At 33.9% G+C, this 288,358-nt stretch overlaps 11 protein-coding genes across 25 annotated transcripts; 4 read left to right on the forward strand and 7 right to left on the reverse strand.

Annotated features, from left to right (window-relative positions):
* Positions 1-8,301: 8,301 nt before the first annotated feature.
* LOC109806323 (strigolactones hydrolase CXE15) lies at positions 8,302-9,520 on the reverse strand. The gene has a single exon (XM_083060604.1). The coding sequence runs from the start codon at positions 9,476-9,478 to the stop codon at positions 8,429-8,431; it is 1,050 nt and encodes a 349-aa protein (XP_082916730.1). The 5' UTR covers positions 9,479-9,520; the 3' UTR covers positions 8,302-8,428.
* Positions 9,521-17,130: 7,610 nt separating this feature from the next.
* LOC109805881 (protein kinase family protein / protein phosphatase 2C (PP2C) family protein) lies at positions 17,131-28,923 on the forward strand. Of its 3 annotated transcripts, none has more exons than XM_020368149.3 (12): positions 17,134-17,451; positions 17,583-17,700; positions 18,370-18,536; positions 19,250-19,317; positions 19,433-19,656; positions 20,587-20,638; positions 23,730-24,276; positions 26,362-26,431; positions 26,514-26,736; positions 27,061-27,165; positions 28,109-28,204; positions 28,650-28,923. In XM_020368149.3, exons 1-12 carry the CDS (start codon positions 17,337-17,339, stop codon positions 28,842-28,844), a joined length of 1,980 nt encoding a protein of 659 aa, XP_020223738.1. In that variant the 5' UTR covers positions 17,134-17,336; the 3' UTR covers positions 28,845-28,923. The 3 variants fall into 3 exon arrangements, with proteins under 3 accessions (XP_029128736.1, XP_020223738.1, XP_020223739.1); XM_020368150.3 differs by having other exon boundaries at positions 17,135-17,451; positions 26,517-26,736; XM_029272903.2 differs by lacking the exon at positions 28,650-28,923 and having other exon boundaries at positions 17,131-17,451; positions 27,386-28,204.
* A 32,092-nt stretch (positions 28,924-61,015) lies between these two features.
* On the reverse strand, positions 61,016-61,756 carry LOC109806326 (zinc finger protein GIS). Its single transcript, XM_020368695.1, has one exon. It carries the CDS (start codon positions 61,754-61,756, stop codon positions 61,016-61,018), a length of 741 nt encoding a protein of 246 aa, XP_020224284.1.
* A 23,929-nt stretch (positions 61,757-85,685) lies between these two features.
* RHC1A (RING-H2 finger C1A) lies at positions 85,686-88,163 on the reverse strand. Of its 4 annotated transcripts, none has more exons than XM_020368151.3 (2): positions 87,936-88,163; positions 85,686-86,908 (listed from the first exon to the last, which is right to left on the reverse strand). In XM_020368151.3, the coding sequence occupies exon 2, from the start codon at positions 86,805-86,807 to the stop codon at positions 85,884-85,886; it is 924 nt and encodes a 307-aa protein (XP_020223740.1). In that variant the 5' UTR covers positions 86,808-86,908; positions 87,936-88,163; the 3' UTR covers positions 85,686-85,883. The 4 variants fall into 4 exon arrangements, with proteins under 4 accessions (XP_020223740.1, XP_029128820.1, XP_082916684.1 ...); XM_029272987.2 differs by lacking the exon at positions 87,936-88,163 and adding an exon at positions 87,817-87,892; XM_083060558.1 differs by lacking the exon at positions 87,936-88,163 and adding an exon at positions 87,566-87,776.
* A 21,322-nt stretch (positions 88,164-109,485) lies between these two features.
* On the forward strand, positions 109,486-119,751 carry LOC109805751 (uncharacterized). Its single transcript, XM_020367939.3, has 5 exons — positions 109,486-109,976; positions 112,967-113,079; positions 113,166-113,537; positions 114,301-115,054; positions 119,289-119,751. Exons 1-5 carry the CDS (start codon positions 109,760-109,762, stop codon positions 119,357-119,359), a joined length of 1,527 nt encoding a protein of 508 aa, XP_020223528.1. The 5' UTR covers positions 109,486-109,759; the 3' UTR covers positions 119,360-119,751.
* A 2,443-nt stretch (positions 119,752-122,194) lies between these two features.
* On the reverse strand, positions 122,195-137,349 carry LOC109806046 (WW domain-containing protein). 2 transcript variants are annotated; one of them, XM_020368390.3, is made up of 13 exons: positions 136,977-137,347; positions 136,858-136,892; positions 136,405-136,483; positions 136,228-136,303; positions 130,143-130,223; positions 129,894-130,036; positions 129,588-129,638; positions 128,905-129,064; positions 124,669-124,870; positions 124,206-124,313; positions 123,393-123,518; positions 123,229-123,280; positions 122,195-122,948 (listed from the first exon to the last, which is right to left on the reverse strand). In XM_020368390.3, exons 1-13 carry the CDS (start codon positions 137,217-137,219, stop codon positions 122,796-122,798), a joined length of 1,509 nt encoding a protein of 502 aa, XP_020223979.1. In that variant the 5' UTR covers positions 137,220-137,347; the 3' UTR covers positions 122,195-122,795. The 2 variants fall into 2 exon arrangements, with proteins under 2 accessions (XP_020223979.1, XP_020223980.1); XM_020368391.2 differs by lacking the exon at positions 123,229-123,280 and having other exon boundaries at positions 136,977-137,349.
* A 13,443-nt stretch (positions 137,350-150,792) lies between these two features.
* On the forward strand, positions 150,793-202,661 carry LOC109806327 (uncharacterized). Of its 8 annotated transcripts, none has more exons than XM_083060502.1 (30): positions 150,796-150,973; positions 153,568-153,675; positions 153,864-154,187; positions 154,583-154,743; positions 163,087-163,152; positions 165,100-165,217; positions 165,329-165,438; positions 165,515-165,607; positions 172,147-172,270; positions 173,459-173,526; positions 181,968-182,054; positions 182,437-182,589; positions 182,686-182,781; positions 182,873-182,932; positions 183,022-183,143; positions 183,225-183,312; positions 184,178-184,282; positions 184,376-184,480; positions 184,555-184,607; positions 184,714-184,777; positions 186,572-186,706; positions 187,676-187,788; positions 187,894-187,987; positions 189,230-189,449; positions 190,056-190,186; positions 190,695-190,841; positions 191,015-191,143; positions 191,280-191,378; positions 192,835-192,873; positions 202,166-202,661. In XM_083060502.1, the coding sequence occupies exons 3-30, from the start codon at positions 153,947-153,949 to the stop codon at positions 202,301-202,303; spliced, it is 3,159 nt and encodes a 1,052-aa protein (XP_082916628.1). In that variant the 5' UTR covers positions 150,796-150,973; positions 153,568-153,675; positions 153,864-153,946; the 3' UTR covers positions 202,304-202,661. The 8 variants fall into 8 exon arrangements, with proteins under 8 accessions (XP_082916632.1, XP_082916627.1, XP_082916631.1 ...); XM_083060503.1 differs by having other exon boundaries at positions 153,941-154,187; XM_083060506.1 differs by having other exon boundaries at positions 150,793-150,973; positions 153,568-154,187; positions 183,025-183,143.
* A 7,023-nt stretch (positions 202,662-209,684) lies between these two features.
* On the reverse strand, positions 209,685-213,636 carry LOC109806695 (gibberellin-regulated protein 9). The gene is made up of 4 exons (XM_020369169.2): positions 213,544-213,636; positions 213,373-213,414; positions 212,969-213,038; positions 209,685-210,068 (listed from the first exon to the last, which is right to left on the reverse strand). The coding sequence occupies exons 1-4, from the start codon at positions 213,586-213,588 to the stop codon at positions 209,887-209,889; spliced, it is 339 nt and encodes a 112-aa protein (XP_020224758.1). The 5' UTR covers positions 213,589-213,636; the 3' UTR covers positions 209,685-209,886.
* Positions 213,637-221,234: 7,598 nt separating this feature from the next.
* LOC109805858 (ubiquitin-conjugating enzyme E2-17 kDa) lies at positions 221,235-225,531 on the reverse strand. The gene is made up of 5 exons (XM_020368111.3): positions 225,375-225,531; positions 224,470-224,552; positions 222,298-222,425; positions 221,731-221,835; positions 221,235-221,561 (listed from the first exon to the last, which is right to left on the reverse strand). The coding sequence occupies exons 2-5, from the start codon at positions 224,537-224,539 to the stop codon at positions 221,418-221,420; spliced, it is 447 nt and encodes a 148-aa protein (XP_020223700.1). The 5' UTR covers positions 224,540-224,552; positions 225,375-225,531; the 3' UTR covers positions 221,235-221,417.
* A 33,935-nt stretch (positions 225,532-259,466) lies between these two features.
* LOC109806624 (uncharacterized) lies at positions 259,467-262,108 on the forward strand. Its single transcript, XM_020369088.3, has 2 exons — positions 259,467-259,515; positions 260,812-262,108. Exons 1-2 carry the CDS (start codon positions 259,482-259,484, stop codon positions 261,921-261,923), a joined length of 1,146 nt encoding a protein of 381 aa, XP_020224677.2. The 5' UTR covers positions 259,467-259,481; the 3' UTR covers positions 261,924-262,108.
* A 9,345-nt stretch (positions 262,109-271,453) lies between these two features.
* LOC109806588 (uncharacterized) lies at positions 271,454-278,605 on the reverse strand. 2 transcript variants are annotated; one of them, XM_020369040.3, is made up of 6 exons: positions 278,150-278,602; positions 276,817-276,909; positions 276,489-276,722; positions 275,765-275,867; positions 272,822-273,051; positions 271,454-271,891 (listed from the first exon to the last, which is right to left on the reverse strand). In XM_020369040.3, the coding sequence occupies exons 1-6, from the start codon at positions 278,440-278,442 to the stop codon at positions 271,672-271,674; spliced, it is 1,173 nt and encodes a 390-aa protein (XP_020224629.2). In that variant the 5' UTR covers positions 278,443-278,602; the 3' UTR covers positions 271,454-271,671. The 2 variants fall into 2 exon arrangements, with proteins under 2 accessions (XP_020224629.2, XP_029128768.1); XM_029272935.2 differs by lacking the exon at positions 271,454-271,891 and having other exon boundaries at positions 272,993-273,051; positions 275,722-275,867; positions 278,150-278,605.
* Positions 278,606-288,358: the final 9,753 nt, after the last annotated feature.

Here is a 288,358-nt window from a genome sequence, read left to right on the forward strand (position 1 = left end):
TGCTCCTAAGTTTACATATGCATGTGGTACCAATCTTCATCATCCCCAATACAAGGTAGCTTATGAGCCATGGATTAGATCATTGCACATTGGGTGACCCTCTCAATCCATTCTCAATCAGATGATATCTATCAAGATCTAGTTAAAACATTATAGTTGGTTGTTGTTACTTCCCATTCCCATTAGAGGTTCCCTACCATAACACCCCCAAGATTTAGGTAGGTTACCATAGAGACTCATGTATAGATTCACATCACTTCACCAAAGAAAGTATGTATGCAATGAATGGACTCTACAAAATTTAACTCAGTACGACAATGACAAGAAACACAATTTCAACAACACAACTTTCCAGGTCTCTTTATAGACACCAGATTTCGTCTAGGTTACCCCTACTAAAGATGAGAGGCCACTAGGACTTGAGGAGCAACCCTCGAGGGCCCAATAAAGCACGAAGACAAACCAAGACAACACTAGAAGGCCTAGAAGACTCAGAGCAACTGTGCAAGACCTAGAACGGTCGTACCCAATCTTGGAATGACCATTCCTAATTCAAATTTTACATGTAAAACCCTAGTTGGGAATAGCCCTAGCCAAACCCGGAATGACCATTCCCAACTTAAAATTTACAAACAAACCCTAATTCGGAACGACTTGTTCCCAAAACCCAATTTAGTGTAATTTTAAGGGCCAGAACGACTGTTCCAAGCTTGGAAACGACCATTCCACGCCTCTGGATGCCTATATAAGCGTGCCTAAGGCTCAATCTTCCACACTTCACACACAATCCAGAAATTCATGTACTTTTCATTGTATTTCCCTTTACATTATATTTTAGAGTGTCTGTGAGACTTTTGTAGAGCGAAATGTTTGCAAAACGCACCTTTGTACCATGATATTTGAAGATCCCTTTATAAAGCTTGCTTCGAAGGTTTTTATCTATTCTTTCTTTATCTTTCCTCTCTTTTGCTATCCAATTATTTCATTCATAACTTTATCGACATGCGATAAATTGGTAACAATGTAGATAATAAGCACTCAATAGACTAATAGAAAAAGGGTAAATATTTAATCATTATTCATTATTGTGTTAAATTCATCATAAGGGTACCAAGTTAGGGCGTAGTGGGATGCCTAATATCTTCCCCACACATAACCAACCCCTGAACCTAATTTTGGCTATGAAGGCCTTAATCTACTTTTGAAAAATATTTCATTTTCCTGATGCTTTGAGTAAAATGTTGGTGGAGACTCCTTCGAACACTTTTCAAAAACCATTGGTGAGGGATTAGTATGATCTTCGAGCATTCCTAAATCAATGAGATTTTCAAAACAAAGTCCAAACCGTCTGTGGGAAATTTTGGAATTTTTTGGGTTCAAACACTCTCTATCTGGACTTCTCCACAATGTACCAAGCCTTGTCTAATTTTCATCATTTCCAAGCATTTACCTGGACTTACTTATCTCATCATATCGTCACCAAACATCATCATATCATTCGTCATTATCAACATACAATCATTGTTACCTATACTCTTATAATTTATTTTCATTATACTCACCTCCTTTCTATATTTAATAAAATATAGTTACATAGTTATTCTCTTATCCACACTCTTGGTACCTTCTGTTCCTATATTGTCCGCTTTGGTGCTCGTTGGGCCGTCACGATTTTGTCCTTGAAAAGGCGCCTCGATGGGTTAAGGAGGAAGGATGTTTATAAACTACCCTTAGCATCGACTCCTAAGCGATGTGGGACTTTTAGGCATACAGGAGATCGTTCGTAGGGATGATCTGCTGGGTAAGATCTGGGAGCCTCCTTCACTGGGTACGCTTGTTGTTCCAAGGTGGGGGTGGTACCTGCAAAAGAGACTCCGATGCTGAAGTTAGTGTTTGTGAAAGTACGGGTCTCGTATATGTAATGCACGTACCTTAGTGTGAATTAGGATTTGTCTGGGCCTTGGGCTCGATATCAGTTGTGACTTAATTGGATAGTGGGCCGATGTCGCCTAGCGCGTGTCCGAAGTCACTCCACGCTGTGATGTCGAGCTCGAGCTCGGCATAGCGGTACGGATAGTACACCTTCTTTTGTTTACATGACTAACTATGATTACTTACTATCTTATTTCTTCTTTTAATCATAATAACATTACTCCTCATAGACTCCTATACTATTTTTATTTTTTAAACTTAATTTAGTTCAACAGCGATGCGACACCCAACGAAGATATCCTTACGCCTATCATGGAAAGGTTAGGGTTCTCTCTATCACGTTCACACCCAACATAGTTATGCCCTCACCCAACATGGAAATGCAAGAGACATTTCTATCTCAATTAAGCTTGACGTGGTCACTTCCACAACCAACACCGAGAAGTTAGAGACTCTTCTAGGAACTCTAAGTTGGGCATGATCACGGTCACGCTTGACATCATCTCTATCTAAAAATCGACATCATGCGACGTTAGGTGAGACACCCTTTGCCTTGATGTCACATTCTTCAAAGTAATCCTGTCACCAATTCAATTTCCTCCAAAGTTAAAGTCATCTACATAACAAACCAAAAATAAGACATAAAGGGAAAAGAGGAGTAAGAACATATCTCATTTCGACTATCGATGTAGGAAATGACTGAGTAACTACACATATATACAAAATACATAGCATGATATACATATAGTTAACAATAATAATATATCCATAACAAGGTAGCAATAAAACAATGAATATTCATTCATATCCTATCACACCACATATCATCATATATCAATAATGTAACTCAATATACAAAGGTATGTTATGCTTATGCAAGGATAAGACTCTCCTAACTACATGCATGTAGTGCCAATAAAACATTTTATCACTACTCAAAGGTTGAGTAATCTAAAAGTACATTCTAAGTCAAGTCATCACAACACTCTACACTAAAAGAAAATACACCAATGGTGTGTCAAGATAACTATGTTGGTCAAGTTTCACCCATGCACTCAAAGTGGGGAGATTGAGGCTCCCAAACCTAGTTATTCCCAAGGTCATGGAATTCTCAAGTTTTTACATAAGGAAGACCTTCCCTGGCAGAGTATTTCACATGGTACCCATCACACAAAAATACATTTATGCAAATAATGAATGACATACAAACTCTCATGCATGGTCACAAAAATCATAATCACATAACCTCTCAATTCACAATTCACTTCACCACTAAGTTATACTTAGACTTGTTCACTTGATCACTTACATATATCACATATAATAGGACTCATATGTTTTGCAATATCATAGGCTTTTAATACTTCTCATACCTTCTTAATTCTCATATCTAGGCACATCACATACTATTCATTTACTTCACATTACACAAATAACTAAGTATCTCATTCAACTAATTCATGTAATTCTTTAATATATGCTAATTTAATATAAAAAAAAGCTCAACTCTACATATACTAGTCACATATATAGGACAATGCTCGACATGGGGTGCTCTAAGTCTAACATGATCAAGGTCGTGAGCCACTAGAAGGATCACGTTTGGCGTGACTCTTCCCATGCCTAGTGAAATCACGATAGGGAGCCCCCTAAAGCTCCCAAACCTAGTGTGATCGAGCTCACACCCAACGTCAATAATGTCGTGACAATTTTGGGCTTCCACACCTAGCAAGCTCAAGGTGGTGTTTGGTGTGATATCAATAATTTCAATTATACAAAATTTGCAATTTACTCATTCGATGGGTTCTATAATCTACATGAATTCATATTAAAAGAGTGCATCTATAGTCTAATTAATTTAGTTTCATTAGTGGTTCTAGTTTGAAATTGCTTATCTAATAATTATTGATCAATTCAAAATCTCTAGGGTTCTCACAAAACTCACAAGCACTCATAGATTAATAAACAGAGATGGATTCACATATCTATAGCACATCCATAGCATAACAAAATGTTAAGAAAATCAAAGAGGTGTCATATACATATCATAATCAAGAACAAAATTTTCAGTTTCGCCTATCACATATATCTACACACTACAAGAAAAATGCAAATTTTTGACGGACTCAAATCCGTCGGAAAATAATTTTCAATGAAAAAATCTGTCAAAAATTTTAGACAAAAAAATTCGTCAGAAAATATTCGTCGGAAATTTTCGATAAATTTTTATCTGTCAGAAATTTTTGACGGAAAAAAAAATCCATAAAAAATTTTTGACAAAAAATCCGTCGAAAAAAATCCATCGAAAATTATCGACGAATATAAATCCGTCGTTTGTCAGAAAATTTATGTTTTCGATGAAAAAATAATTCGTAGAAAAAGTTATATTATTGATGAAATATTTTTGACAAATTTATATTTTTCGAAAATGTAAGAATTTATTTACAAAAATTGACACTCATATATTAAAAAAGAATCAATAAAATTTTAAATATATATATATATATATATATATATATATGTATATATGAGGAGGGTTATAATAACACCAGTATAATTTGTGCTAAGTATTACATCGGTCAATAACTTTGTATTAAATGAGAATTTTGTAAATCCAACCATTAAATTAAAAAAAAAATTACTCTTAAATTATATATACAAAATTTTATATTAATCAAAGATGATTTCTTATAAAACAAAATTAATGTAATATATACATTTCAAAATATATAAAATATGAACATTTTGATTACCTTGACGTTGTTGTTCAATTTTAATAAAATTTGATATAAACATATAAAGTGATATGAACTTTTAATCAAACGGTTGGATTTACAAAATTCACATTTAATATAAAGTTATTAAATGACGTGTAATACTTAATAAAGGTTACACTAGTATTAGTATATACACACATATATATATATATGTATATATATATATATAGAGAGAGAGAGAGAGAGAATATATATATAGAGAGAGAGACAGAGGAGGAATCAAATAATTTACAAAATAACTTTTGGTAAAGTTATTCCGCTTAATAACTCATGGTGTGTGTTAAATTTCATCGATCCAATTGTTAAATTAAAAGTTATTAATTACTAATAATTATTATAAAAACAATTAATTAGCTTTGGAATATGTTATTTTCTAATTAACAATATATACATTAATTATTTTAAATTATTTAACTAAAATCTTATTGACAGTTTACTATATGATCTTGATATTTTTGTATAACTAATAATTGGTTTTAAACTTGATATGAAAATATTATGATATAAACAAATAAGATTTTAAGTTAGTATTTTATTAATGGTTGATAATTAGAAAATAAAATAAGGATAAATACATTTTTTGAATTTTATATGTTTGATTTAAGATAAATAAATATATTAAATTAATTAATAATTTATATTTAAAATGTTAAAATTTAATTTATAAGTATGTAATAAATAAATATTTATAATTTTATAAATTATATTATCATTATAAATTATAAAATTAAATAATTTAAATTATAATTTTAAATAAAAATAAGTAGATTGTTAATTATAAAAGTAAGTACATATAAATAAACAATAATTAAATATATTATTATTATTATTATTATTCTTAATATAAAATTATTATATTATTATTATAGTACAAGTATGAGATTGTATAGTTGAGGATGACTTAAATGAATTAATTTGTACAAATTATACTGACAACATAGATATACATTTCGGTAGCCTTTTTTCGACGGATTGAAATCCGTCAAAAATACTTTATTCCGTCGGAAATTTAGTTGTTTATGTCAGAAATTAGCATTTTTCTTGTAGTGACATACATACACAACCTATGGGATTTGGGGTCCATCTCGCTACCCAACAAATAACCCACACCCGAAGCAAGGTTCTCACTCCCTTTACCTCAATGGATGCTAAAATCTCAAGGTTATCATTTTACTTTATTAATTTTCTCATTTTTTTACTCAACACACATGTTTTTGGTACATAAACACACATTAAGACTAGGTCGATACAATTCCACAAACAAATTTCTTAAAACTATGTATTTTACAAGAATTTATAATATCTTTCTTATTTGAAAATATTAAAGTATTTTTCAGTCCCCACTAAAATGAATTCCTAGATTTGCTACTGGTGGGAAGTGCCATGCTAGACGCAAAAGCTACAAAGAGACCCATGTCCTCTCGACATTAGATGCAAGTGATGTCTCATCTAACGCTATTTGACGCTATTATACATAAGTTTTTGGTTAGGCATGACCTTAACCTCACTAGGAATAAACACTCTAGATATGGTTCTGACCTCTTGACCTTGAGCATGAGAAGTGCCATGCTATGCGCAAATGCTCCAAAGAGGTTCCTAACTTCTTAGAGTTGGTCAAAAGGAATATCTCGTTGGGTGTAGTGATAAAAGTTGGTAAGTTATCTTAAGTGCTTAACCTTGAGGATAGTTTGAGATACATGTGAGATACATGTGATAACAATTAAGGTATAAAAAGTGTGAGCATGAGTTGTGATAATTGTGTAATTGGAGAAAGGTAATGAGAAAGATATTTGATAATAGACAAGAAATCCTTGTGTTTGAAATTGTGTAACTATGTGTGATATAAGACTATTTATATGTGATGTGAGATAATTCTACGCAATGGGTTAATTAACAAGTGAAATCCTTATTATCTTCGTCATTTGTGAAGTTTAGACATAGAGGTCTAGTAGGGTGGTAGTCTAGGCTTGACTTAGCAACGTAATATATGTGAAAGGTTCGTTATGCATTTCATGTATTGTGTGATGTGTTTAGAGTCCATGCATTTATAGATATTTTGTTTGGAAGTAGACGTGAGTTTGGGTGAAGGTCTCCATAGACTTCAACCTTGGCCCAAAGAGTGTTATAGTGGAAATCTCTAACATGGAATGAGAGGTGACCATGTGCAACTATAATACCTCAACTGACTCCTAATAGATCTTGTTCCAATGAGATTGGATTGTGTGTTGATTACCTATCGTACAAAAGTTAGTTTTCTTATTTATGCACTCTTAAACTACTTCTACTCGTGCACCTTGTGTGAAATGTGATTTTTACCACATGCATATATAATTAAAACATGAGTCCTCACAAGTTCAAGTCCCACAATTTTTGAGATGTGAGTGTATATGCGCTTGAGTTATTGTTGTATGTATTTAGATATTATATATTCTTTGTATCTACTTATACATATGTGAGATATATTCTTAATCTTCTATGTTGTGGTGAGTTTTCTTGCTAGAGCCAAATGCCACTTTCAGGTGTAAATCAGGTAAAAGAGTTTGAGCCAATAAGAAATGAAGCTTAGCCTTCAATTTTATTTTAAAAGGACTACACTCTGATTATTATGACATTAAGATGATTGATTTATTCATCCTTTTGTTTATGTTTGATTTTGACAACCTTACTTTAGAGTTAACTCTTTCATCATGTTTAGTTTTAAAATTTCTTTTAAGAACCTATATAGGTAGCTTTACTCTTTTACCAAAATTATTTTATTATTAAAATACTAGAATTTTATATTACAAGACTACGCGATGTAAATTGTATCTTTGTATGCAAATTTTTATATATAACACGCTTTAACTTATTTTTATATTTTATTGAAACATTTTAGAATAAAAATATTTTAATTTACATATACTTTATTATAATTTTTAATTATATATATAAAAAAATGCACGAAATAAAATACTAATAATATTTTACATGAACTAAAAATAACTAATGATCTTAAACATGCAATGCAGACTTATTTTAAAAAAAATATTAAACATACTCATGCGCTTTGTACGAAAATGTAATTGGTATCACATGCATATATAATTAAGAATATGAGTCTTTACAAGTCTAAATCCCACATTTTTTGAGATATGAATGTATATGTGCTTGAGTTATTGTTGTATGTAGTTAGATACTATACATATTCATATGTATCTACTTATTATACATATGTGATATTCTCAATCTTCTATATGTTGTGGTATGTTTTCTTTCTTGAGTTGAATACCACTTTCAAATATAGATGATGTAAAAGAGTTTGAGCAAATTTAGGAGATGAAACTTACCCTTCAATTTTATTTTAAAAGGACTGCACAGGATTAAGATGGTTGATTTATCTATCCTTTTGTTTATGTTTGATTTTGGGAACCTTACTTTAGAGTTAATTCTTTTACCTTGTTTAGTTTTTAAATTTCTTTTAAAAACTTGTAAAGACAACTTTATTCATTTACCAAAAAAATATTTTATTATATAAATATTAGAGCTTTATATTGCAAGAATACGCAATGTAAATTATAACTTTGTATGCGAATTTTTATATATAACACACGTCTTAATTTATTTATATATTTTATTAAAACATTTTAGCTCATGATCTTAAACATGCGATACAGATTTTAAAAAAATAAAATTAAACATATGCAATACATATACCAATCATACAATCAAAATTCCAACAGTTAATGCTTGCTAACAAAATCAACAATGGCTTGAATGAGCTTATCAACTTCCAATGCTGTTTTCGGATCCGACTCAATAGCAATCTTATTAAGATAAAAGCAATGCCCCACTCCATGGCTCACCACAACCTCCACCTCCTTCCCCGCACCTTTCATGGCCTCACAATACTCCATCTCGGTGTCAAACAACAAATCCTCCTCCGCCACCGCCACCATCACCGGCGGCAAACTCAGCGCCGCAAGCGGCGGCGCTCGCGGCCCCATCGGGCTTATAACAGGGTGGTCCTTACTCCTCTCACTAGCCACGGGCACAGCCAAATCCATGAACTTATTTATCATGTCACGCGTCAAGAAGGGCGTTTCCGTCTTTTCATAAAACGACCCTCTCAGCTCGGCTCGAAGAAAGCCAGGGTGTAAGGCTATCGCACCCGATAGCCTCACCGGCTCGGCTCGAGCCGAGAATAACCTCTCGGCTCGAGCCGCCACCTCATGCACGACATTCCCACCAGTACTGTCTCCAATTAAAAACACGTGATTAAAATCTGCGAGGTTCACGAGCCATGACTCGTGAGCCTCGCTTCGAGCTATAGCTCCAAGCCAGGTGAACGCAGCTGAAGCTGCGTCGCATGCGGCTGGGAGCTTATGCTCAGGAGCAAGAGGCAAGTAAACAGAGACTAAAACACAAGGAGTCTTGCGAGCGAGGTTGGAATAAAAGTGGTAATATAAGAACCAATCGGGTTGGCTGAAACAGAAGCCACCACCGTGGAAGTGAAGGAAAAGGGGTAGTTTGGGAGTGGTGTTATTCTTATGTGGGACAGTGGAGTGTTCCGTTTGGGGGATGTATATGCGTACGGTGAGGTTGGTGTTTGGGTCGATGACGACGTCGTTTGTGGCGATTCCGTCGATGAACTCACGGTGCGGTGGAACCGGGCGTACGAAAAACTCGAGCTCCGGTGGTCCGGTCCAGCTCCGGTTGACGGAGCCGTCGTCATAGACCCGCAACCAGCCGGAAACTTCTTCGACGATTTTTTTTCCGGTGACGGAAGCCATTAGTGAGGAAAGAAAGTGAAGTTTGGAGTTAAAGAAGGACTTTGCTATGGGAAAGTCATGGGAAGAATTAATATTATATATAGCGCTATTGCTCGTCAGTGGTGGACCCTCTTATTGTCTTTACAGTCTTTACAGAGTTTTTTTGTTGTCTTGACTTTGAAAATTATGTTTATCACTACAATTATTGAAGACTATCAATAGTTTATGTTGGGTATACTTTGTTTTCTTTGATGTTTTGTCCCATACGTTGAATTATGGGTTTTGGTTTGTTTTTTATACTGCTGCTTCACATGCATGTCCTCTACACGGTACAGAGGATTGAAGGGAAACATACTGTTCTTAACATGTCCTCTGCGCGGTAGGAGTTGGTTCACATTTAAGTAAAGTCAGAAGCTCGAATCGCGTTAAATTTTGGGGCCAGCTATCTCACCTTTTGAGGTGTCTCCAATATAACGAGAAGATAAGTCGCTAGTATCAGTAGTAGATATTACAGGAACGAACAAAAAAAAACATGTTTATGTGAAAAAATAGGATGAGTTTTGTATTTAAACTATATAGCGATAAAATTTATATATATATGTTGATGGGCTCTTGAATCATAAAATTTTTCAATATATATCTACACCGAGACTAAAATCTATTATCAACAATTTTGATATGTGAAACTGGAAAAATTATTAATGTTCGAAATCTAAGAAAAAAGTTGGAAGAGTAAAATGCTAGGAAATTTTTAAATGAAAGGAATCTTACATTTATTAATAGCCACATACCCATATTTATAACACATGTCGGATAAAACCAACTTCCCTCCAAATAAAAACAAAATCACTACCATTTAATGGATGGTTTTATTTTGGATGTGTCCTTACTTTTTGGTGGTTCCCCTTTAGATGTGCAAGTGGTTTGAGGTGATAGTGAAGTGAAGTAGTCCACGATTGAAAGAGAGAAAGATTTGGAAGATTAAATATTTTTTTTGAAAAAAAATTGTTTGTTACTTTTGGTTTCAATACTTGTTTCTTTAGTTGTAACTCAAATCAAGGGGAACCACCAAAAAGTAAGGACACATCCAAAATAAAAATCACCCATTAAATGGTAGTGGTTTTGTTTTTATCGAGGGAAGTTGGTTTTATCCAACATGTGTTATAAGTATGGGTATGTGCGACCTAGTAAATGTGAGATTCCTTTCATTTAAAATTTTTCTAGCATTTTACTCTTTCAACTTTTTTCTTAGTTCTCAAACATCAATAATTTTTCAAGTTTCATAGATCAAGATTATTGATAATAGAGTTTAATCACAGTGTAGATACAAATAGAATCTTCACACTATTGAAAATATTTATGATTGTACATATTTTAAAGTTTTATTAGTGCATATTATAATTTAAATATAAAATTGATCCTATTTTTTCACATATACATGTTATGAACAGTGTTTTCCTTCCATTGATATGGATATTTTTGTTTATTTAAATTATATTAATTTTATTTATGTGATAAAGCTTCAATTTTTATTTGTTAGCTGTTGCATTAGCTCACAAAGTATGATTTTGTTTTGGTCAGCTTAGTTTTATGTTATAACCATCAACAGATAAAGATAGATGATTTCTTTTAACTGCAAATAAAATAAAAAAGGATAAGAAGTATGAAAAACGTGGAATGGTAGACATTGCTGAATTTTTATTTATTTATTATTTTTTTGTGAGTGGTCTGTGTGATACGGGTGATTTTCTAAAAAGTAAATGTGACAAAGAAAGTGGTTTTCTGAAAAGGTGTTACGGAAAATTGATTTTCGAAATACGTGTATATTATTTCACATTCATCATGATTCGAAACTGCCATTAACTTCACACATGGAAAAATTGGTTTCGAACTGCATGCGCATGATGTTGATAAAAGATTAAGAATCAGCATCTGGAAAGACAATTACACCAATAAAATAAAATGGCTTTTTATCATGAGACTGTTTTAAAAATATTTTACGCAAATGGAGCTGTTTTATAACTAATTATATTTTTGGGATTATTTACAATAGTGTCGCTATGACCCATAAAATAAAATGGCTTTTTGATCATAATGAGACTGTTTTAAAAATATTTTACGTAAATAGAGCTGTTTTGTAACTAATTACACCTTTAACATGTGACATTTTTTTTTCTTTAGGTTGAGCTGGAATGAGCCACATCAGTATCGTTATAGGCTAGGTCAGCACACCTGATGGACTAACAAAGACAATGTAGCCCATAACGACACTGTGTAAGAAAAAAATAAAAAAAACAAAAATAATAGAAATGTAAAATAAAATAATAAACTGAGTTATTTATTATATATTTTTAAAAATAAAATTAAGTTTTTTAAAAATGTAATTTTAAATTAAATTATATGAATTTTTTAAAAGAGGCGCTATGGGCCATAGCGACTTGGTGTTGCTATGGGCCATAGCGCCACGCATTTTGTATAATTTTTTTTTGCAAATAATCACGTTTTATTTTTAAATTTTCATTTTTATATTTTTAATTAAAAGTACACAAACTAAATAATTTAAATTAAATATTTATATTTATATGTTAATTTTAAAAAAACTGGGCAAAAAATAAGTAATTAAAAAAATAAATAAAAAAACAAAAATAGGTGTCGTTATGGGCAGCGACACCTTTTGTATATTTTTTTTTGTAAATATTTACGTTTTATTTTAAAATTTTCGTTTTATATTTTTAATTAAAACTACACAAATTAAAAAATTAAATTAAATTTATATATTTATATGTTAATTTTAAAAAAACTGGGAAAAAATAAGTAATTAAAATAAAAAGAAAAAAATGCCAAGCCTGTTTTTAATAAACTAGTATAAAAAAACACAAAAAAATAAAATTGAGGAAAGAAATATAAATAAAAACGCACACACACAAAAGTGAAGGGAAAAAATGTAGGAAAATACAAAAAAAATGAATTATAAAATAAATTTTAAAAAAACTGGTAAAATAAATCTGGAGAAAAAAATGACCCAATGACAAAAAAAAAACAAAAATTTTGAAAAAAAATTGAGGTAGAAAAAAATAAAAAACATAAAAAAAAAGCTGGTGTCGTTATGAGCCATAGCGACATTCAATGTCGCTATAGCCCATAACAACTTTAGTAAAAAAAAACGAAAAAACTAAAAAAAAAAAAAAAAAAAAAAAAAGACTGGTGTTACAAACCCATGTTCTCATTGTATCAAGGAACAATTCTAGCACCAGGACACTGATGCTTTAGTTTATCTCTTTCGAAACAATTATATATGAATGAATCTGTGAATTAGATTATAGCATAAAGTGTTATGTATGATGTATTTGTTATTATGTACGTCTATGTGCGTCGATGCATAAAATAATAGTAATTATTATATTATGATATAATAATATTTATTGTATTTGTATATTTGCATATTTGATGTGTATGATTGTCTATTATCATGTATTAATTATTGTATATGATACAACCTCTTATAATTAATTGATTAAGAATGAGGAGCGATTTGATACAGGAAACTTATGATTAGTAATTAATTATAACATGATCCAAAAAAAATTTATTAATTTTCTTATGTGGTATGAAAATTATTTATTTTTAATATATATTATGTATGAGAAATAACTTGACAACTAAGTAGCTTGTATATTGTTTTTTGAGATTTTCCCATAACATAAAATGTTTTGACATTTTTTTCTTTTATTTACTTTTCTATACATCATTGTGTCTTCTTTGTCACTATGTGGTATCCTTGAAACCGGTAAACTGAATGGAACTAATTGGTTTCGAAACTTGAGAATCATTCTCATGCACGAGAAGCTTATCGACATCATTAAGAAGCCTGTTGTGACTTAGAGCTGTTAAAGTGGGCTCCAGCCCGTGGGTTAACCCGGCCCACCTTGAAAACGGGCGGGGCCGGGCCAAAAAAATGAAAAAATTTATGATGGGTCAAAAAATGTGACCCGGCCCACTTTCGACCCGGCCCACCCGGGTTGAACCCGTGGTGGGTCGGGCGGCCCACCTGACCTACTTACCAACCCATCCCCTAAACCCACTAACAATCCACTAACAACTCACTTAACTATTTATTATTATATATACATTATTTTAATAAGATATAATTTTTTTTATAAATAAAGATAAAATCAATGTTAAACAATATGAAATTACTATAAATTTATCTATCAAAACCTCTAATAAAATTTAATATTGATGAATAATCACTCTCATGAAAGATTTTTTATTTTTAGTTTTAATTTTTTAAAGTTGCACACTTATTAATTTAATTTTAATATTGTATCCATGATACTTAGTTTAATAATTTTTACTTTAGATTAAATATTATTTTATATTGAAATTTATTTTAAATTAAATTTTTTTAAAAAAATCAGGTGGGTTGGTGGGCGGCCCGTTTAGCCCACCAACCCGTGGTGGGCTAGGCCAGGCTAGAAAAATTTGCATAATATATTTGGTGGGCCGGGCCGGGTTGGCCCACTTAAAAAGTGGGTTGAGGTGGGCCGGGCCAAACGGGCCAGGCTGGGCCATTTTGACAGCTCTATTGTGACTGCACCAGCTAGCTTTGATGATGTTGAAGCAACCAAGACTTATGAGAAGTACTTGGAACAATGTAATATCACAAAGTGCATCATCCTGACATCCATGAGTTCTAAACTTCAAAGGCAACATCAGGATATGAAACCACCTGCAATCATTGAACATCTTAAGAAGATGTATGGTGGATAGAGTAAGACAGCTAGTTATTAGTTATCTAAGTCTTTATTCAAGTCCTCAATGATTGCCAATGATCAAGTTGGACCCCATGTTCCAAGGATGATTAACAATTGAACAACTTGAGAAGTTGGGGTGCACAATTGGGAAAGAGATTTCTCAAGACTTGATTTTACAATCACTTCCTGACATTTTTTCTCAATTCATAGTGAGTTTCAATATGAACAAGATGAACTGTGATTTGCATGAGATGTTTAACTTGTTGATTAATTATGAGAATCAATCTGAGAAAAAGAAAGGAATTGTCATGGTTGTTGGAAAGGGCTCAAAGAATAAGGGCAAGAGAAATTTCAACAAGAAAACAAACCTTTTTGCAACTAAAGGTGGTGTGACCAAACCTAAGAATAAAAAGGTTAATACTGCCCAAGTCAACGCAGAGTGCTTCTTTTTTAAGGACAAGGGACATTGGAAGAGAAATTGCAAAAAATATCTTGACTCTCTAAACAGAAGGAACAAGATGAGATATTGGCAAAAATTGTTTTCATGATTTCTTTAACTATTACTGATTTTGCTATGTGGGTATTAGATACTAGAAGTAGTTTTAATATCTGCAATTCATTGCAAGGATTGTAGATAACTAGACATTTGAAGAAGGGTAAAGTCAACATTTAAGAGTAGGGAATGAAGCAAATGTTGCCGCCTTAGCTTTAGGATCAGTTTCTTTAATAATGCCTATTGGCAAATTACTAGTGTTAGAGGATTGTTATTGTGTTCTGAAATTTGTTTCAAATGTAATTTCAATTTCTATGTTGGAAAAATGTGGTTTTCACATTATTTTCAATAATGACATTTGCTCAATTTATCATAATGATGATTTATATGTGAATGGTTATCTCCAACATGGCATATATGTCTTACCTGATGTTAATGACAATTTGATTTGCATGTTTCTTCTGGTCTTAAGAGACAAAAAGACAATCAAATAAATAAATCATACCTTTGGCATTGAAGGCTTGGTCATATAGGTGAGAAAAGAATCAACAAGTTACACAAGGAAGGTTATCTTGATAATTATGATTATGAATCATATGAAACTTGTGAATCATGTCTCAAAGGAAAAATGACTAAAGCTCCATTTATTAGAAGTGGAGGGCGAGCTTCTGAATTATTAGGACTAATTCGTACAAATGTTTGTGGCCCTATGAAAATTCAAGCTAAAAATGGATATTCTTATTTTATAACATTCATTGACAATATGTCCATATATAGGTTTTTGTATATTATGAAACATAAATCCAAATCATTTGATGTTTCATTCTTATTAGACGTGTCATCTTGCACCAATAAAGGAGTTTGACAAGCACAAGTGGGAAGCGGGAATGAGGTACATGACTGATTGGCTCTACTGCAAGTGAAAGATTGTTGAAGAATAATTAGTTATGCCCAAGATCCAATCTATCATGTAACCAATTTATCTTATTTGATAAAGTTCTTGCTTAAAATTATAGACATGTTATCATGATAGAGATTATGACAATGAGAAAACAAAGTCTTTTATTATTTTAATCAAGGACTTTATCAAATAAGATAAATTGATTACATGATAGATTAGATCTTGGACATACCTAATTAATCTCGAACAAGGATATATTATATTAAATTATTGAAATTTGAAGTATTTTAAAAAATTGTAATTACTTTTAATTCACTAAAGCATTAAAATTTCCATTAATAATAAACTGTAAATTAAATAAATCAAATATACTATTTAAAATTCTTTTTGACAATTAAAGGAGCACGACTCTACAATATCAAACATATATTGCATTCAATTATTGAAATGTGTAATTGCTTTTAAAGTGTAAATTGTAATATATATATATATATATATATATATATATATATATATATATATATATATATATATATATATATATATATATATATATATATGAGGAGGGTTCAAACGACACCGGTGCAACTTTTATTAAGTGTTACATCGCTCAATAACTTTATATTAAATATGAATTTTCAAAATCCAACCGTTAGATTGAAAATTCACATCTCTTAGATCGTATATATCAAATTTTGTTAAAATTGAATAACAACTTGAAGATAATCAAAGTGTTCATATTTTAGTATATTTTGAAATGTATATATTACGTCAATTTTGTTTTATGAGAATCAAGTATTAAATCATCTTAAATTAATATAAAATTTGATATATATGATCTAAGAGATATAAACTTTCAATCTAACGGTTAAATTTTGAAAATTCACATTTAATATAAAGTTATTGAGCGGTGTAATACTTAATAAAAGTTATACCGATATCGTTTGAACCCTCCTATATATATATATATAATTCATAAATTAAAAATCATTATACTATAACTCTTGTTTTTATATATATAAAAAGAAAAAGAAAAATATCATATACGACTACATATAAATTCTTATATAGGATTTAATAGTGATGCCTTAAAAATGTAAAAATTCAACCAATCAAAAGTTAATATTTAAAAGATTTTTAAAATATTTATCATAAAAATATTTATTAAATTTGTAATTGGTTGGTTGATTACGTAAGTTAACTCTTCTTATATGATTAAGATATAATTTCTACAACTATAAGATATCTATAGAAAAAATATGATATATATAAAAAAAATTGTACAACAATTCATAGAACTTCATGTTTTTTTTTCTCTATCATTAATAATATATCTTTTTTATAATAATAAAATAATAAAAAAGTACACTAGTGATGATTATACATGTAACATTTTTCATAAAAAAAAATATTTCTAGAAAAATAATTGTTAAAACACAATCCACCTCAAAAAAAAAAAAAAATTGTTAAAACACAATCTATGTATGCTCCATATCATATGGGACCAATTGAGGCGCGGTTGTTGATGGGTTTGGGTGGGTCCATTTTTGTGCTCCGTAGATGCCAAGAACGTGCGCATGAAACGGCCAAAACGAAACTCGAGTAGCGCCCAACAACACGAAATTTCCATCGCTAAAACATGATATACACGTAGTCCGCACCACACCATACTCTTGTGCACTGAAATCCCCTCTCATTTTCATCTTCGTCTTCTGCATCAACACAAGAGCAATGGGAATAGAGATTCCGGAGCCTAACACGTGCGTTAGGGGTTGCTGCACCAGCCCCTCTATTCCCCTTCATCTCCCTCCCTCTTCTTATGCTATCTCCTCGCCCATTGCCCGAGGTAAACCAACCCAAACCCTTCTCCGAATTATTTCAGCTTTTTGATTTTTGATGGGTGGTATTTGTTTGGGATTATGCTTTGATGGAAGAGGTTGTTGATTTTGTGACTTTTGTTGTTGGTGGCAATGGTAGGGGCTGAGAGTGTTGTTTATGAAGGGACTTTGGATGGTGTGAGGGTTGCTGTGAAGAAACCCATTTTGTCTACTTCTGAAGACATCAATAAATTCCATAAAGAATTGCAATTGCTATGGTCTCTCTCTCTCTCTTTCTCTCTTTCACCCCCAACTACCCTTTTTTTTTAAATGTAGTTCTGTACAAGTTTATTTGCACATCTTTTAATGAATTTTAAGGTATGTTTGAATAATCTTCTTCGAAAACAGTTATAGGAGAAGAAAAATAGATTTTGGAGAAGCTAATGGGAGATAACTTTTAAAAATTGGCTTAGGGTCTGTTTGGACAGACTGAACACTTCTAATAAGAAAACATACGAAGGAAAATTATAATAAGATTCTCCATAAGCTGCTAAAACTAGCTTATGTATACTTAAAAATAAGATTTTAGAGAAACTATTAGGAAAGAGTTTTTTCAAATTAGCTTATGCATAAGTTAGTTTATGTTTATGAAAATGCTTATTTTATTTTTTCTTCAGATTTTACTCTCGTAAAAGTGCTTTTGAAAAAAAGTTTACTTGAGCAGGCCGTTATGCATAAACTATGTTTTATGGAAAAACTTATTTCATTTTTCCTTCCTATTTTTCTAGAGAATTTTTCTCTCTAGAGGTGATTTTGAAGTTTACCCAAACATGTCCTTACTTTTTTCTTTAGTGTTGTCATATGCGGAAGGGTAAATTATGTGGAGTCTTGTGGCTGGTGAATTGTGAGTATAAAGTTCACTTTTATTTTTGTTGGTAATTGTGTAGCAAGTTAGATCATCCGGGAATAGCGACACTAATTGCAGCCCATGCAAAACCACCCAATTACATGTTTTTCTTCAAGTTATATGAATCTCTGAATCTTGCACAGAAGTTACACGTGGAAGAGTGGATCCCAACTCTCAATGATGCACTTATGATAGCAATCCAGTTAGGTAGAATTGTGATTTCATCAGTTGCTATGAAATATTAAGTCATAATTACTTGGTCTAGGTATACTTTTTCTTACATATTCTGCAAAGAAACTGTAACTGTTGTTTCGCATGTTTGATCAAGTCAAGGTTTATATGATTTGGAATGTCTTGCAGAATTGTAGACTATAAACCAAAGTTCATTTACACACACACACACACATATATATATATATATGTATGTATATATGTATGCATTAGCGTATCTTTTGATGTTTCAACAATCTTAAACTGCTAAGCATGATAGTGATACCAGGAAAGATTAATTGATTGTTTGGGGTTTCAACAAGTTTTAGGTTAGTCATCCCCTTTACCCGGGCTTGGGGCTGGCTTTGAGACCATAGGCTGTTAGATTATGATTATATTTGTAAAATAATTGACAATGTTATTTGTAGCAATTTTGAATGGTTATTTTGGTATTAAAGCATTATTTCCAAGTTGAAATTATTAAGATGCCAAAAGGAACTCAAAATAAAGTTGCAAAATTTAGAAGTATTCCACAAATCAACTAGGAATTCTGTTCCTTCAACTTTTTATCCGATTCATTTTACCAACTTCAATTATGTAGGGAAATTTTGGAATTTAAGTATATAAAGTAATTGGCAGTTTTATCCAACAGAAAAAAATAAATAATGTTTGACAAATTTCCCCCGTTTCCTTCAACTTCCTTTCTCCAGCAAAGGCTTTGCAATATCTGCATAACCTCGGGATTGTGCATAGAGATGTGAAACCGGCAAATATTCTTGTAAATGTCTCTCATATCTTTCGATTTTTCTGGTTGTTTAGAACCGTCTTTAGTATTTGATATATTGTACTTCATGTATGTATCACCTTATTAATCTTGTGAATCTGTGATGCAGCTTGACAAAAATCTTTGTCCACACCTCACAGATTTTGGTTTGGCAGAATACAAGAATGATCTTAAGGGAGTTTCTACCGCGAATTGGAAGTCTTCTGGAAAGCCTACTGGTGGTTTCCACAAAAAGAATATGGTTGGAACACTCATTTACATGGCACCTGAAATATTAAGAAAGGAGTTGCATACAGAAAAGTCAGATGTATACAGTTTTGGGATAACTGTCAAGTAAGAATATGAGATTTGTTTTCTTCCATTCATGTTTTTTTTTGGTTCTGTATGAAAAGCTGACTGGAATGAATGTTTTGTCATCATATATCTGATGCTGTTAATATATACCATACGAGGAACCAGTTGCAACAGTTTTTACCTTGATGTAGTGTGTTATTTTTATTTTTGGTTTCTGAGTTGATTAGATTTGTTTCAAGTTTGACAATTTTTATATTTTCAACTTGCAATCTACCAACATATCTCTTTGTCTTTCTTTTGTAAAGCAGTGGACGGATGGACTATCATCCATTTTTTCTTATTCTTACTTTCTCAAATATAGATATTCATGTGAAGTGAACAGTAACATATGTAAAACATCTTTTTCTTCTAGAAATTGTTATTGCTTCTCAACCTTAGTTATGCTAGAACTAGAAGGTAGGCAGCTTGATTTACGAAGTATTTGATTGGACTAACATTTATCATACAAACTGGTCATTATGTTATCACATAAGCTGGTTGTTCGATGCTCTGTTATAATATGTTTGGACTCTCATGGGATCTGGAAAAATGAAAAGAAAATGTTTACAATTGGAGGAAGAGAAAAGAAGACAAGGAAAGTGAGGCAAAACTATTGGAATAATTATAGAATTAGCTAGGATACTAATGTTGTTAAGTTGGTTAGGTGTTTGAAGTTGACAGGAACAGGACATAGGTAAATAGTAGATGGGTAGAAGAGGTTTTCATTCGAAGTTTCTGATTTCAGAACCGACCAGTGGCTTTTTATTGAAGGGAAGCCATTGTCTGGAAAGTTCTCTCCTTTGGTCATTGCCATTCATTCAATCAATACAAAACTTTTCTCATGGGTTTAAACAAAGCATGTATAGATAAAATTCTTTTCAATTTAAGTTTTTCTTTGTGAATTTAAAACTTTTATTTGATCTGCTGCAGTGAACTTCTTACTGGTGTTGTGCCATATACTGATCTTCGTACAGAAGCACAGGTCAGTCTATCTATCATATGTGTATTTTGAATTTATTGCTTGTCTAGAGTATAACTGGTTCTACAAATGATAGTACAACTTGTTCTAAAAATGAGATGAAGTATGGACATTATATTTTCTGCTAAATGTTGGAAAGTTGCCTTAGTTGCAGTCACCCCTTGCCCGCCCTACTTTCAGCCTCTTTGAAAGTTTCCTTAATTGCAACTTCAAGGGTGGTGATTTAGTCTCACATCGACTAGGAATATGACTTAAAATTAACTTATAAAGTTTGGGAAGTCCTCACCTTACAGGCCAATTTCATGAGAGTGAGATATGGTCAATCCTTAGTGTGAGGGGTGTATATTTGGAGATCCCACATTGACAATCAATAGCTAGGACAAAACCAACATTCTCAAATGGTATAAGAGCCTATATTAGATCCATTAACTGACTGCCTTAATATTGTACACTTACTAAACCCAATAGTGCTAGGCATGAAACGTGTATTGGAAAAAAACAAAAGACCTACATCAACTAATGAAATGGGTATGTGGCCAAATTGGTGTGTATATACGTGGGGGGAACCCTTACTTTACAAGCCAATTTCATGAGAGTGAGATATGTCCAATCCTTAGTGTGAGGGATGTATATTTGGAGATCCCACATTGACTATCAATAGTTAGGACCAAACCCACATTCTCAAATGGTATAAGAGCCTATATTAGATCCATTAACAGACCGTCTTAATATTGTACACTTACCAAACCCAATAGTGTTGGGCATGAAACGTGTATTGGAAAAAAACAAAAGACCTACATCAACTAGTGAAATGGGAATGTGGCCAAATTGGTGTATATAAGTGGAGGGAACCCTTACTTTATAAGTCAATTTTGTAGGGTTGCTTTAGGCTTAAACTTAGATTCTAAGAAGGTATCAAAGCAAAAACCCACATACCACATTGTAAGTCCCACATTGACTTGTAATATGACTTAAGTTAGGTCTAAACTCACATTCTAAGATACTATTAGAGTCTATCCTAGATCCATTAACGTGTCATCTATAATATTATCCACGAACCAAACCCAATAGTACTAAGCATATACAAGTGGGGGCCAACCCTCGCTTTTCAATCCAACTTTGTGCAGTTAAGTTTTAAGACCAAATTTTAAGATAGTATCAAAGTCTATTCTAGATTTATTGTTGGGCCACATGCATTTGGCATGCTCCAAGCTGGTAGCCCTAGGTGTGATGGGGAGTTTAGGAAAGTTGCCTTAGTTGCAGTCACCCTAGCCTGCCTAGTTGTGACCTCTTTGGGAATTGTCTTAATTGCAACTTCAAGAGTTGTGGTTTAGTCCCACATCAACTAGAGATATGACTTGAATAATGCTTATAAAGCTCGGGCAGTTCTTATTTTACAAGCCGATTTTGTGAGTTCGAGTTTGTCTAAACTCAATTTTTGAGACTAGACATGCTTTTGGTTTTCTTCCTTTTTTTTTTGTGAAGACTGAAAATACTTCCTCTCCTGTTTTGAAATGGAACTCTGGCTTGTCAACAAGGAGTAAATAATATAATTAGAAAGGACCAAATAGGATTTTTGTTTTAAATTTTTGTCTAGGAAGTCAACAATTCCAAATTTAGTCTGTGCACATACTAGTTTCTATACATTATTGTTATCCCAATTTACACTATTCAGAATAATACTAAACCAAGGACATTTAAGAGTAATGTTCCGTTCTGAACCAATAAGATCTTGCGATCAACTGACACTTGATAGTTTATTACATTGAACACACTATTCTAAGGATATCATTATGTTCATTTAACTACAATAAAGAAATGAAATGCCTCATAAATTAAATTAAATGACATAATATAATATAAACCATTATGGTCAATATACGATTGACCTCAAGAACATACACTAACAAACAATTTGGTCCCCAGAAATGCTACCATGACATTTCTTTTGAAAGATAGGAGGAAAAACAAACTACAATTTGTTAGGTTTTCTTTAACCAGCTCTAGTTACCAAGAGAAGATTAAAAGGAATGCTAGGAAATGGGAATGAGTAATGACTATCTCAATGTTGTTAGACTATCTCAATGTTGTTAAACTATCTCAATGTTGTTAGTCATCCAGTGTCTATTTTTATATACTAAAAAATAAAGATCAGTACAAGAAAGATAGACCTATCCCAATAATACAAAATAACCTAATAAGTACAATAAAATATATAACATAATAACTATAACTATTATCTACAATTAAGAAAGTAAAATTAGGGGTTGTCATATAAGTGATAATTCTAATTATTCTAAAGACTTGAGGTTTGAAAGTTTGAATAAAAATCTGGTGTGCCTAGTTCACACTTCCAGATCTGAATATTATATATATACGAGATAGAAAATACAAAAGAGAGGTGAGACGTTTGACTACATCTCCCTTGGTACAATAACCTTGTATAGAGGCAAAAAATATATAAAATACAAAATATATGTAGATCTAACAACATTTAATCTGACATAAAGCAACTTTTAAACTTTTAGATATCCAACTAATTGAGATTCATCATTTATGACCTAAAATAAGACTAGAAAATAACCTAATAATCACATACATAACTATTTTCTAACAGGAGGAAAAGTTGAATTAGGGCTTGTCATATAAATGATGATTCTAATTATTCTTGTAACTTTTAAAACATTAGCACAATTGCCTTTAGTTTGAGATATCCAAACCTTGAGATTTTGTCTCATGAAATACAACTGCAAATAACCTACTAATAAGCTCATCGATAACTTGATAACTATTTTCTAATAGGAGGGAAAGCAAAATTTAGGCTTGTCATATATATGTAATTCCAATTATTAAGTAACTTTTAAACCATCAGCAAGTTTAGTTTGGGATATGCAACTAATTGGCATTTATCCCATGTAAAATATGACTAATATCATATAGTTGTCAACTACCATTTTTGCCTGATAGTCCTAGTAATTATTTTGTTGGTGGGGTTTTTGCTTATTGGAACCTTTGGGAAAACATTACTTAGCAATATTAACCTTTTCTTTTTAAATGTGTGATGATGATATTAATCAATGTTTACCGATGACAGGCCCACACAGTGCTTGAGATGAACTATACTGAGCAGCAATTAACAGCAGCTGTTGTTTCTGATGGATTACGGCCAGTCATTGCTACTGAGGACTCGGGTATACCTACAAGATTATTATCAATGATACAAAAATGTTGGGATTCAAATCCTAATAACAGACCTGCTTTTGATGACATTGTCAAGGAACTTGGTTTAATTAAGGAGAGTGGTAAGTTAGAGAAGGCAGAAGATATTCATATCAGACCTTGTAACTTGCATGTTGATCAACCCGTGGACAAGACTGATCACCTTTTGGCTTATCAAGAGAGTTTTAGCTGGTCTACTCTTGGTGAACTTTTGGTCAGGAGTGGCTCTACTGCAAAAGATTCTGGTTTGATAACTAAGCGTGAGTCTTATGATGAACCTTCAGTATACCATCCAATACTGTCTTGGGGATCTTATGCTACCTGTGGGAGAAGGGAGACTATGGAGGATACACATTTCATTCTGCCCCATATTTGCGGCGAAAAGGATGTCTATGCTTTTGGTATCTTTGATGGCCATAGGGGTATGTATAATGTATTAGTGATTTATCTAATATCTACATTTTGTTTGGTTTTTAATTTTAGAAAAAATAGTTTTTAATTAATGCTAGAGCTTGAAAATAATGTCTCGTTTATGATTGAAGAGATAGAGGCTTATGAGTCAACTATAATTGGATGCACTACAATGTGTAGCGCAGCGACCCTCATATTTAAATTACTAGATTAAGTATATACAAGCATATAGGAAAAACCTGTGTACATACTAAAACTCTTTATTCTTAACAATAACTCTTGACACCCCCGCTAAAGTTGGAGCATAGATGTTAGTTATGCCAACTTATTACAAATAAAATCACCATCCACCCATCCAAAGCTTTTTTAATACATCTGTTCGTTGGTTACTGTCTTAAACTTAAGTAGATATAAGATTGTGTTGGACTTCTCGGAAGAAGTGACAATCTACCTCAATATGCTTTGTTTTGTTTCATGAAAAACTGGGTTTGATGTGATATGTATGGCAGCTTGGTTGTCACACGACAATTTCATATGACAAGTATTATAGTATTAGCAAATCTCATCTCCAAAATCTGTCTAACCCATACTAATTCACAAGCTGTTTGAGCCATAGCCCTATATTCTACCTTTGTGTTGGACTCGCCCCGACATTTTGCTTCTCATTTCCAATAATTCAAATTACCTCCTAAAATTATTCAGCAGCCTGTGGTAGATTTACGGTCCATAGGAGACCCTGCCTAATCTGCATGACCCTGCCTAATCTGCATCAAAGAAAGCCTCCACCTGCATATTTCCATGATCTTGATACACAATCCTTTTTCTTGGAGCTTTCTTAAATGCTTAATGCAAATTAGTGCTTCCAAATGAGTGTTGGTCAGAGAAGACATGGATTTACTAGCAACATTTACTGGCAAGGCAATATCAAGTCTAGTGATTATTGGAGTAAAGATATATACTCCAATATTCAATAGTGATAGTGAGATAGATCAAAACTCCATCTGTTGTCAGCTTGATTCCTGGTTCCATAGCTCTTGTAGAAGCAAAATGCAGTGCCTAACATGGTGAAATGTTGTACAAAATCTAGAGGAATTTAAACAATAGTCTAATAATAAGTTCATGAATCTCTTTTCGATTTTAGTTGCATGTACCTGGGTCAAATTTCTGAACATGAGTAAGTTGGTTTATGTAATAAAATAAGCAACTTAAGGATGGCAATTCGGTTCCTGCTTTTTTTGCCTCTATTTGTTTCCAAAACCAGTATAGTCTTCCTTTTTCAAACAATTTTTGAATGTGTCATGTGAGCGTATCCTAATTGGAGGTGGAAAAGGCTTCAGTGTTGTTATTATAGTTGTAGGTTTTATCAGTGTAGTATACTAATATTATCTAAGGACTTTTTTCTAAACAAGATACATTTAAGAACATGGTTTGCCCTATTATGGGGTAATATCAGGAGCAGTTTTTAAGGTGTGTTTAAATATGGTGAGAAAGGATATAGTATTATGATTGTGTCTTAAAATCTTACACCGTAAGAAACTATTCTTAGAATTTGGATTTGGGCTTAATGGAACCACCGAACTGAATTCTGAATCTGTTACAGAAACTATACATGTTTGATAAAACATTTTTTAGGAGAAAATAATTGCCTTTTATTTATAAATAAAAAATTCTCATGAAGGTAGCAAAAATAAAATGTTATAGAATATGGCAAAACTGAATTCCGAATGTTACAGAAGCTGAACATGTGTTTGGCAAAACATATTTTGGGAAAAATAATTGCTTTTTATACAAGGAAAATTCTCACGAAGGAAGCAAAAATAATTGATATTTTCTAAAAAAGGTTTAACCAAGTACGTACTGACTGTACAATAGGTACCACAACTATATTACAATATCATAATTCTGCTTTAGTTATAACTAACTGAACATTAATTATCAAAATGAATGACTCTAACATTAATTCTGCTTTGGTGTAATGGATCATGATGGATATTTTTGGTAATGAACTTTGATAAATATGATTGCTCATGAAGATGATCTCAATGACCATTCATGGTAGTATTATAGCTTAATAAGCATGATTGTTACTTATGCAGGTGCAGCAGCTGCTGAGTTTTCTTTTAGAGCTGTGCCAGCAGTTTTGCAGACTTTAAGTTTTATGGGCAGGTATATTTCACACTAGATGACCCCTTTCCCTTCGCCATTGGTCCTATCATTTTGAAAGTTTAATTCTTTTAATATATTAAAGCAGTCCTGCTAAAGCACTAGCGGAAGCATTCATTAGTACAGATGCTGCCTTCAGAAAAGAGCTTGATTCCTATCGCAAATCCAGAAGATGTATCCAGAAGGATTGGCATCCTGGGTGTACAGCAATTACTTCTCTTATAGTTAGGAACAAACTATTTGTTGCTAACATTGGTGATTGTAGGGCAATCTTATGTCGTGCTGGTAGTCCAATTGTTCTAAGTAAGGTGAGCCGAAAATGACTACTGTTAGCTAGTGCTTAGAGGGTGTTTGGAAGAGCTTACAGAGAGCTTATTTGAACTTATAAAAAATAATTTATGACTACTCTAAAAATATCTTTTTAACTCATTTCAATAAGTTTCCTGGTAAAGCCTATCAAAACAAGCTCTTTTATGCCTATTCCAATAAGTTTCATGGTCAAATTTATAGCTTAAGCTCTCATGTGATTGATAAAAGCTTATTGAATAAACCCACCCTTATTACTAATATGTTTCTTTATTTTATTCATTTATATAATTCCATTTAGTCTAATCAAAGGTTGACATTATTAGGATCACGTTGCAAGCTGTCTTCAAGAGAGAGAGCGTGTTATTTGTCAGGGGGGGCATGTACATTGGCAAGTTGATACTTGGAGAGTCGGTCTTCCTGCACTTCAGGTTTTTCCAAATTGATTGCTATGTTGCTCATCATATATTCAGAAATGCCTGGTTATTTTTTATTTTTATTTTTTCCATGTGCCATTTATGAAATTGGAATCTGAGCTCGTTTTTTCTTCTGAATATCCCAATTTAATCATTTTACCACATAAAGTTATTGTCAAAAACTCAAAATTAATAGGGAGGTTACTGATAGCCTTCTTTATAAAATGGTCTGCAGAATTTGTTTTTGTGCCGAAGAATCTCTTGCAACCAATGTTATATTTTCATGATGAAAGTTTTGTACGGGTGAAGGAAGCAATGTTCTTTGTTCAGTTCACTTGCAAATTCTTACACTTTCTGTTCTTTCTGGGGTTGGGTGTATTTCATTAACATTGCATACTGGTCTGGCATATTGCTCACTTGAATTCCAACGCATGTTAATCTAAAATCTTGTACATTGTTGAAAAACTAGTGGTGCAATGACGTACGGAAGGCAAATGCAATACTAGTGGCCCCTATATTTGTTAATATAATTCCGATTTTCCATTTCAGAAAGTAACTGGCAAATATCCTGGGGGAAAAGGTAATTTGATGTGGTGCTTATTTGACTAGTTTCCTGATGGTAGTGGGAACATAGTGTCAGGACTCAGGATTGCCTTCTGAAAATAGGTTATATAACTAATTACTTTTAGGTTTGTATCTAGTGCATGAGTCATACATTCTGGTATTACTTAGAGAGGGAAGCTATGTCTAGCCATCACTGGTCTGATTTGTAACGCAGCGCAATTGGTTCGGTAATGTCTGTCCTTTTTGCTTTCTTGTTCACTTTGTTGTAACTTCTGGCACAAATGATCTCGTGTGAACAAAATAATATAAGCAGGCACCAGCAACTATATTAATGGCAATTTGAGGCTTTACTATATGTTGATTCTAGTAAAATATTGACTGGTATTTTACGCAGGTTACTCGTTCAATTGGTGATGATGATCTCAAGCCTGCTGTAACTGCAGAACCTGAGATAACTCAGAATACCTTATGTGCAGAGGATGAATTTCTGGTAAGGAGCTTCATGATACATTCTGTTATTTGCCTGAAGTTCATTATGTACATTGGATCTTTAGATAAGTTGAGTTTGAAGTATCTTGAAAAATATGTTCACAGATAGAGATAATTAACAGTTGATAATTGCATTTGTAATCTTACTGATTATGTTTATTGAAAGGCTTCTAAGGGTTTGAAGTATCTTAAAAAAAAGTTGCACATAGCGGGCAAAGGTCCAAGGGCATTGTTAAGTAACTATTCTTTTAGATTAACTTAGCAAGTTAGCTGTACCAAAATGATTTTTAATTTATTGAACTGCGCTTAATGATAGACCAAGGCTTGAAAGCTTTTTATACATCATGTTATGTGCATCACCCGCATATTACCCTGGTGCTTCTGATATAGTTTTGAAACAATTTCTTCCCTTCATGTTTAAACTATTAATAAATTTTTTGATTTAGGTCATGGCTAGCGATGGCCTCTGGGATGTCATAAGCAGTATGGAGGTCATAAATATAATTAAAGACACCGTTAAAGAGCCGGGAATGTGCTCTAAGAGGTTGGCTACTGAAGCTGTGGAACGTGGCAGCAAAGATAACATCACAGTTATCGTTGTTTTCTTACGTCCTGTGTCTACAGCGGAGAGAATTTATTAGCATAACTTCCTTTCGAATGCTCTTTGAGACTTGTCGCAATTTATTGAATAAATAAAATGAGTATTTTGTTCTTCCGTCACCCCTTCCCTTTTGCATGATGATTCATTCTATTAATTATAGAACTTTCTTGCTTTGACCATACATCGAAGTGTGTGGTTTTAATTTGCACATGACTATAATCATGTCTAATCACCTTGTCATTGTGTCTTTTATTATTATTATTATTATTATTATTATTATTATTATTTATTTTTAAGTAAACACCTAAATTAGTCCTTAAATTTGAAAAATACTGTCATATTAGTCTTTGAAATTAATAAATTGTTTAATATGCCATTGAAAGTACAAATTCATAATCATATTAGTCCAAAATTCAAAAAAAATGTCACCAAAATGGTAATTTTAATATATATTCGATGACCAAAATGATAATAAGTTGTTAAATTTAAAAGACTTATTTGATATTCTAACAACTTATTTGATAATTTCTTAGTTTCAAAAATCAATATGACATTGTCTTTCAAATTTATGAACTAAAATGAGTGTTTATTATTGTTCTTTAATATGGTTTCTATGCGCTTGAACTATGAAGTTACTAACAGATGCAACTAAAATAGAATAGAAAAGAAACTTTATTCATCATTCAAGAGATTACATTTGGTTGTTTAATTGAAGCTTTCTAACGGGAATAATAAAACGGTCAGGTAATCCTTTCCATTCATGTGGAAGGTTAAAGAAACGAAACACCTAGGAGAGGTTTGGTAAGATAGAAGTTTTATCATAGTGGGGAATCATGGTTTGTAGGAATTACAGATCTTGGAATAGAATGATCAGAATAATTAAAATATGTTTAGTTACTCATAAAGGTTTCTTAGAATATTCATATAGGATTTTCGAAAATTTAAGATTTTCATGTTTAGTTATATTACTATATTTCTAGGAATATAAATATTTTTTTCACAAAAATATCCTCTATTAAAATAAATTTATTAGATATACTTATTTACTCAACTCATTATAAATATGACATTAAATTCTTTCTAAAAAAATTGAAACTTATAGTTTAAATTATTTAAATATAGAATTCAACAAAAAAATAAACAAAGAAGAATACTACATAATAATAAAAAAAAAGGATAAAAGTATATATTTCATTTCATTCAAATAAATAAATAAATTAATTAAAAAGTGTTAATAAATATCATTACGAGAGATAGGGAGAGAGAAATAAAGATATAAGAGGGAGAGAAAGAGATAAATGGGGAGTGAGAGAGAGATAAATGGGGAGTGAGAGAGGTAGGGAGAGAGAGGGAGAAGGAGAAATAAAGGTAGAAAGAAAGAGAGAAAGGGAGGGGGTAGAGGGAGAGAGAAAGAGATGGAGAGTGAGAGAGGAAGGGAGGGGGAGTGAGAGAAAGGGAGAAAGAGAAACAGAAGGGGGAGAGAGAGAGGGGGGGAGGGAGAAGGAGAGAGAGAGAGAGAGGCAGAAAGGGGGAGTGAGAATGAAAGAGAAATAGAGAGAGGGAAAAAGAGAAATAGAGAGAGGGAAAAAGAGAAATAGAAGAAGAGAGAAAGAGAGATGTTTTATATTTTATCTCTGAAGCACGGATACGTGAAAATAGATCCCGTATCCGTATCGGATACGTGAAGGATACGTATCTTATCCGTATCCACACTGATTTTATTAAAAAAAAAAAAAATTTCAGATTTGTTCCCAAAACGAAAATATTCGGAAATCAACTATAAAATAGGAGGAAAATACAAATTTGAGAGGGAGATACTTTGCATTCCATAGGATTTGCTGCGTTTAGACACCGAGTCCGACTCAGAAGACAACCGCACACCAGACCCAGTTCCGGTCATGCATAGCGAGATGGAAACCTAAGGCTCTGGTCTCGACTTTTTTTTTTTTTTTTTTTTTCTGGTCTCAACTTTGTTCCTCTGTTGGGGGGGGGGGGGGGCTCTGGTCTCGACTTTGTTCCTGTGTGGGGGGAGGGGGGGACTCTCTGGTCTCGACTTTGTTCCTGTGTGGGGGGGAGGGGGGGGAGGCTTTACGCTTTTGGGGGAGAAAATTTATCTGATGCGTATATTTTACGGTCATGCTTCATGCTTTTTGATAAAATAATATTAAAATAAGTTAAATATTTAAATATTAATTAAAAGGTATATATAATATTAAAAAAATTAAAATCAAAGCAAATATTTTTGAGTCTATTGCCATTTCATTTTTTCTTTTTTTTATATTTTACTGTGTTATTTGTACCTTTATTTAATTTTATAATTTATTTAAAAATATAAAAAATAGTAGCATATTAATTTTATAATTTATTTGTACTTTTATTTAATTTTTGAATAATATTTATTTACAATTATTATTTTATATATATTAATTTATTTATTTTTTAATACGTATCCTAAACGTATCGTATCCTATATTTTTAAAATTTGACGTATCGCCGTATCGGATACGTATCGTATCCGATACGCGTATCGTATCCGTGCATCATAGTATTTTATAAAAGGACATTGTGATTTTTTTTATATACATTAAACTTTTCTCCTAACTCGGAAAAGTTGGATTCCTACTCTGGGGATTGCTCCGGTGCCCTCTTATTTGAAGGGGTTTTGGTGCCCCTCAGTACAAAAGTTGGGTTTTTAGGGGCAATAAGGTAAATTGATAGCCTTCGGACAATTTATCAATTTACCTTATTGCCCCTAAAAACCCAACTTTTGTACTGAGGGGCACCAAAACCCCTTCAAATAAGAGGGCACCGGAGCAATAGCCTCCTACTCTTTCTATGAGAATGTTTTTGAAAGAAAGTGAGATAAAAATAGTTTTCAAGAAACTACATTCACTGTAATCTCTTTGTTTTTAAATAGCTACCAAACATAGGAAACTAAAATTCTTACTTTAAGATTCCTTGAAATGTAAAAATATTTCGCATATCAAACCTTGTGTCCACCACTAAGCGAGCTTTGTTTGGCCTACTGGCTTGATGGGTCTTTGGCCTGTTGTTATCATTATCCTAGGGAAGAAAGGGTGCCTAAGCTAGCCTGGATTGTGCTTTTTGCAGATGGTGTATATGTATAAGTGGGTTGATGTGGTAGATCAAATGGTTGGGAGTGATTGGGAAAAAGAAGTAGTATCTGACACTTGTGGAGGGGCTGTGTCATGTCTTTGGAAGTATGAAACAGTGGGGTAATTAATCAAAGGTTTGAATGTTGACTATCATTGGGAGGTAGAGGGTTGGCTTGATATGTTGACTTAATTAAGTGACTCTTTGGGTTTATCTAGGACATTTGAAGTGAGGGGTAAGGGTTGAAAGTGGAGAGAAGGGTTCTCACCATAATATTTATGGAGGAGAAAAACGTGGAAGATTGGGTGGATGCAGAAGGAGAGGAAGTAGAAGCTTGTATGCCACCGTGTCGATGCGATAGTGGATCTAAAATGGCCCATAGTATTTCTTAGCTAACTTATGGGAGTGGCACTGTGCAAGAGACTCCTGATTGTAGGGTTGAAGGTGGAGCCACACCCAATCAGTGATAGTCAAGGTAAGATTCCAACAATGTTTATTTGCTTGCGTATACATATGTTGTTGCATGCGTTTTAAGGTATGTTTGAGAGTGGCTAAAACTTATTTTCTTTGGCACAGGGATAGCATGGCTTCACTATCGAAGTTGTTAGGGGGTTGGTAACTTGGAAACATCGGAGGAGGTCGACCATAAAGGGATTGAAATGGTGACATGGAAATGGTTGAGTGGTGAAAAGTGTTGTACCAGAACTCAGCCAAATGAAGGAAGTTGAACCATGTTCAAGGTTGTTCACTTGTTGAGCAACAAAGATAAGCTTTAAGACTCATGCTGATGACTTTGGACTAACCATTCATTTGAGAATGGTAGGTTGTGCTATATTGTAAGGTAGTCCCTTGAACCCTGAATAATTCTTTTCAAAAGTCACTTAAAAAATGGGGTCTCTATTCAAAATGATAGAATTAGGTATATCGTGTACACAACAAATGTTGATAGCAAACCAACAACCAAGCTGAATGGCATAGAAATGGGGTGGCAAGGATACAAAATATATATACTGTTGGGATTCATCCCAAGTCCCACATCGGTAAAATGAAGGAACATTGGCTAGTTTATAAGTGTCCACCATTCCACATAGTATGAGGCCTTTTGGGAAGGAGCCCAAAAACAAAAACCGTGCGGGCTTGGGCCCAAAGCGGACAATATCATACTATGGTGGAGGAACGAGTGGACTAGCGGGCCCTACAAGTGGTATCAGAGCCAACGGTTCGTCTGGGTTTGATGCGGGAAGACCCTCAGTGTTGTGCCTCGCGATGGAGATTCGAACTTGGTGCCTTGTGTCGAAAGTCTTCCTGATATTGTGGTGTTCAGGCGGCGTGTCCCGTAGAGTTAACGGCGGTACAAGATGGTGACGGATTATCGCTTGAGGGGAGGAGATCACGAGACATGTGGTCCTTGGTCTGAGGGGAGGTTTGTTGGGATTCATCCCAAGTCCCACATCGGTAAAATGAAGGAACATTGGCTAGTTTATAAGTGTCCACCATTCCACATAGTATGAGGCCTTTTGGGAAGGAGCCCAAAAACAAAACCGTGCGGGCTTGGGCCCAAAGCGGACAATATCATACTATGGTGGAGGAACGGGTGGACTAGCGGGCCCTACATATACTTAGTGCGCTGATCACAAATTACCCAAGTGGCCGAACGATCGGGGAAGATGAGTTATGAAGTTCATATTTAATTCATCTCGAACCTTTGATGGAATGGGAAGAGGTTGTAGTAGTCTTGACTTCTTAGTAGATGAATATTTGTTTTGTTGACATGTGGAACAATGGAAAATAAAGGACTTAACATCAGTGTGGAGGCCAAGCCAAGAAAATGAGGTGGCTAGATGAGTGATGGTGGGTTTGGTGCCTAAGTGTCCTACTGTCTGAGTGACATGGTATTCATGCAATAGTTGGTTGCCAAAATTGGGATGATCTTGAACGAAGAGGTGATTACAAAAATAAAGCAAACTATTCATAAATTGGTAAGATCGTTGAACTTGAGAATATGTTTGAATTTTGTGCACCAACTATTGTCCATTGGGATGTCTTGGTAGTACTGTTGTACCCGTTGAATGAATGTAGGGACGGGGAATGAATCAATCATCAACAAGAGGGTAGGTTCTTCGGGTCTGGAAAGTGTACCTGCAACAATGTTAGTACGTCCAAGTTTGTGAAAAGTCTCAAAACTGTAACCCATTAGTTTTGTGGCCCATTTTTGCTGATTAGGAGTGGGCAGATGATAAACACACCTCCACTCTCGTATAGATACACCCCCTTTTTAAAAAAATATATATAAAATGTCAAAATTACCCTTAAAGAAACTCCTAAATTTACACTCCCTTTCCCGCACCCTCCTTTCCCGCACCCCCACACCCCACACCCCCCTTCTTCTTTCTTGAACTACTTTGTGTTTTAGCTGATGCATTATATTTAAATGGACAAAAGACGATTGAGGAAGCACGCACCGAAGTGGGCTTAAATTCTTTTCTCTCGAACATGCAGGTTCCTAGCAGCAGTAATGGAGGCCGTATTGGAAGTGATCTTTCATTATCAATGTCGGATGAACAACAATGACAAGTCGGGCCTCCACATTTGTTAGCAACTGCTGCAGCATCATCAGGATTCCCACCGCAAATTAGACCCTCCCAAGGTTGGCTGCAGAAAAATGGGTTCCACTCTCTCATGAGACCCTCATGATCCTTAATTGCCATTTACATTAAAAAATAATCTCCCCCTAGTTTCTCTTGTGAGCATCAATGTGTGCAGGCTCCCCCTCCTTTAGGAAGCCCATTCATAATGTACAGGTGACAATGACTCTGGACACGACATACATCCGAGGATCGATGGCGGCGATCCTTTCGGTCCTCCAACACTCGTCATGCCCGCAAAACATATTCTTCCACTTCGTGTGAGCGGAAAGAAGCATTAGGAAGAAGGAAGAAGGAAGAAGGAAGAAGGGGGTGTGGGGTGTGGGGTGCGGGGGTGCGGGAGAGGAGGTGTAAATTTAGGAGTTTTATTTTTTTTAAGGGTAATTTAGACATTTTATATATATTTTTTTAAAAAGGGGGTGTATCTATACGAGAGTGGAGGTGTGTTTATCATCTGCCTTAGGAGTGTTGTAAGATTGAGTTAAAATGGTTTTGAGGCTTTGTTGACTAGTAAAAATGTGTAAATGTTGTCCAATTAAGTGCTTATGCCACTTTGTAATAGCTTCAGTAACTATATATAATTCTCTCACATAGGTGGAGGCGGTTTGCATGTAGGAGCATAATTTCTTACTGAAAAAAGCAATAGGTCGTTGATTTGGGGAGAGTACAACCCTACAATAGTGGAAAATGAATTTATTTCAACCTTGAAGACATGTGAAAAATTAGGAAAAGCCAACATTGGGGCAATAGTTAGGATTTTTTTGTTGTAATTTTTTTTTTAGCTTCAGCCGACCATGTAAAATATGTAACTTAAGAATATTCATGAAAGGCGAGGAATGAGAGGCGTAATTCTTAACAAATATGCAATAAAAATCCATACACTACTAGAAAAGTGTTATTTTTTTGCAAATTTTCTTGTAAAAAAATATTCGCAGAAAGTTTTTGCAAATTTTCCTGCAAAAAAATATTTGCAGAAATTTTTTTGCGAATTTTCCTACAAAAAAATATTCGCAGAAATTTTTTGCGAATTTTCCTACAAAAAATAATTTACAGATATTTCTTACAAATTTTGCTACAATTTTAATAATCATGGGAAAAAAAAAATTTCATGGTAAAAATTTGCAGAAAATATTGTAAGAATTTTATTTTGTTTCTTGCAGATTTTCTTACAAAAATAAATTTGCAAATAATGTTTACTAAATGGTAGAAAAATTTTGCAGGTAACTTTTCCTGCGGATTTTCTTGCAAATTTTAATTCGCAGGAAAAATAAAAAATATATTTAAATTAATAAGATTAATATTTTAAAAAATCTTCAAGTCCCACATCGATTGAAAATAAAACAATTAAAGAGTATATAAGTTGGAATAACACTTACCTTACAAGTTGAATTGTATGGTTGAGTGTTAAACTTGTAATCTACAATCTTAGAATTTAAAAGATTATGTATGAGGCATGAAAATAAAAGATTATGAATTCTTAAAATATAGAATTTATAATAATTTTTTTTAATTTTTTCGTAAAAAATATTCCTGCAGAATTTCTTGCGAAAAAATTTCCTGCGAATTTTTTTTTGCAGGAAACTTTCTTGCGAATTTTTTTGGCAGGAAATTTTGCAGGAAAATTTCCTGCGAATTTTAAAATTCGCAAAAATATATTATCCACAAAGGTATTACCTGCCAATAAAATTTCGCAGAAAAATTTGCAGTTACAACGTTTCCTGCAAATTTTTATAAAAAATTCGCAGGAAAAGTCGCATGTAATAAGGAAAATTCTAGTAGTGATAAGACCTAAGAAATTGTAGAGTTGAGAGAGAGCTTGGTGTTGACCATTCCAAAACGGCTTTGATTTTTTCTTGGTCAAGAGTGACCCCTTCACTTGAAATTGTATGACCCGAAGAAGCAATGGTAGGTACCTCGAAAATGCACTTAAAACACTTAGCAAAAAACACATTAGTAACTAGTAATTGATGAATAGTCTTTAAATGAATTAAATGATCATTAAAGGAATTTCTATAGATAAGAATGTCATAAAAAAACTAAAACAAATTTACGAAGATAAGGACATAATAAGTCATTTATGGTATTAGTTTCATTTTTTCCCTTAAACTTCACAAAATACACCATTCAAAATCTACATCATAATATAGTGATACTCATACTCTGATAGGGTATCAAGTATGTAAACACTTGATACTCTGATAGGGTATCATGTATGTAAACACTTGATCGAAACTTGAAAGTTCCTTTAGAAAATTAGAGTTGCTAGAGACAAGCTCGTTGTAGACAATCCCCACTACCAGAAAAGAGAATAACAATACTCAACCAAGAAGTTGTAGAAAATAAAAATGATAAAGGCTATAGAGCTACAAAAGTGCAAAACTCCAACTCCTTCACCCTTTCTGTACTAATTCCTCTCAATTTCCCCTTCATCATACTTATTGATGGAAACCACTCTCCATTGATTGATGGATGTATCAATGGGACTATCATCTTGCTCAAAGGATCATCGAACACCAAGGATCTTCTAGACTTAAAGAATGAATGAGACGTCCAAATGGAGAAGGAAGAAGCGTGAAAGGTGGAAGCTCTTATGGAAAGGTTGGCTCACTCCAAGTTGAAGGTGGAGGCCACTCTAGGGTTTATCACTCACCATGGGTGGAGATAAGAGATGCTAGGCCGAAAATAACCTAGTGACTAAGGATAAGATTTTGAGGCATGAAATGCTGACTCAATATCATAACAATCCAAAGTATTTACAAGGTGGGTGGCCTAGGGTATTTATAGAAGGAAGGAAAGAGATTTAGGGTTGCAAGGAGTGCTTGGCCGAGAAATGCAAGCCACACACACTCCAAATGCATCCTAAATTAACCCTAAATGTGGTGTGGATGTCCTTCCCTCTTAAAAGACCAAAATACCATTTGACCTAAAAATAGAAAAAAAGTGGACTTTGACCTCACAAATCGAGGTTTAAGCCCTAAAATAAATCCTAGTCTAATTTGCCCCATAATACAAAGGCTAAATAAGAAATACAAAATAAATCCTATAATATAAGGTACCCCAAAATACAAGGGTAAAATAGGAACAACAATAAATCCTATACTACTCAAGATAGGCTTAGGAGAGGATCAATACCCTACACACATGATGAACATAGCTCTAGCCATGGTGTCTCCTCTATCCTTTTCTAATCTCCTAGTCATAGACCTAGTAATGGATCTCACATGAAACTCCAAGGGTGGTCTTCCATCACTTATTGTTGTTATTATAGAGAAAATCATGCAATATAAGTTTCAAACATTAATTTACATTATGGCTAGAAAACGAATACAAGTGCCATTGTTTTAATTTCAGGTGATTTGAAACCACATGCATGGCCAAACAAATATACTACTTTTGTTCCTTTTAATATTCATTGAGAAATACTATATGTATATGTTCTTACCGGAGATCTGCTGTTGAGATGATCCGCCGAGTAAGATTGGTGAGCCTCCTTCGCTGGTACGTTGGTGTGCCAAGGTAGGGGTGGTACCTGTAAAAGAGACTCCGATGCTAAAATTAGGGTTTGTATGAGTGTATGTCTCGTATAAGTAATGCACGTACCTTAGTGTGAATTAGGGTTGCGTTAGGCCTTGGGCCCGAGATCAGTTATGATCTAATTAGGTGACTGATCTCGTCTGGACCGAGATCTCCTGAGATCAGTTATGATCTGGTTGGATTGCGAATCTCATCTAGGCCGAGGTCTCCAAATGCGTATCCCGAAGTCAATCCACGCTGTGATGCCGAGCTCGAGCTCGGCGTGGCGGTATAGATAGTACATTAGCCCCCCAAGCTCTGAAGACCGTGGGTCGAGGAGTTTAAAACTGAGCTCGTCAGGGAGCAGTGACCTTTCGCGTACGCCTTCTTGTTGAGATGCCATGTGTCATAACTTGTCATTTCCCGAAAACGTGCAAGTGGCGCGTTAATGGGAGTGATGGTTATGTAATGATGGTTTGCATTTGTCATAATGGTTTCCCATTAATGTGGCGTCAGACTTGCCCCTTGGTCGACACGTGGCGTGACCGTTTTGAATTTGGGAAAAACCTTTTTCTCTCCCTCGCGCCTCTTCTCTTTTCACTTTACTCATTTTTCGCTCTTTCAACTTCTTGCGCACGCCGTTTCTCTCGTTTTCGTTTGTCCTTCGTCTCCATTTTCTTCGTTTCTGTCGTCGTTTCCGGTAACCCAGTCGTTGTTAGGGTTATTTTCTGAAGAAGAGTACCAGGTACTTCCTTTCTACAGTTTTCTTTTTCCTTCTTCCCCAATCTTCTTCGAGTCTTTCTTGTTTTCTTTATGGCTGGAGAGAGTAGTGCTGGGTCCTTCGCACTTGCCAAGGGCAAAGGCAAGGCGCGGGGTAAGGCGGTGGCTACCGGAACGGCTGCCGCTGAGAAGAAGAAGGTGGTGAATCCGCCCAAAGACCTCGTTCCAGGCATTCCTGGGTACGACTAGGTTCGGCGCGAGATGGAGGAGTCCAAAGCGTGTTTCGATCTTTCCTTGAGGTCAATGCGGTTTGGAAATCGCTCAGAATCTGCGACCCTTCTATTTCCCGAATGATCCGTCTTGAACCTTGTCGGGCCGGAGAGGGCGTGTACATGGGGAAGTCCACTGACTCTCCCTATTTCTATATGTACCAATGTTTTTTTAGGGATTTAGGTGTCTGCCTTCCCTTCACTTAGTTCGAGTGTGATTTTTTGAACTTTATCAACTCGGCCCCTTGCCAGTTGCACCCCAATAGTTGGGGTTTTTTTAGGGCTTTTCAAGTCCTGTGTTCAGTTCTAGGGATAGAGGTGTCCCTTCCCGTCTTTCTTCATTTTTACCAGTTGAAGATAGGCGTTCCGCCATACGGCATACTGTCTCTGAGTGGGAGTAGGGATGGGGGTTTGTTTACTCTCTACTCCCAGTCATACAAAAATTTCAAACAAGAGTTTTTCTGGGTTGCTCTTGTGGACGTCGACCCATTGGAGGATGGGGCGTTTTACTTCGGCGGGCTGCCGAAATTCCCTTTCTATTGGTGCCCCAAACCGTCTAGGGTTCATGGGGTGGGCCAATTGAAACTGACGGCTTCGGAGGCGGCCGCCGTCGATAACCTCGCAGCGCTTCCTCGTCAGCTGGATTGCAAGCTCGTTTTGTCGCTTGCGAACTCAGCATACAAGGAGAGGGGCCAGGAGAGTGAGTATTTCGTCCTCTTTAGATTGTTAGGGTTTGCAAAACCTTCTTTTGCTGATGTGTTTTGCTTTTTGTGTTTACAGGCATAATGGGCAAGAATAAGTGGCGTGAGTTGAAGCACCGCTACAATGTTGTCGAGCTTGAGGTTCCCGAGCCTCAAGAGGAGGAGATGTCCCCCCTGAAGGTCAATCGAAAAAGAAAGAGGGGCGAGAAAGAGGTCGGGGAGACCTCTGCCCCTCGCAAAATGGAGGAGGTGACCTTCAAGGCTACAGATGCTGATGCAGTCGATCTCACTATGAGCTCTTTGCCTGGGAAGGCTCCCCAAATGGTCGCTGCAGCGACTACTGAGCCAGTTGCTCCTTCTACCGAGGTAAGTGTCTTGTCTCCTTGGACTTTTCTTCTATGTTGGTTTTGCTTTTGTTTATTGAGGCGCTATCGCTCTTTGCAGGCAGGGATAGCTGTCGAGATGGAGGCCCCGGTTGCTAAGCAGGTCGCTCAGGCCGCCGTGGTGAGTGCCTCGCTCTTCTTTTTTTCCTCTATCTTGTATGTTGTTCTTTTTCTTTTTTGACATGGCATTGGTCTTTGCAGGCAGGGGACGCTGCCGAGGTCCAGGTGCCTCTGAGGTCGGAGGTGCCAGACGAGGACCCCCCTGTTGCTGAGCAGGAGACACCCGTTTCTACTTCTGTTGAGGCTCGCGGTAAGGGGCCGAGTCTCGAGGTCCCTACAGCCACGCCTGCAACCTCGGAGGCGCCGTCAGGTTCATCGCATGTGGCTTCCCAGAGCCAGTACATAGCTCACCGCTTCGGGAAGGGCCTCACCCAGGCGCGACTGGACCATTTGAGTGCTTCGGCCGACATGAACTCGCTATGGAGCGCTGGGGTGACTGCTGAGAAGTTCTTCCCTCAAGGTTCGCTGACCCCGGATGACCAGGTACTGATCGACGGGACTAGGCCCGTGAAAAGCTTCGACGCTGCCCAAGTCTTTTTGTAGAGAATTGTGGCGATTGTGGACCACTTGAATCATAAGTGGTCCCAACAGTAGGAGGATCTGGTTAGGCTAAGGAACCGAGTTCAACCTCTAAAGGACGAGAACAAGGTCCTGAAGGAGGAGAACAAGGTGCTGAGTGCCGCCCTCGGCTAGGCTAAAATGCAGGGGGCCGAGCTTCAAGCGACGAAGGGAGATCTCGCCAGGGTTCAAAAATCGTTGGAGATCGCCCTTCGCTCCAACGAGAATTATGCCGCCCAGGTGAGCGAGCTGCAGGGGTTCGTCGCCTCGTCCCGAGGTCGGGTACGGAGCCTGGAAGATGAGGTGACGTCTTCCCGGGGCTAGGTTCGCTCTTTGGAGGACGAAGTGACCTATCTGAAGGGCGAGCTAGTGGCGGCGACTGAGGAGCGTCTTCGCGACGAGGTCATTCTTGGTGGCAGAGAATAGGAGATTGCTGCCCAGAGGGTGGACCTCTCGAAGCTGGAGGTGGAGAAGGCGGCGCTGGAAAAGAAGCTTGAGGAGACCGAATGCTCCATTGTGGTTGAGCATAAGAGAGGTTTCCTCAAGGCTACTCGCCAGGCCAGGCTCCTCGCGCCAGGGTTCGATTTCTCCGCCATGCATGTGGAGAAAGTCGTCCGCTTCGGGAAGCTCGTAAAGGAAGATGACGTGGAGGACAGCTCTAGCGAGAATGCCTCTACGTAGGCCAATTTTGTAATAGCCTAGTTTGAGCTTCCCTGCTTTATTTTTGTTTTGAATTCAAGTGTGGAACTCTGGAAACATTGCTTGTATATGTATATTTTTCTTTGTCTATTTGCGTTTGCGCTTTTCTCTACCTTTGTGTTTAGGCTTGATTTTTGCTGTTTGCGCGTTTTGAGACACATGTTCGATGTCTGTTGTATGCTTTTATACTTGGTGATACTTCACCTTGAGTTGATCATGCCGAGGTTCGAACGTGACCTCAGTTTTTCGTTAAGTAATTTTTGCGGAGGTTCGAATTCGACCTCGAATTGATCATGCCGAGGTTTGAACTCGACCTCAGATTTTCGTTAAGTAATTTTTTGTGAAGGTTCGAACTCGACCTTAATCATACCGAGGTTCGAACTCGACCTCAGATTTTCGTTAAGTAATTTTGTGTGAAGGTTCGAACTCGACCTTAATCATACCAAGGTTCGAACTTGACCTCAGATTTTCGTTAAGTAATTTTGTGTGAAGGTTCACACTCGACCTCAATCATACCGAGGTTCGAACTCGACTTTAGATTTTCGTTAAGTAATTTTGTGTGAAGGTTCGCACTCGACCTCAATCATACCGAGGTTCGAACTCGACCTCAGATTTTCGTTAAGTAATTTTTTGTGAAGGTTCGAACTCGACCTTAAGTGAGGGCAAAATAAGTTGGTTCGAACTCGACCTCTATTTAGCGTAAAACATAAAATAATGCAAAGAGAATGTGAGTTGAGCAGAATGAGCATTTTATTGATTATGTAATTGTGCCTCGTTAAAAACCCTCTCAGCCAAAATCCAGTTTTCTATTTTTTGGGACAAAAGACTGAGGCGGGAAAATAGTGCACAACTCATTCGTACAAAATTTAGCTGAAGTAATACTTGAGATGCGTAGCATTCCAAGTTCGCGGTATGGGTTTTCCGCTGAGCTCTTCTAATTGGTACGCTCCATTTTCCAAGTCTTACTCAGAATGGGCCACCCCAAGTGGGCGCAAGCTTCCCATCTGACGTGTCTTTCCGTGCTTCGCCTAGCAGTCGCCACACCAAGTCACCAACTCGGAAAGAGCGAGGTTTCACTCGGGTGTTGTATCTTCGGGAAGCTCGGAGCTTGCAGGCTTCTTCGTGGATTTGAGCTTCGTCTCTCAGCTCGTCAACCAAGTCGAGGTCAGCTGCCAACTCTCGAGCGTTCTGCTTGCTGTTGAAAACTTGGCGTCGGTGGGACGTCTCTCTGACTTCTACTGGGATCATTGCGTCAGCTCCGTAGGTGAGCATGTAAGGCGTCTCTTGCGTGGTTGACTGGGGGTGCAATGATACGCCCAGAGGATGCTGGGGAGTTCATCGGGCCACTATCCTTTGGCGTTCCCTAGTCGCTTCTTAAGTTCCCGGAGGATGACCTTGTTGGTTGCTTCAGCTTGACCATTGGTTTGGGGGTGTTCCACCGAGGTCGGAAGATGTTTGATACCGAGCTCGCGGAGGAAGTCCTGAATCCCTGTGCGATGAACTGTCGACCGTTATCAATAAAGAGGGTGTGAGGGATTTCGAATCTGCAAATGATATTTCTCCAGGTGAATTTTTGCACGTTCTCAGTGGTGATTTTGGCGAGTGGGCATGCCTCAATCCACTTGGTGAAGTAATTGATCGCCACTAGGAGGAACTTCAGTTGACCTTTCGCAGGGGGGAATGACCCGAGGATGTCCATTCCCCACTGGGAGAAAGGCCACGCCGACATCATATGGTGGAGAGCTTCGGGCAGTTGCCGGTGTGTGTTGCCGAACTGCTGACACTCTTTGCATTTTTGGATGTAGTCTTGGCAATCCGACTTCAGAGTTGGCCAGTAGTACCCAGCTCGGAGTACTCTGGTCGCCATTGAGCGTGCTCCGGAATGCATGCCACATATGCCCCGGTGAATTTTCTCGATGACGTAGGCTGCCTGAGGCGTAGTCAAGCACTTGAGCAGTGGAGTGGAAACGCCACGTTTGAATAGCTCATCCCCGACAATGACGAATTTAGCCGATCTCATCCTCATTCTCCAAGCTTCGTCCTTGTCTTCGGGCAAGGTCCCTTCTTTCAAGTAACTCCAAATGCCTGTCATCCACCCCAGGTCTTCGCTGTCACTGACGTTGACGACTTTGTCGTCCAAGCTGGGTGAGTGCAAGGTCTCCTGGATGATAGTTCGGTGCTGTCCAGGACTTTTGGTGCTGGCGAGCTTTGATAGGAGGTTAACTCGGGTGTTTTGTTCTCGAGGCACATGCTGTATGGTGAACTCGTCAAAGGACAAGATCTGGTGGGATGCGACGTGGAAGTACCGCTGTAGAAGAGTGTCCTTTGCCTGGTACGTCCCACTGAGTTGCTCCACCATGAGCTTCGAGTCGTTGTTGCAACTCACTCTTCGAGCTCCGAGTTCGCGGGCTAGCCTTAGTCCTGCGAGGAGTGCCTCATACTCCGCCTGGTTGTTGGTCACCTTGAAGCTAAACTTGAGGGATTGCTCCAAGGTGACTTGGTTCGACCCTTCCAATATGATACCTGCACCACCACCCTTAGAGTTGGAGGACCCGTCAACGTGTAAAGTCCATACCTGGGGTTCCTCGACAGTAGTAGGCGTGAGCTCGGCTACGAAGTCGGCCAGGCATTGGGCTTTCAGGGGTCCGCAACTTTCGTACTGGATGTCAAACTCAGACAATTCTACTGACCACGCAATCATCCGTCCGGCGAGCTCGGGCTTTCGCAAAATTTTCTTGATGGGGTAGTCGGTTTTGACTACCACCTGGTGACTCTGGAAGTAGGGTCGAAGACACCGAGCTGCGGTGACAAGTGCCAGTGCCAGGTTCTCGATCATTTGGTACCGCTTCTCTGCATCTTGGAGGACTCGGCTGATGAAATAGATTGGTGTCTGCACTTTTTGGTGCTCCTGTACTCACTGTGCTGATAGCACTTTCTGCCACGACCAAGTAGAGGAGGAGGTCGGTTTTGTGATCCGGCCTCTGTAGGATTGGCGGAGTCGTGAGGAAGGTTTTGAAGCTTCGGAAAGCTTCTTCGCACTGATCCGTCCACTGAAAGTCTTTTGGCTTCCGTAGCAGAGTGAAGATCAGCCCTGCCTTCTTCGCAAGTCTGGGGATGAAACGGGACAGTGAGACTAACCGTCCGGCTAGGCGTTGAACCTCTTTCACCGTTTGCGGACTCTACATCTGGATGATTGCTTTACACTTCTCGGGATTGGCCTCAATTCCTCTGTTGGTGATCATGAAATCAAGGAACTTGCCTCCCTGGACGCCGAAGACGTAATTCTCCGGGTTGAGGCGCATGTTGTGCCTCCTGATCTGGGCGAACACCTCGGCGAGGTCGGTAGCATGATCTATTGCCGAGGTGATCTTGACTACCATGTCGTCCACGTAGACCTCCATGTTCCGCCCGATCCGCTGGTGGAAAACCTTATCCATCAGCCGCTCGTAGGTTGCCCCTGCGTTTTTGAGACCGAAGGGCATCACCCAATAGCAATAGTTGTCGTGGTCGGTGATGAAGGACGTATGTACCTCGTCGGGTGGGTACATTATTATCTGGTTGTACCCGGAGTAGGCATCGAGGAAACTGAGTAGGGCGTGCCCGGACGCTCCGTCGACTAGCTTGTCAATGCTCGGCAAGGGGTATGAGTCCTTGGGGCATGCTTTGTTCAAGTCGGTGTAGTCGACGCACATGCGCCAATTCCCCGAGCTCTTCTTCACCAGGACCACATTTGTCAGCCATGTGGTGTATCTGACCTCACGGATGAAGCCAGCGTTCAGTAATTTCTGTGTCTTGGTGATGATGGCCTCCCGCCTTTCACCGCCGACCTTCCTCTTCCTCTAGGCCACTGGCCTTGCCTCCTTGTGTATCGCTAACCTGTGACAAATGAAGTCAGCGTCTATACCTGGCATGTCGGCGCTGGACCAGGCGAAGAGGTCAGCGTTCTGGAGAATCTTAGCTTCGAGCTGTTGCCGCAATTTCGGGCTCAGCTGCCTACTGATTTTTGTGCACTGCCCGGGAAGTTTCCCGATCTGGAGGTCGTCCAGCTCGTCAATGGGGCTCGGCTGCTCATCATGGGAGTCGGATCTCGGATCGAGATCGATGATTTCCACGTGGGTGATGTGAGCCATGGTGGGAGGATCTTTCTTGCTTGGCTCGCCGGACGAGGAGATCTTCAGACTCTCGGCGTAGCACTGCCGAGCTGTCTTCTGATTTGCTTTGACGGAGATGATTTTACCGTCACTTCCCGGGAACTTCATAGTGAGGTGTGGAGTGGACACCACTGCTCCAAGCTGATTCAACGTGGGTCTCCCAATGGTGATGTTATAGGAGGTGTTGGCCTCCACAAGGAGGTATCGGACCATGATTCTCCTTGTGTCCGGAGAGGTTCCGAAGGTGGTCAGCAGGTCCACATATCCCCGAGTGTGTACTCGCTCTCCTGCAAAACCGACTAGGGGCTCTATGTGAGGTTGGATGAGAGAGTGGAGGATGTCTAACCTGAGGAAGGTCGGCCAATACAGAACATCTACCGAGCTCTCCTAGTCTATCAGTATCTTGTGCACCTCCCAATTGGCTACCTCCACGACTATGACCATGAGATCATCCTGGTTGGGACTCACCCGACATAGTCGTTGTCGGTGAAGGTGATCGGTGGTGAACTTTGGTGCGAAGCCGAGGTAGCAGAATGGACAGTGTTGATATTGCGCAGGTGTCTCTTCCGGGCCGAGCTGGTGGCACCTCCCCCTGCAAAACCACCTCCAATTGTATTGATAACTCCCCGTAGGGGAGCTGATCCTGTTTCTTGGCTTACCTCGGCTTGCACTGCTCTGCCAGCATTCTGCTGAGAGCCAGAGGATTGGTCCGTGCGAGCTCCTGAACCACGGCCTCTGCCTCCTCCTCGTCCACCATAGCCTCCTCGGTGACCCTGTTGTCGCTGGACATATTGGCCGAGGTGGCCTGCCTGGATGAGTTCTTCAATACGGTCCCGGAGTGAGCGGCACTCCTCAGTGGTGTGACCGTGATTCCTATGGTACCGACAGTGCTTGGATTTGTCGGCGCTGTTGGGGGTGTGACCTGGCGGTGGCAGGGTGAGCAGATTGCTGTTACTGGCCTCCTCCAGGATATGCACCCTGGGCGTGTTCAGGGGAGTATAGAAGTCATATCTCCCCCCTCTGTTTGCTCTAGCCGATTTCTTGAACTCGTTGTCATTGTTGACTTTGACCTTGTCCTTATGACCCTGTTCTGGCTTCATAGGTCCCTTTCCACGAACCTGGCCACGGAATGCGGAGTGTTCCTTCATCTAGATGTAGCCCACAGCGCGGGCGCGAAGCTCGTCCATGTCGCGAGGAGTCTCACGGCACAAGCTGTCGACAAACGGTCCAAGCCTGAGGGCCATGAGCATGGCATGCAGGGCGACCTCGGGGTTTAAGTTTCTGATCTTGACCGAGGTGGCTAAAAATCGCTCCATGAACGCCTGGAGTGGCTCGTCATCGTTTTGTCTGAGACTGGCCAGGGCGGCTGAAGTGATGTGGTGAAGCCGGTTCGTTGCATATTGCGCCGTGAATCGCCTGACCAGTGTGCTGAAACTGTCGATTGACTCAGCGAGAAGCTGGGTGTACCAGTTGAGCGTGACCCCCTTCAGTGAGGTTGGAAAAACCTTGCACAGTATAGCATCCTCATTAGTATAGAGGTTTACCTGTGTGGTGTACAGGTTGATGTGCTCATCCGGGTCGGTCGTGCCGTCGTAACGGTCGATGTGGAGAGGCTTCCACCCGAACGGGAGAGGCGTCTCCATGATGCCATCCACGAATGGATGACGGCGGAAGGTCGCCTGATGTCCCGTGCCGTGGGCTGGGATGTTGCGGACATCCTGCGCTGACCTGTGCATAGGTACATGAGATCAATGTGAAGCAGGTCTGGGGGTTGGAACCCTAGTCGCGACTAGTGGCTGAGAAACCGAGTTGCCTTCCTCCTTATGCAGATGACTCGGCTGAGGGGGTTGATCAGAGGGACGCCGAGGGAGTTGAGCGCAAATACGCTCGTTCTCGGCGCGCAACGCCGCTAGGTCAGCTTCATTAGCGGTCCGCATCGCCGCTAGGTCGGTTTCGTGCTTGGCACGCATGTTGCGCAGGTCGGCGTCGTGTTGTTGCCGCATCTGTTCGACCTGGTCGATCAGTCTCCTCAATGTGGCTTCGTTATCCATGGCAGTTGAGTGATCTGCGTCGTTTGTTGCGCGTCTACTATGGCTTCTGGTGAATACCATAACCGTGGCCAATAAGAGCTGTCTCGATCGGCCCCACGGTGGGTGCCAAATGTTCTTACCGGAGATCTGCTGTTGAGATGATCCGCCGAGTAAGATTCGTGAGCCTCCTTCGCTGGTACGTTGGTGTGCCAAGGTGGGGGTGGTACCTGCAAAAGAGACTCCGATGCTAAAATTAGGGTTTGTATGAGTTTATGTCTCGTATAAGTAATGCACGTACCTTAATGTGAATTAGGATTGCGTTGGGCCTTGGGCCCGAGATCAGTTATGATCTAATTAGGTGACAGATCTCGTCTGGACCGAGATCTCCTGAGATCAGTTATGATCTGGTTGGATTGCGGATCTCGTCTAGGCCGAGGTCTCCAAATGCGTGTCCCGAAGTCAATCCACGCTGTGATGTCGAGCTCGAACTCGGCGTGGCGTGTATATATATATATATCATTGTTTTGATTTCAGGTGATTTGCAACCACATGCATGGCCAAACAAATATACTACTTTTGTTCCTTTTAATATTCGTTGAGAAATACTATATATATATATATATATATATATATATATATATATATATATATATATATATATATATATATATATATATATTCTCTTTCTGCTTTTTGATAAAATAGATATGAAGTTTCCTATTATTCATTTTCTCATTTTTACTCTTAATAGATTTGAAGTATCCTATTATGCATCTTAGTTATAAATGTATAAATTAATAAAAAGTTGGGATTAAGAATAATAAATGTTGTTTGAAACTTTAAAAACAACAAATAAATACACGTCTTTTAGAAAACCAATAATTAGAAAGAAGCAAAAGGGAGTATATGATTAGTTGATTTATGCTTATGTTTATACTAACAAATTCATTGAAGTAATAAAGAAGTATAATACAAACAGTCAACAATTCAAACTTAACTTTTTCTCCTTTATATTTTTCATGACAATCACTTAATGTATTAAAATTTCTTTCTAATTTGGTGTTTTGGAGAAATTAATTATACTATTTTTTAATTTAGTTTTGAAAAATTTATTAAAGTTATTGATCTTTTAACTGCACTAATTTGGCTAAGTACTGGCCTTCTGGTTCAGGGGATGTGTTTCATATCTTAACTACAAAAAATGTCTCCAAAATGAAACTTTTAGTGGCCCATGAGAGAATTAATTCATTTTTTATGAGTCATATTTCAAAAATGAAGTTTATCTTTGATATTTTTTATGAATACAATGTGTCAATTAATGCAAAAGATTACCAAATATGGCGTTATCATTTGAAAACAAGGTGATTCAATAGAATGCCGAAGTAAACAATCGTTTCTGTACTTGAAATTGATAGGTGTTGTCACATTATTAGTTCTCAAATAAAAGGATGTTCTAAAATAAATTCCGAAATTGTAATTTGATACTCGCATTAGTGCAACACGTGACTTAACCGATAATTTCAACATATGGTTGGAGATCAAATGGATAGTAATAGTTAATAATCTTTATATTTAATCTCAATAAACTTGTTAAAAATAATCATAAATTTATTAGTCGTAATGATTAGGAATTAATTTAAGTTAACTTAGATTATTTCTAAATTAGGATTAGTTTAATTTACTCCATAAGCTTCTAGATACTTAACTAGGGTTGATTAGTTTAAGTATAATATAATTAATCATGGTTACACTTAATCATAATTAATCTAACTTATATCATAAGCCAACTAAATCTTATATATATATTTTTTCTTGTAATGGTCAAATAGTTTTGAACATTTGAATGAATTGGATGAACTTTTCTCTAATTCTCTTTTTTAAAGCTTATTTTTCTCTTTGAAATTTCTTCCTTTTCTCTTATACTCTCTTGAATGTGGTGAGAATTTGAAGAGACTAATCACTCTTCCAAGAGTGTGGCATCACCTAATAAGAGAGATCATACCTTTCCTTGTATGTTAGAAATGACTTCTAACATCATTGGAAGCCATTGAAAGAGCCCCAAGAAGTAAAAGATTTGTTCAAGAAGCTTGAAGGAGAAACTACGTACATCAATCAAGTCTCTCCTAAAGTTTCTATCAAAAAGTCTATAGTCCTTGATATGTTGTTGGTTCCACTTCTCGTCCTTGGTTCATATTCTCTGAGATGATTGTCATCCTTAATAGCATTTATCGAGGAGTATTACGGTTTCTTGATCTTCCTACCATTGTTTTCTAAAAAGAAAATGGTCGATTAGATTGTTTCATAAAATAAACCATATATTGGAAGAGTAAGTACAATTTATTAATTAACATATGAAGTAGATTTTCAGAAAAGAAAGGTGAGTCACATTAGACACTCTTAAATACTAAGTCTTTCCTAATGAAAATGTTCCTAAACATCCTTCATCATCTTAATGCTCAATGTCCAATAATACAAATGTTCTAAGTCTTCTTGTTGGATCCATTTATTGTTTTTGACAATTCCTTTGAGTCAAACGAGTTGCATCGAACTTTGATTTCCTTCCTAAAAAGATGTAGTTATTTCTATTATCTTATGCATTTATGTTTTTCAATAAAATTTAGTATAATCTTACAAGAAGAGCGATAATTAAGATCATACCACTTGTCTTAACTAGGATTAATTGCTCTTATACCATTTAATGTGACGCTCAATCACATTAATTTATTTCTATGACTTAATTGGTTGATTTATTTATATTCATTTTTTTTTTATAGATTGCTATTTAAAACTATTACTAAATGTCTATTCCTTTAAAATAGTAGGGTCACACACACACTCATAAAATAGTAGGGTCAAAGTCAACAAATAATCCACGTACACAAGACTCCATTAATACATTCATAAAATAGTAGGGTCAGAGTCAAAAAACACACACACACATACATATATATATAGAGAGGCATATATGCTATTCATACATAAGATTCATGATTTCATCTAGTCTAGTCATAAAATCCAACTACAACCATCGAAATACCTACTAACAGTCAAGCAAAATACAAAAGAGATTAACATCCCCCATTGAGACATTCATAAAATAGTTAAGTAAAAAAATAGTCCTCCTCTAATCAGTCTCGGCCTCCTCATAAACGTTCTCAATAGCAAAAGCAACAACTTACAAGATGACAAATCTGACCATTTTGCATGTCGGTCAAATGTCCTAAACTAGAAGAAGTAGACGGGGACGAAGTCATGCATCTGTTGGAAATACCAATATGATACTCTAGAACAAACTCAGAACACTGCAAAGGAATTCCACCCATATAGTATGGAGAATCGATACATAATTAGGGATTGTACTAGTGGGTCAGATTGATTCTGTATAGGGGAAATGGAGGCATCTTTGTTACCTATTGGAATTAATAAATGTAGGAATGATGGAGATGAAGGAAGAGACCAAATAAGGTGTGGAGGGAGAGGGGATGAAACAAAAATAGGCCTAATATAACTTCACATCTGATATATATATGCACTTCAAGATCAGGGAAAACATAGATAATAATAATAATGTGTAAGTAAGCAACTCAGATACCACGTCATAACTACAAGAACCATGACTATATATTGGATGTAAATGCTCAATAGTACTGAAATTTCCACCATCTCTTGTCCCAAGTCACGAACGCATGTGTGCACATACATAAATAAACAATAGAGGAGTGAGATGATTTATTATCAAATCACTTTCACAAAAATCAATGGAAAAATACCTGGAAGCATAAGTAAGCTAAAACATAATTGACACACTAAAAAAGTAATCCAAATTAGACTCAGTTTAAGTCATCCTAATAATGATTGAGAGTCTGTATATATACCTCTCCCCTTCATGGTAAAAATCATCATAATAATGAGCCAACTTTTAGCTTCGAACTACCATAGCCCAATATACAGAGATATAGAGACTACACCAATCTTTGTGATGTTGAGCAAGTGTCGAGTTGCTCAAGTTGTGCCAATAAGTGTCTTGATTAGGATACACATTATTTGGTGCCATACCCTATAGACCTACCAAATCATTCCACAGTGTCCAAGATTGTGACTTTCCCTTACCCCAAAACTCATGTTCCACATGTTCCCCATAAAGAAAATTAATACTGTTATGTCTCTGCAGCACCTTTGATAGAGACATTCTTATTACACTAACAAAGATCACGGCTTTTCTCATGATAATATCATGTAGTTATCTTAATATTTTTTTTTATCGAATTCCGTACTAAAATACTTCGATATAAAATATCATAACAATTTTTATTTGGTCAATTACGTTAAAATAGCAAAGTTTTACATACGCAAAATGCTATAGTATAATATATATATATATATATATATATATATATATATATATAATTCTCTAAATTGTTCTATTGATGTCTAAGAGACACTATATGAATAGTTTAAGAATTTTAAAGTTCCTTCTTTTCTTTTTGGATATCTGAATAGGTTCAATTTATTACTATCAAAACCCGTTATTTATATTAAAGGCAATTACTAGGACTGTAATTGGGTATCCACAACCTCATTCTAGCCAAACAAATTCAATTATAGATAGATAGATAGATAGATAGATAGATAGATAGATAGATAGATAGATAGATAGATAGATAGATAGATAGATAGATAGATAGATAGATAGATAGATAGATAGATAGATAGATAGATAGATAGATAGATAGATAGATAGATAGATAGATAGATAGATAGATAGATAGATAGATAGATAGATAGATAGATAGATAGATAGATAGATAGATAGATAGATAGATAGATAGATAGATAGATAGATAGATAGATAGATAGATAGATAGATAGATAGATAGATAGATAGATAGATAGATAGATAGATAGATAGATAGATAGATAGATAGATAGATAGATAGATAGATAGATAGATAGATAGATAGATAGATAGATAGATAGATAGATAGATAGATAGATAGATAGATAGATAGATAGATAGATAGATAGATAGATAGATAGATAGATAGATAGATAGATAGATAGATAGATAGATAGATAGATAGATAGATAGATAGATAGATAGATAGATAGATAGATAGATAGATAGATAGATAGATAGATAGATAGATAGATAGATAGATAGATAGATAGATAGATAGATAGATAGATAGATAGATAGATAGATAGATAGATAGATAGATAGATAGATAGATAGATAGATAGATAGATAGATAGATAGATAGATAGATAGATAGATAGATAGATAGATAGATAGATAGATAGATAGATAGATAGATAGATAGATAGATAGATAGATAGATAGATAGATAGATAGATAGATAGATAGATAGATAGATAGATAGATAGATAGATAGATAGATAGATAGATAGATAGATAGATAGATAGATAGATAGATAGATAGATAGATAGATAGATAGATAGATAGATAGATAGATAGATAGATAGATAGATAGATAGATAGATAGATAGATAGATAGATAGATAGATAGATAGATAGATAGATAGATAGATAGATAGATAGATAGATAGATAGATAGATAGATAGATAGATAGATAGATAGATAGATAGATAGATAGATAGATAGATAGATAGATAGATAGATAGATAGATAGATAGATAGATAGATAGATAGATAGATAGATAGATAGATAGATAGATAGATAGATAGATAGATAGATAGATAGATAGATAGATAGATAGATAGATAGATAGATAGATAGATAGATAGATAGATAGATAGATAGATAGATAGATAGATAGATAGATAGATAGATAGATAGATAGATAGATAGATAGATAGATAGATAGATAGATAGATAGATAGATAGATAGATAGATAGATAGATAGATAGATAGATAGATAGATAGATAGATAGATAGATAGATAGATAGATAGATAGATAGATAGATAGATAGATAGATAGATAGATAGATAGATAGATAGATAGATAGATAGATAGATAGATAGATAGATAGATAGATAGATAGATAGATAGATAGATAGATAGATAGATAGATAGATAGATAGATAGATAGATAGATAGATAGATAGATAGATAGATAGATAGATAGATAGATAGATAGATAGATAGATAGATAGATAGATAGATAGATAGATAGATAGATAGATAGATAGATAGATAGATAGATAGATAGATAGATAGATAGATAGATAGATAGATAGATAGATAGATAGATAGATAGATAGATAGATAGATAGATAGATAGATAGATAGATAGATAGATAGATAGATAGATAGATAGATAGATAGATAGATAGATAGATAGATAGATAGATAGATAGATAGATAGATAGATAGATAGATAGATAGATAGATAGATAGATAGATAGATAGATAGATAGATAGATAGATAGATAGATAGATAGATAGATAGATAGATAGATAGATAGATAGATAGATAGATAGATAGATAGATAGATAGATAGATAGATAGATAGATAGATAGATAGATAGATAGATAGATAGATAGATAGATAGATAAAGAGAGAGAGAGAGAGAGAGAGGATTTGAATAAGTCTTTGATAAACTTACTTTATTCAATAAATTATATTCTATATCAAATTTAAGATTTAGTATTTAGGGTTTCTTTAACTTAAAAGTTCTTAATATATAGATCAAGTATGTAAAATTTAAAAATCATATGATATTTTGTTAAATAAATTCAAATCAACATATAAAATATTTATGTATAATTATCCATCTATTTGCATTAATGAAACAAAGTATCAAATAATTTTTATTTTTTTAAAAATTTGTAAATTTGATTTATGGATTCAAAACATTTCATTCAACATTTGGATAATTAAAATTTGATATACAACATGAGTTATTGAGTAGAGCAAATCTACCAAAATTTACTCTTGGAGTGAGTGGATCTCTCCTATTATATATATATATATATATATATATATATATATATATATATATATATATATATTTATATATAAAAACTTTCTAGGTAATAGATTTAAACTGGTCTCTTATTATCTTGATTATTGTTATTATTCTTATTTTTGTTGTTTTTTATATTTTGCATCATTTTTATATTATTAAGTAAAATTTTGTTAATTATATTTTATTAAAATGAACAAACCTTTGCCCTTGTATTCTTAACCAGAAGGTTTTGACTATTGGGATGCAAGCCAAGTCCCGCATCATTCAAGCAAGAGGATAAATATGAGTTTATATACATACAATTATTTTCATTGGTAGCAAGAGGCTTTTTGAGTGGTATCCAAAAGTAAAACCGTGAGAACTAGGTCCAAAGCGGACAATATCTTACCAATGTGGAGAGATGTGTATGTGTGTGATAACCCCCGGTGCTCAACATTGACTTTACTAAAACCTTTGTGTCTGTAGCTATGCTTGAAGTCATTCAAATTTTACTTTCATTTTCCAATCATACTAATCCTGTTCCAATGGTCTTTGTCTTCTTTTGTTGCATAGTCCTCAATTTTATCTATTAAAGGGAGAAATAGGAGGATACTCGCAAAAAAAGGTACTCCAACACTCAAGTCATTTCTTACCCCAAACAATCAATGCAATTAATATTGTAATAAATGTGAATAACCTACCTTCTCTCTCGTAATTTAGTGTTATTTATACTAACCTAACTAAGCATAGGCCCATGTGGAAGGCCCAATAGCTATCATCATGTTTCTAATGAAGTCTTTTCGCTATTTACATATTTAGTTGATCCTTGGTACAAACTGAAGAGTCTTTGGTTCCATCCTTCCAGTATAATAATCATATGAGATTTTATCACATGGTTATAATTAAAAAAAATATGTTTTTGAATGGTATAATAACAACACATGTTTATGTCAAATAAACCTCTAGTTTTGAAGTTATGAACCATTCCAAAAATGTTTTCAAATTAAAAAAAGTTTTATAAGGTTTAAAGTAAGCTCCTAAAGCTTGATATAAAATATTAAGTTCCTTTTATAATGGAACATAGTTTTTCTAGAGGAAAGTGAACATTATTATTTTCAGTAAAAAAACATAGACTCATAATTTACCATTGTTCAAATATATGTTGATGATATCATATTTGTTGCTACTAATTAGTCTTTGTGCACGGTATTCATTGAGTTAATGTGAAAAGAATTATACTTAATCATGATGGGAGAGTTTAAGTTACTTCTAGGACTTCAAGTTAAACAAATTGGTGATGGGGTCTACATTCATCAAACAATGTTTACTTATGTGCACATTTTCAATCAGATCCTACGAAAATTCAGTTAACTATCGATATATGAATCGTTAGGTATCTTAAATATGGGTTTCTTTATTTGTCATATACTTTATGTGTGTTTGACCATCTAATGCAAGTATATTATTGTTACATGCTTAACTATCTAACATGCATATCTTGTCAACGAATTTTTTTTTTTTTTTAATTTTAAGTTTTCCACATCGAGTCATTAATGTTTTATGTGTAAAATCTATTTTTTATCAGGTACTTTAAAATGGAATTCGTTGGTGAATTTGATGGTTGACTTTAATGTAAAACTAACAAAAAGGGAGGTTTCCAACCCCTCATATTCTACAAAACTTCTTACTCACCCCTAAAAGTATTTCTTTCCCAAAAAATCAAAGCCAACAAAAGCAAACATTTGTTGTTACCATGTTTAAGCACTTTTTTTTTCAAATATATGATGAAAACGCTAAAAGAAAAACTTTTTTTGAAGCCCATGGGCCCCAACTCTATCATAGTGTATATATAAAATAAGTTTGACCATGATCATATTGTTGAAGTTTTCGTTGATCTTCATAGTGACTTTGAAGCTTGTGGCATCAATAATTATTTTGTTGTTACTAAAGAACTAGTTTATCTTGATCTGGTTGGAGATTTATGGAACACACTAGAGTTTAGTCATAATGAAATCACTAGAACGATGTGAGGAAAAACTATGAGGGTGAACATGGTAGAAATCGCTACTATAACTTGGTCTTTAGATGAAGGTATTAAGATATATAAGGAATGTGAAGATGATGCTTGTGGAATGGATGTTGTAAATGAAGTGTTGCAAGATGTTACATCTAGGAATAAGGTTGTTGAGATGTATGATTAGATTCGCTTCAACAATATGTTGAATAAGGGAACCCTCCACAATGATGGTTCTAAGGATTCTATCACTTAGGCTTGCAAGTTTGCAATGTATATGTTTGAAATTGCTTAAGCCAATAATCTTTGAACATTTTCTATGTATGAACTTGTTGAGAAACATGAAAAAGGAAAAGCAATCCCAAAGAGGCTATTACCTACTTTCTTCTTCTTGTAATTAAAGCATTGATGTCATCTTTAATGAGCTATCTAATGAAACACACTAGAAATGTTCTCTCTTACTGAAACAAGTTTAATTAGAGCATCATAATTTGATCTATATTAGCTTGTCTTTATTCATCTTACTCTACCATTTGTCTAGATTGAGTATCCTCGTAATGAAGAGTATCTCAAAATGCCTCACATCAAGTTCCTTACATCTAGAAAGATTAAAAAGCACGGACCTATGTTCGTGACTCTTGCTTAGGTGCCCCTAATTAGACTTGATTTATCTAGGTTGATTCCATCTTGGATGCTAACAACAATTATGCTTGGAGTCATTCAGAACATGAGACTAGCACTACTAGTTCTTCTAGTTGCTATTGATGAAGAGAAAGAGGTGCTAGCATGGTTTCCATTATTTATTTATGGTGCAAGTTTGCAGTTTAGGCCTCTAGACCCCCTAAAAGATGGGTTCTTCCCTAATTGCAATAATTTAGGGAGTCTTTATTGAAGAATCACTTGCACATCCCTTTTTCTATACATGTACATTAAACAATCTATTTCTCTTAGGATCATGCTTGATAGATGTTTCCTCAGGATGCCCTTGATTGATTTGAATAAGATGATAGATAAGATTGTTCCTAAGCATGTTCCCAATGTGGCATCTGTGGAGTTGTCCACTCACCCTAATTAGTACAATCCATTTTGGCATAAATACTATGTACAAAAAGGAGCACCATTCAACAATGTAGATGCTCAACATACATGGAAACAACATATGTGGAGTTGTACCTAAGAACACTCAAGTATTTGTTTAAGCCATGAAGGGAAGAAGACAAGAAGAGTCCATATTATATAGTTTGCATTGAGTCTTGCTAGGTTTATTCAACTATCATCCAAGGTGCTTATAAAGACAAGTGGAAGTGGTTTCCCTTTTAGTTTTGAAGTTTACTGGTAACGTTATTCTTAATAAGAAAACCCAATTTTCTATACCATGGAACATAATTCCACTTGTAGATGTTCTTTTAATGTTTCCTATAGCACAACCACCTCTTGACGCTCCTTTGGTGTCTACTTTGACTGCCCTTCTTTTCACTATTGTTACCACCCTTAATAGAGGGTCCACAATGTTCATATGTTAATCCAGTTACCAGAAGGCTAGCCCCTCTACTTTTAAATTTTACATCGAGGATAATGTAATATTTAAAGTTTGGGATATGATAGTCATGCATTTGCATTCCATTTTTTTTTTGCATATTTCATATTTATGCTAGTTACATAAGTAATAATGTTTTGAGTTGCATTAAAAGCATTAAATAATCCCAATTAATTTGTGTGCATATATAAATTCATTACTCATTTTATTATGCTTGCAACATGATATATGTGTGTGTATGGAAGTCTTTAGGCAAATTAAAAAAATTAACATACTCCCTCAAACTTTAATATTTTTGCATTTGATGAAAGCTAAACAAAATGATAGAATTGAGCCTATAAGGGTTGTTTTTAATTGTATTTGTGTCCTACTTCTTTGCTTGAGGACATCTTCCTGGAAATTCTATCTTTTAGAGCTTGTCTTGAATATTGTTGAGGCTATATTTTCTTAATAAATAAATACATTCCTTAAAAATAGATTTGAATACTAACCAATAGTTATTTTCATTATGCCTTACATTTTAAGAATTATCTTGGTCTTATTATTTTTGTTGATATTTCTTGGTGCCCTATGGACAACACATTGACAACTTTGAAATGAAAATGGGGTAATGCGTGTTTTAGAAAAACAAAAAAAAAAAAAAGTGAAAAAGTTGGTGGAATAAGAAGAAGAAATTATAAAATGGCCAAAAAAGGAAAATGAAGAAAGTAAAATATGAAATGTACCCTTTTTACTACAAATCGATTTGATTTGCTAAGGTTTATTATGTTTGAGTTCAAAGAATGTTTAAAATTGTTGAAGCTATTTTTATTTCCTTCAATTCTATACCATAATGTTTCTCCTAGGCTACATTACAACCAAATGAAAGTACATATTAGTGGAGATGATGTTTCTAACCCAACCTGTGGTAGGGCACTTTGATTAAGGAAGTTGAGTGCAATGTCTAGTCCCTAAAATCTTTGAGTAAAGAAAAATGAAAGAACTAGTTTGTGTGAGGATTGATTTTGGAGACTTGAGAATCTTATTGTACTTGATTGAGATCATTGATATTAGGAACTATTAATATGCTACATGTACTTGTATTCTCTAGATTTTCCAAATAATTAATGAATTTCATCTTAATCACCACAGTTGTTGCTTGAAGACAAGTAAGTTTTATGTTTGAGTAGGGGTGAGTGCATATTTGTAGAACTTAGAGAGAATGGGAGAAAATTAAGTCACCTATTGTTTAAGTGAAATGATAAGGATGGGAGTTATGAGTGAGATGAAAATGCGAGTGCAAATTTGAGTAGTTTATAGTTTTTTTTTAAAAACATTTCAGGATACATTTCCTTTTGGACATAATTGATCATTAGAATTAAGGGATAATCAAGATCAAATTTACAAATCAACAAAATTTCTTTATTTCAGGCCATTTTTTTTGGGTATTCAAGGATTAAAATGGAATAAAATAAAATGGTCAACATCAATTGAATACTTTAACAATTAAATTTTTTTTATACTATTTCAAAGTAGATGGAATTTTCAAGATATTACATAATTAATATTTAATAACTAATGTGATTTATTAAATAATATTTAATATATTTATAATTAATATAACTAGTATTTAAATGTTTATTTTATAACTATAATTTTTCTAAATAAATATTTTTTAATATATAAATTATTTTATAAATAAAAATCATAATAAATAAATATTTCTAAATATATAAATTATATTTTAGATTGATGGTAAACAATTTATATTGTAATATAAAATTATTTTTAATTATTGGTAATTTTAAAAAAAAAAATTATTGACATTCAATGTAAAACTAAAAATATAAAAAAAAATCAAAAAGGATGAGAGACCAAAAAAATCCTAAAAACACTATTGTTTAAGATAACTATTCTACTTTAAATATAGAGTGAGATTAGAATAATTAGTTATATAATAATGAAATAATCTAAAAAGAATATTAATAAAACATTTTTCCCTTCCAATAGAATGATTTGTTTATCGACAATTTTTCATTAGAATTTGATAGTATTATGTTATACATAGTTATAGGTAAGTAATTATATACTTTATTCATCTATAACTCGAAAACTTATATACAAACTATTTGTCACTAATCAATGACGATTTTATCCTTTAACTTTCAGAAAAAGTTGTCTCTATGTCTCGTTCTAATTAATATGATTTTGTTAGTGATTTGTTAAAGAAGTTGTGTTACTAGCAACTGTGTGGCTATTAACGAGTTTTAGTCATAGAAAATAATTATTTTACTTGTAGTAGTATAAACTTATTAATTTATTTTATACTTGTTTTAATAAGTTTTGAAGTCAAACTTTTAAATAATCTTTGGTTTTACAAATTATTATTTCATAAGTGTATCAATAATTTTTTTCCCCTCAAACTACTCTCGATATATTTACTATTTTATACTACTATATGGTCAAATTTTGAATCCAATCTCCATTGCCAATGTTACATCACTTTTGAAACATTGTGTTTAAATAAAACTCACAACAAAATTTTACACAAATCAAAATGAGATGAAAAACAAATTATATATAAAATGCAAAGGATATGATTTTACTTTACATTTCATCACAAAATTATATATCATAATGCAATAGGTAAGGTAAACATTAAATAATAAAAACGCATTATTAATCAAGAAAGATAGTAAAGAAAATACACCAACAACAAATGACAAACGAAAACAACAAAAACTATAGGCAAAGCAAATGTATTCAACATGATCTTAAATCATTGTTGTAACATTTGTTATTGCCTTGTTATTGTTGAAACTACATGTGGTTACACTTATTGTTACGACATACATTTAAAGACTGAATATTGAAGGATAAATTTGGCCTTAAGGATGAAATTTATATGTTCCTAGTGTACTGATTTCCTAGAAGGCCATTAAGTGCAGAACGAGCCATGGTGGCTCTACCAGCTACATCAAGTGAAGGAACTTGATTATGATCATCACCAAATCCAACATCCCTACGATAAATGTTCTGTGGATTTTCAGCAGTTACACCCCATGTGTTGGTCATCCCAAATCGCTGCTCGATGATGGATGTGTTGTTCAACCCTTGGTTTCCATAACTAGGTACAAAATGAGGCCATGGCATGGTTGACATGTGAGCCATGGGATGCAAGTTAGCCCCATAATAAAAGGGAATTGGGCCACGAAAGGGATGGGGATGTGGCATGGATGAGTATGGAAACATTTGAGCACCAGGTCCAAAAGTTCCCATCTCAATTTCTTTATCCATCCTAGAGAGCACTCTTTCACGCCTATGAGCATTTTGGTGTCCCCCTAGAGCTTGAGAGGTTGGAAATTTCTTATCGCAAAACTTGCAGGAAAACTGGCGTTGCTTAGGAAAGACCACTTGATGATTGGTGTTTTCCATAACTTTTTGAGAAAAACTTGGTGAATCCTTACAATTTTTCAATGGTTTACTAAAGATCTTGGAGGAAGATTCATTAACTTTTTTGTTATTGCCAAGACTTAGAGACAATACCAATTCTGAATCTACAACATCATTTGAAGAAGTTTCCTCAATCTTACGCTTAAGCTTTCTACTCTCAACACCTCCAACCAAGAGTTCTTCCGACATTATGTGATAAACTACCCTCCAAAGATGTATAATTGCTATGAATTTTTTTTTGGTGTTATGTGATTATGAAGAAGGGGTATTTATTAAGATAAAATAAAAGTAACATCTTTTATAAAAGGAAATATGTATGGGGTAGAAGACTTATGAAACGTTATTAGGAAAAATAATTAATTATAAGATAAAAAACATAATAAAGGACCTTGAAATGTCAAACTTAAGGATACACTACAAGAAATGTTACATATAGTGACATATAAAAAGTGTTACTATAGATGTAATTTATGTTGGTTTAAATATATTTGACATATAAGTACACACAAGTTTAGGGTTGATTTTAAATGAGATTCAACAATATATATTGTGTATCAGTATAGCTTATACCTACATTTTTAATAATATGCCAACATATATTGTATGTATAATGTAGGTAAAAGTAGTTTTTAGTCACAAATATAGTGTCACTACATGAATATTCTTTTTGTAGTGCACGTGATTGAAAATTCGTGCAACAAGTTATTAATTAGACTAATATTTTTTGGTCCATATGAAATTCAATTTTGTTTTTCTATTTGGTCCACTAATTTTCTTTTGTATATTTATGTCTTCGTTAATTTCTTTCACTTTTAGTCCCTAATAATAGGGCTCTTTATTATTTATGACATGACTATCAAACGTTAGAAAACAAAACAGATGTTGCATAAATAATAGGAACTAAAATATAAATCTTCAAATGGAAGATGTACTTATATTAAGAGTTTATAGTTTTATAGGGACAAAAGAATGAGATAAATAGAATTGGTACAATGTTAAAGGCTAAAGTAAGAAAATAACATGAACTCAAATAAGCAAGAAAATTTAGGGGAACAAAATGAAAAAAAAAATATTTTATAATATGTTTAATTATAAATTACTTTTTATTTTTTTTGCTACAAGATATAACAACCTAAACATTTTAAGAATTTTTAATTGTTTATGTTTATGTCTTTATAATTTGTTCTATGTATGCATTGTCTTTCAAGTACGTAGCTACGAAAGTTTTTTTTTTTTTTTTCTTGAACCATTTGTATCTCTAACATCGAACCATGCCTAGTTTAAGTCAAAACTAATGGACATATTTAAGAAGGTAAAACTCTTTTAATGTTTACTTTTAATTCACGAGATTTGAAGTTGAGGCTTTGCTCAAAAGAAATTGACTCTCTTATTGTTTGAACCATAAGATTCTTAGTGTACAAATCATTAAATAATTTAATACAGCAATGATAAAATAATGTAACTAATGTTGCATTTAGAATTTATTATACATCCTTAGTTTACTATGAATTATGATTTTTTTAAGAATATTTCATTCCTATGCATTGAATTTGTAGCAATCTCTTTCAAAGAAGCATTAAATTAAATTATAGCTAGAAAAAATACAATTGTTATATAGTCTTGATTACAAAGTAGTCTACAAACTCATGACCAAACAAATATATAATATTGATTGATTACCACTATTAGTTTAGACTAACAAACACATTGATGTAAATGAGTATATGACATATAACATAGTAAAAGAATAGTCAATTCAAACTTGACTTTTTATCCCTTATCTTTATCATAACATTTAATTAATGTATTAAAATTTCTTTTAATTTAGTCTATTGGTAGAAATAAATTATATTATTTTTAGTTCTGGTTTTTAAAAATGCATTTATTCAATTTATCTATTAACTATGTTAATTTGACTAAAGATTGACCTTATTGTTCAAATAAATGCGTTTCATATTTTAACTACCGAAAAGTCTCAAATTGAAAATTTGAACCAATATTAAGAGAATTCATTCATTCCTCTATATGAGTTATATCTCCAAAAGGAATCTATCTTTAACATTTTTTTTTATGAATAGTCTCAATTCATGTATTTTTTTTAACAAATAGACACCTTAAACATTTGAAAACAGTTAAGGTGATTTAGACCTATGTAATGTTTGTTAAGAGATAAGTACATGATTTAAGCTTGATATCATCATGTACAAATTGACAAATTAACAAGAAAGGATTTGAACTTAGATATAAGACTCAACGTAAACTTTTTATTTTTATTTTTGGAGAAACAACTAAACATAGTTTTAAGTTGGACATAAATTTGGTCATCTTATAACACAAATACTTATCTAAATTCAAGTTTATGTATGGTTCATATTTTTTAAAACCAAATTAAATTTATTTTATGGGTAGGTACTTAAATAAATCATTTTATAATTTGACAAAGTATTCTTTTTAATAATCGTTTTGATGTTTTAGTTAAAACTATTAATTTATAAACTTGTTATTGTATTTTGAAAATTAAATAAATATACAAAATAAGGATATATTTGGTAAAATTTTAATTTTATATCCAATTATCTTCATTGAATTTTATACCCAATTATCATAATTTTATAAAAGTATATGAATGTAAAATAATTTAAATTTATTAATTTATTAATCAATTTATAAATATAATGATAATTATTTTAAAATTATTAGTATTAATTTATCAATATTATTATTAATACTAATATATATATATATATATATATAATTTACTTAGTAGTAGAAAATATATGTTCAATTTTCATCCCTATTTAAGTTACAATTGTTTTTAAGTAGAAGTAAATTTATGTTATTTTATACATGAATGAAAATATTATATTTATAGTTTAAATATGTCAACAATTATAAAAGTTTAAGATTTAATGTATTAGTTGCGTGACTACTAAACTTTTTGAAATTTAATTATGTTCCTTAAACTAAGAAAATTGTAGTTAGGTTTTTCATTTTTTACATTTTTGTAATTGGATTCTTAGAGTTAGTAAAACTATCATAAATTTTTATTTTGTGGGGACTTCAAGTCAACATAAATTAATTTCAAGTACCCAATTACAAAAATTATAGAAGATCAAGAATTGACTAGGGAGTCACTAATGCATTAGACTTATACTTTTAGAATATTAAGAAAATAGCAATACAATAATAAAACAATACTATTATTAGATTAATTATAATTATTTAAACAGGTCAATGTGTTATACTCATAAGTTTCGTCTAATAATTCATGTCATAATCTTTTTAGTTAGATAACATTTGTGTTGAAACTTATGTGTTCATATCCTGAGATAGTGTTTTGACAAAAATTCAATATATTAAAATATTGATACAAAAGCTTTATGGAATATCTTTAGCAAAATCATGTTTGGTTAAATGAAGTAATCAAATATTATCTTTTAAATGATCTATTACAAAGGCAATGTGAAGGACGATGTAAGAGAAATGAGCTTGTTGTGAAGTTAGAAGGTCTAAGTTCCTTTTTAGCTATAAGTTAATTACTTAGTCTATTTTCTCTTTGTGTATATTTTTTCTTGTAAATAATTTCCGTATTTTTGACCTTGTATTTATGGCCAAGCAATGTAGAAATGTGGCCTTCTTCTACCCTAAATGATTTAATAAATAAATATAACAAAATTTTTGGAAAATAAAAACAACAACTTATAATAACTCTCCTCATGGAATATTGTAAAAGGGTTAACATCTTTATTCATCATTTAAAATAAAACATATAAAGCATTATTTCAAAAGAAATAAGAACAATCTTTTAAATCAATAAATTTCTTGTAATAAAATACACTTAAATAAAGTTCAACTACTAATCTTAAAACTTAGCCCCAACGTCACACTATTAGAGCAAGATCCTTCTTTAAAATTATCTTTCCTCAAACCCATCATCCTATACGTGCTCTATTCCTGTAAATGGTGTTCAGTCCAAACGCAAATAACGGGACTAAGAGTACATATCATTCACAAGAGTATATACAAAGCATAAGGATAGAAACATACACACAAATCAAACAACAATTACAACTCATACACCTTCATCAATTCTCTCATTATATTAATAACAATTTAATATATCACATCCCATCTATCACCATCATTCCATCATTCACACACAACATATTCATCAATTGAGACTCATGAGATGTATGCTCATAACTCTACATGCATGTTGTACCAATCATCGCATCATCGTCAAGTGTACAAAATAGCCTAAGGGTAATGGAAAGGGACCACCCCATCGAATAGTATAGGGACCACTCTACAACAATGATCTCCTACGAACCATCACACTAAGGGATGTTTATTAGAGTCCTATTAAAGTGTTACATTTGGCTATAGTAGCCTCCCATTCCCTATAGAGGTTTTCCTACCATAACATCCCCTGGGGCATAGTTAGATGACCTATGATATCCCACTTGTATAAACTCACACTATCCCACAAAACAAAGTTTGTATGCATAGACTCCATACATTTAACACAACAACATAATATGCATACTCAACTCCTCGAGTGCTAGTCTTTAGCATTGTACTTATCCATCATATTTCATCACATTACTCATATAGACATCAGGTTTTTTTTCAGGATATTCCTACAAGTGTCGACAGACTTCTGAAGCAAGAAGAGCAGCCTTGGATGATCGAGGGAGGCACGGAAGTAGGCTAAGATGGAGTTGGAAAATCCGGAAGATAATTTTACACGAGAAAGAGCCAAAACCCTAATTTAGGCTTGGAACAACCATTCCTACCATTGGAATGGTCGTTCCCAACAGAATTTTCAATGTAAAATTTACAAGCTAGAATGACCATTCCCAAAACCCTAATCATGTGTAAAAGTGAGGCGTGAAATGATCGTTCGAGTGTTGGGAATGACTGTTCCCCTTCCCTAGGTGCCTATAAAAGTGTGTCCAGGGCTGGTTCTCCAAAACATAGTGGACGAACAAAATTCTTTTCCTTTCTCTAAAATTTCTAAGTGATAGTGAGGTCTTTATAGAGCGAAAGACTGCCAAAAAGTTTCCATGTACGAATTTGTGAAGAGATTTATAAAAGCTTGCTTTGGAGGTTCTAAACTCTTTCTCTTCCTTTTTCCCTTTCTTTATTTTCTTTATTTATAGCTCTACCTGCATGCTATAGATTGGGCACCATGTAGATAATATAATAATACAGGGGTTGTAAATTAGGGATAATGAAAATTTTTGTATGTATAATAAAATAAAGGGGTAGAAACTTAATTACATCATTATTATGCCAAATTTGTCATAGGGTACCGAGCTAGGACGTTGTGGGGTGCCTAATACCTTCCTCACACGTAATCGACCCCCGAACCTGACTCTGGCTTTGAAGGCCAAAATCAATGTTTTCGAAAATCCTTTTCTTTTTCTGATATTTTGTGTAAAATATCGGTGATGACTCCTTTGAACTCTTTTTCAAAACCATTAGACGGAGGATTAGTCCGATCTTTGGGCATTCCGAAGTCGATGAAATTTTCAAACTAGATGTCCAAACCATATATGGGTGAGGTCAGAATTTTTTTTGAGTTTCGACAACTGATAGCACTTCAACACATCATACATCTATATATCTTCTTATACAACAACATCTTCACACACTACAAGAAAAACAAATTTTTTACGGACATAATTTTTCCAAAAAAAAAATTCGTCGAAAAAAATTTAATCCGTCGAAAATACCGACAGATACATCCATCAGAAATTGTTTGAAATTTTTATATTAATCATCTTGTATTAATATACAATTTTGTATATATGATCTAAGAGTAGAGAACTTTCAATCTAACAATTAAATTTATAAAATTCACATTTAATATAAAGTTATTAAGTAGTGTAATACTTAAGTTATATTGGTGTAATTATAACACCCCTATATATATATATATTTAAAACTTTATTGATGATCTTTTTTAAGATATGATTGTCAATTTTCGTAAAAAATTCTTACATTTTCGACAAATATAAATATGTCAAAAATATTATATTAGTAATATAACTTTTCTTATGAATTTTTTTTCCATCAGAAATATAAATTTTAAGATAAATTTATATCTGTCAAAAATTACCGACGGAAAATCCATCGAAAATATAAATATAAATTTTCTGACGGATAAATATAAATTTTTCGATGGGTTTGTTTCCGTCGAAAAATTTAATTTATATTTTTGACAGATTTGTATCAGTTGAAAATTATCGACGGATAGATTCGTCAAAAATATAAATTTTCTGACGAATTTGGATCCGTCAGAAATTATTCGTCAAAAATATAAATTTTCTGACGGATTTTTTTTCTGTTGGTAAAATTCGTCAGAAATTAAATTTTTCGATGAATTTGTATCCATCGAAAATTATTCGTCGATAATTTGCATTTTTCTTGTAGTGACAAAACATAACATTATATATTATTATTACTCATACTATTCATCCATCACTTATTATAGCATTCATCATTATAACATCTCAATCATAGCATCATCATCATTAAACCTCAAACATCATAATATTATACACTATCATTACTCATATCACGTATAGATACTTAAAGAATAAAATAAGTCACCAATATAACTCATAAGTTATTTCTTCTTATCTTATGTTTCTATGGGATTGTGTAGTGTAAGCACATTATCTAGGGATGTCCCTATGTTATGAAGTTGATCTTAATTTTATTAGACATCTAAGATAATTATTTAAAACTTTTATATTGGTCTCAAGAGTTGATTTTATCATCTACTATTTTCAAAAATTACAAATCCACAGTATTTAAGTCTAACTCTTACAACTTGACCTTTGCTAACTAATTTGATCATAACTTGAATTCTAGAACTTTTTATTGAGTGATTTAAGTGCCATTAGAAATATAACATCTAACCCTACAACTTTTATGAATACCATAAAACCTAATTTGGACATCTAAGCATCCTCATAATGCTTATAAATTTCAGACATTACGTTTCGCGCATAGAATTTGATACTCATCTTATGACTCACGTTACTCGGTTGTTTCTTAACATTTTTATATGATTCGTGAGTCTAAACTATAACCCTAAATGTCTACTTTCCAACATAATAAATGGAACTCTATTTGGCTAATCACTAAAGTAATAACCTAATACTAAGGTATGTTCATATTGGAATCGTAAAATTAAACAAATTACACCAAAAATCTCAAATCATATACATAAACCCTAACCCCCAATATATTCATACATATCCTTTTACTTTAAATAATCATGTAATTGGTCAATTATTTTATCCACACTCAAAGAATAATAATATACCCTCAAATCATGCAATTTATTCAATCTATCAAACTTCTAGAGTTCATACATAATATACCTTATTCTACTAATACACCAATTTATACAAACAACTCAATCCAATGTAATTAGAACTCAAATTCATATAAGAGAATAAATCATATATTCATTCATAAGCAACTACATAGATTAAATTCAATAACCTACAGGGCTTAGGGATCACAATTTTACCCTTATCTCACTCCTCTCTACCTAGAGTGACGAACCTCCAGAACAATGCGCTTCCTATAACTCTAGTCTTTAATTAGTGCTTTCCCCAATGGTCTTCTCTAGGTTTCTTCCTGTGAGTGCTTAGGTTTTAGAAGACCCACACATTAACCTAATCCCTTCCATTTTTCTTCTTCTTAATTAGCCTCTAGGTTGGGCTTAGAATCTAGCCTAAAATCTTCTAATTTATCTCTCTCCTTTTATTTTCTTAACAAAATATTTTCCTTATAATATTCTAATTATTCTAATGTATTTATTATTTATTTTTTAAAATTGGGATGTTACAATGTCCTTGTATTTTATTTTAGGGGGTGTAAATAGTAGTTTATAAGGGGTGTAATTAGAAAAGGCTAGTTGGACTTATTAGGGTTGAAATGTCGGAGAGCATCCTATCTTGATCCATGTGGCACGTCCACTTGCTTACACAAGTGTTTTGTACATCCAACATGGATGGGACAAGGATGTCTTCTAGGCCATTCAAGAAGCAAACATGTCACATGGCCTCATGAAATCACATTTTACACACTATGTCAAGTGGTAACCTCTCACTGACTCTTTTAGATCTAGGATGGAGACATGAGTCACACTTTCCTTGCCTTGCCATATGGTAAGCTCTCATTGGCCCTACTAGATCTAAGAAAATGACATGTGGGAGGGAAATGACTGAATTTTAATTTTGTAATTAAGGTTAGTATTCTTGAGTTCAAGTTAACTTAGCCTAGGTTATACTTAACCTAGGTTAGCTTAACTTGCACCACAAGCTACCAAGCCTTATATATACTTGTAATCTGCATAGGATGTGTACTTTTGAGACATTTGAGAATTCATATTTTATCTCTCCAAAAGTCCTAATTTTCTCTCTTAGAGAAATTCTCTCTTTATGAACTTCTATTAAGGAATTCCCCCTTCTGACAAGTTCTTCCTCTCTTGCTCATCTTCTCATTGAAGTGTCATGCTTCATCTCTTTCCTTTCTCCATCATTTTTTATTTTCTTTAAGCATTCAAGTCCATGAAAAAAGATAGGGAACATCAAAGAAGCTAGTTGAAGTGATTCTCCAATCATCTCCAACCTAGTTCTAACATATTTTGTATCATAAGCTTTGGTTCTTCCATGGAGGTTTTCTCTAAACATTTTCATGTTTTCTAGTGATTCTTATATGTCTTGTAGTATGTATTTTGCTTAGATATAAATTTTTTCATGTTATATGATAGATCTAAAATGTCTTGAAAAATTTTGGTTCAAAAATTTTTAGTATTGTTTTTATGAACCAAATCTTTTGCATTGCCTTAGGATTCTTGTTCTATAAGATTTCCTTCATTTTTTGATTTATAATATGTTGTTTGATGTATGAAAATATTTTTTTTAGGTTTATATGTTATTTTCTCTTGAAATCTATGCAAATGATATTGTCTTCGATGTCATGGGTAGTCCTTATTATGTCCTCACTTCTAATAGTCCTTTTGTTTTTTAATCTTGAAAATACATGCTATATGATGTGCTGGCCAAACAATATAAGTTGTTTTTTTTCTTATGATCTTTGAGTTCATGCATCTTGTGACACCCTCTACCCCAAAATACATATACAATAATTATAAACAAATAAAAATTTTCATCAATAAAAATCAAATTTCCAACCACGTAAGGGTAAAGAGTTTACATTCATAAACTTAATCCAAATAACATGCCAGTAAAATTACAAAGAAATAAAACTGAATTTTCCAAAATAATTTAATAAGAACATTTTAAACTAATCCTATCTATGTCCCGATGTCACATGTCCTATCAGAGCAAAACCCAACATAGAAGCCTAAGCTTCATCACCAACATCCTCAGCCTCACGCTGATGATCACATGTATATCAAACAAGAGAAACAACACAAAAGAAGGGAGTGAGAAACATCTCACTCTGGCTCACGGTGTAGGAACGCACACCGGATAGCCAAACACAAACAATACAGTTACCTCTTAGATCAATCAACAACAATAGTTTATTCAATCATCCAAATCATACAAATAGTAATTTATCATCATTTAATAATAAGGATGGACATGCATGGACACGAACTTCACATTATCATGCATGTGGCGCCAGTAAAACATCACATGGCATATTGCCGCTAGCAATACACGAAGAGTAGTCTAGGAGTACATGCCGGGTCACACCCTTTGCGCACTCTCACTAGAAGGATATACTACCAGAGTCTCGTCGGGATAGCTAAGCCGCGCAAGATACATCCCATGCACACAATGGGCGAGACTGGGACTTCCAAACCGAGCTATCCCCAAGGACTAATCCCCAAAGCTTTTACACTAAGGGGCCTTCTCTGGCGGTGTATTCCATATCGTACCCTTAAAACATTTATGCAAATGATGCATGTCAAACAAGACTCTATGCATTAACACATATCACATTTTCATGTCTCATTCCCATATCACATTATCATGTCTCAACATATCTCATCATCACATCTCCTCATTATATTTCATCATCACATCTCATCATTACATTTCATCATCACATTAGCATTATCACATCATATTCACAATTTTCACAGAGCACTTTTATTCATATCAGAACTCATATATTTGCAAAAGTAAACATATATTCATACATCTCATACAACAATGAATACAACAGAACAACCAGAAGCTAAAACAGAAACTATTAGAAATATGTCTGTTTCTCATAGGGTTCCCACAGGAACCCACGGAGCACTCTAATTCATATCAAAACTTGTTTATTTAATAAATTAAACACATATTTATACATTATATTCAACAAGAAATACAATAGAGCAATCAGATAGCAAAACAGAAAACATTCCTATTTTGCCTACTGCTCATAGGGTTCTCTCAAGAACCCATAGAGCGTTCCAATTTATGCAATAAACATTTAAAATAAGACAATTCACGTATATAATTATTATCACAATTAATTTACTCATACAAGCATCAATGCACTCCCTTAGGGTTTCCCGTAGGAACCCATAGAAGTACCAAATTCCACAATCATAGTCTAAACAAAGTTTTTATTCATACACGCATATTAATTAAGTAATTGAAACATACAAGACAAATATGACATACAACAAACACAGGATTGGGGGCCAATCCCACTACCCAGCATACAATCCCACACCAGAGTGAGGTTTCTCACTCCCCCCCTTACCTCGATAAGCAGGAGCCGAATCTTGTTGGTCGCCCCCTCTAGGTTCCCCTTCGTCTTCAGAGAGAAAGGAGGAAGAAGATTAGAAAATGAAAAAATGAGTTTTAGAGAGTGCAAAATGCTTTATTTATAGGCATCAGGTCGCGGCTAGAACGGCCCGTTCCCAATCCGGAACGGCCCGTTCTGGGCACACGGAATAGGTACAAAAGCCTCTCCCAGGACGGCCCGTTCCAAAACCAGAACGGCCCGTTCTGGGGTTTCTGGAACGACCCGTTTCAATGTGGAACGGCCCGTTCTGAGTCAAACTTTGTTCTTTTAAAATCACATCCAGAACGGCCCGTTCCTAAAGTGGAACAGCCCGTTCTGGGTTAAAATTTTACCCACGAATGCTTGATTTGGAACGGCCCGTTCCCAAAGTGGAACGGCCCGTTCCAGAGCTATGAAAATCCAAATTACTGATTAATAAATAAATAAATAAATAACGTATATATATATCAAAATAAAATATCAATACAATTTAAAACATGATTTTCTTCAAATAATAATTATAACAAAAATATCATAATTAATAATATTATACAAAATAATTTTCATAAATGATTATTATTAAAAACCTTTAAAAATTCAATCAAACTCATTTAATTAATCAAAATAATTATAAGGAAATAATCTTCATAAATGCAAAAATAAATAATAATAATTTGTAGTATTAGTAGAAAAATTTGGGATGTTACACATCTTATTAGATCATTGACATGCTCTAGTAGAGTTGAGTTTCCTTAAGTCTAGTAGTTTTCACTATTTATTGTTTCCTTAAAATTTTTGCTATTCAAATTAATTTCAAACTTTGGTAAATCATTTAAAACTCTTGAGGATACAGTAGTATGATGTTTGAACTCTCTCTTTGAAGTTCAAAAATTTTGAATTCCAAAGGTCTAATAAAAAACAAGAGTAGTTACATTATTTTCACCAATTTTTTAAGTCCTTTTGAATTTTTCTCTAATTCTAAATTGCTTGCAATTTTGTGTTATTCTTTTTGGTACATGTTTGTTACAAAGAAACAGTACCTAAAACAAAAATAAAGAAGTCATAAAATATCTCCAAAAGAAAGAAAAACAAAAGTGTAAAAAAAACAAGAATATACAAAAGAAATTACAAGGAACACAAGAAAAAATACTAATGATAAATAAATATTTGGAAGTGGATTTTAGTCTTTCTTACTTTTGTAATCCAAATTTAGAACCAATTCTAAGACTACTCTTTTGATGTTCTAGCTTCCAAATTGTGCTTTAATTTTTGCTTGTCTATATTCTTGTTACTGTTTAAGTTTTTCATGCCTATTTCATTTAGAGTTTAACTTATTTTTTAATTTTATTTTTGTTGTTTATCTTCTAAATTTTTTTCTAGTGTTGTTTTTGTGTGCTAGTTTATTTGTGAAGGTGAACAAGGTTCTTATCACAACGTAGTATCTTGTGAATCTTGCTAGTTTATTGTGTTGGAGAAGATTTGAAGACCTGAAGACTTATTTTCTTATTTTTCATTCACGACCTTAGTTTTAATTTTATTTTTTTTTTGTCTTATGAAGGTTTTTTTTTTCTTCTCTTGTAAGTGGTTTTGAGAGGTTCTAAGTGCCTACTTAAAAATTCTAATTTGTTTGTAAAGTTCTTATTAGTTTTTTTTAGTACTTGTTAAAGTGTGTTGGGAGACTCACACATGTCCACCCAAACTTTCTCATAAAAACATATCTAGCTTGAATCCTTACTTTCTTTATTGGTTTCTTTATTTTCCATGTCAAGCTTTAGAGTGTTTACGAGGTTTTAAAGACTTATAGCAATACATTAGGTTGCGTTTCATTTAGAATAGGAAAAACCTTTTTCTAACAAACTTGCAGCATGCCTAATAACACTTCATACACTTCCCAAAGTGGTAGTGATTGTAGTTTTCCTCTAAATCATGAAAAACTCATGATGAGCTAAAGACACTTAAGCTTTGGAGAAAAAAAGAAATGTTAGAAAATAGAGAAAAAGAATTAAGATGGAAAACATAGAAGCTAGGCTAGAACAAGAGGTGAAACAATTTAGAGAACAAGAAAAGCTCTTGGAAAAGAAAAAGAAGAAAAATAGTGGTAGTAGTTCACATGGTAGTAGTTCTACCAAGATTCATGATTTGTGTCATTAAAATGATAGTCTATACATGTGTGAGTACTACCAACAAGAGCCTAGAAATCCCAAGCCTAAGAGGGAGCATAAGGTAAAGAAATCCAAGGTAGATCTTCTTCACTTTCACGAGAAAGATGATGTGGAAGCATACTTAGACTGGGAGATGAAAGTGAAACAACTCTTTGCTTGCCACCAGGTAAGTGAAGAAATGTTCCATTGGTAACCCTTAGCTTCCTAAGGTATGTCATGTATTGGTGGACCTCCCTAGAGTGTGAGAAAGGGCTCCACAATAAGCCTAGAGTAAAATATTGGAATGACCTCAAAAGTGCCATGAGAAAGGGATACACAACCTCCTACTATGGAAGGGGGCTTATGGATAAGATCCAAAGACTCCATCAAAAGAATATGAGTGTTTAGGAATATAAACAAAAGATGAAGTTATACATTATGAGGGTAAAAGAGCTCTCCATCTTGAATAACCCCTTTATCTTCTCTAGTGCAAAGTGACACTAACTTGCATTACCACAAAGAATGAGGGTAAGATTCTACCTCAAGGGATTCAAAATCGTTTAAAAGAATTTGGTGATCTATTTCCTCAAGAAGGCTCTTAATAAATTCCACCTTTAGGGATAGAACATCAAATTGACTTAGTCCATGGAGTAAGCCTACCCAATAGGACATCTTATAGGACTAACCCCTAATAAACAAAAGAAATAAAATCTCAAGTTCATGGTTTGCTGGAAAAAGATTGGATTCAAAAGAGTCTAAGTTCTTATGTTGTACCTGCATTATTGGTGCCTAAGAAAAATGGCAAATAGAGAATGTGTTGTGATTGTAAGGCCACTAAAAACATCACTATTAAGTATAAGCACCCAATCCCTACGTTTGATGACATATTTGACGAACTTCATGGTGTATCCATATTTTTCAAAGTTGATCTTAAAAGTGGCTATCATTAAAGAAGAATTAAAGAAGGAGATGAATGGAAAATCATTTTCAAGACCAAGTTTGGATTATATGAGTGGCTTGTTATGCCATTTGGGCTTACTAATGCACATAACACTTTCATGTGTCTCATGAATCATGTACTTACTGATTGCATAGGTAAATTTGTTGCAGTTTATTTTGATGTTATTTTAGTGTACAGTAAGACCCTAAGTGATCATCTAGGACAATTAAGGCAAGTCTTTTCAATTATTAAGGATAATCATCCTTTTGGAAACATAGAAAAGTATACCTTTTGTGTAGATTGAAATATTTCTAGGATTTTTAGTAGGACCTAATGGGGTCCATGTGGACCTTGAGAAAATCAAGGTCATATAAGAGTGGTCCACTACAAAGAGTGTTGGAGACATTAGGAGTTTTCATGGTCTAGCAAGCTTCTATAGGAGGTTTGTACAAGACTTCTCCGCATTAGCTTCACCAGACTCTTAGTAGTCTCTGTCTCAAGGACACCGAGCGTGATTTGAACGTGCCGGGCGTGGATGAGTTTTAGGACTCTCAGGTTGGGATTAGGCTGGGCGAGCTCAAGCTGCGCCGGGCGTGAATATGTTTATGAATGAAATGATGCTAATGCATGTTAAGTTGAAGTTTTAGATCATGTATGTATGATATATGATGTATGGTGAGGTGTGATTCATATGTATGCATAGTGATGATATATATGAATGTTTAAATATGATATGGCATGAGTATATGTTCATATGTGTATGGTTATTGATCATAATGGTGGGTAGACCATGTATGATGTATGATGCATTATTGCATGTGATGTCTTGTGACATGTGTATGATTGTTGATCATGATGGTAGGGAAGACCATGTATGATGTATGATACATAATTGCATGTGATGCCTTATGGCATGAGTCTAGCCTAGGACTTGAGGAGAGAAAAAATATTTTCGAACTGGAAGAGCTCACATAGAGTCTCTTGAGAGCGGTGCTTGGATAGGCCACTAATATATGAGAGTGGTACTCAGGTAGGCCACTGGATTTGGGAGAGTGGTGCTCAGGTAGGCCACTGGGTTGGGTGAGTCTCCTCTAAGTCCTTAACTAGTGTTGGAGCGGGGTATGAGGTCGAGGTTTATTCCCTTAACCAAGTACTTGGGAAGGTGCGTGGATCCTTGCGAATAGTCAGTGGGCGAACTCTACAATTGACTTGGTTATGCATGCCAAGGTCATGGTAGGCCCGTACCCAGCTGTGCTATACCTGACGGTGGATCTGGACTTCCAATTGTGTAAATGACATCATCTGAGTAAACCTGAGTGAGAATTATATCCTGTTTAGCTGTGACCGAGCGGGCGCATTGGGTGTGAAAACGGTTGGGGTGGTTTCGGTAGGATGGAATGTCACTTATACAGCTCTATTGTTAGGGAAATCTCCTAGGTGTATGTGTAGACACCCAATTTCGTCCGGGGGGCATACAAATAACAAGATAGGACATCAGAGGGCCCAAACCAATTTTTTAGTGGCCCGGAACGGGCCGTTCCAAAATCGGAACGGGCCGTTCCCAAGTCCGGAACGGGCCGTTCTCAATCAGAACGGGTCGTTCTGGGCTTCTAAAAAGCCTAAAAAAATATAGGTTGGAATGGGCCGTTCTAGACCAGAACGGGCCGTTCCGAACCAATCAAGGGGGCTTAAAATTTGTACCCCAGAACGGCCGTTCTGAAATCAGAACAGGCCGTTCTGGTTCCCCGGAACGGGCCGTTCTGGTTTCAGAACGGGCCGTTCTAGGGTGCAAATGTACTGCATAACGTTCGGATCCAGAACGGGCCGTTCCGAATCCAGAACGGGCCGTTCCGGCCCACATCTGATGCCTATAAATAGAGAATCTCGGCCAGCAGTTTAGGGGGACCTTCAAAATTTCGTCCAAAGCTCCATAGAGCTCGAAATTTCTCCTTTTTTTCTCTCTCTCTCTCCTATTGTACTTCTTGAGTTTTGTGAGGCTTATTGTAGTGTGAAAGGTTGCCACAAAGCACCTAAAATCCCCTTAGTTGAAGATCCAATAAAGCTTGTTACGAGGTATTACTCATCAATCTCTTGTTTTATCTTTCTCTTCTTTTATTTTACATTGTTATAATAAAAATAATCATGTAGATATTTTAGAGTCAATTGTTTAATTTAAATTTCAAGCATGTGAATAGTCATCAATAAAAGGGGATTTAATATTTATATTATTATTATTTATAATGTTAAACTTCGTCATAGGGTACCGATTAAGGGCGTTGTAGGGGTGCTTAGTACCTTCCCTACATGTAACCGACCCCCGAACCCAATTCTGGTTATCAAGGCCATTATTGGACTTTTAAAAACCTTTTCTTTTTCCAATGTTTTGAGTAAAATATTGGTGGCGACTCCATGAACCTATTTTCAAAACCATTAATTAAGGATTAGTCTGGTGTTTGGGCATTCCTTAATTGATGAGATCTTTAAAAGGATGTTTGAACCATAGGTCGCAAGATCGGAAATTTTCGGGTTGCGACAGATGGCGACTCCACTGGGGAAGTTTAAAGAGGGTCAGGCCCATTTAATTGATGAAGTTAATAAAATAAAAAAATAATAATTTAAATATTTTTTCCCTTTACCTTGTTTGTTTTCTTTGTTTGGCTTTGATATCTGTTTGCTTATTTAAATTCCGCACCTATTTGAAATAAAATTGTACACAAATCTTTGCACACAACAGTTCCCCCTACACCCGGGGGCATGATGGTATTAACCATAGGGAGTGGTTGACGTACGACCGGCCCAAGTTTGGCCTTAGAGCCTGCGAGCCTTGTCGAAAATCACACTCAAGGTGATAACCGGTTACTCTAACCTGAAATACTGTGACAGACCTTAGAGTTTGCCAGGTGACGGCGACAGAGATACTGGGTCCCTGTAATGGGGGCACCTTGGGGGCCTTAAAGACCAGTGAGATTAGAACCGTCCTATACCACACACTTTCCTTGACAGGGACCACAGACCAAGGATTTGAACACAATCGTTCGTGGGTGTACATTGATTGAGCATGTGTGTGTGCATTTGTTTGTACTATTTCTTCTAATAAGAGTGGATTGAAATTTTAAAATGAGCAAATAGATAATAATAAAATAATAAAAATAATAATAATAATTTTATACCCCTTCGTACATTCTTAGGTCAGCATTCCATTAACATCATATAGATAGTTTCCTTTTTGTAAAAAAAAAAATCAATAAAAGAAGTCTCTTATTTACCATGCATTCCCTTTTAGATAATAGAAACATGATAAAGATTAGGCAAAAAAAAAAGATGACATGCATTCTAGATTAGCTCATTAATTTCATTCATTTTATTTTATTAGCTAAGGAGGATTAGGTTGCAGTATGTATAGAAAGTTAAGAGAAGTGAATGTTCTAATATACGACAGTACCTGTGCTCTAAAGAAAAGCCCAAATCGATTTTAAAAAAATACTATAGTGGGGCACTTGCTTTGATATGTTTTTTAAAGTAAGTCTCCTTAGAATCTAATATAGACTCTCACTTAATACTGTCAAAATCTATTTGAGCATTCATATATAAATAAATCAATGAGACTGATATTTATTATTCTCAACTTTTTATACATTCTGCATTACATTCATTTAGAGCATATCCCTCCTTGAAAAAGAATAAATGAGAATAAAAAGGGAAATTAACCTATGTGCGTTAGTCGGAAGTAATGGAAGCAAACCGTGCATAAAGAGTTTAGGGTAAATCATCAAGATGCCCTAAGAGGACAAAGCCGTGTCGTGCAACCGTGAAATCTAGGCGGAATAGGGATGGACGAACCCACACTCCTAACGAGTTGTAAGAACCTGAGGATGACGAATATCTCAAACACTGAGGCAAAACGATTAGAGCTTTCTCGAAAGGTGATTTCAACAAGAGAGAAGCATTGCTCGTTAAGAAGCTGCTAGAATGAAAACCCGCAAAGGGCGTTCTAGGCAAGAAAATAAAAAAAATAAATAAATAAATAAATAAAAAACACTGTCTGTTCGAGCTGGAAATTGAGAGACAGCTTGAACGTTCCTCTCGAGATTTCATAAAAAGCTCTATCATCGCTTCTACCTCTTCCTACATCTCAGGAAAGATATGGGTTGAGAAAACCTTCATGAGAGAAGAAGCCAAAGGCCCTCCCTCTACACAAAATCTTCTGAAGCGCCACATCCAAGCAAGTGAAGGACTAGCTCTACAGTTAGATGACCTAAGCCTCTCTAAGGGGCAACCTCCTTCTTTTCCTTTGTGTACGAATCAGGAACTTGGGGCATGCCCGGGCCCTCAAGCTACATTAAATGGGCACGTGTAAATTGACAATTATATTTTAATGTCATACACTTTTCTACTTCATTTCTCTTCTCCCTTTTATCTACTCTAAGCCTCGTCATCAAACCTTAAATGAACAAGTACATTTGAAATAAGGACGTCGTCAGAAACAATGGCTTAATACGCAATAAAAAAAAACACATAAAGATCAATCGAATTGGGCATGACTTGTGGATAAAAGTCCAAATGAAATCAGTGCAAGGGGCATTCCCCTTTAATGAATGAATGAAAGATGATCACAAATGCTGCAAAGACAAAAGCCTGGCAGGAAACCCACTAAGGGGGCTGCGCAAAAATTAGGGCAAGGTCCGCTAGGAGACTCACAAACAAAAAGGGTAGCCCAGGCAAAAGTAAGGATCAAAAGAAAATGTCCGCTAGGAAACACATCTCAAGTAACCTAGGCAAAAGTTAGGACAAAGTAGCATCCCGAGCTGAAAACTGAAAGGCGGCTCGAGAAGATCATTTAATCAATATGCAATCCCAAGTCATCGCTTAACTTTGAAGGAAATAATAAGCTAACGCAGAAAATGATTTCCTCACTTTGAATGTGCTTGTTCATCAGCCTAAACTACTAGCCTACCTCGGCCAACCATTCTTCTATAAACCATTTTTGAAAAAAAAATCATTTCTACCAAAACTTTTACAAAAAATATATATATATCCTCTTCCTCTCTTTCCTCTTGACCTATATGGCATTAAGATAAATTTGAGAGATACACGGAGTATGCACAGTGAAAACTCACAAGGAGAAGATGGAGGTGTCCTAGAACAGAGTCTAGGTACACCTAATCTAAGAGCTAACATATCATATTCGGTACAAGCAAGAGGGCAGAACTACACAAACCTCAGGTTCAAGAAGCAACACTGAATTCGACAGGGCTAAAGGCTAACAGTCCATGTCATTGATCAATGCGCATAAATTAATTTCTTGAAAGTAAAAATAAATTTGCATTTTAAGCATTAGCATAGAAGCATCACTGCATAACATGCATGTGGCACAAGCGTGCACAAAAGGGTATAAGTTCATTTAAAAAAAAAAAAAGAAATTTGAAAAAAATCCAATCCACTTCTGCTTTGCATGTTTTTTTTGCATTCTTGCATTCTTTGTGAGTGTCTATCCATCACTTGCTGGAGGAATCAAGAGGCCGAAGCATTCATAAAAGCTCAACAATCAAACAAGAAAGCCTATAAGCATGAAGAGGCCATCGCGCCCTACTCCTCAACCGAATGAAGGATGATCTAAGAGAATGCCAAGACTAGGAATGACTTCCTAACCAAAGCCAGGAATGGCTTCCAAAATAACACTCATCAATAAAGATTCAACAAATAACATCATCATGTGATCCCTCCACCAATGATGACAACAAAAGATTAAAAAAATAGAAAAAGGCAAGCTTCATACATGTTGAAAAAAGTCGAAGCATTTATAAAAATAGCAGAAAAAGGAAAGCTTCAAACATGAAAGAGCCAAAGCTAAACAAAAATGAACTTCAAAAAAAATCTATCACAAGCAGCGCCTAGAGAGGCATCACAATACTCACGTGGTAGGGGCAACACTGGAATCCCCGCCAGCCATCCACTTCTCTGCCCACCAACACAGGGGCACAACAAACATCTCCTGCCCATCCACTTAGGGGCAGTCTTTCATTCCACAACAATCAATGAATCAAAAGGACTCAGCATTTCGCCTGGAGAGGCATCACAATACTCACATGGCAGGGGCAACACCAGAATCTCTGTCAACCATCTACTCCTTTGTCCACCAACACAAGGGCACCACTTATCAACAATCCTCGTCAAGGGGCAATCACATCATCATCACCAGCAGATGGCCTGGAGAGGCTATGAAAATACTACGGCCTGAAGAGGCTACGAAAATACTACGGCCTGAAGAGGCTACGAAAATACTACGGCCTGAAGAGGCTACGAAAATACTACGGCCTGAAGAGGCTACAAAAATACTACAGCCTGAAGAGGCTACGAAAATACTACGGCCTGAAGAGGCTACGAAAATACTACGGCCTGTAGAGGCTACAAAAATACTACGGCCTGTAGAGGCTACGAAAATACTACGGCCTGTAGAGGCTACGAAAATACTACGGCCTGTAGAGGCTACGAAAATACTACGGCCTGTAGAGGCTACGAAAATACTACGGCTTGCAGAGGCTACGAAAATACTACGGCTTGCAGAGGCTACGAAAATACTACGGCCTGGAGAGGCTACGAAAATACTACGGCCTGGAGAGGCTACGAAAATACTACGGCCTGCAGAGGCTACGAAAATACTACGACAACGAGGGTACCGCCGAGTTCCTCAAAGTCAAAATCGGGACCGCCGTCGAGCTCCCACCATAGGTCCGTTGAAGCCTTAAAAATCAGCACAACTTGATCGAGAGCCGCCGTCGAGCCTCTCAAATCAGTGAATGACAATGAGGGTACCGCCGAGTTCTTCAAAGTCAAAATCGGGATTGCCATCGAGCTCCCACCTGTGGGCCGGCTGAAGCCCTAAATATCAGTCCAGCCTGGAGAGGCTGAGCTCATAATATACTCCCTCTTCAACAAGCAACAAATAAAGGCACACATTATCACAAGAGAAACAATGGAGCTTCTACTCGAAGACTAAAGATCAGGTGTACAGTTTATCAACCTTGAGTACGCAATCAATGCTCAACTGCTCTAAAGGGTGAGGATACGAGCAAATACACCTGTCCAAGGGAAGCAACGCAGAAGCACCAACACAGAGACGGGAAGAAGACCCGGACGAAATGTCTACGTCTTTACTTGCCTTTGGAAAAGCAACACAGCTATTCCAAAGGACAAGTAAAGAGGGGCAGCTGTAGACACCCAATTTCGTCCGGGGGGCATACAAATAATAAGATAGGACATCAGAGGGCCCAAAGGCCCAAACCAATTTTTTAGTGGCCCGGAACGGGCCGTTCCAAAATCGGAACGGGCCGTTCCCAAGTCCGGAACGGGCCGTTCTAAATCAGAACGGGCCGTTCTGGGCTTCTAAAAAGCCTTAAAAAAATATAGGTTGGAACGGGCCGTTCTAGACCAGAACGGCGTTCCGAACCAATCAAGGGGGCTTAAAATTTGTACCCCAGAACGGCCGTTCTGAAATCAGAACAGGCCGTTCTGGTTCCCCGGAACGGGCCGTTCTGGTTCCAGAACGGGCCGTTCTAGGGTGCAAATGTACTGCTAACGTTCGGATCCGGAACGGGCCGTTCCGGATCCAGAACGGGCCGTTCCGGCCCACATCTGATGCCTATAAATAGAGAATCTCGGCCAGCAGTTTAGGGGGACCTTCAAAATTTTGTCCAAAGCTCCATAGAGCTAGAAATTTCTCATTTTTTTCTCTCTCTCTCTCGTATTGTACTTCTTGAGTTTTGTGAGGCTTATTGTAGTGTGAAAGGTTGCCACAAAGCACCTAAAATCCCCTTAGTTGAAGATCCAATAAAGCTTGTTACGAGGTATTACTCATCAATCTCTTGTTTTATCTTTCTCTTCTTTTATTTTACATTGTTATAATAAAAATAATCATGTAGATATTTTAGAGTCAATTGTTTAATTTAAATTTCAAGCATGTTAATAGTCATCAATAAAAGGGGATTTAATATTTATATTATTATTATTTATAATGTTAAACTTCGTCATAGGGTACCGATTAAGGGCGTTGTAGGGGTGCTTAATACCTTCCCTACACGTAACCGACCCCAGAACCCAATTCTGGTTATCAAGGCCATTATTGGACTTTTAAAAACCTTTTCTTTTTCCAATGTTTTGAGTAAAATATTGGTGGCGACTCCATGAACCTATTTTCAAAACTATTAATTAAGGATTAGTCTGGTGTTTGGACATTCCTTAATTGATGAGATCTTTAAAAGGATGTCTGAACCATAGGTCGCAAGATCGAAAATTTTCGGGTTGCGATAGTATGCATGACAACGCATTAGATGATTGATATGCATTGATATTTGTCATGAGTTGCATGTATTGCATGATTGTCATGATGATGAAGTGTATGGTGTTTGACTTCATGTTTGATGAATGAATGATTGATTGAGATGGAAGGTTCCTTTGGGACTTAATTTGGATGCATGTGTAGTATAAATTTTATTCTGTACTTGTATGATTGATTTTTGAACTCTAGCTTACCCTTTGTTTCCATGTGATGAGACTAGGTCAAGGATAGCTTGGAGTTAAAGTGACCGCTCGAGATGAGAATTTTATCTTAGTGTCAGAGTTACCGTCTAGGGTAACTGTAGGTTGTGCTTGACCGACACTAGGAATTATTATTTTGGATGATTGTACATATGTAGTGTTATATTTTATATTTAGGAACATAGTTGTTACTTTTATGTATATATATATACCTGCATGTATGTGTTATCCAGCTTAATATTCTCTTAGTTAACTAGTAGTAGTGCGATTCCACTAAGTATAGGGACCATGGCGGGTCGTTATACCTAACATCCACGTGACATCCACCTGACATTCATGTGGCCAACAGTTAACTCCGTTTAAATAATTTGGACAGAAGTCTGACATTACAATAATTTAAATTATTAGAGATTAAATTAAAAAAAAATTAAAATTAAAATAAATTAAAATAAACAAATATTATAAAGAACTAAATTAGGCTTTTTAGCCTTTCTTTTTTCATTACCAACAAATATCTAGCACAGAGAGTAATCTACTGATGATATGACAGGCATCAAAAAAATACACATTCCCTATCGATGAGTTTAACATTGACTAACAGGATCCCAAAATGTTTCCAAGTTCGAAAATCAATTTTTTTTTTCTTAAAAACTGAAAATCACTATCATCCCTCTCAGTCAAGATTTCATGTTCTTTTTTATGAAGGTTTAATTTAAACGCTTTTATCTCAAAAAGTTAAAGAGACTCTACGTATAAAAAAAATGCTTAATAAGGAAAAAGAAAAGGTTAAATTTTATATTTTAACTTCACCACAAAACATTTATACACAACCACATGTAAACATTATCTCAATTGAATAAAACAAGATTAAATTGTCTAACATACTAAAATAAATATAATCACTTGTGTATACCTATAATATACACCTAAATATTATTAATAATAAATAGAACAATAAAATAAAAAATAATCATATAATTTGTAATGAATTTCATTATATCTTGTAAAATTATACATATTTTTTTTATATAAAATATATTTTTAATGCCTCCAAACTTTCAAACTCCATTTCAGTTCTTAAAATTTTTTTGTTCAATTTTAATCCCATCTAATTTAAAAATACATCAATTTTAATCCTTAAAGTGGTTTAGATAATATTTTATAACAATTTTTAAACACTTTCTATACCACTTTGAAAGTCAAAAGTGATGCATTTTTTAAATTAAAGGGACCAAAATAGTTCAAAACATTTTCCAGGGACTAAACAAAATTAAAAGAAATATAGCGAGAATAAAAACATATTTTCAGTATTTCTTTTATTCATTGAAATCAAGCTTAATTTAATACTAAAGAATTTCCAACACTTACGCAACCAATTCAACCAAATAAGCTAAATCACTTTGATGACATTAATTATAAGTTTTTTCTTAAAGGTGCTTAGAGCCTGTTTTGTATTGATTATAATCTCAATATCATTTTTTTTCTCTTAAGCTGATTTTTTTTCTTTTAAGCTAGTTTACTACATAGAAATTAATTTTATTATTATTTCCAAACAAAAGTAAATATCTCGTAATCGTTTTCCCAACAAATTATAATCGATTACAATAAACGATTATTCCTATAATCGATTATTGAAACAATTTAATGTCAACAGATTTCCCAAATACACCCTTAGTCAAATTTATATGAAATAATTTCTATTAAACAAAAAACACTTGCTATGTTGGATAGTAAATTCAAACAATTATGCATAAATAACCATTTTTATACAAAATAGTTCACAACTTTAGAAAGCAAATCCAGACTGGTAGACTAAGATCTCAAACTGTTTTCACCCCAAGCATGCAGCATCAGTCCACAAGATCTTTCAATCAACAGGAGTAGAATAACAAACAAAAGAAAATGTTCTACTCACACTAAGTCATTCAAATGGCCACCCAGAGTACCCTGCATGATGGCTATTATCAGGGATAGTTGGTGGTGTTGTTGTGCTGCTTCCAGTTGCTTCATCATTGCTGCTAGAGTTAGAAGAACGGAAAGGCCACAAAAAGGAAAACGGATTTCTCCTTCCCTGGCTCTCCCTACCACTACCACTAACCCTTCCACTTCTGCTCCTACCATTTGCACCTCGGTTACTACTCAATCCTTGTGGCGGCAGTTCTTGGCGGCAAACAGGGCAAGAGTTATGCTGCACCAACCATGGAACAATACAATCTGAGTGATACAAATGGTTGCAAGGCATTTGTCTTGCTTCAGATCCCAGCTCAAATTTATCTTTGCACACTGGACAGTGTGAATCTGAACGAAGATGCCTCTGAGTGATCTTGATGGTAGGCATTGCATCGATGGAGGACCTCGCCGCCGGTGGGGGACCTTGCCTGTTGTTAGCTGAAAGCTGTTCAAACAGTTCTTCTAGTCCAGGACCAATAAAATAATCGCCGGTGTTTCCTCGTGTCAGACCGATTCCAGGAGCACCGTTGAACAGCGCCTCAAAGCCACCGTGTCCGGACAATCTGAAAGGAATCTGGCCACCAAAGATCAAAAGAGGAGCAAACCCAGAACTGTGTTCAGGATTTGAATCTGTTCGCGCCCTGATATCTCGGCTTCTTCCACGATCCGCCATTTGATGCCTCATAAAGGCAGAGAAAGTTTCCATGAGTCCAAGCCTTTGGTCTCGTTCCTCATTGTTGTCCATTCCAAATAAGTCAAAAGGATTAACATGCACCATATCATTAAGTTCATGAACAAATCCCTCGTTGCAGCTAGGACAAACCATATCTCGTCGTCCCAGCCGAACTGGCCTCCTGCAACTATAACACCAATGAGTGTTCCTACTGTTTGACATCCTCTTGCTTCCTTCCTTACTAGTCTCAAACAAGTAATCACAAGGCTCTTTCCCCACACTGCACTGTCTTTAACAGTCACAACAGCATGATGACTTATACACTGCAAAATAAATATGATAACAGTCAAGGAAAATATTGGATATCAATCAGATTTAGACATTAAACACAAATTGAACTAAATTCTGTGCTGAACTCCACAACAAATACTATTTCACTTGTCTACATGAAGCAGTATATTTATCACTCAAAATTGTCACTGCTTATACGAGAGGCATATATCAAATTTATCACTGATTTGTAACTCTTCAGCAAACATTCTAAAATGCCAAGGGATGGAAACAAGAGAACCAGAAAAATGTAAATAAGGATTCACACATTTCATCTTAAACCTTCTAAATTGCTTAATTCCATGATCATAAGTCATATAATCAATCTTCCACTAAAACTCTCCAAATTAATGAAGACTTACACACCATGTTTCCAGCCTCAAAATAAAGTTATTAATTTTAACTTACAATCCAAACAAAAGCACAAACAACTCTTTTATCAGATTCAAAAGTAATACAAAATAAGCATTTTAATTGAACTTACAATAGTAAAGGATATTTGAAGAATGCAAAGTTATCATGTCAAACACAAGAAGAAAAAGGAAAACATACCCTTTATCTGTTAAAAGTAAAACAGCATATAAGAAGATATTTCAATTGTAAAGAACTAAGCATTACTAAAAAAAACATTATAATATAAAATTACATGCCCTGTCATTATAATGTGTTTGTTTCTGGAAAATTCCCCAGATTCGACTGTTTTTACCACATGTCCTAACCTTAAATATGTCTATAGGAAACTTTTAAAAAAAATAAATAAATAAATAAAAAGGATTTTGGTTAAGGGGCAAATCTTGAGTTTTGCTATCTTTAAATGTTGGGGAAGCAACTAAAAACACAATTGAAGAAAGTAAGATCTTTGGAATGTTGGTGGGAAATGGGGAATGAATTGTTCACGCACAGGGTTTTGGAAGCTTCTTCAAAACCCAACCCTCGGAATCCCAGAACAGGTAACGAGAATAAGAGACAAATGCTAAGGCATCAGAAAAAGCAATAAAGGGAACAAAAAAAACAGCATACCACGCTGAAATGTGGATCGAAAAGGACGTGGTGCTTAGAGCGATCCAAAGGGCAATGGTGAGTGAGAGTGTGAAGAAAGAAGAAAAGAAAGGAAAGTGAGTGCACACAAGTTCTCCAACCCTAACCACTGGATGATGGCATGGGACAGGGAACGAGGATTATTGAGGAACCGACATCCAGCTTAGCTGGCACCGCATGTTTCACTTCCCCTACAGTTCTACTTCCACTGCACTAGGCACTAGCATGCTTTCTATACATTTTTTTATTTATTAATTATTAAAATTGAAACTATGGTTAATCTTTAGTGATTTCATTATTTAACTGTTGAATCACAGTCTCACTTAATGAACTGATAAACTGGTTTCTATTAAAAAAAAGTGTATAATTAATATAGTTTAAGATATTTTATATTCTAAATTTGAAATTGTTGTCATACTAAATAACACAATTTAGTTTTTTAAATTTAAAATTAGTTATTATAAAATATTTGATATCTAAAATAAGAAATAAACAAACTTTCACAATTTTCATAAGGTTAAACAAATAATAATAATAATAATTAATTAGATTTTAAAAAATAATTCAAATGCTTTTTATATAATTATGAGTGTTTTATTTAACTATTAAAGGTTATATTATTACATTTACTATATTACATGGAGAAGAATGCTTTTAATTTTAATATGTTTTAATTGTTTTATTTATTAAATAAGTAAGTTGATTTAAAAAATAAAAATAAAATAAAATAAAATAAAAGAGAAGTTTTGAAAGGAGAGTCAATTTTTAATTGTTAAAAAGTGTAGATATAGGCTATAATGGCACAATATATTTTATTGAATCTCATTCAAAATCAACATTCAAATTGTGAGTATGTGTCAAATAGGTTTATACTTACATAAATTATATCTATAGTAAAAAAATTTGTAATTCATTATATGTAACATTTTTTGTAATGAGATCACACCGGAGTTCTACATCTTTTGGCTAGCATTCCTTGAGGTAAGAGAATAAGTAATAAGATTATTTGACATATTTTATACTAAAAGATTATCTAGCTTAATAAGATTATCATGTATATCTTTTTTTTAAATAAATAAATAAAATAAAATAAAATAAAATAAAAAAAGATAGATACGTTAAGGCATCACAATGTGGAGAAGAAATCTTAACTAGGTCAACACCTCACCCCACAACAATCATCTACAGCATATCAAAAAGACTATATAACACTAAACATATATGAAAAAACAAGTACAAAAAGTATCTGCAACCCACCCTATGAGAACCTAAAGTGTGGAAGACCACACCTCTCCTTAAAGTAAAAAGATACAATATAAGAAGGAATAGAAGTCCACCAAAAAGAACCAAGATGTCTAAGACCAAACATTGCTAAACTATCAGCACAATCATTTCCTTCCTTATATGCATGAGAGAATCGAAACCTCATACTCATAATATAATCAAGTGTATTCAACCACTAAACACTAAGGTGTCAAGGCACTAAAGAAGGATCATAGAAAGCCTTGATCACAAGCAAAGAGTCCGACTCTAACCAAAGAGACATCTAACCATGATCACAAGTAAGCTAAGTTGCACGAATGACTACCAATACTTCTACTTTCAAAGTTGTTCTGACTAAAACTAACTCCACTAAACATCAGGTATATCTTGTTTATAAATCAATTAGTGTATCAAACAGATTTTTAGTAAAGATTTCTAGAGAGATTCTTTAAGACTTTTAGGATATTTATAGAAAGATTCTTAAAGATTTTTATGACAGATTTTGAGATATCATTGATGTATATACATTAATGTATTTGCAAATAGATGAATGACAGAACAAGATAGTTCTTTTCCAAATTAGAGTTCTTTATGGTATCAGAGTCTAGTTAAGGCTTTGAAAATGGTTGTCCAAAATGGCAAAGTAGGCTCTGAGATGATCCACTCAAGAGAAGGTAATTCTGGCTTGGGTGGACTAACTATTTATTAATGGCAGATGCTGATAGATTTGTTAAAAGGTTAATAAAAAAGTTGTAGTAAGAAGATGAAAGGTGAGAGCAACATCAAACCACATGACAGGGAACCTAAACATTATGCATGATTTGTACAATATTAAAAGTTTTCAAGTGGGACTCCCTGATGGACAACGCATGACAGCAACAAAAGAAGGAGTTGTTGTGCTAGATATAAGCTTGAAATTGACTAACATTCTCAATGTTCTTGAATTGCAATGCAATTTGATATTATTTTCTTAATTCTCGATGGATTTGTGGCATAAACAAATGGGACACTCATCAATGAATATTACTTAGATAATTCCTAAAGCTAGCAAACATAAAAAAAATGGCATGATAGTAGATAAAGCATGTGATATTTGTCTTAGAGTAAAGAAAACCAGGGAGAAATTTCCTTAAAGTGAACATAAAGCTAGTGGTGCATTTGAATTGATCCATTGTGATTTATAGGGAGCGTATAGGACCCTTTCAACTTGTGGTGCTTTCTATTTCTTGACAATTTTTTATGATTATTCACGTGCCATATGGATATATTTATTGACCATAAAAGAGAAATGTCATAAACACTTCAAAAAAAAAATTCACCTTGGTTAAGAGGCAGTTTTAGAAACAAGTAAAAATATTTCAAAGTAATAATGACACTGAGTTCACATGCATGAGAAAATATTTCCTTGACCATGGACTTATTTTTCAAACATCTTCCACTACAACTTCTCAACAAAATAGTGGGTTGGAAACATAGACATATTTTGAATGTGGCATAAGCATTGTGATTCAAAAGAAATCTTCCCATTGAATTATGGGCAGAATGTATTTTGGTTGCAAGTTATCTAATATTGAACACCAACCACAATGTTGAATGGAAAAACTCCTTATGAGACGTTGCATGGATAAAAACCCATATATACACATCATCAAGGAAGAAAAGGAGATAAATTTGCAAGTCAAAGTAGAAAATATGTCTTCATTAGGTATCTATTTGGTAACAAGGGGTGGAAGTTGTTTAGTTTGGACACACGAGAGATCTTTGCCTTTGGAGATGAAAAATTCGTTGAGTCACTGCACTTTGTTGCTAGTGAAAATGAACCTAAAGAACAAGATGACCATAATATTGGGAGTTTCACCAAATTTGTAGAAGAGGTAGCTTGTGAAGTGTCTTAACAAAATTTTGTAGAAAATGTAACTGTAGTAGATGGTAGAGGGGGTGAACCAAATGAGAAACCAATTTAATAGATGGTTTTTAATGCGATAGATGCATCCATCAACACATCAGTGCCACTAGAAGAACTCTTTTTGGGTAAAGGACGCAGAGTAAAACAATCATTCATTCATCCATGAGAAGAATGAGTCCATCCAACGATTCATCCTCATCAATAGTATGCTCAAGTGGTCCTTATCCCATATCACATTATGTGGATTATAATAATTTTTCTCCAAAAATGTATTTTTCTTGCCTATATTTTAGATGAAAAGGAACTATTTTCTTATTGTGAAGCAGCAAAGGATAGTAGTTAGAGGGAGGTCATGGCAGATGAGATATGAGCTCTTAAAAATAATAGAACTTGGGCATTAACACACTTACCGCCTGGGAAGAAAGCACTTGAATGTTAGTAGGTCTACAAAATAAAACATAAATATGATGGGAGAATAGAAAGTTTTGGCAATCGTCAGGTGGAAAGGATTAATTACATCAAGACATTTGCTCTAGTTATTGTGATTGTGCATACAATGTTGGTAGTAGAGGCTACAAAAGATTGGAAATTATATCAAATGGATGTTCACAATGCATTCATGCATGGGGACTTGAAGAAAAGGTGTATATGAAGCCACTACTCATTTTAGTTGTTCACAATCTTGAGATGATTCATCAACTGAAGAAGTCTCTCTATGGGCTTAAGTGAGTTCTTAGGTGTTAGTTTGCAAAGTTGTCTGCTACGTTAGAAGAATACGGGTTCAAACAATCATTTTTTTCTTTTTGTTTTGCAAAAACAAGACTTGTTCCTTGTAGTTTTGGTTTATGCGGATGACCTCATCATTTCTAGAAAAGATCATGTAACTATTAACTTCTCCAAGGATTATTTGCATACTTGCTTCCATATGAAAGATTTAGAAAAACTCAAATATTTCTTAGGTGTTGAAGTGGCTCGGTCTTCTAGTGAAATTTTTCTTTGTCAACAAAATCATGCTTTAGATATCATAGGAGAAACAAGACTTTTAGGAGCAAAACCATCAAGTACTCCCATAGAGCAAAATCACCATTTGGATCTTGCTAAGGGATAAGAATTATCTCATCGTGTTCAATACAGACGATTGGTGGGATGCCTCGTTTACCTTTGTTTTACTCGACCATAATTTTATTATTGCATCCACATATTGCCTTAGTTCATGCAACAACTTAAACAAGAGCATTAGGAAGTTGCGTTGCGAATAATTTGATACTTACAAGGGAATCTAGGGCAAGGTATGTTTTTAAGCAAAAACTATGATTTGCAATTGACTACATGGTGTGATTTAGATTAAGGAAGTTGTCCCCTTACTTGCAAGTCTCTCATAGGATGACTTACTTATTTAGATAACTCTCTTGTTTCTTGGAAAACAAAGAAGTAACCATTGGCTTCACACTCATCTATTGAGGTTGAATATCGTTTCATGGCAACCACCATGTGCAAGCTGAAATGGTTAAAGGAAACATTGGTATCTCACATTCTTAACCTATGCATCTTCATTGTGATAGCCAAGTCGCTTTCCACATTGCCAAAAACTTAGTTTTCCATGAATGTACCAAACATATTGAAATTGACTGTCATTTTGTTTAGAATAGGATCTGATAGCATTGTCAAATCACTATAAAAGTTACCAATTTTTTTCTTAGATTTGTAATATAAAGAACAACCTAGGTTATTCTTCTCAAAGATACAATTGAATATAATTCAAACTTATCATGTAAAGTTAGGACGAGAGTTTTTGAAAAACAAAACAATAATTGCAACAAAATAAAAAAGGCAAACAAAATTAATAGGAAATTGAACTTACAGGGTCAACACAAACAAGTGTTCCAATCTTTATTAAAGAAATTATTTTTAATATTTAATGATTAAATAAGAGTATTTAATTTGATCAAATTAAATAAATAATTTTAAGTGAAATATTATTATATTTTTTGCTAGCATTTAGAGTATAGATAATATAAATTATTTTAAGTACTTTTATGAATTTCACGTTGGAGAAAGTAATTGATAAAGAATATATGATTCAAGTATTAGACTTGTCAATGTTGTTTCTAATGCAAAAATTAATTAGCAATAGAAAAGTAACAAATATTCAAATTGTTTTTAACTTATTTATGATAAGAAAAACAAGATGCAATATTTTAAAGATATTTACTTTCATATTGTTGTTTTTATTTGAAAAACAAGATAAAAATATGTTAGTTTTTTTTCCTAATTTTTAGGAAAAATGGTTCTTTATTGTGCTACAAGTTTAGCTTTGCATTGCACAAAAAACCACACCTCACTACTATCTTTTCTATCTCTTTTCACATATTTTCCAAGCACTAAAGTTGTATTCTATTTGGTTTTATTTTTTAAAGAGTTTGAAAATAGAGATTGTCTAACTGTGAATACACATAAAATCTTCACATTGAAGAGGAGATGATAGTCTCATAGAAGACTCACGTAGAGTTTTCAAATTTTTAAAAGAAAAATTTTCATGATTCAACAACTCATCAATAGGTATATTCTAAAATTTTATCTATTTTAATACCTATTTTATATATGTAAAAAAAAAAGATATAATTAATTATGCTATATATGTGTTTTGAACACTATTTATTATCCTTCAAACTCATTGGACATGAGTGTATTAATGTCGGGCGAGGGACCACTAAAGAGCAAAGTGTGCTCTCTATGGGTCTTGTCACTTGTGTCAGGTGTAGTATGTCCCTTGTCAAGCGCCATCGCGAATGTGAGTGAATGCTTATACTTTGATATGATAAGGTTAATTAGAGGTAGAGATAGAAATAGGTTAAACCAAACTTTAAATATATAAGTTAGGCTAGTTCTATAAAATTAAAGTCTAAGTCTAATCTATTATTTATCATATATTTTTTATAGATTTAACCTAACTTTTTTAAAAATTTGACCTATTAATCTATTAAAAAACCTATTTTACATTAACAAATCAATAAACTTAATTTTAAACAAGCTAACAAATATATTTTAACTAAGTATGCAAGTCTTATTTTAATTTATGCCATAAAAAATAGTTTACTCCATTAATTCATTGCATAACTTTAGAATTAATGAGATTGGATAATAATTTCATAGAGATATTTTATAAGTTTTAGATAATTTGAAGAAAATAATTTCGCCCTTTTAACTTTAATCACTTTGACCGTGAACGAGTTCTAAAATGTTTTGGATCCTACTTGTTCTTAGTTGTGATTTAATTCACCAAATATACTTACCATTAACCTATCGTACCCACCTCTAAAAAAACAAACAAACTATCGTATCCCCTCGTATATTCTTGCATAATATTATAACTTGAATTAACCACATAATTTAATAGTATTTAATTGATTAAAATAAAACATATTTTTAAATGTTTTATTTTGATTAAGTTTCATTCTTTTATAAGAGTTAGGATCTATTGATATTAGGTGTAAGTTTAAAAATTTACACAAAATCTTATATGTTTAATAGTTTTTCTATAATGCAAATTCAACTATCCAAGTGTTCAATTATGTGAAACTATATTCAAAATCATGTGTATCAAATTTTACATAATTTAAACTTTTCTATATATATTATCTAAAAATAAATATTTACTTATATTTTAAATGTTATATTATACATTAGTGATGAACTACTAAATAATTTTGAAATAATGTACAATTTGATATACATAATATTGAGTATAATATTATATATCAATTAAATTTGCATCATACAAAAAAGTTATTAAAAAATATAAGATTTGATGTAACTTCTTAAACTTACACATAATATCAACAAATCTTAATCCTTCTATAATACTCTTAATCAAGATCTATGTAACTTAATTATTCAAAATACTTATGAATTATGTTTTACTCATATTTATTTTAAAGAAAATCAAATGCTAATACTAAATAACAAAAAAAATTAATAGTTTCTAAACATAATCATATTAGATTTTCTTATTTTAAGGAAATAGTAACCCTAACCAATAAACTTGATTATAAGAAATATTCGACCTTAATAGAAAAAAAAAGGTTTACATAATCTCAATTAAATAATAATCAATTCATTAGAGTACATATTTATTAGAAGATTAACTTATTTTTTTCTTGTTGGGATGCAAGCAAAGTTCCACATCGTTCAAACAAGAGGATGAACATGGGTTTATTATATACACACAATTGTCTCCATTGGTTGAGAGACCTTTTGGGTGATGTTCAAAAGCTAACCTGTGAGAGCTGGGCCCAAAGCGGACAATATCTCACCAATATGGAGACATGTGTATATGTGTGGTAATCCCTGATAGTGTACAACAAGACTTCTTGATTATGGTGAGTCATATTACATGAGATTATTTTTCATGAGATTATTTTTCAATGTGCTTATTGGTTTCACAACACATGGTGAATTGAGAACTACTATTAATAGCTGCACCTATCAAACTTTCCCGATTCATGCAATGCATTGGGGTTACTAACTAATGTTCAAGAATTTGTATTGATGATATAAATGAAGCAAATAACTTTAATAAGTCTGGTCATTATCTTAGAGGATTATTTGTCAGTCTACTTTTGACAAATTTTATGTCAAAATCAGAGAATATATGAGAGGAAACATAAGAGTCATTAGCTACATTTTATATGATAAAAGAAAATAATTAAATTATTGGTCTTGAAGGTTGTTACATTGAAGCTCTATTTCAATTAATTTGTTTATTATTTTATTAATTTAAAATATTACGAACGTATTTTTAATTTATGCAATTTTATATTCAAATTTAATTATCATGGCTTTTACCTTGAAGAAGTTTTTACTTATTAAAGATCGTAAGTTATTGGTATTGAATGAGAGTCTTTGAAGGATTTTGAATTAATATCTATTCAAGATGGCAATGATATGAATGAATTTGGAGCATATTACTACGTAATGAGCTTAATTTTGATGTTAATGAGAGATAAAATTATTATTTGACCAACACAATCTTATGGGGATAAAATAAAGGTGTACAATTAAGTTTGTGACACATGATGCAAGGTGGATTTTCTTATTTTTATTTTAATGGATATGGAGGTATTGGTAATATTTTTTTTGTGTGTGTGGAAGAAATTGTCATATAAATTGCGAGATGAAAGGAAAATTGTTTCGAATGTTGCATCAAGTGACATTCCTTATCTTCTACTTCCTAGTTGTAAGACTACTAATTCTTGATTTGTAATACCACTTTATTAAATGAGGATTCATGTGGTTCTATTAAACATGAAAGTTTAATCATTATTGTTTGTTACAACATGCATCTTTAATTATTTGAGATGAAGTGTTTATGGTTAATAGGTGAGTATTTAAAGCTTTTGATATAACTTTACATGATATTATACACTTTAAAGTTAAAAATACTTGACTAACCATTTAGTGGTAAAGTTATTGTCATTGGTGGTGATTTTAGATAAATCTCGCCAATGCGAATGAAGCTGAAATTGTAATGGAAATTGTTAACCCTTCAATGTTATGGAAATATTGTACAAATTTGATTTTAAATAAGAATACGCAATATGAAAGTGGTTCTAATAACTTTGAAGATAATGAAAAAAAGCATTTTTGCTGAATGTATTCTTTGTTTGAGTGACGGTATTAGGAGGTGATATTGCTTATCTTTCACTTCCTAGTGGTAAGGTAACACTACTCATTCTCACTTTGAAATATCATGTATGTTGAATGAGGACATATTTTGCTATTAAACAAAGAAGTTTAAAAAGTAAAATGTTACAACATACATCTTTAATTATTTGGGATGAAGCACCTATTAATAGGTGAGCATTTAAAATTATTCATATAACTTTTAAAATAAAAGTTTTGATAATGTCACATTCTTTAATTTATTGAGTTATATATATATATATATATGTGTGTGTGCATGTGTGTGTCAAATTTCAAATTGTTATTTTTAGTCTTTATAATTTTTAAAAATATTATTTTAATCTCTCAAGTCACCAATAACATATCTGAAAATGACTAATTAAGACGATTATATAATATTTATCAAATTTAATGTGATGTTTTCACTAACAGAGACACCAATAGGTAGATTTTATACAATAATATTTAATAAATTTCTTAACAAAATTTGAATATAAGGATTAAAATAAGATTTTTTGAAATTACAGGAACTAAAAATAATTTTAAATTTGAGGGACCTAAAATAAATTTACCCTAAATTTGAGGGACTAAAAACATATTTAAGTCTATATATATACATACATATATATATATATATATATATATATATATATAAGAAGGAATCTATTTATTTAAGGAGCAAGGCTACCTAAACTTACTTTGTTCAATAACTCATGTTCTATATCAAATTTCAACTATCTAACCATTGGATTTAAAGTTCTTAATTCATAGATTAAATCTGCAAATTTTATAAAAATTTAAAAATCATTTGATATTTCGCTTCTTTAACTCAAATCAACGTATAAAATGATTTTATGATTATCCGTCAATTTGAATTAATGAAATGGAGTATCAAATGACTTTTAAGTTTTTTAAAAATTTACAAATTTAATATATGCATTAAGAACTTTAAATTCAATGGCGAGGAGGGTTCAAACAACACCGGTGTAACTTTTACTAAGTGTTACACCGCTTAATAACTTTAAATTAAATGTGAATTTTGTAAATCCAACCGTTAGATTGAAAGTTCATATCACTTTATATGTGTATATCAAATTTTGTTAAAATTGAACAAGTGTTCATATTTTAGTATATTTTGAAATAAATATATTACGTCAATTTTATTTTATATGAATAAAGTATCAAATCATCTTGGATTAATATAAAATTTTGTATATATGATCTAAGAGTAAAGAACTTTCAATCTAACGGTTGGATTTACAAAATTCACATTTAATTTAAAGTTATTAAGCGGTGTAACACTTAGTAAAAGTTACACCGCTTAATAACTTTAAATTAAATGTGAATTTTGTAAATCCAACCGTTAGATTGAAAGTTCATATCACTTTATATGTGTATATGAAATTTTGTTAAAATTGAACAAGTGTTCATATTTTAGTATATTTTGAAATAAATATATTACGTCAATTTTATTTTATATGAATAAAGTATCAAATCATCTTGAATTAATATAAAATTTTGTATATATGATCTAAGAGTAAAGAACTTTCAATCTAACGGTTGGATTTACAAAATTCACATTTAATTTAAAGTTATTAAGCGGTGTAACACTTAGTAAAAGTTACACCGCTTAATAACTTTAAATTAAATGTGAATTTTATAAATCCAACCGTTAGATTGAAAGTTCATATCACTTTATATGTGTATATCAAATTTTGTTAAAATTGAACAAGTGTTCATATTTTAGTATATTTTGAAATAAATATATTACGTCAATTTTATTTTATATGAATAAAGTATCAAATCATCTTGGATTAATATAAAATTTTGTATATATGATCTAAGAGTAAAGAACTTTCAATCTAACGGTTGGATTTACAAAATTCACATTTAATTTAAAGTTATTAAGCGGTGTAACACTTAGTAAAAGTTACACCGCTTAATAACTTTAAATTAAATGTGAATTTTGTAAATCCAACCGTTAGATTGAAAGTTCATCTCACTTTATATGTGTATATGAAATTTTGTTAAAATTGAACAAGTGTTCATATTTTAGTATATTTTGAAATAAATATATTACGTCAATTTTATTTTATATGAATAAAGTATCAAATCATCTTGAATTAATATAAAATTTTGTATATATGATCTAAGAGTAAAGAACTTTCAATCTAACGGTTGGATTTACAAAATTCACATTTAATTTAAAGTTATTAAGCGGTGTAACACTTAGTAAAAGTTACACCGCTTAATAACTTTAAATTAAATGTGAATTTTGTAAATCCAACCGTTAGATTGAAAGTTCATATCACTTTATATGTGTATATCAAATTTTGTTAAAATTGAACAAGTGTTCATATTTTAGTATATTTTGAAATAAATATATTACGTCAATTTTATTTTATATGAATAAAGTATCAAATCATCTTGGATTAATATAAAATTTTGTATATATGATCTAAGAGTAAAGAACTTTCAATCTAACGGTTGAATTTACAAAATTCACATTTAATTTAAAGTTATTAAGCGGTGTAACACTTAGTAAAAGTTACACCGATTTAAATAATTGATACGATGTTTTATTTATTTATTTTATACATATAATATTTGCTTGTAATTGATCATTAATTCTTTTTAAAAAATTTACTATATGGGAATATTTGATAGGAGAGAAATTTTTTCATACCCATGAATCATGATTCCTGAGAATTATAAATCTTAGAATCAGGCTTCCTGGGAATAGTTAAAATTTGTTTGGTTACTCATAAAGGTTCTTGAAATATTCACACAGGATTATCAAGAATTAAATATTTTCATATTTGGTTATAATATTATATTCTTGGATATATAAATACTTTTAACAAAAATATCCTTTATTAAAATAAATTCATTAGATATATTTATTTACTCAAATCTTATATATTACAAATATGACATTAAACAATTTTAAAAAATTGAAAGCTTATAATTAAAATTATTTAAATACAGAATTCAACAAAAGAAATAAACAAAAAAAAATGTTACATAATAATTAAGAAGGATAAAAATATATTATTTCATTTCATTCAAATGAAAATATAAAAAAAGTGTTAACAAATACTATTAAATCATACAAATAGAATAGACTTTAATAATATTATTAAAATAACAAGATCAAAAAATAATGAAATATAAGAGAGAGAGACGTAGAGATATGAGAGGGGGAGAGAGGGAGAGGGAGAGGGAGAGGGAGTGAAAGTGAGAGAGACAAAGAGAGAGGGAGAAAGATAAATAGAAAGAGAGAGGGGGGGGAGAGGGAGAAAGGAAGAGAGGGTGGATGAGAGTGAGAGTGAATCAAGGAGAGAGAAAGAGAGATTTTTTGTTTTAAAAAAGATATTGTGATATTTTTATTTACATGAAACTTTCTCCTTAACTCGAAAAGGTTAGATTCTCTCATAAGAATGTTTGTGTGGGAAAGTTGGATAAAAAAGATTCCCATGAAACTGTATTTCTATGATTTTTTTTTAAAATAGTTATCAAATATAAAAATCAAGATTCTCAATTTAAGATTCATAAAAAATAAAAATATTTCACATGTCAAACACTTTCTAATAGTCTTTATAAAATTTAACCTATACATTATTCTTTTAAAAATAAAATTATACATAATCAATGATTAAAAAAGTCAACATTGATATTAATTTAAATAATATAATTAAAAAAGTCAACATTGATATTAATTTAAAGGCTTAAATATGTTTTTAGTCCCTCAAAGATAAATTTGTTTATGGTCTCTCAAATTTAAAACTGTTGTTTTTAGTCCCTGTAATTTTCAAAAATCTTGTTTTAGTCCCTTAGGTCACCAATAACATATTTGAAAGTGACTAATTAAGACAATTATGTAATATCAACCAGATTTAATGTGATATTTTCACTAACAATGACACCAATAGGTAGATTTTATGCAATAATGTTTGATAAATTTCTTAACAAAATTTAAATATAAGGACTAAAATAAGATTTTTTGAAATTACAGAGACTAAAACCAATAATTTTAAATTTGAGAAACCAAAAACAGATTTACCCTAAATTTAAGGAACTAAAAACATATTTAAACCTAATTTAAATTACCCCATTAAAACATCAAGCGTCAAGATTTTATAATTGATGTGTTCAAATCTATATAGAGTTTTAATTACATAGAATTATAAGTCCACTATATAAAGCATAATTATCACCTCATCCCATAAAGATCTCTCTTGATTAGCCCCTAATCACCATCACCCATCACTTCCTAAACCCTTCCACACAATTACCCTCCATGCAAAGGAATTAGTCACATCACCCTCCCCCATCTCCAATAACTCACAGCCACTCCACCAACCCCTCCCTCCATCACTTCATTTTTTATTTTATCACTCACACACAACTCACGGACATTCATAAGTGCACACACCATCGCAAAATCACTCATAACACATGCACTCTACCACCGCCGCACCTACACACTCAAATAAAACTCACCTTTCACTCACATGACACGTACACCACACATCACAAACACAAGACTCGCAGATCGGATAAACACGCACAATGCTTTTGACTCACTACACCTGGTACGCTAACACAACACACCCTCACACCAAGGTGACACATGATAGACACAAAGGCATATACATGAGAAGCAACCACGCACGACAAATAGAATTACATCCAAAAACCCATAATTCTTGATTTTTCTTTCATTCACACTCCCTACACAAAATTGAAAACGATGCACTAAGGTGAGGAGTGTAGTCACGACAGTCATCTAATTTTTAAATTGTCTAAGATTACTAAGTTTGTGGAATTCTAGTAGTAGCTGGCCAATATAAAATAAAGAATTAGAAGATTTGATAACGAAAATGAGTGAGAATCAAGAGTGAATTAATTTAGACACATATAATGTTGTGATTGTATGTTTGTGTGTGAGATTTAAATTCAAGTCTATGTTTGCTTGATGAAACTAAGATATTCACTTTCATGGTTATTTTTAAGATTAGTTAGCAACACACTCGTGCAGATCATAGAGGTATATATTGTCCTCTTCACCTTTGTCACCCACGTCATTATTTCATTTTCTTTAGAGACATAGTTTGACATGCATGATTAGGTTTATTGATGAATGCTCCGATTTTGGATCTATTTCTTTGTATTGTATTAGCTATGGTAGATTAAGGGGTGTATTGGTTTAGGATTTTATAGGATTTTAAAAGACTTTTTTTGAGTAAAAAAGTCCGTTGGTATTCAATTAAGATTTTATGTCATTTAAAAACAATCAAGTGGTATTCAATCAGGATTTTTAAGATTTTTTAAAGAGTCCATTAAAATTCATTGATATTCATTTTGAGATTTTTTACAACTTAAAAATAATCCATTAGTATTCAAAAATATAAGGATTTTAAAGGATTGTTGTATTAGAGGGATTTTGATGGACTTTTTAGTGATGTCTATAAATACCAAATTCATAAAACAATCTCATCCAAACCCATAAGATTTTGGAGGATTGTTTGAAGTGACTTTTCAAGTGCTTCAAGAATTTCCAAGTGGATTTTTCATTTTTTTTTCTATGCTCATGTTTTTTCCATTTTTTTTTCTCTTGTTAATAATATTGCACTACTAGTTATATATAATATTGTATTATTGTTCTCAATCCATTCCCTTATTTGGTGAAATTTCTATACGTAAATGATAGTGTCATTAACTTGCTCTATTTTTCTCTCCGTTTTCTTTAATTTAATTGCTCTATTTTGGTCTATTTAATTGAGATTGTTCCTCAGTTATATAACACAAAAAATACTTGAAATTTTTTACTTTTAAATAGTGATTTTTTTTATAACACGCGTCAAGAAAAGGGAAATGTGAAAGCTAAAATTGATATCATTATCTCTATAATCAACTATAGATCTTCAAGACCTTGTAATCAATTTAGATTTATTACAACAATATATATATATATATATATATATATATATATATATGTATATGTAAAAGATGAATTTGAGTTTGGGTTTCTGTAAATAAAATGAGATAAGAATGAATTTTAGTTGGGAAAAGAACCCTATCAACATAAAAAATGTGTTCTTTCTCCCTCTCTTGAATTTGTTATTGTTATCATTCCCCTTTTATGACTCAACAATTATTTTATTTCTTTTTTTTACTATGAATTTTATTTTTTTTAATTTTTATATTATGAAATTAATATTTTTATATTTTAAAAAAGAAAATTAACATAAGACATTGTAGTATCTTAGAATTCAATACTAAAAATATTTCTTCATGAGTGAATAATCAAAAGCAATTAAAAATTAAAAAAAATTATTTCGTACCTGTAACAAATTTCAGATTTTTTTTTCTCCCAATTGATGTTTGTAAATTTTTACTTTAGTATCGATATAAAATGAAGGGACATATTTAGTTATAAGAGAGTAGGGTAGTTGTCCCACTATTTTTTTTAATCATTTATAAAATTATAAATAAAATATTTTAAATCATAAATTATAAAAAATTTGAAATGTTGTTTAGAATAATTTTTAGCATGTGTGGGATTACATAACTTTCTCCGTAAAAAATGTCATTATGATGAATTTCCAATTGAAGTGATGAACGAACCTTCATTTTCAACATTATTAGTTAATGAAAATCATAATTTTGAGCATATTATTAAAACACAGGAGCAAGAGCGAAAAGATACTAATGTTTAGAGGACTAATATAACTATGAATATGTGGGTGAATTCTACTTAGAACGACATGATATTTCAAAAAATTATTATTATTTATCCAGACATTATTATTTTTTTATTATTTTTATATTTGACTCTTTTTAAATTTGAATGTATGAAAAAAATCTTGAATTCTTATCTTATGTAAAAAATTTATGAAATTCTGCAAAGTTCACAAAGTCACGCAGAATCCATTAAAATCCTAACTTAAAAATATTGCATAATCCATTAAAATCCTGATTGAAAGTCTTGTGGAATCCTACAAAATCTTAAAAGTCATGAAAATCTTGCAAAGTCTTTTATAATTCACAGAACTTTTTTAAACTAAAAAAGTCTTTTAAAATCACAATCCAATACACCCCCTAAGTCTTCATACTCTTGACATATGTATATTCAACAATCTTACTTTATCACTATATGTTCAGTTACGCTTAGTGGTTGTATATAGTACTTTGTTTAGGAAAAATAATTGTGTTATGACACTCTTCCTTTTATGAACATCTATAGGTGTTGTCATAAGAAATATTTTATTTTGTTTGTTCTATCTTACTCTTTTATTTAAACATTTCCTTGTAAACAACACAACACTAGACTTTCTTTTTTAAAGTTTGAAACAAAATGTTTCATTTGCTACGTGGTATCAACATCAGACATTAACTAATAAAATGTTTTAAAAAATCAGTAAAATTCAAGCTTACATTAATTTTATTGATTTATTCAATTAAATGGTAAAATCATGTTTATATATTTAAAATAACGTTAAATATTGATTACATGTAAATACGAAATTAAAGCATGACATTTAGTGTTAGGAAAGCACTTCATCTTGCCAAGACTAGTTGTGGAGTTTGCCAATGTTTTTGCTGTGTGTGATTGAGTTAATTGTCGCTTAATGACAAATATATATATATATATATATATATATATATATATATATATATATATATATATATATATATATGAATTATTTGATGTTGTGTGATTCTGCATTGACTTTAATTAATAGCAATGTAGGTTGAATTGGTTGAACTATTTTCTCTTGTGTCAATCGTTATTGGACAGTGGTGGTGAAGGATAAGTTGTGCGAAATAGTGTGTTCTTACATTAATTACTATTGTAGCAATGTAAGATTAGTTAGACTATGTCTTATCTTAAGAAATCTTTAGGATCTTGCTGTTTATAGTGGGATAATGGGTTGGGTGTGATTAGGGGTGGGTATGCGGACCGGTCCGGCCCGTTTAAGGTCCGGTCCGCGAAGTCCGCATTTTTAACGGGCCGGATAAATCTGGTCCGCGAAATAAATGGACTTAAATCTTCAAGTCCGTATCCGGCCCGTGAAGCCCGCGGATAAACGGATAAGTCCGCGGGCCCAATTAAATCTAAATTGTTTAAATGAATATTGACTCAGATTTTAAATTTCTTTTCCTTTATTTAACCTATGAAAACATGAGGAAAAAAAAACATATAAAATGATATAAATATACTTCTAATAATAACATCAAACATTGTAAATAATAAATCAAAGTCTTAAATAACAAAGTTTACATATTCTAAATTTCTAATAGAAATATTTAAGTCTCAATGCCTTTAAAATTTAAAGTCCAAGCATACCAACTATTAACCAAATATTAAAGTGTTACTACCTTAAAACTTTAAAAGTCTTAATACACAACCAAACAAATATAAAACATTTGTAAGTCCAAGTACATCAAAGTCTAAATACCTTAAAACATCAAAGTCTTAATTAATATCTTAAAAACAAACATAAAATATTTGTAAGTCCAATTACATCTATCAAATATAATCAAGCATCTTCAATAATAAAATTTGAGTCCACATTTAAACGGGTAATCCACGGGCTCGCGGATTAAATCCGCAAAATCCGCGGACTAAACAGGTCGGACCTAAAAAGTCCGTATGATTATACAGATAAAAAAAAAGGGTCCGTTATCCATGAAGTTCGCGGACTTACGGACCGGTCCGCGGACTCAAGTCCATATACCCACCCCTAGGTGTGATAGAGGAATTCATGTCTTGTGAATGAGTCCTCTCTTTTTGTTATAAAGTTATCTTGATTCCCTAGGGATAAATACCTTGTGCATTCTATTCTCTTTCAAGTCATGTCATGATCGATGTTGGACACTTCCTATCACTAATTTTGGTGAAAATAAGTCAATTGGACATGTTTTAGGTAGCCTTCTTGGAGTAGCCTATCACTTTTGTAAATAGTTTCTTTTTGTCCTCACAAAAGTCATTTGATTTCCTATAATTGCTTTACCGATGTTATTATTTCCCAAATCATGAAGTGGTGAAAACTTATTTCTAAGGTCACATCTTATGTGACACAAATCAAGCTCAAGATGAAGACATGATCTTAGTTGATTTTGATGACTACAAATAAGCCTCTTGAGAGATAAGAGTGCAACTTATAGTTTATTTTAAATTTTGAGCCTTTTATGGATAAGACTGCAAGTTGTATTGTGTTTTGTGTGTTTTAAGCCTTATTGCTTTGTGTTTGGTAAGTAACTTAGCCTTTTATCTCTATATAGATGATGATTGATGATTTAGATATATGTTAGAATTGAATTGTAAAGAGAAATGGTATGAAAAATTGAAATATTAAGTTTTCACTTAAAATAATTTATTATTTCAAGTGATAATCGATTCTTTGCTCTATTTTTAGTTACTTGAGGAACAGTTGTTGGAATAATCGATTATTCAACAAAATAATTGATTATTTCAAAAATTGGTATCTAGAATAATCAATTATTATTTAAAATAATCGATTAAACTATTCTTGGTTGATTTCTAGAATTATAAGAACAAAATAATCAATTATCCATGTAAATAATCGTTTATTTTAATCAAAAATAACTAAAAACATAACACATCATAAATTCATATGAAATCTTGCATTCTAGTCATTTAGGAGAGCATAAATTTCTTCTTGACAACCATCATTCATGTTATCTTCATTCTCATTAATGGCATTAGCATCTCTTACCACTCCAACTCCAATTAATTCATCCTCTTAAATAGGAGGAACATCCAAATCGTCCATAAGTGTACCACCACCACCACCACTAGTTCCAGCATCTTATCCAACTTTAAGTATGTCTTCATTTAAGGAATTCAAATATGAAATTGGATCATTTTTCTCCACAATCCAATCATCATTAGAAGAAAGGTCTTCGATACCATAGTTATTTTCCTTCCTAACTCGCTTCTTGTTCAATTTGGAATTAGTCATGACATAAACTACATCATTCATGGTCTTTTGCAGCAAACGATTCATTTTCTTGGTGTGAACCTAAATGAAAAATTAATTATCATATAATAGGAAAAAGAAAATGAAATACATTATACATATACTATTTTGAATTGAATTTTTACCCTCTCAAAGACACTTCAGTTGCCTCATAGCTAGATGAACTACATGTCAAACTCAACCCGAATTGCAAATTGTTGCAATTATGGATGTTTATCTCCATTAGATTCCTACCAATATGGTGGACTTTTGGTATTAAGAGCACATTGATTTATAGGATGACCAAAAAGGTCTTCTTTTAAAAATTCCTCAAATTGGTCATCAATTTTCCTATTACTTCAAAGTCTCCAATAATTTTTTTAGGCAATCGGTGAATCCTTTCTTAACTTCCCAATCAACTTTAAAATTAAGAACATAATGTAGTATGAGGTTATGGTAGTAGCCTACAACATGCGAAGACCTATGTAATTGTTTGTCCCATCTTTGATCAATAATTTCTCATAAGGGAATATAGCTATAAATGAAAAAAATATATAGTTTTCAACCAAAGTCTATAATTTATAAAATGAAACACATAGAAGATAATTGTTTATTCTCATCTCCTCTATAAACATCTTGTATCTTTTCTTTAGCTCGATTCATTTCTTTATAAATGAACCCTGTGGCTGGATTTTCATTTGAATCCACTAAGCGCAATATTTTAACTAAGGGAAAAATACCTCTCATACAATTCAAAACATTTTTCCAAAATCCCTTATCTGTAACCAAATTCTCCATAGGCTTTCCATCCTTAGGCTTTGCTAATTGACTAGAAGTCTATTCTTCAGATGTGAACATTCTAGTTAATGGACCTTTATTCTTACTCAAGCATCCCAAGGTTAAGTAGGAAGTAGCAAAATGAGTCAAGCCAGATCTAATCAAGTCACCCCCTTAGTAAATTTATTATGTGATAAAGTAATAAGACTTGTTCTACCATAGATGTATGATGTGATCCTTCTACCAATTGTAATTGTTTCACTATGAAATGGTATATTTTTCTCAAAAGTATCAAGCATTAAGTCAATGCAATGAGTAGCACGAGGTGTCCTATACAACTTAGTCCATTTGTCATCAACATTCTTCAACTACCTTGTAATTTGTTGCGTTGTTTATGATAATATGGACAACATTTTCCTCCCTAACCCCCTCAACCACATCATTTAGCATCTTAAAAAAATTTTCATTTGTCTTGCATATCTTGGATGCATGATAGGCTTCAAAAAAATTGTTCCAAATGAACTATTTACTAAAAAATTTAATATAGTCCTTATCCTCCCAGCAATCCATCCATTTGTCATTATTGTGCATCCTAATTTCTTTCAAATAAGTTCTATGATCATCTAAAGAAAGATTGGTCATTTGAATATGATATTTTAAGTATTTCACCCTAATCTCATGGTAGGATGGTGGGTCAAATCTTGGACCGTGTCGAGCAACTGAAACATTTTCTTATATGCTTCATTGTTGGCTACATTATAGGGGATAACATTCAAATAAAAAAAATATAGCAATGTCCTGACATACTTCCTCCCTCAAATCATTCTTAAAGATCTTGTTGATTATATTTGAGAGCTGACTTTTCTCTTGAAAATATTTTGATAGCTAATATTACCACCTTCTAATTGAATAACAAAACTACTACATATTACTTCAATGTCACCATATTTTTTTAGGAGGTTCTGTTGCAATGATGAAACAATACCTAACATTTCTTTCTTAACATCTTTAGGGACCGATCTATATGTTCCAGCATCTTTAAATGTTCCTGCTAAATGGTGTTTCAAATGATAAACCCCTTTTGTGAATGTCTTTTCACAGAATATCTTTACTGGTTCAATGATAGGTTTGATTTTAAAAATATTGATTAATAATATAAATCATATTTGTCAAAATCAGATTGATCTGACTAATTTGATTAATCTGATTGGAATCAATTTGATGACTGATGTGATGTTTCAAAACTAATACAAACTGGTCAAATCAATTCAAAATAAGTCAATAACTGATGTGTAAAAACTAGATTGAATTGACCTGTTTAATAAAATTATTTTTTATCTATAATTTTAAAAAAAATATTTTTATGATAAATAGATAAATATATTTAATTAAATTACAAATTAAAATAATTTATTTATCTATCATTTTTAATAATTTTTTATAAAATATAATTTAGTCATTTATATTAATTTATAATTTATTATGATATTTTAAATTTTATATTATATTAATTTAAAAAAATTAATATAAAATGTAAAAAATTATTATTGATAATATATTATTATATTTCGTTAAAATTAAAATTTAAAATTAAACATCATATCTAAACTTTATCTAAACTTTAAATATTAATTAAGTCTTTTATTAAATGATTGAATTTATGCTCTTAGACTTTAAGAACATAATAATGATTTGGATTTTAAAATATTACATCATCTTCATCTATGTTTATAAAATAGAAAATTAGAAAGAATTTCTCTAATCTCAAAAACATCATCACTCCTTACAACACCCTAAATTTAATGCTCGGGTAGGACGCAATTTATTGACAATACGGCGTCTAAGTCTTTCAAATTTTGAAAAAAAGAAAATTATTTAAAAAAAAAAAAAAAAACAGATAAACCACCACCACCACTCTGGAAAAGTCCTGTCACTTTTACAACTCAGTTCACTCTTCTCTCTCTCTCTCTCTCTCTCTCTCGTGCCTTCCCTTCTTCCTTGAAACTTCAAACCCTAAACAAAACCATCAATTTTCCCCATCAACCCCTTATCCTACTCCCATTATTATATATATATTTGAATAAAAAGAAAAGAAAACATTTACACTCTCACACTCCAACTCACCTTCTTAAATGGGTGCACCAAACCCAACCCAAACGGACCATGGGCCCTGACCCACTTCGCCGGCAATGGGAAAGTCCGGACAACAACAGCACCCTCTGCCCTCCGCCGAGGATCCGCGGCGGAATGCGGCGGCGGAGGCCGGACGCGCCTTTTCCGTCGGACTCCGATGCCTTATTGTCTTGCTTTTCTCGCTCGCGCTTTTCCTCTCCGCACTCTTCTGGCTACCTCCATTTGCTCCCGACGCAGATCCCAAGGATCTGCATTTGAATTCAAAGTACAAAGGTTCGTTCCTAACTTGTTATCGTTTTTAGCACCAATTGCTGTTCGCTCTCTCGCGCTTTTCTTTCTTTCTTTGTTTGGTTTTTTTTTTTTTTTTTTTCTCTTCGTCGTTTTATTTTAGGGAAACTTTAATTGAGATAAAATCGCCATGGACATATTTGGTGGATCTGTTTCTATAATTGGTGTTTAATTTTTGTTTTTATGATTATAGCAATGTGAGGGAAAAATGGGAAATGTAAGTGTTTAATTTTTAATTTTAGGTTTGTTGTTAAATTTGTTAGCGCGGAATTAATGTTTCCGCCTGTCGGTAAAATACAGCGTTTTTTATTTTTGTTTTTTTTTTCGTAATTTTTTTATTGACCGATAATAGCAATGTGGGGAAAATAGGAGATTTGTTTGTCGGATCTTGTTTTGATATTTAGGAAATTATTATTATTATTATTATTATTATTATTATTATTATTATTATTATTACTTTCCTCGTATCCAGGGCTTGAACTTTGAAGAATTTGATTTGTGGACATGGCACTTCACTGATTTCAGACAAACTTCAGGGAATGCATTCGAAACATCTAGAGCTAATCACAATATCCTGCGCTGAGTGAATATAGCAAATATAAGTAGAGAATAATTATCCCTTGATAAGTTAATTTTGTAAGGTCGAGTAAGACACTAGTTATAAAGTTGATTTTATAAGGACGAGTGAGACACTAGTTGGACATTCTAAGACAATTTAAATTTTAATGATGTAATTATAGAAATAGAAATTATTCAGTGTGCACGTGAATACTATAGTTTCCCAGTTTTAGGATCTGACACAATCATATGCGTTGTTGTGAATTGTGGTTATGCTGGGAATATTGCAGTGAGAATTTTGTTTTTGGGAAATTAGATCTATAAATTTTTTAATCTCTTTGATGGTTGAGGAGAAGTTTTGTTGCAACTCTATATGACAAGAGCCACTAGTGGCTAGGTGTAATGGTTACTCACACCATTGATGTTGATATGAGCAGTGAACATATCTTTCCCCATATAGATGCTTGATTTGTGTAGAACTTTACCTGTTATTGCAAGAATGAATGGAGGTGTTGTACACTTGTACTGTAAGCGATAACTTGGAAAACTATAAGAGGAGCTAAAGGTGGAAATGAAAAGGCAACAATATGAGGGGTTGTTTGATTTTTAATTTTGAAAACTTTTTTTTAAAATAAAAGACTCGTTCAATGGAAGTTGTTTATAAAAGTAATATTCTTTTTTGGCATTTTTTAAAATAAAAAAGAACATTTTTAAGCTGTTTTGGTATATTTATATTCAGTTTATTGTTGCTGGTGCTCTTCTTTGCTCTATTCTTTCTTCTTTTCCCACACTTACTATCCAAAAGCTAGTTTTTGAAATTTGTTTCATAAGTAGTTTTTAGAAGTTTAAAAAAAATTTACCCTAAATGGTTAAATACTGGAGCAGAAAAAAGGCAGTGGAGGCCGGGACAAATAAAAATGGGAATTTTGTTGCCTGGTGCAATATTGGGGCAGCTAGCATTGGAATATGTGTAGTTTTAAATATTCACCAAAAAAATGTAGTTTTAAATATATTTCTTTAGTATTATACCTTTTTTCCTCATGCTTTTGCATGGAATTAGGGCCACATATCCGATGCAATATTCTCATTTCTGCTACAATATTTATTTTCTTGTGGATATTGAGTTGATTGTTGGAATGCTTAAAGGAATTAATTTAATACATAAACACGTGAAATTAACTGTCTTTCTTTTTATTTTTGTCTTGACGTGTATGGGATTAATGACAAACTAAATATCGAGTGGTCAAGTATCAGAAATTTAAAGTATCAGAAATCCATTTAAATAAATCATCAATATTTATCGCAACTGTACATGTCTGTAATGTTTTATGTAATTTTGATTTGTAACTAGCTAATAACAATGACTCTTTTTGTCATCATATTATTAATGTGAAGTACTAATAAGTATCCAATGATAACAATTTGATTGGATATTTGCATATTAATTTGTCTCTATTTTCATGTATTTTATTCTTTTGGAAATTCTGTTACCAAGGAAAGAGTAAGGGAACAAAGTCAGCCAGTAGAAATGTGTCGGCACATGCACTGTTTGAGTTGAGAAATGAGATCTTTTGTTTCCGTTCTGGATATGGTATTATTATGTCCCTTTTGTGATCATTATAAGTTGCTCAGAAAAAATATTTTATATTTTGAATACGAGGTTTAAAGCCAGTTTAAGCTATATGATATTATTAGCACTCAACTGGAAAGATCTCCTCTTGTTTCAATAACTATTTATTACATTATGTTGGAAAGTCTCACATTCTCTGCCTCAATTATTCTGGTGCAGTTTAACTACCTGTTAAACAACTTCACCAAATGCCAATTGATTTAAGATGAAATCTAACACATTAGTTCTTGACTATCTCACATTTGTTGATAATGGTATTTAATTATCCATTTGATAAATTAGTATAGTTATTGCATGTAGCAAGTTACAGTAAGATAAAATCAAGATTAAGCAGCCATACATGGTATTAAAATTTTATGTTTTCAGTGAAACCCAATTTAAAAATGTTCACCTTTAAAATTGACAAGTTATCTCTTTCAGTTTGGTATTGGTCCTATGGTGCATTATTTTCCAGTGTCTTTTGACATGTTTCTGAAAGGGGTCAGTTTGATACAATCTTAAAACTTTTAGAGATAACATCCAATTGCTTAGAATGCATTTTGACCGAGGCATGTGCTTCCTGTTCAAAACGTGTATATGATGCAACATTTATGATGAACCATTGAATGTCATCTTTCAATTTTATGATACATAAAATTGACCATGTAATTATATATTTGTGGGCTTCTAACTCTTATATGCTATCATATATTATATGATTTATAAGATACAGGATGCAATGTAATTACTGATATAAGCATGTTTATCTAGCCTGTTTCACTTAATGACATTGTTTTATTTTTTTCAGATCATGATATTGTTGCAAGCTTTTATGTGCAGAAGCCAGTTTCTTTGCTACAAGACAACATTTTGCAGCTTTCTGATGACATTTTGGAAGAGATAGGGGTTCCCTCTATCAAAGTACCTCCCTCGTGGTTTCATTTAATGAACTTTATTAATATTATTTGATACTTGATATTGATGTTATTCTTATATTTTAAAATCAGGTGGTCATCTTGTCTCTAGATCTCTTACCACGGATAAACAAGACGAAAGTGGTGTTTGCAGTTGATCCTGAAGATAAAAATTCAGAAATGTCTACAGCTTCCATTAGTTTGATAAGAGCATCATTTAAATACTTGGTTATACGCCAATCATATCTCCAGCTCACTACATCCTTGTTTGGTGTACCCTCCTTTTTTGAGGTGCTGAAATTTAAGGGAGGGATCACTATCATTCCACAACAAAGTGTGTTTCCTCTGCAAGCAGTGCAAACATTATTCAACTTTACTTTGAATTTCTCCATTTATGAAATACAATTAAATTTTGAGCAGCTGACAAGTCAGCTTAAATCTGGACTGCATTTGGCACCTTATGAGGTTTGTCATTATTATTTCATTTCTTACTGTTTTTGTTGTATGCTCTTGATTTTAATTACTTTATAAAATCATTCTGTTCTAAAGTTAAACTTCAGTTCTGATGTTATGACAAATCTATGTTGTGTAATTACCTCTGGATTCTGTGTGGGGTCTCTGTCAGTTACGAGTGAACCATGTTTGATGTTGGACTCTATAAGCACAAAGATTAATACTCCATCCTGTGTTTTATATAAGAAACAAATAATTGATTCGTCAAAACCAATAAAAATAGTTAAGGTAGTAAATTTTTATTAATAATGTTATAAAATTAAATTTTATTCCAAAAACATCTTTTGAATTGAATAGTTTAAAATTTAAATAGTGGTTGCATTTAATGACCCTATCTTAATTCAAGAGATAACTTTATTCACCAATGAGTGTAATTTGTACTATTGTTAAATAGATTAGTAAATGCATCCACTTGCACATGGATATAAAAGAAAATTAATAATTAATATATCTTAAAGTAGGTATTTGTTTCTTATAATTAAGACCCATAAAGTACATCAATTTGACTCTAATATAGAAGACCAAATACATAAAGCATGAAAAATAAGCAAGCTTTCCTGCATGTATAATCTTTTATTGCGTGATGAGAAAGTATCCTAAATTGAGGAATTCCCTACACAAAATACATTTACTTGTTCTTAATACTTGGAAGATTTCCAATGACATACTGGTCTCACCAAGCTGATTTTGATTGGGTTTCCTTGTTGGTATGCAGAACGTGTATGTGATCTTATCAAACTCCGAAGGTTCTACAATAGCTGCTCCTACTATTGTTCAATCGTCTGTCCTACTTGCAGTTGGGATTGCACCATCAAAGGAGAGGCTAAAGCAACTGGCACAAACCATCATGGGGCATCATCCTTCATGGAACCTTGGGTTGAATAACACTGAATTTGGTAGGGTTAAGCAGGTTCGACTTTCATCCATCTTGCAACACTCCCTTCATGGCAATGCTAGGTCACCTTCCCCTGCCCCTCTGCCTCATCCTCACCACCACCATCACCACCACCACCACCACCACCATCACCATCGGCACCATAATCACCACCACAATGCCCATGTATTACCTGAAACTTCACCTTCACCTTCACCTCCACCTTCACCTTCACCTTCACCGGCACCTACACCTGGGGAAAGTGCTGCTTCACCTATGTTTGGTTCTACTGCTCCTGCAAGAAGTTCTTATGCTCAGCCTCCGAATTGTCAATTTGGTTATAGAAAGAGATCTCCCAGGAACACTGAAAAACATGTTCATCTAATAACACCTGCAGTTGCTCCTACTAATGCTCCACACTATCCTGTTGCTTCACCATGGAGGGCTGGACCACCAGAACATGTCTTTCATTCTTCAGTTCCTGCTTTGAGTCCTTTACCAAACGTAGCATTTGCACATGCTGAGCCCCCTCCTAAGAATGAACCATCTGTCCCACATTCTGACACATATTTTCATGGGCCATCACCATCTTCATGTGAGTATTTTTAGCGATAATTATTTGCAGACAAAACTTACATGATGTACCTTGTGTACTGTTGGTGTTCTCCTATCAGAATTAAAATTTTGCTTTAAAATATGCTTAATGAATGATTCCATTAAATGTTTCCATGAAGTAAAATTCTAACTCTGATTGGAGAATAATACCATAGGTACTGCATCTAAGTTTTGTCCATTATTTTCATGAGCTAACATATCAACTCTAAATTAGAGACAACTTGTTTAACAATTCTTTTGCATGCGCATGCGCATGTTAATGTCATTTGTCATCTATCCTGGCTGGTATTAAATTTGTTTTTAGTTTATAAAGGAATTATAAATGGTTAGCTTGATGAAGTTGAGCATTGAAGGGAAGTAGGAAAGGAGGAAACTTCACATTTTGCTTGGGCTTTTAACTAAAACTTTCCTTGTGTCCTGAAATTGTTCTATATTGTTCTGCATTTCTGCACTTTCATGTTAGGGTAATAGGTCAGTTTAGATAAATTTCTATATGCACTTATAGGAGAAGAAAATAGAAAAGAAAAATAAAATAAGTTTTTCCATAAACTAAAACTAACTTATGCATAAGTTAAACTAATATGAGAGAGTTTCTATAAATTAATTTATGCATAAGCTAATTTTATTTTACAGAGAAGTTGATTTCATCTTTTCTTTTTTTCCTTTCTTTTTATGGAATTTTTTTACAAGTTAAAACTAGCTTATGAATAAGCTCAAAATAAATTTTTAGAGAAGTTAATATGAAAGAACTTCTATAAATTAGCTTATTCATAAATTAATTTTAACTTTTGAAAAAAATTATTTCATTTTTCTTTCCTATTTTTTTTCTCCTAAAAAGTGTTCCTACAGAAATTTATTCGAACATGTGCATGAAGTATATAGAGTCTACTACTTTGATTTTTTGTTTTTATTTGCCGTCTTTTCTTCTCCGATCAAAATGTTCTTGAAGACAACCTGAGCAACAGACTCTAAATGGATGTTTCTAGTTCTTCAGTATTAAATTTACCATTCCAACATAAGATTATAAGCATGGGAAATTCCAACATCATATTCTCTTATACCTTTTTAATATATTCTTTACTATTGAGTGAATTTTACCTGGGTCCTACCAGAAGAAGGGTAGACTCGGGCCGTTTAGTGAGACATACATGACATTCTTCTAATAAAAGAGTAAGTTGGAAAAGTGTGTTAGTAAGTAGTAACATTGAAATATAACCTCTTGATCATTTGATCTTGTGACACACTTCTATCTCAAAACATTTAAATTTATAATAATAATAAAATATGACAATTAAATATAATAAAACTTAACTCTTGAACTAAAGGATTCACGGTTCACGACACCTTTGCTAATAAAACAAAAAACTAAGAAATATAGGTTCTAAAATAAAGTTAATACTTGGCCACTAAAACAGTCTTTACAAGTTCTCAAACTAAATAAAACCATGATAAAACTCTACCAAGGACATGTTCATCATCAAAACACAAGTCATGCTATTAAGAAAAGCTATGAAGCCTAACCTTCGTCTCTTGCAACTTCATCTTGCTCAACAAAGTCATGCTCACTTGTAACAGTAATTAGCCCAAGCAACAACAAACACAACAAAGAAGAGAACACATGTTAAAGAACATATAAGAAAGACACGTAGCATCTAAAAACACTTGACAAATCCACTCTCAAACACAACCACACACATGGCTCAAGACTCTATACACAAACTCGTATGCTCTTAGTTTTATATGCATGTGATACTATTATCTCTTTGTATAAACCACTTGCATATTAGTTAGTCTAGGAGTACATGGGAATAAGATTACTACACAATGGGGAAGCTACTTGCAATCCACTCTCACTAGAACGAAGATCTATTAGGAGTTAGTTAGGGTTCTATAGCTGGCCATGGTTATCCCTTATCCTACCACTCATAAACATGAGATTTCCCACCATAAAATCCTCAAGGCCAAGGTAGAAGATCATAGAGACCTTCCCATATAGATTCGCATCCACCATGCATTAATGCATGGACTCAATCACACTTCACAACACACAAATGCATAGCTCACTACTAGGAAATTCTTAGACTTTCACCCTGTTAGACCAACATTTAGACTTCTCAAATGTCCAAGTGTAAACTTGGATTTCTCCCCTCTAAGTCATTACTTAACTTGCAACACACATAACTCACATGAACAAACAGCTCAAGCACAAAAACTCGTACACATCAATATTACAACACTTAGCTCTTCTCAATTCTTGCATTATACTCTTTTAAATCTCTCACGTATATTATTTCTGTTGTCTATTATCTCACACCAAGGCTCACTCACCCTTCAAAGTCACAACTACCCAAATTACAAGATACACTATGTTCGCACATTATGCATGACCTAAACACATGCGTGCATACACTAAACATGGCCAAAACATAGGTGTGCTCCACTTAGTCCAGGCATGCTCCACCCAACATGGCCTCAGCATGGTCGTGTCAACCTCTAGCACAACCACGCTCCCTAGGGCAAGGATGTTCTCGAGTCTCGCTTGAGCAACACAAACCAAAGCACAACTTTGTCACTTAGCATGGACATGCTCTCCAACAGGCATGATTGTGGTTCACTCGGGCGTGCTTCCAACACACACAATCGTTGTTCATTTAGCGCAACCTTAGTGATTGTGCTATCAGAATAGAGTTTCAAAACCGTTCAAGACTTATCTAATAGGCACAAATTATAAACCAAATCTTTGTTTTTGCACCAATTCTCAATCTAATCACATCCTAACACTTCAACGACATATAATACTCAAGGTAACCAATCAAATTCAATCATACACAACAATCACATAAAAAAAACCCAATTTCTACACCTGAGAACCCTACACTTGTACATACATGACAGACACAATTTACATGAATCAACCAGCAATTCATTCCACACAAACAAATCACACACAATACATGCTACTCGCTTCGAGGTGTTCATGATCCCTCTAGTCATACAACAAAAAATCTAAAGAGACTTGGGGGATTGTCTCACTACCCATAATTCTTATATATGTCACACAAGGAGACAATCTCACTTCCCCTTTTTCCTCAAATGATGATCTCTAATGGGAAAGAGTGTGGTCTCAGTGATCCACAAATTGCTCTGCTTGCTCCTCAGGTAAATGCTCCTCAGCACTCTCTCAAGTGTCAAGAAGAAAAAATTGGAAACTATAATGCGGAAGTCTAAACCCCACCTTACTCTAGGTCATTCTTTGGGTTGGGCTTCTAAAGTTTAGACTTAACACAAACACTCTCAGCCGATGCATATTTTTATTTTATTTTCTAAAAAAATTTCCTTTATTTATCTTATTAGCCAAATTAAGTCAACAAAATAAATGATAATTAAACATCTATATTATTATTAATTATTAATATTTCAAAAATCAGGATGTTACTGTTCTTACGGATGATTATAACCTTCATGATTGCTTGAACTTTTGGAACTTGAGGGTTTCATTGAACTGGTTATTTATCATACGTCTCTAAGAAAAATTTATGTTGACAATGAATAGAATGATTGTTTAAGTTCTTAAGAGTGTGGTCACTCATATATATTACCATGGTTATGAAAATGGGGCCGGTATAGCTGGTTCAATAAAATATCTGGTGAACTGGTGTGGTGTTTAGTTCATTCAAGTCAGAATGCCTGATTTCATGACTGGCAGAAACCGGTACAAATCCTATGAAAACCAGAATACAACCATAGAGAGCTAATTGTTTTCCTTTTCTTTTTAATTTTTTTTGCAATATTTTAAATTATTTTATTTAATTAAAGATATTCTTTACCAAATAAAGACCCAATGTTAGTTACAAAGGTCCGTACACAAGGCTTTTATCTTTTATTCTTGATTTTATTTACATAATATATAGAATATGCTCCTTTCACAGATTTAAAATCTTACTAGCATTTGCTTTATTTTCTTATTCATGATTTTGTGTTAGTTTTTTAAACAATATTATAATCATAATTTTAATTATCTATTTGACTATGGTTTAGGATTTGTTCTTCTAAAAATACTTCTAAAAATTTCCTTTTTGTATTCTTCTTCTATAAGTGTTTTTTTGAAAAGTTTATCTTAATAGGTTCTTCATATAGTTGAATCATATAGCCATAAAACATTGTATGTGAGCATGAAATATTGATTCCTATTGATTGACATTTATATTTTGCAGCTTCTGCAGGTTGTGTTGGAACTGTTAAATGGACAACTTTAATGTTTTTAGTACTTGTATTACTTGTATAAGCAAGTTCTGAACTGTATCATTCGGCCAGACAAACCAGAGAGTGCTATAAAATGTGAGCTACGCAAAGGCTAGCCTCACATATGAGTGGATACAAGTTGTCATTAAGAGTGTAAATAGTTGATCAAAAAGATCCAAGATCAAATGTACCCTTTTAAAAAAAAATCCAGTCAGTGTATGCGTTTTCAGGACAAGTTTGCAAGTGGCAGGCCTTGATTACACGCATCACTGCTGTTCTGTAACGTTAGATGCAAAACGAAAATGAAAGGAAGAAAAAAAATTGTAACAATATGCCTTTTGGTTCTCATGGCTTATAATTAATTTTGTATGGTTCACTAAGCCAGCTAAAGATGTTGGCCAGTTTAGGCAAGAAATGTTCAACCCTTGATCGCAATGATGGATCATATCTTTGTTGCCATGTGATTATGTGAACCCCTCGCCAATTATTTTCCCACGTGATCAAGGGCTTCTAAGAGTTGAAAATAGTTATTTCCGTTTATTTATTTATTTCAATATTTTAATGTTAATGAACCATGATACGATGTTGCTTCCATAATCAGAATAATTAAAGCAACTTATCTTGTATCATTATTATTGGTTTCTGAGTTTCTTTCAAAATTAAGCTTATACAGCTTGACATCGAGAAGAAATAAAAAAGGAAAAAATGTAACTAATCAATTCAAAATATTAAATGTTTAACTTTTGGCTCTCAACATTCTACTAAGGTTGAATATGATGATTTATCTAAATTAAATTCTAAGTTGAAGATTTTTTTATGGGACGGAATCAATTGACATCACTTGCTAAATTTTTGTATTTATATCACGTAATAATTTTTTTATAGAATGTAAAATTAATTAATGTAACAAATGATTTTTTTTTTTTGCATGGACTACAAATCTCCTTAAGTGGAGGCAATTTTATTTGAGCCGAGGAAGATTACTATACTTGGAAAAACTCCTAAATATTTAACACAGCTCATTCAATACTGAAATTCAACATCATTAGTTAACTTGAAACAATCTTATATAAATTGATTTATGTGATCAATGGTATTTGACAATTGAATTGAAAATTCATATAAAATAAATTGTTTAAAATTTTCATTTAAATAAAAAAAATTAGATGATCATGCTTCATCATACAATATTTTAGTGGTATACCAAAAAAAATACAATATTTTAATAGATAATACTTTATTTAAAATATAAGTGAATGTCCATAGGCAAATAATGTATTAACAAATATTCAATTTATTTGAAATTTGATATACATGATAAAAAAAATATTAAAAGATATAATTTTAAAAATAATTTATTATTAAAAATCTTTGAGCAATAGAATTCTCATGTCATTGAATTACATGTTACCTAACTTACAAGGATTTATATTTACCTTTTGTAGTGTATTTTAAAGAATAACCTTTGATGAGGTAAAAGAGAATTACAACTTTTGTCATGATAGAAGTTTAACACAAGGTTTCTTTTTAATCACCAAGTATCAAGGTATGATACTTTTACTTAGTCCATGCAACAACCAAGTGAAGTTTAGGTGCTAGTCAAAGGTTGACAAGTGTCAAGTTTTGCATGACCACATAACCTAAATCTTTTAGTAGTATTAAGAGTGAGGTCAATATGTTCTTTTATAGAGTATTACAATCTCATACTTCCCTATCAAGTTTCGTTTTGGAAGACACCTAAGACCTAAAAAGCATACATCTCGACAACCTACTACCTTAAAGACAAGAGCTTCATGAACTTGAAAATACTAGACAACAGACTAGCCCACATTATAGCTACCTCATGCAAAAATACATCTATGCCAAATACAGGTCAAGTTAGTCACATTAACCCCAACTTGGGTCATGTAAATGCTAACTTACTCACAAAAGACATAAAAACTCTGCCCATTCATGGCACATCCTTTAACAAACTGCTTATGTGAATTACAACCTTTTCTCACTCCAATGATTACTTATACTAGCCTATAAAACCACTAAACGTCACTAGGTATAGATACATTCTCTTCTACTTCACCATTTCACTGCTACATCACATAATGACTTGGGCGTTAGAGTGCTTACATGTGGACGCCACCTTCCTCCTCCTACATTGACGCACTAATTCAAACTTCTAGCGGTCCTCTCATTCACCAATCAAACAAGCTTGTAGATTGTAAAACCAGATACTTCTCAATTTAATTAAATCCAATTCAATTAAATATTTGTTAGTTAATTAAATTATATTTAATTAACTAACCATTAAGTTAAATTACATTTAATTACTTGTTTAAAACATTTACTCAATATGTATCACCTTATAGAATCTTGCTTAATTGTTAATAATATTAAATAGCATATAAAAAATAATATTAAATATTATAAGGAATGATTGACATCTAGCTATTATTATCACTTAACCAATGAAAAAATAGGTGATCTCATTATGAGCTTTTAGAGGAGTGTGAATGATATAAACAAGATTCGATTCATGCATAATGAGAGTTGTCTTGAATTTTTTGATAGATTAAGATGTGAAATATGTGTAACCATGCGAGAATGGATAACATGTGATATTGAATCTGTTCACATTTAAACTTCTACTTGAGTATAAAAATTAAATAAATCGAACTTAATGAGAATGACACTATTATGTCTCTTGTTCAACTAAAGGATATGGAAGAAGAAACAAATTACTTTATTATGATAATTTTGGTTCCAAAAGTTAATAAATAATATTTACACAAATCCAACCCATTCCATACCATTTTGACAATTTTGATTAAATTGATAACAGAGTTGATCATATACCTTACCCAACCCATAATACATTTCGATCAACAACAAAAAAATGTTAAAAAATATATTATTAACAATTCATTGTTTATAAATATAAAACTAAAACGAACATGATACAAATGACAACATGGTAAACCTCAAACCCTAAATTTAGACTACATACATCTGTACCATAAAGTCCCACAGTACCATAATGAAAAACCTTTATATTTCTGGACAGCATGACTCGCTATAAGATGAACAAAATGAAGAGCACAAAATGCAGGAAGGCTAAGAATTTCATTTCTTGCCCAATCTCCATAGAATTTTCAAATCACGAAAGATCATATGGTTCTGCAGTTTCTGCTCGTGAATTCCTACCAAGCTGAGTGCAAGTTTCATCATCACCAGCCAAAATGCTTCAAATATATCCAGTCCGGTTATGCAGAATAACTATGGCTCGGCCCATAAGTGATGCAAATTCACCAGTATTTGCAGAAAGTCGCACAATATTTAATTGCACAACAGCACAGATGGTTTTTCCAATGAAATGCACCCTTATCTAACTCATGGATAATAGAGTAAAATGTATCTGATACACTTCATCCATTTGGCAAAAATATCAAGACAAACGCGAGCACATTTAACATGATTAGATGATCCTAGTCTGCATCACCAAGCCCATCACTTCCATCACCCCTCTTGGATATAGGAGTAAAATGTGAATTTGGTTTCTTCTTCTGAGAAGCAATTTCAGCATTCTTACGCAGAACAGCTCCAGGTGATGGATATGGTCGTTGTTGAAAGAGAGGACCCTGAAATTAATTGAGAGAATTTTTAAATCATGTTCTGGGGAAGGTCGGCAAACTTTGTGATTGTTTAAACACTGGACATTTTCGTGGATAACTACATTAAGTTACAAAAAATTTCTCAAGTATTGAGGAATCCATGGATACCAGATTGAAGGAATTCTTTTGGCTAAAAATGCATTAAAAACTAAGATATCAAATGGATCAACAAGAAAAGAAACTACACAAAAGATAAGAAAATAGTTCTGAAAATAGAAGCAAAAAGAAGACAAAACAATTTACATACTGTTGCTGTTGTGTCAGCCGCTCGTGGTTGCACACCTTTCAGACCCACGACCCTGAATTTAATTATAAATTCATATTTACTAATCACGTTTTTCTACTAAGCAATTCAGTATCAGACAAGAATTTTGAATGGTTCTTATGTATATATACAACACAATCACATACCAGCCACCACGAGGAGCATCAGAATAGGAGCTAGGGTCCATGGGATCCAACTCATCATCCTCTGTATAAGCACGTTTCTTGCCCCCTTTTCTACTTCCCTTATCAAATGGAGGTTTCGAACTGAACCTGGAGAGAGAAATTGGGATCAATACGTCCTTTATGGCTTCAGTAAAGAAAAGCTCAAAGATTTCAAGGAAAAATATCTTATAAAATAACTAATGAGATCTCTTCAATAATCTTCCATGAAATCTAAAGCTGAAGCAAATAAATATATAATTTTTCATCATTTCTAAATGCTAAATCAACCAAAATTTCAGTTTAAGATAGATGTAATGTAATTTTAGTGGAATTTTGATGAAAGAGATTGTATTTGATTCTCTGAAAAATCCTCTTTCATTGAAAACTATAATGGATACAACGTGCAACAATGATAGTTTTCTTCTCAAAAGTTCACTTCTCTTTATTTGTCATCGATCTTTTTTCATAGAATGCAAATTCCACTATTGAACTCTAAACAGTAGTTTTTTGATACGGAAGAGAACCTAAAAGAGAAGTATATTTGCAATACAAGTTTTAGCACAAGCAGACTAAAGATTTTTCATGATGGTAGAAAAAGAAAAGTTCTAAATGATGGATAGAGGAAATTGAAATTTAATGAAATCACTAGAGGTCATGCCCCAAGGATAGCAGCAATAAAATTGGCCAGATAACATCAACTGAACAGCAATAAAATTAGCCAGATAACATCAACTGAACAGCAATAATTGGTTGCTAACAATTTAATAGCACTAAGATCTTCATACAAAACTATACCTCTGTTTGCTAGCGTTTTTATCAGAATTTTCACAGGGATGTGCAGCACTTCTTTGCTGATTATTCACATTTGAGGACAAATATTGACATTGTGGAAGATTCAAAACTCTGCATTTGTTCATTTTTTTGATAATAAAAACCAAAACATAGATTAGAAACAAACATTTGCAGCTAATTCAGAAAATAAACATTAGGAAGCAGAAAAAATTTAAATTCTTGTATCTTGTTCAAGGTACGACAACCAATGTATGATTTAGGTAACTTTGGTATAAACTTGTAGCCGAAACAATGCAAGAATTCTCCAAAACTATCATGTTGTTTGGTTGGGATAATTTCTGAAGAAACAGTTGTCATTTTTTAAAAGCTCTCTCTGGAAAATTGCAAAAATAAGCAATTATTTCTTACTTATTTTTGCCATGATTGTCAAACATATACTAAGCCTTAGTCAGTAATCACTCTCTACCTTGTGCAATGATTGCAGTGACCCCATGCTTGAACAAGGCCAACACCCCAACCACCGCATTGCATGCAACGTGGTAAATTAGATGATTGATCATACCCACCACCAACAGACAAGTCTGAGTGATCCGAGACAACTTCCTGAGTTAAATTAGGTCGCTCCCATTGTGATACATGAGTTTTTGTATTGTAGTAATACTTATGACCTGAGGTAATACAAAGAATGAATTGATAAATTATAAAATTCATAAAACAGTGGCAAAATATATACGAAAATTTATAACCCAAATACAATCAGATCATGGGTAAACTAACCAAACAAACCACTCTAAAATTCATTTTGCAAGTGTTAAAACATTATATTTCTCTGAGAATAAACTAAAATATATACTGAACCAGATGGCAAACAATACATTGTGTAGGAAAGAAGTCCATCTTATTGCAATGATTATGGTACTTTAGGATATTTTCTGTATTCAGTTTTCTTATAAATAAGATCAGATTTTCCTGATTTATTAGAAGCAGAAATCACTGATTTTATAGGGATTCTGCCTAGGATCATGGCTGTAAATCCATCTATATTTAGTTTAATTTCCTGATTTATTAGAAGCAGAAATCCCTGATTTTATGGAATTTCTGCTAGAAATCCAGCCATATTCAGTTTAAATAAGTTTGTAATTCATCTTATTTTCACAATGAGAATAAATAGTATAAGAGCCGACTTTCTGAAAACCCAATTTACAAAATCACTATTGTCAGCCTCTCCTCATCATGACCAAACATGGCCAGCCCATTCACCAAGGAGCAACTTGAGGCAATGAAGAAACTATGTGACCAAACATTACTCACGATTTGAATTGAATGACTTAATTCTATCCAAATTTGTGTGAATTTCAGGCAGCAGATTCGGGGAGGATGATTGGCTGTGCTGAGCCAAGTGGTGAACTTTATTTGATCAAAGAAAGTACTTCAGCTCACCATAATGTTCCCTCTGCAAGTTCTGTTTTTCAATCTGTTTCGATGTCTAATGAAAATAAAATAATGTTATGGCATTTTCATCTCAGCCATCCATATTTTGTCTATCTTGAAAGGTTGTTTGCTCATTTTTTCAGTAATAAAATGATAAGAACTGGATCAGAAGTTTTAAAGAGACCGGAAAATTATTGATTGCACGTAAACTGAATCACAGGTTTTCAACAGACCTGCACTCTCCCCAACAATGATCAAATGTGATACCCACTCCTAACTCTTAGTCCTCTGTTATAACACCAACCTCCACTAGTAACTAACTAATTGTAATTTGTTATTAATTATTTCTGTTACAACTGCACAAGAGCCTTATGCCCCTGGACCCCTTATTTCTCCTACTATAGATCCTCATAATAGGAAGTCTCCCCTAAAGAATCCACCTTGTCCTCAAGGTGGAATTGATGAAAAGCAGCTTGAATATCTCCTGCTGACTCCCAACTGGCCTTGCAAGTCGGTAGCTTCTTCCACTTGACTAACACTTCCATCCATCTTCCCTATGTTGTCAGCTTGAATATACCTTTTTCCCTCTCACCATTGAAGACTTCTTGCATTTTTTCCGTAGCCCAATCCATTTCTTCATAGTAGCCCATGGCTAGCTTATCATAAGAATCCACCAAACACAACACTAAAGGGTAAAACACCCCTTAAACAATTCAAAACACCCTTAAAATGTCCTTATCAATGAGTAAATTTTCAAAAAAATTCCCTATTTATTCTTTGCAAATTGACTATCCTTCTTGGATATGAACATCTTAACCAATGTTTCCTTATTTTCATTCAAGCATCCCAGACACAAGTAAGATGTGGCAAATCATGTAATGGAAGGTCTAATCAAATCACATTCTCCTATGGTAAAATGATGCAACAAAGAAATGTCATTCCTAGAATAAATGTAAGTTATGATTCTTTTACCACTTACAATGGTCTTTTTATGGCAATGTAAGGTGTCCTCTCCAATAAATTTATCTCCTCTTCATCAACATTTCTCCAACAGCATTGTAATTTGTTTGATTGTCCTTGAATGATAATAAAGTTTGTGAGTAAGTAATTTTTTTTGATAGGCAAATGATAATTGTTAATTGTTAGTGGGGGGATTCGAACCCACACCCTCCTTATCACTCCAACCCTATATCCCTCCCCCCAAACCAAGACAATTAGCGAGGAATATCCATCTTTCTGCCAAATAGGATGTATTTAACTCACAAGTCATTATATACTTTTTTATGAGTGTCAACTACATAGTGTATGTAAATTGCTCCAGGTTGTTCAATTGTATGATAACGAAAATTATTCATTGATAAATGATCACTATGAGTCGGACTCAAGAATTTGTTCAATCATTTCTTTCTGTCGTTAAGGCAGAAAACTGAACAAATAATTCTCTTTCCTTATGATCAAAAGAATCAATGTTCGAGACCCAAGATTCTATGTTATCATCAATCCAATCACTATTCCTGTTTTTTATTTTTCTTATCAAGGTATAGATTGTTTTACTTGTAAGCCACCATCTTACAATAATATTAAATTCTAACAGAATTTAATAGATATAGGATATAAAGAGATGGGGATAGACAACTTGGAGTACATGTAGTCATTTTGTTAGGCACCCAATTTACAAGCAGTCAATAAAAAGATTAAACAAAGAGAATTGTATTAATATCGATGAAAGGAAAATTCAGCAGGCAAAGTTCCTACTGCCGCAGAGCAATGCTCCTTCAGAGAGCTAGTGCTCTCTGCCCATAACAAAATAACCGATTCACATCCAAAAAGGTACCCTCTCTCTCTCTACTCATTTCCTATATGTGGAAGAACGTATGTAAAGGATTTTGATGATGCCAAAGAAATTGTAGAAAACAAGAGGTCAAGTTAAAGCAAGGTGATCAAGAAACAAGAATCTCAGTATTTTAGATAAGTCTTGTCAACCTAGCTTTATATGTAAAAAGAAATCTTTAAAAATATTGCATAAGATTCTTGGCCATTTAAAATAAAGAATTTCAAGAAAACCCAAATATAATCTTTTATATTAATAAGGTTTTGAAAATAAAGGTTTTCTATATTTTGTTTTAATAAGGTAATTATTGTTTTTAACAGTCTGGTAATCGATTACTAGTACATGTAATCGATTACTAGTACATGTAATCGATTACCAGAGAATGAAACTCATATGATTCAAAATTTACTTATTAAAACGTGCTCTGGTAATCGATTACCAGAAGATAAAAATTTCAAAGTTTGAATTTAAATTTTACAACGTTCCAAACATTTTGAAAATAAACCGTTATAATCGATTACCAAGTGTTGTAATCGATTACCAGAGCCTATTTTCTGGAAAATTTTAGAAAGGCACAACTCTTCATGAAAAGTCATGACCTATGAAACAATCATCTATAAATACCAATAATTTTTCAGAAAAAGGTTACGAACTCAATTATGAAAAATTATCTTTACAATCACTTGGCCAAAAATCATTTGCAAATATTATCTAAAGAGTTCTACTAGATCAACAAAGTGTAAAATCCACTCTTCAAAGAGAGTTATTCTACTTCATTCATCTTTTCTATGGATCTGTAAAGGGGAAATTGTTGTTCTCCTTGGTGGTCTGTGATTCTCAACACGAGGAAAGAGAATTCCTAGGTGTTGGAGAATTTGAGTCTTGTAAAGGTTACAAGCATAGTGAAAAATCTCAAGTGGGTGACTTGAGGACTGGATGTAGGCAAGGTTGGCCGAACCAGTATAAAATCAAGTTTGCAATTCTCTATCCCTACACTTTTAATTTTGTTGTGAAGTTTTTGCATCATTACGTACAAATTGTTTATGATATTGATTTTATAAGAAAGAAGTTAGAAAAACTAATAAAGAGAAGAAAAATTAGATAACTTAATTCACCCCCCCTCTTAAGTTACACGAGGCTACTTGACTAACACTATATACCCAAAACCCCTTACACAATTGGCAATTCAATTGCATCCCTTGCCACTTCATCATTTTCAGCCCTCTCCAATTTCTCCTCACAGACTCTCCACACCTTGGACTTGAAAAATTGATCAACTAATTGCCCACTTGGACCCAAGTCCACTTTCGCAGTCCTAACACATTCTTTCTCTAATAATAAACCACTATTATTGATACACTCATCACAGACTCCTTTTGATGTTAGAAATATAAAATAAACAAAAACTCATACAAAGACACAATATTTTATGAGTTGAACCTGTTGTTTCATCTAGTGTCTCCACCCAATTTTCTGGAAGATGCAAAAATGACGGTGATTGCTCAGTTAAGTATGATCCGTGAGGTTTTTCCCATTGACTCTTCCCAGTACTTTCATTATAATAATAACATGCCCCACTTCCTGGATCTTTGGCCTCCACCTACATGCAAAATCAGAAATTCATGAGCTAGAAGTAGATGGTATTGATAAAATTAAAAATCCTAAAGAAATGAGGAATTGATAGAAATTTGCACATTTCAAACTTACAAGTTATAATGGGTGATATGATAACATTAACTATATACCTTCAAACCTAGCTGTAAAATTCTATCTTTTAACAGATTATTTCATTAGCAGGGTAGCCAACATATAATCTGTCATTTATCAAGCCTAAGATGTCCTTATTCCTCCATAATCAATACAAATACCAAACCTCTCAGTCAATATGACATGTTTTACATTTCTTTTCTGTTTTACAAAAAATTATACACAGGGTTGTGGTGATGAGTGATGACTAAATATGTAGCAGCTATGACACTCAAATCTTAATTCTGTTTTTTTGTTGTCAAAACTTGGTTCTAATTAAAAAAAGACCAGCAATAATAGGAGATTTAGAAAAGCTAAAGGCATATGCAAAGAAATTTTCCGCATAAAGGCAAACTTTAATAACAAGTGATACACACCCATCCTGAAGGTAACTTTTCTTTTCCCGCAACTTCAGCTGCAGTGCCTTTCTGAAACTCAGAAACAGGTAATATGTAAGGTATTTGAACAGATTGAAAAAAAAAATATTGTAAAACACTTAAAAACATGAGAGATGAAAATAGAATTCTAATTTAAAAGTGCGGCACTATAATTTTAAAAGCTAGTATATCACAGTTCAAACCCAAATAAAATTTGCAGCACGATATTGTGAAATGAAACCTCAAAAATAGGAGGGGAGAAAATGAATAATGATAACAGAGATAAATTAAGATCAATATTCTTACAATATCTGCAATGCATGTGTCATCTTTAAGAATACCCCTAGCTTTCAACCTCTGCTTGAGGTACTCAGGCAATTCTTTAGCTGCAGGTTTTTGTTCTGAACCTTCATCAAGAATAGATTCGGGCTGACCGACAGCATTGCTACCTTCACATTCCCAAAAGCAAAAAAGTTTAAGGTATACTCAATGGCTCAGTTATCACAATTCTAGAGTGCAACAGCATGACTAAAATCACTTTGAAATTAAACTTACCTCCAGTAGTATTAAGTTTAGGAGCATCATAATAGGCACCTCCACCAGGTACACCATATCCATTACCTATTTCTGTGTTACCTGATACAAAAAGCATATAATCCCAAAGAAACAATATGAACTCATTACAATAAAAGTACAAGCATAGCTAAAATTAATCAACAATAGTTAATGACTGATGTTAAAGGAATATGAAAATATGAATGAAAAAACCACAGCTAAAACTTTTTATAATTCAGATCAAGGTTTGGTCTCCTGCTTAAATGCAATCAGAGCAAAGATCTAGCTACTGTAGACCATATGTTCACATGCCCCTCCACAGTTTGAAGGTTAGGAATGTTGTACACAATGTAAAGTGATGTAAAAGCCAAATCATACTATTTTCAACACTCGACATTGGAGGGAAAAGAATAAACAAAAGAGAGCAGAATTATATGATATACTTGAATATTAGGGTTTGAGAAAAATAGTGTGTGTGTTACACACTTCTTTCCTTTTTCATTATTTATATAACATTGAGTACATAAAGTATGTAAAACCCTAGGAGTCTAAGACACACATCAGACATATATCAAAAGAAGAAATAACAGAATACAAAGGCTACTCTAATAAGCTATTCTAACACTCCCCCTCAAGCTGGAGCATATAGATTGTATGCACCAAGCTTGGAACATAAAAACTGAATGCGAGGCCCCCTCAATGACTTAGTCATAACATCTGCAAGTTGTTCATTGGATGTGACAAATTCAGTGACAATTTCCTTAGACAGCAACTTTTCTCTAACAAAATGACAGTCAACTTCTATATGTTTGGTTCTCTCATGAAATACTGGATTGGAAGCAATGTGGAGCGCAGCCTGATTATCACAATACAATTTCATTGGATGGCCTTCACAAAAATTTAACTCTTGAAGAAGTTGCTTAATCCACATAAGCTCACAAGTAATTAAGGCCATAGCACGATATTCAGCCTCAGCACTAGATCGGGCAACAACATTTTGCTTTTTACTCTTCCAAGATATGAGATTTCCACCTAGGAATACACAATAACCAGTAGTGGAACGTCGGTCTATGGGACATCCTGCCCAATCAGCATCACAGTATCCAGAAATCCTACTGTCTCCTTTATCCTCATACAGTAATCCTTGTCCTGGAGCCTTTTTGATATATCTAAGAATACGCAAAACAGCATTCCAATGATCGATATGAGGAGCCTGCATAAACTGACTAACAATCCCCACTGCAAAAGAGAGATCAGGTCTTGTAATTGTAAGGTAAATGAGTTTTCCAACCAATCTCCTATACCTTTCTGGATCTGCAAACGGTTCACCTTGATTAGTCATTAGTTTTTGGTTAGGATCCATAGGACTATCAATGGGTCTCCAATCAGTCATGCCTGTTTCCTCTAAAATGTCCAAAGCATACTTCCTTTGAGAGATCACAATGCCTTCCTTTGATTGGGCAACCTCGATACCAAGAAAATATTTTAGAGGTCCCAAATCTTTGGTCTGAAAATGGTTAAACAAATGTTTCTTCAATTGAGAGATTGTAGATACATCGTTTCCTGTAATCACTATGTCATCGACATAAACAATCAAATAAACACATCTCCCAGGTGAAGTATGACAGTAGAAGACTGAGTGGTCTGCTTCACTTCTTTTAAGCCCAAAGTCTTGTACAACATGACTAAATTTTCCAAACCAAGCTCGAGGAGATTGTTTGAGGCCATAAAGAGATCTTTGCAATTTACAAACTAAACCAGACTCCCCCTGAGCAACAAATCCAGGAGGTTGCTCCATGTAAATTTCCTCCTCCAACTCACCATGAAGGAAGGCATTTTTAATGTCTAATTGGTGGAGAGGCCAATGACGAATAGCTGCCATAGCCAGAAAGAGACGAACAGTAGGAAGCTTGGCCACAGGAGAGAAAGTGTCACTATAGTCGAGGCCGTAAACCTGAGTATATCCCTTTGCCACCAATCGGGCTTTGAGCCGATCAACTGTACCATCAGGGCCAACCTTAATAGCATAGACCCATCTGCATCCAACTGGTTGTTTCCCAGGAGGAAGTGGAACTAACTCCCATGTACCACTATGCTCAAGAGCTTGCATTTCATCAATCATGGCTTGTCTCCATCCAGGATGACCAAGAGCCTCATGAACATTTTTAGGAATGGTAAGAGGAGATATAGAAGAGACAAAGGAGAAATACAAGGGGGATAAGCGATGATAACTCAGAAAACTATAAATAGGATGAGGGTTTCGAGTAGACCGAATACCTTTTCGAAGAGCAATGGGCCATCCTGAGTTATCCTCACTAGGATCCGTAGCAGGGACATCTGATGGTGAAGGACATGAAACAGGTGACTCTTCAGGTAATGTTGGATCAATTTGTCGTGCTCGACGTTGATATGTGACAAGAGGAGGTGGAGTAGCTTGAATAGGAGTAGTTTCGGGAATAATAGACTGAGTAACCTCTTGGTTATGAAGTGAAACTTGAGGTGGAATGGGAACATGAGAACAAACTGGTAGCACCTGTTGTACTGAAAGAGAATCATGAGTGGTGCGTGAGAAAAATGAAGTTTGTTCAAAGAAGGTGACATCTGCAGACATGTAGTATTTTCTGGTCTCTGGAGAGTAACACTTATACCCTTTCTGAAGACGGGAATAGCCTAAGAAAACACACTTAATGGCTCTAGCAGATAGTTTATCCAAACCAGGAGAGACATTATGGACAAAACAAGTACACCCAAAGACCCGAGGTGAGACATGAAACAAGGGTTCTTTAGGATAGATAATGGAGTAAGGGATTTTATTTTCAAGGGAAGAAGAAGGCATTCTGTTTATTAAAAAACAAGAAGTGAGGATTGCTTCACCCCAATGATGTACCGGAACATTTGCATTGAGCATTAGGGTGCGTGCAGTCTCCACAAGGTGCCTATTTTTCCTTTCTGCTATTCCATTTTGCTGGGGTGTATGTGGACATGTAGACTGATGTAAGATACCCTGTGAGGATAGGAAAGAAGACAATTCAGAAGAGAAATATTCTTTAGCATTGTCACTTCTAAAGATTTTAATTGTTCTCCCAAATTGGTTTTTGATCTCATTGAAGAAAGACATGAAAATAGACAACAGTTCAGAACGATCTTTCATTAGATATACCCAAGTACATCGAGAAAATTCATCAATAAATGTTATGAAATATCTGAAACCAAAAGATGTTACACGACTTGGACCACAAATATCAGAATGAATGGTAGTGAAAATTGAGTACATCTTTTATCGGTTTGCTTGGGAAAAGATGATCTAACATGTTTGCCTAATTGACATGATTCACAACCTAACTCTTCTAAATTTTTAAGATTAGGAACCAAAAGTTTCAGCTTGGATAGACTTGGGTGACCCAAACGGTCATGCAGGAGCTTGGGTGACAAAGCAGCAACACAAGACACAAGAGGTTGTGTTTCAAAATAATAGAGACCACTAGATTCATGTCCTTCACCAATCTTCCGATCCGTACCACGTTCCTGAATAACAAAAGATTCAGCATTAAAGGTTACCGAACAATTTAAAGACTTGGTTAACTGACTTAAAGAGATTAAGTTGAAAGAACAATTAGGGACAAATAACACAGAGTTTAAATTTAATGAGGGAGACAGAGAGACTTGACCAATTCCTTTGGGAGCAATTTTGGATCCATCTGCTAAGGTAATTAGTTGAGGGGATTTAAGTGGAGACATGGTAGAAAACATAGACCTATTACCAGTCAGGTGATCAGAGGCTCCTGAATCAATGATCCATGGACTTTGATTTGCAGTTGAATGAGAAATACAAGCTGTAGAAACAGTAGTGGTAGAGAAAGATTGAGCTTGATTCATAGATTTCCATTGAAGAAATTTCTGATAGTCATCTTTAGGGACCATTCTATTAGTTTTTCTCAATTTCTTAGACTTGGACAGATTTGGAAAACCATGAAGAGAATAACAATTCTCTTGGATATGACCTATCCTCTTGCAGTATGAGCATTGAGGACGAACGTTTCTCCCTTGACTAGAAACCATTGCAGAAGCTTCAACCTGACCTGGAGATGCCATACGAAGAAGAAGGAACAACTAGAGAAGATGAACAGTAACCGCAACTCAAAGAGAAGATGAACAGTGACCAAGACCCAAACGACCAACTGGAACACTAAACTGAGGTCTGAAACAGACCCAGAAGGCTCAGGCGAGCACAACGGTGGCGGCGTGGCGGACTTCCGGCGACCAGGAGGCGGCGCGTGAGACACACGCGCTTGACGGACAGACACTTGGGGCGGCGCGTGGGAGCGCGTGGAGGCTTGGATGAGCTCGAAACCAGCAGGGTTGGGTTGTGCTCAACGAGGCGCACAAAACCCTAAGTTCGCCGAAGAATTTGGTCGCCGGAGGCGGCGGCGGACGGTGGCCGGCGGCGGCGGACGCCGGCGAACAGCGGCGGCGGACGAACGACAGAGCGGGATCGGACCCGCTCTGATACCAACTTGAATATTAGGGTTTGAGAAAAATAGTGTGTGTGTTACACACTTCTTTCCTTTTTCATTATTTATATAACATTGAGTACATAAAGTATGTAAAACCCTAGGAGTCTAAGACACACATCAGACATATATCAAAAGAAGAAATAACAGAATACAAAGGCTACTCTAATAAGCTATTCTAACAGATATATAGGGAAGAAAAGTAGTAACTAGAAACATTGATTAGAAGCAAGGAAATAAAGAAAAATCTTATCTATGTCGATATGTCCTTACATCCCTTGAAACCCATTAATAAGTAAAATTATATTCATATATAAATAATAAATCCACACAAATACCAAATAGCACCCAATGATTTAAATTATTAGTATAAATAGGAATATTAAATTATTTGTATAAATAGGAATATTAGTGACATGTTCGGAAGAGCTTGTTTACAGTTTATTTGGATTACTATATGACATAAACACTACTGTAAGTATTTGGGAGAACTTATGAAAAATAGCTATATGTTCATGAATCATGAGTTATTTTCAGCTTATTTCAGTAGCTTTCCAGGATAGCTTATGAATAAAACTTACAACTTGTTCGGAAACAATTTAATTCTATTTCCTCTTTGATTATAGGAACAGCTTATAGATAAATGCTTACATAATGAGCATTTATTCAATAAGTACATATTTAAGTTGTTTAGCCAATCACACACTGGGTTAGAGTAAATTTGTACGATAATATCTATCAATCATATTAATTATCTTTCTTGCTTTTCCTTTTCCTTTCTTAAAACTCTATAAATCCAATATGATGCTGAAGTGGTATGTATGATCTACCTTAAGGAGATTTTTCTTTTCTGTTGTATTGTGTTCATGGAACTCATTTCAATATCCTTTCCACTGTTTTCTTCCCTTCTTTCAGCTGTTCTCTCTCTTCTTGGTTTCTTCACAATATCTCCATCATTGTTCAAAATCAATATTTTAGATCTAGATTTATTGTTTTATAATTAACGCTCTCTCCCAGTAGACAGACGTTTCCTACTTGTTAGTTGTTACCCACCTTTCCTCTCCTATTTGATGTTACCCCTTATATAAAGATCCATTGAGGGAGACTGTAGAGAGGCATGAGTGACGCTGTAAGTTTGGGTGGCCTTATCTTGCCTGCTGTTATACACACATATATAGAGAATCAAACCATTATATCTGTTATTAGAATCTGTTACAACAGCACAGAATTATCATATTTATGTGAAGGGGACAGACCCGTGATTTTTTCTTAATTTTGATAAAGATATTCATTAAAAGGAAAGGACCAACACAATGGAAAAACAATTTTATGACAAAACAAAAGTCCTCTAGAGTTGAGCATCATGAAGTCCAAAAAATCAAAACTAGAGGGAGCAACATAAAATGAAATTAAGTCACAAATGAAGGTAAAGGCTGAACCGCTGAAGACTAGTATAAAGTAACACAACCACTCCACCAATAACATCAAGCCACCAATGCCACATTATCATTAAACAAGAAAAAGAAAAAAGAAGGTATAGAATTAAAAGCACTTGGTTAAAGTAACCTACAGACCTTCTGCATGTGCAGATTTCCCGCGCTTCACAGCCATTTCAGCCCTATGCTCAGTGGCCATTTTCAACAAATGCTCCTGTTTTTCAAAAAATAAAAACAGGATTGCACTTTGTCTTACTCTCATACTCCTTATAGAAAAATAAAATAAATAAACCCAATCATACATTTATAACACACCTTCAAAGCATTGGGATCACGACGCTCTGAGAATACATCTAAATTATCCTTGGTAGGTGAAGCAGCAGTTCTTCCCTCTCTAGAATGGCACAACACAAACATATAACTGAATAGTTCCCACTACCTCAGCCTGTTTGGATAAACTTTTCCTAAAACACTTATTGGAGAGAAAAAATAGGAAGAAAAATCAAAATAAACTTCTACATAAGCTAAAACTAGCTTATAAATAAGTCAAAAATAAGATTTTGCAGAAGCTAACTAGACAGAACTTCTACAAATTAGCTTATGCAAAAGCCAATTTCAGTTCACGGAGGAATTCATTTCATTTTTCTTTCTTATTTTTTTCTCCTACAAGTGCTTCTCAAAAAATGCTTACCCAAACCAGTAACCACCAACATTTCAATAAAGCATTTCACAGAACTGGGAAAACAAAAACAAAAACTCAATACACACCGTTGACTCCTAATGACATTTTGCGTTGCGATTTCCTGAAAATTAACAAAAACCGAAAACCATCAGAAGAATCAAACGAGAAGCAACCGAATAAAAGAGTTGGTTCAACGCTAGCATACTTGTTCACGCAACACAGCGTCCTGAGCAGCAACATCAATCTCCCCGTAGTGTTTGGAAGGCATGTGAGAAACAGTATCCACTTGGGCGTTGGGAGGGGCTTGACCGTAGTGAGAGAGGGTTCCTTGTGGGAAGTTATTAGGGGAATTGGGAGAAAAGTGATATTGAAGGGAAGGTGCGGCATGGGCGTAGTTTGGCCACGAAGGAACACCTGGAGGGAGTGGTTGATCTCGGGAATTCTCCATGTCTTTTCGGTTTGTTCTGTTTAAACTTTCAAGGCTGGAGGGTGCACTGTAAATAATCCTAGGGTTTGATCCACCGCAAGAATGAGGAGTGAGAGAGTCTGCGTTTGCGAATCAGATTAGAATTTTAATCCTTCCCCCTCTTATTATCTATGCTTTTTTAAGATTTTAAAAAGTTTTTAGTCCCTTAATTTATATAAAATTTTGATTTTAGTTTCTCTTAATTTTTTGTTTTAATTTAGCGTGTAGTTCAGCAGTAGGGATTGATCCACATTTAAGGAAGGTCAGGTGTTCGAATCCTACTTTGTGTATGCAGTCGCGTTAAATCTTGGGACTAGCTATCCCACCCTTTGATGTGCCTCTAACGTAGCGAGGATATTAGTTACTGCTATGGATGGTAGATACTTAAAAAAAAAAAAAAACTCAACATTGTTAACTGATGACATGGTTAACCAATTATCACATTCACTATGTCAAATAAACTTAAACCATCCTATATGAAATTTTTAAATTAAAATTTTTACTCGAAATTAAAACTAAAAAAATAAATAAATAAATTCATACAATCAAAAGACATGAAAGATCATGCCTCACTCATTTGTATTCTCTAGACTTGCGTTGCAACCTTACATGTGTCCATTTTCCATCACATTACCGCAACCACATGGTTTAGTTTTTCTTTTCCAATCTCAACCTTTGTTGCAATAAGCAAAATTTATATTGACATCAATCTAAATCTATTGTGTTGAACACATCCCCAACACATTAAAATTGAGAAATGTAAAATAGTAATAATATTCGTTTTATATCTTTCGCCCAATCGACACTACATTTGTTCTCTTTCCTTTTGGCTTGCTTCTTCTCTCAACAACCATAATTTGATCATTATCATCAATCAAGCCACTAATGATCGTTGTCGTCGATCCAACAAAGTACAATAGGGGTGCGTATTACGATTCTATTTTTTCTAAAATTCAAATTAATGTTGATGTTGTTTTAAATCACCTGCACGTCATGCATCAATTAATTTAGCCTAATTTAGACATTCATGCTATTCATTTGTTTATATTAACCTAACTTAGATATTGAGGTGTAGAAAGGAGCATTGTGGATGGAGCATTGATTAGCATGTGTTTAATATGTGGTCACGTTATTTCATTATCTTTAGTCTCAATTTAGTAAAGGTTTTTTTAAAATGTAATAAGGTCAACATTTTTATCAAACATTATTTTTTTGATCAATGGAAACAAAAAAGAAGAAAATTAAACAACTCTAACAAAAGGGATAACATGAACCAACATATGTGTCTCAATGGTAGTAGGACAAAAGTGCCAAAAAGTCCAAGACACATTGGATAGAACGCTAGCTCTTACAAACCAATCTGCAATGTCATTACTTTCTTTGTAGGTATGAAAAAAAAAGTTAAATTCCAACCAAGATCCATGTGTGATCCAGTTCTCTCAACCATAGCTGCATATGGTTGCATGTTATTGGTTACAAAAAGCACTAGCACTAGGGAAACTTTGGAATAAATTTCACACACCAAGTTTGAGAACCCTTTTGACCAAGCCAACATAACATTGAGATAAATATAATGAAATTCATTTCTAACTTCTTGGGGAACGCAAGTTACTGCAACATTCAACTACCACAACCCATTCTAATAATATCCAATATCGTGAGATTTGCATCCTAAATATTCTAGATTGCATTTATACTATTTGAATGCAATATATTTTGGACTATCATTAAATATCTTATAGGCGATGTTGTCATGCTATCAAGGTGTCTTTGAAAGACAATGTATCATGTTTGTATTTTATCCAAAAAAAATTATTTGCTTATAATTGGTAAAAATTATTTGCTTATAATAAAAAAGACGAAAGTTATAGTTTTGAATATTTGAGATGACAATTTGGATCTACAATGTATATTGTTCATTAATTTAAAATAGATTGGTTTTGATATTCATTTGTTCATTTTCATTTAACTTATAAAAAAATGCATTAACTAGAGTAAAAGGGAAGTTACAGTTTGCTAATTTTCATGATTAATAAGAGCATATCAATAAAATTTTATTATAAAGATAAACTAGAATTCATGTACAATAGGAGTATATCAATAATCAAATGCTCCCAAAATTAAAGTTTAAAAGAAAAAAGGAGTAGGTAACAAAGATTGCATCAAAAGTTAAAAAACAAAAGTATGATATCAACTCCAATCTCGATGGTTTGCATAAAAATAATATTATAGCTTTCTCCACCTACTTGCATATTTTTTGATCTACTTGTAGTAACTTCAACATTTAATACCTGAAACATAACTTGTTAAGTATTTTAAAAGAATGATAATTTATTGTGAAATTAAATTTTTTTAAGCATTTTAAATATAAGACAAGGAAAATAAATTGTCATGTTACCTGTTTATTTGTAATTCATTTGATAATAGAATCATTTGGCAAGTTTATCACTAACTTAGATGGTAGGGCCATAAGTAGGTTCTTATAGCTTCTGCTATTGCAACCATATAGGTGACATTTGCCACATCTATTTGAAATGTGTGTTCCCCGATACTTTGATGGATTCAACTCTTCATCAGGCTCCCTTCTTCTAAGTTTTTCAGACCAGCCAAGCCCCCACTTAAACAAAGGAGGCAACATATCTTCATTTTCAGTCTTGGGCCACATATTTTGACCTTTAATAGGACTTATGATTTGCTCGTAACATTGTTAATATGCCTCTTTTTTTTGTAGTATTGGTGTACATACATTTTAAGATTATCACCTTTATAACAAATGGTAGCCACAACATGCCTATAAGGGATTCCTACCAACTCCCAAAAATTACAAGAACAAGTACAAAGATTTAGATCTACAACAAACTTCTCGGTGAACAATATATGTGTCACCTCAAATTTTAACTCTTCAGCCTAGGTTGAAAATCAATTACAACTTAACTCCACCTTTTTATCTAGCCTTTTCCTTGGTTTAGGCATGACATTTCCAGGGTATTTGGATAATTTTTCATTAAGTGCAACAAACCTACCCATCAAATAAGTCCTTATCCATTCAAACATGGTTATTATTGGTTTGTCCCTAGCAATTAATATTTGATTGTTAAATGTTTCAGACAAATTATTCATTAACACATCATGTTTAGGATAATAACTGAAAGCATGCTTATACATGCTTTTGTTGGAATTCTCATTAACCACTTGTGTGCCTTGGCATCAATTGTCTTTAACTCATTCATTTTCTCATTCCATCATTTAATATATGTGGCTTTGGCAGCTCCCATCATGAGGTGTCTCATTAATATCCCTCCCCCAAACATCTTTTTGAAATTGACATAAAGATGTCTCAAACATAATCTATGTTTTACACCTTCGAATAATTCTTCAAATACTTGAATTAGCCCCTGCCAATAAATAACAAATAAACACATGAGTTTTAACTAATGATTATAATAAGTTAAATATAAGTAAAAATCATTCAATTGTTGTCTCAATTGTTAATAAATATCTTCTACTAATTTGAGATAAAGATCCATCTATTTGTAGCAACACCTCCAATGTCTTATAACAAAAGAATAAGAAACCATCTCCAACTTTCTTTATTCTTTATCTCCACAATTGCAAAATACTATAGGAGAATATTGATCATTTGGGTCTCTCCCCACTGTTGTCAATTATTAGTCACCATACTTTGTCTTTAAATGACAACCATCAACACCAATAAATGGCCTACAAGCACTACGAATTCCCTTCTTACATCCCTCTAAGCACATATAGAAGCTCCCAAACCTAGGTTGTAATGTGGAGTCAGATCTAATTAATTGCATTTTGCTAGTATTCCTAACACTCACCCTTTTCAATTCAACATTATAATTCCATAATAATGTGTATTGCTTTGTTGCATCTCCTTCCACAATCTCTGATGCAATCATTTTAGCCTTGAAAGCATGTGACATAGTGATACCAGTTGAGTAAGTTTTCCATATATCACTAACAATATCAGTTAATCTTAGCTTATCATTTGTCTTTAACTTGTCCACCATTATCGTGGCTACCCATTTAGATTTGGCATTTTTGTTATCAAATACCATACCACATGTGTGTTTGTCAACAAGAGTCTTTATTTGATAAGTGTATGTATTTCCTACCCTACTCACAAGAGCCTTAAATCCACAATTGGCCTTACATCTTGCCCTCACTTTTTTAGCATTATTTTTCACAAATTTTAGTTTTCCCATTCAACACAAAATGCTCCAAAATTGCCTCCTTAAATTCATTTAAAAAGGACAACTCCATGCTCATTTTGAATTTGAAATCCTTGTGCATTTCTTTCTTCCTAAATTTGAGATATTTTGGCTTAGGGTCTGCATCATAATTTAAATCATCTTCACCACTATCCAAGTCATCATTTACATATTCTTCCTCCATGGCATGCACGTTCTCTATGTTTGTTAGAACCAAATTTTTTGCCTAAGATGCCTTGAGGTAATTAACATTTTCCCCCTTATTGTCATCTATTGAAACATGAACAATTTCCATTGTCGCATGTCCTTTCATAGATGAAACATAAGGTTTCTTTGTAGGCATCGCCTTCTTAAGGCTTTTTCCATAATTATCTCTCATATCACATCTTCTCTCAATTTCAAATCCATCATCCAGTCCTAAATCCCTCTCCTCCTCACTATCACCAAAATGAACACTTTTCGCATCATTGCTACTATCATCAACATTCATATTAGCATCACTTTCCTCTCGAATTGGTCCTTTACACATATTTTTGCTCACAACTTTACCAACCATTTCATTTCTATCCTTATCAGTATCTTTATTTGTCTCTTTACTTGCCACACTCATATCTTCTACATATAAGTGAACTGCATAATTGTTACAAATTGCAAAGTTAGCCATCTCGAGTGCATGGCTATCCAAAGTAATGTGTTTTATGCCATTATCAAAGCTTATCCCATTTTTTCCACCATAACTTCACATTATTCACATAACCTAATTCATTCACCATTGACATGGCTTCAAAATAAGACCAAGTGTTTATGTCCAGATCATGGTATACACGAATATCTCCCTCCAAATATGTCAAATTCGGATCTTTCACAAATGATTCTTGATGGTGAATATTCAATACAAAACTCATACCTACAGTATATGCAACAAACAAAGATAAAAGTAATTAAAAATTAATTAAAAGATTAAATTCAAACAATGATTATCTTGTAGTCCCACACCCAAATCACTCGCAACATCCTTAATTGAAAAATTCAAACAAATACATATAACAACAAAATTCGTAAGAATAACAAATACAAGAGAAAACCTACTTACTTTCAGTATAAGACTCCACATAGCCAAACAATCCCTTGTGCAACAAAGTTACTCACTCAGCACGATGCATTCGCAAGACCCATAAACAGAAGTTTCCACCCCCATCAATTGGCCAACAAGAGAATCTTTTTGGCTAGCACGCCACTAGTACATGCCCAACACTCAACAACAAAGGTAGGATAATGCAAGCCTTGATAAATTGAATTCAATACTCCTTGTCCTTTTAATGATGGAGCAAGCAATTAGAACGCAATGTCTTTATTCATATAAGTTGAAACATGACCTTTATTCTTTCACGTTGCCACAAGCTCTTGGTTCACGTAACTGTCATGATTCTAATAGGGATTTCTAATAAGGTTTTTGTATGCTAATTTTAATTTTATATTATTTTTCTTAGTTTTAATTTTCAGTAAAATATATTAATTTAAAAATAAGTATAAGATCCACGTAGGATAATTTAAACATAACTAGCAAAGCTAATGTGTCTTATTGTTAGCCACATCACTGGTTAACAGAGTAAAATTAATAAAAGGATTAAAATCATTAACTCCTAAATAATAAGAGACTAAAACAAATACAAAAATTTAAGATGGACCAAAATAAAAATCTCATGTAAAATAAGGGACCAAAAACTTATTTAAGTCTTTTTTTAAAGGACTATTTTATCTTTTATTTATTTTTTACCATTAATTAAAAATACTCTATACATTAGTATTTTTTTAAAATTGTACTTTTGTTTATTTATTTTTTATTCATAAGTTTGGTCTCTTATTTTAAAATATAGACAATTAGTTCTTTTAGTTTTAAAATTTTAGTTTTTTTTGTTATATTAACATTTATTAATCATTAAATTTTAACATTTATTCATATTTAAGTGATGTGTCACTTAGTGGTATAACATTTAGAGATAAAAAAAACTAAAAAAAATATATGCAAATAAGATTTGTTAATAATAATAAAAAATATTAGTCACTCTTTAATGTATATACAAACAAAGATTTTTTTTATCCTAGTTTAAATTCTAATGTCACGTATCGTATCAGAGTACTCCTAGAACAAGGTCTAAGTCTCATCACTAATATCATCAAGGTATCATCGACATATTGTTGGATCACAACTTGAATCCCCTACCTACCAATCTTCATTCCCGAAAGTAAATTTTTGTTAACCATTTATTTAACTAGTCCTCTAAAACCTTCTACCACTATTAAAAATAAAAAAGGAGCCATTGGATCCCCTTGTCTTAAGCCTCTCTACACATTAAACTTTTGGGTTGCACTCTCATTAACTAACATAGATACAAAGGATGATTGAAGATATCCATGAACCCAACCAATCCATTTTGCACAGAATCCAAACCTCCTGAACATGTAAAAAAGGAATGGCCAATTGACCACATCGTATGCCTTTTCAAAGTCTGCTTTGAATACCAATAGGGGTTTCTTGTGACACTTTGCCTCATGAATTGTTTCATTCACCAACACAACACCGTCGAGAAGTCGCCTACCCTTAATAAACGTTGTTTGGGTTTCCTCTATTATGCTATGCATCACTGAGCTTAACCTCCTTGGTAACTCTGCAATAATCTTATACATCACTCCAATTAGGGAAATAGGCATGTATTCCCCAAGAATAGTTGGGACATCTTTCTTTAGAATCAATGCGATAAAGGAGGCATTTGACCCCTTAGTCAGCATCCCATTTGCGTGAAAATCTATCATGACTTTCATAATGTATCCCTTAAGAAGGTTCCAGAAGTGCTTCATAAATTTCATACTATAGTCATCAAGCCTAGGAGCCTTTGACCTTTCACACTCCCAGATTGTGCTTCTAACTTTTTCTTCCATGAATTCAACTACTAAGTTAGAGCTTTGATCAAAAGTCAAGCATTTAAGATTAACCTCATCTAATCTTACTCCTAGATTCGCTTGGGACCGGTACCTCTCTTGGAAAAATTGTTTAACTACCTGCTTTATTTGTTGTGGCTCTTCCACCCATACTTCATCTATCATTAGTCCTTTTAACCCATTGGAATTTCTCCGTTTATTAATGACAACATGGAAAAATTTAGTATTGCAATCACCAGCTTGTAGCCACCTTAACTTTGCTCTTTGTGCAAGAAGGGTCTCTTGAAATTTGCTCCATTTTCTCAACTCCCCAAATGCTATTGCCTTGACTCTAACCTCTTCTAATTCTAAATTCTACCCCTCAACTTTACCATCAAGATCAATAATAATTTTCTTAAAGTATGCAATCTTTCCCTCTAATTGACCAATATTTTCCTTACTTTAGTGCTTCACAACTAATTTGATTGCTTTTAACTTTTTTTTAGACAGATAAGGCCCACCCTTGAAATTCTAAGCTGTTGTACTTCTCGATAATGAATTCGTCAAAATCATCACAATCCAACCACCCATTGATAAATTTCAATGGCTTAAATCCCCCTCCCCCAATTAGCCAAAGATTGTCTTAAACCGATATGACAATGGTTCAAGAAATCTCTCTCTAACACCAATTGAAAGGTACTTGGTGCCAATTCCAACCAATCCTCCAAAACCAGAAATCTGTCTAGGGCACTACAGGCCATACTTGTACTACTGAACCACATAAATTTACGACATGATGAGGGTACCTCTAATAAATACTCAAAATAAATTATGAGAAATCATTGATTTCCACCTAAGATGACCCATGATCTCCGTTCCCTCCAATTTGCTCTTCAACTCTCCTTGCTACATTAAAATCCCCTGCCATGCACCAATAACATTCAAGGAGCCGTAATCTATACGCTAGAACCTCCCTCCATAACTCCCTCTTACCTGCTAGATTACAGGGGGCGTGGACATTTAAAATTATTCTTTCAGTTTGCTCATTATTGAAAATTCCCTCTCACCCCAAGAAATCCTACTCCTTGGAGAACCTCATTAACTATAAACTTCTTCACATCCCATACACTTAGCAACCCACCCGCCATATTTATCATAGGCACATCGCTCTATCCCAGCTTTGAGTCACCCCACAAGGCACAAAACACACTTTTATCTACATTCCAGATTTTAGTTTCTTGAATGCAAATAAATAAACTTCATATTTCCCCACTAAATTTCTCACGGACCTCCACTTTTCCTCCCCCTCAAACCTCTAATATTATATGACACGACATTCATAATTGATCAAGAGAACACCCATAATTTTTTATTAACTTGTTGGGGCCGAGCATCTCTCTGTCCTTGTCCTCCAACTTTGCCAATTTTTGAATCATAACTTCCTCATTGTCACCACTTGTAACTCCCATTTTCCTGTCCAATTTCCATAAAAGGGATGCTTCATGTCAATCTCTTTGTGAGCTCTCTTGAGGAATATCTAACTTAGTTTCACCTAATTTCCCTATTCCTTCAAGCATAGGATGTGACTCCCCAACCATAAGACCATTTGATTCATGGATTAGCACCTCATGCAAACCCCTTCTTGTTTTCATACTTAGAACATTTACTCTCTTGCTTCGCCTTTTCTAACCCAAACTTGGCCTATTTTCATCTACACCACATACAATAGGCACAGAGATAAGAGAGCCCTCTATAGGACACTGCCCAACATTATTGATTTTGAGTCACGGAGGATACTTCATTGGAAATGGGGTTATACATCATTTCACTACTCACTTGTTTGAGGCCATCAAAATTATTCACTTTCACTGGCTCATTATTTATGAGTAACAACTTGCTCTATTCCTTTGCCACAAATTGACTTCTACTAGAGCCCCCTTCCACTGTTGCAACAATCGAAGATTTTACAAAGTCCATCTCAGCTAGATTTATAGTCACATGATTTGTGAAGCAAGAGTTCTCTACCAAGGCTGCAGCGTGGGAAGATCCTGCAGCTACCAATTCAACGTGCATGTTTTGTACCCACATAATTAAACTTAAGATGGTTTCCAATTCCTACTATTCCAAATTCTCCTTATTTTCCCATCTAAGTCACTCCTACCATGAAGAATTTTTAGAATCGATCAAGTAGGCTCTGCTGAACTCGGGTTAGCCCTTCTCTACATAACATTGACTAACTCTTCATAATTGATAGTGCACTTGGGACACATACTTCAATGCGTTAATTTGGGATGATTTGGTATTTAATAGTGTGGATAATTGATATATTAGATGTGATTTATATTAGTGGGTTTAATTAGTGATGATCATAAATTCTTATTAATTTTCGCAATTTAACCCACTTTTACACTTTGTTCTTGTGTAGGTCATATCTAAAGCTCTTGACATCAAATTTGGACATTATTGATGCTCCTAAAAAGATAAGAGAGAGTTATACAATTTTTCTATTGGGAGCAAATGCCAGTTCGAATGTTATTATTGGTCCTAGTTTACTAGAATCTAGAAGGGGGTTGAATAGATTCTATCCTAAGATGACTGAACTTTCGACAATTCTTGATAAAAACCTACCAAAATATCTAAAACTCAACCTTTACTCAATTTGATTTAACAAATAATAGTAGATTACAAGATTTATTACCAAAGTATCAAAATATCAATGTTAATGTAGCGAAACAATCACTTATAATCAAGGTTGATTTTATATTATCTTCTTCTTAATCAATTTCAATCACAAGAATAATGATCAAAGTTTTTGCAGCAATTGAAATTTTGTATTTCACAAATCTTTGAAATCTTTAACCAAGATATTAGCAAGATTCTTAAAGATAAGAGTAAGAAGATAAAGAACACATAAATTTATACTGGTTCAGCCATCCACTTGACCTACATCCAGTTTTCCCTGATTTAGCACCCCACTAAATCAAAGATCATTCACTATAATATTGTTTACAAACACCTTGCACGCACAACATTACAAGAATTCAAACAAACATCAATCTTGACACCACAAGATTGAAAACACACAAAATTTTTGTACCCCACAGAAATTACTTGAGAAACCTTACTCAAGATTTCAAAAATCTCTTGTTGAGACACCCTATCTCAAGAGATACACAATCCAAAATGAAAATACAAGTTTAAAGATAAGAAAGATATCACCTAATTTCATGTAGATATTGATCTTTCAGAGTTGTATATATTTCTTGAATTTCTTCCTTTAAGAACTCATGTTCAACCTTTACACTTCTTGATATTTCAGAAAATTTCTTTGATCAGTCTTGATTCATATTTCTAAAAGCAATTTTTTTCTTAAATGTTTTTCTTTCAAAAGATTTTCTAATTGTTCTCAAAATTGTTCTATTTAAATTTCAAAAAGACATTTATTTAAAGTGCAAGACGTGATTCAATTATAAAAAGTAATAACAGAGATAATCTATTACCTGATATAGTAATCTGTTACCAGCTCTTTAAAAATGATCCAGAAACACAAAATCACCAGGGTAATCAATTACGAGATATGGTAATCGATTTTCCCGAGCTTTCTTAAGATCCAGGATTGCCCCTCATTTTGTGGTAATTGATTATCTCATGTGGAAATCGATTAAAACGATGAAAACTTTGATTTTTCAGCCTTGTTTCAAGCAAGAGAGTATGTTTTAATCTATTATCAACTTTGGTAATCTGTTACCTTAGTAAACACTTTGAAAATTATTTTTTAGTAACAAACGTGGTAATCTATTAACATAGAGGACATTTGAATATCCTTTTCTAGTAACAGAGTTGGTAATCTATTACCATGAATAGCAATTGATTAAACAATGTTACCTTGAAAACTCTTGTTTGAATCAAGTCATATTTCTATGTTTAAACACTTGGTAGTAAATTACCCTTTTCAATATAATCTATTACTTTATGTTTACTCATGAAAATAATAATTCTTGGTTTCTTAAAAAAACTTGATTAGTTATTGAATTAAGCATTCATCATCATCATCAATCATAAACAAACATACACACAAGCCTATATCTATTACAATCAATACAATATCCTTTTGTATAGGCTCAAACACCATCTATACACTAAGATCATCAAAACTAAAACAATCTTGAGGAGTTTTCAAGTCATCTCAATGATCTCCATCATCTCAATAGTTAAGTTATCTAAAAATGCATTACAATGTTATGACTTTTATTTTTAGAATGTAATGTAGGATTTCTTTAGTGATGTAATTAGTTGATTTAGTGGGATGAACCTTGTAAATATTCTAATTAGGCCCATTATATTATTATATTAATAGGTATTATGAGACTTGTTATGTACACTTTACACTTATTTTTTAAATTTTAGAGTTACTTCCTCTACATGTTTCTCTAAATTCTCACTCTTAGAATTTTTTCTTTACATTTTTCTACATAAAGGAACTACAACATCTTAATGAAGATGTGTGACTAATCCATTCATTAAATTCACGATTTCATGAATTACGATAAAATTTGAGTTCTAGATATATTTTTACCGTATAAATTCTCTTTGTCTTCTTTTCCATTCTAAATCTATTTTCCATTCTTCATGATTACGAATTTTGTTTTAATATATCCATATCAAATTTGAAGAGTAATTTTGGATCCAAATCTAGATTTAGATCTAGACCTAAAATATCATAAATTGTCTAAATTAGTCATTCACTATTCTTGAATTTCACAAAAATTGTGAGATTGTGATTACGTTTCACGTTTTATGAAATTCAATAGATCTAGATTTAGATCTACACTTATATTATATTCGTGTTAATTTAGGATTATAATTTGAATTATAAAAAGTTTATCATAACGATTGAAATCTTGAATCAATATATGTAATTTTTGATTGAATTTTTTATTTGTATTTGTAATATTCTAATTTCTCTTTATTGTTCATAAAAATTCTCTTTGTAATTGCATGATAATTTTGGATCCTCTCCACGCTTCAAACAACTAAATATTCTTTAAATACAAAGTTTCTTCAAGTTTCAAATAATCTAGTATTCTTAAAATACAAAGTCTTTTTAGGCTTCAATCAATCAAATATTCTTTTATAAGAAAACCTCTCTAGGCTTAAAGTAATAATATTAAGTTAAACTTGGGTAAGATAACCATGTTATTTCATTTTACTTTCAGAATGTGATACAAGAATTTTAGGTACACAACTTGTTAACATAAAAATAAATATATTTTTTTAAAAAATGATGTTCTTATTTATTTGAATCTTCAAGCTTCCTATATAGGTGCTTTCAGTGAAGATGATTGTTGTAAATCCTTGAGCGTCTCTCGTAAGCTTGCTTTGTTTGTCTTCATTTTTGGTTCCTTGTGGGAAAAAAGTGTCTATTGGTGCATAATTGCTTGTATTAAATGCATTTAATCAAATTGTCATTTTTTATCTGATTAATGAATCTACTTATCACATTTTAAGTACCAACCAAGTGGAGTCATGTGTGTGTTAGTTTAAAACAAATTTTTTTGAGAAATTCTATAATTTAAGGGATTTGCTAATCTTTTTTTAACGCAAAACATGTTTTTTTTTCTTTTGTTATTTGTGAGTAACGAAGAAACTATTTTACTTTGATCTATAACATGAATAAATATTGATTTAGTTATCACATTCCATAAATGATATAAATTTAAAATATATGTCATACAAATGAAATATTTTGTTTATTAGACTTAATGTCAAGATAATTATTTATCTTATAGACCATCTTATACTAATTTATTTTATTGATTGATTTGAAAAACTTTTCCCAAGAAAAATGTTTATATTTTTTATCGATAAAACTTAAAAAATAAGGAATTTAAAATCGTTTATTGACCTAACAACATTCATATGTCATCAAAATCAACAATTTAATAATGATAGACAACTATCTCCTTCAAACAATCAAGTAAGGAGGACCTTACAAAGAAAAAACATGTCAACAAACATTGCTTTGTTTTTTTAATATGACTATTCAAGTAAGAAAATAATACTAAAAACTATTTTGTTATATATATATATATAAATTAGTACACGTAGAATAATATAAATTATATAGATGATTAGTGTAAAAAGAACTTCGTGTTTCCGTCTATTTTTAAAATTAAAATGTGTATACCTAAAAAGGTAATGTTTTATTTATTTATTAATAGTATAGAATATATAATAAATTATTAATAGTAAAGATTATATAATAAATAAAAAAGAAGCGTTTTTCATGTCTCTGTACAGTCCAACCTCAAGTCTCAAGAAATTCCGCGGTGGTGGGTCCGCACACAGAAGAAAGAGAGAAACGTTAAAATAAAAAAAAAACAAAAAATAGCGTGGGGCTAATCGTCGTCCTATAAAAACTTCTCAACACCAAAAAACCTCACTTCATTTTCCTCCTTCTCAAAACTCTCTACTCCTCTCTCTTATCCCTTCCACACCACACTCACCGCCACGCTCAAACGCTGCGGTTGACCTCACAATCTTCGCGAACTCGCTCTCGCGCTTTCGCCATTGTTGCTCTTTGTAAGCACCTTCTTCGCACTCTCATAAAAACCTTTTCCGCTTTCTGCTATAACGCTCGTGTTTGTGTTTTGAGCTTGGATTCTTAGGTTTTTCTTCTTGGAACTTTTTCCGCGCTTCTTGATTGTGTTTATCGCTATGCTCGATGATCGATTGTGCAAATACTTTACCTAGTTGAAAATCTGAACATGTTTTCATCATCTCTTGACTGATTACTAATGGTAAACGTGTGTAGATTGCCGTGTGTCGAAACTTGCTTCTGCGTGTGCGTAGTGCTGTCAAATTTTGTGGTGATAGTAACGTGTTTCTTTCTTGTTTTTGTGTTTGGTAAACTGTTTTTTTTTTTTTTTTTTTGGTTTCTTTCTGCGGCTTCGTGATCACTGTGTGCTAGCATTGTGTTAGGATTATGTAAGTAAGACGTTCATTTGAGCAAAGAGCTCAGTTTGTTGTCACCTTACATGTTGATGCCGTTGTGTTATTGTTGTACTGCTTGGTGAAAAGTGGCTGCCCATGAACTGAAGAAAGGGGAATGGGAAAGGGGTGTGCTTATTGTGGGTGGTGTTTTGTGCACATTGGTGTTATTGGAGCATTGTGAAGTATGGCATAAAATTGGGAAAATTGAAACATATACCTTTCATGATTGCATGATATTTTCGATGATTGAATTTATAGACATTAAATTTATTTCCTGCCACGCATGAATTGTAGAAGATCTAAATTAGTATTGGCTTTTATAAAAAAAAAGAATTTGGTAACTTGTAAATTTAGATAATGTTTGGCGTGATATTGCCAATGACTTGTTGGTAGAGGTAGTGGGTCTGACTTAATTATAGGCAAAAGGTGGTTTGAAGGCTTCGAAGCCAGAGGCACCAAAAAGTGTACGCATCACTAGAGAAAGGTTTTTAACATTAGAAATAATTAAATATACGACTAATTTGCATCTAGTTTCCATATAAATTAACTACTCGTGTTTTCTTAGGTAAAATAACAGTTAAGAAGTTCAATTTACAAAATCCTTAGATTTTTGCCGTGAAGAACCACCCCAAAGACTGGCAACTGGTTGTGAGTCTTGTGACTATCTATCCCCTTTCCATTGCAAATAGCAAGTTGGATGATTGCGTTTTGTTTATTATAGTAATTGAAAAGGTGTGGTTTGCTGGAACTTAAAAAGCTGCCACAAGGAAGTAGAAAGTTGTGTTGTTATCCCTTTTTGCCTATCACATCAATTTGTTGCCTTTGGCAGCTTATGCATGCCATTTGGATTTTTTGAGTACACTGAGTGGGTCCCTTTCAATGGAGTCTCAATGAAATGCAAATGAAATTCTCAAGTCAATATTGATTAATAACTTTGTTCTAAAATATATCTCCTTTCTTTTATTCATAATAGAGTTCATTTAATATGCCAAACTCCTTAGTTCTCATTTACCGAATATTGGGTTTGCTGTTCGCCCAAAGGATCTCCAGAAGTTCCTGTGTTAATTTAGAGATTACAAATTTGCTAAACTGCTGTGGTGTTATTTCAATTTGCAGATTTCATTTATTGATCGTATGTTGCCTCTGAATTTTATTTGGGAACAAGACCAAGTAGTTCAAATAGCTTCTTTGTGGTGTTTTGCTAATGGTCATTTTAGGAGGGTATCTTTGGTAGATCTATATAGAGTTGGTGTGTAATGAGTGTTACAAGTATTGTGTTACAGTGTTTTTCCTAGCCTTTTTCTTTCATTAGCCATTATTGATATAATTTTTGAGGATTTCGTATTCTCTTAGTTTTGTATCTCCTTTTTTAATAGTTTCTTTGTTATGATAAAAAACCCTGTAGTCAGCCACTGGGCCCAAATTTGGATCCCCATGTACATTTAGGTTAGAGATCCATTATTTCCTTACAGTTGGTCATGTAACTTTTCTTTCAAGCGATGGAGTTTGTTAGAGACCATGTTCCAAACTTTGTAATTGCTCATTCATTGTGGATTTATCCCATCTATAGGGTGTGTATGATGTGGTGACCTAAATATGATTTGCTAATAGAGGCCAGCAGGGGTTCTGATTATTATGCATGTAATTACTTATTATTGCAAAACAATCATATTTTATGTCAATAAATCATCAATTTTAAAGCTTAAGATGTTAGAAGTCCAGTGATTGATTTTGATTTCTATCTCTTACCACACCCTATTGTAACATGAACAATGAACACTTCTGCCATTATCCTATACAATATTGATGAAAATAAGGAGGGTGAGGATATAACCATTTCTTTCATTGAGTATGAGTTGCACTGTGGATATTTTTTCTTCCTTTAGTCTTGAAGGTGTTGAAGTCTGCCTTCATTCTTTTATGGGGGTAATGCTGTGTATTATACATGCATCCATCCATATAGAGATAGGTACATGCTATGTTTGTCTTGCTTTAAAGCTGTTTCTCTTTGCTCAGAATTAAGAATAATTTCTTGATGAAGGAAGTAGATTAAGGGAACAACAGTTGTTTATATGTTCTGTTTTTTCTATTAGGAAACAATTGTTTTGTTTAATTGAAAATTCTATATTATAAATTAAATTTTAAATGATTTTGACTTTTTTTTTTCTTTTTCTTTCTGTCAGGTTTGTACCGCTCATTTTCCTTGGACAAGTGCTATTGTAGCTGGATTTGCTGACAAATTCTGCTGTGACCCTTTTAACAGAGCTATCTTTGTATTTTAGAGTATTCTTGTAATTCAAACAGTTTCAGATTTGAAAACATTATCTTGTACACTTGTAAACAATTAATATTTTAGTGTTACTATATCCAATTTGATCAACTCTGATGGTGTCTGATGATTTGTATTGAACTGATGCTTGCTTTAGATTCTGTGTTTCCACCTCTAAATATATGCTTGTATTCACATGAAACCTTGTAGATTTATATTGGTTATACGTGGAAAAAGGAGAAAAACTGACTTCTTCATCTGAATTGTTGGACACACTTCCTACACAGTGAAGAATGGAGACTTTAGCACAACTGGAAGCAATGTGTGAAAGGCTTTATAACTCGCAGGACTCTGTTGAGAGAGCACATGCGGAAAGCACCCTGAAGTGTTTTTCCTTAAACACTGACTACATTTCTCAGTGCCAATATGTTCTGGATAATGCATCCTCTCCTTATGCATTGATGTTGGCAAGTTCGAGCTTGTTGAAGCAAGTGACAGAGCAAAGCCTTCCTTTACAGCTCCGGATTGATATTCGTAATATTCTTGCTTGCAGATGATTATGCCTAGGAGTATTTTAGTGGCTCTATATATTTGGCTTGGGTCTATATGGGAAAACACATCATTCATCCTTTTCCTAAACAAATTTTACTGAGTGACATTTCTGCATTATGATATACTTTCTTCAATACTTGTAGATTTAATTTTGCATGTATTGAACTCTCTGTTCTTGAATTAGAATCAGCTTATTTTATGGATAATCTAAAGGAGACTTTCTCTTATTTCTTTTTCAGGTTGTTTTTTTTGGGAAATTTGGGTTCATTATTTTTTATTGTCTTGCTGTCACTTTTCCCATACTGTGGTTGCTTCCTTTGCTTTTTTCTTTTAACCCAAATTGATCAAATTGCTGTATTTTTATTTTTATTTTGAAGGAAACTATCTCATAAACTATCTGGCCAGCAAAGGACCTGAACTGGAGCCCTTTGTGCTTGGATCCTTGATCCAACTATTTTGTCGCATTACAAAGTTTGGTTGGCTTGATGATGACAAATTCAGGGATGTTGTTAAAGAGGCAATGAACTTCTTGAGTCAGGTGACACGTTATGTTTGTTATTTGTACATCTCATTGCTATTTCATTTTAGTTCATTGGTTAGGAGTCCCACATTGAGTGGAATAAAAAGTTCAATGTGGTACTTAAGTCATGAGGCCCTCCTTCTCGAGGATTAGTGTTTTGGGTTGGGCTCTGTTCATGTACGTAAGTCCTAACAATTGGTGCTTTTGTTGAGAGTTGGGATACCTATAGGCTGAATTAAGGTGAAATACTGAATACTGATAGGTGAATGAAATGGTCAAAGGGAAAAAGGGCTACCATCGGGGGTTGGTGTCGATAGAGCGAAAGCTGTTGGACGTTGTCTCTTAAAGGGGGTGACAATGTTAAGAGTCTTATGTTGAGTAGAATAAGAAGCTCAATGTGGTACTTAAGCTATAAGGCTCTCCCTCCTAATGGACTAGTCTTTTGGGTTGGGATCTCTTTATATGCTAAGTCCTAACATCATTCCATTTCATTGATGCTTATCACGCATTAATGATAACATGCTGTTAGTTCCTAGTTATTTTCCTTGCAATGAATAATGCATGGCTTTGTTTTTTTTTTTTTTTGTTTCTTAACTATGTTATTAAACATCTTGTCTATTGATTTTAGATTGCATCCCTCATGAAATTATAGGCAAGTGTAATATAGTTGTAGGTCTATGCTTTATTGACCATGCTTAGGTTTATCACTTTTTTCTTCAACAGTGCTTGTTGTTCTTGAGGTTTTCTTGGAAGTTGGGATTGCTAAGTTCTATTTCCCCCCGTCCTTTATATTCTGCAAAATGGTGGAAATTATGTATAGGAATTCTGGATTTATTTGAAAATCTATGGAAGCAGCCAACACTGAAAGTCAAAGCTTTTGTTTGATCTTGAATAATTAATTGGGTTAATGCTAATGGCTTGATATGAATTAGGTAACTGCAGAAAGCTCTTTCTATATTTGTTTTTGCATAGTCTGTGCATGGGCTGTGGTGTAGATCTCTGGTCACAGGGTTTCAAAAATTTCTATGGAGTGACAAAGTTTGCTAGTCCTTCTGTACTCAATGATTCAAACACATTTTCGTATCTGCTTTTATTGCTATTAAAAGATTTCATAGTGATTTCTTTTCCCTTGTCCATTGCTTCATAGATATATCCATGGCTGGTTTCCTTTCACCATCTACAAGATGAAACACTAGAACTAGAGGAGCCATGAGTTTGAGAGTGAAAATCAGATTGTTCCAAAATAAAGGCACATGTACAACTTTTGGTTCTTGCTTTTCCTTAGCCCCTTTAGACAACTAGTTTTTGCCCACTAATCGCAAGTAAACATTTTCCTATGATTTGTTTTCTTTTGATGAAGCCTTTCTTATGATGGAAAAGGATGTATCAAATTAGATGATCACATGCCTTACCATTTTTGTATTGTTTGTGAATTGCCTTAACAAGCTCAAGGTACTCAAATGGTTATAAATGAAGTCAACAAGAGAGATTCCCCTTCAATTTTTCCCCCTTTATAAAAGGAAGCTTTCCAATGTCTTAAATAATTAAATCTATGAATGAGCTGCACAAGCAGTTTGTTAATATACCTTTGTAGTATTGGGCCCATAAGCCCATCAGTATAGGTTGTCTATATATAATTATCCTTGTAGTGCTTTTTTATTAAGAAAATACAATTTCAGTTCTAAACATGGTATTCAGAGCCTACAGGCTGTTCTTTCCTGTTCTCTAGCAACTGTCTCTGTTTTTTGGTGAGCTGTTCTCCTTTGGTGATCCATCTTTATCTGTGCAGTGGTTGTCACTGCTAGCACCACTGGACTTGCCTTGGCATTGTTGGAAAAACCCACCTCTCTCCAACATCATTGGTGCTGCCACACGTTGCCTCTTCTCTGGGCATCTCCCTTTGCTTTTAGTCATATCTACTTCTCTTTGGTGTGTTTGTTGCCACCACTGCCACCATTGCCCTTGTCTCTCTTCAGTGATTCTGGTCCACTAGTCAGTTACTGCCGCTGCTGCTAGAAGCACCATTAAACTGGCTACTGGAGCTGTTTTCGACCACCACTGTATGACCAATTTTGACATGAGTCATAATGTCTATATCCATCTTTCCTCACCATCTGTTGCTTGCACTACTGCTCCAGGCAAAATTCTGGATGCTTGTCCTTAGATCTACTCTGTCAAAATTTGTGTTGCTGATCTGGTTGATTGGCTTAAGGCTCATCTAGTTGGCAAATGGTACAGTCAAGTTTATGACCAAGATTACATAAATGCCTTCTCTCCTGTTGTCAAGATCACCTTTGTTTGTCTCTTCTTAGTTATAGCTGCTACCTGCTCTTGGCCCATTTTTTAGCTTGATATTAAGAATGCATATACTTGAATATTAAGATGGTTTTGGAAAAGTGTTTTTCACACTTTCTTCATTACTTGATTGAGTATATAAAAACATACAATATAGGCTGAAAAGGCTAAGAGCCTAGGACTGCTCATCAGACATACAAAAAAGAAGATAATATAAAATACAAAAGCTTCCCTAATAAGCTATTCTAACACTCCCCCTCAAGCTGAAGCATACAGATTGTATGCACCAAGCTTGGAACATAAGAACTTAATGCGAGGCCCCCTCAATGATTTAGTCATAACATCTGCAAGTTGTTCATTGGATGTGGCAAATTTGGTAACAATTTCCTTAGATAGCAACTTCTCTCTAACAAAATGACAGTCAACTTCTATATGTTTAGTTCTCTCATGAAATACTGGATTGGAGGCAATGTGGAGTGCAGCTTGATTATCACAATACAACTTCATTGGATGACCTTCACAAAACTTTAACTCTTGAAGAAGTTGCTTAATCCACATAAGTTCACAAGTAATTAAGGCCATAGCACGATATTCAGCCTCAGCACTGGATCGAGCAACAACATTTTGTTTCTTACTCTTCCAAGATATGAGATTTCCACCTAGGAACACACAGTAGCCAGTAGTAGAGCGTCGATCTATAGGACAACCAGCCCAATCAGCATCACAATAGCCAGAAATTTGGCTGTCTCCTTTGTCCTCATACAATAATCCTTGTTTTGGTGCCTTTTTGATATATCTAAGGATACGTAAAACAACATTCCAATGATCAATATGAGGGGCCTGCATGAATTGACTAACAATCCCTACTGCAAAAGAAAGATCAGGTCTTGTGATTGTGAGATAAATAAGCTTCCCAACCAATCTTCTATATCTCTCTGGGTCTGTGAACGGTTCACCTTGATCAGCCATCAACTTTTGGTTAGGATCCATAGGACTATTAATGAGTTTGCAATCCAACATGCCAGTTTCCTTCAAGATATCAATAGCATATTTTCTTTGTGAAATCACAATGCCTTCCTTTGATTGAGCAACCTCAATACCCAAAAAATATCTCAGATGCCCAAGGTCTTTGGTCTGGAAATGACTAAACAAATGTTTCTTCAATTGAGAGATTGTAGTTGCATCATTCCCTGTAATCACTATGTCATCAACATAAACAATCAAATAAACACATCTCCCAGGTGAAGTGTGACAATAGAACACTGAATGATCTGCTTCACTCCTTTTCAACCCAAAATTCTGCACCACATGACTAAATTTTCCGAACCAAGCCCGAGGAGATTGTTTGAGACCATAAAGGGATCTTCGCAATCTGCAAACTAAACCAGACTCCCCCTGAGCAACAAATCCAGGAGGTTGCTCCATGTAAATTTCCTCCTCCAACTCCCCATGAAGAAACACATTTTTAATATCTAATTGGTGGAGAGGCCAATGCCGAATAGCTTCCATAGCAAGGAAGAGACGAACTGTAGGGATTTTGGCCACAGGAGAAAAGGTATCACCATAATCTAGGCCATAAATTTGAGTATATCCCTTGGCCACCAATTGGGCTTTGAGTCGATCAACTGTACCATCAGGCCCAACTTTAATGGCATAGACCCATCTACAACCAACTGGTTGTTTACCAGGAGGAAGTGGTACTAACTCCTAGGTGCCACTATGTTCAAGAGCTTGCATTTCAGCAATCATAGCTTGTCGCCATCCAGGATGATCAAGTGCCTCATGGACATTTTTAGGAATGGTTAAACGAGATATAGAGGAGATAAAAGAACAATATAAAGGAGATAATCGATGATAACTCAAAAAATTATATATAGGATGAGGGTTCCGAGTCGAACGAATACCTTTGCGAAGGGCAATTGGCCAGCTTGAACTATCATCATTAGGACCCGTAGTAGGGGAACTTGATGGTGAAGGAGATGAAATTGGTGGTTCTTCAGGAATTGTCAAATCAATTTGTCGAGTTCGACGCTGATAGGTGAGAAGAGGAGATGAAGTAACGGGAATGGGTCTATTTGTGGACAAGGTGGGTTGAGTGACCTCTTGATTAGGGGCTAAAGGTTGAAGTGGTATGGATAGATGGGAAGATACAGGTAGAACCTGTTGGATTGAGACAGAATCATTTGTAGAGGATAGGAAGAAAGGAGTGTGTTCAAAAAAGGTAACATCAGCAGACATGTAAAATTTTTTGGTCTTTGGAGAGTAACACTTGTACCCTTTCTGGAGACGAGAATAGCCTAGGAAAACACATTTGATAGCCATAGCCGATAGCTTATCCAAACCAGGAGAGACATCATGGACAAAGCATGTACACCCAAAGACTCGAGGTGAGACATTAAACAAGGGTTCCTTTGGAAAGATAATCGAGTAAGGAATTTTATTCTCAAGAGAAGACGATGGCATTCTGTTTATTAAAAAACAGGCTGTAAGAATTGCATCACCCCAATGATGTACAGGAACATTTGCATTGAGCATCAGGGTGCGTGCAGTCTCTACAAGGTGTCTATTTTTCCTTTATGCTATTCCATTTTGTTGGGGTGTGTGTGGACATGTAGACTGATGTAAAACACCTTGTGAAGATAAAAAGGAAGATAATTCAAGGGAGAAATATTCTTTGGCATTATCACTTCTAAAAATTTTGATTGTTTTTCCAAATTGGTTCTGAATTTCATTAAAGAAGGAAACAAATATAGACAAAAGTTCAGAACGATCTTTCATTAAGTATACCCAAGTACAACGAGAAAATTCATCAATAAAGGTTACAAAATATCTGAAACCAAAAGATGTTACATGGCTTGGACCCCATATGTCAGAGTGAATGGTGGTAAAAACTGAGTTACACCTTTTTTCAGTTTGTTTGGGAAAGGATGATCTAACATGTTTGCCTAGTTGACATGACTCACAACCTAACTCTTCCAATGTTTTGAGACTAGGAACTAAGAGTTTCAACTTGGACAAACTTGGATGACCCAAATGATCATGCAAAAGCTTGGGTGGCAAAACAGCAACACAAGATACTGATGGTTGCATTCCAAAATAGTAAAGACCACCAAATTCATGTCCTACACCAATCATCTTGCCCGTACCACGTTCCTGAATGACACAAGATTCAGCATTAAAAGTTACTGAACAGTTTAAGGATTTAGTTAATTGACTTAAAAGAGATTAAATTGAAAGGACAGTTAGGGACAAATAAAACAGATTTTAAATTTAACATGGGAGAAAGTGAAACTTGACCAATTCCTTTGGGAGCAATTTTGGATCCATCTGCTAAGGTAATAAGATGGGGTGATTTAAGAGAGGACATGGACAAGAATAGAGAATCATTACCAGCTATGTGATCAGAGGCACCTGAATCAATGATCCATGGACTTTGACTTGCAGTTAATTGAGAAATACAGGCTGTAGAAATAGTAGGAGTAGAGGAAGATTGAGCTTGACTCATAGCTTTCCATTGAAGATATTCTTGGTAATCATTTTTAGGAATCTTCCTATCAACCTTTTCTAATTGATCAGACTTGGACAGATTTGCTATCTTTTCTGGAAAACCATTGAGAGAGTAACAATTCTCTTGAGTGTGACCCATCCTTTTGCAGTAGGAACATTGAGGACGACCATTTCTACCCCCTCTTCCTCGGTTTCCACGACCACCCCTTCCCTTGGAAGAGACCATAGTAGAAGCTTCAACAATGGCGGTAGAATTTTCACTCTTGGATTCAGTTGGAACTCGAAGTAGTCTAGTAACTAAGTTGTCCATTGAGGGGATTTCATGACCGGTCAGGAGTTGATCACGAACATGATTAAAGTTTGAATGCAATGTTCGTAAAATCATCACCATATATAGCCTATCAAGTTTCTTCTTCATTCCTTCCAATGACTCATCATCAAGAAATAATTTTAGTTCTTCCACGGCAGCTTGAGCTTCAGCCACGTGAGAAACCATATCATGACTAGTTTGTCTCAAAGAGGCTAGTTTTTATACAGCATCATACAACCTTTGAATGTCATTAGCATAGATACTTTGAGCCTTCTTCCAAAAAGAGCAACAAGTTTTAAAGGCTCTAAGTGTTCCAAGTATATTGGGTTCCACAGATTGCCACAAAACAGCACATAACTAAAAATCAACTTTCTTCCACTGAGCTTTATTCTCTATTGACCCCTCAATGTCTTCCTTTTCTAGGTGGTCATGGTGTCCTTGACCAAGGAACCAAAGTTCCACAGATGCAGCCCATGAAAGATAGTTCTTCCCATTTAACTTTTCTGCAGTAATGGTAGGTGTACCAGCAATAGCAAGAGCAGGACCTGAAGAAGCCATGGGAGAAGAAGAAAATTGGAAATAAGTCCGAATAGAAGGAGATGAACAGTGACCACGACCCAAACGACCAACTGGAACAATAAACTGAGGTCTGAAACGAACCCAGACAGCTCAGGCGAACACAACAGTGGCGGCGTGGCGGACTTCCGGTGACCAGAAGGCGGCGCGTGAGACACACGCGCTTGACGGAAAGACACTTGGAGCGGCGCGTGGGAGCGCGTGGATACTTGGATGCGCTCAAAACTAGCAGGGTTGGGTCGCGCTCAACGAGGCGCACCAAACCCTACGTTCGTCGAAGAATTTGGTCGCCGGCCGGCGGCGGTGTACGGTGGCCAGAAGCGGTGGACGACGGCGAGCGACAGAGCGGGATCGGACCCGCTCTGATACCAACTTGAATATTAAGATGGTTTTGGAAAAGTGTTTTTCACACTTTCTTCATTACTTGATTGAGTATATAAAAACATACAATATAGGCTGAAAAGGCTAAGAGCCTAGGACTGCTCATCAGACATACAAAAAAGAAGATAATATAAAATACAAAAGCTTCCCTAATAAGCTATTCTAACACATATCTTCTTGGTGAACTTCAAGAGGAGGTTTATATTGGGATACTGTCTGATTTTGTTGCTCAGGTTAGTCTACTCAGGTTTGTAAACTTCATGGTTCTTTTTGTGGCTTGAAACAATATCCTGGTGCTTGGTTTGATAGGTTCAGCATAGTTGTTCAGGAATTTGGCATGTCCAGTTGTGATTCTAATCCTATATTTTCATAACAAGAGACAATCAGGATGACCTTGAAAAGTTAAAGAAACATTTATTCCATCACTTTCAGACAAGAACTTGGCTCACTCATGTATTTGCTTGGTATTGAAGTGGTTGAATCTAATTGTGGTGTCGTTGTTTAGGGAAGTATGTGTTGGTTATTCTTGATGAAACTGGCATGTCAGACTGCAAACTAGTTGGCTCGTATGGATCCTAATATTACACTTCTTCCTAGTTAGGGAGAGCCATTTACGGATCCAGGAAGGTATTGGAGACTAGTTTGTAAGCTTTATTTTTTGTCTAGGCTCTCCATTCTTCTCTGTGAGTACTTCCTTCTAACCCATTTTTTGTTTTGATTCATGGGTTTCTCTTCTTGTTTGTGCAATTTGCCTCTATTGCCCAGTTCTTCTTGCTACATAAGAACATAGAACTTATGCCTCTGTTTTGTATACAGGCCATACAAACTTATGACTCTGTTTTGCCCAGTTACTCAGTTGTGCTTCTATTGTCTTGTGTCTTAACAATGAAGTTTAATGGTCTAATCATGATAGAAAAAGTTTAGGGGGATTGTGTCATATCCCATAATTGGTGTTCTACCCACCAGCAAGTTTATAATTTTTTTATATCTTATTTATATTATTATTTTAAAATAAAAAATATATTTTTTATTTGGAGTATGAAAACATGTTTGCAATTAGTTGTAGGATTGCATAACCCAAATGTTTTTGATTTATTAACCACCACCATGTGAGTTTTGCATGTTCACCGGTTTCTATTGGGATGTGGTGTTTTTGGTTTTTATAATGTTTTTATTATACGTTTTGTTTTATCATCTTTTTGTTTTGTTTTTTCCCAAATTATTAATATTTCTTCTTTTGTATTGCACGTTTAATTGCTTTGAATTTAATCTGACAAATGTAATTCTTTTAGCAGGCACAACATCATTATGCTATAGGTTTGAAGATATTGAATCAACTAGTTTCTGAGATAAATCAGGTCAGAATCAATGTCTTATGTTTCAACAGAGAATTAATAGCTTGGTATAAAAATCAGTGCACTCGCAATAGCTGTGTTCCACTTCCAGCCCTGAGAGCCTTTGTTTCACACTAACTAGCACTGTACTTTTATTCTGTTATGCTTTTTATTGTTGTTGACTAGGGATGACAATGAGCAGGGTTCTATAGTACTTGTCCTTGAATCCACGTTGGTGGCAATTTTGATCACCATTCCCATATCTACTGGGTACCTAGATACTCATACCCGCATCACCACACCTGACTCGCACTTAACTCATATATAAGGTTAATAATAATAAATAAACAAATTAATTAAAATTACTACAATTATATTAAAAATTCCTTCTTAAATAATTCAAACATAATCTTAAAAGCAAACACGTAATATTAAAAACAATTAAATATAACATTGATTTGCTCAAACACAAGTCATAGACTCGTAAATAAACATTACAAAGACAATAATTCAACATAGCAATTGTTAAAATTAATGTTCTAATTTTTAACAATCTATTGTCAAACTTGGACGTCATGCAGTGACAATACTCTCCAACACCGTCAAAAAAGAATACATGTTGAAATTGATTAGCCTATAACTATATATTATAAATTAAAAAAAAACACAAATACATAAGATATTTAACCTCATCATCAAAATCATCATCTCAATATTTTTAGTAAACGGTTATCTTCAAAATCTATATATTCCTTTGGTCCACTAATACCAATAGAAACTAGAACACGACAAGACCAAAAATTAGATAATCTAAAACAATAATTGAGATGGGTATATATATATATATATATATATTTAAGTAATATATATTAATTATTTAATTGTATAATTATATTAATATATGACATGTAGTACCTGGACCCATACCCGTCCCGTACCTAGACCCAAGATTACTGGTGAATATCCGCCCTGTTTGCGGATATTTTTGTAGGTAGTACCTGTAGGGCACTTTGCCATCTCTATTGTTGATCCGTTATTGTTAATTTTGCTATATGTTAGTGTTGGTCATGTCTTTAATGTATGACTTTGGGTATTAGTGATGAATATGTTTGTAGTTTCCACATTTGAGTAGCTATTGATATTTGAGTATCTATTATGTGTGTATTAGGAATTATTTTTTTTGCATTTTATCTGCTATGTTTGGTTTAGCTGCCTCTTTTTGATTTGCTATCTGGTAGACTCACCGACATGAGGTATTAAAACCATATGAATTGTCCATATTAGTTTCATATTACATTATTACTCTTTATGGGGTTAGTACAGATCAATTTCTGAAGTTGGCCTTCATTCTGATCCCCATCCACCACCAGTTTTTTGGAATCCCTAGAGCTAATGCATGTAGAGCAAACATGATGCACACGAGAATAATCATTCATAGTTAATCAGATATTTATTTGTATTACAAAATATTGTATAAATTCCAGACTTTGTGTATATATTATGTTCTTATGTAAGACATTGGAATTGTATTATTTATTTTTCTGTCAAAGAATTAGGAGCAAAAAGATGCTTGAATACCATTAGGTTATCATTTTTAGGTCTGAAACAGTTGTTTAGGGGTCTAAAGTTTCAGGAAATCTAGATTGCTTCAAAATGTTTAGGTTTGAGTTCTACCAATGAGCAATTTTTTGGTGAAGTTAAGCTAGTAAAGGAGAATGAATTTTGTTCTTTGGCATTGTTTATTCTTTTTATTTTGTTAGCGCATTTCCTTGGACACCTATGCTTTTCAAACACTTTGGGGCCATTGTCCATCTACTGATGAAAAGATAGGGTGCATAATTAAATGTTACTTTGGTAATGAACTACATATTATATGTATTTAGAACATCTTTATGGATATATTGCTGATTTTGCTGTTGTTACTTATTTATTTATTTATTTATTTTTATATATATTCTTTTGTATTTTCAGCACAATCCTGGATTACCTGCCACACGTCAACGTAGGATAGCAAGCTCTTTTAGGGATCACTCACTTTTTCAGATATTCCAGATATCATTAACTTCTCTCTTCCAGTTAAAAGCTGATGGTATAACATTTTTGTTATGACAATGATAGATGTATACATTCATTTTCAAAGTTATGAACTGATGTCATGTTTTGAATTTAGTAATTGTGCTTTGTTTTATGTAAAATTCAGTTGGGAGCAAGTTGCAGGAACTGTCTCTTATGCTTTCTCTTAGTTGTTTGTCTTTCGATTTTATGGGGACATCATATGACGAAAGTTCAGATGAGATTGGTACTGTTCAGGTATATTCCTTCATACATAGATGGTTGTTGTTTGTTTTTTCTAGTTTCTTAATCTGGATTGGCATTGGTTCTACAGGTTCCATCTGCTTGGAAGCCTACCCTTGAGGATTCCTCAACAATGCAAATATTTTTTGATTATTATGCAATGAATCAAACGTTTTCAAAAGAGGTTTGTTTATGTTATTTTATTCAATTTAATGAGGGAAACAATGCTTTAAGATGAATTATTTTGTTTCAGTGCTTCATTTTGTATGAATTTTTAAAGGAATTAATCATTATCCTCACTGTTATTAATTTGGGCTTTTGTTTTCCTTCGTTTCATGCATAGACAGAATATTGTTTGATATCTTATTTTATGGCATATGGTTGCTGGATATAATGTACTTTGTTTGAATTCATGATATGAAAATTAGAGGAAAATCTGAGAGAATAGTGTTTCTGTATTTCTTATTATGATTCAGAGTGGTGGAGGATACAGTATTTATATTGTTACAGGAAAGTTGCAATCAATTGAAAATAGCAACTGATGTGATGTGACCCACTGATACCTAACTAACTGGTAACTGAAACCAGATGGCTGACAACCTTCTGAACCATATGATATGAGGCTTGGTCCATGCTCAGGCCCACCACTACGATGCGTGTGCCCAATAGTACATCTATACAGCTAGGATTCTACATTTACAGTATATCTCCAATATAATTGAATGGGGTGTTTGGGAACAATGTTCTTAGCAAGGTTGTCAAAAATCGGTTATAACGGGGTTATAACGGAAAAACGGAACGGTTTGAGCTGAAACCGCCATTTGCCATCCGTTATATGAAGCTTTATGGCGGTTTCCGCCATTTCCGATATGGCGGCCGCCATGGTCATGGCGCCGTGAAGGTTTATAACGGGCATGGCGGTCATGACGGTTTTTTAAAAAAAAAAAACCTATTTTTGGGCTTTGAAACAGGCCCAAATGGAGTGAGTCCTAGGTTAGTGCTTGTCTCCGTGTCTCATCTCTCTTCTCGCTCACAGTCGCGACTCTTTGCACCTCAAGAGGAGCTCATGCCCTAAGCTTCTCCAGTGACCTTCGTTCCCTGAAACGCGGCACTTACGGCCCTTATGTAGTACTCCGGCCACCTGAAACGCGGCGACTGCGGCAGCCCAACACTCCGACCAGCAACCATGAAGTGCGAACAGCACTTACGGAAGTCGAAACTGCCCCTAATCACCTCCGTTCACCACCCCTTCGTCCCCTTTTTGGCCGGCGACCTGAACCGTGGTGGCCCAGTACTCCGGCGAGATATTCCGACGAGCAACTCCGGCGAAACTAGGTTTTTTTTCTCTCAGTTTTAATCCTACTTTTTTTCTTTCCAGTTTTAATGTTCCTACTTTTATTTTTTCAGTTTTAATCCTCCTCCTCTTTTTATTTTTTTAGTTTAAAACCTTTTTTTTTTCAGTTTTAAATTTTAATCCTCTTTTTAATTTTTCCTACTTAATGAATTCATTGTTGCATCTGCAGCAACAATTTTTTAATCCTAATTCTTCTACCAATTGGGTCAATTTAAATTTCTATTTTATTCTAAATTCTAAATTGAGTCTCTTGTTTTTCTATGTTTTTTGTTGTGTTTTAATCAATTATGTTATGAGACAATGAATTATGGTATTGTTGTTATGATATTTAAGTATTTAAGTTGATATTATGTTGGTTTTAATTTAGTTTTGTTGCTTGTTATTTATTGTTTTGCTGTTTTTTTTGTATATAATATATATATAAATATTATTATTATTTTTTTTTTGTTCGCCATGATGTCCGCCATAGGCCGCCATGGCATCCGCCATAAAGTTATAAAGGATTTCTGGCCTTACCGCCATAGACCGTTATCCGCCATCGATAACCTTGGTTCTTAGAGGAATGGGAATGCCATTCTGGGTCATGATGTAAGCTGCACGAGTATTTTTTTGTCATTGATCTTTGTTAGAGTAAGCTGAAAATGTAATTCATTGATTGAACTTGATACAAAAATGTGATGAGTCTCTGGTTACAATCCTATATATATAATAGAGATTCAAGGAGGAGAGATTGTAACTGTCTATTAGAGATGGTTACATGTAACATACTTATTAACCAAGCATACAAACTAACTAAATATGGTTACAATATAATACTTAGTGGAGAAGTTTAACACTCACACCCCCCCTGCAAACTTAAGGTGGGTGAAAGACATGAGGAAGATCAGCCACATTGAGTAGGTGATAGTGGCTTCGTAAGAAGATCAGCCCACTGGCATTTGATCATCCACGCACTGCCACGTGCGTGATTTTTGAAGCAGTGTTTTTCGGGTCATGCACCACCTTCTATGCTCCGATGATTTCGCCACTGATGCCGTTCAACTTGCCCAGCTGTCACCTTTCTATTGTGCCCTAGTTTGGTCAATGGATGTCACCCAAACAGTGCCTTTTCTTCTCTTTTGTGCGCATTATACTGTTTTTGGTGTGGTGCATTGTACTGTTTTGTGATTTAGTTGTTGTCTCTTCGATTTTACAACACATTCTGCATCCCAAGGTGCTTCTAATAAGGGTCTTGTATCTTTTTGCTTTTTTGGCAGTCCTATCAAACTTTGGAGAAGCTTAATGGAAAAAATTATTTGAATTGGTCTGTTGCGATGAAGATTTGGTTTCTTGGCCAGAGACTTTGATCATCTCACCAAGGTATCTTTTGAGATCGATGAAAAGTTACCTGATGATTGGGAGCATGTTGACTACCAACTAGTCTCTGTTCTATGGTAGTCTGTTGAACCATCATTATTGGTTTATTATTGTTCCTATACTTCATGCCGTGAAATTTGGAAGAAGGCCCAAAGTGTTACTCTAATGATGTTCAATGGTTGTATGATGTTATTCACAACTTAAACACTCTTCAGATGATGGAGGATGACATCATGTCCTGTGCCAATGAGGCTCAATCAGTGGTGAATGAATTTAAACTCTTGATACATGATAATGATTCCAAGAAGATGATTGAGAAACTTGATACTGCGTGTGTGATCTTTGTTCTCCATGGCCTTCATAAGAAGTATGACAATGTTCAGAGTCAAATTCTTGCGCCCTTGATATTCCTTCAACATAGACTCTCATTAGTTGACTTATACGTCTTCCTAGTTTAGGTGGAACCAGGGAAGGTGGTGGATCCCATTCAAGATTGGAATCTTCTGCTCTTGTTTCTAATTTTTCCACTAACAGAGGTGAAGGTTGTGACCATGGTCGTGGTTGTGGAAATGGTAAAACAGGTCGTGGTGGAGGATGCCCTCAATGCACTTATTGCAAGTGCCTTGGGCATACCCGAGAGAGCTATTATTCACTGGTTGGTTTTTCGGCAAATGTGACTCAATCATCTAATGATGGACTCCAAAACATGAGCAGCCTAAAACTGCAAAAGTAAATATGTTGTCTGATGATGAGTATAAGGAGTTCCAACCATGGTTGTCAATCTCGAGTTACAACTCGTAATATTGTCCGAGATTACGAGTTTATTGAAGCAAAACGAGACAACTCGGAGGTAAACTCGTTTTTGAGTAAACTCGAGTAAACTCGGGTAAAATCGAGTAATCTCGCATGAAATCGCGAGTTTACAATGAGATCCGCGAGTTTACCAAACCCCGAAACCCTAAGGGTAAAAACCCTTGTCGTTCATTCTTTTTTTCTCACTTTGCACGTTGTTTGCTTCTCCTCCGCACCTCTTTCTCCTTCACATTGCTGCTCCTTCGAGCGCCGTTTGGATCCGTGCTGTGCTGCTGCTCCTCTGTGCGTCATTTTGATCTGTGCGGATTCGTGCCGTGCTGCTGCTCCTCCGTCCGTCGTTCTGATCCGTGCCACGCGCCTCCTCTATGATCGTTCTGATCCGCGCTGCTTGTGCCGCTTCTCCTCTGCACATTGTTCCACCTCTGCGCGTCGTTCTCCGAGAGTCGCAGTCACTCGCTGTCAATGCTCGCAGCCGCACTCGTCATTCTCCATGCGGACGTTAAGTCGAGTAGCGTCGTGCTCTTCCGCGAGTTGCATTACCGTGTTCTTTCTCCTTTTTTATTCTGTCTAATATATTTTTATTCTCTATTTAATATATTAGTTTTTTCTTAATTTTTTATTTGCTGTCATTTTATTTTTTATTTACTGCAATTTACTATTTTTGCTTTAATATGAAGTTAAATGATAATTATTATGTTATTTTTAGGTATTTTTAATATTTTTTATATTAAGTAAAACTCTTACGAGTTTATGATACGAGTTTACGGAGCTTCCACGAGATTACGTAAACTCTCGATATTGACAACCTTGGTTCCAACAATACAAGGCATCACAATCCTCGTCCTCAGCCATAGTTGTTCATATTGATAATTCTATAGCCTGTCTTTCTTAATAATCGTCTGTTGGTCCTTGGATTTTGGACTCATATGCTTCTAATCACATAGCTGGTATTTCATCTCTATTCTCCAAAATATCCCAACCTCAAAATCCTCATTATATCACCATTGCAGATGGATCCAAAGTTAAAACTAGTGGTGTAGGTCAAGTCACTCCTCTTTTGACTCTATTGCTTGATTCTATTCTTCTTGTTCTAAATTGTCCTTTTAATTTAATATCAATTAGTCGTCTAATCCGTCACTTAAATTGTTCAATAACCTTTCTTTTGGATTCTTTTCTTATATAGGACCGGAATACGGGGCAAATGATTGACATGGGATAACGAGATATGAGTCACGAGGACTTTACTACCTTCAATCTTCTTCCTCAGTTGCTTGCGATGTCATAGATTCTCCAAGTCTTCTTCACCATTGTTTAGGACATCCGAGTCTGTAAAAGTTCAAGATAATCGTTCCCCACATGTCCCATTTATAAATATTAGTGTGTGAATTTTGTCAACTTGGAAAACATGTTTGCACCTCTTATATCCAAGTAGTGTTCAGTCACAAGCTTACACACCTTTTCATATTATTCATTCTAATGTATGGGGTCCAAGTTGTGTCAGTTCTATTTTAGGTCATAGGTATTTTGTCACTTTCATTGATGATTTTTCTAGGTGTAGATGGGTCTTCTTACTTATGGAAAGGTTAGACTTATTTGATATGTTTCAAACTTTCTTTAAAGAAGTTCAAAATCAGTTTGGTGCATGTACCTATATTTTGCATAGTGATAATGCAAAAGAATATTTCTCAGCCTCTTTTAAATCTTTTTCGGCTCATAATGGGGTAATTCATTAGTCATCTTGTCCTCACACCCCTCAACAAAATAGTATTGTTGAACGAAGACATCGTCATATTATCGAAATTGCTCGTACATTACTCATTGGTGCTAATGCCCCTTTAAAGTTTTGGTGTGATGCTGTCCTTACTGCAAGTTTCTTAATCAATCGTATGCCATCTTCTACCATTCAAAACAGGGTACCTCGCTCTATTTTGTTTCCTGATGAACCATTGTTTCGTATCCCTTCTCGAGTGTTTGGTTCTACTTGTTTTGTTCATGATCTTCTCTGGGCTTGACTAATTGTTTGCTCGTGTAATAAAGTGTGTTTTCCTTTTGTATTCACGGTTTCAAAAGGGATATTGGTGTTATTGTCCTTCTACACATTGTTTTTATATGACCGCAGATGTTACATTCCTCGAGGACACACCTTTCTTTTTGTCAACTATTGAGCCAAAGTACATTATACATGTATTTCTTCTCCCTGACCTTTCCTAGGTTGCCTCGTCTCAACTTGATATAAAAATTTACAGAGTACATAGGCTATTTATATGACTAACTGCCTACCAGAAGCATTGACAGCCTATAACAACCTGATAGATTAGAGGGATTAGTTACACAAAACAGAAAAATATAACTGGAAGATAAAGGAGTAAGGTTATACACCAATATAAATGTTAAGTATGTGCATTATATAATGTATTTGGTAGAGGAAAATAAAATAAAATAATATTTTTCCCAATCTTTTTAGCCAGTATCTCCCTGCACCCTCTACCCTCCCTGTTTTTTAATATATGTTGCGTGAGACTTATTCTACAGTTGATTTGACTTCTCCCATTTATATTATTTATGTTTTTGACTGCAATAAACTTGTCTTTCACAAGAAGTTTCTATTTTGTAGTAAAATGTATTTTTACTATTCATGCCTTTTGCTTTATTCCCCCCACCTAAGTAATGTACTGTATCACTGTATCAACCCTTAGCTTCATTATAGAGATCTTTGTTCAACTTTCTTGTTGAAAGAGTTGATTTCAACTTCCCAAAATTTTAAAATGACCCACTTGTATGTGGAGTGGTGTACATATTATATTGGAGTTGGTTGCTGTTAGAGTATAGAATAGCTTAGGCAACTATCAGTAACGGCTGCCATTGCTAGCTATATTTAGTTATGTACCTGCATTCTGTTAGTTAGTTTTGTAATTCTCTATAAATAGAGAACTGGTTAAAACTCATGTAATTCAATTTCAATAATGTTTTTCAATTTCCTATTCTCTGTGTGTGTGTGTGTGTCTCTCTCTCTCTCATGTTTCTCAACATGGTTTCAAGATCTTCAATAAAGCCCTAATTCATGGCTTGCAATTCTTCAGTGATTGCGACACGGAAATTTTGATTTATTTTGTCTATTCCCCGATTTCCATTTGGTGATGTATATAGTTGTCTTCTCTATATTATGGTGTTTTCTCATTATTTATTGTTATTAATTGTAGGCATTGGAGTGCTTGTTGCGGCTTGCTTCTACTAGACGATCATTGTTTTCCAATGATACTGCTCGAATGAAGTTTCTGTCACACTTAATGCAGGGCACGAAAGAAACTTTGCAAACTGGAATAGGTGAATTGGATTATAGTTATTTGAAACCAGCTTAGTGTGTATTTCTCAGTTAATATTATAGTTTAATGAATTGGTGTTGGTCTTTTCTAGTAGGGTATTGAAAGAAATTTGATGCCGTCCTTAAACTTAGTTAACACTATAGAGGCAGTTTTGTCCTACTAGATGTATTTCTTTGCATCCTTTTGTTGAAGTAGTTCCTGGTTTGAAGATTAATTAAAATCTGTGGGTGTGGGTATAAATATGGATATCTTTTCTATAGTACTTGGTTCCTCCCATTTGGCACTGGCTGGTGTTCTAATTTTGCAGTGGTTGCTCAATCCCTTGAGATATCTGTTAGGGTAGCCCAATTAAAAATGCAACATGCTAATCTTGTTCCAAATCTAGTGTTGTATCATATAAACCTTAAAAATGTCAGAGATACACCTGAAATAAATGTAGCGAAAGAGCTTAGGTTGCATATTGCCACATAAATTTTCTACTCAACTTCTATAACTAGAAAGTTAATCAAGAAAAGTTGGTCTAGGGGCCTAGGATATACATAACTTGCACTTAAGATGCTGAATAATGAATTCCAATTAAAAATGCAACATGCTAATCTTATCCCAAATCTAGTGTTGTATCATATGAACCTTAAAAATGTCAGAGATACACCCGAAATAATTGTAGCAAAAGAGCATAGGTTGTATATTGCCACAAAAATTTTCTACCAAACTTCTATAACTTGAAAGTTAATCAAGAAAAAGTTGGTCTAGAGGCCTAGGATAAACCTAACTTGCACTGAAGATGCTGAATAAGGAATTTCATAAAGAAAAATCTGCAGATCAGAGAGAAAACAAATAAGGAATTGATTCTGAATAAGCACTATACGTTATGCACATATCATAGGAAGGTGCCACATGTAGCCCACAGACTTGCTACATACCATATTAACATCAATATTAAGTTATTAAATATTAATTCACTGAAGCACCACTGTCCAAATAAATGTCTAGTTACTAAATTTTGTACTCCTTGCCTATCTATTGATTTGGGCTACTGCTAAATTTTACATTCATTTATATAAACATTAGAGCCAAATGGTGGCATGTGATCCATATAGCCAACCTCACCTAGTGAGATCAGGCTTCTATTGTTGTATATAAATATTATTTAGAAGGTTGTTGATGCTATAATTTCAATTTAAAACAGGTCTTGCCGATCATGATAACTATCATGCCTTTTGTCGTCTTCTTGGCCGTTTTAAAGCAAATTATCAGGTGAGTTGTATGCTCTTTCTGTATTTTGCATGATCCATACACATGGTTCGTTCAAGTGTAGATGTGATTTTCCCCCTATGATCACCAACTCACAATCTGCAGTTGGTAAGGCTTATGAAAGTGGATTATCAGTTTTCTTTCCAGCAATTCTTGTTGAGTGTGCACATGTGTTTTCTATAATACCTATAACAAGAACAAAAGCCTTATCCCATTAGGTGAATTCAGCTTCATGGATTGCACGATGCCATTTGACTAGGTTAAAGACTATGGGCATGTTTGCATCACCATTCATTTTTATTGAACGTAAAAGTTTGTGAGATTGCTTTTACATTCAACGGAACATTGGAATTCAGGAATTAGGTACACAAACACACTATAAATCTTCAAAGAGATATTATTTACCATGAGATTCCACTAATAACTTCCTTCATTGGCCTTCTTGGTCTCCCTCCCCCCTTTTTTCAAAAGATTAAAGAACTATGCATTCTACTGTCCTCACTTGTGCTTCTAATGGTTTTCTTTGTATATGTCCTAACCACAATAACCAATTTTCTGTTCTGTTGTCATCAATCATTACAACACCATTATCTTGCATAAAATGTTTTCTGTATCCTATCCTTTCTTGTGTGGTTGCATATCCATATTAACATTATCCTTGTCACTCTCCCACCTTTTACTCTTATCCCTTTAAAGTCCAATATTCACCTACCATAGAGTGTAGTCAGCGTATAAGACTGATAAAATTTCCCATTGCACTTGGTAAGTACTTTGCGATCACGAATAACCCTATATGCCTTTCTGCATTTTAGCCATCCGTCCTGTATCTTGAATGACGTCCTGATTTATTTCGTTATCATTTTGTAATGTTGATCCATTTCAATCTCAAATTTGAAAATTTTAGCATGTGTATTCTGCTAAATATTTTTCAAAATTATGGGGTAGGACAGGGGACTCAGTTTCAGTATGCTACATACTTATTTCGGGGATAGATAGTTTTTTAAGGTTAAACTATTCACTTGGTCCCTGCATGAGAAAACTGTAAGTTTTAGTCCTTACTTGCATAAGAGTTAAGTTTCAATCCTATTGGTAATATCAAAGAAAACATTTTGACGGTGTAAAGCTGCTACAAAATCTTTTTGGCAGTGAAGCAGTTAGGCACCCTGAGGGACAAGCCCCATTTTTAAGAAGGATGCAACACCAATTATTAAAAATGTATTTTAGAAGAAAGCGTAGGGACTTGGGTACTGATGGTGGGTTTCAATATCTTTAAATAGGGCTATATGCTGTTCAGAGTGGTATTTGGAATTATCATTGTAATATCTGGAAAACAAGTAAAGATGACTTGGCAGAGGAATAAAACACTGAATTCTGTTCATTTGGTTTTCGTGATCTTTTCTTGTTTTGTTTCATTCTTTTTTTTTTGTCAAGAATTTATCAATTTTGGTCTGACCTGCCGGATTCCTGAGAAGCCACCAGTGGACTTGGAGTCAAGAATCGGAGCGTATTAAAAATGGGCCTTGGCCTTCTGGGTCCCTAACAGAAACTGCCTCAAAAAACTATGTAGATACTGAAATTTATAGTTTTCTTGTATAGGGACTAAAACTTAAAATGGGGGCACCTATAGGGACCTAGTGAATGGTTTAACATTTTCTAATCCTCAATGCTATGATAAGGTAGACCTCAATGCTCAGATTCATCTCTGCTAGTTTTTCCTATTTGGTTTCCATCTGGAGAAGCTCAAGCCTCAAAGGATAAATGAAGGATTTTCATTGGTCTAGTAAAATCTGTTTGAGAGGAGAGAATGTTGTTAGTTTGTGTTCTGAACTCAAGTGCACTGGAACAGTTTGATTGCACGTTGGAGGCCATAAAATGAAAGGAAAAGTTGGTGCGTAAAAATGTTACTTTAGTTCACTGACACAGTTGACAAATAACCTTGTCCATTAAGCATGTAAGGGGTTCAATCCCTTGGTCAGTATGTATGGAAAAATATTTGTGGGAAGCAGTGTTGTCAATTGCGGATTGTGGGAAACTAAAAATCTGCTAAATCATATGGCAGATTAGCGTAGAGGGCAAATAGCGGAAACTATATGACATTGCAGGCTATAACATTACAGCACTGCAATAGATAACACCGGTTAGGAGAGATCAATTCCTTAAATAGATCTCATTACTTGGAGGGATTAGTTCGTATCTATCGGCTAAAGGATATTTTGGTTTACCCAAAAAACAAGTTTAGTGGTAGGGAGGGTACAAAACTTACCTCTAGAGACTAGAGACTACGTCAAAATAGAACCATGTACTGCGAGAATGTTTCTTCTTGGAGACTATATTATCTTGTCTCTATTTGGTTACTCAACCATTAAAATTTGAGCAATGTTACTCATTAATTATTATTTTTTTTTGCAATGATCTCTTACGTATCTCTCTATGTAATATCACCTATCTTTCACTCACTTCTCTTCCTATCACTCCCTTGTGTAGCAATTGTTAAAATCTTTTATTGCATAAATAACATTAAAATCATTTGTTCTATTGATGTTGGTTCTAATTCACTTGGAACTTACATTTATACTTGTGTTTAAACATCTAGCGAAGATTTCATTTAAGATTGAAATAGAATGTCTGTGTTAGAGGAGGAGATTTACATGGAGCAACCTCCTGGTTTTGTTGCTCAGGGGGAGTCTGGTTTAGTCTGTAAATTGAGAAGATCTCTTTATGGCCTCAAACAATCTCCTCGAACTTGGTTTGGAAAATTTAGTCATGTTGTACAGGACTTTGGGCTTAAAAGAAGCGAAGCAGACCACTCTGTTTTCTATTGTCATACTTCTCCCGGGAGATGTGTTTATTTGATTGTTTATGTGGATGACATAGTGATTACAGGAAATGATGTAGCTACAATTTCTCAATTGAAGAAACATTTGTTTAGCCATTTTCAGACCAAAGATCTGGGACATCTAAAATATTTTCTTGGTATTGAAGTTGCCCAATCAAAGGAAGGCATTGTGATCTCTCAAAGGAAGTATGCTTTGGACATTTTGGAGGAAACAGGTATGACTGATTGCAGACCCATTGATAGTCCTATGGATCCTAACCAAAAGTTAATGACTGATCAAGGTGAACCGTTCACAGATCCAGAAAGGTATAGGAGATTGGTTGGGAAACTCATTTATCTTACAATCACGAGACCTGATCTCTCTTTTGCAGTAGGGGTTGTTAGTCAGTTCATGCAGGCTCCTCATATTGATCATTGGAATGCTGTTCTGCGTATTCTTAGATATATCAAAAAGGCTCCAGGACAAGGATTACTATATGAGGACAAAGGAGATAATCAAATTTCTGGATATTGTGATGCTGATTGGGCAGGATGTCCTATAGATAGGCGTTCTACTACTGGATATTGTGTATTCCTTGGTGGAAATCTCATTTCTTGGAAGAGTAAGAAACAAAATGTTGTTGCTCGATCTAGTGCTGAAGCTGAATATCGAGCTATGGCCTTGATTACTTGTGAATTTATTTGGATTAAGCAACTCATTCAAGAGTTAAGATTTTGTGAGAATCATCCAATGAAATTGTATTGTGATAATCAAGCCGCTCTTCACATTGCTTCCAATCCAGTATTTCACGAGAGAACCAAGCATATAGAGGTTGATTGTCATTTTGTGAGAGAGAAGTTGCTGTCCAAGGAAATCATTACTGAATTTGTCAATTCTAGTGAACAACTTGCAGATGTCATGACTAAGTCATTAAGGGGGCCTCGAATTCAATTTTTATGTTCCAAGCTCGGTGCATATAATCTGTATGCACCAGCTTGAGGGGGAGTGTTGGAATAGCTTGTTTAGAAAGCTTATTCTTTAAATATTTATTGTATTTTTCTGATTGGTCTTTTCTCCTGGTGTAATTAATTAGTCTTCTAGACTCTGTAACCTTTTGTCTTCTTGTAACCCTAATTACTCTATATAATAAAAAGATACAGATCAGGATAACTGATCCTTTTTGGCCACTCTTTCAAATATTCAAGTGTCTGTATAACTAAGGACATTTTTTTTTCTTCCCTTTTATTTGTTGTGGATAAATTATGTTTATGGTTTTTGCATTTTGAAAATTTTCTTCATGTTTCTTGTATCTTTTCTTACAATTTTAGAGGGAATCTTGTTCTTTTCTATGTTGTGTTTTCTTTATATCTCTATTTTCTTATTAACTTTCTATTGTGGCCAAGATAAATAGTTATATATTGTAAGAAATGCTGAGAAAATGTGTATATTACCACACATGTAATCCTTTATATATAATGAATAAGGAAATCAAATAAGGAAATACAATAACAAAAGATAACGGCTAATAATGAGTAGAATCCCTAATTTTCGCTATACAAGTTTCCCTAATTACAAATGAATCATGTCAAATCATATATTTAATACTCTCCCTCAAGCTAGAGCATCTATGTCATATGAGCAAAGCTTGTTACAAATATCATCAACTTGGAAGCCCTTGAGGGATTTGGTGAATATATCTTTGCCAATTCGTCACTAGATTTGATGGAGTGATGAAGCTAGTGATGATATCATTTGAAAGGACCTCTCGCACAAAATAACAATCAATTTATGTGTTTAGTTCGCTCATGGAAGATTGGGTTTGACACAATATAGATAGCAACTTGATTGTCACGTATTAGTCTAGACCCTGAATGTCTCCAAAGAGGCTTCACATTGGGATCCGGAGGTGTATCATTAGGGCGAAAATCATACTAGTCTTTGTTAAAATGTCCAGAGCATACTTACGTTGGGAAATGGAAATGCTAGAGGAGGATTGGGCAACTTCAATTCCCAAAAAGTATTTCAGTGGACTTAAGTCTTTTGTCTAAAATTGACTTTAGAGATGGGATTTTGAGTTGAAGGATATCATTTGACTCATTGTCGGTGATAACAATGTCATCAACATAGACAACTAGGTAGATGCAAAGGCTAAATGAAGTATGGAGGGAAGACATTGAGTGATTAGCCTCACAATGAGTCATGCTAGAATGAAGTAAAGTAGAGCTAAAATGACCAAACCAAGATGAGGGGACTGCTTCAAACCACCTTGAGAATGACAAACTTGACAAACCACACAAGTCATTTGAAATTGTAAAACATGGTGGCTAATTTATGTAAATTTCTTCTTACAACTCACAATGTAATGCAAGAATGCATTTTTAATGTCTAACCGGTGAAGAGGTCAATCGTGGGTTGTTGCCATAGCAAGAAAAAGACAAATGGAGGTGATTTTGGCCACGGGGGAGTAGGTGTCCCCATAGTCGAGACAAAAAATCAGAGTGTATCCTTTGGCCACCAAGTGTGCCTTATAGCGACCAATGTTGCCATTTGGGCTAATCTTCATTGTATAAACCCATTGACAACCCATAGTAGTCTTACCAATAGGTAAGGGGACAAGTTCCCAGGTGTCATTGGCATGTAAAGCAATCACTTCCTACAACATTGCTTGTTGCCCATTAGGATCAATCATGGCTTCACTTGTAGACTTGGCAATCGACACAAAATCCAAAGAAGAGATAAAGGATGTGGGAGACGAACGACCATAATGCAGAGAAAAGGCATGTAAGGGATTAGGGTTACGTGAAGACCAAATACCTTTGCAAATAGCTATTGGAAGGTCAAGTGCAAGCGATGTTGGTGGATGTGCGTTTGGAGCAAGAGATGTGTTGGAGGTTCATGAGATGTTATCATTGGTGGAGGTTGTGTACATCTATGGTAGGTGAGTAGTGGTGGTGGAATGATTAGAGCCAGCTCAACAGATAGAAGAATAGGTGGCACATCCAGAACACCATCATCAATAGTTGAAGAGGAGAGAAAAGGGGTAGTCTTGAAAAAAGGTAACACTAGCATAGACTATATCGTTGAAGTTGAGGACAAAAACAGTTTCTGAAGGCAAGAGTAGCAGAGGAAGAGACGCAAGAGAGACTTGGAAAAAAGTTTATCTTTACTTGGAGTGGGATCATGGACAGAACATGTGCATCCAAAGGTTCAAAGAGGGACAATGTATAGAGTTCGCTGAGGGGACAAGATGAAGTAAGGAACCAAATTTGCCAAGAACAAAAGAAGGCATATGATTGATTCAGGTAACATGCAATAAGGAGTGCATCTCTTAGAAGCAGAGTGGGACATTATAATGAAGGAGGAGGGTGTGAGCTATTTCAATTAAGTGACGATTTTTCCGTTTAGCAATACCTTTTTGTTGTGGTGTGTGGGCACACGAGGTTTCATGAAGAATAACCTGAAAAGCACCAATTGAGAAAGAAAAGTATTTGCGATTATTATTGGTGCATAACATTTTAATTGAAGTTCCAAATTGGTTTTTAATTTCATTGAAAAAACCTTGAAAACTAGAGAACACATTAGAACGACTCTTCACTAATAACACCTAGGTGCATTGGGAAAAATTATCAATAAGTGACAAAACAAAAATAACCTAAGGTTGAACATGCACAACTAGAACCCTAAATGTCAGAGTGAACTAAAGCAAAAGGTGTCATAGCACATCTATTGGCATAGGGATTGTAAGCTTGACGAATATGTGTGCCTAATTGACATGATTCACGCTGGAAAGACTTAACTGAAGAAAGACTAGGAACCAAAATGTGTAATTTGTCCAAAATAGGATGGCCGATAATGATGAGGAATTTCTAAGGAGATAGTGTGGCCACTAATGGTGGTAGTTGGTACAATCCTCCGGACTCATACTACTCCAATTGTCCATTCGGTATGTTGATCTTGAATAAGAACAAAGTTATTAACAAACACAATAAAGTAGTCAAGAGTGCGGGTGAGTTTGCTAATGGAAAATAAATTAAAAGGGCAATTAGGAACAAATAAGACAGAATCAAAGGACAAATTAGGAAATGGATGTGTTTCTCTAATGCCATGAACTGGAATTCAAGAGCCATTTGCTACAGTTCGAAAAAGACAAATGAGAGAAAATGGTTTGGTTAATAGTCATATGATTGAAGGCACCTGCGTCAACTATCCAAGGCTTAGGAGAACGTAACTGAGAAACAAAGGCCATGGAATTACTTGACTGAGCCATGGCTGTAATAGATGATGGAAGAGGTTGGGCTGCTTGAAGTTGTAGAAAGTCATTGAACTTGGCAACAAAAATAATTACATTTGCAGGTGAGGCTTCAATTGTTGGTGGGACAACATGGGCCACATTCATAGCCTTCAAATGGTCTCTAGCCTCGGTGTGACATTCAGCCTTGACATGGCCATATCAGTTGCAATAATTACAATGAAGATGATGTTGACCTCTACGAGCTCCACTTTGACCCCAATGTTGAGAAGATTAGGAGACAATGGTAGAGGTGGGCTGAAAAGCATGTGGAATGGAGAGGCACAAAAATTGTTCACTAATGGTGTCATAGCTAGGATCATCAGTGCCTGGTAACATCTGATTGGGATGACGTCAAGTTCAGGTGTGGGACTAGCTAGGGCAAGGGTCATGAAGAACTGGCTGCGTTGCGTATACAAAGTGTCTACATCATGTGTGATGGGCATGAGAGTGTTATATTCAGGAATTGAACAGTCAAGCTTACCGAGGTAGGTTTGCAAATCCGTGTTTTCTAATTTGGTGTCTTTCAAGCTAGTGATGACATTGTAGAAACAGTGGACATCATTGGAAAAGACCTTTTTGGTTTTATTCCACACCTCATAGCAAGGTGGATAAGCCTGAAATTATGCTGGAGGTTAGGAGCAAGAGAAAACCATAGAACACTACACAAGGAAGCATCGACTTGCTGCCAACAAACTCTATCCACAGCAGGGACATCCTTGGCTTGGGTGGTCAAGTGAGCTGCACAACCTTGGCCATGGAACCACAACTGGACAGCAGTGGTCCAAGTGCTGTAGTTGGCTGTCCTGATTAATTTTTCTCATGGAATCAGTGGAACCATGGTAAAAGTTGCCACAGATCCAGAATCAGAAGTAAAATTTGAAGTCTCCCATGAAATAGCAGTAAAAAAAAAAAATAGATGGGAGGAGTTGCTGGAATGGTGGGTGGAAGGCCAAAGAAAGGAGTACCAACATGTGGGCACAAGTGAAAATATGCATGTTGCATCAGACTTGGACTTGTGAACAGTACTTGTCAGAATGTGGCAGTGTGAGGTGGCAGACGGGACAGTACTTTAGACAGAACTGGTCGCCCTTAATTTCTGCTATACAAGTTTCCCTAATCATATCAAATCAAATTATATCTAATTATATATTTAACATATGTATTACAACCTGTTTTCTCTTGACCACTCTCATCCTTGTCTCATGCTTGATTTATTTCACTTATTTGCGCAAAAAAATTAACCAGAACCTCTTTGTCTGAACTTCTACTAGTATTATGTTATCTTGGTTAATAAAGGCATTCTTTTTTCATCCTCACTGTTTTGATTTCTGCTGCAGTTATCAGAACTAGTGAATGCTGAAGGCTATAGTGAATGGATACGCTTAGTAGCAGAGTTTACATTGAAATCTTTGCATTCTTGGAAGGTATGCATCTTATGACTATCGAATCAATATGTTCCTTGAAGGAACTGAATTGTATGTTTCATTGTTTTGTTTGTCAAATGACAGAATCAATGTGTCAGATATTCTGAGTGATTGTAAGTCATCTAAACTTCTATGTATGTTTGTCTGTACACACATTTGTGTGTAATATATGTACATGCATTTACGTATGTATATGGGCCTGTGTATTATTTTTCATCTTTTTTTTTTCTCTTTTTTTTTTCTGCTTTTGTCAGCTTTGAGAGGATTCTTTGTTCTTCTGTTTTGTTTTCTTAATCTTCCTAAAACTCAATATTGAAAAAAATGGCTGGATATTAAATATAAAAACAAACTTCTATTAATTCATATATGTTTCTTCTTTCAGTGGGCTGGCAGCAGTGTTTACTACCTTCTAAATTTATGGTCTAGATCAGTGACGTCTGTGCGGTATCTTAAGAGTGACAAACCTAACCTGCTAGATGAATATGTGCCTAAAGTTATAGAAGGGTTTGTATCATCAAGATTTGATTCATTGCAGGTCAGCTGCTTTAAGATTCCATATAGGCATGCATAAAAACATAAATGAATCCAATATTTATTCTCATTTTAACTTTTAATTGTCCTTTTATTGCAGTCTGAACTATCTGATGAACTTGGTGAAAACCCACTTGACAATGTTGAAGTACTTCAAGATCAGCTTGAATTTTTTCCTTTCCTCTGTAGATTTCAGGTTCATGCTTCTTGGATTATATGGAGTTACATGTTATCTTGACGGAGTGAATGCTTACTTTTAGCATCTGTATTTTATCATTGAATTTCAGTATGAAAGTTGCAGTTCGTATTTGATGAAGATAGTGGAGCCTATCATGAAAAGCTATTTGGTATTTTTAGTAGTTCATTATGTAGTTCTCTAACTTCGTTATACTATTTTAATAAAATATTCTGATTTGATTATATACATTTTGTGTAGCAGGAAGCAAATCATCAACTCCACGTAGATAGTTATGAACTCTCCATAACCGAATCCAAACTTGCTTGGTTTACACACATAGTTGCTGCAATTCTCAGAACAAAACAGATTTCTGGTTCTAGGTATTTTGCTTGAACCGCTGAAGGATAATTATGACTTTTGCACAGTGAGGTGTTAAGTTGTCTTTTATTTCTATACTACAGTGGAGAATCACATGAGATACTTGATGCGGAGATTTCTGCATGTGTTTTGCAGTTGATTAATATTTCTGACAGTGGATTTCACAGTAAGGTATGTGGTATATTTTCTTTTCTTGTTATTCTGTGTTCATTATGCCCAAATATTTATTTATTTGACACCATCTGTTCATTTGGTGGGTTCTGATTCATTAATTAATATTCTGTCTCTTGGGCTTGCCATATGATTTACTAAGGAAATCTTGGAGGGATTACTCAGTGTAAAACTATTTTTCTCTTTTATGCCTTGTTCTAAAGCAACACCAAGTGACAATTTGGCTCAATTTCCTCCCCATGCTTATCATTCATTTAGATGTTATTACCATACTCTTGCTACGTAAAGATCCCTCAATTATTCTTAAATCATGGACTTTTATCATTACTTTCATTGAGGCCCTTAAGATAAAAAGAATGTGAACAGGCCTTATTTGCCTGAGTTTTTGGATGGGTTCCCCATCTTTGGAGTCTTACATGTGGATTTTTAGCAAGTCATATAAACCTACTTAAATTTCATAGAATTTTGATATGCATGTCTTGTAATAGTTCCACCTCATAGCTTTGTTTTTTGTATAAATAATTAAGCAAGCAATTGTTAACAAGAATTATATTGAAGGTTGTGTTAGATATATAGCACATATAGCGCTTGCTTAAATTAGTTTCAGCACATGTAATGTACCATTTAAGACTTGATTAGCATTTATTATGTAATATTATTGTACCCTACTTATGCAAGTATAACTACTAGTGTGTTGTCTGCATTTATTGCATTTTAAAGATTCTTTCTGTGTCAGTTATGTTATTCAGGTTAGCATGCAGATGTAGTGGTACTTTACTTTAAAGAGCCTTCCTTCTAGGTTGAGTCTAGGTCTATTCTTTAGCTTCTTATCTCGATATTTGTTGACACCATACTATTAATTCAGAGATATGGAGATCTAAGCAAGCAAAGACTTGATCGTGCTATCCTAACTTTCCTACAGCATCTTAGAAGGTGTTACATTGGTGACCAGGCTGTTTTTTCTTCCAAGGTAGGAGATAGAAAACTATTTTCCTTTCAATTTCAAATATTCTTAAGAAGGTTAAATCTCTCATTTTCTTGTTTTTCTGGACTGTAATTGCAGCAGTTATATACCCGGCTGTCTGAACTTCTTGGACTTCATGATCATCTACTACTACTAAATGTTATTGTGGGAAAGATAACTACTAACCTTAAGAACTACACTAAGGTGATGAATTGTTGACATGATCTTTTGCTTTGCTGTTATTATTGAGCTCACAACAGGAGAATTTCTATGTGCAGTGCAAAGAGGTTATTGATCATACCTTAAATCTCTTTCTGGAAATGACATCTGGGTTAGTTTGGTTCCATTTCAACTTCCTTGTAGTGATATGAGTTATTTATGCAATTTTATATTTTGGTTTCCGTATATTTTATTGGGTAAGGATTTTGTTTTTGCAGGTACATGTCAGGAAAGCTGCTGCTTAAATTGGATACTGTTAAACACATAATTTCGAATCAGAATGTGAGCTGCCTCTAAATTAATAAGGATGAGATGCACTTTGATCTCCATGTTGTTCTTTTGGTTTTATGCTATATACTATTTGAAATTATATAGTTTATGTGAGGTAGAAGAAAATGAGATAATGAGGACTTTGAATAACATGATTATTGATTGTGTATAATAATGTATTACAAAATACAAAGTGCTAATTCCTTCCTATTTAAGCTAGTACTCAAAATCCTATTTTTATTCAAATAAGGAAACAAACCATGAAATGTAATGAAAAAAATGCAAGTCACTACTAAAAGATCATCTATCATACCCTAAAGGATTATTCGATACAATAATGATTTTATAAGATATTTAAAACTCTCCCTCACGCTCTCATGCTGAAAGTCTGAAACTACTAAGCTTTAAGCTGGTTACTAACAGTGAACACTTAAAAAAAAGGTAATTCAAGCATGTTGGAGACATTGGCAGACTAGCATTGCTGGGAAGCTAACTTGGCATGAAGACTTGATTGTGCGGCACGTTCTGCAGTTTTCTGGCCTCCCTGTTGTTTGCCCCCTCACCCTCTGTTCTGCAGCTTCAGCCCTTCCTAGTTTTAGCTTCAGCCCTTCCTAGTTTTATTTTTCTGAAGCAACAGGCACATTTTTGTTTTACTAAAAGGAGATGGTTGAGTTGAGTGAGGAGGTAGTGGCTGAAGGGAGAAAAGGCTAGGTTTTTTTGGTTTCTAGAGTCAGGGGATGCTGGGCATGCACTCCAAATTGGGCCCTTCTACACACCATGGTCTCCTACAATTGGTCTGTGGTATTTCACTATTTTTTTAATTAATCATATATTTAACTATTTTAAAACTATAAGATACTCTATTATTTAAAATATAAAAAAATATTAGTACATAGTTATATACCATATAATTATATAGTAGGGACAAATATATATCATTGACAGTGTATACGATAGCTTTATATTTGTAAATAATAAACTTAGTTACTTAAATATCTGTTGTGACTAACTGAAGTCAGGTATGCTGACCACCCAGTTATTTAGATCTGAGCTCTAGTTCAGTCAGCATAGCTTTTTGTGTAAGTGTAGGCTATTTCTATCTGTATAAATACTTAAATCTGTACATCTTTCATAATGTGAAATATATAATTCAGTGTACACAAATCTCTCTCTGTGAAATTTATTTAGCTTTTTATATATAAAAAAAATATATAAATAGAAAAAAGGTTGTAACTAGATATATAATAATAAAAATACATAATAATAATAGTAATAACAATAATAATTTTAAGCAATAGAATATACATATATATAAATATATTTAATATTTTTTCAGAATAGTAGCCATCTTGCTATCCTGCTATGGTGTTTTTGGGTTGGCTGCTATGCTCCGTTATCCGGGATTTAAATCAGTGGCTGATGAATTGATTTTAATAGAATGGTTATTTGTAAAAATCTCTTTGCAACCAATTATCAAGAATAATGTCTAGGAATCATTTGCAATGTTTTTAAACTTCAAACATATATTCACGACAGGATCCAACACTAGGAAGGTTCCAACAGTACAAAAAACTTGAAAATAAAATGTTGGCATTATTCAGGGGTCAATATGAGTTACAGACTGTCATTGTAGGGCTTGAATTGCACAATTTTTGAAGCTGGATAACAAATCTGTAGTTTAAAATGCAAGGGAAAAAAGGAACATGCGTAATAGTTAGAGTAATTGACTTGATGTTTTGATTTCTGTATATGGTTACTTGTTCACTTCTGCAAATTTCTAAGGGAAAACTTATCTTCTCTTTCCAGAGGGACCAGTTCCCTTTCATAGAAAATTGGGAATGTTTCCGCAGCAGAACAACACTGTACTATACTATTGGCATGTTGATATTCTTAGAAGATAGCCTATTGAAATTTAAATCTGCAATGGAGCCTTTCCTACAGGTTGGTAGTACTAATTTGCCATAAAAATTCTTGTTAAATCATGCTGGAAATAACAATTTTATTGATCCATTATAGCAACAAGTATTCTGACTCCTTATTCTTAAGAAACTAGTCTTATACAGTAATTGTAGCAAACTTGTGATTAGAAAGCAGAATTATCTATAGTGGCCTTGTAAATTTAAATTGTATTTATTTCTCAATGTATATAAGTTTGAAAGCTACTGAGTGCGTACTGACTCAAGCAATTCACAAAATTTTCTTTCAAATTTTCCTTCCTATCAATATCTTAACTAATCTCTTGTGGTTATGCGTCTGTTTTGATTTGCGACACATTAGAGAAATTGCAATGTTGAATTTTGAAAGATAGATTTCTTTTGTTTTAATCTTTTTCAGTTTTCACCAAGTTGAGCCAACTGGTTAACTCTTTTGGAAAGATATTCTTCTTTTTATTTTTATTTTTTAATTTTTTTTTATCTATCGGCATTACAATAATAACACTATGATTTGAACCTATGACTTATTGCATTCTATCCCAACTTCCCCACCATTAGGCTGACCCTAATAATTATGGAAAGATATTCTGATGTCAATGGTCATAACTTTAAATTTTCTTTTTTCCTTGTACAAGATACTGTATACTTCTATGGACAAATAAAGGTAACAACAGATATACTGGTCCACTCCTTTAAGCATGGTTTATTTGCAAACTACTAATTCTTTGTAATCGTTGAACTCAATATTGGCTGGTTAATCCTTTTATCCATAGTTTTAGTTGGTTAACAAGGTTATGTCTTCATGAGCTTCTTGTGACAATTGATGCTTGTTGCACGATACCTCCATTACGTTAGGCCTAGCAAGTTATGCAGTGTACAAAACATTGTATTTTCAATACTCGATAGATTAATTATTTTTCATGTCCTGTTGATTATTTTACATTCTAATTGATTTTATTTTATTCTTAATTTTAAGGTTTTGGTTAGATTGGAATCAACATCTGAAGCACTGTTCCAATCAGATGCTGTAAAATATGCATTCATTGGGTTGATGCGAGACCTTCGAGGAATAGCAATGGCAACTAATAGGTTGGCACTGATTAAACATCGGAAACTATGTTTTGTTTGCAAAGGACATATTACGTTGTTGACAGTGTTAATTTTCTTTGATTGTTCTTAATTGCTTGTTAACAGCCGTAGAACGTATGGATTCCTTTTTGATTGGCTTTATCCTGCACACATGCCCCTTCTTTTGAAAGGAATTACACAATATGCTGATATTCCCGAGGTTTGGCTTCATTCTTTTCTGTTAAAGCTGATTAAAAGGTGATCACCAATTGCTATGCAATTGAAACAATAATTGTATTATCTTAGTTTTACTTGAATTTTCATAATGGCATTTCATATTTTATCGTATTGCTATATGACTAGCTATACTATATGGTAGTGAATGTTGGACTTTAAGGGAATAACAGTAAAAAAGTGAGTAACAAATGAGGATGTTTAGGTGGATGTGTGACTACATAAGGAAAGGCATGATGTTGGATGATTATAGACGAGGAGATATTGGTATAACATTTATTATGGAAAAGATGATGGAAAATTGGTTATGGTGGTTAGGTCACGTGCAAAAGAATTGGAAGGCTTTGGTTAGTAAAGTAGATTGCATGGGGTTTTGTCCTATGAAAAGGGGTAGAGAGAGACCAAGAAAGACATTGGAAGAAATTCTTACAAGAGCTCTCTTTATAAATAATATCAATGGGAATTTGGTTTTTAACCAAGCCCAATGGTGTCACATTTTCTTTGTAGCCTACCTCACCTAGCAGGATAAAGTTGTTGGGCTTTGGCCTATGATAATTATAGGGAGACCAAGGACATTGGAGGATATTATTATATGGGGCCTCCTAGTGAATAATATTCCCGAGAATTTGGATTTTAATCAAATACAATGGTGTTATGTGATTTATATAGCCCAACCTCACCTAGTGGGATAGGACTATTGTAGGAATATCTTTTGTTTCCCTCTCAAATCTGGTTTAACTACTTCAATGTTTTTTCTTTTTCATCTTAAATCTTAGTGACATATACTCATTGATATCGATTCTTTTTAATTTTTTTTCCCTTATTACATTAAATCTAAGCTAGATATATTTTTTACTCATTGATATTGAAGTGTTATCTTTTGAAGAGAGCGTCCAATTTCAAGTTAAAACTGTTGCATAGAAATCCAACTATCTGGTGCTGAAGGGGGAATAAGTCAGTCAACTTTTGTAACAATAACTTTTTTGATGTAACCCATTTCCTCTTAATAAAACAATTGTTTGGCTAATTTTACCACCATAAAAAGAAGGCATTAAATAATTCATGTCTGAAGAGCTTATCCTGCACATCTTTCAATCAATGTTACATTTCAGTTCCCATACACAATTAAATGCCGAAACAGGCATGTTAATATTCACCTCCAATATTTCTTAAAGATAGTTATCATTATCACACTGGTGGGATGTTTGATTGCAAAAACATGATGCAGGTAACAACTCCATTATTGAAATTGATGGCCGAACTAGTGCTGAACAAATCCCAGCGATTGAGTTTTGATTCTTCTTCTCCTAATGGGATACTGCTTTTCCGAGAAGTTAGTAAATTAGTTGTTGCTTATGGATCAAGAATTTTACCTCTTCCTAATAAAGCAGATATGTACACATCCAAATATAAGGGAATATCAATTTGTTTGATAATTCTTACACGAGGTATGTATATATTATGATATATTATAATAGCTCTGTCTTTATGTTCTTTTTCTGTTGATGTGAAGGATGCAGTGCAAAGCACTGCACTATTTGGAGCATGAAGTCGTTTAGGTTTATATCTAGGTAACATTGTCATTAGATCTAAACATCAAATGGTAAATATAATTTTTAGTGTCACCACCTTCCAACCTGTGTTTGACTACTTTCTAATTATTATATATATGTGTGTATATATATATATATATAGGTTTCACTCGTCCAAATGGTTTTGTACTTGCTCTTTTAAGTAATTTTGTTGTAATTTATGTGCAATCTTATTTAAGCTGCATGGGATTTATTTATATGTAAATCTGAATAGTAGACGGTGACAGAAGTGAAAGGATAAATTCTCGGTCTGTTTTTATTATTGACTATTTTAGAGGTTGGTTTGGTAATAGTTGATTACTTCATTAACACATGCATCATATTTATAATATTATGTACTATTTGTTTATCCTTATTTTGGTTTTGGAAGCAAAAAGGAATTAAGTGTACATTTTATGTAAATGGGATCATATATTTATGTTGCCCATGGATTTATAGTGGTTGTTTTCCTTTTTATGGCAGCATTATCAGGGAACTTTGTCAACTTTGGTATTTTTGAACTTTATGGTGACAGAGCACTTGTTGATGCTCTTGATATCACTGTAAAGATGATATTATCAATTCCTTTGACTGATATATTGGCATTTCGGAAGGTAATTACTCTACCTTTATGTTCTCTAATGTATTGGTTAACAATATAAGTGCTTTCCTCTGGTTTGTTCAAATTGTGTTGTAAATTGCAATCCATTTCTCTACTTAAATGTTTAAGTTTTAATTATTTTGGTAATGTTTTGCAAGAAGTTTGAATCGCAATTGGTTTGCTTGTTTTCCTAAACTAATAATAGTCATTTGCATACAAGTGTTTGATCTTTTTTTCATGTACATTTGTGTTTGGTCTGTGCCTGTTTCCTTTATCTTGTTAACAGATTGTTCCAGATCTGATGTTTACAATTTTGTTTATGAAATATAGCTAAAAGAAATGCCTTGCCATGAAAGAACTGAAACTTAATGGCAGCTGTGTTTGAATTAAAAAGGAAACAACGAATTTAGAGTTCACATTGATGTGTCCCAATCACAGCATATTGCGGCTATAGTTTCTAATGAGATGGAAAATCTCTATGTTCCAACCTTTTTATTTTTTTCTTCTGGTTTATTTTCCAGGTTGCAGCAGCTTACTTTGCATTCTTGGAGACTCTCTTCTGTAGTCATTTGTCATTTGTTCTGAGTTTGGATAAAACTGCATTTATGCTTGTTGTTGGATCTCTTGAATCAGGCCTTAAAGATTTGAGTGAGAAAATATCATCACAGGTTTGTAAAAGTGTGGCACATTTTTTAGTTATTAATGTTATTACTGGTATTAAATACACATTTTGATTCATAAACTGAATTTCAATTTATATATGCTCATGAACTGAGAACTAAGTGCAATTTCTTAACGATGTTTCCGTACTTGCTTACTCTAGCTTTCCCTTTGTGTATAGTGTGCCTATGCTATCGACCACTTGGCTACATTCTATTTCACCCAAGTTACTGTTGGAGAGTCGGTTACCTCACCAGCTACTCTTAATGTAGCTGGACTCATTTCTGATTGCGCTGAGCTTTTCTCTAGAGTAAGTTTTTAATTAGCTTACTGTAAGGTTCAGTTTTCATTTTCTTACAGCTTGAACTAATGCAGCTTATTCTATTGATATTTTGTCTCACATAAGAATTTCTTAACCTTTTAATCGTCTTAAAATTTTTCCTTAGATATTGCGAACCCTATTTGAAGTTGTTATATTTGAGGACCGTGGCAATCAGTGGACTCTTAGCCGAGCAATTCTGAGCATGATACTAATCAGTGAAGAGGTGATTATTTGACTATCCCATTGTTATTTTGATTCACTTTAATTTTGTGTGTTCATACTGTTTCAGAAGCTATAAACTCGAATGCTTGTTCATGCTAATCATAACACATAATCTGTAGGTACAGTGTTCTGACATTATTGTTTAAAAAACTAGGTGCTTAAGTACATATTAGAGCATTTGGCCTGATTGGTATTATAACATTGGTATGCAAGATACCCAATTTTCTTGGATTTTGAACAGGATGTGGTGATGCATACATTTGATGTGAGGGCATTGTGTTTAAATCTTGAAATGTAGGATGTCAAAGAATCCAATTTTTTCACATTGTTGGCCGTTCAATGTTTGATATTCATATAAATTTTTAATCCTGTGTTCTGTGTATGTGCTACTTTTGGCAGTTTCCAAATAGGGTTTTGATGGTGTTGGAAGAATTACTACTAGGAAGAGTAAGCTTAATAATCAAAAGATTTTACATTATTGGGTTAGGGTTGACATGAAAGATACTTACTTTGTTTATTTGTATGAAATAGAAATATTATTAGATAATTGCAAAAAAAAAAAAATAGCAGGTGGGTGTGCTCCACAAGAAGTTGGTCGTGTTAAATAAAGCTCATTGGTTACTAGATTTTGCACTCCTTTGATCATATTGCTTGCAAACCTTTTGTCAAATTTATCTCGCATAGAAACTATTCATTCTGGACTTTTGTTCTTCTAAAAATGTTTTCAAATGTCATCAATATACTGTAAATCCTAGTTGAGGAGTTTTTTCCTTATTTATTTGGTTATGGTTGGTAGAATTAATTGTATTGATTGGCACGGGCTTGAGTTTCTACTAGTATTACTTGTATTACACTAGTACACATCTACCTGATATCCATCTAATATTATTAGGATCATACTTTACTTTTCATTCCACCATATCTAAATCTTATAATTTCTTACGTATGTGCTAGTATATCAACTTCTTTATGATGCAGAAATTATAGTTATTAATTAGAAGTATATTATGGGCCAGGCCCATCATATATATATATATATATATATATATATATATAGGGAGCATATTAAGTGAGAGGGAATTTATTATGAGAGATGAGAGGGTTAAAATATAACCCTTAGATTAATTTCCTCTCACTTGATTAAACCTCAAATTTTCTCTCACTTGATTAATCTAAGGATTATATTTTAACTCTCTCATCTCTCATAATAAATTTTCTCTCACTTGATATGCTCCCTATATATATATATATAAATAGGAGGATACTATGTCGAGGAGAGACATTCAAATTAGGAAGTCTGTGGGAATATAGCATTGGCTCTGATGTAAAAGGGGAAACCCTTGGATGAGAGATTTCTCTCTTATTTCGTCTTATTTCAATCCTATTCAATAAAATATGTCTTTTATTTCTCATTCCTAATTCTTGTTTCCTAACAGACTTGCTAATTTTTGTTGTAGATGTTCACAAATGTCAAGGCTCAAATTTTGGCTTCATATGTAAGTCTAAAACTGTCTACGAAATATATTGACCAGCGTATCTTGTTATGTAATTTAGCAGTATTTTGGGCTTCCCTCTATTGGTATTCCTGGCATGCATTGTGTTAATGTGGCCATAAATATAAATTGATCTCTTGCTCTACTATTACCACTATTAACTTGGGATATTTAATAAATTGATCAGTAATCCATACTGAAACAAATAATTTCTGAATATAATTTCTTAACAAAAAAAAACTGTACACAACATTACATTATATATTGTCTAACAGAATAATTGCTTTCCTAAAACAAGGCTGAATCTATGAAAAGTATTAATCTGCCCTAATTCCAATGTTTGATATCTAATCAGGGCAAGAGAATCATTCATTTAATGATTAATTGGAGAATCAGACAATTATTGATTTGATTGCAATGTAGTTATAATAATTTATATTTAGGGAAACTGTAGATATGTCCAGGGGATTCTTTTTGGTACAGTCAACCCCCCTTAATTATAGTGGTACAGATTTGTTTCTTTTTAGGATATGCTTTGAGTTTTCTTTTCTTTATTAGATTCCTGATTGATGTAAATATTAGTGTTTAGCAATCTCAGCAATCTCATACGCATCACATAACAATGGAAAGACTCAACTGCCTCTTTGGAAAATATAAATAGATAGATCTAGGTTTAGAGAAAAAATATTTTATTTCTCAATGAATTCAAAATAGTGGTACAATCAGTATTTATGCAGGTCAATATAATACAGATCAAAATAAGTCTTAGAATTTGGGATTTCAATAGGCTTTATCATTGTGTAACGTCCACTGTATTCTAGAGTAGCTTCCTTTGTACTCTTTAGCAACTATATTAATAGTTGCACCTCCATTTGTACAGTCAGGAATATCATTATAATTCATATTCAATATGGTATAAAGAGAAAGGGTCAATATGAATTTTTTTTTGTTTTCTCCTCTTTTTCCTCTACATTCTTCCGAAATGAATTCCTCAACTGCGATTACCTTTTCACATTCAGTTTCACAGAAATTAGTCTCAAAGAACTACCTGTTATTGTGTCAATAGGGAGAACTAGTGATCAAGGGACATTGTTTGCAACAATTTCTCATCAATCCAAATATTCTGAAGTAATATCAATCCTTTGAAGATCGCAATGATGATCGTGTAACTGAAGAATATCTTGCTTGGGAGCAACAAGATCAACTTCTCTTGTCTTTGCTTCAAGTGAAATGCTTACCAAAATCATTGGATGAAAATTGTCCTAGCAACTATGGGACAAGATTCATGCGTATTTTCATTCTCATACAAATGCAAAATCGAAACAACTTCGATCAGATTATCTTCTCCACATGCAAGTGCTTGCTGATGTGCTAATTACTATCGGTGACACTGTCAACTAGAGAACACCTTGATGCTATCATCGAAGGTCTTTTTGTTTCTCTTATCAGCTACACAATTGAGTCGTTATCTATTGACGGAGATTAAATTATTCTCCTCACTCAATAAGCACGATCGGAGAAGTTAAAGAAGAAAACATTAGTCTTGTCGAAGGAAACTTTGCACCAATTTCCTATGGATTTCACATACCAACAGTATTCATCTCTTCAATGGTTTTATCCTTCTTGGAATTCTTACTATCAAAGACCACACACAACTTCTTTTCAATACAGTTGTCCACCTCCAACCACTAAAACCTCACCACAAACCACATCATCCCACCAATACACCAAGTCCTCAAGCTATGCTCACAAATAATGAACCCTATAGTAGTGGAAATTGGTACCCTGACTCTGGAGCAAGTCATCATGTCACCATGTTTCAAAACATACTGTAGCACACACCTTTTGAAGGACTAGATCAAATCCTGGTAGAAAATGGTCAACGTCTTCCTATTCAATCTGCAAGTTTTACCTCCTTTATGTGTCCTGTTAATTCTCAAATTCCCCTTATTCTAAAAAAATACTGTTTGTGGCGCAAATTACTAAAAATCTTATGAGTTAGTTAGTTTGCTAAGGTTAATTATGTTTATTTTGAATTTCACGCAACTTTGTGTGGTGAAATCACAGCCATTAATGAGGAGTTGTCATCCAGATGGTTGGTATCAATTTCCATCCCTGTTGAAAGGATAGCACTACAGCCACTTCAAGTAGTACCATAGTTGACTTATCTCCCTCATCGTTAGCCATTTGGCATTTTACGCTTGTTCAACCTAGTATACATGCATGTTCAAAGTAGTGTTTTACAAACATTGTAATTTTCCTCAAATAAATAAGTGAATTTTGTTCTTAATGTTGTCTTGGGGAAGCACACAAACTTCCATCTATGTTGTCTTCAATAGTTTATATAAAGCTATTAGAATTGATTCAGACCTTTGGGGTCCTGCATCTTTTACTTCTATAGGATACACTTTCTATGTTGCCTTTGTTGATGCCTACACCAGATATACTTTGCTATATTTCTTAAAATAGAAATCTGAAACAATACATGTTTTTAAAGAGTTTCAACTTGTGGAAAACAGTTTCAAACTCCTGTAAAAGTTGTTCAAATTGACGAGGGAGGGAGTGTTAAATAATTGTTTATTATATATGTTTGCAGTCTTATGAAAGTTGTTTTTTGGCCCTATCTATCTTAAGGGTTAAGATTTTTAGGCTGTAGCCTTGCATTTGCTGGCAATTGTACTTGTTCTGATCCTTTTTGTATATATATACAATATACTAGCTGAGAGCAATCTCTCTCTGAATTTTTTGCCAAATATCAAATTTCAAGTTGGTATCAAAGCGGGTTAGATCATGCTCTGTCATCTTAAGTCACCGATTTGCCACTATTCACCGTCGCATCGTCGCTATCTATTGCTGCTAGCTATTGTTATTTTTTTCGACGAACTCAAGGTTAGGTGCACCTTGAGGAGTGTGACTCAACCTAGGAAGTCTCGTGCCCTAATACCCTGGCACGTTCCTCCAACATTGTTTTTCTTCAGTGCCTTTGTTCATTGCGTGCATATCACGTGTCATCCTCTATTTATCGAAATCTCGTCAGACCATTCCAATAGTTTTGTCGGAACCTTCCGATCATGCTTCTGCCCTCAACTATTAGTTTTGACCTACTTGGAGGTGTGGGTCTTGGTGTTTAAACTTCTTCTCCTTCGTCCTTGTCATTGAAATGGCCTTCATAGGTCCTATTTCCACTTTTTCTGGTACTCCTATCATTACAACTACAAAATTGAATTGGAAAAACTATTTGTCTTGGTTTGCCTCGGTAGAGTTGTGGGTCCTTGGTCAAGGATACCATGACCATTTGGAGAAGGAAGCTAGTATTATCATTATTGAAAATAAATCTCAATGGTAGAAACTAGACTTCCAGCTATGTGTTGTTCTATGGCAATCAGTTGAGCCTGATGTATTAGAGATACTCAGATCATTTAAGACATGTTATTCTTTTTAAAAAGAAGCCCAAGGTATTTTTGTTAATGACATTCAACGACTTTTTGATGCAACCCAAAAAGTAGCTTCTCTTAAACAGACCAACCATGATATGGTCTCACATGTTGCTAAAGCTCAGGCTACAATAGAGGAATTGAAAAGATTTCTTGTGGCTGACTCATTAGAGGGTGTCATCAAAAAACTTGATAAACTATATATATGATTCTGATTTTGATAAGTTTATATTCAGTTTTGTATCATGTACGTGACCAAATGTTGGTTGGAGATCAAATTTCTTCCATGGACAGTCTACTCATTGCATGGTTTTCTTGACAAGGTAGCCCATGTGTCCAAATTTGAAAAATCTTATTCCAAGTTTTCTAATGAGGAGTATCAGGAATATTTGAGGCTTAAATCTGAAAACTCCAACGGCAAAGCCCAATCTTCTTCTGTGCCAAGTGTTTCAACATGTATTTCTCAATCTATGGAAGGTCATGGTCCATGGATACTTGACTCAAGGGCTTTTGACCACATTTCTGGTAATAGTTCCTTATTCTCATCCATTTCTTCTCCAAAAGTTCCTCATCTTGTTACTGTAGCCAATGGGTCAAAAGTTGTTTTTCAAGGAATTGGTCAAGTTCCTTTGTCTCCTTTAAAATTAGATTCTATTTTGCTCTTTCCTCGTTGTCCTTATAACTTAATCTCTCTAAAAGCCAATTGACGCGTTCATTATATTGTTTGGTAACATTTGAACTTTCTTCCTTTTTATCTTCATAGAGTATTTTACATCAATTCACATGTCCTCACACACCACAACAAAATGGCATAGTAGAGAGGAAGAATAGACATCTCATTGAAATTGCACGCTCCCTAATGTTAAATATGAATGTTCTTGTACATCATTGGGGAGATGCAGGCCTTACTGCTTTTTTTAATTAATAGAATGTTCTCTTCCTCTCTTGAATATCAAATTCCTTAATATATAATTTTTCCAAATGACCCTTTATTTCATGTCTCCCCTTGGGTGTTTGGCTATACTTGCTTTGTTCATAATGTCTCTTCTGGTTCAGACAAACTTTTTGCAAAGGTTACTAAATGTGTTTTTCTAGGATATACTCACCGTCAAAAAAGGATACAAATGTTATTCTCCAACTACCAAAAGGTATTATATGTTTGTTGATGTTATCTTCTTCGAGGACACTTTTTTTTTATCCTCCGTGGACAATCCAGTTTCCATTCAATAGGTTCTTCTTGTTCCATCCTTCGACCCAATGATGAATCCTACTCCTTCTAACTCCAACCAAGATGAAAATCAGCCTCACTTTCATATTCATGATTTAGTTGAAGTTGTTCCACCACCCCCATTACATATTGGTGCAGGACACAACAAACTAATTTCACACTTGCTGAAGACTCTCGTGATTTAGATCCTCCTCCAATAGCTTCCCATACCACGGGTCCTTCATCCTCCTCAGCTCATGAATTCAATTCAAATTGGTCCATTGCTATTTAGAAAGGTATTCAGTCCACTTGTAATCCTCATCCTATTTATAATTTTTGGAGTTATCACCGCCTATCTCCTTTGTACTTCTCTTTTGTTTCTTCTTTGTCATCTACTGTTCCTAAAACTATCAATGAGGAAAGTAGGTTGTTGGTTGTAGATGAGTCTACGCAAGTTGGGCCTAGTGATGAAGTTAATCGCCTTAAAGCTCAGTTGGTAGCCAAGGGATACACTCATATGGCTAAGATCACCAAGGTTCGGATCTTTCTTGTTGTGGTGACTATTTGTCATTGGCCACTCCACTAGCTTGACATTAAAAATGCCTTCCTTCATGGTGACGTTGAGGAAGAGATTTACATGGAGCAACCTCCTAGATTTGTTACTCAAGGGGAGTGTGGTCTAGTTTGTAAATTGTGTCAGTCTTTGTATGGACTAAGGATGGTAAAAATACCCGCACCCGTGGATATCTGCGGGGTAAAATCTGCTACGGATAATAAATGGATATGCTAATTGGGTACTCGCGGATAATGGGGACGGATAATTTTTTACCCATGGGTGGGGGCAGGTATGATGATATCCATACTCGCGGGTACCTGTTTAATATTTCTTAAATATCTTAATTATTCTTGTTCCACATAACCCTAAAAACTACACTCATCTTTGTGATACGAGACTTTCACTTGTGAGATTGATGTATTCTAAGTTATTGATTATCTTGCATTTTTATTATTATTTCAATAAAATTAACGTTAAATATAAGTTCAAAATTAACATTGAATTTTTATTTTTAATATTTCAATGACATTAAATATAAATTTAAAATTATTTGTAATATAATTTTTTTTTAATTTCTTAAAAACTTTATCAATATCCATGGATATCCGTGGGTATTCAAGAAATTCATAGATATCTGCTTAATGGATACTCGCGCAGATATGGGATGGGTATGGAACCAATTTTTATCCAGCGGGGCAGGGACGGATTTATTATTATCCGCCCCCATGAGGCCCCATTGCCACCCCTAGTATGGGCTGAAACAATCATCCTAAGTTTGGTTTGGTACATTTAGTCATATTGTACAGATTTTTGGAATGAAATGATGTGAGGTAGATCATTCAATTTTTTATTGTTATTCTATTGGGAAATGTTTATTTAATGGTCTACGTTGATGATATAGTCATTACAGGAAATGATGCTACTAGGATTTCTCATCTAAAAGAGCACTTATTTATCCATTTTCAAACCAAAGACCTTGGTTGTCTGAAATACTTTCTTGGTATCAAAGTGGCTCAACCAAAGGAAGGTGTTGTAATTTCACAAAGAAAATTTGCTCTTGATATTTTGAAGGAGATAGGTTTGGAAAATTGTAGGTCAATTGATAGTCCTATGGACCCAAATCAGAAGTTAATGATAGACTAAGGTGAAATATTTTCAGATCCAGAGAGATATAGGAAGTTGGTGGGAAAACTCATTTATCTCATTATTACAAGACTTGATTCGTTTGTAGTTGGAGTTAGTCAATTCACGCATAATCCTCATATTGACCATTGGATTGTTGTGATTCACATCCTCAGATATATTAAAAAGGCTCCGGGACAAGGATTATTGTATGAGGACAAGGGAAATACTCAAGTCTCAGGGTATTGTGATGCAGATTAGGCTGGTTGTCCCATACATAGGAAATCCACCACTGGATATTGTGTATTCATTGGAGGAAATATTATTTCTTGGAAGAGCAAGAAACAAAGTGTTGTTGCTCGATCTAGTGCGGAAGCTGAATGTAGATCTATGACTTTGGCTACTTTTGAACTTGTGTAGATTAAACAACGCCTTCAAGAGTTAAAATTTTGTAGAGTTAAGCAAATGAAGTTGTATTGTGATAATCAAGCAACCCTTCATATTGCCTCCATTCCAATGTTTCATGAGAGAACCAAAAAATCGAGGTTGATTGTCATTTTATTCGAGAAAAACTGTTGTCAAAGGGACTTATTGCTGAGTTTACCAGCTCTAATGATCAATTTGCAGACATTCTTACCAAGTCTTTAAAAGGACATAGGATTCGGTTTATATGTTTCAAGCTTGGTGCATACAACTATATGCTCTAACTTGAGGGAGAGTGTTAAATAATTGTTTTTTTATATATGTTGTACAACTTTATAAAAGCTGCTTTTTTGGCCTTATCTATCTTAAGGGTTAAGGTCTTTAGGTTGTAGCCTTGCTTTTGCTAACAACTGTACTTTTTTTGATCCTTTTTGTATATATATATATATATATATATATATATATATATAGGGGGATTATAAATACACTGGTGTAACTTCTATTGAATATTATACAGCTCAATAACTTTATATTAATTGTGAATTTTGTAAATTCAATCGTTAGATTGAAAATTCATATCACTTTTTTATATATGTATATCAAATTTTCTTAAAATTAAACAACAATTTAAAGGTAATCAAAGTGTTCATATTTTAGTATATTTTGAAATGAATATATTACGTCAATTTTGTTTTATAAGAATGAAGTATCAAATCATCTTTGATTAATATAAAATTTTGTATATATGATCTAGGAGATATGAACTTTCAATCTAACGGTTGGATTTTCAAAATTCACATTTAATATAAAGTTATTAAGCGGTGTAATACTTAGTTAAAGTTACACCGGTGTTATTATAACTCTCCTCATATATATATATAGAGGAGGGATCCTTTTATTCTAGGAGTAAGTCTACCTAGACTTACTCCGTTCAATAACTCATGTTCTACATTAAATTTCAACTGTTCAATTTAATGTTCTTAATGCATAGATCAAATTTGTAAATTTTTAAAAAATTTGAAAATTATTTGATACTTCATTTCATTAATTCAAATTGAAGGATAATCATAAAATCATTTTATACATTGATTCGGATAATCTCTATATATAATATACCAGCTGAGAGCAATCTCTCTGAATTTTTTGCCAAACATCAAATTTCAAGTTGGAGTACAGACCTTTTTCCCAATTATACATCTGCAAATGGAATTCAACAAAGGATCACGTGTCTTCACACACATCACCAAAATGGTTTTGTTGAAAGAAAACATGCCTTAGCTAAAGCATCTCTTCCTCTCAAATTTTGGGATCATGCCTTTGCTACAAGTGTCTACCTTATTAACAGACTTCCCACATCATCCTTACGGTTTGAAATACCTTATCATAAACTCTTTGGTCAGCTCCATGATTACAAACAGCTTAAAGTTTCCTTATTAGAGATGTTGTTTTTAGTGAGTAGAAATTTCCTTATGAAAACCAAAAGATACATGCGTCCCATCACGAATAAACACCATATTACCCTTACCCAAAGCTCAAATCAATAACCCTCCCTCTATCTACATCATCCACCTCCTTTAATAATACCACCTCTGAATCCCTGCCAGATACACATACCTCATAACATAGATCAATACACCAATACCGACAACATCTCCTCACTTAATATCTCTGCCATCCCTCATGACACTCACCCTATGCAGACAAGATGAAAATCTGGAATATCATGTCTTAGATTTCAACCACCTCTTCTCTTAACCCGCATAGAACCAACATCAACCAAACCAGCCATTCCTGTATGGCTTGATGCAATGAAAGTTAAATATGAAGTCTTGTTAAGAAAAAATACATGGACCTTAGTTCCACCTCCATCTAACAGAATTATTATTTGGTGCAAATGGATTTTCAGGGTTAAGTAAAATTCTGATGGATCTATGATGAAACTTTTTGCCGTCATCCAACCTGTTACTGTTTGCATTATCTTAACTTTAGCTGTGTCAATTGGGTGATCAAATAGTTTGACATTAGTAATGCCTTCCTAAATGGGTTTCTCGAAGAACTGGTCTGTATAACTCAACCTCCAGGGTTTAAAACTAGTGACAAGAAGCTGGTTTGCAAACTCAACAAAGCTATTCATGGCTTAAAATAGGCACCAAGGGCCTGTTTTTATAGACTTAGGCATACTCTTATTCAATTTGGGTTTAAAGGCAGAAGATGTGACCCTGTGAAAACTATCTAGATAATTTTTAAGAAGGTAATGAAATTATGCTTGTTTCTAGAACAAAACTATCTAGAATGACGTGCTTTTTAAAAATTTGGTTCCATTTTTTTATGCTAATATTTATTAATGTCACTCAGATTAAAAAATCATCAATTGAAGTATGATGTTTACGATTTCAAACAAAAGCAAATAAACGTTCAAAAGTTGCTTTAATTTAGGCTGTTGAGCAGTCTTGTATCGTCTTAACTGGTGGCTTTTTTAGATATTGTACTCGCAATAGAAATAGTAATTATTTCAAGTTTTAAAATCTGAATTTTCCTTGAATTATTTTGCAGCCACCAGACCAACACCAGCGGCTTTCATTGTGCTTTGCCAAACTTATGACAGATGTGACACTCAGCTTGGATGGAAAGAACAGGGACAAATTCTCTCAGAACCTGACCAGATTTAAGTCTGAGTTTTGTGCCAAATAATTTTGGCCACCATATTGTATTTGCTGCTTATATATTTAGGGTCCTGTACATCTTTTACCATGACTCATTTTTGTTTTTATGGGAGGGGATGCCATTTTTTCTTTTTTCCAGTGGTGGGGGATTTGTTTGATGAAAGGCCTGCTGGCATATTGGCACTCCTTTTATTAAAAAGCAGGGAGAGAATATAGCAATTCCTAGTTGAACAGGCTATTTTGATATAAGCGAGGCTTAAATGCCCTGGATGAAACCATTTAAAGTAGCTGAAAAATTGCTAAATTGAATGGGAATTTGTAAATTGTTTGTATAATTCATTTAACATGCTAGAGCTTTAAATATATGATAATTTGTTAATACTTCATTTTTTTTGCAGTGTTCTGAATTGCATAATTACTGGTGTTTGATTCCAATTTAAAAATATGTATTACTCCTCAGATTTTTATTTTATTATTTGACATATTTACACATCGTATTATTTGAGTCATTTGTTCTTAGTAACTTACATCAAGGGTCCAATCAAAAGAAAATATTTTGCTTCTTTAATAATTTTTATAATGGAACTTCTAACACTATAGGCCAAAAGTGAGTTCAATTCATTTTGATTTTTATGTCCAAGATGATAATGAATTTTACAATTTTGAAAACGTTTAACATGATCTTGCATTATCAAATCAAATTTTGCAATCATTTCAATTAATCTCAAAAAATTATCATCGGTATCTTGATATATTTTTTCCTTGGATTCTCGAAAAACCAAATTATGTTGAGCAAGACATTTCACAACAAAAAAAAATTCTAAGTAAAACTTGTCTTCAACAATTATTCTCTTTGTTAACCTCTTGTTGTAAATTTTTATCAATTGTTTGATTTTTATCCAATCTTGCTCTTATTTTATTCCAAGTATTTATATTAGTCATATGCTCAAAATTATTCTCATGTTATTTAAGTCTCTCAATACACTTTCAATCTCTAAAGCCCTTATTTGTTAATGAACTTTTTTTATTATCAGATTTGAACAACTTAAGAACAAAAATAAACGTCAACATGTTTAGAATAAACTAACCATTTCCTATCACTAGTTTTCCTATCACTAGTTTCAGTATTATTCAACTTTCTAGAATAACAAGCATATGAAAAATGTCTAGAAGTGTTAGGAAAAAAGATTCATTTCTTTTATAGTTCATTTTTCAACTAAAATGTTCCTTACTTTGTTATCAAGATTATCCCAATTTTTAGGATCATAAATATCTAAAAGAGAAATTAATTGTTCTTCGTCAATTTCAATATTTTCAATATTAGATTCATTTGGTACATCATTAGGTTCACTTAAGTCGTTAACTTCATCATTTTCACTTTCATTGTTTTTATTATGCAAAATATTTGATGGATCAAGATTTTCATAAGAACTTACCTCTATAAAAATAAATTTATCAAGAGCTCCTTGTGATTTTATTAAATCTTCCTCTCATTTTTTCCTTTTTCTTTTTCCACTTCCAAATAGATATTTTTTAGGTAGCATACTATAAACGATAAATTAAATAGTAAAATTACCAAAAAATGAGTAATAAAATGTGGAAGTAGAAGTCAAAGTTGAATACTCGTTCATGCGTTTACTAATTCTAATAGCTAAATTAAAACACTATAAACATATAAATAAAAAAATGTAAAATTATGCTAAAATATAAAGTAATCTAATATTAACATTTAATAAATAATTGTATGCTAAAAAGTAAAACAATCTAAATAATAAAATCATTAAATCAAGATAGAGCAAGTATCAATTTCCTTAGCTCATCTGTAATATCCATATAACTATATTTTTATTTTTAAATTTAGCATTAAATTATATGTGTAAATTTAATATTTTAAAAAGTAATAAAATATAAAAAATTGTACTAATTTAAAATTTTTCATATTTTACCGTGATGGAAAAATTAAGAGAAAATTGGATTGTTGTTGGCTTCTCTTCAAGTTTTTCCATAGATCTTCAGCTTCTTGATTCTCCTTAAGTTTTGTTGAAGCTTCCAGCGGAGATAGAAGCTCCAAGGTTCATCTTAGAAGGTGAAGAACACTCTCAAGTGGTGCCACTCCTTGGTGGAAGATTAGTCACTTCAAAACACACCACACTCTTGTATGAAGAAGATAAAAGAATTGGATTGAAATCAAAGAGGTTTGAGACTTTTGGAAGAGAGAAAACTCAGAGAAAATTTCAAAATTCTCTTTTACAAAGTGAAGGAAAAGACTTATATAGTGAAGAAGTGGCTTGTGGTGCAAGTTAGGCTAACTATGGTTAGCCTTCTTAAACTCAAGCTAACCGGTCTAATAACTTGGAAGCTTGTGGAACAAGCTTTAGCTTTGAAGCTTGGTGAACAAGCTAAGCTAGAAGCTTGTAGCACAAGCTATCCAAGTGTGTGAGAAAAGCTAGACACAACTCGACCAAAGGAGACATGGGCGGCCACCTTGTTTTCCTCCACTTAAGTCAATCCAAAATTGTTGGATTTGGCTTAGTTAGGTTCACCTAATGAAGGTGAGACCTAGCTAAGTCAAGTCCTTAGATTAAATGGAGTAAAACAAGCCTAATATGTAAAAATTGGCCTAGACTCACTACAGGCCCAATTGCTAGTTTCACCTACACTCGTTAATATTTGTCACTCCACTTCTGCTACTAAAAATATGAAAAATAATATCATTTAATACAAGGTCAAATGGAGTAAAAATCTCCAAATAAGATACCCTAAAATCCTAAAAGGATGATCTATAAGAAAAGGAAAAGGTGCCTCAAAATATAAAGACAAAATACACTATACAAGTATCTACTATATACAAGATACAAGAATATTAAACTATACAATGTATATATAATAGAGACTATGAGACTAAAAAAAGGAATCATACTCAATGCTCATATTAAGAAACACCTTCTCTGTAGAAGCCTCCTAACTATAGACCTAGTTAAAGGCCCAATGTTCTTCAAGTGTGAGTTTTCCTATGGATCAACTTTCACCATTCTTGATTTTACCTCTTCTAAAGGAATCTTTAGAGATTAAATTTCCATCATATCGTGTGAACCTTCTCTATATTACTAACAATATAGAGCGTATAACTCCAAATTTGATTATCATTAGTTAGCACTTATTTATACTTTGAGTAAAATATAAAATAAGACTCAATTATTAATTTAAATTATTTATTAATAATTTTTTTAGTATAAATCATTGTTTATAATAATATTTATTATAATAGTGATGATAATAATAATAATTATTATTATTAATATAAATTATTATTTATAATAATAATTAGTGTTACAATAATAATTATTAATAATATATTATTATAAAATTCCTATTTCTAATAATAATAATAATAATAATAATAATAATAATAATAATAAATGACCCTATGTAATCACGAATAAAAAAGGAAAAATAAAAAGTGGGTTGCATTATTAAATTTTTAATTATATAAATAATTTTAAAAATAAAATAAATAAAAATATATACAAGTAAAGATTTAAGTGATAAATATCAGAGTGCATGTGCCTTCTTTGCAAGACTAGTTGAGATGTTGTGTGGTGTGCCAAACTACCAATTAGTAGACTATAATAAAATCTACAATAAATATATAGATAAGCAAGGATGTAGTAGAGTTATACCAAGATTTTAGTGTAACAAGAAAATGCAGTACGAAGGTTTTAGTGATAATATGTAATCTTGACTTTTTCAGTTTCTATCTTTTAATATTAAAAAAAATAAATTAACCACTGGAATAGATTTAGAAAACTGCAAAATTTCTTAATTTTTTTTATCTATTATAAACTTGGTAATTATAGTTAGTAATTAAAGATTCAATTGATAAAAGAAGATAAAAAGTTACAAGTAAAATATAATAATGAATTAAGTAGTTTCAATAATATAAAAAAGAATAAGGCTAAAATCCTATTTTGGTCCCTTATATTAATTGTTTGTTTCAATTTAGTCCCACTTTTATTTTTGGTTTCAATTTTGTCCCAAACTAATTAATTGGTTTCAATTTAGTCCTAAATTAATTAATTAGTTTCAATGTGGGACTTTCGTCCAAATTATTTAAACGGAGTTAATTTTTAGCCATGTGGAGGCCACGTAGATGCATACGTGATACGTGGATGACACGTGAATGACAATTTTTTTGAAAATACCTGGACCCAGAATGGCCCGTTCTGAAACCAGAACGGACCGTTCTAGTTGCACTTTTGGTGTGTTAATTTTGCAAGTGAAACGGGTCGTTCCAGTTGCAAAAATTAACACACCACCAGTGCAGCAGAACGGGCCGTTCTGAAACTAGAACTGGCCGTTCTGAAACTAGAACTGGCCGTTCTGGTTTCAGAACGGGCGTTCTGGATTCAGAACGGGCGTTCTGGATTCAGAACGGGCCGTTCTAAAACTGAGAATATAATATTTTTGACTTAATTGTGTTTTTGATCGCTCAAGTATTATAATTATGCAATTTTGATCCCTAAGGTTTTAATTGAGTAATTTTAATCCTTAAAAGGTTACAGTTGTGTAATTTTAGTCTCACAATTTTTAATTGAACAATTTTAGTCTCTCAAATATCATAATTGTGTAATTTTAGTCTTTCTCATTAAAAATTTAATAATTTTAAAATTTTAATATATATATATATATATAATGTTTTAAAACTATAATAATTGTTTGCTTATTTAAATTAATGTATATTATAATTTTTTTTAATATATCAAATGATATATATATTTATTATTACTAAATAAATAAAATTTATATATTATTAGTATTTAAATATTACTGATAAATTAATATCAATAATATTTTTACTATATTTATAAATAAACTAATAATTTGATAAATATAACTTAATATATATTAATATACTTTTACGAAAATATAAATATATAAGATTAGATATATATTTCTAATTAATATACTTATATTTTTGTAAAAGTATATTAATATATAACAAGTTATATTTATCAAATTATTAGTTTATTTATAAATATATTAATAATATTATTGATATAATATCGAAAATTATAATATACGTTAATTTGAATAGATAAATAATTGTTTAATTTTAAAACATTATATATATATATATATTAAAATTATTAATTTTTAATGGGAGAAATTAAAATCATACTATTATGATATTCGAGGGACTAAAATTGTTCAATTAAAAATTGAAGGACCAAAATCGCGCAATTGCAATTCTTTAAGGACTAAAATTACCCAATTAAAATATTGGGGATCAAAACTGCACATTTGTAATACTTGAGGGTTAAAAAATGCAATTAAACCAATATTCTTTATTAATTTTATTAAAAAATATAATAATTTTGAAAAATATTTTTTTATGGTAAAAATTTTAAAATTACTTATTTTTATAAAATACAATTGTCTTATAAATAGAGTAATAATTTTTTCTTTTTCTTTTTCTGTTTGAAGAAATATTTAAGTATCACTTTATAAATTTTTGCAACTTATTTAAAATTAGAGGAATAAAATGATAAAAATTAATAAGATAAACATAATAAAATAAAATATATAAAAATATTAATATATTTATTCTATTAAATATAACAACATAATTAAAATATAATTAATGATATATATTTTATAAAATTATTAATATTTTATATATAAAAAAAGGATGAAACTGGAACGGCTCGTTCTGAAACCGGAACATTCTAGTTGCACTTTTGGTGTGTTAATTTTGCACCTAGAACGGGCTGTTCCAGATGGAAAATTAACGCACCAAAAATGCAACCAGAACGGCCCGTTTCGGTTTCAGAACGGGCCGTTCTGGGTCCAGGTGTTTTCAAAAAAATTGTCATCCACGTGGCATCCAGTATGCATCTACGTGACATCCACGTGGCCAAAAGTTAACTCCATTTAAATAATTTGGACGGAAGTCCTACATTGAAACCAATTAATTAATTTGGGACTAAATTGAAACCAATTAATTAGTTTGGGACCAAATTGAAACCAAAAATAAAAGTGAGACTAAATTGAAATAAACAATTAATATAAGGGACCAAAATAGGATTTTTACAAAAAAATAATTATTTTATTTAAAAATTAGTGACGAATATATTGTTAGGTCTTTATTAAAAGCGGGACTTGGACAATTGTCTTGGTTTAAAAGTCTCGAGGTCAGATTTAAATTGAACACAAAGCGCTTAAACTCTTAGATATTTTGTATTCAATTTAAATTAAGTACAAAATGTTAAGGAATAGACATTTTGTCTTTAATTTAATTTTGAACACAAAATGCTTATCCTTCCCCAAACGTTTTGTGTTTAAAGTCAAATTAAACTAAATATTTTATTTAAGAATAAATATTTTGTGTTTAATTTGACTTTTAACACAAAATAATACTCTAGACATTATGTGCTCAAACAACTCTCACCTTTGGAAAAAAAAATTCTCAGAAGTATACATTTTTTTATTCATTTTTTTTTTTGTTTACAATGCTATTTACATGACAGAAATAATTTATTTTGATAATTTTATTTTAATATATTTTTTATTATTATTACTATTATTTTTTTTTTTCACTAAAAAGCCACTTCTGATAAAATACCAACAAACTTATAATATCCGTCAATAACAATTTATGACGCACATGGGTATAACGTTTTTATTAGATGTTACAAAAAACAGTTCTAGCAATATTTAGGACACAAGTTATATTTTTAGCTGCCACAATTTTTTTTTTTCATTTATTTATTTATTTATTTTTATGCATAGAGATTATTTTAAATGTTAAGAGACTCTTATTGAGTCTGGTCCCACTAAAGATTGTTGGGAGAAAAAATCTTACTAAAAATGATCGGGACAGATAGTACGATGTATATACATATAAATAAATTGTTGGTCTAGACTAAAAAAATACTCTACTTTTTATATGTATTTTAATAAAGCGTATGAATACTTCGTATAAATAACATGAAAATATAATGTTAAAGGATCTACAATACTTCTGAAACCTTTTACAATCAATTCCTATATATTAAAAAAGAACTGTGATTTTTCGTGAATACTTTTAAAACCTTTCTTTTATAAAAGATTTTATAAGAATTTTTTAACTCTTTATCTAATATATTTATTTTTATTTATCACAGTTATTTATAAATTAAATATTAATATTTAAAATAAATTATTAATAAATAAAAATAATTTTATTTATAATATAAATTATTTATCATAAATTTAAAATATAATTTATATATTCAAATATAATATATATATATATATATATATATAATTTATTATAAATTTTAATTATATATATAATAAACATGAGTGTTCATTACACAAATTAAAATACTAGTAATCAAATATATAACATAATGAATGCAAGGTTGAAGTGGCCGGAATAACCGATAATTTTACATAATATAACGATAACTGGAAACAAAGAAAAGGAATCATTCAAATTGAAATACAAAGTGAAATTACAAGAAAGAGCATAAGCTTGTTGTAGTAAAATGCATGTGAGGTACTCCTGGATTTTATTCCTTATGCATTCAATCATGTAAGTATATAATTGAAATAAATAATATAGAGAATTCAAGGGCATTTGGGTTTATTCCCATGAGTCTTGAGGCGTGCATAACATGGACAAAGGTCCTTATGGCCAAAGGTGCCAGGGGGTACACAGTGGCATCTGTGGCAACATGACTTGCATGCTCTTTTGCATCTCTTCCTTTTAGATGCTTTGCTGCATCTCCGAGAACATTCATGGTTGCAATCTAATAAGGACAATGTTCAATATGATTTCAGTTATGCTACATAGCTAAAAGGAAATATACTCATAATATATCTAACTTTGATTCAAGAACAAGCTTAGGATAGAAGAAGATAATGCTAAATATCATTGTTCAATCTTATGATATTATCAAGGTTCTAATTATTTTGAATTGTATTCTACTTGGTTAAAAATCCATTAGTCAATCTAAGAATAGTCAGTTATGTGTTCATAAATAATTACAATCACAATGAATTTTTATATAGATAGTTTTGTTGAGAAGTGATTTTGAGATATTTAATTTCATTTAGATAAAAAATAAATAAATTTCATGTAGTAAATCAACTTAAGAAAAAACAACTGTTAGAGAAATAATAACAAACTTCAATTTTTTTACTTCATGAAAATGACTTCTTTTGGTGGATTTATTTATTTATTTATTACGAATTTAAACAGTTATCTAAATCATATAAATTTTAAAAATAATTTAAAAAAGCTGAAATATGGGATTATAATATTTCTCAAACATAGAGCAAAAATTTAGATCAATTTACTATATCCGGCATCAATTTTCAAATCAAACAATCACGTGAATAAAAATCCTTTTCAACAATAAATAGTCTCATGAAAAATATGTTTTGGAATTTTTCTTTTTTGGAACGTTCACGTGCTATTATTAGGATAAAACATATGATCGATTCTTTTTTCAAAAGAAAAGAAAAGAAAAGAAAAGAAAATTTTAGTTCTCAAGTGAGCCGAATACTTAGTTAATCTCACTACATGGGATATAAGGCTTGTTGTTTTGAGTAAAATATTTCACATTCTATTATTTGATTTAAGACGACTGATCTAGGTAGTTTTCACATAATTTATGTCTTTGGTTGGATGAAATTTTTATATATTTTTCAACTTTATCTTATAGAAGATACATGGACGGATTAGGTAGCTGCATTCATTATTGGCTAAATACCTATTTTGGTCCTTTATAATCTTTTTTTGTTTCAATGTAGTCCCACTTTTATTTTTGGTCTCAATTTGGTCTCAAACTAATTAATTGGTTTCAATTTAGTCCCTAATAAATTAATTGGTTTCAATGTGAGACTTCCGTCCAAATTTCTTTAACGGAGTTAACTGTTGCATAGGTAGATGCCACGTGGATGCCACGTGGATGCATAGGTGGATGCCACGTAGATACTACGTGGATGCCAATTTTTTGAAAACACCTGGAACCAGAATGGCCCGTTATGGTTGCACTTTTGGTGTGTTAATTTTGCATCTGGAACGGCCCGTTCCAGGTGTAAAATTAATACACTAAAAGTGCAACCAGAACGGACCGTTCTGGTTCCAGACTGCTAAACATAAACGATCAATGATTATAGTTTACGGTTGTGAATCATGGAAGGAAAAAGACCCAAGGTACAAAGCATTTCAAACACTGAATTTGGTAATATTATCAATGGAAATTGATAACTTTAATTGCTAAACAGTTATACTATACAATGTATTATTAAAAACAATGCAATGTATCACTAAAGGATGAACCACTTACTACCAAATTGACACTACCAAATTTTTATATTTTATTTTATTATTTAATTGTTTTTTATTTTGTGGTAAAATTATTTTCATTTTTAATGAAGAAAAAATTTATTTACTTCAAAGTAAGTCTTGATAGATTTATTCTATTTAATAATTAATGTTCTATATCAAATTTTTAAGAATTTAATTGTTAAATTAAAAAGTTTTTCATGTATAGATTAAATTTATAAAAAATTTAAAAAAATTAAAAATCATATAATACTTCGTTAAATTAATTCAAATTAACATATAAAATATTTTTATTTTAAATGAATGTAAAAATTTAGAGGACACTAAAAGAAAATAAATTAATAATTTTATTATGTTTATCCTATTAATTTTTATCATTTTATTTCTCTAATTTTAAATAAGTTACAAAAAGTTATAAAGTGATACTTAAATATTTCTTCAGATAGAAAGAGAAAAAGAAAAAGTTATTACTCTATTTATAAAGCAATTGTATTTTATAAAAATAAGTAATTTTAAAATTTTTACCATAAAAAAATATTTTTCAAAATTATTACATTTTTTAATAAAATTAATAAATAATATTCTATTCGATTTTGGAACGGGCCGTTCTGATTTCAGAACGAACCGTTCTGGTGTACTCTTGGTGTGTAAATTTTGTATTTGGAACGGCCCGTTTCTGATGCAAAATTAACAGAACAAAAGCGCATCCAGAACGGCCCGTTCTGATTCCAGGTGTTTTCAAAAAGATTTCGTCCACGTGGCATCCACCTATGCATCTAGGTAGCATCCACGTGACCAATAGTTAACTCCTTTAAAGAAATTTGGACGGAAGTCCCACATTGAAACCAATTAATTTATTAGGGACCAAATTGAAACCAATTAATTAGTTTGGGACCAAATTGAGACAAAAAATAAAAGCATGACTACATTGAAACAAAAAAAGATTATAAGGGACCAAAATAGGTATTTAGCCTTCATTATTTAATACAGTCCTACACTAAGTATATAGAAAACAATCGTTACGAAAACATAAACTCCTCAACCTTAAACACAATCATAGAGGGATTAGCAGAGCTATAACAACACCCATTATTACAAATCATGATTTTGAAATGCACTTGTACGGTTTCTATGCAATTTCAGATTGCAGATCGATATTAAAATATGAACAAATGTAAACCATTGTGTGCACAAGATGTGAAATTAACGTTTGGGTTTGAATACATATAAAGAATATTACCATATGAAATGAAACCTTTCCAAAATTTGCTACCCTCAAACTAACTATAAACTAAACATTATATTAAAGAGAAAAATGAACATATTTTATTTATCATTAAGGGTGTGCAAACTTACTTATTTTGTGCAACTGGACATGTTCTTTATTAAGAGCCACAATCTGACTTCCTTTAGTTCCTTCATAAGTCTGTAACCAAAAAGCAATGTAAGGGTATATATTTGGTTTTTTACAATTTAGTTTTGCTAGGAAAAATTATATAATCTACAAAATAAAGAAAAGTGTAGATTCACATGCCAACTCTCTCACACAAACATGCATGCATCAATGAATTGAAGAGTTATCTAATTGACTAATTAAGAATCTATTTAGATACAAGTATAGAAACATTTTTTAAAACTTCTCTACTAAAAATTATTTCTTATTTTCAATAAATAAACTCTAAAAACATTTTTAACTTGTATTTAAACAAACTCTAATATTTTAACAATAGCATAAAAGTAGAAAATTTTGGATTACTTACACCAAGAGAATTAGTTGCTTCAGGCGAAACTTTTGCGAAAACCTAAAATATAGGAAATCACACAAAGCAAAGCATAATTTTTTTAGTGAGAAGTTAAGTAACTCATGTTTGTCATCATAAAGAAATGAAGACACTTTAGCATTTTGAACATTGAAACTGTTATCCATGTACCTGTAGTAGTAGAAGAATGAGAAGAAAGACTCTGAAGAACTCCATCTTGTGCTAGGTTGATAAAAAAGAAGTACCTATTGACTCAATTTATATACACATTTTCTTGTTAATTAATTGTATCTTTATCTCTTAAAAGAATTTACAACCAATAGATAAAAGAAAATTCACAGGTTGTAGGTGATGAGTACGTACGTACTCTAAAATGGTGCATGCTGAGCTTGTTTTCACGCTATTTTGGAAGGTTCCTTCACTTTTCGTTTTATTGCTTATGCTCTAGTGAATACACAGCTGTGTGATGCTTTATCAGATAATGGAATCACGAGAAAAACTCAGGGAGATTGATTGGTCCCCTCCACTTTCCAGTTGTTATGAATTATGATAAAACTATCTATGCCTTATTTGTGAATATATAAGAACTTTAGCTATATATAGCTAACAAAAGAGACATGAAATGGATCCAACCTAAGGAAAATACGACATGCAATAAAATCCACAGTTTTGTTTTTATATAAGAAATTGTTACAATGACTCGTGCATTTGCACGTACGGGTTTCAATTTTAAAAATATCCATACTTCTCAGCTAAATTTACGATAATATATACTATCAAGCGGGAAAAATTTTCATCGAAAGTTAACACTTGGCAACGTTTTTGACAGTTTCGCATGATTATTTTCACAAAAATTTTGACACGAGTGAGCAAGGGTAACAATTATCATATTTTTTTTTTTTATGATATCTCATACCTGCTGGAAAAAATAAATATAGAAGTTGCATCCGCAACCACGTTAGGCAATTAAATTAATGTGTGTTGATTATTATTTTAAATAAAATTATCACTTGATTATTTTTTTTTCCTTTTATTTTTAGTATTTGTACAATTTTGGTCCAGAATTTTAATTTGTACATGTTACAATGAGGTACCTTAGTCGTCTTTTATCAACTTTTTAACGAAATCACGTAATTAACATTAGTCTTAGTTGGCAACTTCAAGTGTCCGTTACTTACGAAAATGTGACACAAGCAACTTTTTATTTAAAAATAAACTATAATTATAAATGTGAAAAGAGAAAATCTACAATAGCAGATTTAGTGTGCACTACTACACGTGAATATAACTTTTCAACCTTCCCATTGTTAATTATATTGCACTGAAAATCACATGTAGTCCTATAAATGGGTCAAGTACAATATCCTGGTCCAATTAGCCTGATATAGATGGCGAACAAGGCTAATAAAATTGAGTTCAAATTAATTTGGATCATGATATATACACCTCCATTTTTTATAAGTACACCTCCTTTTTGTAAAAAAATAATTAAATTTTTAAAATGTTCTTAATTTTTAATTTATTATTTTTATATTCCTAATATTTAATTTAACACTTGTTTTACATGTCTCTTTCCCTTATTTTCACATTTACCCCCTTAATTTTCTTCACCTCTACCTATTTTAGTAAGTAATTTTAATTTTTATAGTTTTACATTATTCTTTTACCTTTCCTCTTTCAGTTTTCTCACTTATTTCATTATCTGCATAGTACTCTAGAATAGTGAAAATGTCTTTTTTCATAACACTAAACTTAATGTTAAGGTTTTTGGAGGGATGAAAGAAAAAGAAGTGTTGGAAGAAAAAATGTATGTCTAATTTGATAGAAATTGTCGAGAAAACTATACGTACCTACAATGTTGTCGTCTACCAGTTTTATGATTTGGGTGCATGTAAAAAAGTGAAAGAAGTGAGAAAATAAGAGTAATATACAAATCGAGAAAACTAAAATTACCTGGTGAGAAATTAGAGGAAGACAAGATGGTACATGTGAAAACTAGAAAAAAAGAAGGAAGGAGGTGTGTGAAAAGAAAAAATAGTAAATTGAAAGTTAGAGATGTAAAATTAAAAATTTAAAGAATAAAAAAAATTATAAATTTTTGAATTTTTTTAAAAAAATTAAAGAAGGTGTACTTATAAGAAAATGGGGGTGTATATATCATTAGCCAATTAATTTTGGTCTAGTTTAGCCCGACCCAAAAATTCAATGACTCATCACGGGCTAGCCCGTAGTAAGTCGGACCAACTTGCTAGCTCATAAAAACATACATTTCTAAAATTTATAAAAAAAAAAGTAGCAAAAACAACTAAACCTAAAGGAGCATACTATTTACTAACCACTTTTTATGTCTTCGTTTATAGATAAATGGTTATTTACGTTTCTTTCGGAGAAAGATATGTTGAATGAAGACATTTAATGTACATCTAATATCTTAGTTTTGATAATAGAAAAGTGATCATTTTGAGTAACTAATATTTGTTTAAGTCATTTTAGAAAATATGCCTCTAAGATGTAGAAAGAACGAAGAATTTAAATTTTTTTATTAAATAACATATTTTACAAACAAATAATATTGAGACAAGAGCAATACATAAGAAATAGGATAGTTAAATGTTCATAAGTCCAATGTTTGTTTGAATGTTTTATGTCTTTAAAATACACATTCAAATGTTCAAATTGTATGTCAATGATTCTAATTTTGAAAAAAATATGGGATTCTTGTTCTAAATATGCTTTGGGGGACTTTTATAGGCATGATGAGTTCCTGTTTAAAATAAAGTGTTTTATGTACCTCTGTGAAATGTTGGTTAGAGAAACTCATGGCGATGGATTGATAGGTCATTTTGGTTCTAAAAGGACTAGAAATTTTGCATGAACATTTTTATAGGCCTAATATGAAGCATGATGTGCAATATGTTTATAATAAGTGCATAATATTTAAGCAAGCTACATTTAAAGTTAAGCCTCATGGTTTCTGTCCTAATCAACCTTGAACTAATGTTTCAATAAATTTTTGTATCAGGATTGCCTAAAATTCAGTAGAAAAGACAACATTTTTGTTGTTGTTGATAGGTTTAGTAAAATGACACATTTCATTGCATGTCCTAAAACCAATGATGCAACACTTGCTGATTTGTTCTTTAAAGAAGTTGTGTGTTTGCCTAGTTTGCCTAGAGTAGTAGTAAGTGATAGAGATGTGTCTTGAGTCTAAAGCCTTTTTTGAAGATGTAGTTTTAGTTGTAGCTTTGTTTAAGTTTACTTCATTTTATATTTTTGGCCTATGTTAAAAGGATATTATATTGATTATTTTATAAGACTTAAGCTTGTATGTGTTTTGCTTGTTATGTTGTTTATTTTCAAAACTTATCTTGTCTTTTTTTTAGTAAACATGTCTCAATGTTTCTCATTTTATATGAAAACATAATGTAATAGATTATCAAGTTTTGGTAATAGATTACAAAGTATTTTTACATTAAATGAAACTTGAATCATTCAAAAGAATTCAATGTTAAGTGAGATAATATATTATTATTTCAGGTAATAGATTACTAAAACTTAGTATTTGAATTGAAATTCGTAGCTCTCGCTATTTTAATCGAGTACCATTTGTGGTAATAGATTACCATGATAACTTTTAGTGAAACAAGTGTTTTCAGTATTAGGTTAATTCTTACCCATTTTAGTAATTGATTACCTCTGTACAAATTGAGTTTTATGCTTACTAAGAAGCACAGATTAATCGATTATCATGTCTGATAATGAATTACGTCTGTTCTAGAATTAATGTGGGTTCAATTTTAAAAATTTGGTAATAGATTACCTTCACAGGTAATAGATTACAACAATTACAATTTTTTTTAAATGCTAAAATCCTCTTTGCACTATAAATATAACTCCTTTCAAAAACTTAAAAGAGAGATCATATATACTCTGAAAAATGTTTTAGAACAAGATCATATCACAAACTTTTTAGAAAGAATACAAGTACTAAAGATTGATTGAAAAAGATGAGTTCTTGAAAGATTTCAAGAATTTTTTAGCTAACCTCTGTATAAGATCATTTTACACATATCATGTGTATTTTCCCAGATCATAAATCTTTATTTGTGCTTTTGGTTTGTTTACTCTTTAAGATAAGGTGTCTTTAAAAGAGTTAAGAAAAACTTGAGACTAGTTTTGTTTTTCTTAAGTAAGTTCTTGTGAGGTGTAGAAATCTTTGTTTGTGAAATCTTGTGAATTCAAGATTATGTATGATTTTTATTCTAATTGTAATATTGCTTGTACATGGTATGTGTAAAGAATATTATAGTAGAATGACTTGATTTAGTAGTGCGCTAAGTCAGAAATTGGATGTAAGCCCTGGTATGGTTGAACCATTATAGATCATTGTGTTATTCTCGCTTAACCTTTATCTCTTGATATAATTATGCTATCATCTTGTGATATTTGTTAAAAAAAAGTTCATGAAAATGTTTCTTTATTTATTATCAATTGTTGTTCATATTCAGTTTATCATATATGAAATTTGGTAATAATAAAAGAAAAAATATAATTTCTAAAATCAATTTAGATTATGAATATTTGATCTGCTACATGCTGTATCTGATATTTTGTATCTTATTGCTAATTTGTAATTTAAATTTGATTAATAGTAATTGGGATAAGAAAGAAGAGAATAAAAAAAACTTTTTAAAAACCATAGAAAGCCATCTAAGTGTAAAATTTATTCAACCCCTTTTAGATTCGTATTCTACCAAGACCAACAATGTGAAGTTCCTAAGTCATTTTTAGGAACTTTGTGGAATAAATTAGGAACTAAGATCTTCTTTTCCATTGTTTCACATCCACAAACAGATGGACAAACTATAGTTGTGAATAGAACACTTACTACCTCGTTATGTGCAATTGTTCAAAAAAAATTTAAAACAATGGGAAAAATGTGTATGGCATGTTGAGTTTGCATATATTTGAACTGTTCATTCTACTACTTCACATTCTTCTTTTGAAATTGTGCATGGATTTAATCTATTGACTCCTGTGGATATTTTTACCTTTGCCTACTAATAAGCATGCTAATTTGAATTATTAAGGAGTTACATGCAAGAGTTTAAGCCAACATTGATAAGAAAAATGAATAGTATGTAAAGCGAGCCAATAAAAGGTGTGTGAAATTAACTTATGAACCTAGAGATTAGGCTTGGGGTCATATGCAAAAAGAAAGGTTTCCAACTCAAAGGAAACCCAAGTTACAACCAATATGAGATGGACCTTTTCAGTTGCTCGAAATACAAATTGGACTTTACAAGTCAATATGGTAATATAAGTCCTAACTTTAAAGTGGCTAATCTATTTTTGTTTGATGTAGGTAATGCATATTATTTAAGGACGAACCCTTTTGAAGAGGAAGGAAAGATAATGATCCTACCTATCAAGGCAAAGATCCCTTGTATGACATTGGAGATCCCATAACAAGGTTTAGAATGAAAATGATGAGACAAACTTTACAAGGACTAATTGTGAAGATAAAGGCAAGTTCAGATCAAAGTTCATGTTTTGTTGAAATTGATCACTTTCCCACAAGTTGATGAAGACTTTAAGCCCAAATTGAAGACATGATGACAAACCCAAACTCATATGATCAAGAAGAAACATTAATGAGCTAGATTTCTTAGCTACAAATTTTTCAACATGTTCAAAGCTTGCCTTTTTCTTGCTACTTTTTCCTTTTTCTAAATGCTTCAACCTTTTTCAATATATACAAAACTTGCCTTTTTTTGAGCTATTTGGCTTTTTCTTTAATTTTGTCTCATTTTGGCTTTTATTTGTAATTGTCAATGATGAAGAGTTCCCTTTTCCTTGGCAATGGTGCTTGTTGGAGCACCATTAATGAGTATTATTTTGAAACCACTCTTAAATTTAATGAGTAAACCATTCTTGATCTTAATATTCTCTTAGACCATCCTTTATTTTGCTGAAGACAAAACCTCCTAGGTTCGAAGCTTGACCTATGTCATCATTGCCTCTCTTTGGAAAACAAATGCTTGAAACTCATTTGCTTTTGGTCTGTTGACCCTTTCGTTGGGTAACCTTTTCATATTTCATGTTGACTATAAGCTTTTTTATTCATCTTTTGCTGGGTAACCTTTTCATACTTCATGTTGACTATAAGCTTTCTTATTCATCCTTGGTGGGTTCTGCTTTGTCTCACTACCATTGTGTCTTTCTTTGATTTTCTAGAACCACTTCTAGAGAATGCCCTTATCGGACTAAACTTTTGACGTCTTTTTATTCTTACATAGCCTTACTCAGTGCAAGTGCTTCGGCTCAAGAGCTCCCCGTGATTCGTAGTAAACACAAACAAATAATGCAAGGATGCAAGACCAAAGAGAATGTAAAGCAAGAATGAATTGAAATTTTTCCTTTTTTTTGTTGGTGAATTTATACCCTTCAGTGTCGCTTATGCCATATTCTAAGCTAAAAAATACAAATTAATTTTACTTTCAAAAAATTAATCTATACCTATTAATTATCGATGAGGATTGTTAGCCTTTAACCTATGCAAAATTCGTTCCGGGTGTTTGTTTCTTGAACCTGAAATCTGTATAATTTGGTCATTCCTTGCTTGTATAGAATATAATCTGTCAACTCTTTAGATCAAGTGTCCCTAGACTGTGTTTTAAGACACCTCCAACCTCTCTTTATAAGTATTCACTCCACATATTTCATGTATCTCTTAGTATCATCTTAATGTCATATAAGTCAAGAGAAGAGAAAGAAAAGGGATATTTTAATTTTTCATAAGGTTCATTTAAAAAGGTTTTGAAAATGATTTTTTTAGAAGAAATTAGAATGACAATCAATGTTGTAGTAGTGTAGTAGTGTGGTTAATATGGTTAGTTTAAAGTCATTTTTTAAACAAATAGGAAAGACACAAATCACATTGCTGGAACATTAAGGTTTGGTTTGAAAATTAAATATTGATATAATTGATCTAGTTAAAGAAATAAAATAAATTGAGTTGAGAATTAATGTAAAAATACAATATCACATATTCCGAAGAATATTTTAGATATTCCAAACGTATTTATAACATTATTCAAAAAGGAACACAATTTCCATAAATGTAATTCTTGATAAACATGATTCTTAAGAATAAAAAAAATATATACACCATACATCAAACACCATCCTAAAGGATTTTGTTGCCTAAAAAACAAGTATTTTGTACTTTCAACTTCTAAGTCAAATCCATTCACCTCATTACTATCATATTTTAATGTGATAAATTCATTGAAATTATAAAATCAAATGACAGACATTAAAGTGTTCAAAATAGTGGTGAAATCTCTAAAAAAAAAAATTAGCAAAATTCCACTGCTTTTAAGAATTAACCAATATTAGTTTATACAAATGATAATGACATATGTCCCTTAACCTGTCCTTAGATATAAAATAGACTGTGTTGAGAGATAAATATTCCCTGTGTCTACTCATAATTCTCGATAAAAATTAGTTACTACTGTCAACAAAGAATACTTTGTTTACAATGATAAGCCAAAAATAAAAATAAAAAACTTTTAAGAACTTAAATATGAAATTAAAAAGAAAAATAAGGACTAAATTGAAAGTTTGTACCCCTGAAAACCTTATTAAAAAATCTAATAAAATTACTAGGACGGAAAAATGAATCTAGACATATGTATTTATCAATTTCAATTGTTATTCGACCACAGTTAAACTAATGAATGAAGCTTGAACTTTTCCTATGTCGATGACCCACCCAATTTTAATGACATTGGTTAATAAACCAAACGATTCGAAAAGATAAGCTATCAAATAGAAAATTCAAGCACATAAAAAAGTAAACAAGTCAAAACCAATACTAATATGATATAAGCCTTCTTCAAGTCTAAAAAAATCCCGAGTTTCAATTATTATATAAAATAAAAGACAAAATGCACTATATATGTACATGTACTGACATCCCCAAACAACTATTTTTGCACATATGTTGTCACCACTCACCAGAACCATAAGCATATCTTCTAGCTCATGGCGTATTTTTGAGTCCAAGAACGAGCAGTACTCTCGTACTTGGGCCTGTCCTTCTTGTACATGTGAGCAATATCAGGCACCAACGGGTCGTCCGGATTTGGATCTGTCAACAGGGAGCAAATTGATAGTAGAACCTGCAACAAATTGCATTAATAATCTAAGTCTCAATACATCCCAATGCTTTCCCTTTTCCTTTAGATGTAAATTCACGCCTTAAGACGAATTGCTTTACATTAAGAATTTATCAAAAAAATTATTAGTTGGGCAAGGAAACTAGAAAACAAGGCATATAGAGCCTCATACCTTGGAGACTGTGAGAGCAGGACTCCATTGCTCTTTCAAAATGTCTAGACAGATACTTCCATTGCTGTTTATGTTAGGGTGAAATACCTTGGTTCGGAAGGAAACCTACAAAAGCAAATTGTAAATACAATTCCCAGCCTAAACTATGGACATTTGTCAACATAAGACCAAATAAACATGCAATACATGTTTTGGGTCATGAATGTGCAATGTAAAATCCGATAAAAGGTTACAAGAGAAAACAAAAATGCATGTCTACCATAGGGAGGCTTTTGTTTTCAGTAGTTTAGCAATGTTAACATTATTAATCATAGATCATATCTAGATGTTGAACTCAATGTCATGTTATCTAAAGCTAACTACATATGAATACTTAATAAAGACAACTAAATTGTAAAACAAACAATTCATTTTCAAAGAGAAAAGATAAGTATTACACTACATGTACATATTAATTTCAGTTTCCCATAATAATTAAGGGGATCAATCTCTTAATTGCTAACGTAGTAACATGCATAATAAGTAAGCACTTGAATCTATCATGATGGTTAGGGTCTGGTTAGTTACCTTTGGTGGTTTAAATGGATAATCCGGCGGAAAGTGAATGGTCACCAGAAATACACCACCAGCATAAGGGCTATCGGTTGGACCCATAATTGTAGCTTGCCAATGAAACATGTCATCACCAACAGGGCCTACACAACAATGGAAAATATAATAAGATTCTAGATAACCTATACATAGAAAAAATAGCTTTAGGTGTACTCGAAACAGATACATAACTAAATATAATGTTATGTTTATTCATATTTCATATTATTTTACATCTTATACATACACCTGAATAAACCTTACTTTGTTGTTAGAGTTTCTTAAGTTCACATGAACCAGAGATCAAAACATCATAACCAACTCAAATCTCCATATAGCTTCTGCTACTCTCAACCAAGGCATTTGCCCACTAAATCCTTATCATTCTGTAATACTATCTTTTTTTACCACGGTTGCCAAGGTTGCAATTATTTAATTCATAAGATCATGTGTTGATCATAATATAATTTTAGAACCAACTTGATCAGATCTGCTAACTCATTTTGGTGAAATCAAGGCAGAATTGTCAGTTAAGATAATTAAAATAGTGGGATTAGCTATATTTAGCCATGGTAGATCAATCCAATTTAAGAGGGAAAAATCAAGGACAACCCAAACCCTAAAGCTATGTTTGACCTCTTGTCTCCTTGTTTCCATTCCATCATTCAATCAGTGGCTTCAGTTCGTCTGTAATCTGTATTGATTCATTCCCACAGGATGACTGGGTGATCTAGTGATTGACAATTGTGATTGAACAATTGAACTCTACACTCCTCAAACTCGGTTGAGGATTTCGGCTGGTTGTGGTTGGTTGCTAGTTTGATTCTACATTTTGTCATAAAACCTTTTCTTTTCCTAGCATTTTTGTAATCACTTGTAGGTTCCTTCAAACTAATTTGTTAGTGAGGCTGCAAGTATTTTAACAAAAACTATCCATTTTTCTTATTTATGTAATTTTATTTGCATACATATTTGCTATTTTGAACTTTAAGTAGGATTTTAGAATTCAAGTTATAAATTATAATAACACATTTCCCTTGTCTTCACGATGGAAATGTCATTCTTCTATAGTAAATTACTCCAACCTCCCTTATATTTATTGATTTATTGGACAAGAACTCCTATAGTCCCCTTTTTTTTCTAAAACCTACACAAAACCCCTCCCTATTTTATAAATATGCTACATTTATACCCCAAATCATTTTGCATAAAGTTGGATAAAAAAAAATCCTTATTATATAGATTGTTTGGTTAATGTTATCAATTACACATAGTGGCACATATACATACATTATAAATATTAAATAATTATTACTACGAATGTTAACAACACACTATTTTTAATACACTCTTATTAATTGAAAATTATTGGAAATCACAATTATGAGATTCATTAAATAAGATGTGTGATCTAAAAATTATGATTTCGAATAATTTCAACTAATAAGAAAGAGTGTATATGAGCATGTGTAGCTATCATTTTTATTAATACTAAATACAAGTACATAAAAATGCTGAAAAATTGAAAGAAAAAACTCAATTCATGAAAATATTTGTATGTAATAATAAAAATTAACAAAGCACAAGAAATTTGAACAGAAGAAAATGAACAGAGGACATAAAACACAACATTTTTTTCAAATAAAAAAGCACAATAAATTGAACAAAAGAAGACAATAGAAACCTAAATCGGGTGAAAAATAATTGAACATGAATTTAGAAACAACAAAACACAGAAAAAGGCGAACAACAAACTAGGTTCAAAATCTTTTGTACAGTGGGAGGGAAAACAGAGCAACAGGGTGAAAACTGAAAACAAAGAAATATAGATTGGGTTGTGCAGATTGTGGCCAAAAAATGCAGGTGAGAAGCCTGGGTTGCTCACAGGGGGTAGAACATCCCGCAAACACATCATCCATTCATTTGTTTTTATAAATACACATGAAAATCCCTAAAATTCCCATGTAACTTTAATACTTTAAAGCCTAAGATTCTAGGAATATTTCAATGTCACAACTAAATTGCACATGAAAGACTTAGGCCACACATCATTCTGAACTATTGAAACAGGACTAAACAACACAACACAATATAGGGGGAGAGAAAAATGAACAATAAACAATGGAGAGAATGTCAGCCCAAACAAACCTGCACTGCAAGATACAGGAGGGTCCTTTTGCAAATCCTTCAACTCCTTAGTAATACGTTTTGAAGCCATCACAAGTGTACCCCTAAGTTTAAGACACAAATTTGATCCAAATGAATTAATAGGACTCTATGAAGGTAATAAGGTTTATGAAAAAAATCAAAAGTCAATTTCAAATCAAACATCATGCAAAATAATTCATTAAATTTTTACAAGTAAACAAAACTAATGCATTCCAAAATAATTGTCAATCAAGGAAACATAACTATGTTTGACCAAGTTACTCCCCTTTACTCCATTAATACTATTTATCATCCAATTTACTAAAATTACAATGAGACAACAATAAAAAGGGTCGGCTCAAGTATAAGGCGGGGTTTGTGGAGTCCCTCAAGCAGAGAAGCATTTTCAGGCAGAGAAACACAGTTGTCTCAACAATAAGACAACACAATAAGAAAACCAAATATGAAGTCAATTTTCCACGAAACTACTTTTTACATTATTTATCCCAAATGTAAGATTAATAACTATGACGATTAAAATAAAAATGAAAAGTTCTATCACGACCAACCTATAAATTTCTAACAAAATATTAATAATAAGTGAAACACGGGATTTAAGCTATATACATGGTTTACAATCACATAGTTGAGAGCTTAAAATCAAATATAACATCAACATCCAAACGAGTAAAGGAAAAACAAAACCACCAGTTCAGCTGTCAAAAGGCAATAAAGAAATAAAATCAATAAAAAAAAAAAGCTAAATCAAACCCTAAAATTCACGAAATCAAATTCCACATCCATCATAACACTAATCAAGCAAAGCAAAGCAAACGAACAAAAATAGTGTTTCAGAGCAAAGAATAGAGATCAAAATCGAGAGAATAGAAAAAGGTGCAAAATACCTTGAAATCCTAGGGTTTAAAGTTTAATCAGCGATTAGAAAGCATTGAGGAGTGAAAGAGTGAGTCGCTCATGCTATTCCTTATATAATCTTCCGAGCATGATGTGTCCGTTGGATGCCATGCACCTGAGGTGAAATGAATTTTGCACTTTCCTTTTTCTTTTTATTCTAGATTATTCTATTATCTTCTATATAACATAACTAGTATTTTAGTTATATATAATTAATAATTGAAATATATAATAATTATATATAAATAAATATTATGTTTAAATATATAAATTATATTTAAAATTATATATATATATATATATATATATATATTATATTTTTAATTTATATAACTAATTTGTATTATAATAAAATATTTTTTTATAATTTATTTTAAAATATTATTATTTAATTCATAATATTTATAGGGGTTGGATATGTATAATATAACTAGTATATTTATTATATAATTAAAATATATAATTCTTAATAGAGTTTCATATTTAATATATAGGGTTGGCTATATATAATATAATTAGTATATTTTAGCCTATACAATACACATGCATATTTATTATATATAACTACTGAGATTGAGACATTTTGTGTCTCTATATTTTATTGAATAAAGGTATTTAAAAATTATAAATATTTATTAGATAATTTAGTATTGCATTTGATTTTTAAACTTTAAAGTATCAAATTTGAGTCCTGTGTTTGTAAGTGTAATTAATTTTTAATATTCTAAAGTTTAAAAGATAAAATCATCTCAAAATGTGGATACCAAATCAAATCATCACATTTATAAATGTTATATATTAAAATATATAAGAAATTATGTACATAAATAAATATTATATTTGAAACTTATTTGTATTGTAACAAAATTTTATCTTTAATTTTTAATAATTTATTTTCAAATATTTTTATTTAATTCATAAAATTATGTTAAATAAAAATTGAATTAGATATAAATTTTAAAAAAAACCTCTATAAATCCTATCGTTGAAGAAAAATTCTTAAAATCACTCTAGCGCAATTTGTGTTTAATATATAATAGTTGATTATATATAATATAAATAATATTTTGACTTGTACATTACATAAACATATTATTTATATATAATTAATTATGCATATAAATAAATATTATATTTGAATATATAAATTATACACATAAATATTTTTAAACATATAAATTATGTTTTTGATTTATGATAAAATAATTTGTATAGTGACAAAATTTCATCTTTATTTTTTGATAATTTATTTTAAAGTGTTATTATTTAATTCATAAAATTATGATAAATAAAAATTGAATTAGATAAGAAGTTAAAAAAATCCCTACAAATCCTCTTGTTGGAAAAAGGCTTCTAAAAATACTTTTAGATAGATGTTCGTGTTTAATATATAGGATTGACTATATATAATGTAACTAATATTTTAGACTATGCAATACATAGACATATTTATTATATATAATTTAAATATAACAATGAAGAAAGACAAATATAACAAAAAAAGTATAAAAAAAATTACAAAAGGTCTCCAAAATATGGGTAACAAACAAAACCTTATGAAGAGTGAAATAGAACTCATAGGTTGCTTGTTATGTGAGACCCTACTTCCCCTATCCATTTTTTTCTCTCCCCGACACCCCCCTCTCCCACTCACTCTCCATTTCCCTTCACCCTTACTCTCCTTACTCCTCCCTCCTCACTTCACTAATCTTTCTCCTTGGGGTGTGAATTCAAGGTGCTGTTTCGGGTGTTGAGGACTAACTGAGGCGTGGGTCACTTTCTTCTTCGTGGAGCTTTTTCCCTTCTTCTCCTTTTCTCATTCCCGGAAGTTGCGATCTTCATTTTGAGGTAAGGGAAGCTAGTCATTTGGTTTTTCTGGGGTTGAAACGAGTTCTACGAACTCTTTGGTGGTTGAAAATGAGTGATTTTATTGGCTGAGCTGCTGAAACTTTGGGGGTTTTGTGGTCTTGAATCCAAAGTTTGATTTTCTCTGATTTGTGGTTGCATGCATATAAAGCTGGTATCTTTGAACTCCTTGATGAAAATGTGACATTTTGATCCATTTGCATGTTAATTTTCTGTTAAGATCTGCAGGATTGTTGTTCAAAAATGGTGGAGGGATTGTGTTCGCTGTCGCAAACGGCTGAGCCGTTTAAAGGCGCTGAGCGCTTTGGGGGCAGAGAGCCCCTGGAACCAAACGGCTGAGCCGTTTTAAGGCGCTGAGCGCTTTGGGGGCAGAGAGCCCCCTGGAGCCAAACGGCTGAGCTGTTTTAAACCGCTGAGCGCTTCAGAGGCAGAGAGCTAGAGGAGAGTCTCTGGAGGCAAAGCGCTGAGCGCTTTGGAGGCGCTGAGCGCCTTTGTACTTTCAGAATTGGACTTTGTAGTCTTCATGAAAGTTGTAGCCTTGGATGTTAGCTTTCCAATGGCGCTGGAGTCACTCAAAAAGGAGTTTTAGAACTCCATATATGGCCGTTTTAGTGAAGAGGGGTCAAGCTATCAGCATTAGTTATAGCTGTTTCGGTTTTTAAAATTTTTCACATGGTAGATGAAGGAATTAGGATTTGGGGTCTTCCTGAGAGTTGTAGGAAATTTTCTTATCATTAATATGATATAAGGATGAACATGATAGGAGCATTATGACTCCAGATATTCTATAATTAGTAATGGTTGTCGTTTTACAATGAGTGATTATGATAAGTTGAAGGTTGTTTTGGATGTGTTTTTTTTTTAATATGCTGATTTATGCTGACTAATATTGATTAATGCTGTTGAGCCAAGCTGAGTTGTATGATGTGTTGAAATGTTGTGCTGTGCTGTAATATGCCATGCTGTACTATGCTGAATGGTGTGGTGCTGTAGCCGTTAAGTCGGTGTTGTTGTTTGCCACATACGTGGTGCTGTAATAACCACTAGCTGGTGCTGATATGTGCCTAATTGAGGGCCATTATAACCACTTGAGGTGGTGCTGTTGCTGTTGCTGTTGCTGTTGCTGCTGCTAAGCAGTGTCGATGTAGCCGCATCGCGGTGCTGATATTGCTGAATAGTATGAGCTGTGCAAATGTGCTATTAATATGACGACGGACTTAATCATATTGCTATGCATTTAATTATAGGTTGATTTTTAAAGTATACTAGCTTACCCTTTGCTGTTTTCCATGTTGTTGGACTGCGATGATCATACTATGTATGGGAGCAGAACATGAATAGGTGGCCGTCTTGGGATGAGTCTCCGACGGACCTTGGAGCTGTTTTGCTTGTGTGGATATTTTGCTTGTAGCTACTTGGGATAGTAGCATTTGGTTGTAATTTTCTTTGGTGCACTTTAACCCTAGTCAGACCAGAACTTTGTATATTTATATATTCTAGATCCTATATTTATATACTTGTTCTATCTGTCTGGAGTTTCTAGTGTACGATGCCGTGTATAGTGACTAGCCGGGTCGTTACATGTTATATCTTAAATGGTGAATATCACCATTGAATTCTAATGAGAATTGTAACATAAGATGAAAATTAAAATTTAGAACATTTAAATTAGAGAAAATTAACATGAGAAAAAGGTGAAAAAATACAAAGAGTAAAATAAGAGAAAGAATTGTGAATATCACCTTAGATTTCTATAGATTTGAGTAGCTAGAAAAAAGGGGAATCTATTTATAATAGAATTGTGTAGAACTTTTAGTAAGAGAGATGTATAATAGAATGTAAAATTTTCTATACATGTTGACAATGAGTGAAGATGAATTGTTTAAAACTTTTATAAGGGAAAAAATATAATAGAACGTAGAATTCTTGATTGATTGAGAGCATAACCACAAAATATAGTATTGGTTGTGGTAATAACTAACAATTACATGAGAACTACGAAGGGATGGGAAATGGTTGACACATAAATAAATACACTGACATAGCAACATTTGATATTAGTTTTATAGAGACATGTCAACATAATAACTCATAGCTCAACTTTTATATTATAAATTCATTGATTGAGGACATAACCTCAAAATATAATATTGATTGTGTTTATAATGACGGACAATTACATGAGAAATGTGAAGGTATAGGGAAGGATTGACACATAAATAAATATGCTAACATGACAACATTTGATATTAGTTTTATAGTGACCATAATAACTTGTAGCTCAAATTTTTATATTATAAATAGATGGTGTGAAAATAAAAAAGGCAATACTTATGTATTATTTGTTTTTTTTTTTACCATTAATAATATAATTCATCATATTTCTTTTATTATAAATTTAATCAATATTTTAGTATAATTAATGATTGATTGGTATCAATACTTTTGATTATTATGACAATTGTTATGATAGACAACCATAAAATTGTATCACATATTTTAGTTATTATAATCATTTATAAATATTCATGAAGTGTTTTTTTTTTTATTGGTGCCATGTTAGACTTAACAATTAATATACTTTTGTAAATTGCTTAATTAGTGGTTTGTTACACTTTGTACGGAAAATTATAAGATACAACAATTGATATGTAAATATATATAATGAGTTTTGTTTGATATTGTTTAATTTATTTCAAATTAATTAGTTATTTAATAGGTAATAAGGAAAAACATTTGAAGAAAAAAAAGTGAAGATTCAACATGATTGAACACATCTTAAGATGATTTAACATGACTAAAAACTTGTCTCAGAAAAGCGCAGGTTGAATTGGTCACCATTAATCATCACACACTCGTCTAAGAAAGACGTGGGCTGGATAGGTCAACACCAACCACCACGCATTCATCTTGAAAAGGTGTGAGTCAGATTTGTCGCCACCAACCACCACACATTCGTCTCGAAAAGATGTGGGTTGGATTGATCGACACCAACCACCACACATCCGTCTTAGAAAGATGGGGGTCAGATAGATTGACACCAACCACTATGCATTTGACTCTAAAAAATGTGAGTAAGATTGACTTTCAACTAGTCACCAGCAAAAAAAAATTGAGGGATTAAGGTTGGGGGCAAGTGTATTGTCTCGAGAATATTCCAAGGGGTATCGACTAATTAGAAAAATATAGAGAGGCCACCTACAACCTTTATGTACCTCATGTTTAAGGTTGGGGGCAAGGGTACCATCTTAGAAATATTCCAAGAAGCCTATCCATTACATACTGTTCAAGTTAGTAGATTAAATCTTGTGGTGGTAAGATATTTACCGAGTTGGGAGATTTAATACAAGGATTAACACCATTAATGCATAGATTGAATGTCATAACATGATACCAATCATTTCTAGATTTTAGGGTGGAAATTATGAAAATTATGAGGCTCATAAATGATAACTTTGGTATAAATAGAGACCTCTAGTCCTAAAAGAAAAGGAGATATACATTTTTCAAATGCTTTGATCATGGAGAACATCTAGGTCTTCTCTAGTTAGTTTATCATCTTAGAACAATTGTATATAGTATATATCGGTACATATGCAAATCTATTTTTAACTATTTTGCATTTGACTTTGTGGTTCAATTACTTTTAATAACTATTCTTAACTATTATGTGATACTATGGTAAATGTTTTTATTCCATTTGTGAATTAGATAAGTTATTTTATTTTCTAAAATAAGTGGGGGATGCTTTTAAAGCTATTGTTTTATGATATACCTATGATCCAATTTGTCATTTATTGTTTGGCTAAGTGGTTTAGCTAGGGTTAGGATTAGGGGTTTGAGTTTAAGTTAACCTAACCTAAATTAGCTTAGCTTGCACCATAAGCTACTAACTCCTATATATACTTCTTCCCTCTCGTATTCAGGTCACTTTTGAGATTTCTATGAGAATCTTAGTGCATTTTCTCTCCTCCAAAAGTCTTTAGTTCTCTTCACAAGAGAAACTTCTCCTTAAGTTATTTTACCAAGGAATCCTCCTTACGGCAAAAACATCCTTCTTATTTATATTCCTATAAGGAAATGGCACACCATTCCTCTCCTCCTCCATAATTTTTGAGTTGTTTAAAGCTTCAAGAATCCATGGAAGAAGATCGGGACTTCTACTAGAAGCTATTTGGAGTGAAGCATCAATCCTCCTCCAACTAGTTTCATCATTTTTGGTATCAAGAACTTAGGTTCTTCCATAGAAGTTTTTTCTTCACTATTTCATCTTTTCTAAAGTCTTCTTATATGTCTTGTTATGTCTATGTTTCTTAGATCTAATTATTTGAACATGAAATGATAGATCTAAAAATGTCTTGAAATTTTTGGTCAAATGCATGCTAATTTTAGTTTCTGTGAACCAAATCTAAAAGTTTAACTGTAGGATTCTTGTTCTATGAGCTTTCCTTTATTTTTTGATGTCTAATATGGTGTATGAAGTATGAATATGATTCGCATGAAATATGCATGAGTCTGAGTCATTTTTGGTTTGAAATCTATGCAAAAATGTTAAGTACTAGTTGTCTTGTTTCGTGCTTATATGTCAACACTTCTTGTATCACATTTTTCTTTTTGAATCTTTAAGAAATAATTTGATATATGTGGTGGCCAAACATTATGTGCAGTTGTTAAGTCAAAAAATGATCTTGGATCCCTGAAGTTTTAGAATTTTAATGTTAACAAATGAAACATTTCTATAAGAGAAAAAGTCTTCAAAAATATCTTTGAAAATGCTTATCAGACGAAGAGTAAGGTGCAGTTTATCCGTAAGACAATGCAAATCAAATGAACCATATAGTTTATCTCATATAAATTAAATAACTATTATTTATTAAGACTAACGACAAAGTTTGTATTAAATATTTCATTCCCTAATATATTGAATCAAAAAGTCATCTTGGAATTGACAAATCTATTAAAGGGAAAAATTATGCTTTTCGTCATATCCAAGGTCCCTGAACTCACAAAAAAAAACAAATAAAGTTACTATTACAGTTGCTCTATGCTAATATTGCTTTTGCAAGCTCTGTTTGGTATGGAAAGTTAATAGATAGTCTTCTTGATAAGAAAAAAGGTACCATTTGGTGAAATGCATTTAATGCTCGCATTAAATAAGTCAAACGATTACCTGCTATAACAAGGAAAGATGATGAAGACAAACGAAACAAACTTGTGAACTAGACTCAAAGTGTTGCAACGATCATCTTCTCCAAGCTACTATATAAAAATATTCAAAGCTCAAGAAAGAAAAAATGTGCAATATACAAAAAAAAAAGACTTGTATAAAAAGAAACACTCTCTGTAAATCATACTTATTCTTTTTTGTAAAAAGCTTATAGTTCTATATTGGTTATATAATATCTAAGTGAGATGAACACAATATTTGTATAAACTTCATAACCATTTTTATAAGGTTGAGGCTAGAGAGGCTTGTCTCTAAAAGAATACTTGTTTTGAGCTTGGAGAGGGTTGATTGTAAAAGAATACTTGATTGTTAAGTTTGGAGATGATTGCATTATAAAGAATGCTTGGGTAGTTGCTTGAAAAGACAAGTCAAAGAATGTTTGAGTAGTTGCTTGAAAAGACAAGTCAAAGAATACTTAGGCTTGAACCAAAAATGGCTTATTGAAAGAATACTTGTATCTTTGTTTAAAGATAGTGGAACTCAATCTAGTTAGATTGAGAAGTGGATGTAGTCTCGGTAGTTAAGACAAACCAGTATAAAAATACCCAATATTTCATCTAACTGCTCTTAGCACTTCATCTAACTAGTGTTACTAATCCACTATGAAAAATATATGAGTTTTTGATACATACTATTCAACCCCCTCTTCTAGTGTTTATTTTTTCTCCATAGTAGCTTTTCAATTATAATTTTTGAGTTCATGCATGTTATTAGATCATTGGCATGCTCCTAGTAGAGTTAGGTTTCTATATGTCTAGTATTTTTAATATTTTCTTGTTCCCTTGTTTCCTTTTTATTTAATTTTAATATGAATTTGGTGAAATCCTCTCAAACTCTTATGGCTGCAACAAAATAGACTTGAGCTAACACTTTTGAGGTTCAAAAGCTTGAAAATCAAAAGTGTGAACAAAACAAGAGTAATAGATTTGAGTCTTCATTGCTTTTGTGGTCCAAATCTAGAACCTATCATATGATTACTTCTTTGTTGTCCTATCTTCTAAATTATGCTTTAATTTTTACTTGTCTATTTCTTTTCTATTATTTCTAGTTTGTCATATCTCTTCATATATTTGAGTTTAACTTTTGTTAATTATGCTATTTTGCTTGTCTTCTAGATTTCCTCTTGTTGTGTTTGGTGTGTTATTTCTTTTGTGTGAAGGTGTACAAGAACTCTTGCCATGAGGTAGCATCTTGGATGTTGACGGAAGCCTCAAAGATTTGAATCCTTTAGAGAGGCTAGCTTTTGGTGGAGCTTTAGAGCTAAACACTTGGAGTGGAAAGCAAACACTAGATTATTTTTACACTAAAAAGTTTGTTCATTGTGTAAGAGGTGTTTGAAGACTTGTAACCTTATTGTGGCTCTTGATTTTGTTGTAGTATGTGTGGCTAGTTGTTTAATTTATCTTATTGTAAGGTTTCTTGCCTTGGAAGTGGTTTTGAGAGGCTCTAAGTGCCTACTAAAAACTTCCAATTTGTTTGTAAAGAATTCAAGTAGCTGTTATTATCACTTGTGGAAGTGTGTTAGGAGACTCCTAGGGGTCCACCCAAACTTACACCTTGGGTCATGTCTAGTTGCATAAAGCATACTTACATTTCTTTTCAACCGTTAAAGTGTTTAAGATGTTTTAAAGGCTTCTTACAACACATTAGGTTACATTTTCGAGTAGCTTAGGAAAAATATTTTTAAAAATAAAATCAACTTGCATCATGCCTAGTAACACTTCACACACTTCTTCAAGGGATGGTGATTTTAATTCACCTTTAAATCTTGAGAAAATTCAAGGTGAATTAAAAGTACTACATGATGGAAAACTTCAAGGAATGGTCGAATGCTTTGGTTCTTCCTTCAAGTTCCTCCCTAGACCTTTGGCTTCTTGACACTTATCAAGCTTCTTTAAGGTCTCTAATGGAGGTAGAGACATATGGTTTCACCTTAGAAGGTGAAGAACTCTCTTCAAGTGATGCCACACCTTGGAAGAAGATAAACCACTTCAATTCTCACCACACTCTTTAGGAAGAGGATAAGAGAATTAGAACCAAATCAAGGAGAATTTAGGATTTTAGGGAGAGAGAATTCAAAAGAAGAACTCAGAAATCTCTCATAAAATCATCAAAAAGTGAAGTTTACAAGTAAAGAAACCTATATATAGTGGTGGAGTAGCTTATAGAACAAGTTAGACAAGGTAAGAATACTTAGATCTTGATTAGCCAATCCTAGAGTACCAAGTGTCAAGTTGTCTCCTAGGGAGACAAGAAGGAGACAACTAGATCTAGATGAGCCAATCAAGAGGTGCAAGTGTCACCTTGTTTCCTTGGCTAACAAAACCAAGTGTGTTGGAGAAGATTAAGTAATTTTCAACAAAGGTAGATGCTAGGCAACCAAAGTTGTTTCCTTCCATCTAAACCAATCCAAAAACCTTGGAATTGGTTTAGTTAGGTTCACCAAATGATGGTGAAACCTAGCTAAATAAATTCCTTGGATTAAATGGAAGAAAACAAGCCTAATATGAAAATTTTGGCCTAGGCCCACTAAAGACCCAATTACTAGTTTCACCACACACTTGCTATTTGCTACCCTACCACTAATACTAAAAATATGAAAAATCATGACCCCTAATATAAGGTCAAATGGAGTAAAAGTCTCCAAGTAACATACCCTAAAATCCTAAGGGTATGACCTATAAAGAAAGATATGTCTTACAAATACAAAGGCAAAAATACATATACATGTATCTATTATGTACAAAGTACTATATAAGATATATACAATAGAGACTAAGGAACTAATAAGAGGAATCATATTCAATTCTCATATAGAGCATAGGTCCCATAGGCATATCCTCTATAGAAGCCTCCTAACCATGGACCTAGTTAAAGGCCCAATGATCTTCAAGTGTGAACTCTCCTTTGATGGTCCTCCATCATATCCTCTTTCTTGAGAATGATTTGTCCTCAGATATAACTCTTCATCATCAATGTCAACATCACCTGAAAAAGGTACAAGATCACAAACATTAAATGTGTTGCTAACACCATAATCAGAAGGTAAATATAACCTATATACATTATCATTGATCCTTTGGAGGACTTGGAATGGACCATCTCTTGGACTTAGTTGGGACTTCCATTGTGTAGAAAATCTATCTTTTCTTAAGTGAAGCCAAACTAAGTCTCCTTCCTCAAATACAATTTTCTTTCTCCCTTTGTTGTTGTATTCAATATATTTTTGAGTTTTTTTTCTATTTGATCTTTAACATTCTCATGGAGTTTCTTTATAAAATCTGCCTTAGATACTCTTTCTTTATCTAAATAAGAAGTGCTAGGCAATGGAAGTATATCAAAATGAGTGAGAGGATTAAAGCCATAAACAACCTCAAAAGAAGAAAGATTGGTAGTCTTATGGACTACCCTATTGTATGCAAATTCAACATGAGGAAGATGTTCATCCTAAGACTTCTTGTTATTTCTTAAGATGACCCTAAATAGTGTAGCTAGGGATATATTTACTACTTCTATTTGCCCATCTATTTGTGGGTGATAGGTAGTAGAAAATATAAGTTTAGTTCATGGTCTTTCCCAAAGTGTTTTCCAAAAGTGACTAAGGAACTTAACATCCCTCTCTGAAACTATTGTTTTAGGGATACCATGTAGCCTAACAACTTCCTTAAAGAAGAGTCTTGAGATATGGCTAGCATCATCTACTTTGTGGCATGGTATAAAGTGAGTCATCTTTGAAAATCTATCCATTACCACAAAGATAAAATCATATCCCCTTTGAGTTCTTGGAAGACCAAGTATAAAGTCCACACTTATTTCAACCCAAGGGGTGCTAGCTATTGGTAGAGGTCTGTAGTTCATGAGGCATAACTTTAGACTTAGCTTCTAAACAAGCTATACATTTAGAACAATACCTTTGGACATCTACTCTCATGTGTGGCAAATAAAATCTTTCTTTTATAAAGTTTAGATTTTTATCAACTCTAAAGTGGCCCATGAGACCTCCCTCATGACTTTCCTTAATTTAGAGCTTTCTAATGGATCCTTTGGGTATGCGTATTTTACCCATTTTAAATAGATACCCATCACTAATATAGAATCCATCAAAATCTTTCTTAAGACATTTAACATAGGTGGGTTGAAAATCTAGGTCTTGTTCATACAATTCCTTAATGTTATGAAATCCAATAATTTGGGAACTAAGTATGGTAAGTAATGTGTATCTTCTTGAAAGTGCATAGACTACCACATTACTTTTTCCCTACTTGTATTTAATAATATATGGGAGTTGTTCTAAATATTCTACCCACTTAGCATGTCTTTTTATTTAACTTACCTTGGCCTTTCAAATACTTAAGTGACTCATGATTAGTGTGTATAATAAAATCTTTAGTTACTAAGTAATGTTCCCATGTTTTGAGGGCCCTGATTAGAGCATAAAGCTCTTTGTCATGGGTGGGGTAATTCAAGGTGGGACCACTTAGTTATTCACTGAAATATGTAATAGGGTGACCACCTTGAAGTAAAATTGCACCTATACTAATACTACTTTCATCACATTCTAGCTCAAGAGATTGAGAAAATTTTGGAAGAGTTAGAACGGGTGCATTGATGAGTTGGTCCTTTAAGTTAAGAAAAGTCTTTTCTTGCTTTGGCCCCAAATAAAAGGCACATCCTTCTTGACTAACTCATTAAGAGGAGATGCAAGGGTGGATAAGTCCTTAACAAACCTCCTGTAGAAGCTTGCTAGGCCATGAAAACTCCTAATGTCTCCCACATTCTTAGGGGTGAACTATTCTTAGATAGCCTTCACCTTTTTAGGGTCAACCTTAACTCCTTCCTTGCCAACTATAAATCCTAGGAAGTTTACGTTTTATTGGCAAAAGGTGCATTTATCTAAGTTATCATAGAGATGGTTATCCCTAAGAATGAGTAAGACATTTCTAAGATGGCATATATGTTCTTTAAGGCTTTTACTATAGATAAGGATATCATAAATAAAAAACTACTACAAATCTACCTATACAAGCCCTTAAGACATGGTTCATTAACATTATAAAGGTGCTAGGGGCATTGGTCAAGCCAAAGGGCATGACTAACAATTCATATAATTCAAACTTGGTCTTAAAAGTGATTTTCCGTTCATCTCCTTCTTTAATTCTTATTCGGTGATAACCACTTTTAAGATCAATTTTAGAAAATATGAGTGCTCCATGCAACTCATCTAACATATCATCTAGTCTAGGGATTGAATGTCTATACTTTACAGTTATTAATGGCTCTATAGTCTGTGCACATTCTCTAAGTTTCATCCTTCTTTGGAACTAGAAGAATAGACACAACACAAGGGCTAAGGCTCTTTTGAACCCAATCCTTCTTCACCAAGCTTTCAACTTGAGTCTCTATCTCTTTTGTTTCTTGGGGGTTGGTCCTATAGGCAGGCCTATTGGGAAGGCTAGCCACAGGCACCAAGTCAATTTGATGCTTTATCCCTCTTAAAGGTGGAATTCCACTTGGAACTTCTTGAGGAAATAAATCATTAAATTCTTTCAAAAGAGTTTGAACCCCTTAGGTAGAAACTTAAGTTCAAAACTTGTGGCAGCAAGTGTCTCTTTGGCATAGAGAAGGTATAGAGGTTGTTCAACAAGAAGATATTGTTTGATAGAATGTTTTATAGAAAATTGACTTCTAGGAACAACTTCCTTAGAGGAGACACTACCCTCTAACTCTAAGACCTTCCCTTCCCCCTCTTTACGACTTAGAAGGTTTTTTTTATATTTCTTTTCTACTTTATTTTCTTCAAAAAAAATTTCTTCATAAATATATGATCCTCCAACACTTGTGAAGGTGAAAGAGGAGTCAAGGTTTGTTTAGTGGCTTGAGTATGGATATTAGAGATAAAGTTGAGCAACAAATCAATAGGAAGAATTATTTCTAGAGGGAATCCTCATCATCTTCATATAATAGAAATGACCATAAAAAGGAAGGTTACTCCTCTAAGAGTTATCCTAAGAGTGATCCATCTAAGGAAAATAAGGATAAAGGAAAATTATCTCTAAAGAAAAAAAAACCCAACACTAGTTACAGGAATAGTAGCATTATATTTTTCAAGTGTTTAGGGAAAGGTCATATCGCCTCTAAATGCCTCACCAAAAAGACCATGATCTTAAAGAGTAACAACCATTATAGTAGTCAAGGGAAGACTACATTTTCCTCCTTTAGTGGTAGTGAAGAAGAATAAGGGAGTATTCTAGTGAAGAGGAAACTTATCCTTGTGATGGATACCTCTTGATGGTTAGGAGGCTTCCCAAAAACCAACCTTGTGATCTCAACCAATGAAAAAGGGAGAAATTGTCTTATACAAGGTGTAAAGTTTTATATAAAACTTGTTCTCTCATTATTGATAGCGATTCTTGTTGTAATGTGTGTAGCATAAGGTTGGTTAACAAGCTAGACCTCACTATCATCCTTCACCCCAACCCTTATAGCCTTCAATGGTTAAATGATAAAGGGGAAATGATAGTGGACCAACAAGTTAGAGTGGTGCTCTCCATAGGTAACTAAAAACAATGTTTTATGTGATATAATACTTAAGGAAGCTAGTTGTAACCCCCTTCTAGATTACAAATATTAATCTCATTTAATTAATAAGGTTAATAAGTTTTTATATAATTATAAATTGAAAAAATACTAAAACAAACAAATAAATTTTATAAATTCTAATTTTGAGTTTTTCTTTCTTCACTTATTTATTCTTAACCTACTCTCAATAAATATCATTTAGGTTACATATTGCTTAAATTTTCTTAAATTTAATTTCTCATATTTTACAATATGTTCACAACACTGTTTGGAAAATAGTCAAATTTGGCAATAAAATGCATGCTACTAAATTTAGAAAATTTTGTTGGATACAAATAAGTAATTATAAAAATTAGGATGTTACACTAGTCACATTTTGTTAGGAAAACCATGACAATTTGGCAAGAAAGCAATCAATGACGGTCTTACTAACAAAATATTCGTCACTCACATGGACAAGAAATTTATGTTGTATCCTTTCTCACCTACACAAGTGGCTGAGGATCAACCACAAATGCATCATAAGAGGGAAGAAGAGAACAAATAGGAGCCAATGCGGTTTGTAACGTAACAAGTTGTTTTAGAAGCCCAATATAGGTGATTTAATAGCCTAGAACGGGCCGTTCCCAATCTGGAACGGGCCGTTCTAAGCTATTAAATTGACCTGTAAATCGTAGTTGAGAATGAGCCGTTTTGGAGGGAGAACGGGCCGTTCTGGTTGGAGAACAGGTCGTTCTGGATGGAGAACGAGTTGTTCTGGAGGGGAGTACGGGCCGTTCTGGATGAGTTCCAGAACGGGTCGTTCTGATTTTAGAACGGGCCGTTCTACATGTGGTTTTTGCACATGACGAAGGGATACAGAACGGGCCGTTCTGGATTCGGTACGGGCCATTCTAGCCACTCCAGAATGTCTATAAATAAGGGTTGTGGGCCTTGAGGAGAATGTGAGTTTTTAGAGAGAAGTTTTAGAGAGAAGGTCTCTAGATCTGTGAGCTCCTTTCTCTCCTGAATTTCTCTGTATGATTCCTTTTCTCCTCTAGACCACTAATGCCTTCTTTCTTTTCTTGAAATTCATATTAGAAAGCTTGCTTTGGGGGGATTGAAGTTCCGGGTTGAGCTTCAGAAGGGAGTTCTACTTCTTCTCAGTTATTGGCTATTTTGAGTCAAACTTTAGGTGAGGGAAGCTAGAATGTTTGTTATGTAGGTTGCATGTGAGTATACAAACTCAATAGGTGCATGAATGTTGAGAATCTATAGATGGATTGAAAAAAATCTCATTTTTGGGGTTTTGAGAAAAAGGAGGATTTTGATGATTTTGATGCATAGGTTGGGTGCATGTGAGATTTAAGTTTATTTTGAGTCGTATGGAGCCTATGCATTGTGTTTTGTGTTTGCATATGGCTGAATTTGTTAGTTTGGATGAGGGTTTTGAACTCTCTGACTGGGATTTAGGTCGGGCGCAGGTTGAGCGCGCCAGGCGTGGAAGAGCTTAGGGCTCTCGAGTTGAACGTTGGGCCAGGCGTGATTTGGTTGCGTCAGGCGTGGAGACTCTTAGAAGTCTCTGTCTCAAGGACACCGAGCGTGAGTTGAACACGCCGGGTGTGGATGAGTTTTAGGACTGTCGGGTTGGGATTAGGCTGGGCGAGCTCAGGCTGCGCCGAGCGTGAATAGGTTTATAAATAATTGATTTAAATTGATGCTTATGCATGTTTAAAGTTGAAATTTTAGATCATGTATGTATGATATATGATGTATAGTGCAGTGTGATTCATATGTATGCTTTGTGATGATACGTATGAATGTCTGAATATGATATGACATGTGTATATGTTCATATGGGTATGTTTATTGATCATAATGGTGGGTAGACCATGTATGATGTATGATGCATTATTGCATGTGATGCCTTATGGCATGTGTATGATTGTTGATCATAATGGTGGGTAGACCATGTATGATGTATGATGCATTATTGCATGTGATACCTTGTGGCATGTGTATGATTGTTGATCATAATGGTGGGTAGACCATGTATGATGTATGATGCATAATTGCATGTGATGCCTTATGGCATGAGTCTAGCCTAGGACTTGAGGAGAGGAAAAATATTTTTGAACTGGAAGAGCTCATATAGAGTCTCTTGAGAGTGGTGCTTGGATAGGCCACTGATATGAGAGTGGTGCTCAGGGAGGCCACTGGATTTGGGAGAGTGGTGCTCAGATAGGCCACTGGGTTGGGTGAGTCTCCTCTAAGTCCTTAGCTAGTGTTGGAGCGGGGTATGAGTTCGAGGGTTATTCCCTTAACCAAGTACTCGGGAAGGTGCGTGGATCCTTGCGGATATTCGGTGGGCAAACTCCACAATTGACTTGGTTATGCATGCCAAGGTCGTGGTAAGCCCGTACCCAGCTGTGTTATACCTGACGGTGGATCTGGACTTCCAATTGTGTAAGTGACATCATCCGAGTAAACCCGAGTGAGGATTATATCCTGTTTAGCTGTGACCGAGGTGGCGCATTGGGTGTGAAAACGATTGGGGTGGTTTCCGTAGGATGGAATGTCACTTATACAACTCTATTGTTATGGAGATCTCCTAGGTGTTTGCGTGACGACGCATTAGATGATTGATATGCATTGATATCTATCATGAAATGCATTTATTGCATGATTATTAATATGATGAAGTGTGGTGTTTGACTTCATGATTGGTGGATTTTATTTTATGCATGAGTAGTATTGGATAGAGTGTATGGTGTGACTTTATGAATATGATTGATAGTTGGATGATGTGTAGTATAGATTTTATTCTGTACTTGTATGATTGGTTTTTGAACTCTAGCTTACCCTTCTGTTTCCATGTGGTGGAACTGCGATGATCATACTTGGTATGGGAGCAAGTCAGGGCTAGCTTGGAGTTGAGGTGTCCGCTGCGAGACGGGGAGTTTTGATCCTCGTGTTAGAGTTACCATTTTGGGTAACGGTTTTGTTTATGCTTGACCGGCACTAGGGAATATTATTTTTGGGGTGACTGTACATATATGGAGTTCTATTTTATAACCAGAAACTTAGTTATTTTCATTTTTATTGGTACATGTATGTATGAGTTATCCATCTTAATATTTCTCTTAGTTTCACTAGCAGTAGTGCGATTCCACTAAGTGTAGAGACCATGGCGGGTCGTTACACTTTTATGGTATCAGATCCGGTCGAGTTTTTTTGGATACTTTGTGGGGAGTGATCCTTCTAGGTTTCTGTTGTGTCATATCTCTGATATGTGTTGATTTTTAGTAATTTGTTGTGGTATTACGTTACTAAAGAAAGATGTTTGAATTCTTGTAGTATGGTGAGGCCTCAATATGACCAGATTGCTAGGGCCATGGAGATGATGGCCATGGCAATGCAGCAGCAAAGTGCTCACTTTGCTCAGATAGAGGCAGGTAGAGCTGCGGCTGAGGCAGCTAGACTGGTGATCTCTCAGGATGGGAGAGATTTAGTAGAGTTCAAGGGATGTCAGCCTCCTTAGTTCAAGGGGGACTCAGATCCTGATGTGGCAGATTAGTGGTTGAGTGAGATGGAGAAGATCTTTAGTGTTCTGGGATCTTCTGAGGAGAGGAAGTTGGTTTATGCAGTTTACATGCTGGGAGGCGAGGCTGAGTACTGGTGGAGAGGCTCCAGGCAGATGTTAGAGAGTAGGGGTATACTTGTTAATTGGGATTGCTTAAGGAGGGTCTCTTTAGAGAAGTATTTCCCAGACAGCGTTAGATACGCTAGGGAGGCGGAGTTCATGAGACTACATCAGGTGAGTTTGTCTGTTTCTGAGTATGCCATGAGGTTTGAGCATCTAGCTCGTTTCTACTCTCAGGCCATATCTGAGGCTTGAAGATGTAGGAAGTTTGCAGAGGGGTTGAGGCATGAGATGAAGAGGGTCATAGTCCCTATGTCCATAGTGGAGTTTTCTGCCTTGGTTGAGAAGGCAAAGACTGTTGAGAGATTGGAGGGGGGTGGTAGCAGCGGTAAGGCTGCTAGAGTTCAAGAGGGATCATCTAGATCCAGGAGGGGAGGCCAGTAGAAAGGACCCTATGATAGACCTGTACAGTCTTAGAGAGGTGCTGTTAGTAGGGGACCTCGTCCTACTACTCCTCAGAGTGGAGCACAGTCGGTGCGATGCTACAGATGTGGAGGAGCACATGTGGTCAGAGATTGTTCCCATCCGGGGAATGTTTGCTTCAAATGTGGTAGGCCAGGTCACATCTCTAGAGATTTCCAGACACCACCGACTTCATCTAGGAGTGCCCCGAGGCCACCCAGGCCTACAGCTGCGGGGAGAGTGTTTGCATTGTCAAGTGCAGAGGCTTCCACTTCATCAGACTTGGTGAAGGGGAAAGGGAAGGCAACAGGTGAGGATGTTTTATTGTTGTTCGACTCTGGTGCCATGCATTCTTTCATTTCTGTTGATTGTGTGGAGAGATTAGGTTTGTCAGTATCTTCATTGCATGTTGATTTGTCTGTGTCTACTCCGGATTTAGTTTCTATGGTGACGTCGGGGATGTGTGTGAGATGCCCGATAGAGGTGTTTGGTAGGAGGTTCCGAGTGAACTTGATTGTGTTGCCCATGGTGGATATCGACATAATCTTAGGGATGGATTGGTTATCTACCCATCACATCCTTATAGATTGTGCTCGAAGAGAGTTGGTATTTCCTCAGTTGGAGGATGAGGTGTTGGTATCAGCGGGTCAGGCTGAGCAGTTGATGAGGGATGGGGCTGAGTGTTTCATGTTGTTTGCCGCTTTGAGTGTTGAGACAGAGAGGGCTATCACTGGGATTGAGATTGTTAGTGAGTTTCTCGAGGTGTTCCCAGATGATGTGTCGGGATTGCCACCTATGCGTGATGTTAAGTTTAGCATTGATCTAGTACCCGGTGCAGGACCAGTATCAATGGCTCCTTATAGGATGGCTCCAGCTAAGTTAGTAGAGATGAAGAAACAGATTGAGGATTTGTTGGAGAAACAGATGGTGAGGCCCAGTGTTTCTCCTTGGGGTGCCTCGGTACTGTTAGTGAAGAAGAAGGATGGTGGGGCCCGTTTGTGTGTTGATTATCGACAACTGAATAAGTTAACGATAAAGAATAAGTATCCGCTTCCGAGGATTGATGATCTAATGGATCAGTTGAGGGGAGCTTCTATGTTTTCAAAGATTGATTTGAGATCCAGATACCATCAAATCAGGGTGAAGGAGAGTGACATACCAAAGACTGCTTTCAGGACTAGGTATGGTCACTATGAGTATGTAGTGATGCCTTTTGGTGTCAGTAACGCTCCAGCGGTGTTCATGGATTACATGTACAGGATTTTCAGGTCATTCTTGGACAGGTTTGTGGTGGTCTTTATTGATGATATTTTGGTGTATTCTAGATCCTTGGAGGATCACCGTGAGCATCTGAGGTTGGTTTTGGAGGTATTGAGGGAGAGACAGTTGTATGCCAAACTGTCCAAGTGTGAGTTTTGGTTGTCCGAGGTGAAATTTTTGGGGCATGTGATATCGGTAGAGGGGATTGCAGTGGATCCAGCCAAGGTGGAGGCTATGATTCAGTGGGAGCGTCCGAGGACTGCTACGGAGATTAGGAGTTTTGTTGGGTTGGCAGGTTACTATCGAAGATTCATTGATGGTTTTTCTCGAATAGTAATGCCTTTGACTCAACTGACTCGAAAGGATCAACCTTTTGTTTGGACGGATGCTTGTGAGCAGAGTTTTTAGGAGTTAAAGAGACGGTTGACTACTTCTCCAGTTTTGGAGTTACCTAACACTGGTGAGCATTTTGATGTGTTTTGTGATACTTCTCACCAAGGGTTAGGTTGTGTGTTGATGCAGGGAGGGAGAGTAGTGGCATACGCTTCGAGGCAACTTAAGACTCATGAAAGGAATTATCCTACTCATGATTTGGAGCTTGCAGTTGTGGTTTTTGCCTTGAAGTCGTGGAGACAATATCTGTATGGTGCGAGATTCAGCATATTCAGTGATCACAAGAGTTTGAAGTACTTGTTTGATCAGAAGGAGCTGAATTTGAGGCAGAGGAGGTGGATGGAATTCCTAAAGGACTTCGATTTCCAGTTGATGTATCATCCTGGGAAGGCGAATGTAGTAGTAGATGCATTGAGTAGGAAATCCATTCACATGTCGGCTATGATGATTAGGGAGTTGGAACTGATTGAGCAGTTCAGAGATTTGAGATTAGAGGTGGAGGTTGTTCAGGATCACATTAGTTGTATGATCACCATAACTAATGAGTTCTTGAAGTAGGTGGGAACTAAGCAGTTACAGGACCCAGAGTTGTTGAGGATTTTGGGATTGCTTAGTACGGAGAGGGCAGCTGGTTTTGAGCTTGGTACTGATGGGATTTTGAGATTCAGAGGTCGAATTTGTTTACCTCATGATTCACAGTTGAAGAGAGCTGTTCTGGAGGAGGGACACATGAGTCGTCTTAGCATACATCTTGGTATGACTAAGATGTATCAGGACATCAAGAAAAGTTTCTGGTGGCCTGGTATAAAGAGAGAGTTAGCAGAGTTTATGGCAGCTTGTCTGACTTGTCAGAAAGCGAAGATTGAGCATCAGAGGCCCGAAGGGGTTTTACAGTTGATGGAGATTCCCGAGTGGAAATGGGATAGTGTCACTATGGACTTTGTGGTTGGGTTGCCTAGGACAGCTAGGAACAGTGACTCTATCTAGGTGATTGTTGATAGGTTAACTAAGTGTGCGCACTTTCTTCCTGTCAACAAGAGATGGTCCTTAGAGAGACTTGCACAGTTGTATATCAGAGGGATAGTACGGTTGCATGGAGTGCCTTCTAGTATTATTTCTGGCAAAGATCCAAGGTTTACTTCTAGGTTTTTGCAGACTCTACATCAGGCGTTGGGGACGAGGTTGAGGTTAAGTTTCGCTTATCATCCACAGACAGATGATCAGTCGGAGAGGACAATTCAGTCACTAGATGATCTTCTAAGAGCTTGTGTTTTGGATCGTCTGGGTAGTTGGGAGGAGGTGTTACCATTAGTGGAGTTTACCTACAACAACAGTTATCATGCGAGTATTGGCATGGCGCCTTTTGAGGCTTTGTATGGTAGGAGGTGTAGGACTCCATTATGTTGGTATCAGGAGGGTGAGTCAGTGGTGGTTGGTCCAGAGTTAGTTCTTCAGACTACTGAGATGATGAGACAGATTCAGGACAGTTTGAGGGCTACCCAGAGTCGACAAAAGTCCTATGCTGATAGGAGGAGGAGACCTCTAGAGTTTGAGGAGGGAGAGCACGTGTTTCTCAGGGTGACACCCACTACGGGTGTGGGAAGGGCAGTAAGGGCTAAGAAGCTCACACCGAGATTCATTGGTCCTTACCAGATCCTTCGTCATGTAGGTCCAGTGGCTTATCAGTTGGCGTTACCTCCAGTTCTATCCAACCTGCATGATGTGTTTCATGTTTCACAGTTGAGGAAGTACATCAGAGACTCGAGTCACGTGGTAGAGATGGATGAGGTGCAAGTTAGAGAGAACTTGACCTATGAGAAGAGACCGGTAGTTGTGGTTGATCACAAGTTGAAGGACCTTCGTGGCAAGTCCATTAGCTTGGTGAAGATTCTTTGGGATGCAGCTACTAGTGAGGCAACCTGGAAAGTAGAGAGCCAGTTGAAGGAATAGTATCCATTCCTCTTTTCAGGTAAGCCTATTTTCGGGGACGAAAATTCTTATTTGTTGGGGGGTATTGTAACGTAACAAGTTGTTTTAGAAGCCCAATATAGGTGATTTAATAGCCCAGAACGGGCCGTTCCAAGCTATTAAATTGACCTGTAAATCGTAGTTGAGAACGAGCCGTTCTGGAGGGAGAACGGGTTGTTCTGGTTGGAGAACAGGTTGTTCTGGATGGAGAACGGGTTGTTCTGGAGGGGAGTACGGGCCGTTCTAGATGAGTTCCAGAACGGGCCATTCTGATTTTAGAACGGGTCGTTCTGCATGTGGTTTTTGCACATGACGAAGGGATACAGAACGGGCCGTTCTGGATTCGGTACAGGCCGTTCTGGCCACTCTGAAATGTCTATAAATAAGGGTTGTGGGCCGTGAGGAGAATGTGAGTTTTTAGAGAGATGTTTTAGAGAGAAGGTCTCTGGGTCTGTGAGCTCTTTTCTCTCCTAAATTTCTCTGTATGATTCCTTTTCTCCTCTAGACCACTAATGCCTTCTGTCTTTTCTTGAAATTCAGATTAGAAAGCTTGCTTTGGGAGGATTGAAGTTCTGGGTTGAGCTTCAGAAGGGAGTTCTACTTCTTCTCAATTATTGGCTATTTTGAGCCAATCTTCAGGTGAGGGAAGCTAGAATGTTTGTTATGTAGGTTGCATGTGATTTTAGAAACTCAATAGGTGCATGAATATTGAGAATCCATAGATGAATTGAAAATAAATCTCATTTTTGGGGTTTTGAGAAAAAGAAGGATTTTGATGATTTTGATGCATAGGTTGGGTGCATGTGAGATTTAGGTTTATTTTGAGTCGTATGGAGCCTATGCATTGTGTTTTGTGTTTGCATGTGGCTGAATTTGTTAGTTTGGATGGGAGTTTTGAACTCTCTAACTGGGATTTAGGCCGGGCGTAGGTTGAGCGCGCTAGGCGTGGAAGAGCTTAGGGCTCTCAAGTTGAACGTTGGGCCAGGCGTGATTTGGTTGCGTCAGGCGTGGAGACTCTTAGAAGTCTCTATCTCAAGGACACCGAGTGTGAGTTGAACACGCTGGGTGTGGATGAGTTTTAGGACTCTCAGGTTGGGATTAGGTTGGGCGAGCTCAGGCTGCGCCGAGCGTGAATAGGTTTATAAATAATTGATTTAAAATGATGTTTATGCATGTTTAAAGTTGAAATTTTAGATGATGTGTGTATGATATATGATGTATAGTGCAATGTGATTCATATGTATGCTTTGTGATGATATGTATGAATGTATGAATATGATATGACATGTGTATATGTTCATATGGGTATGTTTATTGATCATAATGGTGGGTAGACCATGTATGATGTATGATGCATTATTGCATGTGATGCCTTATGGCATGGGTATGTTTATTGATCATAATGGTGGGTAGACTATGTTTGATGTATGATGCATTATTGCATGTGATGCCTTATGGCATGTGTATGATTGTTGATCATAATGGTGGGTAGACCATGTATGATGTATGATGCATTCTTGCATGTGATGCCTTGTGGCATGTGTATGATTGTTGATCATAATGGTGGGTAGACCATGTATGATGTGTGATGCATAATTGCATGTGATGCCTTATGGCATGAGTCTAGCCTAGGACTTGAGGAGAGGAAAAATATTTTCGAACTGGAAGAGCTCACATAGAGTCTCTTGAGAGTGGTGCTTGGATAGGTCACTGATATGAGAGTGGTGCTCAGGGAGGCCACTGGATTTGGGAGAGTGGTGCTCAGATAGGCCATTGGGTTGGGTGAGTCTCCTCTAAGTCCTTAGCTAGTGTTGGAGCGGGGTATGAGGTCGAGGGTTATTCCCTTAACCAAGTACTCAGGAAGGTGCGTGGATCCTTGCGGATAGTCGGTGGGCGAACTCCACAATTGACTTTGTTATGCATGTCAAGGTCGTGGTAAGCCCGTACCCAGCTGTGTTATACCTGATGGTGAATCTGGACTTTCAATTGTGTAAGTGACATCATTCGACTAAACTTGAGTGAGGATTATATCCTATTTAGCTGTGACCGAGCGTGCGCATTGGATGTGAAAACGGTTGGGGTGGTTTCGGTAGGATGGAATGTCACTTATATAGCTCTATTGTTATGGAGATCTCCTAGGTGTATGCGTGACGACACATTAGATGATTGATATGCATTGATATCTGTCATGATTTGCATTTATTGCATGATTATTAATATGATGAAGTGTGGTGTTTGACTTCATGATTGGTGGATTGTATTTTATGCATGAGTAGTATTGGATAGAGTGTATGGTGTGACTTTATGAATATGATTGATAGTTGGATGATGTGTAGTATAGATTTTATTATGTACTTGTATGATTGGTTTTTGAACTCTAGCTTACCCTTCTGTTTCCATGTGGTGGAACTACGATGATCATACTTGGTATGGGAGTAGGTCAGGGCTAGCTTGGAGTTGAGGTGTCCGCTGCGAGACATAGATTTTTGATCCTCGTGTTAGAGTTACCATTTTGGGTAACGGTTTTGTTTGTGCTTGACCGGCACTAGGGAATATTATTTTTGGGATGACTGTACATATATGGAGTTCTATTTTATAACCAGAAACTTAGTTATTTTCATTTTTATTGGTACATGTATGTATGAGTTATCCAACTTAATATTTCTCTTAGTTTCACTAGCAGTAGTGCGATTCCACTAAGTGTAGAGACCATGGCGGGTCGTTACAAGGTTCATGTGGACCTTGAGAAAATAAAGGCCGTCCAAGAGTGACCCACCTCAAAAATGTGTGGGAGATATCAAGAGCTTTCATGATTTAGCAAGCTTCTATAGGAAGTTTGTGCAAGACTTCTCTACACTTGCTTCACCTCTCAAGGAGTTGGTGAAGAAGAATGTACCTTTTGTTTGGGGGTGAAAATTAAGAACAATTTTTCAAGCTTTAAAGGATAAACTCTCTAATGCATCTATTTTAGCTCTACCTGACTTTTCTAAAATCTTTGAGCTAGAATATAATGCATCAAGAGTAGGTATGAGTGCTGTATTGTTGCAGGGTGGCCACCTTATTGCATACTTTAGTGAAAAGCTTCATGGTACCTCCTTCAACTACCTCACCTATGATAAAAAAAAAAAAGTTATATGCCTTAACCTCCCCCCCTCCAAATTTGGGAGTATTATCTCATACTGAAGAGTTTGTCATTCATAGTGATCATGAATCTCTTAAGTATTTCAGAGGGTAAGGAAAACTTAACAAAAGACATGATAAATGGGTGGAATTTCTTGAAAAATTCCCTTATGTTATCAAATATAAGAAGGGTAAAGCTAATGTGTTTGCGGATGCCTTATCTAGAAGGCACACATTGCTTTCAATCCTTGGAGATCAAATTGTTGGATTTATTGACATAAAGGAATTGTATGCACAAGATCCATATTTTAAAATCATAAGCGTGTGGTCATAAAGCTAAGGATGTGTTCTATCTCTGTAAGAGGTACTTGTTTAAAGAAAGAAAATTTTGTATACCCAAAGGATCCTTTCAAAAACTTTTAACAAAAGAGAACCATGAAGGTGGGCTCATTGGGCATTTTGGTGTCCATAAGACTTTAAGCATTTTGAAAGAAAGATTCTTTCAAACCCATATGAGAAAAAATGTCCAAAGATTTTACTCTAGATGTATAACTTGTTTATAAGAAAAGTCTAAAGTAATACCTTATGGAATATACACATCTTTACCTATTTCAAATTCCCTATGGGTAGACATTAGCATGGACTTTGTCTTATGTCTCCTTAGAACCTAAAGGGGAATGGACTCCATGTTTGTTGTAATGGATCGTTTTAGTAAAATGACCCATTTTATACCCTGCCACAAAATGGATGATGCAAATAATATCTCAAGACTTTTCTTTAAAGAGCTTGTTAAGTTGCATGGTCTACCAAAGACTATAGTGTCTAATAGAGATACCAAGCTCCTTAGCCATTTTTAGAGGTCTCTTTAGAGAAGGCTAAGAACTAAACTTGTTTTCTCTACTACCTATCACCCACAAACTAATGGGAAAATAAAAGTAGTAAATAGTCTTTATCCACTATGTTGAAGGTAATTCTAAAAGGCAACCAAAAGTCTTGGGATGATTATTTACCTCACATATAGTTTGCGTATAATAGGGTGGTTCATAGAACTACCAAATAGTCTCCTTTTAAGGTTGTATATGGTTTTAATCCTCTCATACCTATGGATGATATATTTTTCCTTGATACTACTTCTTTTTTTACATAAAGATGGAGTATCTAGAACAAATTTTGTTAAAAAGTTACATGAGTGGGTTAAGCACCAAATAGAATAACAAATGGAGAAATATGTGAAATCTAATAACAAAGGAAGAAAAAAGGTAATCTTTCAAGAAAGGGATCGGATTTGGCTTCATCTAAAAAAATATAGATTTCCAAATCAATGAAAGTCCAAACTCAACCCTAGACAAAATGGTCTTTTTCAAGTCCTTAAAAGAATTAATATACATATAGGCTAGATGTTCCTAAGAATTGTGGAGTAAGCACTACATTTAATGTTTGTGATGTAAACTTTTTTTGCAGGTGATATAGAGGAAAAGCCTACATTTGTCATTATGATACTTAATTCTAAAACATTCACAAGTACATAATATCATCAACCTTCTTTTACATTTCTCAATCATTATTCTTGTAAAAAAATCCTTAGGGAATGTGATTCATATGGAAGATATAATGTTGTTTCATCCTTTTGAAGAACAAGTCTTACATAGCCTTGATTGTAACATATAATTTTGATGTTATCATCTTATAACCATTTTTTACTTAAGTTTACAATTTTGATGTACTAGAGCCAACATTATAAAATATTATATATAAAATATTATAGAATATTATATGATCTATAAAGTTATACCAAAGTCAACATCAAATTGGTGTCCACAAATAACCTAACAAATTTGGGGATAGAACTCCTAACTAAGACCTATGCCAAGTGTTGAGGTGTAGGATTTGTTCTAGGTGCCTTGTCAGTACATTATATTGGTAATTAGTGTAAAAGTTTCATAACTAAGTTGTGAGTAGCCAAAGAAGGTTGTTATCTTATTCCAATTGTGGTTGCTAGATTTGGGGTAAACCAATATAAGAATTTGTTTCACTAGTTTTAATTTATATTTTTTATTACTCGTCACGATTTTAAGTTACTAAGAGTTATAACTTGTCCTTCATAAAACAACCATTAATAAAATAATATTTTGAATATGAACAAAGTTTTAAGTAAACATGTTTACTAATTCAAATGAATTGAAGATCTATTCTGAGCAAACAATTGTTTTAAAGAAAGTACTAATATTTTTTTAGCTTAACATAAATATCTATTTTGAACAAACATCCAAAACTTATATAAGTATACACATCTTGACAAAAGAAACTTAAGTTTTTTGGAAACACAATTCAACCCCATTCTTATGCTATTTGATTTACTTCAAGGCTTTTATGATTTATACTTGACACTCTTTTTCATCCCAATATTGCAACTATTTTCTCTTTTCTTGCTTGTGACCTAGCTATCATAATAACAAATCCATGCTTTCTCACCATGTTTCGAATCCAATCCAATAATTCATCCCAAGTATCAAAAACCTAAAATTAATATTCATTCTAAAACTTATCTTTTAATTACTAATAAAATTAAAAAATTCAAAACTAACATTGATTGGATTTAGCTTTGTAGCTGCAAAAAAAATCACTATAATCATTGTACACCAGAGATGGAGGTGCTAGTTCACATCCAACCTATCTACATGTTCACTATGTTCTATAGAATGCTCCCAACTAATTAGCATATTTACTTTTCAGAAACATGTGTACTTCAATTCCAGTTCAACTCCATTATCAAGACCTAAAATATTTAAACATTTTTTTGCTCAAGCATTTAAGAAAATCTTAACTAAACATAAAAAAATTTCATTGAATTGTGAAATGAAAACATTGCGTATTTCTATACAATGAAAACATGTTCTCGTTGAATATAAGAAAAGTAAAGAAAAAATGAGATGAACCTGATTTAGATCCAACAAGAGAAGGAAAGAGCAAAAAAGGAGAGAGCAACAATAAGGAAAGAAAGGACAAAAGAATGGACATCAAAGATTAAAAGAAGAGGGGGTGAGTGAGATGCAGGTTGTGGGTCATAAAGTAAGGGAGTCAGAAAGGATAGGTGTGAGAAGACAAGATGGAAAGAAGGGGATTTTAATTAAGGGGTATTTTAGGATTATTTATTTAGTTATTTAAATGAGGTTCAAATTGTAAAATTGAGTAACACCCTTAATAAGTGAAAAATGTCATATACCCAACACATTTGATGTGTAAATATTCATGGTAACAACAACAACACTACTATTAACAACAATACAATATAGTCCACCATATTATTCTTAGATGATTTGGGAGGAAGGTGTTAGATGATAACAAGGGAGGAAAGAGCTTTTGAGTGGGGTGTAGTTTAGGAATTTTAATTCATTTTGAAAAATGAGGTTTAAATAGTAAAATTAAGGGTGTCAATTGTAACGTCCATAATGTTGCGGAAACGTCTAGCAAATTTTAAACCAAAAGCAAAACAAGAAAGAAAGAACACCAAGAATTTAACGAGGTTCAGCCAATTATGCCTACTTCCTCGGACACTACCAAATATATTTCACTAAGAAATATTACAATAGAGAGAGAAGAGAAAACTACAAGCCTTAGAAGTTACAAATGAACTTGTAGTTGGGATGATCTCAAAGTGAAGGGAAGGGTTTCTATATATAGAACCTAAGGCACTACACATTCCCAAACCTATCCAATGTGGGACTAATTTGGTCACATCAAAAAAAACTTATTCGATGTGGGACTAAATTTGCCACACCATATTCAACAAATCTCCACCTTGGCAAATTTCATATTTTCAAATCTCTCATCTTTGATAGTGTCTACCAATGCAGTCTTCAAATTTTGATAATATTAATCAAGTCCAAACAGTGTTGGAACTTGATTGAATCTACTACCTTTGTCAACATATCAGCTGGATTCTCTGTGGTCCTTATCTTCTGGATAGCCACTCCACCTTCTTCGATAATCTCTCTTATGAAGTGGTAACGAACATCAATATGCTTCGTCCTTGCATGGTAAGTTTGATTCTTTGCCAACATGATTGCACTTTGACTATCACAATGCACCTTCACATGCTTTTGTAGAATTCCTAATTCACCAAGTGTAGACCCCTAAAATTGTCCGGGTCGGAAATAAAGCTTGAAGACTCTCGAAGACTGAAGGATAATCAGCCAGAAGGACTCCTCGAAGGCCCTAGGAGGGTTCTCTGTAGGTCTAGAGGTCTTAGAATAGCTCAAAATAAGGAAGTGGAGGAAAAAAGCCCAATACGGCCGTACTAAAGTCAATACGGCCGTATTGACACTTCAATACGGTCGTACTGAAGTCAATACGACCGTATTGACACTTCAATACAACCGCAGCGAACTCAATACGGGCGTATTGAAATTTCTGAATTTCAATACGACCGTATTGAACTTCAATACGACCGTATTGAAGTTCAAAAATTTCAATACGGCCGTATTGCCCCTGTAGGCCGTATTGCGCCTATTCCCTATAAATATGACGTCAATTGGACGTCAATCCACACTTTTTCAGATAGTTTCAACCCTCTCCTTGAATATTCTGGGGTTTTTGAGCAGTGTTCTGCCCTAGAAATCACTCGGAGAGTTGATCCGACGAAGTTCTTGAGCCCCAAGCCATTTTGCTTGAGGATCGAACCTAGTCGAGGGGAAATCTTTTTGATTCCCTTAGTTAAAATTTTGTTCTAGGAGAGCGAGGAGCGGGCTTGTAGAGCGAGGGAACGCCAAAACGCTTCCCAGTTCTTTGCAATATATAAAAGCACGCTTCAAGAGGTTTCCCTTCAATCCTTCCTTTTACTGCTTTCTGTGTGCATACTTAAACTGTCATCATGTAGATAGTCAATTTATAATTGCTTAGAATAAATAGGGGTAATTTAGTAATTTTATACTGTTCTTTTAAAAAAATAATAATCTGTCATAGGGAACCCGAAAGGGGCGCCGTGGGGTGCTAACACCTTCCCCACGCGTAACCGACTCCCTTACCCAACTCTGGTTGTAGTGGCCAAAGTTGATTTTTAAATCAATTGCCTTATCCCTTTTTCCAATGTTTTGAGTAAAACATTGGTGGCGACTCCACGAACCCTCCTTTTGCGAAAACCACTAATCCATGGAGGGTCCCGCTTGGGATTAATATGGATTGGTGAGACGTTTTAATAAATAAATTGGATAGGATCGACAAGGTCTCAGTTTGAGAACAAGTCGTTCTAATAATCCAATACATTTTCAAAACCAAAAAAATAAACGAGTCCAACCATCCTTCGCGAATGCCGAAAGCCCGTTTCGGGCCGGTGGCGACACCAAGCAACCCTTGAAGCCAAATTGCTTCCTTCACAGCCTCTGTCAAAGCCATATACTCTGCCTCTGTTGTAGACAAAGCTACAGTTGACTGTAAAGTAGACCTCCAACATACCGGTACTTTTTCCAAAGTAAAAACATAGCCAGTAGTTGATCGACGATTATCCAGATCTCCAGCATAGTTGGAATCACAATATCCAACCACATTTTGACCATCTTGTTCCTGCCGCATATGCCATAACTTGGCCGACTCCAACTCCTTCTCGTCACCGGATGCCACTGCTGCAGTTCCAATAATAGTAGTACCTTGGTAATAGTACAACCTATTATTTTTCCGAACTCCTTTCATTACCACCAGAGCTCCAGAGATTATCTTCATTACTCCACCTTCTGCGTGCACCGTGAAACCCTTCTCTTCTAAGGCTCCCACAGAAATGAGATTTCTTGATAAACTCGGGACAAAACGAACATCCTTCAAAGTTCTGATTGCTCCATCACGATTCTTCAATCGAATAGAACCAATCCCATGTGTGGTAAGAGGAACATCATTTGCTGTATAAACAACTCCTTCTTCTAGTTCTCTGAAATCATAGAACCATTCTCGATTAGGACACATATGATTGCTGCATCCCGAATCAAGAAGCCAAGCACTAGAAGAGTTGGTTGAACCAGAAACAGCAAGTGAACAATCTGAGTCATCAACATACTCAGCTACATTTGAATCTGCAACAGTCTTAGATTGACCTTTGTTTTTTAGTTTAGGACAATCTTTCTTCCAATGCCCCTTTTCTCGACAAAAGGCACACTCATCTTTCCCAACTTTAGCCTTCGACTTCGATCGCTTCTTCTTTCCTTTCGCCTGGATCACCGGACGTCCTCTTGCAACCAAAGCTTCATTAGCCTTCTCTGAGCTATCTTTTTTGTCTTTTCTCCTCAGTTCATAGCTGTATAGGGCTCCACAAACTTCATTTAGAGACACAGCAACCTTCCCATGAAGTAGAGTTGTTTCCAGAAACTCAAACTCTTCAGGAAGTGATCCCAACAACATTAGGGCAAGATCCTCATCTTCAAAAGTCACGTCCAGATTTAACAAATCAGCAACAAGCTGATTAAAACTAGTGATGTGATCATTCATTGTGGCACCAGGAATGTAAGTGAACCGAAACAGCCTTTTCTTCATGTGAAGTTTATTCTGACTGCTTTTCTTCAAGAACTTTTCCTCCAACTCCGTCATCAACTTACTAGCAGAGGTCTCTTTGCAGAATGCATACTTCTGCTCTCTTGATAAGCATGACCTTATTGTACCACATGCCAATCGATTGAGGGTCTTCCAATCTTCCTCTCCCATACTTTCTGGTTTCTTTCCTTCAATTGTAATGTCTAGACCTTGCTGAAAAAGAGCATCTAGAACCTCACTTTGCCACATGCCGAAATGACCGCTGCCATCGAAAATCTCTACCATCAACCTTGGATTCCCACCAACAGCTCTTTGCAAAATGCTTGAAGAAGCATTCAAAGTTGATGATGTAATTCTAAGTGGATTTTCTTCGTTTGCCATCTCAGCTCAATTCGAAAAGAGTGTTTAAAATTTGCTAAATGTCAAATAATAAAAATAGGTCCAGGATTAAGGAAAAATTTTCTGATGTGCCGACTATAGAATACCTACAGCGCACAGAGCATAGTGTTTTTTCCTTAAAATAGTGTTGTTGGGCCCGATAGTCCACCTGTTGGTCCACCATAGTATGATATTGTCCGCTTTGGGCTAGGCCCGCACGGTTTTGTTTTTGGGCTCCTTCCCAAAAGGCCTCATACTATATGGAATGGTGGACACCCTTATAAACTAGCCAATGTTCCTTCATTTTACAGATGTGGGACTTGGGATGAATCCCAACAAACCTCCCCTCAGACCAAGGACCACATGTCTCGTGACCTCCTCCCCTCAAGCGATAATCCGTCACCATCTTGTACCGTCGTTAACTCTACGAGACACGCCGCCTGAACAATCAGGAAGACTTTCGACACAAGGCACCAAGTTCGGATCTCCATCGCGAGGCACAACACTGAGGGTCTTCCCGCATCAGCACAACACTGAGGGTCTTCCCGCATCAAACCCAGCCGAACCGTTGGCTCTGATACCAATTGTTGCGGAAACGTCTAGCAAATTTTAAACCAAAAGCAAAACAAGAAAGAAAGAACACCAAGAATTTAACGAGGTTCAACCAATTATGCCTACTTCCTCGGACACTACCAAATATATTTCACTAAGAAATATTACAATAGAGAGAGAAGAGAAAACTACAAGCCTTAGAAGTTACAAATGAACTTGTAGTTGGGATGATCTCAAAGTGAAGGGAAGGGTTTCTATATATAGAACCTAAGGCACTACACATTCCCAAACCTATCCAATGTGGGACTAATTTGGCCACATCAAAAAAAACTTATTCGATGTGGGACTAAATTTGCCACACCATATTCAACACATAATACAGTGCAAAATGCCATATACCCAACACATATTAAATTTAAATATTTATATTAAAAGCAACAAGAACAATAACCACAACAATAACACTACTATTGAGAATGGTGCAAGACAACCCAATATGTTATTCTTAAATGGTTTCAGAGGAGGGGTGTGAAAAGATAATAGGGGAAGAAAGCGATTTTAAGTAAAGGGTAGTTTAATAATTTTAATTCATTTTTTAAAAGAAGAGATTCAAATAGTAAAATTGGGAGTTCGAATAGCAACATCCTAACACATACAATTCAAAATGTCATATACTCAACACATTTGATGTTTAAATATTTGTGTTTATGACAAGAGTTACATGATGTGGATTGGCCATGTTCATAAAATATATAAGTGTTATCAAGGTTAACGGGAAAAACTTGTGATTTAGTTAGGATATTTGATGTTACATCTTATTTTGTAAGTTATACAATACATACTATATATAACTTCATACTTTTCCACCAGACCAAAGTATTCGTGGATGTGGTGATTAGAGGTGTTAGTGGTTTAGTTAGGTTTGGTTTTTGGCTTAAAAGTCACCCGATCCAAAATAAGAAAATTAAGTGCAATGTGTTATAATTCAATTTAAATGTATTATGAAATTTGAATCAAACCAAGCAAATCTTTTTTTATTTTATTTTTTTAATTATTAAAAAATTAAATATTTATCAATTCTATATGACACTTTAATTATTAAAGCACTACATAATTTTTTTTTTGATAATTATTGATAATCTTAACCTTTGTTATGCATGTCCCAAATTTCAAAAATGAACTACAACATAAATAGACAAAACTTAAATCACTACAACAAAATACATAAATTAATGAAAAAATGTTAATAAATTTAAAGTAAAAGTCATTAATCTTATAGCAAAAATAATAGATGAACTTAAAGTAAAACAATCACATATTTTTTACATATTACATGTTATCAATCATTGTACATATGTATAAATGAATAAATAAATAAAATATTTGAATATGCAAATTATATTATATTCAATATTTGTATAAATAACTATTTTAAACATATAATTATATTTTTTTAATTATGATAAATAATTTATATAGTGATACAATATTATTTTAAATTATTTTAAAATATTAAAAATTAATTAGAAATAAATATTCTATGTTATGAAATAGATAAGACATTAAAAACTCCCATAAAGTTCTCTTATTCAAGAAAAACACCTATAAGTGTTCTTATTAAAGTAAAACTCTTAAAAACACTATTGTATGTAAGATAGTTATTCTTATTTATATATCTAGAGCGATTAGTCACTACATTTAAAAAAAAAATACTTACATATAACTAGCAGTTTGGTTTGATTTGGGTTGGTTTACATTACCAAAGAACAAATTGCATTGAATCGCTTGGTATAGGAAAATAAAAAAAATTAAACAACATCGCTAGTTTTTTTCTATCAATTTTTTATTTTTTAATTCATTTTTTGTTTTACGTTTTGATTGATTAGATTTTGAACACCTCTAGTAGTGAGCTGGAGTTTATTCATATATACAATAATAAATTACCTTTATTTTAAAGCTAAAAGGGTCCACTTCATATTCTTTGCAATAATTTCTTGAGAATGAAACGCTCAAACTTTAAATTGCTTTCATCGCTTACTAAATAGATAAAAGTGAGTATCATCAAAGCCAATTTCAAAGAAGAGAAAAATTTTAAAAACATGTAGAAAAGAGGGGTAAAGAAAGAGAAAGATAGTTGCAATCAACAAAAGGGAGAACATGCAAAGGATTCAAAGAGATGAAGGCACTCAAGGTAGTTATCATCCCTCTCATCAATGTCCGCCTCGACTAATATCAAGTACATTTATATTCCTTCAGTTCATCTTCATGTTATTAACAAGAATGGTAAATTGGATTTTTTTTATGAACATATTTCCAATTGTTAGGTTTTTTCCTAAGTTAATAAAATGATTTAAATTAACTTTCAATATTATAGCATAATAGGTTTTAGTAAGGGTGGGATTTAGGGGGGTTCGATCGGGTTTGAGCCTAAAATGTCCAAACCGCTGTAAACCAACTCGTAGAAAAATATAACCTATTTTTGAAAATAATTCATCCAATTTGAGGTGGTTCAGGTTGATTTGGGTTTGGATTTGATTGGGGTTACTTCAGATCTGGTCCAATTGACAATTATTTGGCACAAAACTAAGTCGGAACAAGTAGACGAAACATTCTTAAAGTAAAGAACTAGAAAAAATGATATTTTTATAGACATACATCATACATGCAGAATGAATCTATTGTTCGAGATATTAAAAACTATTAAAAAAAACTTATTTTTTAATTAATTAGTTTTTAGGGATAAAGCGAAAACTAATTATTTCTTCTACATACTTCTATTTCAATCGAGCAACTAAACAAATGTTGAATTATCCTGTAACGATTTTAGCCTAAGTATTATTTTTTTTTAGCTTATCCCATTTTTAAACATGTTATCAATTTCACTCTTATTTGAAACCATCCCATACATATTCAACTCAATTTTACAAAATCATTAGCTATATTTTACATAGCCATAATACCATCCTTTCAATGGGCAAGCCAAGTTTTATTACATATTTTATCTTACTACTTGGTAGTCTTGTTATGGAAACAATATGTTTCCTAAATATAACATGAGACATTGATCAAAAGGAACATTGAATCACACTTTTCTATTTAAGGCTAAAATCTTTTCTATTGTTCGACTACCTCAAATTCCCAAAATTTTCCCTTGTCCGTAGTATGGATGGTATTTTCTATTAAAGGAATGTATGGTTGTATTTGTGATTTTAATGTTTCAACAAAAGATTTCATATTACTTTTATATGGCAAAGACAATATAACAAATTAATATAAAATGATTTTCAAAAGAAGAGATTTATCTATTAAACTTTTATAGGATCTATGTTCTGAAGAATACTGTGATTTGTTATTATAAATATCTCTAATAAAAATTTAATCCACATTGTTAATTGAGAACGTATAAAAATAAAAATATATTTAAATTTGTGTTCATATTTATTTAAATATACAAAATCTCTTAAATATTTTGCTTTTATTGATACAGGCACAGGGCCAAAACATTCAATAGTCCAACGTAGGAAAAGGAAAATAAAAAAAGATAACGATGATGAACAAGAGGTAGCCGAGCTTTCAAGTGATCTTTTGGAGTTTATTTCTAAGCGTCTTGATGTTGTAGGGTTTTGTGCATTTGGTGTTGTTTGCAAGAGCTGGTGGGAAGTATATGTTAGATCTAGAGAAGATTTCTTGGAATCCGTAGCACCAATGGCAGTGCTCATATCATCACATGCTAAGCGTTCAGTCAATCTATATGACATGGCCAATGGAAATACAAAGAAGGTTATGCTACGTAACCAATTTGTTGGAAAATTCTTTGTTGGGTGCTCTATAGGATACATGACTATTGAAGATTGCAGAAATGGTGAAATTTCCCTTATAAATCCTCTATCTGGACATGAACTGAATTTCAATTCACCTTCTTCTGCCCTTCAAGGTAAACCTCTTCATGACCTCATCATCTTTATTCCAACTTTGTCCTTCAGAAATCATTCCATCCTTACCGTTTGCAATAGCACACATGAAATCCAGTTCTTTCATTCTAGACATAGTCGATGGTTTACTGGTCGGTTTTTTGGGCATCCTTGGACAGACATAGCTTTTTTTAAGAATCAGATTTATTTTGTTACAATGAAAGCTCGACTTGGGAATTTAACGATTACTGAATCAGGCATTGATTTAAATTGGTTGGTAGTGGAAAACACCCCTGATGTGAATGCTCAAAATATGAAGTTGGTGGCTTCAAATAATCAACTTTTAATGGTTGATTTTGTTCCTAATAGGCATTTAAATATTCACAAAATAGATTTCAATTCAATGGGATGGGTTAAACAAGATAAGTTAGGTGATCAAGCTCTGTTCTTTGGGGGAAACTGGGGCCCTTCAATAAGGAAACCAGGTAAGTGGGGAGGCCAAAGTAATTGTGTGTATTATTTGGAGGCTTCATCTAGCATGTGTTATATATATTCAATGGAGGCAAAATTGATTGAAAAGTTTTCGCTTGTTGAAAACCCTACTACATCAAAGCTTTACTCTGAAGGTTGGTATTATCCACACCAGTGCATGAAGATAGATTATCATATGGATGACAGAGCAATGTGAGCACTAGATAAAATGTGCATTCTAAAAGACTCTGTAATTTGTTTTCCTATTTTCTTCAATTTCTTTTTATCTTTTTCATAAACTATTTATACATTGTCTGTAATTGTGTCAAAAACAATATATTTGGCTATGTAATATCAATATTGTGTATGTTTTAAGATGATTTTTCATTTATTTTAAGACAATATACTTTGTCGATTAGAAGTAGAAAATGTAGTCAAATATGATTCCTTGTTTGCGTAAAATATGTTTTCATTTATTTGCCATATAAGTATTTTTATTTTAGTACCACCAATTTTTTTAAATAGTCACAATGAACCACCATTTATTGATGAGATAAAATGTATTGTCATTCCATATAAGGCACCACCTTAGAGAATAATTGCTAACGTGACAAGTAGGGATGGCAACGGGGCGGTGCGGGGCGGGTACGGGTTTCATGATACCCGTCCCCGTCCCCACAAGTCAAACTCATTCCCGTCCCCGTACCCGTACCCGTCGGGTATGTGATTTTCATCCTCATCCCCGTCCCGTCAGGTATCGGGTATACCCGTACTTGTACATGTACTCGTCAAATTTTTTATTTTTTATTTTTTTTAAAAAATATAATATTTTTAAATTATTTTTTTAATTATATTATAATTATAATTAGGTTATTTCTTTATATCATATTATAATAAATAATCACACATAAAAAAAATATTAAAATTCTTTAATATAATTAAATTGAAAGTGAGTATTAAATTAAAAATGGGAACGGGAACGGGTACGGGTACGGGACGGGTAAGTACATACCCATACCCGTACCCGTACCTGATTTAATATATCGGGTTTTACCCGTACCCGTACCCGTACCCGGTCAAACCGGGTATTCTGTAACAAGTCCCACATCGGGGAGGTCTCCTTACCAAGGAGGCCTTATAAGGCGGGAGGTTCTCCAACCTCTTGGGCCGGCTTTTGAGGGATGGTTCCCCTCCTTAGCCTTATGCTCGTTACAATGGTGCTTTCATTGAGAGCCAGCCAAATCGAGAAGGGCTACCCACGGAGGGTTCTGACCATCGGAGGGTTCTGACCGGCAAGAAGGCCGAGTGAAGTGTCGGTGAGTGAAGTACCGTGGAGTGCAGCCATCGAGGACGCTGGCTTTCGAAGGGGGTGGTAATGTAACAAGTCCCACATCGGGGAGGTCTCCTTACCAAGGAGGCCTTATAAGGCGGGAGGTTCTCCAACCTCTTGGGCCGGCTTTTGAGGAATGGTTCCCCTCCTTAGCCTTATGCTCGTTACAATGGTGCTTTCATTGAGAGCTAGCCAAATCGAGAAGGGCTACCCACGGAGGGTTCTGACCATCGGAGGGTTCTGACCGGCAAGAAGGCCGAGTGAAGTGCCGGTGAGTGAAGTACCGTGGAGGGCAGCCATCGAGGACGCTGGCTTTCGAAGGGGGTGGTAATGTAACAAGTCTCACATCGGGGAGGTCTCCTTACCAAGGAGGCCTTATAAGGCGGGAGGTTCTCCAACCTCTTGGGCCGGCTTTTGAGGGATGGTTCCCCTCCTTAGTCTTATGCTCGTTACAATGGTGCTTTCATTGAGAGTCAGCCAAATCGAGAAGGGCTACCCACGGAGGGTTCTGACCACCGGAGGGTTCTGACCGGCAAGGGCCGAGTGAAGTACCGGTGAGTAAAGTACCGTGGAGTGCAGCCATCGAGGACGCTGGCTTTCGAAGGGGGTGGTAATGTAACAAGTCCCACATCGGGGAGGTCTCCTTACCAAGGAGGCCTTATAAGGCGGGAGGTTCTCCAACCTCTTGGGCCGGCTTTTGAGGGATGGTTCCCCTCCTTAGTCTTATGCTCGTTACAATGGTGCTTGCATTGAGAGCCAGCCAAATCGAGAAGGGCTACCCACGGAGGGTTCTGACCACCGGAGGGTTCTGACCGGCAAGGGCCGAGTGAAGTACCGGTGAGTAAAGTACCGTGGAGTGCAGCCATCGAGGACGCTGGCTTTCGAAGGGGGTGGTAATGTAACAAGTCCCACATCGGGGAGGTCTCCTTACCAAGGAGGCCTTATAAGGCGGGAGGTTCTCCAACCTCTTGGGTCGGCTTTTGAGGGATGGTTCTCCTCCTTAGCCTTATGCTCGTTACATATTCCCTATCAAAGTCGGGACGGGTTCGGGTATTACCTGCAGGTACGGGTATATTTGTCATCCCTAGTGACAAGATTAGATGCATGACACATTATCACAAAGAGGTAATCGGAACCATTTATTAAAAGTTTCAATTTTTTGTAGATAAATAAACAAAAAAGTTAGGCCCAAACTTAAAGCAAGTGGTATTATAAATGATAAAAAAAAAATATAGATCTTGTTTTCTTTTTTAGATAAAAAGTACTATTTTTATTAACTGCCTAGTTAAAATAAGAGGTTAAATTAAAAAGAAATATACATATGTTATTTTAGTTTCGATATGAAATAACCCTATATGGTTGTTATATAAGAAAAAATTTACAAATTTATCTTTCCCATATGTCAAAATTTTAAAGATTGCAGAGTTTTTATTATAAGGACCAAAATACAAGGTTTTTCATGTAATAACTAAAACAAAAACAAAAAAGAATTAAAAATAGGCATTAAATTTTCAAGTTAAGAAAAAAAAAACTAACGAGAAATTGTTAACTCATTTAGAGTTGATTCATGCATCATAAAAGGAGTCATGTTTGATTTGAAAGCAATTGTATCTATTAATGGAATGGTTTTCTTTGGATCATACATTTCAACCAACTCAATGTTTGGATCCACCTCCAGTGCTTCATATAGATTGAGATAATCAACATGATAATAATGTTAATGTTTAAAAGTTTAAAACATTTTACTTTTTTTTTGTTATTTTTTACAAATTTTATCAATAATATATATATATATATATATATATATATATATATATATGTGTGTGTGTGTGTGTGTGCGCATAAGAGATTTAATATTCTCATTTATATATTAGTATAACTATTTTTTAGGTATTTTTAGATTTTCATAAAAACATAACACCTAGCTAATTTGCGTGAGAATAAATCCATCACAAACTAGATGAAATTTGAATGATGAATCATCACTAATTAGTCAAGGATTAAGTAATCTCTCATAAAAATGTAATAGATTTAAATCCTAAAAATTGTGATGGAAAAATCTTATCATAAATTAGCAAGATATAATGTAATTCTTTGCTATTTGTGACACATTAAAATCCGCTACTTATTTGATAACATTGTAAGTGTACGATATCATCTAGTAATAAAAGTATTCTTAAAAAACATTGGTTAACACACAAGAAAAGGTTGAATTGTGTGTTTAAGAAACTTTTTGCTAAAACATTTTTCTAACCCAAGTTAGTTAGCACCTTAGCAATAAATAAAATAAAAACTATCGTTCAAATTGTAAAGAAGGTCAAGGAAAAAAATCACACAAGTGTTTTTATATTGGTTCATTCTATACCTGAGAAGCACATCAAGTTTTGCCTAAGGATTTTACTACTCAATCACAAAGTAAAAAGTTAAGTATTCATAGTCTCTCCGAGCTTTAGAAATTTCTAGTCATGACATTGTATTGGACTTCACCGTGTATTCATTCTACCAAGCTTCTTTAGGCTTTTACAACAAAGGGGTAGGAAGTTTACAAAGTGTTTAACTCATTAGGATGACAATATGAAAGTTATAAACAATTGAAATCATTCAATACCCATCTAACACAAGTTACTATTGAGTTACAAAGATTTTTCACTCAAAATACTTGAGTATGTATATGATAGCTTTTTATTTGATTCATTTTGTTTTAGATCTCATATAGTTTATCAGTTTGTCTCCAAAATTGAAAAAGGTCTTCTATTTACTGCCTTTGAGAAAACGTACATTGGGAACATTGTAGGGGCAAAGCATTTATAGCTGACACTACCTTTGCATGTCCCAAACAAGGTACAACGTATTTCATGTCTTCTTGTGCCATGTAGGAGTGATAAGACTACTACTACAACAATCTTTGTAGGTGTGGATTTGTACATTTTTATTTTTTGTTATGCATTATGAAAATTTTCTTTTTATATGCTATCCACTTATATGCAATACAAAGAATGTTAAATCAAAATCCCTTATGAATACATGTTTTATGGTTAACAAACTTGAACATTTTTTACAAAGAAATGTTTTTTTAAGATCATATAAAAAAAATGACAATATAAGACAATTGTTTATGCTGATGTGTAGTCTTTCATATGAACCACTTTGTTTGTCTAAGGTGAATGCATTAAATATGTCATTTATTATGTTTGATAACCATGTCTTCTATGTTTATGTTATTTGTTAAAAGATCAAAGGAATAAAAGGTTCTTTGGTACTTAGACTTCAAAAATGAACAGAGATTTGTTTTTTATTAAAGAAAGGACAAGAAAATATCTTGAAGTGTGCAAAGTCAAAGATAAATTCATTTCTAACTAACATACACAATAATTCCCCTCATTTTGTACCTTAAAGGTGATAAGTAGCCTTATTGATCAGATAAGAAGCCACAATTTGCTGAAATGTATTTAATGCTCGCATTCAACGCACCAATGGACATCTTATTCCTTAAAGGTTTAAGATATTACTTCATTGTTTTGAGAGAAAAAAAAGTGGTAGTTTTTTATTAACATTGTTGAACTCCTTATGCTAGTGTATTTCTTTTCTCCACAGTTTGGTATCAAAGCTCAACCTTTGATGGAGTTGATCATCTAATTGTGCTAAAGGAAAAAATCCTAAAATGGGAAGTAGTGAAGGTTAATACTTGCTTGAATGAGCTTCTATTATAAGGCCTCCAACCTTTAATTGATAAGACTAACCATATTAGAAGGAGAAAATGGTGATATTCATTAAGCTCACCTAATATCATCTTTGGAAGATCATCACAAAGCGATGATTTCTTGTGACCAAGCCTAAACTCGAGTGCATACAAGAAGACTACAACATCTTACAACTCAACACAAAAGCAAGATATATTTTGGCTTACTCTTTGTCACAAACTAATAGTAACAAGTTCTATAGTTGCGAGATTGTTAAAGAAATGTGGGAAGCCATCATGGTAACTCACGATGAAAATGAACATGTAAGGCTTAAAAGAGTTGTTACTCTTCAAAGACACTATGATTTGTTCTCTATGAAGAAGAACAAAACAATTGATGAGATGTTTAGAAGATTTAAAAATATCCTTAATGGGCTAAAATCCTTGGAATCTAGGTTTTCCAAAGCTTAGAAGAACTTGAAGATCTTGGATAGTCTTCCAAAGGTCTAAGATAGTAACAACAACAACAATTCAGACAATGAAAAGGACAACATGTGTCTTATGGAAGATGCAGAAGAAACAAAGATAGTAAAATCTAAAGAGGAGATATCTTATGAGACTCTAGTTTTTTGAAAGATCAAACAATTGTTTTGATGAAGAAGAAATATCTTATGAGACTCTTTTAGCAAACTTTCACATAATTACTCTTAAGTACGAAAATTTGAAGAAAAATATAAACTAATGGTTTTTGAAAATGAAAAACTAAAGAAAAATCTATTAGACATTGCTAAGGAGATCCAAAGTCTAAAATACTAAACCACAAGAAATGAACAATCTGAGGTTACAACATTGCAAGATAAGAACATACAACATGAGAAGGATCTTGCCAAATTTATTGATGGATCTTCTAAGTTGAATATGATTTTAAAGCACAAAAGATTGTCATCTAATAAAAGCAGTCTTGGATTTGATAAAGAGAAATTTGAAGCTTCTTCCTCAAAACCTTAGTCAATTTTTCGCAATATATGTGGTAAAAATAGTCATCATACCAACAGATGTAACCTAAGAGGAAGTAGAAAAGGAAAAATTAGAGGTATACCTTTTGTTATAAATATCCACTGTGGAAAAAAGGAAGGGTTCACACTGGTAACTAGACAGTACTGCTCATGACTCATGATAGGAGAAAAGTCTATGTTCCTAGACCTTTAACCTTATTTGATAACTTCTAGAATAAGTTACAACTTAAACACCCTAAACATGTGATGCAAGCTATAGTTTTGAAGGATTGTGCTATTTTGGCCTTCTCAAGAGATACTCATAGCCAAGAGCATAATCTAGAAAGAATGGTAACATGGAAACAACTAAATGGCTCAATGGGTTTTAAACATGGATGGAAGTATGGCTACAACATCAGGTTAGGTGGGATTTGGAGGATTATTACATAATAGTTCTAGGGATGGAAAAATATACTCGGACCCTATAGGCACCTACAAAAATACCCTCATGCAGGATAGGTAAATACCCACTTATATGGGAATGGGTACGGAGCGGGTATAAACCCGCAAAATTTAGTGGGTGTAGGTGTGAGTATGGGTACTATGGCACCCAACCTATCCTGCCTCGTAATTATATATTAATTAATATAATAATATTGTTATTATTTTAGATCTAAGATACAAGTTAAAGTTGTTGAAGTACTTTTTTCCTAAGCTTTATGGTAGCTCATCTTTAATTGAAATTAATAATATCAAGAAACTATGTTACTAATTGTTCGAAGAGTATCAAACTAAAGTTAAGGAAATAGTACAAAGTTCTACTTCATGAGCAAATATCAAGGATTCAAACTTGAATAATCTAAATATTAACAATTTTATTAGTGATTATGAGTCATTTGTGAACGATACAATTGAAACACAAAAAAGTCTGAAATAAAACTCTACTTGGAAAAAAAAAAGTTTTGCCTAGGAGTGCTACTTTTGACATTCTTGGATGGTAGAAAACAAATGGGATTAAGTATCCAATTTTGTAAAAGATTGCTAAGGATGTTTTGATAATCCCTATTTCAACCATAACTTCAAAATTTGCATTTAGTACAGGAGATAAATTTTTTAGTCTTCATCGTTCTATGTTCCATGAATTTACTTTGGAGGCACTTATGTATATACAAAATTGGTTGAAGTACAAACAATAAGGTAATAAATAATTAAAGTTTGTTTATTTAATAAAAGTTGTTTTTATTTTTTATTATTAGTTTTAATTATTAATTTAAATTGTCTAATCATCCATTTTATCATCATTTAGTTTCTATTGGTATTACTAGGTTCGAAGACAAGCATTTAGAAAAATATGGAAAAGTTGATTCCGATGATGAGATCAAATGTCTACATGTTTGTTTTTTTGAAATTTATAGTATATAATTTAATCTATAATTTTAATCTTATTGATTTTTGTACAATTTTTTTCATACGTCTTGGAGAATATTGTTAACACATGATCATGGTGTTGGAAGTTTAATTACAACTTTTATTACATTGATTTCTTTTAAAAGTTTATTTACAAGAATTGAATTTTTTGTATTTATAAAAGAATTGTTATGTTAGACTTTTGTAATGTTAAAAACCTGACAAATTAATATTATGTTTGCTTGTATGAAATGTTTTCTCTTTATTGATTTATTTTCTTTATACATAAGTAAAATGTGGATGCTGATATGGGTACACATGTATATTCAACGGATACAGGGATGAGGATTAAAATTGATAGCCACACGGGTATGAGACTGGATACGAGTATTATTTTTAATTGTAGGTATGAGAATAGGTACTATAGGATCCTACCCAGACCCTATCCATTGTCGTCCCGATTCCAATTAGGCTTTTTAGTCACAATAGTGTGTTGTATGCAAAGCCTATGGCACTATTTCATGGCATAAGTATCTGTTGGAATAGAGGATTCAAGGGGGTAACATGTTATTTTGACTCCATGCTTATGATAAACTTGATCAAGCAGGGTGATGGAGACTTGACTTGGAACCGGATTGGATTTGATTCCTCTTCAAGCTTTTCCTTAGACCTTTGGCTCCTTGGTTCTCCTTAAGCTTCTCCAAAGCCTCCAATGGTGGATGAAGCTTCAGAATTCACCTTCAATGGTGAGGAACACTCCCAAATGGCGCCACTCCTTAGAGGAAGATTAGCCACTTCAAATCTCACTACACTCTTGTATGAAGAGGATAAGAGAAATGGAATGGAATTAAAGAGGTTAAGACTTTTGGAAGAGAGAAAGTTATGAAAAAATTTCATAAATCTCTCTTTAATATCATCAAAAGTGTTTACAAAGTGAAAGAAAAGGCTTATATAGTGAGGGAGTGGCTTGTGGTGCAAGCTAAGCTAACTATGGTTCAAGGAGAACCATGGTTAGCCTTCTTGCACTCAAGCTAACCGATCTAGTTATCTAGGAGGCTTGTGGAACAAGCTTCTAGCTTGGGAAGCAAGTTAAGCTAGAAGCTTGTAGCACAAACTATCCAATTATGTGGGAGAAGCCAAGTAATTTCGGCCAAGGAAGGGAGCTAGGCGGCCAAGCTTGTTTCCTTCACTTAATTCAATCCAAAACTCTTGGAATTGGTTTAGTTAGGTTCACCAAATTATGGTGAGACCTAGCTAAATCAATTCCTTGAAAAAAAAATTGAGGAAAACAAATCTAATATGTAAAATTTAGTCTAGGCCCACCAAAGGCCCAATTACTAACAAAATTTACACACCTTACTATTTGTCACCCCACTTCTACTACTAAAAATATGAAAATTAATGACCCTTAATACAAGGTCAAATGCAGCAAAAGTCTCCAAGTAACATACCCTAAAATCCCAAAGGGATATCCTATAAGAAAAGAAAGAAAGTGTCTCACAAATATAAAAACAAAATATACTTATACAAGTAACTACTATGTACAAGTATCATACAAGGTATATACAATAAAAACTAAAGAACTAAAAAGAAGAATCATACTCAATGTTCATAAAGAACATAGGTCCAATAAGCACTTCCTCTGTAGAAACATCTTCTAACCTCCTAATCATGGACCTAGTTAAAGGTTCAATAATCTTCAAGTGTATATCCTCGAATGATCCTTCATCACGATGGATATCATACTCCACTTACATGCTAATCAAGTGTATATCCTCCTTGAATGATCCTTCATCACGATGGATATCATACTCCACTTACATGCTAATGAGACGGTCACTATCAAAGAGCATATGTCGAGAAAGTGGGGTTTGTCTCTACAACACACTTTTAGAGAAGGAAATTATTGTGTAGATTACTTGACAAAATTGTGTGCAACTGGAGATGATAAGTTTGTCCTGATGTTGGAGCCCCTAGATGATTTGAAAAGGTTTTTACGAACTGATAAGAAGGAAACTTTTGTGCACATTACTAGGTATTTTAGTTGTGTTTCTAGTTTTCTTTTCAGCTTTCTGTGCGTTTCTTTTTTTCTTTTTTGCTTATGTAACCAAAAAAATAAATAAGGAGGTATAAATAACCAAATTCTTTGTTTTCCTATCACTATTGCTTTGGGTATAAATAAAGTCCAATTATTTGATGAAAAGGTAAAGGAAAAAAGAATTTGTAAACACCTAGAATGATACCAGAGTAGAATTTTACGTGTACGAAGCCAAATTTTGGATTAAGACTCGTTACATAAAAACTAGTGTCCAACATATAAAAATAATAATAAATAATAAATAAAAAAGTGGTCACTTCAACTTTACTGCAAGACAAGTATACATTTAATGAATTAATGAATTCTTGACTGTAGCTAACATCACAATTTACAACACAAACTATTCAATCACCTCATTTCTTCCATTGCAAAAATTACTTCCTAAAGATTTCGGGGATGTAAGTAATTCTTTAGTTTCATGCGTCTTGCATAGAAATTGTACCATGCTAGGCGTAGTCAGCAATTTTCATCCGCGTTATAAACAGGTATCTGCCAAAGTTTAGTGTTCTTTTTCGGGTCATCGGTGAGGCTAAGATCTGTCTCATCCTCCTTGAAAGTTCTAATGAACGTTTTAGCACCCATCATTATAAGCCTCTCAATCATGAATAGTTGGTAATTGTTCTCAATTAATGGATCCAAGATATGGCTATAGTTTGACGAATATGCCATTCTATACCTGCAAATGAGTCATAAAGAGTATTAAGTAAAAGTATTTGATACTGGCAAAAAGTTTGCTCCAGAAACTTAAGTACATAATATTATTCTTAATTTATAGGGTAAAACACTATTTGGGTCCCTGAAAGTGCATATGACTAACAATTTAGTTCCTAAGAGTAAGGAAATTTTTAATAAAACTTGAAAGTTCTAGTTATTTCATTTAAGTTTATAAAAGTAACCACTTATTAGTTATTATCATTTTAGTTCCCAAATATCCATTTATATTATCATTCAAGTCCTGCTTTTTTTTTTAATTTTGGATTAAAGTGAGTAACATTATATGCTTTCAGGGGCTTTTTTCTTATTTTTTATACTTTCATGGACCATAGTATCAGGGTCATATACTTTCAGGAGCTCAGATGGTGTTTTACCCTAATTTCTATTAACAATATTGACTAAAAATGACCAAGTGTCCATAAGCAGTCAAATCTAACAACCAGCCACGAATAATGCATCATAAAACAGATGAAGGACACAGTTCAGAAAAAACTGAAGTGGTAAAAACACTGTAATTTAAAGAATGCAAAGAGAAGCATACTACAATTATTGCAATTTTTTTTTTAAATAAATCCAGATGCTAACTTAAAAATAACAATAATTTCCAGTGGAACATAAATGACAAACATGTGATCCAAATATTAAAATAATGTTTAGCCAATAGCAACCACTTATCGCAAACGCAAATTAGTATTTAGTTATCAACTTTGAGACAGAGCATGAATTATGCCCACAGATAAAAAATAATATTGTTTCCATGACCATTGCGCAACCAAATGTTTTATTTACTGTCAATCTATCAGGCATAATTGGTGCAGCCAAAGAAATTATTATGTAGGAATCCCCTCTCGCGTCCCTCCCTCCTCCCAAATGTGAACAAGAGAATGATTACCTGACAGAAAGTGGTGAGAAAAAACCAGGAGTCCTTTCATTTGAAGCAATATACAAGGTTCTTCCTGGTGGGACCCACTTTGCTATCCTACAAATAATGAACTCTGGCCGTGTATCCCTATCAAGGTGAGGATGCAGGCTCCTTGCTACACCAAATCTATCTTTCCTGGTCTTTATTTTATCCCCACGACGAACATGGATGGCATCATAATCACCAAGTAATGCTTTGATCTGTGAACATGAGTATGATCAGAAATTAAAAGTGTAACAAATAGATACTGTTCTATTGCAATGCGACAGTTTCAATATACCAAGCATATATTACCGCAAGTTTTGAAATTTACAGGTAATAAGCAAATTGTCATCTATTGGGGCTTAAATAAATTTCATTAATCCTGTCCCAAATCTATATCCCTATTATAAGGGAAAAAGAATAACTCAAAGGACAAAATATAGATACAGTATTATAGGTATTGTTGGTATTGTTATCCGATCAGAATTAGTATTAGATCTCAATAATACACGTTGACATTTAATTAAATCCTTTATTATGCATATTATTTGGATAAAACTCCAATTCTGATTGGAGAACAACTATGATATTATATGTAAATTTTATCGACTCAAATCCCTCAAGCACTGGTTCGCCTAGCAATCATGCATGCAACAAAATGCAGAATATATTGTCAATGTTTTCTGAAAATTGATAGCTACCAATAAAAAATGACTGCATTTGTGACCACACAGTACCAGCCAAGCTCAAAGAGAGGTTTTATCAGTGTTATATGATCAGTTATGCTATATTTATAGTAATCGTGGCTTTAAAGCAATAACAAGAGAAGAAAGTGGGAGTAGTACAATTAAGCATGTTAAGATGAATGCATTAATATACAATAAGGGACCAGATGCAAAAATGATTGTATATGAGGATATACTAGTGTGATAACTATAGAAGAAACGATTACAGAAAATCGGTTAACGTAGTATGAACATGTGCAAAGAAGACCACTCGAAAGCACCAATGAGGAGAGTAGACACATGATTTTTAGCACTATGACAAGAATTAGAGAGAGACCAAGCAGGATTTGGTTTTAATTGAGCCCAATAATATCACGTTATCCATGTAGCCAACATCACCTAATAGGATAAGGCTATTGTTTTTGTTGTAGTAGTAGTAGTGTAGTGACAACTGCCACTAAATTTAGTTCCAAGAATTTTACCTTAAAAATAGTTTTTCCATAATTCTAAACCATGTGTGATGGCAGCACTATAGCAATGTTGCAGGGCATCGAACACAACTGCCACTCCTTTGACCCCTCTAACTTAATTCAATGTCACGGCTGGAGCTGTGCAAATCGTGGCTGCTTTTGAACAATTTTGTACTCATCTCAACTGCTATTTCTCCAATGGACATAATGATCCTCTCTACCCCTGGTTTTGTGTCATTAACCTGTTCAGACCTTTTTCTAGTCCATGTTTGTGCTCCCCCACTTGAAACCCTAACTCTACCATCTCCAACAAACCACAGCTCTCTCCAGCAAGATTCCCTACGGCCCATTGTCCATGTCAATTCCCAGTCAGAATCCGGTGGCGCACATCATTTCTGATGGTACCCTCAATATTCAGTGAAGACCCATCTCTGTTCTGGTCATTTTCTAGCTTGCTCATCTCTGTTCTGTTTCCTTCTCTAATCTGTCCTTTAACCTCTCTAAAAGGTTGAATCAGTAATGGCTTCATCCACTCTGTCACAGGGGACACCACCAAGCACTGCCTTGCCTCTGCTTCTATATCAATTTCTCCCTATAGTCCTATACATTGGCAAAGGCTAATGTAACAACTATAAACGTTGGCAGTGGAATAGTTTAAAAAAGACATAACAGTACAGAGGCTATATTATTTGACTTTTGTGGCAAAACTATCACCAACAGTATTACCCAAGCAAAGAGACATCAAGTGGGAACGATGGGAGATGTTGATAGTTGTACAAAGGCTCCTTCTAAAGTGAAATACATATTCACAGAAGCCTGCACGAGGAAGAAAGCCAGACATACTTGATGAGACTCAAGAATGAGGAGGAGGAAGAGGTGGAAGAAGTTTTGAATATTCAAAGTGGAAAAACACCGGCAACTTCCAACTGTAGCATCATCGGACCCACTACCATTGTTAAGAAAGCCAAACATATCAAAGAAGGATTTGAGCATCAAAGTATGCAACACTTAGTTTTTATTAAATATAACCAAGGTCTTAAAAACCATTTCAATTATATTAATATGATGGATCCCATTCTCCTATATGGTGTTGAATTGTTGATATTTGATAGTAATGAGTGGTTTTTACTTGTTAGAAGAAATAGATGGAAATGATGAAGGTGCAGAAGATCAAATGGTGTTTGATGATGGTATCTTGACTTGGGGAATTGTTGCCACTTGCCATTGCAATTGGGGGTAGTGAGCCTACGTGAAAAACAAGATCAAAGAAGTCAACGTGCAATTTAGGGTTTAGTTCTAGGCCTTCAAACTAAGGGAAAAGGAAACAAAGTTAAACAAGAAGAAGAATGTGTTGATGAAGAAACCGAAGAAGCAAAGTTAAGAAGCTTGTGTTAGAATTTGAATATTAATAATTACTTGGTTTAAGGCTTAAACGTGTTTGATTCTTTTAATTTTTTTGTTATTGGCATGTGTGTTTAGCTCTCAGAAAAGTTAAGTCCCACATCGAGTGGTAAGGGAATGTTCAGTAGAGAACTTAAGTGCAGCTTGGTTCTCCCTCTTGTATATATTGGTTCTCCCAAATCCAATATAGAAGAGCTAAAAATATTTATATTCTTAAAGTTGTATTCTCCAAGACATAGATTCAAAACCCTTAATAAAAATAAAAACGAATTTAAAACTAAATCAATCATACATTCAAATACTAAGGACTGTAAAAGACCATGTAGCAGATGGACCTTTTCTGCTGCTTCTCGTAATTTCCCTGCAGCCATTGTCGGCAAAAATGAATATGGCAACATTATGGCACTGCGGTTGTTTCGATCCTTGCACTCCATAAACCTGAAGAGTCACTAACACTTCAAAAAATGGCGATAACTTTAAGAAGAATCTCTGCCCATGGCATTTAACAACCAGTTTTATGAGCAATCATCTACATAGCAGTATCATTTTGGCAGTTATGGCATGGCACGATTTACAAATCAACTTAGTTGTGATACAATTAAAACTTCAAAGTCAACCACATTGTACATATTTTAAACTCAAATTATACATTTGTCATGTATATCAGTTTTAATAGCTCACGTGTTCTAGACTTCCTATCAACAAATGTCTTTTGATCATGCATCAACTTCTACAATCCTGCTTGTTTGAATCAAATTCCTTTAACAAGAAAACATATATTAAATTAATACACATTTTTGATGCAGAGTGACGACAAATTTTCATACAAATTGTCACTTTATTAAATATTTTCAGCTTGACAAGCATAACAAATTGAATACAGAAAATTTGTATTTTTCTCCATCCTAAAAGACAATCTTTATTGTTTCCTGCATAAATTGGCTGAAAGTCAAATATGATCCTTTCTTATAGAAACCTACCCCACTTACTATTAAACAATCAACCTTATTTTACAATGTAATAAAATAAATCAACCATAATTCTTCTTTATGTACCTACCAAGAGAGAGGGCTCGCAGTTCTGTTTATGAGCAACAAATCTGAGTAGCGACTATTTTCTTTAAGTTCAAGACGGCTAACTCCTTCCACATGTGCAACTCCTCTGGCCCCCAACTTCATGCTCATCGATAGAACCCTATACCACTCTTTTGAATTGTCCAAAATTACGGGAACCGTACCTGACATAAGTTCTGTGTCATATAAAGACTCCATGGCACAAGAAGTTGCATCCCACCTAGCACATTAAAAAAAAAAGACCAATTACATCAAGCAAAGCAATGCAATGAAAAAGTATAACAGGGTACATTAACAATAATAAAGAAACTCACAGTTCCTCGGAGCTGGCATTAGCGGAATGATGAAGGATCCCTTTCTTGTTATGAATGGGATTAATACACATCCTCGAAGGCATCACAAAAGTTCTGCAAGAAACACATAACAACTTCATTTAGCATTTCCATTTCAGTCCTTGCAATTGTATTAATTACAATTAAGGATTCAAATTACTGTCCACAACTGCAACAATAGTCCATACCAATACACTTTCTCTTCTTATCCAAAAAAAAAAAAAAAAATAACAAATACACTCTCCCTTCTTAAATTCATTGAAATCATCCGAGACACTCATTAACTAAAGAGCCAAATACATATAATTTTGTGATACATAATGAATTACAACATTCATAGGATTCATTTTAGCAAAGGAAAAAACTTAGATACAGAATTATAGGTACTGTTGGTGTTATTCTCCAATCAGAACTGGAGTTTTACTTCAGTAATACATATTAACATTTAATGGAATCATTTATTGCACATATTAATATTACTAAAGTGAAACTTTAACTCTAATGAAAAAACTTAGACATAGTACCATAGTTACTATTGGTGTTGTTTTTCATTTAGTATTAGATTTTTCAGGAATAAACGTTGACATTTAATGGAATAACTTATTATGTATTTTACCAAAGTAAAACTAATTTTGATTGGAAAACAACACCTATGCTACTGCAACTGAATTTTGTCCAACAAAATAGTACATATGGTAGTACTAAATGTAAGTTTTATCCTTTATAGTAAATGATATGAGAGGTGGTAGAACGCAAGAGAAGAGATAATTATGAGAGAATCAGCAAAATGGAATCAATTGAAAACTGGAAAGATGAAGCCATCCTCACCTTGTAACCATCTAAGAGCCGGCTTTTTAAGTAAACTTTTTCAAAAACACTTCTACCATGGAAAAATATAAGTTTCTCCATAAGCTAATTTGTAGAAGTTCTCTCATGTTATCCAAGATCTTATTTTTAACTTGTGCATAACTTGATCGTAGTTTATCCAAAATCTTATTTTTAACTTATGCATAACTTGATCAGAGTTTATCTAAAATCTTATTTTTAACTTATGCATAACTTGATCGCAGTTTATCCAAAATCTAATTTTTATGGAAAAACTTATTTCAACTTTCCGTTCTCCTTAACTAGCTAGCTAGCTATACCTCTAACAGTAGTTTGGTAACGCTACAAAAATCAAAAAGAATTAGCGACCAAATTGATGTAGAGGAGTTGCTTTCTCGTGGGGCTACAAGAATTTGACAAGTTGCACACAAATCATTGGGTCAGCAATTCAAATTTGTGACGTTGCAATTGAAGAGAGCGGAGAGAGTACCTGGAAAGGAAGATGGCTTCTTCGAGGGCGCAGCGGAGGCTGGATTCTTGGTGACCGAGGCCCTCGCAAGATCCGCAGTGTTTTCCGGGGCAGTCGATGCGGGTGCCCCAATAGAGGTACTTTTCGAAGTGTTGTTGTTGTTTTTGTTGTGGAAGGTTGGGCTTTGAGGCGGTGGTGGAGAGCAGAGAGGAGAAGAGGAAGAGGAGCGCAATCGCTGTGACTGATGCTACGAGGACCAGAATTGGGGATCTCGCGGGCTTGGGCTTGGGCTTTGGGCCTCTGTGAAGTGCCATTGAGATTTTAACTGCTGGAGAGTGGAGGGACACAAGTGTTTAGGATGTTCTCATTGCGCTTCTCTTCTGCTCTGTTCAGTTGAGTGAGGGAGGGAGATTTCAGATTCTCTTCTCGCCATTGCTGTTAGGACTTGTAAGATAATTCTTTCATGATACTTCCAATATCTCCAAAAAAAAAAAATATATATATATATTAAATGTTAATTTTTCGAAACTTATAATTAAATTAAAAATTCTTATTCTTAGATTATACGTAGATTATATGTATAAAATTATATATTAATCTCGAATCAATTCATTATTTTATTATATAATGTAATATATTTATTTTAAAATATATTAAAATATAAATATTTTAATTATTTTTAAATTATTTAAATTGAATAAAATTTGATATAAACATATAAAATAATATGAAATTACAATTAAATTGACAAAATTAGTGTAATAGTAAATAAATGATACACTGGTTTAGATTGAATTCTCTTCCGTATATATTAACATTACAAATTTGAATTTTTAAATACATTAATTAAATAGGTATTAAACTAATTCTTTTTATTAAGTTCTTAAATTTTATATATTAAAGAAAATTACAACTTTAAGATTAGTTCTATAGCTTGAAATGAATTAGGAACCTCTACAATTTAGAGAGAAATTACACAGCGTGGAGTAGGTATGACAATCTAACCCGCGTCTCATGGATACCTGTCCAAACCCGTCTCGATTTGGATGGAGAAAACTTGTGTTTATCAGGTTCGGGTTTGAGTTTTTTCTGATTGATAAAATGAGGGCGGGAGTGAGGACGGAGATGTCAATACCCGCCCCGCCTCTACCCCGCTTAATAATAAATTAAAAATTTATTTTTATATATATAAATTAAAATTAGAAATATTTATATGTAAAAATTTGTATTATTTTATTTTATTTTTAAATTTTTCATATTTATTAGAAATAAAAAATAATAATAAAAATAAAAAAATAGGAGCGGGACAGGAGTGGGAAAATCCGAACCCTACCAAAGACAAGAATCGATACCCAGATTTTATCTTCAACAATTATCGAGGACGAGGACGGGAGTAGGGAACATAAAACCCGCCCCGCCCCACTCCGTTTTCTTGCCATGCCTAACATGCAGTTCTAGATCTCACCATTATATATAATAAAATTTTATTTTATGATGTAATGAAATATATTTATAGATGAGATTCGTACAGTTTAACTTAGAACAGTAGATGATCAAAATCTGCTTGAAATTGTCATAAAATGACTATATATGATATAATTTTAACAAATCCTAGTTACTCATTTGAAAATAAAGTTTAATTATTCATTTGATTTTTGTAGTTATATAAATTTCACTTTTTAATTCATACACTTGAAAATGATATATTTTATTCTTTATACAAATATTTTAAATTCTTTTTTGGAGTTAGCTATTATAAAAAATGAGCATTTTAAAGGTGGAAGATGCGAAGCTTATGTAAGATTATTATATGGTGTGTTTTATGTTTAGTGTATGTTTGGTTTGATGTTTGTAGTGGGCAATTCGTTCATATCAATCGAGTCAGACATACTTCTCCGTTTAAATGTTTTGGATAGTATGTTAACGAATATTCATACGCAAACTTAGTTTTTATGCTTACATTATTTTTACATTTTGATTTTTATACTTATATAATCATTATTTTTTTTTAGTCAAGATTTTGAAACTACTTGTTTTAGTTCTATATAAACATCTTTTTTTTTTCTTTAAGTTTTCATTAACATTTTTATCCTTGTTTCCCCTCCTACTTATAAATAAATTTAGTAAGAACAGTAAGAAAATTTATTTAGGCTAGTATGAAACAAATAGTTTTTGAAACTAATTATTTTAAAAAAAATTTACCAAGATTTTACTAGGAAATAAATTTTCACTATCATTTATTTTTCACTAGAAAGTTTAAAATCATGCAAAACTAAACTAGGCAATATTAAAAATCATCTAAACTTGTTTAATTAAAATAAAACACAAAAAAAAATACATTAAAATTGAGAAAATGAGTTTAAGTAACTTTTCAGCCTAATAACTAAGTAATTCACCCGAATAAAGTCTAATCCATAAACACATCTTTAATATTTAAATTTGGGTTAGTTAGATTCTATGAATTATATTCTTTAACTCCATTATATCTTTCTCTATTTAATGGGTCTCTTCTATCATTTGCAAAATATATTTGACATCTTGATAAATTCCTATCATTCCCACCTCTTCTATGTGATTCATCCTCGAATAAAGTTTGGAATCTTGTTTTGCATATGGATCTACTACCTAATTGAATTGCTTTGTCCATTGAATCTTTATGTACAATTCTTTCTCGGACATCAAGAGAAAAGAAGTTATAGGATTAGGTTGAAAAGAAAAATCAAGTTGATAATCCAATTTAGAAGAAAGGAATAGAGCAGTAAAAAATGACTCATCCATGACTTTAGAAGTTAGTCATTCTCTAGCTCTCTTCAACTCTTTTTTATCTTGCAATATTTTTTAACTTTGATTCATCATGCCATATCCATCAAATTTGGACTCAAAATCTAGAAGTGTCTACTAAGTTCCTTCAAGCCTTATGAAATTTGTGACACCCTTACTACCCCAACACATATATAAATATTAATCATATAAATAAACTAAAGAATAAAATTTTTAACGTTGGTAAAAGGGTTCACATAAAACCTTCATATTCATTTATCAATAACCAACATAATAATTGAAAATAAAACTTCAAAGTTTACAAATTGTTTTCAAAATCATATTTACAATTCCAAATCCATATAAAATCTGTCCTAAAAATCCTCTGCCTCGATGTCACAATATCATAGCATACCCACAATTCAACTGTTGGCATTCTAATCGTAGCCGAATCTTCCTCACCTAAAACATCCACAATTTATACGGTGAGAAAAGAAAATATCTATATGCAAAGTACATACAACCACATCATAATGAAATCTCATCATAATTCATATATATATATATATATATAAGCATGTATCATAATTTATCAATCCATCACCATCCACACAATTTTACGATTAACAATATCATTTCCACATCCATAATTCAAGCCAATCTTACAATTAACACCATGCCAAGACCTCGCCACCAGGGACGGAGCCAGGATTTCAATACTGGGGGGCCGAGAATTGGAATGATCAAATGAGGCGCTACATTTTTTTAAAAAAAAAAAAATTCCAAAGTGATACCACATAGCAGGCCGTACCAGAAGTCCAAAAGTTGAATAAAAAAATAAATTTGGGTTATTCATTTAATTATACATATGAGTTTATATTAAAAATAGGGGATGCCATATAGTAATATATATGTATATAAAAAAAATTAAAATTGTTGGGGGGGCCGTGGCACCCGTAGGTCCCCCCTTGGCTCCGTCCTTGCTCGCCACATCTGACACAAGTGATACGGGTTAATTGCCTCACTCAACCCACACCATACTAGGGTTCGTATCATCCCTGATCATTCAGGAGTACGCTCGTCCCTGAAGCATGAGTGTGAGGAATCACAATCACATTACAATCCATACAGTCTCTTGCAATTAACCCTATGCCAGGGCTGCCATAATCGACATAAGTGGTGTGTGTTAACTGTCTTACTCATCCCACACCATGCTAGGATCACGCCCTCCCTGTGGCACCACTTACCCAGGGGTCGTGCCATCCCTAGTCATTAGTGTGAGAAAACACATCGCAATCACATTCTTAATCATGTCCATACAACATCTCATCTCATATCACGATTCCATATCACATACACAATTCCATATCACATACACAACAGATAAGTCTAACAAAATAAGGATTTACACATCCCTCAAGCAATTCACATTTAAATCATCAATTCTTATTAAATAATATAACAATAACATTCATAAATTAATATAATAAACAATAGAATTATCAATTTAATATAATTTTAACATAAACAGTAAAATTCCCAATTGTTCCAAAACCTAGCTCACAGGCACTTTTCTACAATTTCGTTCTCTCTCCCAAATCATCATTCTTACAAATTATTAGCATATTTATAATCCTCAACATATACAAAATCTAATGGGATCATCAATTCCTCAAACAGAAATCATCCAATTTTTCACAACCTAACTTATAGGCACTTTTCTATAATTTTGTTCTCTCTTCCAGAGCATCATTTTTACAAATAAATCATATATTCGTAGTCTTAAAGATATACAGAATCACATAAGACAATTAATTCTCCAAACAGAAATAATTATAAATTACTCATAACCCTAAGGGATCTTCCTCTACCCAATTCCCTCATGTAACTCTATATATAAATAATCCTTTTTCCCCCGTACCTGGATAAATAGGAACTAGGGCAGAACCTCCTCCTCTTTTTCCTTAAACAGGGACCGGAACTAAAACTAGGGCAGAACCTCCTCCTCTAGATTCCTCTTGGTCTTCAGAAAGAAGGAGAAGGAAAGAAGAGAGAACAAAAGAGAAGAAAGAATGAGAATGAGAGGTGTGTGAAAAATGAGAAGTGAAGCCCCCTATTTATAGGAATTCTGGCTCACTTACCACTACGGCTCGTTCTAAAAGCGGAACGGCCCGTTCTGGGCCCTTCAAACCTACGTAAATTTCTCAACTGGAACGGCCCGTTCTAAAACCGGAACGACCCGTTCTCAAACCCAGCAGAACGGCTCGTTCTGCTTACAGAACGGCCCGTTCTCCCTCCGAAACGGCCCGTTCTCCCTCCAAAACGGCCCGTTCTCCAAACCAGAACGACTCATTCTCCAAATAGAATGACCCGTTCTCCCACTTCATTTTCTAAGCATTCCCTTATTCCGAAATGACCCGTTTCACTTTTGAAACGGCTCGTTCCGGGCAACGAATTGGGCCCTTGGCCCAGCGGAAAATTGGGCTGTTACAAAATTTGCATCTTTGAATGCTCATACTCATTTTCATTTTAGATTTGCATTCCTTCTTTGGATGCACTTTGTAAGATGTGATAAATCTCACCACAATTTGTGTGAGGCAATCAATATGATTTAAAGAAAAAGATTACAATGTAAAACAGGAAATTACATCATAGTAATGAGAGAATAAATCATAATAATGAGAGAATAAATGGTAGGATATTAGTCCTGATAACTAGCTCTTAACACCCCCCGTCAAGCTAAGCGTTGGATTGAGACCAACACGAAGCTTGGATCGAAACAATTCAAATAACGGACGAGGCAACACCTTCGTAAAAATATCAGCAATTTGTAGAGAAGTAGGAACATGGCGAACAGCCAAGCGACCAGAGGCAACTAACTCACGGATGAAGTGACAATCCAAATCAATATGCTTAGCACGCTTATGAGCAACAGGATTCTGAGCCATAAACAATGCACTTTGATTATCATTGAGAAGGAGAGGAGTCGCAGACAACCCAACACGAAGTTCACGAAGGAGATTGAGCAACCAAACAAGTTCAGAAGCTGTGTTGGCCATGGCCCGGTACTCAGATTCACAACTAGAGCGGGCAACGATAGGTTGTTTCTTGGCACTCCAAGACAAAAGATTGTCACAAAGAAAGATAGCATAGTCATAGGTAGACCGACGAGTTTTCGTGCAGCGAGCCCAATCAGCATCACTATAACCAAGAACCGCGGGAGAAGGTGAGTTGCGAAACGTAAGTCCAAAATGTTGTGTACCACAAACATAACGGAGAATACGTTTGACAGCTTGAAAATGATCAATAGTAGGAGCTTGGAGAAATTGACTTATCGTGTTGACGGCATATGATAAATCAGGGCGAGTAATGGTTAAGTATTGTAAGGCCCCAACCAAAGAGCGGTACTGAGTTGGATCAGAGTAGGCCACTCCATCACTGACAAGATGAAAACCGACAGCCAATGGGGTCGAGACAGGTTTGGCCTCAAGCATCATAGCTCGGGAAAGCAGATCATGAGCATATTTGGCTTGTCCCAAGAACAAACCATTGGCAGTATAAGTGATCTCAAGACCAAGGAAGTAGCCAAGCTTTCCTAGATATTTAATTGCAAACTCAGCATTAAGACGAGCAATAAATTGAGTGAGAAAGGGGGGATCACTTCCAGTAAGAATAATATCATCCACATAAACCAAGAGGTAGAGAGTGATGCGCCCGCGATAGAAGAAGAACAAGGATGGATCAACCCTGCTGCAAATAAAACCAAAGCGCATCAGAAAAGAGCTCAAACGTTCAAACCAAGCACGGGGCGCCTGTTTGAGCCCATATAGAGCCTTGTTCAACCGGCAGAAAGTGAGTGAGTAATCAAAACCTGGAATTTGCGTGAAACCTTGAGCCACCAAACGCGCTTTTAAGCGCTCAATAGTGCCGTCACTTTTGTGTTTGGTACGAAAAACCCATTTACTACCAACAATATTAGTAGCAGATGGACGAGGGACTAAGGTCCAAGTATGATTGTTACGAAGAGCAGAGAGCTCATCCTCCATTGCTGCCAACCATTAAGGATGCTTCATGGCGGATTTAAAACCCTTGGGATCAGAAGCAACATGCAAAGCAGTGAGAAGAGCAGTAGGTTGGTGATGAGCGAGGGCATAACGCGGATTAGGCCAAAAAATGCCATTCTGTGATCTAGTCTGCATACGAACAGCAACCGGGGCTGGTTGAATAGAAGCATCAGAAGAAGCAGGCAACACTATAGGAGAGGCCGATGCTGGGGATGGAGTTCGTGGAGGAGAGACAGGTTCCGATAAAGCAGGTGCAACAGGTGGAGCAGGATGGGGAGCCAGAGCAGCATCCAAGGAAACACATGATGGACAAGACAAGGTAGTAACTGGTGGTGGTCTCGTCGGAAGACTAGAGGAAGCAGACATCGAAGAAGACTTGAAGCCTGTGATTGGTTCATAAAATGAAGAAACCATAAAATCGATGCTAGAAGAAGGAGAACCTGCAAAAGGGAAGCAAGTTTCATCAAATTGAGCATGGCGAGACACATAAATCCTGGAAGTGGTCAGATCTAAGCATTTGAATCCTTTGTGATGACTACTATAACCCAAAAATATGCAAGGAGAACTCCGAGGACTAAATTTATTTTTCATGTATGGGTGCAAGCATGGAAACACACGACAACCAAAAGGATGAAAATTAGCATATGTAGGCGCAACTTGAAATAGAAGTGTGAATGGAATCTGGCCGGATAGCACCTGAGAGGGAACACGATTAATAATATATATCGCAGAACTAAAAGCATCAACCCAATAACGAGTAGGAACATGTGACTGATACAACATTGCAAGACCAATCTCAAGAACATGTCTATGTTTCCGTTCAACCCGACTATTCTGTGCTTGAGTATGCGGGCATGAGAACCGATGAAGCACACCAGAAGAAGCAAATAAATCCTGTACTTTGTTATTCGTGAACTCGGTGCCATTGTCACTTTGGAAAACTTTAATAAATCGAGAAAATTGGTTTTCCACAAAGACTTTGAACCGAACAAGCACATCATAAAAATCTGATTTATGTCGTAATGGATAAAACCAGGTAAAGCGAGAGAAATCATCCACAAAAATAACAAAATAAGAATATCCAGCAACAGAAGCAACTGGAGAGGGTCCCCATAAATCACAATGAATAAGATCAAGAACAGCAGAAGCCCTTTTATTATTGTCATAAAAAACCAAACGTTTACTCTTAGCCATCTGACAAGTAGTGCAACAGATTGGCTTAGGCAAAATAGACGAAACATTTAAATAACCTTGCTTATTTAACTTATTAATAACATCAAAATTAACATGTCCCAAACGAGAGTGCCAAAGTTCAAAAGAGGCACGAGGCAGTGAAGAACTAGTAGTAAGCAACGCTTGTGGTCCTTGATCCATCACATAGAGTCCTTGATCACATCGTCCCCTTGCCAGAACTCTGCCTGTCTTTCGATTCTGAATAACAAAGGAGTCATCCACAAAAATAGCTTTAGCATGATTATCACGAGTCAGTTTGCTAACAGATACAAGATTTTTAGTTAGGTTAGGCACAACCAAAACATCTGACAAAGGAACAATATGTGATAAAGAACGAGAACCAACATGAGTAATATTTAAAGAGGTCCCATTACCCACAAAAACACGATCAATACCATTATAATTTTGGGAATCAGTCAACTGAGACGAAGAAGGTGTCATGTGAGATGTGGCACCAGTGTCCATATACCAATCTGACTGGTTTGAGGTGTCCACCGAGCAACTGGCAGCAAATGCCTGAGCCAAATTAGCAGACTCAGAAGACCGGTCCCTGCGAACAGGACATTTGTTAGCATAATGACCCTGTTCACGACAAATCTGACATCGAGGGACATAAGAGTTGCGACGACCAGAGTTGTTGCGACGTTGACGAGAACCACCATTAGAATTGCCACGGTTACCACCATTAGAACCATCATTGGAATGTCCACGGTTACCACTGCGAGACGACTGATTGCCAGATGAGCGAGGTTGATTGTTCGCATAGAAGGCAGCTGGCTGAGGGGGCGTTGGTTCCTCAAGAGATGCCTGAAAAATAGCATGGCTTTCGACCTTACAAAGAATATCAGTAAATCGAGGCAAAGGTACCTGATCAAGCTGACCCGTGGAAAAATTTGCATAGGAGGGACCAAGACCACGAAGGAACCAGTGTACTTTGTCATCATTAGCAATAGGAGCACCAATAGCAGCTAACTGATCACAAATAGTGCGAAATTTCTTTCCATATTCTGTCACAGAGATGGAACCACGACGCATGAGTTGAAGCTCGTCACGGAGGCACAGTTCACGAGCCTTGCTGCGTGAAGCATAGGCAGTATGCAGAGCATTCCAAATATCCAGAGCAGTGTCAGCACTAAGTGTCTCAGAGAGGGCCTCCTCGGTCAAGGAAGAAAGTAGGAGACTGGTGACATTTCGATCTTGAGCTTGCCATTGAGCGAATCGAGGATTTGGAATAGAATCAAGGATTTGCGATGGTGGTTCAATAGAACCATCAACAATGTGAAACAAATTCTGATTTTGAAGAAGAGAAGTAACCTGTTTACGCTAGAGAAGTAAATTCTCAGAGTTAAGCTGAATGGTGATCATGTGAACCAAGGTAGCAAACGGCAGAGACGGAGGAGTGGTATCGTCAGCCATGAGAGAGGACCGCAAACAGAATTGGACGATCGCACGGTTGGGGGAGAATGCACGACCGTGGTGGCAGATGACGACACAAGGGTTTGGAGGCTAGGGTTTGGAACCGTAACCTGATACCATGTAAGATGTGATAAATCTCACCACAATTTGTGTGAGGCAATCAATATGATTTAAAGAAAAAGATTACAATGTAAAACAGGAAATTACATCATAATAATGAGAGAATAAATCATAATAATGAGAGAATAAATGGTAGGATATTAGTCCTGATAACTAGCTCTTAACACACTTCTTCAAGTCCCTTCAAAAGAGAATCATCACTTATAAAATCATTTTCTCTCAATTCTTTAAACATTTTTTCAGACTATTTTTCTTTCTTTCAATTCTATTTCTGTCATCTCTTTTTCTTCCTCTCTCTCTAGCTCTATCTCTTTTTCTTTCAACTCATTTCGTTTTAGTTCTATTTTTTTTTATTCTTTCATTTTATCTATCTAGGTTTCTCACTCTCTTATTTTTTTCTCCTTCTACAATGTCCATTTGAATACTACTTTTTATAATTGTGTTGGCTTAAACTTCTTGATCTAGATGCATATTCAAGATTATCTAATTTTTCATGTAGGATTTGGAATTGTGATTATGCTTCAAAATCCTTCATCAATGACTTGAGATCAATATTCTTTTCTCATTTTCCTCCATTCATGATTAAAAATGTTGCACAAATTTAGTTACTGGAAAAAAAAATCCTAACACAAACATT

The sequence above is a fragment of the Cajanus cajan genome, chromosome 7 (assembly GCF_000230855.2).
Source record: "Cajanus cajan strain Asha chromosome 7, NIPB_CcT2T_4, whole genome shotgun sequence".
NCBI lineage: Eukaryota > Viridiplantae > Streptophyta > Magnoliopsida > Fabales > Fabaceae > Cajanus > Cajanus cajan.

Coding starts and splice junctions, on each gene's coding strand:
- RHC1A (XM_020368151.3), bottom strand. CDS start 86,807: ATGTCAAACAGTAGGAACACTCATTGGTGTTATAGTTGCAGGAGGCCA.
- LOC109806588 (XM_020369040.3), bottom strand. CDS start 278,442: ATGGCACTTCACAGAGGCCCAAAGCCCAAGCCCAAGCCCGCGAGATCC. Junction 276,723..276,816: donor AATGCCAGCTCCGAGGAACT/GTGAGTTTCTTT, acceptor TTAATGTGCTAG/GTGGGATGCAACTTCTTGTG. Junction 273,052..275,764: donor TACGAGAAGCAGCAGAAAAG/GTCCATCTGCTA, acceptor TCATGTTCACAG/ATCAAAGCATTACTTGGTGA.
- LOC109805858 (XM_020368111.3), bottom strand. CDS start 224,539: ATGGCTTCAAAACGTATTACTAAGGAGTTGAAGGATTTGCAAAAGGAC. Junction 222,426..224,469: donor TCCTGTATCTTGCAGTGCAG/GTTTGTTTGGGC, acceptor ATTGTTGTGTAG/GCCCTGTTGGTGATGACATG. Junction 221,836..222,297: donor ATCCATTTAAACCACCAAAG/GTAACTAACCAG, acceptor TTGCTTTTGTAG/GTTTCCTTCCGAACCAAGGT.
- LOC109806323 (XM_083060604.1), bottom strand. CDS start 9,478: ATGGCTTCCGTCACCGGAAAAAAAATCGTCGAAGAAGTTTCCGGCTGG.
- LOC109806326 (XM_020368695.1), bottom strand. CDS start 61,756: ATGTCGGAAGAACTCTTGGTTGGAGGTGTTGAGAGTAGAAAGCTTAAG.
- LOC109806695 (XM_020369169.2), bottom strand. CDS start 213,588: ATGGAGTTCTTCAGAGTCTTTCTTCTCATTCTTCTACTACTACAG. Junction 213,039..213,372: donor AAGCAACTAATTCTCTTGGT/GTAAGTAATCCA, acceptor TTTTGGTTACAG/ACTTATGAAGGAACTAAAGG. Junction 210,069..212,968: donor TGTCCAGTTGCACAAAATAA/GTAAGTTTGCAC, acceptor TGTCCTTATTAG/ATTGCAACCATGAATGTTCT.
- LOC109806046 (XM_020368390.3), bottom strand. CDS start 137,219: ATGGAGAATTCCCGAGATCAACCACTCCCTCCAGGTGTTCCTTCGTGG. Junction 136,484..136,857: donor AATGTCATTAGGAGTCAACG/GTGTGTATTGAG, acceptor GTGCCATTCTAG/AGAGGGAAGAACTGCTGCTT. Junction 129,639..129,893: donor ACACATGCATTGCAGATATT/GTAAGAATATTG, acceptor TCTGAGTTTCAG/AAAGGCACTGCAGCTGAAGT.
- LOC109806327 (XM_083060501.1), top strand. CDS start 153,947: ATGGAGACTTTAGCACAACTGGAAGCAATGTGTGAAAGGCTTTATAAC. Junction 172,271..173,458: donor AACTTTGCAAACTGGAATAG/GTGAATTGGATT, acceptor AATTTAAAACAG/GTCTTGCCGATCATGATAAC. Junction 191,144..191,279: donor GCGCTGAGCTTTTCTCTAGA/GTAAGTTTTTAA, acceptor ATTTTTCCTTAG/ATATTGCGAACCCTATTTGA.
- LOC109805751 (XM_020367939.3), top strand. CDS start 109,760: ATGGGAAAGTCCGGACAACAACAGCACCCTCTGCCCTCCGCCGAGGAT. Junction 109,977..112,966: donor TTTGAATTCAAAGTACAAAG/GTTCGTTCCTAA, acceptor TATTTTTTTCAG/ATCATGATATTGTTGCAAGC. Junction 113,080..113,165: donor TAGGGGTTCCCTCTATCAAA/GTACCTCCCTCG, acceptor TTTTAAAATCAG/GTGGTCATCTTGTCTCTAGA.
- LOC109806624 (XM_020369088.3), top strand. CDS start 259,482: ATGCAAAGGATTCAAAGAGATGAAGGCACTCAAG. Junction 259,516..260,811: donor AAGAGATGAAGGCACTCAAG/GTAGTTATCATC, acceptor TTATTGATACAG/GCACAGGGCCAAAACATTCA.
- LOC109805881 (XM_020368149.3), top strand. CDS start 17,337: ATGGGAATAGAGATTCCGGAGCCTAACACGTGCGTTAGGGGTTGCTGC. Junction 17,701..18,369: donor AAAGAATTGCAATTGCTATG/GTCTCTCTCTCT, acceptor GTAATTGTGTAG/CAAGTTAGATCATCCGGGAA. Junction 28,205..28,649: donor GTGCAGAGGATGAATTTCTG/GTAAGGAGCTTC, acceptor TTTTTGATTTAG/GTCATGGCTAGCGATGGCCT.